This window comes from Rhinatrema bivittatum, chromosome 9 (genome assembly GCF_901001135.1).
Source record: "Rhinatrema bivittatum chromosome 9, aRhiBiv1.1, whole genome shotgun sequence".
NCBI classification, from domain to species: domain Eukaryota; kingdom Metazoa; phylum Chordata; class Amphibia; order Gymnophiona; family Rhinatrematidae; genus Rhinatrema; species Rhinatrema bivittatum.
In genome coordinates this window covers 235,548,369-235,834,446 of record NC_042623.1, presented here as the reverse complement: position 1 = coordinate 235,834,446, position 286,078 = coordinate 235,548,369, and the positions used below count along the sequence as shown (strand labels likewise).

Below are 286,078 nucleotides of genomic sequence, written 5' to 3'. Positions count from 1 at the left end.
CTTTTATTAGACAGGTTAGAAGAACCACCAGAGGTAGCAGTAGTGAGCTGATATGCCCGGCAGGGCTGAAGTCCCTCAGATACTGGAACTGCGATCCCAGGGTTGCTGAGCTGTAGAAAGACTATAGATAGTGAGTAGACAGGGTATGCTGTATTCATAGCCAGTAGTAGATGACAAACTCACATAGGTTCTTAAGGAGGCTCAGAAGCTGGAAAGAGTTAGGCCCTCGAGGAGCGAGTACCTGGTTCCAGGGAAAGCTCTGAGAGAGTGGTGGTAATTCACGAAAGTCTGTATCTGCGATAGCTTCCAGGCAGTAGAGAATCTTCAGAGTATTCAGGAACATGGGCCCTCGAGGAGCGAGTACCGGTTCCTTTCTGCAATCTGAAATAGAGAAAAGAGAGCGAGGCCCCCGAGGAGCAGGTACCTCTGGTAAGTCCAAGGAGGCAGAGTAGCTTGGACGAATCTGTAGCGAGTCCGAATCGTAGTCCATATTCATTTCCGATTCGTAGTCCTTGCTAACTCAATCTGTTAGCGAAAGTGAAGACCTTTTATGTTGGAAGCGGATGACGTCAATACAGGGGGACGCCCCTGAGGTTCGCGCCCTTGCTGGTACATACTTCGAAGCATGCGCACATGCTACGAAGCATGCACACATACTATGTCATCAGAAACATGGCGGATCCGCAGCGTCAAGCTGATCCAAGTACGCCGGAGGGAGGTGGCATGGAGATGCTGCGGCAGCAAGCCATCCATCAGACCTGGAGGGAGTTGCCACAGAGGTAGAGAGGGTGGAGTGAAGGCGAAGAGCAGCCACGAACGCAACACCATCAGGAATCTGTTCCATTTCTTGGCTATGTGGAATCCAGCCAGGGATTCCAAATGGACCCGCAAAAGAACAAAAGCATCCGGGACTGGCCCCAACCTACTGGTTTTAAGGCTTTGTGGAGATTTCTCAGATTCACGAACTACTATGGGTCCTTCATTCATCACTATTCCATCTTGACCGCGCCTCTTACAGCCATGATGCAGAAGGGAGCCAATCCCTCTCATTGGTCTACAGAAGCTGTTGAGGCCTTTCAGAAACTTAAAGAAGCGTTTATTCAGAAATCATGTCTATGCCATCCTAATCCCCGACGACCATTCATTGTCGATGTAGATGCTTCGGACGTCGGAGTTGGTGCAGTCCTTAGTCAACACAGTAACACCACATGTTACATCCCTGCTCCTTTTTCTCTCGGTGTTTCTCTTCTGCCGAGCGGAATTATGGGATAGGAGACAAGGAGCTACTTGCTATCAAATTGGCGTTCGAAGAATGGCGGCCATGGCTCGAAGGTGCACAACACCGACCACAAAAGTCTTGAATACCTACATCATGCGCAACACTTGAATCATAGACAAGCGCGCTGGTCCCTATTTTTTAATTGACAAGAAAATTCGAGCAGATACACTCTCCCGTTCCTTCATTCCAGAAGACGTCCGGACACACCACAACATATCATTGACCCTACCAGGGTACTTCTCTCAGCCACACACATGGTACCAGCCGGGAAGACAGTGGTACCTCACTCTCTCAGGAAGAAGATCCTCAGATGGGCCCATGACTCTCTGCTCGCAGGCCACCCTGGACAGTCCAGAACACTCACAACCTTACAGAGATATTACTGGTGTCCCTCTATGAAGGAAGACGCACGGGCCTACGTGGAGTCATGTCCTACCTGCGCAAGACAGAAACCTCCGGTCGGTCGTACCTGGGGACTCCTCCAACCATTGTCCGCTCCTAGTGAACTGTGGACACACATTGCCACGGACTTTATCGTTGATTTGCCTTTGTCCTCCCCACAGGTTGTAACATCTCATAATATGGACCAAGGGTCCACCAACCCACAAACCATAACAGATTGCCAAGTCAATGGACCCGGCAGAAGTCTCGACCCTCCAGGCCTCGACCCTCCAGGCCATTCCAGGCCTGGCGCAAAGGAACAGCAAACAGAAATTCTTGGAGTCTCTGGCAGCTGCCATAGACAACTTGAGCTCTCGCCTAGGCGCTACTGTGTCAGCCACTATGACGTCTATCAATCTGTTGCGTTCGTGCCTCTTCTCACCCCTCGCTCCACCCTCTCTACCTTAGGAGCGACTCCCTTCGGCTCTGACGGACAGTTGCAGCCGCGGCTTCTCCCCCTCCTCTTGGTCCCGGTGTCCCTGGGCTGGCTTGACGCTACAGATCTGCCATGTTCCTGATGATGTAAGGGTGCTCCAGACTTTGTACCAGCAAGGGCGTGAACCTCGGGGGCGTCTCCCCGTAGTGACATCATCCATTTTCACTTTAAAAGGTCTTTGCTAACCTCTAATGAGTTAGCAAGGAACTCCAACAGGACTTGCTTCGGCAGTCCACGATATTTGCAACAATGATCCGAGTCAGCGAGGGGAATCCTTCTCCACTGCTCGGCCTTTTCAAACTTACCAGGAGTACCCGCTCCACAGGGGCTCCACTCTCTCTTCTTGATTTCAGATTGCCAGAATACTCAGAAGACTCCTCATTGCCTGGAAGCGATCGCAGACGTGAACACAGTAAGTTCTATTGTAGATAGGAATCGGCACTCGCTCCACGAGGGCCTACATTCCTATAGCTCTGAAGACTCCCTTCCGTCCAAGACTTTATCTCAGGTACTGAGATCGATACATCTATACCACAAGATGAGGCTATAGCAATTGCTGAAGATTTTTTCAATCAGCGTCCAAGACCACATCGCATTCCGAGTGATTTTTTGTCACAACTGTTGCAAATTGCCTTAAAGAAAGATTTTTTTGCTTTTAACCAAGAATTTTTTCTTCAAGTCTGCGGCACTGCCATGGGGGCCACCATGGCACCAGACCTTGCAAATCTTTACATGCATCATTTTGAGGTTCGCTGGCTTGCTAATCATCCTTTTATGCAACATTTAATAATTTGGAAGCGATACATCGACGACGTCTTTGTTTTATGGAGGGGAGATGAGGACGATTTCCGATTATTTTTGTCTTGGTTAAATTCCTGCAACTCACATTTAAAAATTTCAGCTTCCATCGATTCGCGTTCGATAACATTTCTGGATATACACATCACTATAATTGATGGAAAATTTGTTGCTTCTCTTTATCACAAACCTGTTAGTTCCAATACTTACCTTCATTATTCCAGTGCACATCCAAGGAACTTAAAGAGGAATTTACCTGTGAGTCAATACATTCGTTTGAGACGATTTTGCACTACCACAGCTGATTTTGAAATTCAAAAATCTTACACGAACGCTTCACAGACAGAGGTTATCCGCGCTCAAGCATTCGAAAGGCTTATTTGCGAGCTAAATACTCTCATCGAGAGTGGCTGTTTTTACCTCGATCAATTGATGATTCCTCACGACAGACATGTATTTTACCATATTCTATTGCTGCTTCTAAGATTTATCAGTCAATTTTAAAGTATTGGCACATTCTAAAGGTGCATGATATTTTCAAATCACCTCCACGTATTACTTTTTCCTGTGCTATGAACTTAAAAAATCTGCTAGTGAGATCTGACAGCTCTATGACGTCGACTACGTCCAGTTGTTCAATTGGATCACATCATCCATGCAATACCTGTTCTGTCTGTAACTCATCAATGTCTATTCAAGATCATCTGATTGTGCCTTCTGGTTATAAGATTTTTCTCAGATATAATACCAACCTGTGATTCCTCAGTGGTTGTTTATCTAATTAAATGCCCCTGCTCACTACTCTATATTGGTAATACCAAATGCCTTCTCAAGACTAGAATGATCGAGCATCGTTCTAATATAAAAAACAACCGGGAAAAGGAACCTTTGGTTTCACACTGCATGGAACAAAGACATACTTTTGATGATCTACAATTTTGTGTGATAGATCATGTTGCACCGCCCTGGCGTGGTGGAGATCGGCAACGTCTTCTAATACAAGCGGAACAACGCTGGATCTATAGACTTAACACTGTTTATCCATCTGGTCTAAATAGCGAGTTGGATCTATATGCTTTTCTAGGATGATAACTTTCACTTATTATGTTTGGCAGATTACTATACTGACATACTAAGAACGTATGATTTAGGTCGTTGATGTCATACGATATGGGAGAATTTAAAGAGACGCGAGTCTCGGTTTCGGTTCCTCCCTCTCCTTTCACGACAAGATGGTTGAGATGTCTGGTCCCTTTTGAACGGGTAGTCACGCTATTTTCAGATAAGTATTGGCTTTATTATCCTCTAACTGTATGTCATGTAAAATTAACATCATTATGGATTTTTTTAGGTAACTGACTCTTGTTAAAGCATTTTTTATGTGCCCCTGAAGAAGCTGATTAAGCGAAACATCGGCCTATGTAGGGCGATATTAATGCATGACTGTTAAGAGTCTGAGTCATTTTGATATTTTGGATGGAGGACTATTTTAAATAATAAGAAAAAATCAAAAAATTAATTTTGAAGCATTAAAGGATGATGAAGGTGGATGATTGAACAGACCAGTTAGTGTCTATGTTAAAGACATATAACGTCTGTTATGAATCAGCCCTGCCCGCGGGTCCCCCCGCGAGCAGGCCACTCACCCCACGCTGCCTTTCTCCCGACGCGGCAGGACGCCGCCGTCGGGCCTCGTACACAGCCGGAGCCGCGGTCCTGCCTGCCTTCGCGGCCCGGAGGCCACCCTGGACTTCCTGCTCTTCACCGCGACCGGAGCCGCGGACTTTCTGGCTGTCTTCGGGGCTGGGATGCCCCCGACGGGTTCAACATCTTCGCGGCTGGAGGCCGCAAAAGCCCCGGGCTGGATTAGCGGCAGGAGCCGCCCCTGGGGCCTCCCGCAGCGGCTGGAGCCGCTGCTTACACTGGAGCCTGCGTCCAGGCTCTCCCCTGCCTTCTCTTCAGGGTCTGACGCAAGACGCTGTGCAGGCCGCTGTCCAGGGTCCTGCACAGCCCTGCTCTGCTCCTGCTTAGACGTGCGGCCGCGTCTCTCTTCTAGATTTAAAGGGCCAGACACAGGAAGTGTCTGGGCCCCACCTAATGACTGTTTCCTGGTTCCAGCCCTATAAAGGGGCTGCTCCGTCAGTTCTTCGTTGCCTTGCATCGTCGTTGGTCTTCACCCTGGAGGCTCCTGCCTACCAGGGCCCATGTAAGGTCTTCTTCGTGGAGCTCCTCACCTTGATCTCTTCGTTCCATGTTCCATGTCGTGCCTGAGGTCCATGTCCAGGTTTCTTCGTCTTCGTCCTGGTGTTCCTGCCTTCCTGATGTTCTTGCCTTCACTCCGCTTCATCCTCGCTCTGGAGCCTTCTGGTACCGGTAGGCCGGGGTTCCCCAGATGTAGTTCCTGGGTGGACTAGGCTGCCGGTGGACGGCTGTCCTGTGCTCCTGAGCCATGAAGCCTGCTGTGTGTTCCTGCGCTGTCCCGCTCCCGTCGTGGTCCGCGACCAGCCTTGGGGCTGTGTAGGGCGCGTAACGGACAGGGTGGTCCGCGACTCAGTCCCGCGGGTGGCCTGAGTAGGGCGCCCTGAGAGACAGTGCCAATGTCCTTGCCTTGTGTCTTGCCTTGATGCCATGTGTCTTCGTCTGCCTTATCCAGCCATGTGTCTTGCCTCGGATGCCGTTCGCATCATCCCAGCCATGAATCCTCGTCTTGGATGCCGTCTGCATCAACCTCATCAAGTGTCTCGTCTGCGATGCCGTCCGCATCGATCCTGGTGTATTGTATCCACAGCCCTGATGTCACGTCTTCTGCCAAGTGACTTCGTGCCATGTGATGCCGTTGCATCAACTCCAGTGTCTTCGTGTCAAGGCCCGTCTGCCCTCAACCTCAGGCCAGGCCTGCTGCTCGCAGCAGGTCCAAAAGAGCCCGGAATGGTCGGAGGACCATTCACCTTCCAACATCCTCGGATGTTTGGCCATGGGAGCTTGCCGGCCTGGCAGAGGGTAGAGTGTCCAGCCATGCGGAGCCACCGTCAACCCTTGGTTCGGCCCGGGACGGCCTGGGTCGGGCTGAGGCCCATGGGCACACGAAAACCACCGGTGTACAACAGTATGCAAGGCCTCTCGAGGCTCGTACACAACAGAATGCAAGGCCTTTCGAGGCCGAAACATAACAACGTCAGGCTTGCTGACACCTTCTTAGGCTATAAATTTAAAATATTTTGGTTTTCACACTTTTGCTATTAGATTTCAATTACCCCAATATTGACTGGTAAATGTAACATCAGGACATGCTAGAGACATAAAGTTCCTGGATGGAATAAACAACTGCTTCATGGAGCAATTGGTTCAGGAACCAATGAGAGAGGGAACTTTTTAGATTTAATTCTTAGTGGAACGCAGGATTTGGTGAGAGGTAACAGTAGTGGGGCCACTTGGCAATAGTGATCATAAAATGATCAAATTTGAATTAATGACTGCAAGGGGAACAATATGTAAATTTTCAGCTCTAACACTAACAGGTAGATTTTAAATAGGCTGCGCGCGTAAAGACCGGTAAGCACATAAGTGCCGGCCTTCTTGAAAGGGGCGGGCTGGGCCAGGACAGTGCCATTGATCACTGTCTCGGAGCCTCGCACGCCGGCCAGATGCTGGTGCACACAACTTCAGGTTGGGCCCTGAAGTAAGTTAGAAAACAAAAAACAAAAAAGGAAAAAGGATTTAGGGGTTGGGGAGGAGAGGGGAAGGGGAAGGGAGGTTAGGGTAGGTGGGAGGGAACTAGGGAAGGCCCCGATGCATCGCTGCGCAAAGTTCTCATTAATGCTCTCCCCCTTGCTCATGCTGCCCGCACATATGCACGTGGATTATAAAATCTGGAGCTTATGTGCACATCGCTCACGTATTTTATAACATGCATGTGCCTGTACTCCGGCAGTCAAAAAAGTAAACAGAATGTTAGGAATTATTAGGAAGGGAATGGTGAATAAAACGGAAAATGTCATAATGCCTCTGTATCTCTCCATGGTGAGACCGCACCTTGAGTACTGTGTACAGTTCTGGTCGCCGCATCTCAAAAAAGATATAGTTGCACTAGAGAAGGTACAGAGAAGGGCAACCAAAATGATAAAGGGGGTGGAACAGCTCCCCTATGAAGAAAGGCTGAAGAGGTTAGGGCTGTTCAGCTTGGAGAAGAGATGGCTGAGGGGGGATATGATAGAGGTGTTTAAAATCATGAGATGTCTAGAATGGGTAAATGAGAATTGGTTATTTACTCTTTTGGATAATAGAAGGACTAGGGGGCACTCCATGAAGTTAACATGTAGCACATTTAAAACTAATAAGATAAAATTATTTTTTACTCAATGCACAATTAAACTCTGGAATTTGTTGCCTGAGGATGTGGTTAGTGCAGGTAGTGTAGCTGGGTTTAAAACAAGTTTGGATAAATTCTTGGAGGAGAAGTCCATTAACTGCTATTAATCAAGTTGACTTAGAGAATAACCACAGCTAATTGCATCAGTAGCATGGGATCTTCTTGGTGTTTGGGTACTTGCCAGGTTCTTGTGGCCTGGTTTGGCGTCTGTTGGAAACAGGATGCTGGGCTTGATGGACCCTTGGTCTGACCCAGCATGGCAATTTCTTATGTTCTTAACTCTCCAGCCTTCGGGGTCCATAGTTAATTTTAATGATTAATTATTTCCTTTTCATTTGGAAAAAATGCATATTAAAGTTTGCTTGAAAATGCCTTTTGTTGTGAACCAAATAAAAAGAAAGTAAAATTGATTCATCATGTTAAATGTTTTGTTGGCTTCCATTAACAAAATCATATTTCTTCCTTAATGTAACAGCTGAGGAAAAACTATTGTAAACATTTTCCTCAAGTAATGCAACAATAAATTACATTGTTGAGACATGACAGATTCTTAGGTCTTCACCAGCTGGGTGACGATGGTTCAACTGATATTGTAATTAGATTGATAAACCACTTTTAAAATTGTCTTCCAACTCCTGCTATGACTCTTGTTATCTAGTTGAAATAAATTAGTCACTAGTTGATTTTATTACCATTTAATTTGCTTATCTACATTTTTATTTGGATTTGGCTCACAGACTTCATTTCCTTGTAATTTTGACTGCATGGTTATGGGATTGGCCAGCATCCCCTTCCCTTTTTAAATAGCACAGTTGAAAGGAAAGATAGGTCCAAGGGAATAACCAAACACTGAGGAGAATTTAGATTGACGGAGACATGAGCCATTGTTATGGTTCTCAAAAAATGATCATTGGAAGAGTACTACAATAAATCATCTAACACACAGGCCGATACAGTAAGAACGCGTAAGAAAGAGTGCGGCAGTGCCGGGCGCACCCTAGTTTGCAGCGCGCACAATTTGGTTTACATATCGCTCGATACAGTATTCTAATGAGATGCAAATGCAGACAGGGGGAAAAGAGGAATAGGGGAATTAGTTTTGGACAGCAACCAACAAGGACATGGGGGGAAAGAGGAATAGGGGAATTAGTTTTGGACAGCAACCAACAAGGACATGGGGGGAAAGAGGAAAAGGGGAATTAGTTTTGGACAGCAACCAACAAGGACATGAATTTTATAGTCTGGGAAAACAAATAAGCATGGGGTAACTTGCTGATGCAGCTGTTACTACCCTTAACCAATACGTTTGCTTTATTATATCACGTATGTTTCTTGTAAAGCCTGTTGCTGCATTATGTTACTTGTAAACCGAGGTGATGTTCCAAACGTGCCGCGGGATATAAAAATACCGTACTTAAATAAATAAATAAATAGGTCTTATACTTATGATATAACTCCAACATTGCTCTCTGCTTCAATGGCAAGAGATAACGGGGAATTGGATTCAGACAGCAACCAACAAGAGCCCTGACTTTAATGGCTTGGGAAACTAAGTATGGGGGCAACTTGTACGGCACGGCAGTTACCACCCCCTGGTAATACCATTATGAGGGAGACCTGTGTGGTGCGGTTGGTGCTACCATAAGCTTGCTGGGCAGACTGGATGGACCATTTGGTCCTTTTCTGCTGTCATTTCTATGTTTCTGTTAAGAAAGAGAGAGTTCCCGACCAACCCAGCTAATGTCCTTCAATTTCAAGTTCTATAACACAACCAGCTCATTTAACTGTTCGTTGTAAATATTTAAAATGCTATTAACCTTTTCTTTTTCCTTCCTCTCCCAGTTTAAGCATCCCTGTTTTTTGTAACTGCTTTCTTCCGCACTACAGTTCCAGTTTGTTTTTTCTTTCTGTGCACCACTGTTTTAATGTAAACCAGCATGATGTGATTTTATCATGAATGCCGGTATATAAAAACCGTAAATAAATAAAATAAATAAAACCCCTGAAAGCGTGAGCTGTTGCCCGCCGCATGGTAATTAATAATAAAGGGAGGTGAGGTTGGAACTCATAGCTCTTCTCCCTACATGTGGAACGACAAATGTCAGCTGACAATAAACAGAATTGCCTGGAGCAGGGTTTCCTGGTGCCAGTCCTCCAGGGCTGCCAACCAGCCTGACCTCTTGTGTAGCTTATGTAGGATACATGGGAAAGAACAGACCTATAGGATGAATCACAGGGACTTTAGTCCTCTATATTTTTTTATTTCTTAACATAAGAAGCTACTATTAAGTTATATTCTCCTAAAAATTACTGTGGAAATTATTTGCACAGTGTGAACTATGATTCCAGGATTGAATGAGAGAATGTATCTCGTGTGAACGCCAGAGCTGAGTATCTTAAAAGGACCTGCGAGAACAATACACCAAGCCAAACTCAAGACTCCCACGCTTAAACATATTAGACATGTTTCCACGAGAGAACGATCATTTACCATAGCAGGAACCAACGTTTGGAATAAAATGCCCACAGATCTGCGCCTGGAGCCATGTCACAAGAAATTCAAACAAAACCTAAAAACTTGGCTCTTCAGAAAAGCTTATACATAATGACCTCCTACTCCGCAAACAGCCGTCCTACCTTAAACAGCCGTCCACTCCCCCCCCCCCACCCCTTTCACCTCCAACTGCCTCTGCCTGAATGTACCTAATTATACATAGTTTGTATATTATTATTATTATTATTATTTATTGTTATTTGAACCTAATGCACCTTATCATATATAGTTTGTAATTATACATAGTTTCTCCCAGGAGATTAGACGGGATTCAATTGTACTATATGTGGACTTATTGCCTTGTTCGCTGACCTTATTGATATATGCTTGTTCTTTCTGAATTGATTGTAAAGCCTGTTGCTAAATTATTGTTCATTGTAAACCGAGGTGATGTTTTGAAACGTGCCGCGGTATATAAAAAACCTTTAAATAAATAAATAAAATTTTCCTAAACTTACTTGAGAGAATCTTTTACAAATGGAAAGAGTCAGATAGCTGATTTTGCCACCCTTTACATTTAAAACAAAGCTTTACAAAACCAAAGTGGCCAAGGAAGGTGAGGGAGCCTTGGGGTCAAATGGAAAAACGTTTTTCCCTTTTTGTGTCTATGGGACAAATGCTTAGTACCCAGGTCTCTGTGAAATTCATACCAATAAGGGCTAGAGGTGAAAAATGGGAGAAAAAAACTCTGCAAATGTAGTTATGTTCATTTCAAATCCCCCATGGTCAGTGCTTAAATTGTAGAGTAAACCAACTGGGGTGGAAGTGTGGGGGCTCGGCTCATGGTTTGTCCCTTCTGAGCAGTATGCACTGTTTTCATAAGTATGCAAAAAGTAGTCACATTTTCTTTGTAGAAATTAAACAACGGACTGCTATGTCATTATTTTTGCAAATTGCTCCCAGACTATATTCCAGGAACTCTGGAAGCAGCCATGACAGCAAAACAAATGTCACATCAAACCTCCACACTCACTGGATCTGCAGCGTGAATAAAGGCTGGCGCTTTCTTACTGTGAAGTTGCACTGTGCCAGCCTCCAGGGGAGGTTCTATAATGAGGCAGGGTGAGGTGGCTCCTTCTGGCGGCAAACTTTGGAAGCGGCAAAAACTGCCCCCCCCCCCCCCCCAAACTCCTCTAGCGGCCGCCTCACTCTGCCGCCAAAACAACAAAGGACCCGAGCAGTGGCCTTTCTGGTGGAGCACGCATAGACAGGCTCTGGCTTGGGGTGTGTGTGCATTGTGCCCCTCATGCAGCTGAAGTGAGGAACCGGCGGAGGAAGCTCTGCCCTGTAAGCTTTTCTCTGCAGGACCAGGCGGCAGCAGCTGACCACCCCTCCCCTCTCCACCCTAAGCGACGGTGGCTGCCCTCCAGCTCCCAGGGGTCGAGCAGTGCAGTGGCAGCGGCTCGAGTGGGCGGTGCACAGGGGAGATGTTGCTGCCTCTGCTCCTCCTCTTCCTCCTCTCTGCCCTCTATAGGCCTCGTTGTGGCAGGGGATGGTGGCTGAGATCCTAGCGCCTGGAGCCCAGCGCCGGCTGCGAGAGAGGAGGGGAGAGCCAGCGCGGTCACTCGTTGCCTTTCTGCCGCTCTGGGTCCGAGAGGAGGGAGTGCTTGCGCTACACGCTCAGTGTCTGTGCCGCCTCCTCTTGGTCCTCTTGTCTCCGTAACTGTGCTCCTAGGATGGATAGCGTGTCTCCCGGCTGTACTGCCAGAGAGGGGGAAGGTTGTAGCCTATGATTGCCGCACTTCCCATCAAGTCGGCTCAGCAGCAAACAGGCCCTATCCTCCTGTTGGGAATGAGAGAGTAAGGTACTCTGACACAATATCTATGACATCATTTATTAATGTGACATCATGGTAATATACGTTATTTACAGAAAGTTATTTACATACCACATGATTGCATATGCCATCCAGCACCCTTCATGTCATCAGCCTTGTATCGAGGAGACGTCAGGTCAGCAAAGGCGAGAAGGGGGTTTTCAGTGTCCAGCACTCTATATGTCTACAGAGGCAATATCTCCTACTCCTGCCGGACACTGGAAAGTCCTGCTCTTTTATACCGTGCCGTAAACAAGTGTGCGTGCGAGAGAGAAATAATTGATCACTATCCCCCCATGTTATGTGTCAACAGTTGCTACTGCCCATTCGGACTCGTCCTGTCCCTGGCATGTAGGCGATTGATCAGACCGCCTTATTTCTGACAGGGAGCCAGAAAGCTGAGCTGCACAACCTGTTTAACAAGAACATGTTTATCCTACACTCCACCCTTGATCAATCATTCTCCAATGCAGGCACCACTGCATACGAAGCCACTGTATTGGTATATTTACTTTGACGTGCTATTTTATGCACTCGATAGGTAAGATAACATGTACACACTAGGCACAGGAGGCATACACACATTACAATAAGGATAGGATGAAAAATCCAATTCAGAGTCATTGTAGCAGTAGAGGAACATCCAAAAAACACATCCCACCAAGAATGAGAGGTGTCTTTTATCAATTGTTGTTGTAAATGTAGTAGGCATTCCTTGGCAAAGTCTGCTTGAAGCAGGGCACCAGTTACAGCAATGTCCACATGTCTCAGGGTCTGTTTCAACGAATCTGAGGTATTCAATACCTTTTGCAGTTTAGTCAAATCCAACAATGGTATCTTAAAGAATGATAAGTCCAACTTTACCCCCAATTGCGCATCAGCGATGTCCATTTGTGGTAAATAATATTGTCGAGAACCAAAAGTAAACCAAGTAACATTATACAGGCATCCTGTAAAAGTCAAATTATATACACATACAGTTTCAGGGAATGGAATTATGAAACCAGTTACATTATCAGGTAATATTAGAAGGCTACAGTGTGCCATAGGTTGCTGCAACGAGCAATCATCGGGTAATGTGGAATACATTAAAGGGCAAGCCAATCCCATTAGTGTAGGGGTACATATTGTATTGTCAATAGTGTGATTATTGGTGGTCCATATCCAATTGTTAGTATGCAAAACTTGTATTAGCACACTTCCTCTTTCAGGAAGATAGACTGGGAAAGGAAGTGATGTAAATCCTGCGTCCGAGAGGAGGTGCTGTTCTTCCACTTGATAGTCCCCCGTCCGGAGGTTACTTCTACAGGCTGATATAGGGTGTGCACCATACCAATGATGGCAAAGAGGTTGATTGCCATAAACGGGAGGTGCAAGCCAACCTGTAGCGAGAGAACACATCGTTAGTTATTCCCTTAGTTTACATCAGATACTGGGTACCTGTATCCAATGTTCATCTCCTTCTGGTAGTACAGTCAGTACTGCATCTTTGCCAACAGCTAAAATTTCACCTTTCCTAGGTTCTCTATGAGGTGTGAAGATCCATATTTTAGCTCCTGGATGTAGTTTACTTGGATTGGAGGTGCTTCCAAAGGCACCTTGTCCTCGGGGAGTGGAATTGGGAATTCCCCATACCATTTGGTCTGTTACATAGGGAATAATAATCAATTGTACCATTTTGGTTTGGGCAGGAACGTAAATTTCTTTATTCGTCAAGTTGTGATACAGTACATATACGGGACCACGGTAGTCAGAATCAATGATTCCCCCAAATACAGTTATGCTTTGTTTTGCCCAACTAGATCGAATACACAGCCATCCGAAATGTTGCTTAGGGATGCTGCACCCAATCTGTAAATCATACAATAAAGATTCATGGGGAGGTATCACTATAGCAGTGGGATTGGTTACATCATATCCCGCAGCTTCATAACTATTTTGGCGGGGCAATTCGACGTTTCCCAAAGCCGTAGCCCAGCAAATGAAATTTTGGATCTGAGTAGAAGCGGGTTCCTGATTATATAGCTTTTGGAAAGGAGTCTTTCCGTCCTTTTTTAAAGGTCTACTATTTAGCAGCTGTAGAGCTGTGGACAATACAGATTTCCACCCCTTCATGGTGGCAGATTTTGTAAGAGAGCGTAACATATTTTTTAATAACCCATTCATACGCTCAATAAGGCCAGCAGCTTGTGGATAATATGGAATGTGAAAGATCCATTCAATGTAGTTGTCTCTAGCATATTGCTGCACTAAGTTACCAGTAAAGTGAGTCCCTCTATCACTCTGAACTTGTTTTGGTATTCCATAATACTGACTCATTTCATTTAAAAGTTTTAACGTAGCTTTCTGATTAGCCTCTGGTGCAGGCACAGCCATCATGATTCCACTAAATGTATCTACTGCCGTACATAAATATACATCTCCTCCACATTTTCGTAAAGGGCCTATAAAATCTATTTGCCAAATAGTGGCAGGACTTAAACCACGATGGATATGCCCCTGCTCAATAGCTTGTGGTGACCTTGGATGTGTCAAATGACAATATTCACATTGTGTGAGTATGTTTTGAAAATCAGAGAGGGATCCTGGTATCCCTCTGGCTTGGGCCCACCTGTGAGTAGCTTCCGCCCCCAAGTGGCCACTTTTTTCGTGTGCCCATTTCCATAGCCCCTGCTCATTTGTGGTCGTGACACTGGCTCAGATTTGGGCGTGTTTATCTGCAATGGAATTGTACAGATTAGATAAAGAAACATCTTTCACATGTGCGTCTACATGGAACACTGTAACATGCTTTTTGTGACACTCAGCCCAGATTTTTGGCCAAATGTCAGCGCCCCATACCGGGCGGAGATGTATCTTCCATTGATCTTTATGCCATTTTGGCATCCACTGAGTCATTCCTTTCATGACTGCCCAACTGTCAGTATAAATGTGGCAATCCGTTTCCCCTTTTTGTAAAGCCATCCATATGGCATAAAGTTCCGCAAACTGGCTAGATTTGCCTTTCCCTTCCTCCTGACTTACTTCGTTTGTATGGGGATTATACACTACAGCCTTCCATAATCGCTCGGTTCCCTTCATTCTAGCCGAACCGTCTGTAAACCAAGCATGTAACTGCTGTTCTTTGGGTAATTGGTCGAATGGTACCCTGGTAGTAACCGGAGAAGGAGGAATATCCAATGTTTCTATCTGTTCTTTTTCTTGATTAATAGGAATTTCCGCTACCTGTTCATGGAGCATGGAGTGCCCAGCCAAGCCTGATTTCGCCCTGTCCTGGATATACCATTTCCATTTTACAATGGAAGCTTCTTGCGCATACCCTATCCGATGGGTATGCGAGGTGCTGTGTACCCACTGCATAATTGGGATTAAAGGGCACATAAGGATTTCATGGTTCTGAGTTAATTGGTCCATGTCTAACAAAGCCCAGTAACATGCTAGTAACTGCTTCTCAAAGGCTGAATACTGCCATGCAGCAGCAGGAAATTTCCTGCTCCAAAACCCTAACGGTACTCGTTTACCGTCTTGTTTCTGCCACAGACTCCAGTCCGCATGACAAGATGAAGTTAAATTCACTCCCCACCCGGGTGGCTTCAGCGCCGACCGCGCGACCTCTCACGCCGCCAAAAAAACCTAAAACAGAAAATCCGCGCCAAGGCCCGCCTACCACACGAGCGCCCATCCAATCAGAGCCAGCCCCGCTGGGCTTTAATCGGGGCTCTGCTAGGCGCCATCTCTTCTTCTTCTTGCTCGCGCTTCAGAGAAACAGCCAGGGTAGGCCTGCGCATTCGGCGCCAAAGCCCCGCCGGGGGAAGGTCAGTTAAATTAGAAACATAGAAACATAGAAATGATGGCAGAAGAAGACCAAACGGCCCATCCAGTCTGCCCAGCAAGCTTCACACATTTTTTTCTCATACTTATCTGTTTCTCTTAGCTCTTTGGTTCTATTTCCCTTTCACCCCCGCCATTAATGTAGAGAGCAGTGATGGAGCTGCATCCGAGTGAAATATCAAGCTTGATTAGGTAGGGGTAGTAACCGCCGCAATAAGCAAGCTACACCCATGCTTATTTGTTTTACCCAGACTATGTTATTCAGCCCTTATTGGTTGTTTTTCTTCTCCCCTGCCGTTGAAGCAGGGAGCTATGCTGGATATGCGTGAAGTATCAGTTTTTCTTCTCCCCTGCCGTTGAAGCAGAGAGCTATGCTGGATATGCGTGAAGTATCAGTTTTTCTTCTCCCCTGCCGTTGAAGCAGAGAGCTATGCTGGATATGCGTGAAGTATCAGTTTTTCTTCTCCCCTGCCGTTGAAGCAGAGAGCTATGCTGGATATGCGTGAAGTATCAGTTTTTCTTCTCCCCTGCCGTTGAAGCAGAGAGCTATGCTGGATATGCGTGAAGTATCAGTTTTTCTTCTCCCCTGCCGTTGAAGCAGAGAGCTATGCTGGATATGCGTGAAGTATTAGTTTTTCTTCTCCCCTGCCGTTGAAGCAGAGAGCTATGCTGGATATGCATTGAAAGTGAAGTATCAGGCTTATTTGGTTTGGGGTAGTAATTCACTCCCCACCCGGGCGGCTTCAGCGCCGACCGCGCGACCTCTCATGCCGCCAAAAAAACCTGAAACAGAAAATCCGTGCCAAGGCCCGCCTACCACACGAGCGCCCACCCAATCAGAGCCAGCCCCACTGGGCTTTAATCGGGGCTCTGCTAGGCGTTGTGTGCCGAGCGTCGCGCCCCTTTGTGCGCCCCTTCGTGCACCCCTGGAGAGCACCCCTCCCTGAAGTAAAGAGAAGTACCGAGCCGGAAGTGAGCGGATATCCTCGACTAAGGAGGCTCATCGCTTCCATTAAATCACTCCTCAACCGCAAGTACTGCAACTTGTCATTATAAGCCTATCCATACCTCGACATGAACACCTTCCATATTCCTATTCTCAAATACTCGAACTTTTCACTCAATACAACGAGATCTAAGCTTAACACACCATACGACAAATCGCTAATTCCTATCATGACTTCACCCCTCACCCAAATCTTAGGACTGATGACATTCTCAATTTTGCTTATAAATACACAATCCATCCTAAAAAAGGCTACTCTATTAGGCGATATCCTTACAGATGAGTCCCCTGACATTTGTGCAATAACAGAGACTTGGCTAAAAAAAACACAGACATCGCTATTACTAATCAACTACCCACAGACATTTACAATGTTTTCTCTATACCTAGAAATAAAAAGAAAGGAGGTGGACTCCTCCTTGCTGCCAAAAAGAAATACAATCTAACCCTGCAAGCCATCTTATCTCCTCTCAAGCTCAAGATTGGTTTCTTTAAATCAAAGGCGCTACAGATCTGCCTAATCTATGCTCCCCCAGGCATATTGGAAAACAACCCTTCACTACTCACTGAATATATATCTAAATACATCAACATTAACATACCTGCTATCATCCTAGGAGACTTAAATCTCCATTTTGACCGCACCCCACCATCACCAGCCTGCGATGCTACCCTTACCACCCTTAATGCTCTTGGATTTAAACAAATGGTTTCGGGCCCCACTCACAAAGCAGGACACACTCTTGATGTTATTTTCACTAACTCACTTATCAGCACTGACCCACCCCAATGCACCCCCATACCCTAGTCAGACCACTACCAGATAGACACATGCTGCACGATTAAATGCAACCCCCACACTCCTCACCTCAAAAAAAGAACCATAAATTTCAGAAAACAATGCAAAACTGAAGACATTGCTGACGCGCTTTCAGAAGAATTCCATAAGTTAGACCTTTCTGATGCCAACTCGGCCTGCTCTTCCTGGTATCATATCACTAGCAGTGTAGCAAACAAACTGCCCACTACGTACCAAAGAGATCGACACAGAGAAGAAAGACAAGAAACCCTGGTACACCCCTGACCTTAGAATAATGAAACTTGAGCTCCATAAAATGGAAAAGAAATGGCGTAGAAACCAAGCGCCAGTGCTACTTCAAAAATTTAGATCACTTCTCCACGAGTACCGTGAAACAACAGATGAAGCCAAGAAAAACTATTATGCATCAAGGATCCATCAATACCAATTTAACCCACGTGCTCTCTTCCAATATGTTTCTAGCATCATTACCCCCCCAGCAAACTTCAATTCAGACAATGAGGATGAAAATAGATGTGAAAAACTAGCTGCCTACTTTCATGACAAAATTGATTCTATCATGACTCGCTTCTCTACTTCCCCCCCCTACTAACTACTCACCTACTACTAACACACCCATTATTTCTCCCACCCACAGACTACCTACTCACAATCCAAATCTACCCATCCTCTGCTCAGCTACCCTCACAAAATTCGAAACCACAACGGCACTAGAAATTGAAGCGATCCTCAAAAAGACCAAACCAGCAATGCACCCTCTTGACATCATGTCCACAAAGACACTCCTCTCCTTTCCTACAAGAATTGCTATACCCATTACCAAAATTCTTAACAAATCTATCACTTCTGGAATTGTACCGGCACAACTCAAGCATGCTATAATTTATTTATTTATTTATTTTTAACTTTTATATACCGACATTATTGCATTAAATGCAAATCATGCCGGTTTACAGTGAAACAGAAAAAGCAGGAAAAAATTCCTTAGTCGAATACAATGAAACAGCTTAGTTAACAAAGGAAACATAAAAATAAATTTTTACATATACACAAACTGGATTTGGACCCTACGGAACCAGCTAACTATCGCCCAGTCTTGATCCTCCCTTTCCTATCCAAAATTATAGAGAAAGTCATCAACAAGCAACTCATAGAATTTCTAGATGAAAATCAATTACTCTTCCCATCCCAATATGGATTCCGCAAAACCATAGTACTGAAACCCTTCTCTTGGCACTCTCCGATTCAATACTAAAAACATTGGACACTGGTCACTCGTACATACTTGCCCTGCTTGACATTTCCTCGGCATTTGACACTGTCAACTACAAAACCCTCATTTCTCGCCTCTCACAAATTGGCATTACTGGCACTGCACCATGTTGGCTCCAATCTTTTCTGAAGGATAGGAAATACAGTGTAAGAATTGGCCGACATGAATCCAAACCTAGAAATCTGCTACAAGGTGTACCCCAAGGATCCTCTCTCTCTTCAACACTTTTCAATATATACCTCATTCCACTCTGTCGACTTTTGATGAAACTGGGTCTTCCACACTTCATATACGCAGATGATGTGCAGATCCTTATCCCCATCAATGACTCCCTACCCAATGCTCTCAAAATCTGGGATACCGCACTTGCAGAAATAAAGAATCTACTCACTGAAAACTTCTTGGCAATAAATACTAGCAAAACAGAGCTCCTTATCATCACGCCACAAAACAACATCCATTCTAACCCTAGTCTTCACTCACTATCTGACCCTCTCAATTTACAGCAAGTCCACAGCCTTGGCGTTATCATTGACAAACATTTCACCTTAAAAAAATTTATTACTTCCACCATTAAAAATGGTTTCTTTAAACTCCATACATTAAAAAGAATTAAACCCCTCCTACACCCATTCGACGTCCGGACAGTTCTACAAGCTACAATCTTGTCAAAACTGGACTACTGCAATTCCATCCTACTAGGACTCCCGAAAAATTCACTACAACCACTACAGATGCTACAAAATGCAGCTGCATGCTTACTCACCAATACTCACCGCCACGAACACATTACTCCAGCTCTACAATTCCTCCACTGGCTTCCTGTTGCGTCTAGGATTTTATTCAAAGTCCTTACCCTCATACACAAGTCAATCTATAACCAAGATATGCATTGGTTCTCCGATCATTTTACATTCCACACATCAGACAGACCAACAAGAAAAATGCACCAGGCTAAACTCTCTATTCCAACACTCAAACATATAAAACATGTTTCAACGAGAGAACGATCATTCACGATCGCTGGAACCAGCATCTGGAATAAAATGCCCACAGATCTGCGCCAGGAGCCCTGCCATAGGAAATTTAAACAGAACCTTAAAACCTGGCTGTTCAAACAAGCCTACACTTAATGAACATCTCCCCTTCAGAAATTGCCAAATACATGTTACACATACAATTATCTTTCACTCTCCAAGCAGACATTATACAATAACTTCAACTACTTTCATTGATCTAAATGTTTGCCCTACTTTTACTTTAGTAGAGACTATTTCTGATCCATGGATCTATCCTAAAATACAGACTTCCAAGTTAGATACATCTCCTGTTATATATTCCCCAAATTATATATAATTGTACCGTTATATTCCCTTTCCCTGTTAGGTACGTCTCCATTGTATTATATGATTTTAACTTGTTTACTGGTTTTAATTTATATCTGTTATGTTCCTTTCTAAATTCATTTGATTGTAAAGCTTGTTGCTGAATTATTGTTCATTGTAAACCAAAGTGATGTTTTTTTTAACGTGCCGCGGTATATAAAAAATCCTTAAATAAATAAATAAATAAAAATAAATAATTCTACTGGCCCCTCCCTGATAGGCCATAAGTCTAATGCTGTTTGGATAGCACCTTAGCCTGATCAAAAGCATCTTATTGTAATTGTCCCCATTCAAATTTTTCCTTTTCGAGTGACTTTATACAATGGGGACAATATTTGCCCCAAATGTGGAATGTGCTGTCGCCAGAATCCAAATAGTCCTATAAACTTCTGGGCTTCTTTTTGATTCCGTGGCAGGGAAAACAACAATATCTTATCCTTTGCCTTTGGTAAGATTTCTCTTTTACCATTCGACCACTATATCCCCAAAAATTTCACAGTGTTGCTAGGTCCTTGTATTTTATTCTTGTTAATTTTCCAACCTCTATTCTCCATATTTTCTACTACTTGTGCTAGAGCTATCGCTACTTGCTCTTCTGTATCCCCTTGTACTAATATATCATCAATGTAATGAGTTAATTGTATGTCTTTTGGACAATCATACCTTTCTAAATCTTCTGCTACCCTCCGGTGACATATGGTAGGGATATGTAAGTATCCCTGAGGTAGTCTAGTGAAGGTATACTGTCGTCCTTCCCACGTGAAGGCAAATTGTTCTTGGTTTTCTTTACAGATAGGAATTGTGAAAAAAGCATTTGCTAAATCAATTACGGCATACCACTTCCCCGAAAGTTGCTGTATCTGCTCTACCAATGTTACAATATCGGGGACCGCAGTAGTCAGAGGGTCCGTATTTTTGTTCAAAGCCCTGTAATCTACTGTCATTCTCCACGAACCATCTGATTTCTCCACTGGCCAGATGGGATTATTCCAACTGCTAGTTGTTGGAATTAGCACCCCAGCTTCCTGTAAATCCTTAATTGTTTCTGTTATCTCTTTATGTCCTCCAGGTATCCGGTATTGCTTTTGGCATACCAGACCCCTTGTTTTAGGCAAAGCTATTTCTGGTTCCACAGTTCTACCCACTAGTATTGTTCTGGATAGATATACAGGTCTATTGTTTTCAAATGCTACTTGCTTACTTGGCGCCTTTCCAAACACCATTTGCCCACATGTTGTATTCAACTTAAGTCCCTGTAACAGATCCATCCCAATTATATATTCCTTAATGGGTACAATTACTACCTTAGCTTGAGGAATTTTGTATCCTCCCATGACTAAAGAAATTATGGTTCGTTTTCCTATCACAGTTTTTCCTCCGAGACCCGCTAATTCTACCTTTTGCCCCCCATGTTTCTTGGGATTTCCAAATATTAAAGTGGCCTCCGCCCCCGTATCTACTAAAGCCATCACCTGCTGTGCCCCATTTCGCCATTGTATTTCTACCCCAATATGGGGGCGATTATCCATGGTGATGACAGCGATTTGGGGGGTATGGCCTTTTTCCTATTGTGCCCAGGATAAGTCTGGTACTATTGGCCTCCTGACGTGGGGCGCTGGGTTGTACGGACGCAGACTCGTTTATGAAGGGCTTTGTAGCACTTACCTCTTGCTCTTTTTTCTCTTGCAACAATTGGTTCATCTTTGTTAGTAACACTTTTCCCCAGTCTTCCTCCCTTTTCGCGTAAACTTTCTTTTGTTTACCCTTGCATTTTTGCAGATACAATTTATACATGTCTTTGGTTGGAATACCATCTATTTTCTCTTTAGCCACTCCGGCAGCTATCAATGCTGCAAACATATCTCTCCTTTGTTGCAGTTGGACACTGCTGGCGAGATGGTGGACCCTTGGGCCGGCCTACCTAGGGTGACAGGGCAGGCCGGGGGGGCGGAGCCACAAGCAGAAGGTGTTCACCCAGGAACCAGGAACCCCCCGAGAGGAGTCCGTAGGGCACCGGGTCCTCGGGACTCGGTATTGAGACAGAAAGTCCAGGAACTCAGGCTACACCGGGACCAGAGCAAGCAGGAAGGATAGGAAGTCCAAGGTACCCGGGAAACAGGAGCCGGCTGTACAGGGCCAAGGGCCGGCTGAAGGCAGGGCAGCAGGCAGCAGTGGAGTCTGTAGCAAACCGGAGGCTGAAGCAGGCTGCAGGCTGAAGCGGAATCGGTAGCACACCGGAGGCTGAAGCAGGCTGTAGGCTGAAGCGGGCGCAGGCCGAGGTCAGAGGCTGGCTGCAGACTGAAGCGGAGTCGGAGGCAAGCCGGAGTCGGAGGCAGGCAGCAGGCTGAAGCGGAGTCAGAGGCAAACCGGAGTCGGAGGCAGGCAGCAGGCTGAAGCGGAAGTCAGAAGCAAACCGGAGTCAGAGGCAGGCAGCAGGCTGAAGCGAAGTCAAAAGCAAACCAGAGTCAGAGGCAGGCAGCAGGCTGAAGCGGAGTCAAAAGCAAACCAGAGTCAGAAGCAGGCAACGTGGAGATCACCAGGAACGCAAATAAGAACTATGGAGTTGTGAACCTCGTTGCAAGGCGATGAGAGAGAGTTTGAGCGCCGGTTATATCGGGACTTGGGCGTGACGTCAGCCGCACGGGCGGGGCCAGGCTTCCGGGGTTGAGCACTCAAGACGGGTGTCCTCGCGCGTGCGCGAGACAGAAGAGAAGCAGGCACGTAATGGCGGCCGCCATGTGGAGTGAGAGAAGCCCCCGGGGTCCGGAGCGGGCGGAGCGCAGTGATTCCTGAAGCGCAGGTAGGCAGGTTTGGGCCTTAGGCGGAGGGAAGCGGTAGAGACCGCAACATCCTTGACACCCGTGCGTCCGTATCTCGGTTTCGGAGATCCCTGTATCCCTTTCGAATACCTTCTCCTCTGTCACATATTTCGCCTTTAAATGTGAAAGTCTTATCATTGCGCTCTTGTATCCCTAAATCTAGGACCTCTCTGATTGCCCAAATCAAATCTCCAATTTTCTTCCCAGCCATATTTAATAGCAAAGTCAACATAATGGACCTGTGTGCCGGGATTATGGTACGCATAATCTCTGCCCGAGCCGTACCAGGCAGGGGTAGGTCCAGGAAATCTCCCTGCAGATTCCTCAGACACCATGTTTGCATGGTAATTTCTTTGATATGCTGTATGATATCATGCATATTATATAATGGTTTGTTACTGACGGGCCAATCTAATACAGTGCTATACCTTGTTTTAGTGGCAGCGACAACTACTCGAAACAAGTAGGAGCCGGTCGTCGGTGGCGGTCAGCCACCTGTTTGGCAGAAGAGGCTGAGCGGATCAGTTTGTTCTGGGTCTTCTGCCACAAAGTCTGTAGCTGACGCGCCGTCAGCTGGGCGGCTGGAGACACGCTGGGGGTAGCAATGGGAAGCGGAGGTCTCAGCGGTTTCCCGCAGACTAGCTGAAACGGTGAGAGCCCGGTGGCGGCATGAGCTTGATTGTTATAGGCAAACTCAGCCCAGGGCAGTAGTTCTGACCAGTTGTCTTGCTTCTCATTGGCGAAGGCTCGAAGGTAAGCTTTCAGAGACCAATTCATCCTTTCGGATTGTCCGTTACTCTGCGGGTGGAAAGCTGTAGAGAAGCTGAGCTTTACCTTGAAACACTTGCAGAGAGCTCTCCAGTAGCGTGCGACAAACTGGGGCCCCCGGTCGGAAACGATGTCTTGTGGGAGGCTGTGTAGCCTGAAAATATGCTGGGCAAAGAAGAGAGCTAATTTGGGAGCAGAGGGTAATTTAGTCAAAGGAACAAGGTGTACCATCTTAGAGAAGCGGTCGACGGTAACCCAGATAACCGTTTGACCGCAGGATGGGGGCAAGTCCACCATGAAATCTGTAGCGAGATGGGTCCAGGGCTCTGTGGGGACTGGCAGAGGCTGTAGAAGACCGCACGAGGGTCCAGGACTGGGCTTTTGACGAGCATAGGTGGGGCAGGAACTAACATACGTGCGCACATCCTGTCACATGTTGGGCCACCAGTAGAAGTGGTTCAGGAGTTCCTTCGCATCCTGCGTGCCCTCCAGTGAGGGAGTCATGAGCCCAGCATAGAGTCTTTAAACGGTCTCGTCGGGAGACCACGGTCCTATCTTGGGAAAGGACCGTCAGGGCGGACAGGCGAACCTTACTAGGATTGAGAATGTACTGTGGGGGTTCTTGGTCCTCCTCGGATAAGGAGGTTCGAGAGAGAGCATCAGCTCGGAGATTCTTGGACGCCGGCCAATATTGTAAAACAAAATCAAAGCGACTGAAGAATAGGGCCCAGCGGGCTTGGCGAGGGTTTAGGCGTTGAGCCTGGGACAAAAACTTTGTTTTTGTGATCCGTGTATACGGTGGTCATGTGACGGGCCCCCTCGAGCCATTGCCTCCATTCTTCAAACGCGAGTTTGATCGCCAGCAGCTCTTTGTCACCGATGGAGTAATTGGTCTCGGCGGGGGAGAACTTCCTGGAGAAGTAAGAGCATGGCAAGAGTTGTCCGGACTCGGAGTGTTGACTAAGGACCGCTCCGACGGCAATACTGGAGGCGTCGACCTCAACGATGAAAGGTCTGGTAGGATCGGGATGACGGAGACAGGTGTCCGTGAGGAACGCCTCTTTCAGGTCGGTGAAGGCTGCGACCGCAGCGTCAGGCCAGTTCTTGGCGTCAGCTCCCTTGTGGGTCAGAGCAGTAAGGGGAGCGACCCGATGCGAGTACTGTGGAATAAAATGTCTGTAAAAGTTAGCGAAGCCCAAGAATCTCTGAAGGGCCTTGAGACCCTTGGGTTGAGGCCATCTAGTTATGGCGGCTACTTTTTCGGGGTCCATTCGGAATCCTGTAGAGGAAATGATATACCCCAAGAAGGGCAGGGCCTCAGCTTCAAAAACACATTTTTCAAGCTTGGCGTAGAGGTGGTTGTCTCGGAGAGCTTGCAGGACTTGTGCGACGTGCTGACGGTGAGTATTCAGGTCTTTGGAGAAGATGAGCACATCATCAAGGTAGACGATCACATGGGAGTGGAGCATGTCGCGTAGGACCTCGTTCATAAGGTTCTGGAAGACGGCTGGGGCGTTGCAGAGTCCGAAGGGCATCACTAGGTACTCGTAATGCCCATCCCTGATATTAAAGGCCGTCTTCCACTCATCCCCGGGGCGAATACGGACGAGGTTATAGGCCCCTCGGAGGTCCAGCTTGGTGAAGATGCGTGCTCCCTGAAGGCGGTCCAAAAGCTCTGGAATCAGGGGAAGCGGATACCGGTCTCGTTTGGTGATGGCATTCAAGCCACGATAGTCTATACATGGATGGAGGGAGCCGTCCTTCTTGGCCACGAAGAAGAAGCCGGCTCCGGCAGGCGAACGAGAGGGACGAATGAAGCCCTTGGCAAAGTTCTCAGTCACATACTGAGACATAGCAGCAGTTTCTGGCAAAGACAAAGGGTACACCCGACCACGGGGAGGCGTGGTGCCCGGCAGCAAGTCAATTGGGCAATCAAAAGGCCAGTGCTGAGGGAGTATCTCAGCCATCTCTTTGGAGAAGACGTCAGCGAAGTCTCTATATGGTTCAGGCAGCAGAAGCGAGGAGCAGAGGTGCAAGGCTTTCAGTGGGCGTGGGAGACGTAAACAATGTTCAAAACAATAGGGACCCCATCAGGTTAGCTGAAAGTTGTCCCACTGAATAACGGGTGAATGCTGTCGCAACCAAGGTAGTCCAAGAACCAGGGGGTGCACAGCTCGCTCCAAGACTAGCAGGGAAATCTCCTCCGAATGGAACAGGCCTGTCTGGAGAGTCAAAGGGGTTGTAGAGCAGGTGATAGTACCAGGGAGCAGCATGCCCCGGATAGAGGAAATCCGTAGTGGAGGGACCTTCTGTTGTGTGGGGAGAGACAGCTGATTCACCAGATCGGCCACAATGAAATTCCCCTCAGCGCCAGAATCGATGAAGACCCGGATCTGGAGTTCCCCACCGGGGTATTTCAGAGTCACTGGCAAGGTACATAGAGGAGCTGATCCAGTAGCGCCTAGGTGTAGCTCCTCGGTATAACCTAGGCACGGTCGTTTCCCGGACGTTCCGGGCAATTGGCAAGGAAGTGCCCCTTGCTTCCGCAGTAGAGACAGAGGTCCAGCGAGCGGCGCCTCCTCCTTTCTTCGGGAGTTAGTGGAGATCTACCCAATTGCATGGGTTCTTCACTGCTGACAGAGGCCGGTAGGACCTTAGGAGAGGGGATTCTGGAGGCAGAGGATGACTGTGGTGATGCTTTCCGGTAGGGACGGGTCTCCTTATCCCGCTGCTGCAGGCGACGATCCACCCTGCTGGCGACATCAATTAAGTCATTTAAGTCGTCCGGAAGGTCCCGTCCTGCTAACTCATCCTTGATGCGACTAGCAAGTCCCTCCAGGAAGATTCCCCTAAGGCAATCATCCCGCCAGCCAACTTCCATGGCCAGCGTGCGAAAGTCTATGGTGTAATCGGCCACCGAGCGTGCCCCTTGCCTGAGGTGCAAGAGCTCCAAGGCAGCGGTGGTCTGGCGTGCAGGATCATCAAAAGCGAGGCGAAAGTTGAGGACAAATTCCTGCAGATTCTGTAGCAAAGGGTCCTGACGCTCCCACATGGGTGAAGCCCAGTCAAGGGCCTTACCATCCAGTAGCGAGAATATGTATGCTACTTTAACTGCGTCTGAGGGGAACTGTGCAGGCAGGAGGGCAAAACGCAAGTAGCACTGATTTAAAAAACCACGGCATTCTTGATATCCCCGGCATACCGGGTCGGCGTGGGTAGCTGAGTTACTGAAGCTGAACTGGGTGCTGATGCTGGAGGAGGGGCTGGAGGCGGTTCCAGAGGAGAGGCCTCCAGGCGGGAGACAAGCCTGCAGGCCATCCCCGGGATGGCCTGCAGGCTTGGGGCCTCCGCCGAGTCCATGGCCTTGCAAACTGTATCAGTTGGACACTGCTGGCGAGATGGTGGACCCTTGGGCCGGCCTACCTAGGGTGACAGGGCAGGCCGGGGGGCGGAGCCACAAGCAGAAGGTGTTCACCCAGGAACCAGGAACCCCCCGGGAGGAGCCAGTAGGGCACCGGGTCCTCGGGACTCGGTATTGAGACAGAAAGTCCAGGAACTCAGATAGGCTACACCGGGACCAGAGCAAGCAGGAAGGATAGGAAGTCCAAGGTACCCGGGAAACAGGAGCCGGCTGTACAGGGCCGAGGGCCGGCTGAAGGCAGGGCAGCAGGCAGCAGCAGAGTCTGTAGCAAACCGGAGGCTGAAGCAGGCTGTAGGCTGAAGTGGATGCAGGCCGAGGTCAGAGGCTGGCTGCAAACTGAAGCGGAGTCGGAGGCAAGCCGGAGTCGGAGGCAGGCAGCAGGCTGAATCGGAGTCAGAGGCAAACTGGAGTCGGAGGCAGGCAGCAGGCTGAAGTGGAAGTCAGAAGCAAACCGGAGTCAGAGGCAGGCAGCAGGCTGAAGCGAAGTCAAAAGCAAACCGGAGTCAGAGGCAGGCAGCAGGCTGAAGCGGAGTCAAAAGCAAACCGGAGTCAGAAGCAGGTAACGTGGAGATCACCAGGAACACAGCTAAGAACAACTATGGAGTTGTGAACCTCGTTGCAAGGCGATGAGAGAGAGTTTGAGCGCCGGTTATATCGGGACTTGGGCGTGACATCAGCCGCACGGGCGGGGCCAGGCTTCCGGGGGTTGAGCGCTCAAGACGGGTGTCCTCGCGCGCGCGCGAGACAGAAGAGAAGCAGGCACGTAATGGCGGCCGCTACGTGGCGTGAGAGAAGCCCCCGGGGTCCAGAGCGGGCGGAGCGCGGTGATTCCTGAAGCGGAGGTAGGCAGGTTTGGGCCTTAGGCGGAGGGAAGCGGTAGAGACCGCAACATCCTTGACACCTGTGCGTCTGTATCTCGGTTTCGGAGATCCCTGTATCCCTTTCGAATACCTTCTCCTCTGTCACATATTTCGCCTTTAAATGTGAAAGTCTTATCATTGCGCTCTTGTATCCCTAAATCTAGGACCTCTCTGATTGCCTGAATCAAATCTCCAATTTTCTTCCCATATTTAATAGCAAAGTCAACATAATGGACCTGTGTGCCGGGATTACGGTACGCATAATCTCTGCCCGAGCCGTACCGGGCAGGGGTAGGTCCAGGAAATCTCCCTGCAGATTCCTCAGACACCATGTTTGCATGGTAATTTCTTTGATACGCTGTATGATATCATGCATATTATATAATGGTTTGTTACTGACGAGCCAATCTAATACAGTGCTATACCTTGTTTTAGTGGCAGTGGCAACTATTCGAAACAAGTCCGTCATGTCCCCTTGCCAAACTACTGTTCTGATAGCTGCCCTTACCTCGGGATCGATAGAAATCATAGTGAATCTTTTAACATCTTTTTGATCAATCATAATGTCTCCCGCCCCCGATTCATATAATCTCACTAGCCAGCGGTCAATAGGTTCTCCTGGTTTTTGCCCCATGCGATCCAATATCTCACTTACTTCTTGTTGGGTGAAGTCCTCCATTACTTGTGTACCCTCCTGTTCTATAGCTCTACCATCGCTGGTCTGCTTTAATTTACGCTTGACTATGGGACAGGCTTGCTTTACGGGAGGAGGGGGTATTACTGCCTCCTCCTCACTGTCCTTAGAGTCCCATATGTCCCCGTCCCATATCTCTGGATCCCAGTCATCTTTCATAATACATGCTCGTATTTTAGAATGATTTACTCTTTCTCTTCGTTTTCTATATTTGTGTTGTGCTACCCGCACAGCAGCTCATTCGGCCACCGTCTGATAATGTTCTGCCTATTGTTTAAACGTCTCTAAGTGACATCTAAGCATAACATTATCTCTGAGGAGGTTGTCTATCTCTCGCACTAGTTCAACTAATTTCTCTTGCAATACGCTTTTTTGTTCATGACATTTCCTATATCCTGTTAATACTACCCATCCTCTCCGTCCCACTGTCCCCAATTCTTTTCCTTTTATTACGGGGACCTGTTGGAGTTGATTTACAATATCTAAAGGTTCTCCTCCTATATCCCAAGCCTCCGCGAGCCCTGTATTTGTAGCCCACTCCTGGGCCAACATTTTATACGGGGTTTTTTCCCATCCGGGAATTTTTAGATCCACCGGGCATGGTGGTTCGGATGTCTCTTTTCCGTTTTTCCTTTTAAATAGAGACATCCTGTTCAGTCATGCCAAATGTTGGGAATGAGAGAGTAAGGTACTCTGACACAATATCTATGACATCATTTATTAATGTGACATCATGGTAATATACGTTATTTACAGAAAGTTATTTACATACCACATGATTGCATATGCCATCCAGCACCCTTCGTGTCATCAGCCTTGTATCGAGGAGTTGTCAGGTCAGCAAAGGCGAGAAGGGGTTTTTCAGTGTCCAGCACTCTATACGTCTATAGAGGCAATATCTCCTACTCCTGCCGGACACTGGAAAGTCCTGCTCTTTTATACCGTGCCGTAAACAAGTGTGCATGCGAGAGAGAAATGATTGATCACTATCCCCCCATGTTATGTGTCAACAGTTGCTACTGCCCACTCGGACTCGTCCTGTCCCTGGCATGTAGGCGATTGATCAGACCGCCTTATTCCTGACAGGGAGCCAGAAAGCTGAGCTGCACAACCTGTTTAACAAGAACATGTTTATCCTACACCTACCATGCAAGAAACTCCTCAGGGGGGAGGGAGCGCCAAAAGCAAAGGCCCTGGTGAGAGTCAGTATATGTAGAAGTGTGTGTGTGTGTGTGAGAGAGATTGAGAGCCTGGGGGGGGGAGGGGTGAGAGAGCATGTGTGAGGGAGCCTGGAGGGGTGAGAGAGCATGTGTGAGGCCTCTTGGGGTGTGTATGTGAGAGAAAGCATGTGTGAGGGTGCTTGGGGGAGAGAGAGGGAGCATGGGTGTGTGCTTGAGTGTGGGTGCCAGAGAGGGATCCTATGGGCAGGAGGCAGAGGGGGGGACGGGACAGGGGCAGGTGGGGTGCCATCTCATCCCTCTCCTCAGGCAGCAGATTGCCTTGAGCCGCTCCTGCCAGCCTCTCAGTTTGGGAGGTTCAGACCATCTGATACTGGTGGTGTCTGTTCCAAAGGTTACATTTTACTCAGATTGCAGACATGGAGCATCTAGGAAGATGTCTGAACAGTTTTAAGGCTATTTGATTAATAATCTTCAAAGCCATTTACTGGGATAAAATGACTTGGCTGAGAATTGCCCTTCTTTGTCCACACGGACCGTGGGAAGATGTTCTCAGAAGAGTGTTAAGGTCAGCGGGGAAAAAATAGCAGGAGTAGGTGGCATTTTCCCAAACCCACATGCTATTTTACCCCTCCGGGTCACACACCCAAAAGAGCAGATGCAAGATACACGGTTGCTTTTAGCACGCATACTGTATTCTCATTCAAAGAGAATTACTTTTTGAAAATTAGCATACAATTTGTGTGCTAAATGAGCCCCATATACTTTCCAAGTTGCTCCTTAAAAGTACACTGGAACTCAAAATAACTGAATAAAATTAAACTGTGCAATGCGTTTCAACATCAGTTTAAGTGCAGTCTGACCTGACGAGCATGCGGTAGTGGACGTTTACTTAGAAAAGGCTCTTGATGACCCATGACCCCAAAATTTCATCCATTCCCGGAGCATCTGTCAACAGGCGGCATTTCCCATAGGGGCCTTCCATAAAAGACATTACGCTATTTGGGCATGAAATTACTCCCCCCATCACACTTTGTCACAAATGTCCAAAGCCCCTTTCAACTTAGAACCCCCCCCTCATCACCGGTCGGTGCATCATTTATGGATGGCCCCTTATCTCAAAACACGATCCAATGAAAAGAACCTAAACGTGCCCACCTGCATTGCAAACCGCACAGGCTATTCCAAATCGCCTCCTACAAGACCATTTCCCATGTTCATACTGGAAGGAATAAAATTGTCTCTTTCATGTCTGATCAGCCAAGGCTTGAGCATCACAAACACTGCATTTCAAAATGAAATCTCAGATGCAACTGTGAATGCTTAGCTCAGATAAACGCTGGGCCCTATGCTCTAAATGTTTCTCCCATAGATGAGAAATGGAGAAAATCCCTTAAGAGCCTCTGACTCGCTAGAGCCCTGAAAGCTGCCATACCACGATCCTAGGTTTGATACACTTGCTGTATGACTTTGGAGTGCTTATGTGACCTCCATGTGCTCAATCTCTGTCCCTCCCTCTTCTTTTCTTACTCTTGCTTTGTTTGAATAATAAGCATTACCTCTTTAGACAACATTGCTCCTGCTGCCCTTTAGAAACTGTCACAGAGATCCGGCATCAAAACCGAAAGTCAGATCTCAGAACCAACTGCAGGCATGTTTCTGAAGCATTCTAGGTATAAAGGTTATTTGCATCATGCTTAAATACAAGTCATGATATAAGCACACATTGAGTTGATGAGGATTGGGACTGTAATTTCAAGTTGCTGTGATCAGGCCCGATGTGATTGGGTGTGCACACTAGGGGTGTGCATTCGGATTGACCGCATTAGTAAAACGCAACTCATATTTTTTTTTTACTTAAAAAATTGATTCGACATAAACGATCGGATTTCCCACATATCGAACATAGATATGTTCGATATGTGGGAAATCGCGATTGTTGAGCCAAAATAAAAATTTAAACCCCCTCACCCTCCTTAATCCCCCCCCCCAGACTTACCACAACTCCCTGGTGATCGAGCGAGGAGTGAGGACGCCATTTCTGCAATCCTTGGCGAGAAGCATGTGACGTCGGCGGCACGTCGAGTGACGCCGGCGTCACGTGATTCCCGGCTCGTTCGCGCCGGACGGCTCGTTCGGCCCAAAAAGAACTTTTGGCCAGCTTGGGGGGGTCAGGAGGCCCCCCCAAGCTGGCCAAAAGTTCTTTTTGGGCCGAACGAGCCGTCCGGCGCGAACGAGCCGGGAATCACGTGACGCCGCGTCTGAGTGACGCGGCGCCACGTGATTCCCGGCAAGTTCGCGCCGGACAGCTCGTTCGGCCCAAAAAGAACTTTTGGCCAGCTTGAGGGGGTCAGGAGGCCCCCCCAAGCTGGCCAAAAGTTCTTTTTGGGCCGAACGAGCCGTCCGGCGCAAACTCGCCGGGAATCACGTGACGCCGCGTCACTCTACGTGCCACCGACATCACATGCTTCTCGCCAAGGATTGCAGAAATGACGTCCTCACTCCTCGCTCGATCACCAGGGAGTTGTGGTAAGTCTGGGGGGGGGATTAAGGAGGGTGAGGGAGTTTAAATTTTTTTTTTGCACATATGTACATATACCCAACTCATTGGATTTTTTTTATGTCCATATTGGCCGCAAGTGGGACCCCCTTTCGGACATAAAAAATATGAACATAAAATTTTGCTCTGCACATCCCTAGTGCACACCATGCATTTGCATGGGTCGGCACACATGGGGGGGCAGCAGTGGCAACAGAAGAGGTGGAGGGCCACCAGCGGAGTCAAACCTGCCAGCGATTGAAGAGGAAGAGAGGCTGCCAGCTGCGGGCTGCGGCAAAGTTCAACCCACCGGCAGGTTGAACTACCCTGCCACCACAGTGTTCCTTCCTGCTTCAGTGCCAACTCTCCCTCCCTCTGCAGGCCGATGAGAAGAGGACTCTGCTGCGTCGTGGTGGAGCTCATCTCATCATGGCTCGAAGAAAAGAGGAGCCCATGGGGCTATGAAGGAACTTGTCCCATCACGACCTGAAGAGGAACCCATGGGGCCATGGTGGAGCTCATCCCACCAGGCCTGAAGAGAACAGGAGGTCGTGTCTGTCTGAGTCTATGTGAGAGTTTATGTATGTGTGAATGTCCAGGCCTGGTGTGACCGGGTATGCATACCCTGCATTTGCACAAAATGGCACACCTGGGGAGGCGGTGGGCCGGCGGCAGCAGGAGAGACCACAGGCCACCGGCGGAGCCTAACAAGCCAGCAGCCGAAGAAGAAGAGAGCGTGGGCTTCCTGCTATCTTTGGGCCATACGGCCCACTGATCTTCCTGCTTGGAGGGGGAGGGAGCGGAAGCTGTGCATGGAAGTCGTGCCTCTCCGGGTATGGGCATGTGCGCGCGCATGCCCGCACCCAGCTTTTGCTCCCTCTCCTCCCCCCTCCCAAACAGGAAGATCGGTAGGCCATACAGCCTGAAGACAGCAGGAGGCCCACAGCGCCACGGCCCAAAGACAGCAGGAAGCCCGCGGGGCTGTGGTGGAGCTCATCCCACCATGGCCCGATGATAACTACAGACCATGTGTGTGTGTGTGTGTGAGCTTGTATGTGTGAATAAGTGAGAGCCTGTGTGTGTCTGAGAGCCTGTTTGTGTGTGTGTGTCTGTGTGCGATACTGTGTGTGTGTGACTGTGTAAGACCTTCTGTGTGTGTCTGTGTGAGAGCTTGTATGTTTAGGTATGTTTGTGTGTCTGTTACAGCCTATGTGCTACATATAGGCTCTCACAGACACGCACACACACATACACACATAATGTATCTATGAGAGTGAGGGAGAGGCAGCTTGTGTATGTTAGAGAGAGGGAGTCTGTGAGAGATGAATGTGTTATTGTGCATGTGTGTAAGAGAGAAGATAAAATTTGTGCAGCCCTTCTCCCCCAATCCATGACAATCTCAGGGTAACTGGAAATCAGATTTCAGGTATGAAGAGCAGATTTTTAAATCCTTATTAGTTTTAACTAATGATGATTCTGCTCTTTTGAAATTGTTTTTTTTTTTTTTGGCAGGGGGAATAGATCATTTTTTAACTGGATTTTTTATTCATCAGATTTCTGAAATATGTTTTTGGTATTTGGGAAATTTTCGATATTCTATTCATTAACCGGTTTGAAATATTCTTTTTATGAATATGACTTTACTATTATGATTAATCTTTTATATTTCTTGATTTTATTATTTAATGTTTTATGAAGAATAGTAATGTTTCTGTTTTTCCATTGTTGCTCTGCATATAGAGGCTGGTGTTGTGAACCTGCCCACGATGAGTGCGGGCAGATCCCCTACCTCTTGCGGCCAGTCGGGCCCCTGACGCTGTCCCCTCGCAGCAGACCAGGCCGCTATGTTCGGGCTCTCCTGCGGCCGTCCCCTGCCCTGCATGACAGGGCTGAGCCGCCGGGAGCCTCCTTCTGCGGCTGAGACCGCCGCGGCTCCTCCTGCGTCCTCTTCGCGGCAGGAGCCACTGTCAGGGTCCTCGGACAGCTGGGAGGCCGTCCTTGCCTTGCCTGCCTCTTTTCCATCTTCAGACAACAGGGAAGCTGCCCCTGCTGATACCTGCTTCTGCCGGAGCCGCTCCTCTTCGGGCCTTCCACGTGGCAGGGATGCCACCAACAACCCTGCTCTTTTCCTGCTCCCTCATAGGCGCGGGTGCATGCCTCTGCTCAACATTTAAAGGGCCAGCGGCGGGAAAAGGCCCCGCAGCCCTCAGAGATGATGTCATTGACTACTCCTGCTTCAGCCTTATAAAAAAGGTCCTTTGCCAGTTCATCTTTGCCTTCACAAGGAGTTAGATGCTCCTGGATGTTCATGTCCTTCGCTCCAGGAGTCTTCTCTGTTCCATTGATTCTTCAAGGTCCTGTGTTTCATGTTGGAGCTCCTGTGTCTTCGTCCAAGCTTTCATTCCTGATGTTCCAGTCCAGATGTCCATCTTCTGCTCCTGATGTCCATGGTCAGTCTTGATGTCTGTCTTCCAGTTCCTGATGGTCTTTAATCCACTCCTGATGTTCCGTGATCCAGCCTTGATGTCCTGAACCCTTGGTTCCTCATCGTCACCCTTCCTGGTATGCCATGTCAGTGACCAGCCCCAAGGGCAGGCTGAGAAGGGCGCCTCGTGGTACAAGGCCTGCCTTCTTACCAGCAGCACAAGCCTCCGGAGGGTCATCCTTGATTGAAGCCTAATCCCATCTAGGTCCAGTCTCCTGAATCTTGTCCCAGCCCTCGGAACTCCTTGTGCCTGCTCCGTCCATGTTTTATACTCTGCATGAACCTGTGCCGCTCCATCTTGGTCCGCGACCAGCCACAGGCAGCTGTGTAGGGCACGTCCCGGTGCAGGCCTCTACAGTTCCTGGGACATGTTCCTCTCACTCGCTCCACTATCTCATCTAGAGTCTGCCCCGCATCCAGCGTGGTCTTCGCGACAGGCCCCGCGGGTGGGCTGTGTAGGGTGAACTGCGTTGCAGTTTCAATCCAGCACTTTGATCCTGAATCCTCATCTTCAGTACCTTGCTCCTGAATCCTCATCCAATTGTCTTCACCTGAGTTTTCGTCCAAGTGTCTTCATCTGAGCCTTCCATGTTCCAAGGCCTTCGTTTGCCCCTGGCCTCCGTCCGGCCTGCCGCTTCTTGCTGTTACCCAGCAGCAGGTCCAAAAGGGCTTGGAACGGTCGGAGGACCATTCAAAGACCACCATTGTGTTGTTGGTCTTCCCGAAGCGTGCAGGTCCGGTAAAGAGTCAGTACTTTCAGTCATCCTTGTCTTCATTCCAGCCTTGTTCCTGCTCCGGATTGCATCGTCTGTTTTCACTCCAGCCTTGCTCCTGTCCAGCCCATGCTCGGGCATGCCTCGCCTGCGTCGGCACCTCTTTGGAGTTCCTCTGGGGTTGAGCCGTGGTCCAAGAACACACAATCCCCTGGAAAGTGGAACCGCTGTCCTAGCGCTTCCTAACAGTTTGCGAAGGCCATGTGTTCGGCGTTCATGTCCTTGTGATGGGCCATGCCTAGTTCTGGAATTTCTGTTCCAAGAAATTTTTCTTAAAAACTTTTTGTTCAAGTTTTCTCTGAGAATTCTCTGACCTGCTGGAGGTGGTAGCTTGTTTTGAAATTGTTTTTCTTCCTACAACCGCTAGAGGCTCTAGCATCTGCTTCCATCGAGTGCCTTCTTGAAAACTTCATATGGCCTGGGTACATTTTTGTTGTACGACCTGCAGGAGGCGCCTGCACTCAGGTTCACCAACATCCACCTAGCAGCAAGCCTCTGGTTCGTTTCCTCCGCTTCCACCTTCCAGATTTTTATTTTTTTCCCTAAGGACATTTGAGTTCTACCAACAGGAGACGCCTGCTCCATAGAGCTTATCTTGCTGGAAATCCTGTGCATCTCTTCCATCAAGTTCACCGTCTTGCAAAGGATGCCTACAGTCTTCTTGTTTATCAACTTGCCAGCCTTATAGTACTTCTCTCCAGACGACCTGCAGGAGGCGCGTGCACCCCATCTGGTGCCATTTTTTGAATGGGGCCTGGATCATCGCTCATCTCTTCCTCAAGTTGAACCAGTGAGTGTTTTGCTTCACGCTCAGCATCTTCAGTTCCACCAATTACCATTCTAGCCTCCCTCACCATCCTGTGCTCAAGACCAATGTCATCTCGTGCCAGAGAGGATTTGGAGTCCTTCCCTCTGGACATTAATTGATCAGAAGAATCTGGAATCCGCTGCAAGCTTCATCATCCAAGTAAGGTGCCTGTCCAAGTGTGCCTTTACAAGTACATCAACTCCTGGCTTGCTCTCAAGTAATCCAAAGGATGTCACTTTCCTACCAATCCATCAGTCTTAGTCTGTCAAACTTTTCTTCCATTAGCCAAGTACAACCCAATCACGACAGTCAACCTTACCAAGCAATGTTGCATTCTACCCTTGCCTAAGGGTTCGCCTCTTATAGAGAATTACAAGAACTTCTGTGCCTGCAAAACTTCCGCTCTGCTTCAAGTAGGTTCACCTCCAGTCCGAGTGGGTCTGCACCACGTCCATGCCTCTGCCGTATGAAGACCAATCCTCAACAAAAGGACTTCATCCTACATTCCTTGCTAGAGGACTTCACCCTACGTTCCTTGCCAAGTATAATTCCAATCCATGACAGCCAGTAGGTGACTAGCATTTTACCTGCCACCTTTAACTACTGCACACTAGAAATCCACAATTGCCTCTACTTCCTATCAAGAGACTGCCTAGTTACCAAGTCACCAGAAACCCTAAGCTCTGGCGATTGAACCTTTGGTTGGTATCCAACACTGAGTGCTTCACCATACTTCGCATTCAATCTTGAACAACTATGGGATGCCTTCCATCTTCCAGAGATACCAAGACTACTCCTTGACACAAGCTGAGCTGTTACCTAGACTCCATGTTTTCAGCTTCTTCCATTTAGAATCACTGGAGTGCTAGGCTTCTGGGACCTTCAACTCAGTGTCTACTCTATGCCTTGTTACTTCATCCTCCACAACAGCTTCAGCCTTGAATTATATAAGGACTTCCGTATGTATCCAGCCTTTCCAAGTCTAGATGGAGCCTAAGCCTCTACCACTTTTGATTATAGAACCAAGATGCCATCTTGTGGTTCTGCAACCCCATACCTTGCCTGACCTGTGCCTTCAGCATTCTGTGTACGTCTTGTCTGGACCTTCACCACCTCTGTCCTGTCTTCTGCTCAAATATTCTTCTCGCTACAGTTCCTCACCAAGAAGTTCCCGCTTCTGCCCTTGGATCCTTGATTGCCCCCTGACGGTATGTGGAATACTTTCTTCTTTCCAAGCTGTTGACAAGAGACTTGGGAAGGGGGTCTTTGAGGAGGGGGCACTGTTGTGAACCTGCCCACGATGAGCGCGGGCAGGTCCCCTACCTCTTGCAGCCAGTCAGGCCGCTGATGCTGTCCCCTCGCAGCAGACCATGCTGCTGCATTCGGGCTCTCCTGCAGCCGTCCCCTGCCCTTTAAGGCAGGGCTGAGCTGCTGGGAGCCTCCCTCTGTGGCTGAGACTGCCGCGGCTGCTCCTGTGTCGTCTTCGTGGCAGGAGCCAATGCCGGGGGTCCTCAGACAGCTGGGAGGCCATCCTTGCCTGCCTCTTCTTCATCTTCAGCTGACAGGGAAGCCACCCCTGCTGATGCCTGCTTCTGCTGGAGCCGCTCCTCTTCGGGCCTTCCACATGGCAGGGATGCCACCAATGACCCTGCTCTTCTCCTGCTCCCTCATAGGCACGGGCGCGCGCCTCTGCTCAACATTTAAAGGGCCAGCGGCAGGAAAAGGCCCCGCTGCTCTCAGAGATGATGTCATCGACTACTCCTGCTTCAGCCCTATAAAAAGTGCCCTTTGCCAGTCCATCTTTGCCTTCGCAAGGAGTTAGATGCTCCTGAATGTTCCTGTCCTTCGCTCCCGGAGTCTTCTCTGTTCCATCGCTTCTTCAAGGTCCTGTGCTTGTTGTTGGAGTTCCTGTGTCTTCGTCCGAGCCTTCATTCCTGATGTTCCAGTCCAGATGTCCGTCTTCTGCTCCTGATGTCCATGGCCAGTCTTGATGTCTGTCTTCCAGTTCCTGATGTTCTGTAATACAGTCCTGATGTTCCATGATGCAGCCTCGATGTCCTGAACCCTTGGTTCCTCATCGTCACACTTCCTGGCATGCCATGTCGTGGTCGGCGACCAACCCCATGGGCAGGCTGAGTAGGGCGCCTCGTGGCACAAGGCCTGCATTCTTACCAGCAGCACAAGCCTCTGGAGGGTCATCCTTGATTGAAGCCTAATCCCATCTAGGTCCGGTCTCCTGAATCTTGTCCCGGCCCTCGGATCTCCTTGTGCCTGCTCCGTCCATGTTTTAGACTCTGCATGAACCTGTGCTGCTCCAGCGTGGTCCGCGACCAGCCACAGGCAGCTGTGTAGGGTGTGTCCCGGTGCAGTCCTCTACAGTTCCTGGGACATGTTCCTCTCACTCGCTCCACTATCTCGTCGTCTGCCCCGCATTCAGCGTGGTCTGTGCCCAGCCCCGCGGGTGGGCTGTGTAGGGCGCGCTGCGTCGCAGTCTCAACCCAGCACTTTGATCCTGAATCCTCGTCTTCAGTACCTTGCTCCTGAATCCTCGTCCAAGTGTCTTTGCCTGAGTCTTTGTCCAAGTGTCTTCGTCTGAGCCTTCCATGTTCCAAGGCCTTTGTTTGCCCCTGGCCTCCGTCCGGCCTGCCGCTTTTTGCTGTTACCCAGCGGCAGGTCCGAAAGGGCTTGGAACGGTCGGAGGACCTGTCAAAGACCACCATTGTGTTGTTGGTCTTCCCGAAGCGTGAAGGTCCGGTGAAGGGTCAGTACTTTCAGTCATCCTTGTCTTCGTTCCAGCCTTGCTCCTGCTCCGGATTCCATCGTCTGTCTTCACTCCAGCCTTGCTCATGTCCAGCCCATGCTCGGGCATGCCTCGCCTGCCTCGGCACCTCTTCGAAGTTCCTCTGGGGTTGAGCTGTGGTCCAAGAACACACAATCCCCTGGAAAGAGGAACCGCTTTCCTATTGCTTCCTAACAGTTGGCTTGTGTGGGTTCCAGTTCAGTTCTTCTCAGCATGTTTCTTTTTATAGTTTCTGGATTCTTTATTCTGTAATTAGTCAGGGTCTCTTTGTGTTCTGCATATGTGATGGAGGTGAGGTATTTTGCTAATATGTAATTTCTGTGTAGGGATCTATAACAGCCTGGCTTGTTCTATTTTCCCAGTAGGAGGTGCATTGCTGTTCTAGGGCCTGGTGTAATATTTGCAGTGTTGCCTTTTCATAGATAAGGTTGCTACTGTTTGAGTGCTTGTAGTTAGGATTGTTTTGGTATGGGAGGTTTACTATATTGTAATGGTAATTATGCTTATTCATGGCTTTCTGAGGTGCCATTATAAATTCCATAGGAGTTCCAAGTGTCTTTTTTGCTGAGTTTTCTAGTTGGAACCACAGCAGTTAATGCAAATATAATGTATATGTTGTAAGTGATATTTTGCCTCAGAAGACTGTACTTATGAATGTTCTTTTTCATGTAAAATTTATTAAACATGCATAATTACAGTTTGTGTGGCTATAGAGGGTGTGGGAGTGTGGGGGATGGTGTGTGTGTGTGTGCATGGCTGTAAGGTTTCCCTAGGGTATGTAATACTCTTCCCTTGACCAGGGGTTCTGTGGAGGAGTGAATGGGTGTCAGTTTTTAAAAATATAGATTTCTGTGGAGAGAGCTGGGCTTTATTTGACTGGCCTGGGACAGAGAATGAATGAATTATGGGGGGCAGCAACAAAGCTAGCACCATCCCTGGCTGTGGTGGTGCAATATTTGTCTTTATTATATAAATCAGCCTCAATCAATATAATTTCCAGTTGTAAGGCATCAGAGCCCAGAGCTCTCCAGAGTCAGGGAAACGTGTGTGGTGAGAATCAGTGAACTCCCAGATGTATTCATGAATTAAGAACCACAAGGGTGAGTGTTGGTATGTAGACTCTTGCCACTCTCTCCTAAAACATGCTTTGCTCCTTCATGAAGAGAGGCTTGACAGATCAGAGCTCTTTGGCTTCGACAAGAGACAGCTGAGAGAGAATATGATACAGGCTTACAAAACATGAGTGATGAGGAAAAACTAAATAGGGAGCGGTTATTTACCCTATGACTAGGAGACACTCCATGAAGCTAACCAGTAGTAGATTTAGAGCAAACTTAAGACAATTCTTTTTTTTTTAGTCAATGCACAATTAAGTTGTGGAATTTGTTGATGGAGTATGTGGTCAAGTTTATCTAGGCAAAATAGCTGGGTTTAAAAAAGATCTGGAAATGTTTCTGGAAGACAGGTCCTTAAAAACTATCACACAGGTAGGCTTGGGAAATGCAATCTCTTAACGGCAGGGAGATGGGCGTGAACAGGTTTTCCCATTAGAATCTCTCAGGTACTTCTTCCACGTGACCTGGATTGGCCAGCATTGCAGACAGGATACTGAGCTTGATGGACCATTGGTCTGACCCATTTCTTATGTTCTTAGGAGATGGATAAAAAGCGAGGAGGGGCGATGGGAAGGCGAGTAAGGTGGAAGGGAAATGAGAAGAGAAACGAATAGGTGATAGAAGAGAGGAAAAACTGATAGAGCTATAGGTGGAGGACTGAAATAATGATAGAGAGGTAGGACAGAGCTGAGAGATTGGCGGACCTAAGCACATTTTTTCACTGCCAGCCCTGGGAAGACTTAAGGCTGGTGCTGGGCTGTCGATCTCCTTCATCCCATTGCATTTTGGTACCTATAGTACTGGTTTCAAATTGAAGAAGCAGGACTATAAATCCCACAAGGAAGGTAAATTTAGAAAGCAGGAATGGGAAAAAAAATCTCCCTCCAAAGATTGGATCACTTGGAACTCTGCAAATACTAATCCAAACTTCTTGGCTCCAACCTGCTCTTCTTTGGTTCCCAAGTCTGTTGCAAAGATGAGTGTGTGAAGCGGGAGGCCTTGAAATCCACATTTTGGGTTTTTTTTCCTCTCCAACAATTAACTTTCTGTCTCACCCCTAAGTGTCTCCTTGGACCTGTTACATAAAATGCAATCTGACAAACGGCATTCCTGCACAGTGATAACATTCACCAGTATCCAGCTAATACCATTTTTCACGCTTGTGGAAACCAACCGCAAAGTCTTCTCATCACAAATACTGAGGCAAAGGTCCTGCTCCGTCTACTCTGTGCCCTTCAAAACCAGCTCTTCTAGTAATAACACTGGGATGCTGCAAAGTAATTATTTATCAGATCAGTGCAACCCTTGAAAGTTTGCTGCCCTCTAGGATGAGCTATGGCGGTTCAGTGCATGCGTCATCCCCCAGCCTGCCATGTGCTCCTTGGGCAGCTGTAACCGCACAGCCCTGCAGTCAATGTTCTCTGAAAGCTCAGCCAAGCTGCGAGCACCGTTTCGGTGAACAACTCTTAAACCTGGGACAATTAAAATGTTTTTAATCAGTCTATTAAGATGAGCAGTTTCAAATTCACATTCCGTTAAATGCTGATTTGCATGTCAGCAGCAGAGGCCGGCGGAATAAAGGCAGCAAGGCAATGCACGGACTGGAAAGGGCGGCGCGCAGATGGGCAGCAGTTGCTTAGCGACAGAAGAGTTCATTTTGATGCCTGGAGCCATAAAGAACCCAGATTAGCTGTCAGAATATTGGTCCTGGGGGGATTAGTATTCACAGTATTTTTAAGTAAATAATTCAAGGCAGTGAAAATGCAGACTTAAATTTGAAGTGTGACATTTTGTCATGGATTCATCATGAAATGTGGCTTTAATGTTCTTTACTAATAAAATAATATTTATGTGTAAAAAGCGATATTACCTATGTCTTTATAAACAACTATTTGCTTGTTCCTTGGCTCCTTTCCTTCATCTATTGCTCGTATTTGTAGGTCTCCTATTATTTTTGTCTTAATATATTTTCATATATTTCAAATATTTTTGCATTCTTAAAACCAAAATTTGGGCATTTTTTGGTTATAGACAATTCTCCTTATTTTTAAGACTCTGTTCCCCAGCTGATCACCCTTAAGCTTTCGTTCATTAACAATGGCAATGTGTTCGTTGGCATCTCTGTTTTCCGTCCATCCGCATATATCAGGTGCACCCTGGCAGCCTCTAGGGTGGATAGTACATGAGGTGGGGAAGGGCAGACTTGGCAGCTGCTCATTAATCCCGCCCCCCCAGGGGTGAAAGGCCTATGTGAATGTGAGGCAGTGAGAGCGGCTGTGTGTGTGGCCAGCAGGGAGCACAGCTTTGATCCTGGCTACAGTGAAGCTGTCACTTCATGCTCCTCCAGCATAGCCGGGATGAAACGGGCTCCGGCTGTTGCCACGCGCCAGGTTCTGCTTTCTCAACTTGCTTTGCACTGTGGTGGGCTCTAATGAAGATCATGCAGCAATGACCAAGCATATTTCACTTTGAGAGAGAGAGAGAGGGGCTCATTTTTGGAGGGACTTACCACAGTTCAAAGGGGCAGGTTTTTCCAGATGGATTCCCGTTAATAAGCATAAACAGAGGACTTTAAATGCAGATGTGCTGCTGTGTTATAGATCGCCCTTAAAGATCTATCATTCTATCAGATCTCTTCGCTCTGGTGGGTTAAATTTGCTTTATATGCCATCCATTTGACTGAAGGCTATCAGAAAGCAGGGAAAGTACATTTGCATTAGCTGGACTGATAACATGGAATTCTCTGCCAGACTCGTTAAGATCCAAAAGCAAATGAAGGTTCTTCTTTTCACTCAGTCACTTGGTACTGATTGATCAGGGTGTTAAATTCTGCTAATTTTGCTCAATTAGTTAGCTCCCTATGGCTTATAATTTGTTAGTGATAATAACTAATTTATTGTAGGGAAAGGGCTCATCTGCAGGATGCTGCAGTAAAATTGTTCTCATTTGTGACGCTGTGATATGCGATGCTGCTGAATTCATTTTCAGAACATTTGTCAATGCAAGTCTGGGTGTCACAATGTGTATATAACAATAAAACAGATTTACATAAAGCATCATCTTTCTGTGAATACTTTTAGGACAAGTATTGTATCACTAAGTACATGTGCTGGGAAACGCTAGGGAGTGGTTCCGATTCCGGGGAGATGGCGTGCCCTTAGGCCACAGCACGTCCCCAGAAGAACTCCGAAGAAGCACCGAGGCAGGCAAGATGTGTCCGAGCACGGGCAGACAGGCTGAAGACAAGGAGCCCTGACCTCTGCCGAAACCGAACGAACCAGAAGAGACCCAATATCGCAATGCTGATCTCTGGGGTAGCTCTCCAGCCACTGAATAGCCCTTTCGGACCCACCGTATGGGGTCGGCAGGTGCGACAGGACTGACAGAGGTTGAGGACTGGAACAAGAATGAGACGTGGGTACTTGGAGACTTGGATGAAACAAGGCACTGGAGACTTGGACGGGACAAAGCACTGGGCGACTTGGACGAGACAAGGCACTTGGAGACTTGGACGAGGATTCAGGATACTCAGAGATATGGGCGAGGATTCTGGATACTCAGAGACGTGGATGAGGATTATGGATACTCAGAGACACGGCAAGGACTTAGGATACAGATACTAGTATGGGTTGAGTACTGCACCACAGCGCGCCCTACACAGCTGCCCATGGCTGGTTGCGGATCACACCAGAAGTGAAGCAGACTCCAGCGAGGAAGTGAAGATTTGGATCCAGAGACATGTCGAAGATTCAGGAGAGGCCTGCACTGAGGCGTGCCCTACACAGCTGCCCATGGCTGGTTGCGGACCATGCTGAAGCGGAGCAGGTTCTGGCTTGAGTCTAGGGCATGGACAGAAGCAGGCACAAGGAACTCTGCAGACCGGGCACAGGATTCAAGACTCGGAACTCGGATCCAACAACGGACTTCGGCATTAAAAACAGGAGCCTTCTGGAGACTTGCGCTGCAGACGAGAAGGTAGGCCTTGTACCACAAAGCGCACTACACAGCCCCTCCATGGGCTGATCATGAACCACGACAGAGGCACACCAGGAAGGATGAGCATGAGGAACCTGGAAACAGGATGAAGAGCTGGAGAGGAGGACCCAAAGGTCGGCGTTAATTTCTTCCGGCACCGGGAAAGTGCACTGCTTCGACTTAATATCATAGCGATATTAAGTCGGAGGTCCCGAAGAGTAAAAAAAGTAAAAATAAATAAATAAATAAATTTGAATTCGGCCCGTGGCTGTTGGGCCGAAAACCGGATGCTCAATTTTGCGGGCGTCCGATTTCCGAGCCCGTGGCTGTCAGCGGGCTCGAGAACCGACGCCGGCAAAATTGAGCATCGGCTGTCAAACCCACTGATAGCCGCCGCTCCTGTCAAAAAAGGAGGCGCTAGGGACGCGCTAGTGTCCCTAGCGCCTCCTTTTACCCGGATCTACCGCCGGACCTAATTTAAATACTGAATTGCGCGCACCGGCGAGTGGCCGGTGCACGCGCCGGGAGAGCGGGCATTCGCCCACTCTCCCGCAGACTTTACTGTATCGGCCCGAAAAGAAGTAGGCTTAAATATCCGGGCAGCTGCAGGAACAGCAAAAGGTGACTAACTGCAGCTTGCAGCACACTCAGAAGAGCAAGAGGCATGGGGTCAGGGAGAGCTCATCCTCCACAGTGCTCCTACACAAATGACAGACTTATCAATGAAACTCAGACTTGGAAGGTAATTCATTTCCTTACAGCTAGTTCTTTTTGCGACCTCGAGGCCTTCGGATCCTGTTGCGATTGCGGCCTACAGCTGGTGTTGAGGGCACGGAGGCTCGGTCGCTAGCTCATGGGAGAGCGTGAGCCCCTGAACCACGGCACGACTCAGGGAGGAGCCCCAAGGCATACCATGGGAGGTGAGGGCATGCAAGCACAGGCAGAACAGGAACAAGCAGGACTGGAACTAAGGCAAGGAACTCGGAACAGGAACAAGGCAGGATCAGCCCTCCACTGGACCCACACGCATCAATGAGACCTAGCAGCGGAATGCTGGTCTCAGGAGTAACCCTCCAGCCACTTGGAAACCCTTCTGGACCCGCCGCTTGGGAACGACGAGTGTGTGAGGCCAGACTGAGGCTGAGGACAGGAACAAGAAGAGGACTTGAAACTTGGAAGGTTCAAACGAGGACTTGGAACTTGGAAGGTACAGGTGGGCACTGTCCCTCAGGGTGCCCTACACAGCCCCCCATGGGCTGGTTACGGACCACCCTGTCCGACTGTGCACCCTATACAACCTGGGGAGGCTGGTCGCGGATCACGCAGGAGCGAGACAAGTACCAGAAGGGGATCCAACCAAACAAGGCTCCAATGACCGGAAACAGGAAGTGGATCAATACGGATTTACCCTCGGGGTGGCCATCTGGAGGACTCGAAGAACTGGAAGATCCGGAACATCAGGACTTCAGGAAACGGAACATCAGGACTTCTAGACATCAGGACCAAGGAACATCTGAAACATCAGGACATCTGGAACTAGGACAAGGCAACGAAGGAGCTTCGACAAGGAGCGAGATCAGGAACATCGAAGACATGGAACAAAACTTAGACAAATGAAGACCACGGAGGACCTTGATCCGAAGAGGAGCACAGACAACTGTGAAATCCAGATCTGAAGGCCCTGAGGAACAGGAACTGAGCCCTTTTATAGGGCTGAAACAGGAACAAGTTAAGGCTGGCTTCCGGTTGGGCCGCAGGCTTTTCCCGCCGCTGGCCCTTTAAATAAACTGAAGAGGTGCGCGCCAGCACCTAGGAAGTGCCCAGGAAGTGAAGCAGGACAGCGGCGTCCCTGCCGTGAAGACAAAGAAGCAGGCAGAGGCATCGGGGGCGGCCTCTAGGCTGCAGAATGCAGACAGCAGCGGAAGTGAGGCATCCCGATGGCGGCACAGGCCGCAAAGAAAATCCCTGGCGGTGGCCACCGGGCCGCAAAGGTGGAGGCTCCCCGGGGGCATCACTGGCCGTGAAGAGGCATGCTGGCGATGGCTCCTGTCCCCGTGGATTGAAGACTTCAAAAGCGGCCTCCTGCCACGATGGAGGAGATCCTGGCGGCCCTTCTTGCCATGGAAGGCGACGGTAGCAGCATAAGGCTGGGGTGCAAGCCGAGCGTCCCGGCAGCAGCTTGTGGTGATGGCGGTGAATAGAGGACCTGCTTGCGGGATGGGCTCCGCGAGCAGGATTGTAATAGTTCTTGTGCTAATATCACTGATATTTTCTAGCAAGCAGCACCACTGTACATGAGTGTTCTATATACAGAAAATATGATGGAAATAAAAGTGGTATCAAGACTAAATCTGAATAGTAGAAGCTTCCCCATCCTGAATACAACCATCATTATGCATTTGTCTGATTTTTCATTTTTATTTTTCCCAAAAATATGGGTTTCAGAAATTGAGCATTAAATATTAGGATTTATGGGTCATAATTTTATGAAAAAGCCCCTAAAACCTGTTGCGATTCTGCATTTTGGCAGCCTCTCACCTCTCCTTCTTCCCTTTTCGCAGCTTTTCCTGCAGCCCGGAGGCTGCCGATGTTCTTCCCGCATGAATGGAGCCGCTCTGGTACAGCCCTCGTGGCCGGGAGGCTGCTTGGAAGTTTCCTCCCTTCACGGCAGGAGCCGCTGACGTCACCGCCGCTCTGCGGCCTGGAGACCGTTGCTGCTCTCTGCCGCTGCTGCTTCCGTGGAGGCAGGAGGCCGCAGACGCCATTCCAATGCGGCCTGGAGGCCATCCTGAAGCCTGCCTTCCTTGCGGCGTGGGCTTGCATTCTTCTGCGGCAGGTAGAGCTGCCTCAGCGTCCTCTTCGTGGCAGGAGCCGCCGATACCACAGTTGCTCCTCTTCTTGCAGCCGGGAGGCTGCCTGGAGCTCCTCTTCAGCCCAGAGTCGTCTTCAGTTTTCTCTCCGGGACTTGCTTACCACTGGAGACATCCTCAGTTCCCTCCTGCACAGCAGGAAGTCGCTTCCTACATTGCTAGGCCAGGGTTTGCGGCCTAGCTCTCCTCCTGCACTGCTGCAGTGGGGCGCTGCTCTCCATGGTCTTGCCCACTCCTTCCTCCTTAGGTGCGGGGCCGCGCCGCCTCTGTATATTTAAAGGGCCAGCGTGGGAGAGGTCTTCCTGTGATGTCATCGTGGGAGTCGTCTCTTCAGCCTACAAAAGGATCCTATCTTCATTGCTTCATTGCCTTTGCAAGGGACCAGTCCTCCTTAGGACTTCTCTGCATCCAGCTTCTCGTTGGCACTATGTTCCATTTTGGAATTCCATGTCTTCATGTTCATTGTGGTCTCTTGTCTGACCCTGTGTCTTCGTCTCATCAGTTCCAGCCGTCCTGATGTTTCCTTCATCCTTCTCCTCAGATCTGCTGATGTTTTGTTCTTCAAATCTTCTGGACTTCCGATGTCTTCATCTCCTGATGTCCTCTTCTCCGGATATCTTCACATCCTGATCTTCATTATCTAGATGCCCTCTGCATTGGCAGCATAAGACTCCAGAAGATTCCGGCTTTTAATCCACTGAGCTTCAGGTTCCATACTCCGAGTTTGCTCGAGTTCCTCGCCGCGCCTTTTACTCCGAGCCCTGGGATCCTGAGGCCCTTCTCCTTTTCCTGAATCCTGTCCGGGTCTTCGGAATCTCTTGCATCTGCTTCTGTCCATACGAATGAACTCTACCTAAACCTGTTCCATGGGCATGGTCCGTGCCTTGCCTTGATTGGCTGTGTAAGGTGCGTCTCGGTGCAAGCCTTGCCAGAGTCTTCATTTTGATTCTTCAATCAACCTGTGCGGGAAACCTCTAGCGTGGTCCGCAACCAACCCTGATTGGCTGAGTAGGGTGCGTGATGTTGCAGTACCTACTCAGTATTCTTCAAGCAATTTGTGACACTTTTGGAGTCCCTCTTTTCTAGTATCCTGAGTCTCGTCTCAACCTTCAAGTATCCTGACTCTTTGTGTGAAGCCCCCAAGTATCCTGAGTCTTCGTCTTCGTTACTTTCTGCGTCCTTCTCTTCAAGTATCCTGAATCTCATCTCAACCTTCAAGTCTTTGTCTAACCTTCAAGTATCCTGACTATTCGTGTGAAGCCTCACGTATCCTGAGTCTTCGTTTGATGTCTTCACCCTTCAGCCTCTGTCCGTCCTGTCACAATTGCTGTTCTGTACGGCAGGTCCAAAAGGGCTATCGAGTGGCCGGAGGGCTACCCCAGAGGCCAACATTATGTTGCTGGGTCTTTTTTATGCAATCAGGTTCGGCAGAGGCCAGGGATCTGCATCTTCAGCCTGTGCTTGTGTTATAAATCTCCTCCTGTAGAGGGAGGAGTTAGCAATCTGATATAAATCTCCTCCTGTAGAGGGAGGAGTTAGCAATCTGTTGTAAATCTGCTGCTCGGAGTTAACAATCTGTTATTGAACTCCTCCTGTAGAGGAAGGAGTTAGCAGTCTGTTATGGATCTCCTGCTGCTAGGAGTAGCAATCTGTTATAAGTCCGCCAGGGAGTTAGCAATCTGTGATGGATCACCCTGCCAAGGGGAAGAGCTAACAATTGTAATACTCCGTAGGTGGAGTTAATGATCTGTGGTGGGTTGGCTTCCCACAGAGTGGCAGTCTGTATAATACTGCTCTAGTAGTGTAAGGAATGAACACTTAAGGTAAACTGGTGAATCCCTGGGCCGATGGCAGATGACAGCGCCCCCAGGAGGATATCCTGAGAGGGACCACCGGCTAGGCTGCAGTATGGAGACAAACACAGATAGTTCTTTATTAGACAGGAAGTAGAACCACCAGAGGTGGCAGTAGTGAGCTGATGTGCCCAGCAGAACTGAAGTCCCTTAGATACTGGAATTGCGGTCTCTGGGTTGCTGAGCTGTAGAGAGAGACTATAGGTAGTGAGTAGACAGGGTATGCTGGATACGTAACCAGTAGTAGATGGTACACTCACAATTGTAGAGATCTGTAATGGCTTCTATGCAACAGAGAGTCTTCAGTATATTCAGGAACAGGAGCCGTAGGCGAGTACTAGTTCCTATATGCAGTCTGGAATGAGAACTCACAATATCTGTGTATGAGATGGCTTTTGGAATAGAAGAGAGTCTTTGGAGGGTTTTAGGAACATAGGCCCTCGGGGAGCAAGTACCAGTTCCTATCTGCAATCTATAATAGTATTTCACAAGATATAGATATATGATAGCTTCTGATATAGAAGAGAGTTGAGAAGGGATTAAGGAACATGGGCCCTCGTGGAGCGAGCACCGGTTCCTATCTGCAATCTGCAATAATGACTCACGATCTCAGTACCTGTGATAACGTCTTAGACAAAAGGGAGTCTTCGGAGATTAGGAACATAGGCCCTCGTGGAGCAATTACCGGTTCCTATCTGTAATAGAACTCACAGTGTTCACGTCTGCGATCGCTTCCAGGTAGTAAGGAGTCTTCTGAGCATTCAGGGACGTAGGCCCTCGAGGAGCGAGCACCAGATCCTGTCGTAGCAATCTGAAATCAAGAAGAGAGAGCGGGGTACCTGAGGAGCGGGTACTCCTAGGTCAGTTGGTGGAGGCAGAGCAGCGGAGAAAGAATTCCCCATGCTAACTCGATTCGTAGTTGCAAGCAAAGACCTTTTAAGGTGGAAGCGGATGACGTCACAACGGGGGACGCCCCCGAGGTTCGCGCGCGCCCTTACGTCATCAGGAACATGGCGGATCCGCAGCGTCAGGCCAGCCTGGGGATTCCAGGAAAAACGGCGACGAGAAGCCGCCGCAGCATCTGTCCGTCAGAGCCAAAGGGAGTCGCCACTAAGGTAGAGAGGGTGGAGCGAGGGCGAGAACAGGCACGAACGCAACAGCTTGAACACTCCTTGCCTGCCTCGGTGCTTCCCGGAGCTCCTCTGTGGTTGCGTCGTGGCCAAGGGTACACGAAATCCAAGAGATGGGACCACCTCAAGCGTTCCCACAACAAAACCCCACAGGAGCTGTTCCACCAGACTAAGTACCCTCTAGTAAAGAGAGCACGAGGGAGGGGTGTTAGGCAGCAAGAGTTCTCTCAAAGCTCACAATTTTACTTTCTTACAAAAAAATGAGATTGGACCCTGTACATTCTGTAATCTGTAATTTTACTTTACTGTCGTTATCTTTTTTATGTTTTCCTTTCTTTCCTGCTCCTTTTATTTTAATCATTATGTATATTACTTTGGCAATGTTGTGAGTGAGCTGTTTAGTGGACCCTTGGGCCGACCTGTGAGAGACTGGGGAGAGGTGTACTATAGTCTCTAGTGAGTGACAGGTCGGGAGGCGGGTACCAGACAGGAGCTGGACGAGAGCTTCACCCTGGAAGCCGGAGCTCCCCCGGGAGGAGCCCGTAGGAGCCCGGCCGCTGGGACTTAGGAGATCACGGCAGCTGGAACTGGAGCGGACAGGCAGGGACTGAAGCAGGCTGGAACCGAAGCAAGCAGGAGCTGAAGCAGAACTGGCTACTGGAACCAGACAGGAGCTGAAGCAGGACTGGCTACTGGAACCAGACAGGAGCTGAAGCAGGACTGGCTACTGGAACCAGACAGGAGCTGAAGCAGGACTGGCTACTGGAACCAGACAGGAGCTGAAGCAGGACTGGCTACTGGAACCAGACAGGAGCTGAAGCAGGACTGGCTACTGGAACCAAGCTGGAACTGAAGCAGAACAGGTTACTGCAAGCAAGCCAGACAGAAGCAAGACTTGGGCACGGAGTGAAACAAGTCTCAGGCAGGAACGGAGTTGCTAACGCAATAGCACACTCCGGGGCACGGCGCAAAAGAGAACCGCAAGGAACCCCATTGCAAGGCAATGTCCTGGGCGCCGCGGTGGCCTTACATAGGCCACGGTGTCACAGATAGGGCGGAGCCTTCAGTGGCGGGAAACGGCCTTCATAAGCGCAGCTTGTGCGCGTGCCTAGGGAGAAGGCGTCCAGGCAGGGCTTCTTGGCGGCTTCCCCCCCGCGGGGATGCCGCGAAACAGGGCACAGACCCTCAGAAATGGGCCGGGACCAAAGAGGTAAGGGCCTGGTTGCGGCTGCCGCGACTGGGACCACAACAGGCAACACGTACAATTTTCACGCCAATAAAATTATCTGAATCTGCTTGCTGCTGCTTGTAAGCCCAACCTGCTGAAATTGTTACTGCCAGCACTGAATTCTGCCTTCATCTTGGTCTTGAACCTGTAGCTGCTAACCTCCCCACTTCACCTGGCTGAAGCTTCAGAACCAGGACCGGTGCTATAGTGGATCTGGATTTCCAGAAGGCATTTGACAAAGTCCCTCATCAGAGACTTCTTAAGAAATTAAAAAGTCATGGGATAGGTGGCAGTGTCCTATTGTGGACTGCCAACTGGTTAAAAGATAGAAAACAGTGAGTAGGCTAAATGGTAAATTTTTCCAGTGGAAAAAGGTGAATAGTGAAATGTCTCAGAGATCTGTCCTGGGACCACTGCTTTTTAATATATTTATAAATGACCTGGAAATGGGAAGAACAAGTGAGGTGATCAAATTTGCAGATGACACAAAATTATTCAAATTTGTTAAATCGCAAGAGGATTGTGAGAAATTGCAAAACTGGGAGACTGAGCATGCAATGGCAAATGAAATTTAATACAGACAAGTGCAAAGTGATGCACTTAGGGAAGTGTAACCCAAATTATAGCTACAAAATGCAAGGTTCTACATTAGGAGTCACCACTCAGGAAAAGCATCTAGGTGTCATCATTGAAAATACTTTGAAATCTTTTGCTCGGTGTGCAGCAGCAGCCAAGAAAACAAATAGAATGCAAGGGATTATTAGGAAAGGAATGGAATAAAACAGAGACTATCATAATGCCTCTGTATCGCTCCATGGTGAGACCTCTGCAGTTCTGGTTACTACATCTCAAGAAAGATACAGCAGAATTAGAAAAGGCATAGAGAAGGGCAACCAAGATGATAAAGGGGATGGAACAATTCCCCTATGAGGAAAGGCTAAAGAGGTTAGGGCTCTTCAGCTTGAAGAAGAGATGGCTGAGAGGAGATATGATAAAGGTCTATAAAATAACGAGTGAAAAGGAACAAGTAAAAATTAATCAGTTGTTTATTCTTTCAAAAAGTACAACAAACAAGGGAAAACACAATGAAGTTACTAGGTAATACATTTAAAACTAATAAGAGAAAATATTTTTTTTACTTAACACATAATTAAGCTCTGGAATTCGTTGCCAGAGGATGTGGTGAAAGCTATGTGTAGCTGTTTAAAAAGGTTTGGACAGGTTCCTGGGGGAAAAGTCCATCAACTATTAAGGTAGGGTTGCAGAAATCCACTGCTTATTCTTGGGATAAGCAGCTTGGAATCTATCTAGCCCTTCAGGTCCTTCCGGGTACTTGTGACCTGTCTTGGCCACTGTTGGAAACAGAATACTAAGTTTGATGGACGCTTGGTCTGACCCAGTATGGCAAGTCTTATGTTCTTATTAGGCAAACTAGGTAGTTGCCTAGAGCACCAAAATTTGGAGGGCAGCAACATCTTGCCACTGCTAGAGGGGCCGAAACAATATAAAGCGCGCATGGCAAGGGGGCGCCATGCAATATCCAAATTAGGAGGTCGCGCTAGCAAGGAGGAGCTAGGGTAAACTCGGCGTCGATTTTCATAATCGGCGTCCTTTACTGTTTTCATTACTGGCAGATGTCTGGTTATGAAAACTGACGCCGAGTTTACTGGCGTCAGTCTTCATAACTCGGTGGTCTGCAGAGTTATTTTTTACTTAAGAAGTACAGAAAAGCAGTTTTTTCTGCTTTCTGTAACTTCTTTTGCCTGTGCTCAGCTATTAACGCCTGCTCCAGGTAGGCATTAATAGCTGAGCGATAAATGTGAGTCTCAGATGCATGTGCATGTGATGAGCGCTATTACATTCACTCTGCGTCCGACGCAGGTTAAATAGGCACTAATCCCCCTATTGCATCAGGGGGTGGATTAGCGCCTATTTAACCCAAGGAGTGCGGGTTATACACAGGCCGATACAGTACAGTGCGCTCCAACGGAGCGCACTGTACTGCTCTTGGACGCGCGTTTTCCCTTACCCCTTATTCAGTAAGGGGAGGAAAACGCGCGTCCAACCCGCGGCACCTAATAGGGCCCTCAACATGCAAACGCATGTTGAGGGCCCTATTAGGTATGTGCGCGGGATACAGAAAGTAAAATGTGCAGCCAAGCCGCACATTTTACTTTCAGAGGCGCTAATTTCTTCTGGCACCGGGAAAGTGCACAGAAAAGCAGTAAAAACTTTTCTGTGCACCCTCTGACTTAATATCATGGCGATATTAAGTCGGAGGTCCCGAAGAGTAAAAAAAAGTAAAAAAAAAAAAAAATTTGAATTCGGCCCACGGCTGTCAGGCCGAAAACCGGGCGCTCAATTTTGCCGGCGTCCAGTTTCCGAGCCCGTGGCTGTCAGCGGGCTCGAGAACCGACGCTGGCAAAATTGAGTGTCGGCTGTCAAACCCGCTGACAGCTGCCGCTCCTGTCAAAAAAGAGGCGCTAGGGCCGCGCTAGTGTCCCTAGCTCCTCCTTTTGCCCGGATCTACCGCTGGACCTAATTTAAATACTGCATCGCGCACACCGGCGACTGGCCGGTGCGTGCGCCGGGAGAGTGGGTGTTCGCCCGCTCTCCCGCGGACTTTACTGTATCGGCGAGTGCACTGTATTGCATCGGCCCCAGACTTTGTAGGAGGAAGCACTGTGCAGGAGCTGCCGTCAATAGAGAGAGGGGATGCAGGAACAAAGATTCGCCTAGGGCACTCGTGCATCGGCCTGAATACCATTTATCTTAGTCTTTATTTGGTCTTTTGAAGACTGAGCTACTTTTGGGCTTAGGACTTCCCTTTCCCCGGGTTACTCGGGCTACATTATATTTTACTTAGACTACAAACCCTGTTTAAAATCTGGCAATACTCGCACAGAACCTGAAGGTCAGTTCCTCACGCATTAAAAGAAATCAGGGGCGGAAGCAGTCTACAGTTCTAAATGGTCCAGCACTGCTCCTGCTGCCTGCTCTTGTCTGGTTGTCTGTGGGGATTCGGATTAGCCGATCCCGAGCCCACGTGTTTGACGCACCGAGCGTCTTTGGCGGCCATTTTTGTTAGGGGCAGAAGCACGTAGGGGCATTCTGTCTTCTGCTCACACCCTATGATTGGTCCTCCGGGCACCGGAAGTGATCAGCGCTTGTTTCCCGCCGGGCTTGTTATACGAATAAAGGCGCGGCGGACGCGATTATTGGAAGAGAAAGCATAGAGTGAGTGTGCTTTATTTGTTTATCGTTTTAAACTTTTATTCTGTGTATTCCGAGAGTGTAAAATACGTGAATTAGGATTCCCTCCTGCTGCTTTCCTCTTTGTTTTGTGTATTTGTTTACCATCTCCTTGTTTTCATCCCTCACGGCTTTGCTATACCGACTTCCTTCTTGTTTTCTGGGCCCTTTCCAAACGTCTGGACTTTCCCTGACGAGTCCTATTTGTTAACATGTTCAGGTGGCCCGGTAGGAGGATGCTTTTTGCTTCCCTCTTCCATCATTATTTCCTCCTTTATCTAATGTTTATGCTTTCTCTTCCCTTCCCCCGTCTTCCACCGGACACTGCTAGGGCTTCCACTGGGTCCAGTTCTCTTATTGCTCCATCGTCTGACGAGGGCTAATTTCGATTTCTGCAGAAAAGGTAGGGCTATAAGTCCACAGATGCAGTGGAAGCCAATAACCAGAATACGAGCAACCTGTCAGGTGTTATCTCTTAAAGTCTTCTCTGGTCATCACTGTTTCCTTCACTCACACACTCCTCTGTCCCATTGCTGGTAGCTGTGTGTTGCTGTTGAGGTACTGGGAAAAAGACCCGTAAAACAGCTTCCACGGTACAGACTGCTAGAGCTACTTAGCTTAAATTTAGAGTCTGATTTACTAAGCCTTCCATTGTAACAGTGGGGAATAAAAAGCTTAGTAAGCCAGATGCTTACCTGGTTAACTATATAGTGTCAGCAGTGAAGAGCTAAGAGGAAGAATTAAAAAAGTTATAATTAAGCAGAAGCTGGGAGGGATCATTTGGGCTGGGGGAGAAAGAAGCAGGAGGAGGGATGTAGACATAGATGCACAGAGATAGAGGAAAGAACAAAAAAGAACCAGAAGAAATGAAGAAATAGAATATGTTTGGAATGAAAAGACTGGGGGGACAGAATATATCAAACTAGCAGATTGTTAAATAGCCCATTTGAGAAGGTGGTAGCAGCAGCACCTGAGAAAAGTGCTTGCCAGTTCCGCACTGAAAACCATTGCCACATTGCTTGCCAACTTTCAAGTCCCAGCCTCAGATGGCAAGCTAGTGATAGGAAAATAGTTACCAGCATCAGTGCTCATCACCACCAGGCTACAAAAGCAGCAGCACTGGCGAGAAGGGCTTCTGATATTTCTTCATTGCATCCAGCTCATGCTTTAGTACTGATGCAATAGTTCACTATCTGTTGTTCAATATAAGAAGAAAGGAGATGGAGAAGTGGAGCTCAGCAGAGAAGCAGACCTAAAGTAAAAAAGAGAAACTACTAGAGGAAGGAAGGTGAGAGAGGGGAGAATAGTGAGGTATGGTAGCAAGAGGGGATGGGGGATGAAAAATCTGAGAGAGCAGGCCAGTATGCTAAGAAGTTGGTTTCAGCTTGTGTTTGACTCCTCGGCTGAATTCTGTGTTATCTTATCAAATTATCTTACTTGCCCACCTCTTGCATGGAGTGATGGGATGTGGAGTTTGGCTATTTTTCTTCACTGAAGTTGACTCCTGCATCCAGGCAAGGGTTCAGACTTGATTTTGGCTTCAGTTTTCCACCGATGCCTCCACAGGTCTAGGAGTTAATAGGGGGGGGAGGGCCAACTTCATCTTCATTTAAAGAGTAACTTTTAATCTGGCATGTGGGTGCACAGGTGCGCACATTCATTGGCCTGCACCCAGGGACATTGCTATTTTATAACTTGTGTGCCTTTATGCATGCATGTTATAAAAATAGCTTGGCATTGCGCACATGTGTGCCAGATTTTAAGTAGGCATATACACATGCCACTTCTACCGCGTAAATCGGATTTTAAAAGGGGTGTACGCTGATGCCATTTCCAGTTTTGACAGTTTGTTCCCAGTTCACCAGGTAAGAGAGAGGTCTTCCAGCCCCCTAGTTTAATAGCCTTCGCTCCCCCCCTGTTATCCCAGACCCTTAAAACCCCGCAGATCTGCCTATTTATTTTTTAATTTGCACATCATCCATAGCCGAAGTAAAGTTACGTGGCAGGATCACATAAGTATTTAAACACACATCTCAGGTTCACACCCTGAAACACTCTTGCCCTACTCAGAACATGCCCCTGCCCCACCCCGTTTGAAAACTTCCAAGATGTGCGTCCTGCAGCATTTACGCACGTATCCGGGCGGCTTTTAAAATCTGCTCGGCGCGTGCAAGCCTGACTTATTTGTGCATCCCCTAATTAATGCGCACGTCGTGCTTTTAAAATCCACCTTTTAGTGTCTTTGTTTTTCTCTGAGAAAAGTCCTCTGTCTTGCATCTAGAAACTATAGGGCTTAGACTCAATATGTGTAATGTTTAAATATACATATATTTTCCCCAGGGTAGTGTCTCTAAAACGGTTTGTTTTATGCATTCCGTGACAGGACTGAAACTCGTTTTTAAACCCCAAGTATATGTTGGGTATTATCTGAATCAAGTTTATTGACAATCAGGCCGATTCAGTAAAATTCGCAGGAGAGCAAGGCTCCGAGGCAAGCGCCCGCTCTCCCGATGCGCGCCCAGGCCACTCTCCTGGGCACGCGATTCTGTATTTAAATAAGGGCCTGCGGTAATAAGGAGGCGCTAGGGACACTAGCGCGTCCCTAGCGCCTCCTTATTGACAGAACCGGCGGCTGTCAGCAGGTTTGACAGCCGACGCTTAATTTTACCGGCATCAGTTGTCGAACCCGCTGACAGCCACGGGTTCGGAAACTGGACGCCGGCAAAATTGAGTGTCCGTCTTCGAACTCGTGGGCTGTGGGCAGATTTTTAATTTTTTTTTTTTAGAATTTTAATTTTTTTTATTTTTGGGGCCTCCAACTTAATATCGCTATGATATTAAGTCGGAGGGTGTACAGAAAAGCATTTTTTTCTGCTTTTCTGTACATTTTCCTGGTGCCAGCTGAAATTAACTCCTGCCTTCGGGCAGGAGTTAATTTCTGAAAGTAAAATGTGTGGCTTGGCTGCACATTTTACTTTCTGCATCACGCGAGACTAATAGACTCATCAACATGCATTTGTATGTTGCGGGCGCTATTAGTTTTTGGGGGGGTTGGACATGCGTTTTCCTCGCGCTATTACCCCTTACTGTATAAGGGGTAATATTAGCGTGTGGAAAACGCGCGTCTAGATGGGGGCTAATGGTGCGCTCAGCCTGAGCTCACTGTACTGAATCGGCCTGCAAGTTCTCAGTACTTACATTCAGGCCGATACAGTACAGTGCGCTCTGGAGCACTGTTACCCCGCGTTTGGATGCGCGTTTTCGACGCACTAGCTCTACCCCTTATTCAGTAAGGGTAATAGCGCGTCGAAAACGCGCGTCCATCCCCCGAAACTAATAGTGCCCGCAACATGCAAATGCATGTTGATAGCCCTATTAGTTATTGTCGCATATTTTACTTTCAGAAATTAGCGCCTATCCAAAGGTAGGCGTTAATTTCTGCCGGCGCTGGGGAAGTTTACAGAAAAGCAATAAAAATTGCTTTTTTGTGCACCCTCCGACTTAATATCATGGCGATATTAAGTCGGAGATCCTAAAAGTTTAAATTAAAAAAATTTTTTTTTAAATCGGCCTGTGGCTCGCGAGTTGAAAACCGGATGCTCAATTTTGCCGGCGTCCGGTTTCTGAACCCGTGGCTGCCAGCGGGTTTGAGATCCGACGCCGGCAAAATTGAGCGTCGGCTGTCAAACTCGCTGACCGCTGCCGCTTCCGTCAAAAAAGAGGCGCTAGTGTTCCTAGCGCCTCTTTTTACCGCGGGCCCTAATTTGCATAGGCCACCTTCCTGAATCGTGCACCCAGGAGAGTGGCCTGTGCGCACGCCGGGAGAGCGGGCATTTTTCTGAATCGGCCTGATTATGCCAAAGAGAGCTTATAGAATGTAGTATGGTCAGGTTTAGAGAGTTTTTATTCAAGCCAGTGGTGCCCAATGCATTTAAGATAATTTCTTTATCTTCTGCCACATTTTCTTGATCTGATTGCATCGCTTGTTAATTGAGGATCTTTTGTGTCTCCATTCATTGTACAGAATACTTTTTTGATATTTTATTTTTACTTTAAAATATTTCTAGGCTGCCTATACAGTGACAAGTCAGCTTACAATGCAACATATACAATCAAATATCAACAAAACACTAAAATAAAAACTTGATATTTGTTTTTGAATGTTACATTGTAAGCCGCCTATCAACAAAAACCACTAAGGGGCCGATGCATTTCAGTGTGCTCAGCCGAGCGCACTGTTTAACCCACTGTCGGACGCGGGTTAAATAGTCGCTAATCCACCCCCTAATGCAATAGGGGGATTAGCGCCTATTTAATGCACGTCCGACGCGGAGTGAATGAGTTAGCGCTCATCACATGCCGGTAAACTCGGCCTCGGTTTTCATAACCGGCTGTCTGCCAGTAATGAAAATGGCCGCCGATAAACTTGGCGGCTGTTTTCATTACTGGCAGACAGGCAGGTTATGAAAACCGAGGCCGAGTTTACTGGCATAGGTCTTCATAACCGGCAGCCGCGGCGGGTCGCTATAGCAAGGCTGCTCTAAGGTCGCGCAAGCGTCCCTATTGCCTCTTTCCTAGCGCGACCCCCTAATTTACATATTGCATGGTGCCCCCCTTGCGGGCGTCATACGTGCGTTAAGAAAGTGGGCGCTGAAAAGTCAGCGCCCGCTTTCCGCAAAGATTATTTCATCGACCCCTAAAATAAAAACTTAACAGGTAAAAAAAAAAAAATCAGACAATGCTTTGGTTCAAGCAGAGTTCAAAACCTTAAATAACCTCAGCTAATGCCATGTGAAATAAATAGCTTAGTGCATTTCATTAGACGCAAGTCCATCGGTAACAAGTTCCAAATTGTAGTACCAGCTGTAGAGAAGGTCCTTTCTCACATCTCGCAGAGACATGCACAGCGAATGGATAGAACTTCTGGACAATCTCTTTGTGGTGATCTGAATATTCTAGGCAGATTATAAACATGCAATGTGGCATTTATCAATGGCAGTGTCTCTGATGACCACCTTTTGGACCAGGAATGCAATCTTATATTGTATTCTCCAGGAGACCAGCAACCAATGCAGATCTTTTAAAACTGGCTTGATATGGATTCTCTTGTTAAGCCTGGTAATTAACTGCTGCAGAGTTCTGAAGTAGCTGCAAGGTGCGTAAAACGATCATTGGTAAGCTGATATGTAATGAATTACAGTAGGATTGTGGCCTTGACTACTGAATGAAACTCATCTTTTCCCAAAATATTTTTCAGAGATTGCATACACGCAACGGGTAGTAACTAGCTGTAATTACTGACTTAATCTGGAGAACTATAGATAACTCTTCATAAAGAGTGACACCCAGACTTCTGTCTTGGATTACCATAGGATCTTAATTAACCCGACCAAACTGAAAAGTTCCAGTCCTAGTCCACAATAACATCACTTCTGTTTTCTTCAAATTTTTGTTTAAAAGATTGAGTCAGCCACTTTTTAACTGTTAAAAGAGAAATGGAAACTGTCTCAAACGTTTCAGACCATGAAGTCAAAGTAGGCACGAAGAATTGGATGTGGTCAGCATATATGCGGTAGCCCACATAGAGGCTGGCCAGCAGCTTATAAACAAGTGCAAGGTAGATGTTAGAGAGTGTAATTGACAAGGCCAAGCCCTGCAGGGACCCTGGCAATGATCGAGTGCCATGCAGAGATAGTAGAACTAGGAGAAATTCTATGAGATCTTCCACTAAGATAAGAATTTAAACCAGTTAAATACTGTTCCTTCAAGTCCTTGTTCTCGCAGCTTATACAGAAGAGTATTATGATTAATCATATTAAAGACTGTAGAGGTTTCATTTATTTCTTATATAAAACCTTGAGCACCATCGAAACACCTCCTAAAGGTATTGGTGCTCGAAAGTAACAACACTTCAGTACTTAGACCCTTCCAAAATCCAAGTTGAAATTGGTCTAATATCTGACGTTCTTGAATATATTCATCTACAGAAACAGATAATGAAGAGTGTGTGTGATAATTTAATGGATTGGAAGGACCTAAATTCTGTTTCTTAATTAACGGGCGCAGAGACACACAGTGCAGCACAGTGGGTAATGACTCCTCCATCAGGGCAAGGTTAACAACGGTAGTCGAGGAAGGAGACGTAACATCCTTTACACCTGTCAGCGATGTTGCATGGCAGAAAGCAGCACTAAGAGCTGTAACTATTTGACCAATTTCAGTCTGAGAGAGAGGTTGAAATTGGTTCCATTTTACAACATCCCTTGGCACATCAGAGGCCCACTAGTGATTATCAGGACAAAAAAAAAGAACCGATGGCTAGCACAAAGCTGTCACAAGAAATAGATTATGCCTCGCCATGTAGAGAGGCAGACAGAAGAGCTGTTAGATTCTACAGAAGCCGAAACAACTCTCGCAGATTATTGCTATTTTTGCTAAGCAAAGAAGCATAAAAAAATTTGTTTACTATGCTGGTGTCTCCCGCCTTTTAAGAAGGTGATGTTCATTACGCAGAGAGGCTGTGTACTTCTTGGCATATTTATTTTGTTGTATCTGCATATCAATAGCTGGTGCAAGACTATCCAATGTTTTGACAATTGACTTCTGCTGGTTCTTGATCACAGTGTCAAGATTTGCTAGCTTTAATTACTCCAACACAGGTATTAACTTCTTTAATAGATGTAAATCAATGGAAGCTGTCTTTCTTATGGTTTCACCAAGTGAGCACCACTTATATTATTCAACTGTTACTCTGGAATATGAGCAGAAAGCAAGAGATGATCATCCCATGCTACTCTATGAACTGTTAAGCAAGGGTAATTCACAGCAAGAGGAGAAGCATTCAGAAAAAATAAGATCTAAGGTGTGACCATACTTGTGCATTGGTACACCCAGAGTTTGACTACAATCTAGGCATGCTATTGCATCCCAAAATTGACTTGTTCGAGATGCTGTTTTACATCCACATGAACATTAAAATCCTCAAGTACTAGCATGTTTCTCGGATCTACTTTCATACTTGTAAGTGTCTCAAAAATAGGGAAGCAATCAGACACTGGGGGACAGACAAGACAGAGACTAAACATTCTGGCACGTCTATTAGCAGTGCTGTTCTTGTGTTTTTCTCCTTTTACCCCGATGTCCAGTTTTCTAGCATCAAGCTTTTCATCAGTGGGAATGGCAGTGTACTAGGTAGTCTCAGCTTTGTTCTGCTAGGGTCATGATCCCAGTGTGCTTCTGGTACAGCGATTTTGCAGTTTTCCCACGCTTGATGGTGCACACGCTCCTCAGGCCCTGATGCTGTTATCATTTTTACACGCTCTTATGTGTGTTTCGTAGCTTGCTGAGGGTGTCTGTGCTGTGTAGATCACTACTCTTCTTTATCTGTTCTGCAGGATGCAGGCATTTCTTAAGGGACCATCCTCCATCAGCACCAAACCTGGCAAGGAAAAAGCAGCAGGCAGCAGCGGAGAGAAAAAGCAGAAACCTGTGCCATGGGTGGAGAAATAGTAAGGACTTGCCTCCATAATGTTGTCACCTGGCTTGCATAAAACATTTATTTTGTTACTGGGATTTACACACAGGTTCTGATCAACACAGGAGAAGTCAGGAAGAGGAAATGCACTTCTGCTTATTCAGCACATATAGGAAGACTTTAATGTGCACAAGCTTACAGCAACAGTTCTAGCAATTAATTTTAGGTTAATTGGTTGACGGTTAAAACAAAGTAATTTAAAATCTCCCTTTTTTACATTTTTTTTCAATATCCCTGATAACTATTCATGTTTAAAGTGTCTCAAAGCTGCAACTATTAAGTCAGTTTTTGCCATTTTAAAAAATGCAGAGGAGCTGCTGTGCAGATCAGATCCTCGTTGTCCTATGCAAGTATACCAGGGCTTCCCAAAGTGTGGGTCTGAACTGCAAACTGGGTCGCAAAACTTTTAGCTGGGGTCATAAGTGCCTCAAACTGCAGGCTCTTCGAGCACCAGTAGCATTGGTGATGGAAGTCAGCTTGGGGCCTATAGGTCAGCACACACTCGCAGGCCCTGCAGCAGCCCCCAACCTCAATGAGTTTTTGTGGTGACAGGAAGCCCTTGCCCACGGCGGGATTGGGGATGCTCAGGGCCTGTGAACTTGCACTGGTGCATAGGCCCTGAATTGACTTTCATGACTAATGCTGCTGTCATTTGGGCTCAGGACCAGCTATGAGGAGAAGGGAAGGCTAAGTGTTCACAGACTGGTAGAGATTGTCACTGCTTCTCAACGACTATTCAATTTACTCAAGAGAAAATGTTGCCCATGTCATCTGCCTGCCCGTCTTCCCATCGGTTGCTATTGATAATTGGTCCCAGGGCCCAAAGGAAAATGTTTCTGAACCTGGCCAGGAGAATGTTTGAAGGAAAGAATCAGATACAGAAGGGGTTTAAGGGTTGGATTACCTGGCAGGAGGAGGAGGATCAGATAAAGATACTGTATCGATGTGAGAGGGGGGGGGGGGCAATGGCTGTGGAGGTGAGAGAAAGGGAATGACAGAAGATTGACTGGAGGTTGAAAGGGAAGACCTGGGGGGTGTCAGAGAAGGGTTGCAGGGAAGGAGGTGAGGGGATGGGGGATGAATGTGAGGAGAGAATACGGGATGGGGTGAGAGGGAGGGGATGATAGAGGATTATTTGGGTGTTATAAGAAGGACTTTGGACTGAGAGAACTTCAGATAGGGGTGCCCAAAGGGCTGGAGAGCATAGGATGGGGAGGTGACAGGAGCTGGATTTGTATTTTTATTTGGGAGATGTAAGAGATTCAGCTGGAGGGGAGGAGTTTGAGAGAGGGTGGATGTTGAAAAAGGAGATCAGCTAGAGTGTGGGAAGGTGGGAGTGGAGTGATCATCCCCGCTAACTGATCTGCCCGAAAAGCTTTAAGCAAAAACTCAAAACCTGGCTTTTCTCACAGGCTTACTCCTAGCATCTCCTAATATCTCCTAATAGCCACACACCCTCTCCTCTTCCACATACCCCCTCTTTCCCTTCTTTCAAACGCCCTAACTTTTCTCATAGGCTTACGCCTAATATCACCTAATAGCTACACCCTTCATCCTCCTCCACACCCCCCCCCGTACTCCTTTTTTCAAACTCCCCTACTACCCCCCTTTAAAACCCTCCCTCCCCTTAGTCCCTCTATCATTCCCCTCCTCTTGCAATCTTTATGCATCTTGCTGTGTTCATTATCATGTATATATTATTTAGCCCTGGTTATCTGTTATATATCTTATTTATCACTTATACTACCTCTTTAGTTCCCATATATTAAGCTGTTCACTCAAGTTTAAACTTAAATACCCTTATCATGTTTTATTGTCAAACGCCTCGCGCGTAATACTTCTGTTCAATGTACACCGTCGTGATATCCTCGATGAACGTCGGTATATAAAAACTGTTAAATAAATAACTTATTTTGGTTATCACCTGGGGTCATGTGAATTTTCAAGTATTAAAATTGGGTCGTGTTGGCTAAATGTTTGGGAAGTCCTGTATTATACTAATAACTTGTAAAGCATGAATGCACTCAAATAGCTGAAGCGAGACCTTATTGAAGGACATTTGGCAAGGAACAAATCTTATTTCAAAATTATTAAGAAGTAAACTTTATTAAGATGCAAGTTTAGAAACCTTGTGATAAGACCCAAAGACGAGCATTGTGATATTGTAAATTGTTGCATGGGACTGCATATTCTGATATTTTTATTAGGGCCTGTGTTGCTGCTCTTTCAGAGAAATACTAGACTGTAATTTGCAGCATACTGGGAAGGTAGTTAAATTATAACAGTGGTATTCCCTTCAAGCAGTTATTAACTTGAGCAGATACTGATGTTGGGAATGTCCCAGAGACCTATTTTCTTTGTTTTTGTGTAGTCGTCCAAAATGTATGGATGAAGTGGCTTTCCAAGAAGAAGTTGTTGCAGTGCTGAAAAAATCACTTGAGGGAGCTGATGTGAGTATTATAATACTTCAGAACACATTCTAGTGATTAGCAAGCCTGAATTTGTTAATAGGCACACTAGGCCTGTTCCTAGGCTGGCAAAAATCTGGGTGTAGCAGGGTACCAGTTGTGTGAGAGCAGGTGTAGCAGAGCAAAGAAGAGCTACTCTGCTCCCTAATCTAGCCACTCCCCTCCTGCCATTCAGAGACAGAAGGGGAGGTGTGAACCTGGAGCAGAGAAAGTAAAAGGAGATCATTTGGGGAAGATTAGGAGGGGCTGAGCAGGGGACCATTGGTGGGGTTGAGGCTAGGGGATGAGAGGGGATCAAATCGGGGCGTGTCTGCATGTGAGCGAGGGGGAAGTGCTTGTGTGTGTGTGTGAGAGAGAAAACGTTGGTGCCACGCTGTGGGTATATGCCAGTTTGAGTGGGAGGGGGATCAGAACCAGAGAACACCAGGGGGACACTTGCCTCTTCCCTTCCTTCGATCCTCTCTCCCTTGATCTCTTCTTCTGTCCCCCAAATCCTGGAACCTCCTTTCCTTCCTACCTCTCCCCAGATCATGGAACCCACTTCCCAATTCCTCCTACTCCCTTCTTTTCTTCCTCTATCTAGAACACCCCTCTTTCTCTCTCGCTCTCTCTCTTCTCTTGTCCTCCTCGTCCTCTGTGCTGTCTCCATCCTTCTGTGTTCTCCTAAATCACTCACCAGCTTTGAAAAGTAGAGAAGTCAAATATCCCCCCCCCCGCCACCCACACAAGTGCGCCTACCTTCACATAAGATTTAGTTCAGCTCGGTGTAGCCATTTGTCCATTGCAAAGCAGCACTTCTGCACTGCTGGCTCAGATGCTGCTTATACCACAATGACTACATAGCACTATAAGCTTACAGAAGAAAGGGAGAACAAACTATTTCCTGCAGGTTAGAACCTTGTGTTAGGAGTTAGCGCTCCTCTTAACATCTCTCTAAAGTGTTACAATGCAGGGTGGTTGATTGAGGGTAGGGGAGGCATTGCGTTTTGCTTGTTGCAAACTGCTTTGGGTTGAACTTTGCAAAAGGAAGGTGGATGATTATTGTAACATAAGTTTGCTTATAAGACATGCATGGGAGACTTCAAACATCATGTCTCAAATTGCTGCGCCGATTCACATGAAATTTTGTATCTGACAAGAATGTCGCCTTAGTTACCAGTTGTTTACATGGCAGTGTAGCAGTTTCCCTCCCTATTGTGTCTGTCATATAGCATTTCTTATTAAATTGTTCTCCGTACCTTTCCTTGCATGTTTGTAATTAGCATTAGCCTAAGCCTGATTAGTATTGACTTGCACGGTTGACATTCAGCATAATTTGAGTGTCTGAAAATGGATAGAAGTATGGAAGGGATATGCTTTCCTGAATGATTGACTGCTGTTCTGTATTCCAGAATAAATTTCCAAATCTGTTGGATATTGGTCAGGTCTGAATGCATCTTGATAGAGATTTTCACGCCCCTTGGTAATGTTGCATACAAATGGAACATAGGCTACCTAACTTTCTACTGGTTTTCTTAGAGCTTTACAAAGAGCCTGTCTGAAATGCTTGGAATTTTATTCCCTTTATTCACTAAACTCTGTTAAATTATATAGAAGACTTCTCTCCAAGATAATTTGGAAAAGCCAAATTTTGTATGCAGTGTGTTTCTTTCTAGTTTGCTGCCCATGTCACTTGCTTTGCAGAAGGGGGCTTTAACAACTTTCTTTTCGCATGGGGCACTAAAATATGCGCAAGGGCAATTTAGGATGTGTTTTTTTTAATTAATGAGTTTTACAGTCTTACTTGGTGCACCCGTGTGTCTGTAATTGTCAGTAGTGAGGTGTGAGTTAGGATGGTTCTGCTTGAGTATCCATTTTAGCAATGGTTAATGGCTTTTTGGAACAGCTCATGTGTTGACCTTCTACTCTGCTGGTTGCACGGCTTAGTATAAGTTCTATTCATAGCAGCAGGGTTTGCTTTCTATTTTGGATGTTTGACTTCCAGTGGCTCAGTAACACCACTTAATATGCCCTGTGTAAATTACAGTGGATTCAGATTGGTTCTTTTCTGTAAACCGACCTAGATGACAAAAGAAAATTCATGGCGGACAAGTTCTGAAAGCAAACTGTAATATCCCAGTTGGGATATTCTGCCTCCTCTCCTGATTCTTCTAAGAATAGTTTATTTCTTAGCATACGGACAGGTGGATCCCAAACTAGTGGGTTATGCACTTTTACCAGCAAAGCTGACATGACGGTATGTATACCCCTGCACTGACATCATCCCACCGGTTTTCTCCATCTCCAGCAGATGGTGGATGTGCATCTCCCTATAGGGGATTGCTTGCAATATTTTCAAAGGAGAAAAGAAGATTTATTACGTTCCAGTCTCCTGTGGTGATAGCTTATGGTCCCTCCCTCAGTTGAGAATTCCTGAGGTGATATCTTTGGATTCCTCCCTCAGATGAGTGCCTTGGTCTGGTAACTGGTTTTTTCAGTTGGCGCTGGCTTAGCTGTTAAAAAAAACAAAAAAAAAACCAAAACAAGGCAAGCGGATGCAGGAAGTTAAGTGTGGCGGTGAAGGTCCTTGCCCTTCCCCCCGCAGCCGGAGACCGACTTTGCACTCAACTGGGATGGGCTGAGCTCAGGTAAAGAGTACTAAAAAAAAAAAAAAAAAAAAGAGAGAGAGAGAAGGGGAGTTTTGTAGGGATTCTGCTCCCCTCTGATCTCTGTGTTTTGCCTACCAATCCGATGTTCATTCCCACCTCCGGGGTAGCTTAGAGGACATAGGCAGCCTGGTGGGTTTAGCAGCCTTTTGGCTAGGCCCTGTTCTCAGGCTTTTTTTATTTGCCGTGTGATAGGCCATGGGGGTATTTTTTTTGCATGTTTTTCCTGCGCATAAGGCTGCCCTCTTCAGTTCCGTTGGTTCGTGCTTGTGTGCCCGGTTATGCATCTGGTTGGGCACATAAGTGCACCTACTGGGGCGTTCACATGCACACATTTATTTAAGGATGCTATCTGAGCGACCTGGTGGGAGCCCAGTTTTTGTGCGCTCAGCTAGGCACAGTGTTGATCGCCCACTTTTTGGACACCTAAATTTTGGGCGCTTAGTTTTTTGTAGTCCGAACACAGCTAGGTGCACCCCAGGTTCTGTAAATGCTGTCTCCATGGCATCCCCAGCCGACTCAACTCTGAGATTTATCCAGGGATTTTCCACATGACCGTGCATAGCACAGCCACTGAGCCAGTGGGTTAGCCAAGCCATATTTGCTTTGAAATTTAAAAAACAGAAGTGGTGAAATGCAAGGCCAATGCATGTTCAGTTGTAACCAATTCCACACTAAAACATCTGGACAAAATTAACACCGAATGTTTAGACATCTGATTCGACCCACACTTTAGATGTAGAATCGCTGATAAAAAGAATGAAACCTTCGACCCACCCGCTGGACCAAATACCTTCCAAGTTACTGATTCTCATTCCAGAATACATATCCAAATATCTAGCCAATATCATCAATTGTTCCCTTACACAAGGAACATTCCCGGACGCGCTCAAATTGGCCACGCTCAAACCCATACTCAAAAAATCCAACCTGGACCCGGAAGACCTCAACAATTACCGTCCCATATCAAATCTCCCATTTGTATCTAAGATCATGGAGAAAATTGTAAATAAGCAACTTTCAAATTACCTTGAAGACCACAATATACTTCACACGTCACAATATGGTTTCCGAAAAGAACACAATACGGAAACCCTCCTCACCTCCCTCCTGGATCAACTATATATTGGTTTTGATAAAGGACAGTCATTTCTCTTAGCTCTCCTCGACATCTCTGCGGCTTTTGATACGGTAAATCACAACATCCTCCTAAACCAACTCTCAGACATAGGAATTACAGGTTCAGCCCTCAGATGGTTCGAATCTTTCCTCAGTAATAGAGGCTATAAGGTAAAAATTAAAAACATGGAATCACCTCATACTAATGCTCCTTTTGGCGTCCCCCAGGGCTCCTCCCTATCACCCACCCTGTTTAATATCTACATTCTCCCCCTCTGCCACCTACTTTCAAACCTCAAACTCAAATTTTATATTTATGCAGATGACCTTCAAATTTTAATCCCTATATCCAAATCATTGGACTCAACACTCAGGTTATGGAACTCTCATCTACAAACTATAAACCACTACTTATCCAGCCTCAACCTTGTGCTCAACACTTCTAAAACCGAACTCTTACTAATTACTCCAGAAGGTAGTCCCATACTTCTCCAATCACAAAATATTCCACATATATCACACGCCAGAGATCTTGGAGTCTTAATCGACAGTCACCTGAACCTAAAGCATTTTATAAAACACACTACTAAGGAGTGCTTTTACAAGTTACAAGTACTCAAAAAAACTCAAACCGCTCCTATTCCACTACGATTTCAGATCCGTCCTCCAAGCCATTCTGTTCTCCAAGATCGACTATTGCAACTCCATTCTGCATGGTCTTCCAGCCTCTACCATTAAACCGCTCCAGCTGCTACAAAATGCAGCAGCAAGGATTTTGACAAATACCAATCGGAGAGAGCATATTTCTCCTATTCTAAAAGATCTCCACTGGCTCCCAGTATACTTCCGGATCCTCCATAAATCTCTCACAATCATCCATAAAAATATCCACCATCAAACCCCGCTCGATCTGTCTTATCCTCTCAGACTGCACTCGACAGCCAGGCCTTTAAGGGATGCTTACAAGGGATCTTTACACGTTCCTACAATCAAATTAGTGCACCACGCAAACATCAGAGACCGGTCATTCTCTACCGCAGGCCCTTCCATGTGGAACGCCATGCCTCCGGACCTCAGACTGGAGACTTGTCTAACAACTTTTAAAAAGAAACTAAAGACATGGCTGTTCAGCCAAGCCTTCCCCACTCCAAACTCCATTGCCTGATTTAGAATTGTACACCACACATCTTTCATGCATAATATCCATTAAAGAGAGGTTGGCCCCTTGCCCCCTCTTCTGTATATAGTATTTATTCTATTTTATTTCACTTTATATATTTATTGCTCCGTTCACCCCTTCTTTTTTTTTTCCTACTCCAAGTTAAGGCTTCCTTGTTATAATGTAACTGTATGCTCTGTATCTCTTGTTGATTGGTTAATTTTATATTCTGCTTAGTTTCATTGTAAACCGAATTGATTTGATTTGTATCAAGAAGGTCGGTATATAAAAGCCTTAATAAATAAATAAAATAAATAAATAAATCTGAATTCTGTTTTAGAAAAGAAACACTCTTCAAACCAAGTGTCCCTGTTATAAATGAAAATACTGTTTATATATATTTTTTGTGCATTGAACAGTGCGATTTCCTCCCCAGGAGGTCTCTTCTGTCTGATTTAAATTTCTGCTTCAGCAGCTTGTTTTCCACAATCCTGAAACATGTTGATCACAATCCTGAAATAGCACAATGACATGGCCTCTATGCTAATATTGCATCCGTGCTATAGTACGGTTATGGATTGGCAGATGGCCAGTGGACTTGGTTATATGTTGTACTTTAAAGATCCAGTACTTAATAGCTGACATTTGTTATAAAATCCATCTGGGACAAAAGGCTCCTATGTATTGTCTCATTAGATGGTCACTTAGCTTTGGACATGACGTCAGCCCAAGTTGGAGTATCATGGCAAAGGTTCTGGTGTTGGCTGTAAGATAAAATTGACATTTATCTTCATGGAGCCCAAAGATGTAGAAATGTTTTAACAAGTTGATTCAAAGGAGCATTTCAACCCAGCTAGCTTGAAGTTTGTGAAATCCAAATAATTCCTGAGAGGTAATGCATTCAGTTGTCATTAGGGGAGAATACATTTTTCATGACTTAGTGGCTGTGCACCCAGTTACTGAATAGAAGCACCTGCTGTGTGAGCAGACCCTGAGCACTATGGGAGAGAAGGGGAGTTCGGATGCATGGCAAGCCCTAAATGACAGATGCTTTTGTTGAAATCTTTTTTTTTTTTTTTTTTTTCCTTTTGAAAGTCTGTAATGCTCTTGTTCCACTGTACATTTAGAGGGGACGTTTCAGTTTAGCTGACATGTTCCTTTTGAAATTATTTTAATTTCTTTGCTCACCAACACGGCTAACTGGATCATTCCAGTAACTTTTTAAATATGGGAGTCCACTAAATCCTAAACCTGAGTTAACAATGGCACTGTTGCCTGTATTTCTGGGATGTTGTCTTTAAGCTGTAAATTCACTCTATGCTTGCTGTTACTGAGAGCACCTATGCCAAAGAATAGTTGGTAGGTGTTTGAGATTGCTCGACTGAGTCTGGTTACAGATCGCCTATAAATATGGTAGCTAAGTCATCCAACAAATTGTAGTAGAAGTGCCAATGATAATTTTAGGTAGGAAACCATGTGTTGAAAGCAGTGAAGGAATTGAATGTGCAAGGCATAGGAAAGTACATTTTAAACTGCCCTAATCCTCCTCTCTCCTATTCTCCCTAACTCCCTTGACCAACCTCTATTCAACTCTAATATTCTTTTTACTTTTAGTTGTCTTTATTTCTATTTCTTTTACACTTTTAATATCTTTTCCCTGTACGTACCCGGATCAGTCCAGACTCCTGGTTTTGCCCCCCCCTCTAGCAGATGGAGACAGAGAAGTTTTCAAAACAAAACTCCGCCTTATAGAGGATGGTGCCACCTACAGTCCGGTAGTATTTCTCTGTCTCCAGCAGATGGTGGAGGTGCAACAGTCTGTGCTGATTGCTTAGTGGAGTTAGAGTAGTGAGTTCTGTGAGTTTTAGAGAGTTTTCAGTCGGTAAAACGTTTTTACTTTGATTTAAAAAAAAAAAAAAAAAAAAAGGAGCAGTTTCTGTCCTGAGCCTCCCAGGGGGTTTGTAAGGTCCTGAGGGGACCATCCCCCGCTGGTTGTTGAGGCAGCTGCATTATAGGGTCGAGGGCCCTCTTGTTCCAAGCTAGCAGCTCTGGGTGCGACACCGGGGAGCCTGGTTCACTCCACCCCACCGGATCAGGACCGTGGACCACTGCCAGGCAAGTCTTTAAAAAAAAAAAAAAAAGAAAGTTTTGATTTTCTTCCATTTTCTGTCAGTGTCACTGGCACTGCAGCTCTCTCTTCCCTCTCTGATTTGGCGCTTGGGCAGACCGCGATTATTTTTCTGTTTTTTTACAGAATTGAATTTTAGCTTTCTCAGGCCCGCTGCCTGATGCTGCGCTCGTCTGCGTGCCGCGCATGTGGCTCGGCCTGCGCGTGTCTTTCTTGGGAGGGGCAGTGCTCGGCGTGTCTTCCCGGGGGGAGGGATCCTCCAGGACCGCGAAAATGGTTAAAGGCAAGGCTGCCCGAGCTCCTTCAGTGTTAGCTGCACCGAGACCAGCTGAGGTAGATCTGTTCCCGCTGAGCGCGGGAACAGAGGCCATTTTGGAGTCTTTTAGATCAGCAACTCGTGCAGCTATGGGGGAGGGGATTCTCCTGCCTCCTCTCTCTCCTCAGCCAGGGTTTCCTGGAGGGAGCGAACCTTTACAGCCTCTCTCACCTGCAACGGAGGATAGCCCCGAGGGGACTTCTGACTCCTCTTCCTCCTTCTCCTCAGTGTTTGTTTTATTTCTCCATAAGGCTTTTTAATGATCCAAAGACAACGACAAACCTTTTCCGTAGGAAAAAAATCAGCAGAACCAGGGGTCACGATTTGAAGCTCCAAGGAGGAAGATTCAGAACCAATGTCAGGAAGTATTTCTTCACGGAGAGGGTGGTGGATGCCTGGAATGCCCTTCTGGAGGATGTGGTGAAGACCAGAACTGTGAAGGACTTCAAAGGGGCGTGGGATAAACACTCTGGATCCATAAAGTCAAGAGGCCGCCAATGAAGAGTGGGTGACTCGGCCAGAATGATGGCTACTGCCTGGAGACAATACCCTTATTAAATAAACATACACATGCTTACTGTGACTCCAACATCGCTCTAAGCTTCAACAGCAAGAGGAAATGTGGAAAAAAGGATTCACACTCACAAAGAGGGGAGTAGCTGGCTTGTTTCGGCGGTTACTACCCCAAATCAAATAAGCCTGATACTTCACTTTCAATGCATATACAGCATAGTTCTCTGCTTCAACGGCAGGGGAGAAGAAAAACTGATACTTCACACATCCAGCAGAGCTCTCTGCTTCAACGGCAGGGGAGAAGAAAAGAGGGTTCGCACTCACAAAGCGGGGAGTAGCTGGCTTGTTACGGCGGTTACTACCCCAAACCAAATGTGCCTGATACTTCACTTTCGATGCATATCCAGCATGGCTCTCTGCTTCAACAGCATGGGAGAAGACTGATACTTCACGCATATCCAGCATAGCTCTCTGCTTCAACGGCAGGGGAGAAAAAAAGAAAACTGATACTTCACGCATATCCAGCATAGCTCCCTGCTTCAACGGCAGGGGAGAAGAAAAACAACCAATAAGGGCTGTATAACATAGTCTGGGTAAAACAAATAAGCATGGGTGTAGCTTGCTTATTGGCAGGGGAGAAGAAAAACAACCGATAAGGGCTGTATAACATAGTCTGGGTAAAACAAATAAGCATGGGTGTAGCTTGCTTATTGCGGCGGCTACTACCCCTAACTAATCAAGCTAGATATTTCACTTGGCTGCAGCTCCATCACTGCTCTCTACATTAAAGGTGGGGGTGGAAGGGAAATAGAACCAAGAGCTAAGAGAAACAGATAAGTATGAGAGAAAAAATGTGTGAAGCTTGCTGGGCAGACTGGATGGGCCATTTGGTCTTCTTCTGCCGTCATTTCTATGTTTCTATGTTTAAGCTAGGAGGGAAGGGAAGCTGCAGGCTGGGGGTAAAACGTCATCTAGTGGTCTTAAGTCTCTTTCTCGAAAGCGGTCTAAGTCTAAGGTAGTCCCTGGGTCCTCCAAAGCTAAGCGCCCTTTGCGTACAGGGGCTCATCAGACCAATACTGATTCCATGGGTCAGGATACGGACCCAGGGGACCAGGACCCGCAGGGCAAGCCTCCGATGGGGGTGGATACCAAGACCTTGATCAACATCCACAGGATCCAGCACGAGGCTCTCACATTGTGGAAGGAGATGACCCTAAGGTGGTCAATCTGTTTAGGAGGGAGGAGTTGGCTCCGCTTATCCCTACCATACTCAGAGAGCTAGGCAGAGATGGGCTGCCAGAGGAGTCCAGGCTAGGGGCCATGGACCCAGTGTTGTTGTGTCTGAGGGGCCCGGCTACTTCCTTTCTTTTTCATTTTTCTGCCATGGACTTGCTATATAGAGAATGGGATACCCCGGATCTGGGTGAAAGTTAGCAAGGCTATGGATAAGCTATATCCTCTTCCGGAGAAAGCAATTGATATACTGCGGGTGCCCAAGGTGGAAGTGGCGGTGTCCGCAGTCTCCAAAAATACCACAATCCCGGTTACGGGTGCTACAGCTGTGAAGGACCTGCAGGATAGAAAGTTGGAGCTGCAGCTCAAGAAAATTTTTGAAGTCTCTGCACTGGGAGTGCAGGCAGCTATGTGCAGCAATTTTGCCTTACAAGCGGGCCTTTGCTGGGTTCAGCAATTACAGGCTAATGCTGGTTTTTCCGATGCAGAAGCACAGCAAGCAGGGCGTCTGGAAGCTTCAATAGCTTATAGTACGGATGCACTTTATAATCTGTTACAGACTTCGGCCAGATCCATGGTGTTGGCAGTCTCGGCTCGTCGGCTCCTTTGGTTAAGAAACTGGTCGGCGGATATTTCCTCCAAGGCTCAGCTGGGGTCGTTGCCTTTCAAGGGTAAATTGCTTTTTGGCAAGGACCTCGAGGTTACGATTCAATCTCTGGGGGAGAACAAGGTTCACCGACTGCCAGAGGATAGGCCCATGTCGACGGCCTCCTTTTCTTCACGGTCTCGATTCAGAGGGAATCAGAGATTTCGTCCATCCAGAGCTCCAGTTTCTTCCTTTCGGCAAGCGTCCAGTCGCCAACAGTCCTGGTCTCAGCCCTTTCGTGGCTGACGCTTTGGCAGAACCGGAGCTACCCAGTCGGCATCTGGAGCCAAGTCTTCCTAATGAAGGGACGCCGATCCATTCCTCGGTTCCAGCTGTCGGGGCAGATTGTCCCTGTTTTACGAGGTATAGGTCAAGGTGAAGTCGGACCAGTGGGTCCTTAATGTGATAAATCAAGGCTACGCTTTAGATTTTGCACATCGCTTTCCGGAGCAGTTTCTGGTCTCCCCATGCGGTTACGAAGAGAAACGACAGGCAGCACAAGATCCCTTGCAATGCCTTTGCAACTTGGTGCTATCACCCCAGTTCCTCAGGCGGAGAAGCGAAAAGGGCGTTATTCCATTTACTTCGTAGTCCCCAAAAAAGAGGGGTCCTTCCGACCCATTCTGGATTTGAAGCACGTAAACCGGTGCCACGTTTTCGCATGGAGACGTTACGATCAGTCATTGCCTCGGTAAGAAAAGGAGAGTTTCTGGTGTCACTGGACCTAACAGAAACATATCTTCACATAGGCATTCGGGCCGACCACCAGAAGTTTCTGAGGTTCTCTGTGATGGGTCGCCATTTTCAGTTTCGAGCTTTGCCCTTTGGTCTTGCCACCACACCCAGAATGTTTACCAAGGTAATGGTTGTGGTGGAGGCTCATCTGCTTAGAGGGGTTCCTGGTGCATCCATACCTGGACGACTGGCTAATTCGAGCAAAGTCGGAGTCACTCGGCCAGTTGGCAATTCGCAAAGTGCTTCAGCAATTATGATCACTGGGTTGGGTGATCAACTTAGCCAAGAGCCGACTGGTGCCCACCCAGTCTTTGGAGTTTTTGGGAGCTCTATTCGACACTCAACAGGGGAGAGTGTTCCTTACCTCGTTGGCCAGAGTGTGGGATTATTTGCGGGTTCTCGGCTCCATGACTTCCACCCTGGAGCTGGTGCCCTGGGCCTTTGCTCATATGCATCCTTTACAGTCAGCATTGCTTTCGCTTTGGAATCCAGTCTCCGAACAGTTTCATTTACCTCTCCCTCTTACGGATATGGCACGCTCCACTCTTGATTGGTGGCTTATCTTGGACAACTTATCCTGAGGAGTTCCCCTGGAGGAGCCTGAATGGATAGTGGTGACCACAGACGCCAGAGTAGTTTGCCTGAGGAAGTAGGTGCAGGGACAATGGTTCCAGGAAGAATCTCAGTGGTAGATCAATTGTCTGGAAACCAGGGCAATGTGGTTAGCATTGCAAGCGTTCCGCCCTCTCCTCCAGGGGAAAGTCAGAATTCTTTCCAACAATGCGACCATGGTGGCTTATATCAATCGCCAAGGGGGAACCAAGAGGCAGCCAGTGGCCATGGCAGCCTGACAGCTGATCAGCTGGGCAGAGAAGCATTTAGTAAGTATTACAGCATTTCACATAGCAGGAGTCGACAACGTTCAGGCAGATTTTCTCAGTCGGCACCGCCTCAATCCCGGGGAATGGGAGCTCGCAGACGAAGCTTTCCAGCTCATATGCGACACATGGGGCGTGTATCCCACATGGATCTCATGGCAATGTTTCAGAACGCCAAGGCTCCGTGCTTCGCTCGCCACAGAGAAACAGGAGCAGAAGGGGTAGATGCCCTGGTCGACTGATGTGCTGCTGTATGTCTTCCCTCCTTGGCCGCTGATAGGCAAAGTGCTCAGGAGAGTGGAGATATCCCGAGCAGAAGTCATCCTCGTAGCTCCAGAGTGGCCGAGACGGCCTTGGCTTGCGGACCTGGTCAATCTGGCAGTGGCGGGTCCCCTGCGGTTTCCACTTCTCCTGGACCTTCTCCATCAAGGGCCCGTGTGTTTGGAAGAGGTCGATCGCTTTTGTCTAGCAGCATGGCTTTTGAGAAGCGCCGCCTGAGGAGCAAAGGGTATTTGAACGCTGTGATGGCAACACTTCTCTGGTCATGCAAGACATCCACCAACCTCGCATATGTGCGCTTGTTGGTTCCTACTTGGTTTTCGGTGTCGGATATTTTAGGTTTCTTACAATCCGGACTCGCCAAGGGCTTATCGTGTAGTTCCCTGAGGGTTCAGGTGGCAGCTCTTGGTTGGTTGCGCGGTTCCATTCAAGGCATGACGTTGGCTGCTCACCCCGATGTGGCTCGTATCCTAAAGGGGGCAAAGCATTTACTTCCCCCAATCAGGCACCCTTGTCCTTCTTGGAATCTGAACTTGGTTCTCTCAGCTCTGTGTACGGCGCCCTTTGAGCCTCTGAAAATAGCTACAATAAAGGATCTCACGTTAAAGGTGATTTTCCTTATCGCTATCACATCTGCTCGCAGGGTATCGGAGCTTCAGACTCTATCCTGTAAGGAGCCGTTTCTGAGAATTTTGGATTCTGGTGTGTCCTTGTGGACGGTTCCTTCCTTTCTTCCGAAGGTGGTGTCTGCTTTTCACGTGAATCAGTCAGTGGAGCTTCCGTCGTTTCCTGTTTTGGACTGGTCAGATCCTATGTCTAAAGACTTAAGGAAGCCGGATGTTCGTCGGGCGTTGTTGCGATATCTGGAAGTTACTAACGCATTTCGTGTGACGGACCATCTTTTTGTGCTGTGGGCTTGTCTGAAACGAGGAAATATGGCATCTAAAGCTGATTTGCGCTGGTTGAAAGAGGCTATAGGCTCGGCATATTTGCTGCGTGGTAAGCCTGTACTGTTTGGTCTTCAGGCTCATTCTACCCGTTCGCTTCTTGGGCAGAGTGTCAAATGGTCTCACCGCAGGAGATCTGCAGGGCGGCGACTTGGAAGTCTTTGCATACCTTTGCCAGACACTACAGACTGGATGTTCAGGCACCGGGTGAAGGAGGCTTTGGAGAAGCAGTGCTTAGAGCGGGCCTCTCCAGATCCCATCCCAGGTAAGAAAGCTCTGGTACATCCCAGGAGTCTGTACTGATCTGGGTACGTACAGGGAAAGGAAAATTAGTTTCTTACCTGATAATTTTCGATCCTGTAGTACTTGTAGTACCACGGATTAATCCAGAGTCCTGCCCAGGGAATGCATGGAAGTAAGGGAGAGTCTGCTCTGTTATTGATTGATTTGTTTTCAGATCTGCAGAAATTGGATTGACCTCAAGTGGTTCTACAGGTTCAGTTCCTAGGAGGGTTAAGTGAACCGGTTATTTCTTTTTCTTGTTAAAGGGTTATTGTACATAGTTATGGTGTTTTTTTTTGAGAGCCATTCTGCTTTGACATTGAGTAATACTGCCAGACTGTAGGTGGCACCATCCTATATAAGGCGGAGTTTTGTTTTGAAAACTTCTGTCTCTATCTGCTAGGGGGGGCAAAACCAGGAGCTTGGACTGATCCGTGGTACTATAGGAACGAAAATGATCAGGTAAGAAACTAAGTTTCCTATTTGTATTGTGTTTCATACCAATTTTTACTCGCTTGATATTAATGTAAACCACTTAGTTCAGTGGTTCTCAACCTTTTTTTGGCCGGGACACACCTGACAGATGGTTCTCACATGCGTGACACACTGAACATATGACCGTCACAGGGCTATATGTAAACATACACTCTGCATCCACGGGAACCCCCTTGACCTCTAACAATGGATACAGAGCAGAACTAGGGATTATCCATAGAACTCACCATGCAAAAAAAAGATATTCTGGTTCTGATGACATCTCAGTAAAAGCAAAACAAACTCCCTTTACTACCAGGCACAATAGCCCTCCTTATGAAAAGTTAATAATTTACCACTAATGCATATCCTATTGTGAAAACACAACAAATAAGATTGATACAATTGCCTACATGCTAGTAAAATACTTCACCTCGGGCACACACACAGAACCTACCTTCACCAAGTACAGAAAGACCACACATTATAAATATGGAGACAAACTGGAATGGAAAAAAAAAACAAAAACCCCACACTCTTCATGCAGTGCAAACCTGGAGAATGGATCTGCAATAATGCACAGAAACTAATCTGCACAAAGTTACACCTGCATTATGGAACACATAACAACCCTATCTATGAAAAGGCAACACTACAAATATTAAATCAGGTCCTAAACACTAATACACCTCCTATTAGGAAAACAAAACAAGCCAAGTTGCTATAGATCCACATAGAAATAACTGTAAAATTATATTAATAAATGTTTCAAAACAGCTGATGATCAGAATAACGTCAAACAATTAACTCATAAAAATTATTAAAAATTGTCCAAATATTAATAAAATATTTCAAAACAGCAGATACATCACATAATACTCAATAATTAAAATGGCAGTCAATGAAGAAAAATAAACTTAAAATGCCACCTTTACTTACCCTCTCCAGCAACTCTCCTACTCCTTTCCCTTGAAAGCACATACCAGGAGCAGCAGCGGCTGCTGAAGCTCTGTCCTGACGGTCCTCTTCTTTAGGGCCCACAAGTCATTCACACACACGCACACACGCACGCACCCACCCCCCAATTAAACCCTACGACCAGTCTCTGTCTCACACACAGACACCAGTCACCTCCCTGCCCAGTCTCTGTCTCTCACACACACTTTGCTTAGAGCCCCAATGCTGTGTTCCCCTTTAATTTCGCAGTGGCAGATTTCCCAGTCTGCCTTCTCAGCTGCACTGAAGCAGCAAACATTTATTTTAGAAAAATATGCCACAGCACTCAAGCCTTTCTTCTGGCTGTCAGGATATCCCTAGGCTCCCGCAGCCCCCCATCTGTCTGCAAATATGCCGAGCCGCGGGGAACTCCAATTGCCCCATCTGTAATCAGCATGTCAGCATGGCTGAGTGCCACTTTTACTTTAAACATGGTTCTGCCGCACTCACTGTTGCATCGGGGGGGGGGGGGGGGGGGGGGAGAGAGAATCCCCGGAGCACCCGGCCTCTTTGTGCTTGCGACTCACTGCCACTTTGGGGAATCCCTACTCTATCGGGGTTCCTGGCGCGACTGGCCTTTTTTCTTTGTGGCTCGCCGCTGTGTTTAATTTCAGCACTTCCAGCCCGTGGTGGCCACAGGGTTGGGCTTCTTCGCCGCCACGGGCCTGGACACTGTTACTCCTCCCAGCCCCCCTCAAACCACCCCACAACTGGGCTATGAGATGCCCCCCTTCTTCCTGCTCCACCGGCCAATCAGAGGCTTCCTCTTTCCACTGGCAGGAAGAATGGAGGAGGCTTCCAATTGGCCCCTGGGGGGCAGGAAAAAGGTAAAGGGAAGTATAACTGGGGCTGTGGGACACCGGGAGCTGCGACACATTGGTGTGTCACGACACACCGGTTGAGAAGCGCTGGCTTAGTTTACATTATCTGTATAGGCGGTATTTATTTATTTAAAATCTTTTCTATACCATCGCAGCGGTTTACATGTAGGCACATAAATTAATGTAGGTGAGGGCGTACAATAGTACATTCTAACAGGTGCTGCTAAAGGTTTGGTTACAATATATCATTAAAGACAATTGTTTAGTGGGGTAGGTCATGACCAATTGTACCAGTGAGGTACTGTTCACATGTAAAATTCACTATTCATAGTGTTATAATTATGTTTATAGTGATGTAGAGTTCGTGGACCACTCTACTGTACAATCCTAGATGCTGTGCACCGGTGTTCTTATGCCTGTTTCTACATATTTCCTATTCTCCTGTCTCTTTATAAAAACTTTTAAATAAATAAATACCTTTTAGGAACGTTCTAACCAAACCTATATGTGGTACTTAATTTAGTAAAGCCAAATGAAGGACATGACAGTGCTTTAAAAACTGGGGAGCCATCTAAAAGGAAATGACCAATCCATTTCTGCCTTTTAAAAATGTTTTCTAGCCACATTATCATCAAGCATGGTTATAATTCTAATTAGATTTAAAAAGAGGTTTGTTTACTTTTTTGTTTTAAATATACTTCTTCCATCGTGTCTCTGAAAGTTATCCATGTGTTTCTATTTTTTTTCCATTCCAGAAATGTTTTTGATAATGGAAATCTCACAAACTGAAGTCTACAGTCACAACGTAGTGATAGAAAAAGCACCAGGATCCCCTTTTACTAAGAATTGCACGCTTTTGTTTTACACCTCGTGTCCTTTTTTACCTTGAATTATGAAGGTTTTGCTTTTTCATTTAATTTCATATTTATATTCCACACATACCAAACTTACCTAGCAGATCAAGACGGTTTACAGCGAATTTAGCATAAAAATAATTTCCTAGCGTGTAGCAGATGGACTCAGGACTAATGGGTATAGTGTACTCCTGATAGCAGTTGGAGACGGATCAGATTTCAATCTGATGTCAGCACTAGTACATATACCCCTGCAGGAAGTGCAGCTCTTCAGTATTTTCCGTCTCCATAGCAGTTAGGGGCTCTATGTACGCTAGCACAGCGTTAGAGTAAGTTTTACCAAAGAAATCCAAATTAAGAAGAAATCTTACCTCTACAGACGAGCCCCGCTCTCCTGCGGTGACACCCGTTGGGTCCCTCCCCAGTCGAGATTCCTGAGGTGATTTCCGCGATTCCTCGGAGGTAAGCCTCAGTCCGGTGGCCGACCCTCGGCGGGGACCTAGCCCCCGACATCGGGTGAGGCTGAGAGGCAGCGGGTGCAACCTCGAGCGCGGCGATGAAGGTATTTTCTCTCTCCCCCCCGCAGCCGGAACGAAACCGGGAAGCGCCGGGACAAGGTAAGGTAGAAATCTATTTAATAGTCTCCGGTCTCCGAAGCTCGAGGAGGCGCACGGGTCGCCAGCCGGGACCAGTGCCACCAGGTTGATCTGCCCTAGCAGGGCTAGACCCCGGTCAGATCCGAGGGTCCTCCCACGTGGAGACCCTCCGAGGTGGTCGCCATTTTGGCCCTGTTCGCCGCCCTGTCCGCAGTCTCGATCCGTGCGCACAAATACCTTGTGTGCAGAACGTCGCGCGCACAAGTACCGGGCGCACAAGCAAAGCGCAAAGCCACGCGCTCTCTTTGCTGGGTGCATAATTTCGACCTGTGCGCACAACAGCGTGCACATCTCTCTGCACGAGCGCACCAAACTACGCGCGCAACTTCGCACACCAGAGCGCACAACTGTATTGTAAGCGCACAAGGAAATACAAGAAAATAGATGCCTTTGGTCTTTTTCAAATCCTTTATTGAAGTGGAGACGTAAAAGAACAATATAGCCCGACTCTGGCCGGGTAATGACAAACCAAATTGGGGACCCGTATCCAGAAGCGGACTGTTAGGAGTATTAACCATTTCTGCTAGCAATGTAATTGTTGAATCCAGGAGCTAATAAATACATCGCATTAACAAGAATATGATTGACTGTACAAGCGATAAGCCCCTGAGGCAGCCGTTATAAACGGCGATACTCGGCCAGAGTTGGGCTATATTGTTCTTTTACATTTCCACTTCAATAAAGGATTTGAAAAAGAGCAAAGGCATCTATTTTCTTGTATTTCCTAACTGCTTTCATAGATCGCCTACCTTTGTGTTTTTTGGGACCTTCCCTTTTAAGTTGTATGCGCACAAGCCATGGCACCACCTGAAAATAAGCTCAAAGCTCAGGGCCTTTGCCCAGCATGCCACATTAGAGCTGTACAGCATGAGGAGGCCCTGGGGGACCCAACTCATGGCCCCCCCCAGCCGGTACCGGACCCCAGCCTCTCGAGCGGTACGCCGGACCTAGCATCACACAGCGGGACCCCCCCTCAAATGGGGCTCCCCAGGGACACGGCGCCCCCTAGTCTAGACCCAGCTTCTATCTCCTGGGTGGAATTCTTCAAAGGTCTGCATACCTTCGTCCACATGCAACCGGGGCCTCCTACAATGCGGTCACAGGCCCCACCAGAGGACCTCAACATGCCAGGACCTTCTATGCCCAAGGAAGTGATTCTACCGCCCAGAAGCCCCACCTTCGGGGACACAGACATCTCAGATGAGGAGTCAGAACCCCTGGAGGAAGGGGAACTCCCTCCGGGGACAGAACTCCACCGAACCATGAGACGCTTCTTCACCAAGGACGAGCTTCCAGACCTGGTCACACACAGCTTAAAAGAGCTTGCCATCCTGGGCACAAGTGCCTCGGGGGAACCTAAGATGAACCCACTTTTGGAGGACTTCGTCAGACCTCCCACCATTTCCCACTATTACAAGCCGTCCAGCAACTAATTGACCTGGAATGGGATGCCCCAGGAACCACGTTCAAAGGGGGCCGGGCTCTGGCAGCCATGTACCCTCTGGACCCAGCTGCCAAAGATCTCCTGGCATGTCCGAAAGTGGATGCCCTGGTCTGCGCGGTCTCGAAGCGCACTACTATCCCGGTGGAGGGAGGAGCAGCACTCAAGGATGCTCAAGACAGACGTCTGGAATCTATCCTCAAACAGTCCTTTGACGTCTCCACTATGTCCTTACAGATCGTGGCCTGCTGTGCCGTGGTGACACGTGCCTGCTTAGCACAGACCAGGAACAACACTCCTGGGGAAGCCCTGGAACCAGCAGTATCATTCCTCTCGAGCGCCGCTTCGGATCCGGTATGCACAGCACTTAGAGGAGTCTCATCCGCCGTGGCGGCCAGAAGACAAATCTGGCTCCGAAACTGATCAGCCGATGCATCCTCCAAAACGAGACTCTCAAGGATGCCTTTCAAGGGAACACTCCTGTTCGGAAGCGAACTAGAGAAACTAGCCAACAAGTGGGGCGAGTCCCCACTGCCGCGGCTACCGGAGGACAGGAATAAGAGAAACCAGCGATCCTTCCCCCGGACCTCCAGGGGCAGAGGATCACAGCGCTTCAACCCATATAGAAGCTCATATCATGCGGCCCGCCCCACAGGCCGGAGCCAGTCCTTTCGGAACAAGCACAATAAAAGGGGAGCCAGCTTGGGCCCAGGCCCCAGCTGACCCATCCAAAGGAAGAAGCCATAGGGGGCAGACTGGCCCTATTCTACCAAAGATGGGTCGAGAGAACTTTGGACAAGTGGGTCCTATCCATCATTTGAGAGGGATATTACCTGGATTTCCACCACCTCCCTCTGGACAAGTTTGTGGAATCTCCCTGTCACGACCCTTCCAAAGAGAATGGCAGTAGAAGCTACACTGATCAGATTACTAGCCTTAGAGGCTATAACACTGGTGCCCCCACAACAAATAAATACTGGCCATTATTCCATCTATTTTATCATTCCTAAGAAGGAAGGACCTCAAGGCGGTCAACCGTCACCTAAAGATTCCTCGCTTCCGCATGGGAACCCTAAGCTCGGTAATAAGGGCGATACAACCAGGAGAATTCCTCACCTCCCTGTATCTGTCGGAAGCCTACCTACACATTCCGATCCATCAAGAGCATCAGCGTTTTCTACGCTTCTCGATCCTGGACCTTCACTACCAGTTCCTGGCACTACCTTTCGGGTTAGTCACTGCACCTCGGACGTTCACCAAGATCATAGTGGTGGTGGCAGCAACACTGAGGAAGGAAGGAATCCGCGTGCACCCTTATCTAGATGATTGGCTGATCAGAGCGAAATCCCCAGAGGAAAGCAACCAGGCAATCAACAGAGTCAAAACTCTACTGGAGAGCCTTGGGTGGGTGGTCAACACAAACAAGAGCTGCCTCAGCCTTCCCAATCTCTAGAATACTTGGGAGTCCGGTTCGACACCAAACAAGACAAGGTCATCCTGACACCGACAAAAACTGATGACCCAGTTACGAATCCTGTTCAGCGAACTTCGCCCCACAGCATGGGATTACCTACAAGTTCTTGGCCTCATGGCATCCACACTGGAAGTAGTCCCATGGGCACAAGCTCACATGAGACCCCTACAACGCTCACTGCTATCACGATGGAATCCACTGTCCCAGAACTACACCGTACGGCTTCAGCTCCCGGACAGAGTTCGGGCCCAACTACAATGGTGGCTACAAGAAGCCCACCTGAGCCAGGGAACGAGACTATCCTCCCCAACCTGGATCCTACTCACCATGGATGCCAGCCTACGAGGATTGGGAGCACACTTCCAGGAGCTAACCGCCAAGGACAATGGAACGAAGAAGAGTCGGGATGGAATATCAATCGCCTAGAAGCACAGGCAGTCAGACTAGCCTGCCTAAGGTTCGGTCATAGACTCTGAGGCAAAGCGGTCAGAGTAATGTCGGACAATGCCACAACCGTGGCCTACATCAACCATCAGGGAGGAACCAGAAGCCAACTGGGTTTCTCTGGAAATATTTATTTGTATTTCTCTGGAAATAGACCCCCTAATATCATGGGCAGAAGTGAATCTTCAAGAGATCTCGGCCGTCCACATTGCCGGCAAAGACAATGTCGCAGCGGACTACCTCAGCAGAGAAAGACTAGATCCAGAAGAATGGAAACTGTCAACCACAGCATTCCAACTGATAGTAAACCATTGGGGAACACCAGCCATGGACCTCCTGGCAAACCGGTCCAACGCCCAGGTACCCAGTTTCTTCAGCCACAGGCGGGAACCCCAGTCCTAGGGAATCGATGCCCTCATACAGACCTGGCCACAGGAGACTCTGTTATACGCCTTCTCGCCGTGGCCCCTATTGGGCATGATCATCCACAAGATAGAACACCACAAGGGGCCAGTACTTCTAGTGGCCCCGGACTGGCCAAGAAGGCCGTGGTATGCAGACATGCGAAGACTGCTGGCAGGGAATCCCCTGCCGCTACCCTCCACACAGAGACCTGCTCCAACAGGGACCGATCCTCCACGAGGATCCAGCTCGATTCTCTCTTAACGGTCTGGCCATTGAGAGGGCTGGCCTAAGGAGGAGAGGATACTCGGGGGCAGTAATTCTCCACATCCCTAACATACATAAGGATTTGGAGAGTATTCGAATCCTGGTGCGAGGACCACGACGACATATTTATTTATTTGTTGAGTTTTATATTTTATTTATTTATTTATTTAAAATTTTTATATACCGGCATTCATGATACAATCACATCATGCCGGTTTACATAGAACAGGGGTGTACAAAGAACAAATGAGTAACCTATTAGTGAGGAGGAAGCAGTTACAAATAACAAGGTACTAGAACTGGGAGTAGAGAAGAAAGGGAGAGGATAACATTAGATAGAGATATTTACATTAAATTAACATTTTTACAATGGGAGGTAGTTCAACAGGCTGCAGGGGTTAATCAGTATATATGTATATATATATCAGTATATATATATATATATCAGTATATATGTCATTCGGTGCAGCCATCACAATGGTTTACAAGATTCAAACAGAATACAGATAATTAAACATTTGCTGATCATTGCAAAGATAACAATGGGAGGGATGACGGGGTGGGGGAGAGGAAGGGCTACGCTTAGTCAAAATTCCTGCGATTTTGGAATTCCTACAGAACGGGCTACAGAAGGGATTGTCCCTCAACTCCATCAAGGTACAGGTGGCTGCCTTGTCATGCTATGGAACCAAGAGCGAGAGCGGCAGCATAGCCTCTCACCCGGATGTCTCCCACTTCCTGAAAGGAGTCAAGCACATCCGACCACCTCTAAAGTGGCCGGTGCCTCTTTGGAATCTTAACCTGGTCCTAGATTTCCTAGCAGGAACCTCCTTCAGACCTCTCCGCGGCCTGTCTCTGACTATTAACATTGAAGACAGCCTTCCTGCTGGCAGTCTGTTCAGCCCGTCGTATATCCAAGCTACAAGCACTGTCCTGTCGAGAGCCATTCCTCAGACTCACCACAGGAACCATCCAGTTACGCACAGTTCCATCGTTCCTCCCCAAAGTGGTGTCTCACTTCCATCTCAACCAAACCATCTCGCTACCATCGCCAGATGAGCATAAGAATTCGGAAGAAGCTCAGAGTCTACGCCATCTCAACGTTTGCAGACTCCTAGTTCGATACCTGGAAAGGTCGGAATCTGTACGAAAGACGGACCATCTATTCGTCCTTCACAGTGGGAAGAAGCAGGGGGAAGCGGCCTCGCGAGCAACCATAGCCCGCTGGATCAAAGATGTCATCAAGACGGCCTACGTGGAAGCGGGCAAGCCACTGCCTTTACAAGTCAAGGCCCATTCTACTAGAGCCCAGGCAGTGTCCTGGGCGGAAACCAAGATGCTGTCACCCGCCAAGATCTGCAGAGTGGCGACATGGTCTTCCATCCACACTTCTCCTGGTTTTACCGCCTGGATGTTCAGGCTCGGGAGGACACAGCATTTGCAAGGGCAGTACTAAGTGGGTCACGGGCAGCCTCCCACCTGGTTCAGAAGTAGCTTTTATACATCCCATTGGTCCTGAGTCCATCTGCTATACGCTAGGAAATGGAGAAATTACTTACCTGATAATTTCGTTTTCCTTAGTGTAGACAGATGGACTCAGCATCCCACCCACGGCTGCCGTTACTCATGGAATTCTCGGGGGACATCCCCGGGAGCGAGTGATTCAAGGGTAAACCATGCTTTCCTTCATCTAGGACACACATCCTACCGGGTGTCGACATTTCTCGGTTGAGGGCACTGGCGGTCTTCAGCTATAGCCAGTTGAACCAGTTCAAATTAATCAAGTTTACCATGTTATAAAGTTAATCAAGTTATTCAAGTTATAAGTTAATCAAGTTATTCAAATTATTCAGTCATACTTATCCACAGGGCTTTTCGAGGAGAATACTGAAGAGCTGCACTTCCTACAGAGGTATATGTACTAGGGCTGACGTCACATTGAAATCTGATCCGTCTCCACCTGCTATCAGGAGTACACTATACCCATTGGTCCTGAGTCCATCTGCCTACACTAAGGTAAACGAAATTATCAGGTAAGTAATTTCTCCAATAAAAACATTAAAACCTCCCATATCCAAACCACTTTGCAAGGTGTATTAAAAATATTGGTCCAGAAGAGAATATGTGGTGCGTTGAGCCTAGTGGGATGCATTCACTAGAGCTCCGGGTGCCACCCCTCTGAATAAGTGAATTTAACCATTTTACTGCCATTTGGTCCCGCTTCTGGCCTATTCTGCTGAATTCTCAGGAGTTGCAGACAAGTTTTAGAGAGTTTTGCTGTGAAGAAATTTGATCAGATGGTATGACAAGGAAGTTCACTTGTAACCTCTTAACATCTTAGCCATCGAAACTTGTAAACCGTTGTGATGGCGAAACCGAATGATGGTATATAAAACTCGATAAATAAAGAGAAGGAAAAGGGTAAAACGCCTGATTCCAAGATGGCCGACCGAGAATCCCTTGTGGATGCTCCCCCCCGAAGAGCTGACAATTACCTGGCTTACAACGGATGTTGTGCCTGCTCTCGACCATAAGTTTGAAGGTATCTCCAACCACTTTGTTAAACTAGAAGACTCCATTCAAGATATTGGCAGGCGTTTGGAGGTCGCAGAGGACCACATTTGTGTGGTGGAGGATGATACCTTAACGCTTACATCGTGGTTAGTTCAGCTAGAAAAACTGCTTAGGGTTGCTAAAGTGAAGGCGACGATCTAGAGAACAGATAACGACACTATAATCTTAGATTCCTGGGTTTCCCAGAACATATTCCCGATGGAATATTGATTCGTGTGCTTGAAAAATGGATACCAAGAGAATTAAATCTGCCTGACCTGGACGGTAAATTGATCATTGAGAGGGTGCATAGACTTGGGCTTAAAAAGAAACCCGAGGACCAGCCCCTCTTGATAATTGCGAAATTTTTAAATTATGTGCAAAAGTCTATGGTACTTACCTGCATATAAACGCAGTGAAAATGTAAAGTATGAGGCTCACAAAATATTAATTTTCCAAGAGTTTTTGGCTTCGGTACCTGCTCAAAGACACGCCTTCTTGTCAATATGCAGTGATTTAGTCAACAAAGGTGTACGATTTGCTATGCTCTATCCTGCAAGACTCAGAATCTGAAAAGACGGGAAGGTTTTCACCTGTGACTCTCCAGACCAGGCACGGGCGATTCTGGATAGAAAAGAAGTAATGTAGCCATCCTGATCAAATACTGGCAGTGGAACACTGTGAAACTGCGCAAACATTTTGAGAACTGCGCCATAAGTAATCAGCATGAAGTATGCTGCATTTCCTAGCGTGTAGCAGATGGACTCAGGACCAATGGGTATAGTGTACTCCTGATAGAGATGGAGTCAGATTTCAATCTGATGTCAGCCTACATATACCCATGCAGGAAGCTTAGCTCTTCAGTATTTTTCCGTCTCCTAAGCAGTTAGGGACACTACACACACTTGCACAAGTTTAGAAAATACAAACCAAAGAAGAAAGAAAATCTTACCTCTATAAGATGAGCCCCGCTTCTCCTGCGGTGATACCTAAGACTCCCTCCCCCAGTCGAGAATTCCTGAGGTGATTTCCGTGATCCCTCAGAAGTAAGCCTCAATCCAGTAGCCGGTTCCCGGTGTGGACTTAGCCCCTGAGTGGCTGAAAGGCAGCGGGTGCGATACCGAGCGCAACGGTGAAGGTATTTTCCCTCTCCCCCCGCAGCCGGAGACTGCCCGGCACGAAACCGGGAAGCGCCAAGACAAGGTAAGGTAGAAAATTTTCTTTAAGTCTCTGGTCTCTGAGGCTCGGTTAGCCGCACAGATCGTCCTTCCGGTGTCTGTTAAATCGGGTAGAGCAGCCCCGTCTGGGCTAGACCCCGATCTGGTGCGAGGGTCCTCACACATGGAGACCTTCGGGGGGGGGGGGGGGTCACCATCTTGCCCAGGTGGTCGTTGGCACCATTCCCCCCCCCTTGATCGCATTATTGCCCACTCAACTGAGCCGTGCGCAGAGTGGTGAGCCTGGCGCACAAACGACTTGTGCGCACAGCTGCGCGCGCATCTGTGCCATGCGCACAGCAACGTGCACAATTTGTAGGGTGCACAGCAGCATGCACAACAGTGCTGGGCGCACATTCCTGCTAAATGCACAAATAGTGGCCTGCATGCACATCTTCTGGCATCCTGCACACACATCGTCGGCGCACCCGGAGCGCACAACTAAGTCTCCCGGCGCGCACACGTACGCGCACAGACATGTTTTGAGCCACTCCATGCGCACAAATCATGGCATCGCTGGCCAAGAAAGCCAAGGGACAAGCCCTCTGCCCAGCCTGCCATCTGAGAGCTACACAACCCGAAGTGGCCTCTGCCCTATGCCTGCAGTGCGAAGAGACTCTGGGGGAACTGAAGCAAGGCCCCCACCCTCAGCCAGTAGAGAAATCTGGCTCCACCAATGATAGTATCCCGGACCTCTGTATCTCTGGCTCGGACCCTCCTCAGATAGGCACCTCAGGGAACCCCACTGGATTCAATATGGACCCAGGGACCTTTTCCTGGGAGGAATTCTTCAAAGGGCGCAAAGCTTTGTCCAGGCGCAATCGGTACCACCTGCGACACAGCCACAGTCTCCACCAGACGGGCAAGACCTTCCAAGCCCCTATCGGCCCCCCCCGAGAAGTGCCTCAGCCGGGTAAAAGCCTCCCCCTAGGGGACACAGACACCTTGGGGGGAAGAGCCTGACTCCCTGGAGGAAGGGGAAATCCCTCCAGGGATGGAATCATACCCGAACCATGATGCGATTCTTCTCCAAAGACGAGTTACTAGCTCTCGTGTCTCTGAGCCTGAAGACGCTGGCCATTCCTGGCACAAGTACCACGGCGGAGCCAAAGATGAACCCAGTTTTGGTCGGTCTCCATCAGGCCTCATGCTATTTTCCAATGCTGCAGGCCGTACAACAACTGATTGACCTGGAATGGAATGCCCTGGAGGCCAGCTTCAAAGGAGGACGGGTCATAGAAGCCCTATACCCCCTGGTACCCACGGCCAAAGAACTCCTAGGGTACCCAAAAGTGGATGCATGGTCTGTGCTATCTCTAAGCGCACTACCATCCCAGTCGAAGGAGGAGCTGCACTCAAGGATGCCCAGGACAGACGTCAGGAATCTATCCTCAGTCATTTGATGTCGCAGCAATGATCCTGCCAGATCGCTTCCTGCTGCGCCATTGTGACACGTGCCTCCTTGCTCCTCTCCAGGGACGCAACCACTTCCGCCGAAACATTAGAACCGGCAATATCTTTCCTCACGGATGAGACCTCTAATCTAGTGCGCACCTTAGCCAGGGGAGCCTCATCCATAGTGGCAGCCAGAAGGCTACTATGGCTCTGAAATTGGTCAGCCGACGCGACCTCCAAAACGACGCTCACAAGAATGCCTTTTAAAGGATCCCTCCTGTTCAGAAGCGAACTGGAGAAGTTAGCCAATAAATGGGGCGAATCCCCAGTACCCCGGTTACCGGAGGACAGAAACAAAAGATCCCAGCAATCCTCTCCCCGAAGAACCAAGGGCAGAGGAGCCCAGCGTTTTAGACCGTATAAAAACACATACCAAGCACCTCGCCCCGCAGGCAGGGCCCAGTCCTTTCGGAACAGACACAACAAGAGGGGAGCCGGCTCAGGTGCAGGCCCTGGCCGCACCCCACAATGAGAATCAACAGACCCATCCATAGGAAGAACCCATAGGGGCAGACTTACTCTCTTCTACCAAAGATGGGTCGAGATAATGTCGGTCAAGTGGGTTCTAACCATCATTCGAGAGGGATACTATCTGTACTTCCACAGCATCCCTCCAGACAAATTTGTGAGATCACCGAGCCACGCCCTCTCCAAGAGGACAGCAGTGGAAACCACACTGACAAAACTACTCAGCCTAAAGGCGATAACCTCTGTGCCCATGCACCAAGAAAATACTGGTCACTATTCCATCTATTTTATCATCCCCAAGAAGGAGGGAATGTTCCGGCCCATCCTGGATCTCAAGACCGTCAATTGCTACCTGAGGGTACTGCACTTCCGCATGGAAACCCTACGCTCAGTTATAAGGGCGGTACATCCGGGAGAATTCCTGACTTCACTGGATCTATCCGAAGCCTATCTCCACATCCCGGTCCACCACGACCATCAGTGCTTCCTGTGCTTCCCAATACTGGACCATCGTTACCAGTTCCGGGCACTTCCCTTCGGACTAGCTACTGCTCCTCGGACGTTCACCAAAATCATGGTGGTAGTGGCGCCGACGCTAAGGAAAGAAGGAATCCTCATACATCCGTATCTGGACGACTGGTGATCCGGGCAAAATCTCCAGAGGAAAGTCACCAGGTGACCACCAGAGTCAAGAATCTATTGCAGAATCTCGGGTGGATTGTCAACACAACCAAGAGCTGCCTGCAGCCCTCCCAATTGCTAGAGTACCTGGGAGTTCGGTTTGACACCAAACAAGACAGGGTTGTTCTTCCCCCTACAAGGAGAAGGAAATTGATGGACCAATTACGAAAACTGTGGTCTATGCTCGCCCCAAGGTATGGGACTACATCCAAGTTCTCGGTCTCATGACATCAACCCTAGAAGTCGTCCCATGGGAAAGGGCCCACATGCGCCCACTACAACGTTCCCTACTGTCACGATGGAACCCAATGTCCCAGAACTACTCCATTCGCCTCCGGCTGCCGGCAATGGTGGCTACAGGAAGACCATCTGAGCAAGGGAGTAAGACTATCCCCACCAACCTGGATCTTGCTCACCTCGGATGTGAGCCTGCGAGTGTGGGGAGCCCACTGCCAGGAACTGACGGCCCAGGGGCAATGGGACAAGGAAGAGTCGGGATGGAACATAAACTGACTGGAAGCCCGAGCAGTCAGACTAGCTTGCCTACAATTCAGTCACAGACTCCGGGGCGAATCTGTCAGTCATGTCTGATAAAGCCATAGCAGTTGCCTACATCAACCGCCAGGGAGGAACCAGAAGCCGACAGATGTCCCTGAAAATAGACTCCCTAATGGCATGAGCGGAAGCAAACCTGCAAGGGATCTCAGCCGCCCACATCGCGGGAAAAGTCACCGTCACTGCGGACTACTTCAGCAGAGAGAGTCAAGACCCAGGGGAATGGACGCTGTTGACCACAGCCTTCCAGTTGATAGTAAATCGCTGGGGAACCCCAGCCATGGATCTTCTGGCAACCCGGTCAAACGGCCAAGTTCCCAAGTTCTTCAGCCGCAGACGAATTGAAGCCCTCATCCAGACCTGGCCACAGTAAGACTTGCTGTACGCCGTTCCCCCGTGGCCACTACTGGGCGGGATCATCTGCAAGATAGAACACCACAGGGGGCTAGTACTTCTAGTGACCCCGGACTGGCCAAGAAGGCCATGGTATGCAGACATGTGAAGACTTCTTGCAGGGAACCCTCTGTGCCTACCTCCACACAGAGACCTCCGGCAAGGACCGATCCTCCATGAAGACCCAATTCAATTCTCTTACGGTCTGGCCATTGAGAGGAGTTGCCTGAAGAAGAGCGGATATTCTAAGGCAGTGATTGACACCTTGCTTCGATCATGCAAGTTCTCCACTTCTCTAACTTACATAGAAATATGGAGAATATTCGAAGCCTGGTGTGAGGACTGCAATATCCTTCCGTGAACAGTCAAAATCCCCATGATCCTGGAATTTCTGCAGGATGGCTTGAAGAAGGGGTTGTCTCTCAACTCCCTCAAGGTTCAGGTGGCTATGCTGGCCTGCTTCAGAACCAAAGTGGACGGCATTATTCTATCATCACATCCTGACGTTTCCCGCTTCCTGAGAGGGGTCAAGTAAATCCGACTACCATTAAAGTGGCCAGTGCCCCTATGGAATCTCAATCTAGTACTAGACTTCCTAGCAGGAACTTCCTTCAGACCTACACGCGGTCTGTCACTACGGCTCCTGACCTTGAAGACTGCATTCCTAGTGGCAATATGTTCATCTGTCGTATCTCTGAGCTTCAAGCACTATCCTATCGGGAACTGTTCCTCAGATTCACACCGGGAGCCATATAGCTTTGCACTGTCCCCTCCTTCCTCCCGAAGGTGGTTTCTCATTTCCAGCTAAACCAAACCATCTCGCTGCCATCTCCAGATGAACATAAGGACTCTGAAGACTCACGCCTTCTTCACCATCTTAATGTCGGCAGACTCCTAGTCCGATACCTGGAAAGATCAGAATCTGTATGAAAGACGGACCACCTATTTGTCCTTCACAGCGGGAAGAAACAAGGGGAAGCGGCCTCGCGGGCAACCATAGCCCGCTGGATCAAAGTAGTAATCAAGGCGGCCTATGTAGAGGCAGGGAAGCCTCCGCCTCTACAAGTCAAGGCCCATTCCACAATGGCCCAGGCAGTGTCCTGGCCAGAAACCAAGATGCTGTCACCCGCCAAGATCTGTCGGGCGGCGACGTGGTCCACCATTCACACCTTTTCGAGGTTCTACGGCCTGGATGTCCAGGCCCAGGAGGACACATCATTTGCAAGGGCAGTACAAAGTGGGCCACGGGCAACCTCCCACCCTGTTCGGGTGTAGCTTTTGTACATCCCATTGGTTCTGAGTCCATCTGCTACACGCTAGGAAATGGAGAAATTACTTACCTGGTAATTTTGTTTTCCTTAGTGTAGACAGATGAACTCAGCATCCTGCCCACGACTGCTCCAAAATCCAGAAACCTCGGGTGACAATCCCCGAGAACAAGACAAGGACGGGTAAGCCAGGTTTTACCCCTAGTTCAGGACACCCATAGTTGCTGGGTGTCTGCGTTTTTCGATTGAGTGCACTGGCGGTCTCCAATTGGAAATCAGTTTAGCCAATCCAAGTTTATTTATTTATTTATTTATTTATTTATTTATTAACTTTTATTTACCGACATTCGTGAAACACATCATGCCGGTTTACAAAAAACTCAAAGGAGGAAAGTTACAATATAACAATAACACAGTAAAACTGATAAATAGGTAAAACAATAGCGTAGTAGAGCAATAGTGGAGGGGAGGGGAGTGGGAGAGGGGAGGCTAAGGGAAGGGCAAAGGCTGGACAGAAAGGAGTGAAAGAACACAAATAGCTGCAACTATATACAGTTGATAAGTACAGTCATAATCAAAATTGTAGAGCTAAGGAGGTAATGAGAGACATTTACTTAAAGTATTCACTTAAATATGAAATAAGAAGGGGGTTAGGATGATTTAAGGGCGGTATAGAAGGGAAAAGGGGTTAATAGGGTTAGCAAAAGGGTATTTGAGGGGCAGGGTGAGTAGGGCGGGAAGGGGTACAGAGGTTTAAATATACAAGGATTAAAGATACAAGTTAATCAAGTTAGCCAAATTAATCAAGTTATTAAAACACACATATATCCACAATTGCTTTTCAAAGAGAATACTGCACGGGTATATGTAGGCTGACGTCAGATTGAAATCTGACTCTGTCTCCCAACTGCTATCAGGAGTACACTATACCCATTGGTCCTGAGTCCATCTGTCTACACTAAGGAAAATGAAATTATCAGGTAAGTAATTTCTCCATTAGTGGTGAGGGACTGCAGCTACAACTTTCTCGAGTTCTACAGGTTCGCTTAATTTATTCATGCACCACTCAACTCAAAGGAACGCCAAGGCTTAGTGATTTTTAAAATCTATGCCTAGTTTATGGGTGGTGTAATGCTTCATATTTTTCTGCTAGCAAGTTGTGCCATCGAGTTAGTGCTGATGGTCTCATTGCAGCTTCACTTTCTTGTGATCATTGTTTTTGTCATTTTAAAGAAATGTCCTTTTGCTTAGTTTTCAGGCATAGAAGGTGAGGATATTTTTGTATTTGACTTTATCTACTTTAGGAGGGGTGGTACCTGATCACATGTTTATTTTTTTATTTATTTGCAGTTTTTATATACCAACATTTGTTTAGTAACCACATCGGTTTACATTCAACAAAAAGTTGCAGCAGTACTAAATAACAGGAGGTTAGCACCAGTGCACTACAATTAATGAATAAACTAAGTAAAGAGGGGTGTGGAAAAAAGGTGCAAAAAGATACAATAAGTGAAAAGAGATACAAAGAATAATGCTAGAAAGTGGGACAAAGAAAGATAATTGTAAAATACCTTAAGCGAAGAAGGTTACAAGGCAAAATGCCATATAGTGGAACTTGATTAAATAAATGTAAGAAAGTTTCTAGAACAAAGGGGATCTTATGAATATTCCATAGAGAAACAATTGCGGGCAAGCAGGTAAGAGGAAAATGTGTAAATTATGTATAAGCTTGAAGGAATAGCCATGTTTTGAGTTTTTGCTTAAATTTTATAGGGCATATTTCTTGACATAACTCAGGTGTCATGTTGTTCCAACAAATCGGGCCAACTATGTTTATCGTACGCTTTCTAGTTGACTCATGAATGATGGCTTTGTGAGGGGGAATGTGTAGGGTGGCAGTATGTTGCGTTCTGGGGGGTCTGGAATGCTTGTGGAAGCGAAGATCATTATTGAGCCATGTCATATTTTCATTGTGTAGGGTTTTGTGTATTAATGATAAGGTTTTGTACATGATTCTCTGTGCAATGGGGAGCCAATGCAGATCTCTGAGTATGGGGGTAATGTGTTCCGATTTTCTAGTGTTAGTAAGTATGCGCGCTGCTGCATTTTGCAGCATTTGCAAGGGCAGTATGGTAGTTTTGGGGAGGCCCAGGAGGAGGGCATTACAGTAATCGACTTTTGAAAATAAAAGGGATTGCAGTACAGTGCGAAAATCATGACGATATAATAATGGTCTTAGTTTTTTTTAGGGTGTGCAATTTGAAGTAACCATCTTTTATAGTATTGTTGATGTGTTTTTTAAAATTAAGATGGTTGTCTAATGTGACTCCAAGGTTTTTCACGTTATGTGTGAAGGCAAAAGATGTGAGTAGTGTGTTAGTGGCATCAATCTTAGTTTTGCAGTTCTGGGGGGTAAAGATCATAAGCTCAGTTTTATCAGGGTTGATGGCCAGGTTGATATTTGTAAGGAGGTTGCTAATAGTTGTGAGGGCGGATTCCCATGTCTTGAGGGCGTCATTGAGGGAGTCAGTGATGGGGATAATGATTTGTACATCATCCGCATAGATGAAGTACAGTAGGCCAAGTTCCGATAGAAGGTGACAAAGTGGCAGGATGTATATATTAAAGAGGGTTGATGAAAGGGCAGATATGTCGAGCATGGCTAGTAGGTAGGATTGTCCCTTATCAAACCCAGTGAGTCTGACGTTGGAGAGAGAGATGAGCAAGGTTTCGGTGCTCATAAATTTACGAAATCCAAATTGTGAGGGTGAAAGAAGTTCATGTTTTTCTAGGTGATCTGTGAGCTGTATGTTTACAATTTTTTCGAGAATTTTTGCTAGGAAAGGAAGGTTGGAAATGGGTCGGTAGTTCGTGAAGTCGGAGGTATTAGCTTTGGGCATTTTTAGTATAGGTTTGATGATAGCTTGTTTAAGGGTATTAGGGATTTCTCCAGAAGCTAGTGAGCAATTGATTATTTCAGCAATTGGAGGTGCTATAATTTCTGGGATAGAAAGAAGATGTTTAGTGGGTATCGTGTCACTGGGATATGTGGCAGGTTTCATTTTTCTGATAGTATTTTGAATCTCTAAAGAGGTGGTGGGTTCGAAAGAGTTGAAGATAACAAGAGGGACGTGAGGGATAGATCTGGTTGGAGGGTTATTGTTAGGGAAACGTGCCATGATTTTAACTATTTTCTCATGAAAACATTTGGCGAAATTTTCACTTTTGATATGGTCATCTTTACTAGAGGAGGGGGTGGTGTTGGTTTTAGTCATTTGTGCTACATATGTGAAGAGAGCATTTACATTAAATTGTAGGTCATGTATTTTTTTTGCATGGTAGTTTTTTTTTGTGTTTAAGGTTTGCTCACGGTAGATACGTAGGGTTGCTATGTAAGAATTTCGTTTAGTGAGCGAAGGGTTGTTACGCCAGTCTTTCTTCAATTTTCTGAGGGTGCACTTCAAAGCTTTTAGTTCGGGCGTGTACCGTGGTTTGTGGGATGTTTTGCATTGGCTGATTCTTTTTGTGCGTAAAGGGCAAATGTCATTGGCAATATTCCCGGTGAGAGAGTACCATGATGTGATTGCTGTGTTGGTGTCTGAGAGGTTGAGGTTATGCATTTCTTTATTGAGTGCGTTGGTAAGTTCGTCAATGGAACATGGTTTACGGATCTGTATGCTTTTAGGTTCCGGGAGTTTAGGTGAGGCAGTTTGATGCAGGGTGAGGATAGTGTGCAGGAGGTGGTGATCTGACCATGGGATGGCTGTACTGGTGGAGTTACTTGCGGCGATGGGGTCATTAATGAAGATCAAGTCGAGTGTGTGACCATTTTGATGGGTAGGGTTGGTGATGATCTGTGTGTAGCCCATAGCTTTAAGGGATGATAGAAAGGTTTCACAGGCATTGGAGAGTGGGAGGGTGTTCACATGCATGTTGAAATCTCCCAGGATGATAGCAGGTATGTCGATTTCAATATTCTGTGCGATAAATTCAATGAATGGAGATGGATTTTTTGCAAGGATGCCAGGGGGTATATATGCTAGGCAAATTTGAAGGTGGGGGGATTTAAATAACCCGATCTCAAATTTTGGGGCGATTTGCACAGGATATGAACTTAACTGCAGTTCTTTTTTTGCAGCGAGAAGTAATCCACATCCTTTTTTTTTTGGTCTTGGGATTGAGTATATATCATATCTGTAGTTGGGTAATTGATTAAGTAAGATGGCGTCTGTATCCTTTAGCCAGGTTTCTGTTATAGCGCAGATGTCTGGTTTATCATCAGTGAGCATATCATGTAGTATGTTGGTTTTTTTTGTGATAGATTGCGCATTAAATAGCATGATAGCTAGAGTCGTGAGGCCTAAGAATTGTGTGAGGTGTGAGCATGATTGGGATGTCTGTTTAGCTGTTGAGGTTTAATGAGTGTGTCTGCAAATGGCCTGTAGTTGTGTTTGAGTTTGGGAATGGAGTTACCATGCATGTTGAATGTAGTGCACAAAACAAAAACAAGGGTACGGTATATTAAATAGGACTAGATGGAGGAGGACGGGGGGGGGGGGGGGGGATAGGATTAGGGGAGAAGATTCGGAAGGAGTGCTTTACAATGGTTCTCAAGGTAATTGTAGTGCAACGCAAAGGAAGGTAGTAGCAGAAATTATTAAAGAGAAAAAAAAGAAAACAATTATGTAGGCATAGCTACAGTCCAGTCTGGAGCAGCGGGTGGTGTTAAATGATTCCCTGACGTTCTGAGTAGGACTTGCTAGCAGTTCAGGTGTAGTATTCTGGCGTGTAGAATGAGGGCACACTAAGGGGCGCACCAAGCATGTGTGCGACGCCCGGTGCGCGGCGCCGCTGGAGCAGCCCTGCTTTAAAGGGCTTTTTTTTTTTTTCTCTTTAGTTTCTAACCCCCTCCCAAGCACTGTTTGTTTTTTTTGTTTGCTTTATTTCAATAAAGTGAAACATTTAGTGAACAAAACCAGAGATCAATCATTTTGTCATTATGTTCTGAACAAGCTTACTTTGTACAACTTGTAAAGCAAAATACAACAAAGGTAAAGAATATTAGTCATCCATAGAAACAGAATTGACGGCAGAAGAAGACCAAACGGCCCATCCAGTCTGCCCAGCAAGCTTTCCACTTTATTTATTTTTTCCTCATGCTTATCTGTTACTCTTGGCCCCCCATCAGCAACCCCCTGGTTCCAGTTTCCCTCTACCCCTGCCATCGATGTAGAGAGCAGTGCTGGAGCTGCATCCAAGCAAAACATCCAGCTCAATTGGTCAGGGGTAGCAACTGCTGCAATAAGCAAGTTACTCCCATGCTTGTTTACCCAGCCTGTGCCATTCAGTCCTTGTTAGTTGCCTGAATATAATTCCTCTTTTCTTTATTCCCCTTTCCGTTGAAGCAGTGTGTTGCGCTGGATATGTATTCCCAGTGAAGTATACAGCTTAATTGATTCAGGGTAGTAACCGCCGTAACAAGCAAGCTACTCCCATAATTATTTGTTTGCCCAGACTATGTAATTCATTCCTTGTTGGTTGTTGCCTGAATATAAATCCTCTTTTTCTCTCCCCCCCTGCCGTTGAAGCAGAGAGCTATGCTGGATATGTACTGAAAGTGCAGTATCAGTCTTACCCCCTGCCGTTGAAGCAGAGAGCTATGCTGGATATGCATTGAAGTGAAGTATCAGACTTATTTGGTTTGGGGTAGTAACCGCCGCAACAAGCAAGCTACTCCCTGGTTTTTTTGTGAATGCAAATCCTTTTTTTCCACATTTCCTCTTTCCGTTGACGCATAGAGCAGTGCCAGAGTTGCATTAACAGTGAGTGTGTTTATTGAATAAGGGTATTAATCTCTAGGTAGTAGCCGTAATTCCTGCAAACTACCCCCATGCCTCTTCTCTTCATTCACATCCTTTAGACTTTATGGATCCACAGTATTTATCCCGTGCAACTTTGAAGTCCTTCACAGTTTTGGTCTTCACCACTTGCTCTGGAAGGGCATTCCAGGCATCCACCACCCTCTCCGTGAAGAAATACTTCCTGACATTGGTTCTGAGTCTTCCTCCCTGGAGTTTCAAATCGTGACCCCTGGTTCTGCTGATTTTTTTTCCAATGGAAAAGGTTTGTCATTGTCTTTAAATCATTTAAACCTTTCAAGTATCTGAAAGTCTGTATCCTATCACCTCTGCGCCTCCTTTCCTCCAGGGTGTACATATTTAGATTCTTCAATCTCTCCTCGTATGTCATTTGCTGAAGACCCTCCACCTTTTTGGTCGCCCTTCTCTGGACCGCCTCCATCCTGTGTCTGTCCCTTCGGAGATACGGTCTCCAGAACTGAGCACAGTACTCCAGGTGAGGCCTCACCAAGGACCTGTACAAGGGGATAATCACCTCCCTTTTCTTGCTCGATATTCCTCTCTCTATGCAGCCCAGCATCCTTCTGGCTTTAGCTATCGCCTTGTCACATTGTTTTGCCGACTTCAGATCGTTAGACACTATCACCCCAAGGTCTCTCTCCTGCTCTGTGAACACCAGCCCTCCCCCCCCCCCCGTCGAATACTGTTCTTTCGGATTTTCACACCCCATATGCATGACTCTGCACTTCTTGGCATTAAATCTCAGCTGCCATGTCTTCGACCACTCTTTCAGCTTCCTTAAATCCCGTCTCATTCTTTCCACTCCTTCCGGCGTGTCCACTCTGTTGCAGATCTTAATGTCATCCGCAAAAAGGCAAAGCTTACCTTCTATCCCGTCCGCAGTGTCGCTCACAAAGATATTGAACAGGACCGGTCCCAACACCGATCCTTGCGGCACTCCACTTAACACCGCTCTCTCTTCAGAGTAAGGTCCATTTACCGTCACATATTGTCTTCTGTCTGTCAACCAGTTTGCAATCCAGGCTACGACCTTGGCACTCACTCCTAACGTTCTCATTTTATTCACCAGCCTCCTGTACGGGACCGTATCAAAAGCTTTGCTAAAATCCAAGTAGATGACATCGAGTGCTCTTCCTTGATCCAATTCCTTAGTCAAAAAAGTCGATCAGATTTGTCTGAAAGGACCTTACATTGGTGAAACCATGCTGCCTCTGGTCCATTAATTCTGCTGCTTGTAGATGGTTCACAATTCTTTCCTTCAACAGTGACTCCAATATATTTCCCACCACCGAGGTGAGGCTAACCGGCCTGTAGTTTCCAGCCTCTTGTCTTCTCCCATCGATACATAGAAAATAATGTTCTCCCATTGCCCAGCGGAGGAGACTCTGCAACTGCTCGGGGCGAAACATGCCATAGAGACCAATATGGTTGAAGATGTGTGAGTTTATCCCCCCTCTCACCCCAAACTAAGTGATCCTGATAAAATACAAATAGTCTACTATATATACAAGGGGCCACAATCATGCAGTAGGTAAATCATTGAGCAAAAGGCTGTGAGCCAGCAGAGACAGAGAGACTGAAAATATATACCATTCAATTTTTTCTACATATTTATCAAGTACACAAGTCTGGTGAATCAGGTTGTGGAATTGTGTGAGTGTAGGCGGGTCTGAGTGAATCTATTTCTGTAGAATCCATTTCTTAGCTAACAAGATTAATAATCTACAACACCATTGTTCATATTTATTAGAAAAAACAATACCCCTAGTGTCATCCCATAGCAGGGCATTCACAGTAAATGCGAAGGAAATATTGGTTAAGGAGAGCACATATGTATGCACCCATTGCCAAAAGGCATATATATAACTGGACAGGTCCAAAACTGACATCCCCACATTTGGGGCAACAACCCTTGCCTAGGTTCACATAGTTGCGTGTTTGTGCAGAGGCTAAGACTGGTGTAAAAATCAAAATTGCAGCTCTTGAAGGGGAGTGTGGGCTCCCAAAGAGCGCACACGACCAAAACAACCTTTATAATAAGCTGAGGTCAATTTAATACTCGATTCCCTGTTCTAGCCCGCTACTAGAATGTCCCATTTTGGGAGAGGCCGATGCTTCATGAGTAACTTATACCAAAAGGACACCCGATGACTTGTGGGGTAGTCAACATCCAAAAAATTGGAAAGCAGTTCCCAGGCATAATGGTGTGGGTTGGGCAAGGTCAGAGACTGAACATAGTGCCATACGTGCAGATAGGCATAATAATGCTGGTTAGGGAGATCATATTGATCTTGGAGACTTTGAAAAGAACGTACTACATGGAACTCGTCCACAACATGAACAAGCGCTCGCAGACCCCTGTCCCGCCAGGTCCTAAATACCCTACTTTGTAGGCCAGGCAAAAAATCCCTATTGCCTACTAAGGGCAAAAAATGGGTGTAACGACCAGGGAAGTCCAGGCTACGACAAAACCAGCCCCACACCGCTAGAGTGGACTTTATTAACACATTGTGGCCTGATCACATTTTATAACGATCTCTTCCCCGACTTTGTGGTACGATAAGCAGAATATGTGATATGGGGGGTGGGGTGGGGTTATTGGAAATTTGTGGGTGGTTGAGTGTTTTTAGGGGTGGGGTGGAAATCAGAAGTTTTGAGGAGATTTGAAATAATCTCTGGATTGGTGACCCAGTTGTAGAGGTAATTTTTCTTATTCACTTATTTCAGAGCTGATTATGAGTGATATTAAACAGATGATCTAAGCTAGAGGATTATCGGCCCCAATAGATAATCCCTTTTTTACTTTTGCTCTTTTTTGTTGCGTGATGGGGAGTATACAGTGTATCTCTTGGAATGTTGGTGGATTAGGGTCTCCCATTAAAAGAAAACAAATATTGTCTGCTTTACAAAGGTTTAATGCATCTGTTGCTGGGATTCAGGAAATGCATCTAACAGCAGAAGAGAGCAAAAAAACTTAGGAGAGGTTGGGTTGGGCAATGGTTTTATGTCCCAGTGCAGGGAAGGAAAGCGGGGGTTGCTTTTTTGATTCATTAATCTTTAAACTTTCACCAAAGTGGGTAAGTTACATGGTCAGGAAATCACTTTCTGCAATGTCTATGCACCCAATGAATATAGCCATAGATTTTTTTGTTGAGCTGATTCATCAGTTAGTACAGTCCATTAAGGGTCCTTTAGTTATGCTTGGAGATTTCAGTTGTGTGCATGACCCCACTTATGATAGATCTAATTCGATTAAGCATGGTCTGTGGGGGGAGAACCAAAAGGGATCACATATCTTTGTGAAGAACTGAGTGTCGTAGATATTTGGAGAAAACGGCATCCTACTGAAAAGGATTATATGTATATTTCCAGGGCTCATTCCATGATGTCCTGGATTGATTATTTTCTAATTTACGACTTTCTCTTCCCTAAAATCCAACAAGCTGAAATAGGAGATATTGAAATCTCCGACCATGCTTTGATCTGGATTAGGGATGTGAATGGGGCTTCGGACGATTGAAAATATCGGACGATATTTTCAAAATCGTCAGAAATCGGGGGCTCCCCCAAAACGATAGGAAAACCCCACGATATTCATCGTGGGGGTTCTCTTATCGTTTTGGGGGAGGGCGGGAAAAATGGCACATAAAAATAACCCCTAAACCCACCCCAACCCTTTAAAACTAATATCTTAGCTTCCCCCACCCTCCCGAACCCCCCAAAAACTTTTTACAGGTACCTGGTGGTCCAGTGGGGGTCCCTGGAGCGATCTCCCACTCCCGGGCCGTCGGCTGCCACTAATCAAAATGGCGCCGATGGCCCTTTGCCCTTACCATGTGACAGGGTATCCGTGCCATTGGCTGGACCCTGTCACATGGTAGGAGCACTGGATGTCCGGCGCCACCTTATGCTCCTACCATGTGACAGGGGCTGACCAATGGCACCGGTAGCCCCTGTGACATAGTAAGGGCAAAGGCTATCGGCGCCATTTTGAATACTGGCAGCCGACGGTCCGAGTGCAGGAGGTCGCTCCCGGACCCCCGCTGGACTTCTGGCAAGTCTTGTGTGGGTCAGGAGGGTCCCCCAAGACTTGCCAAAAGCCCCTGGGGGTCCGGGAGCGATCTCCTGCACTCGGGCCATCGGCTGCCAGTAATCAAAATGGCACCGATAGCCTTTGCCCTTACTATGTCACAGGGGCTACCGGTGCCATTGGTCAGCCCCTGTCACATGGCGAGGCTCTATATTCATCAACTTTGTCAGAACACGGCAGGATTTTATGCATCCATAGCTCTTCAGGATATTTTTAAGGTCACAACGGGGAAACCTAGTTTTGTTCCCCTTTAACTAAGGCTATCCGAAGTATCAAAAATGATAGGGTTATTCTTGATATCATAGCTAAATGGGAAAAGCATGTAGGCTTTACTCTCCAGGGATCAGAAGTTTTGGTAATCTTACAAAATTGTTTTGCTACCATAGAAACTGTTATTCTACGTGAAGTGGAATACAAAGTTCTTCGCTGTATGTACTTATCTAGAGCATGGTCTTTCGCAGCTAAAATGAGTAACACAGATAAATGTTTAAAATGTCTGGTTGAAAAAGGGACTTACTTCCACAGTTTATGGGAATGCATGTGGATTTCTCGTTTTTGGGATGATATTGTGTTGGATTTAGAAACAATGCTGAAACTCTCTATAACTAAATCGCCTCAAGTATATCTTTTCAGACTTTTTGATGACTCATTGGATGCCCTCCTGGATCCTAAAAAATTATTTTTTTATTTATTTGTTTTTATATACTGTTGTTCGATCTGGCATATTACAACGGTTTACAGTGTAACACAGTTCCAGTAAGATTTATGTTACTTACTTTACATTGTAACTTCGTATCATTTTTAACATTTTAACATGGAGTAATTGGTAACATTCTACTAACAGTTTCACTAACATAAGTAACGTTTAAAGACATTTAACTAACTTTTAAATTCTGTGTCATTAGTAACATTTAACAAAGTAACTTTTAACATTCTGACTTGGTGTCATTGGTAATGTTTTACATTCTAATATTTTAGCTTCTGGCATTTTAACTTGGTGTTAATGGCATATTACGTTGAGACTTCAGGTCTCTTGACGTAGGAACGGCGTTATTTGTAGTATTGTAAATTAGGAGGACTTAGGGAATAAGAGAGGGGTCAAACAGTGGTATAACAATGTGACATTTATATGGTATCATAGAATATAATGGTATACTAAAGTAACGCAGAGTACAATGGGATGGTCAGCTGTAATTTAAAAGTGTAACATTTGACAGCACTTTTAAATTTAATGGTGTAGCATTTGTCAAGTGACCTAAAATGTAAGAAATTAGATGTGCAATGCAGGATAGAATAGAGAGGCTTACTGCTGGTGGGGGTGGGCCTTAGGTCGCTATCGGAAATGCTTTTTTAAAGAGCCATGTTTTGATATATTTTTTTTGAAGGATTGGGTTATGGGAATCCAGGCTGAGTTGAGGCGGTAAGCTGTTCCAGAGTGAAGGTCCTGCTATCGATAGGGATCGTTCCCTTGTTGTGGTCAGGTGTGCTGTTTTTGGTGAGGGTATTGTAATGAATCCAGTGTTGGTGGAGCGTAGTTTTCTTTGAATAGTGTGAAAGTATAGGGTGGAGTTAAGCCAGTTGAACTTCTCATTGTGAAGAGCTTTGTGGATTAGGGTTAAGACTTTATATTGTATTCTGTGGTGGATGGGTAGCCAGTGTAGATTTTTGAGTATTGGTGTGATATGATCAGATCTTTTGGTGTTTGTAAGCGATCTTGCTGCTGCGTTCTGGAGTAATTGTAGCGGCTTGAGGGAGGTGGAAGGGAGGCCCAGGAGGAGGGCATTACAGTAATCGAGTTTGGAGAATAGGAGTACTTGGAGGACTGTACAATAGTCGTGGGTGAGGAGAAGTGGTTTAACTTTTTTTACAATCTGAAGTTTGTAGAATCCATCTTTAATTATTGAGTTGATATGCTTTTTCATGTTAAGTTCATCATCTATGGTGACGCCAAGGTCTTTGACGGTGGAAACTATTTTCTCATTCATCAGGTGTGTAGTGTGGTTGTGGCTGAGTGTTGTGATGGCTTTGTTGGTTATGATTAATATTTCAGTTTTCTTGTGGTTTAGGTAGAGAGACATTTGAGAGAGAAGATGTTATTTTCTGGAGGTGGGAAGTCCCAAATTTTTAGGGTGTTTTTAATATTTGCTTTCATGGGGAGCAATATTTGAACGTCGTCTGCTTATATGAAGAAGGTTAGGTTTAATTCGGATAGGAGAGCACATAAGGGAAGGAAGTAAATGTTGAAGAGGGTGGATGAGAGGGATGAGCCTTGAGGAACACCGTGTGTGAGGGGAATTTGTTTGGATTCAGATGCATTTAGTCTGACTTTGTAGGATTGGTCTGATAAGTATGATTCAAACCATTTTAGTGTGGTGTTGCAAAGCCCAATTTCTTTTAGTCTGATTAAGGCTTTTCTACTGGTCTTCAAAGGCTTAGTCTTCAAAAGGCTTTTCTACTGGTGATTCAATCTATTCTAGCAATATGGATTTTGTCACAGCCGCCCAAGATGCACCAATAGAAGGTCAGATTGTATTAATTGCTGCATTTTGAACACATCTGCTAAACATAAATCTAAAACATCACTTACTGCTTTTTTAGCTATTTGGCAAGATTATTGGGTCACTCTCTCACTGGCCATGTGTGATTATATAACTAACTTTTGAGTTATGATAATGTTTTTATATTTCAAATCTGTTATAGGTCAGGCTATATCTCTTTCGATCTCAATCATTATCAAGTATTTCCATCTATTCATGGATTATTGACTACTGTGGGGAGGGTTAAAGGGGGTTGGGTAGGGGAAGTTATTGTTTTTGCTTTGGATCTCTGATGTAAGAGATTAGTTTTGTATGGATTTATTTTCTTGATGCTTTTTGTACACTGCAGTTTGTCTTTATTTTGAAAAAAATAAAGAAATGAATAAAAAAAAATATTGGTCCAGTGTAAGCAGGCACTGTTTCAGCAACTCTTACACACACCTGTCAGATGCCACAAATCCCAAACCAGCAAATACAGATAAAACAATTGTGCACACTTATAATCAAAGGATTTAATAAGAAGTTAACAAAAAAATATTACCAATGATTCAGTCTTACAACCAAGATCTTCATCAAGGTTACATTTACTATTAAACTATTTTTATTCTCACCACTAGCAAACCTTTGTGCCAGACTTTTAACTCCAGCCTCTAGTCTCTCAATGCCAGTCTAACCTTTTGAAGCATTCATGGTTACAACATCCATAGAAACCACTCCTATTGATGTGACGCCAAGGAGCTTTAGATAGCTGATAGCCCCCTGACATATTTCAGCAAAGTCAACCAAAACGGCAGAGATGCTAAGATGGGTGGATAAGTACTAAAATACATTTATTTTACTTTAAAAGAAGCAAATAACTCCTAAAATTACACAACATATCAGGGAGGTTTTTGAACTAGTGGCCTCTGGCTCCTCGATAGACCCCACCAGTGATTCAGAGGCTATCTAGGAGCAAAGGACCATTATAGAACTAGTAAACTTCTTAAAACTGTTCTTTTTGAAGGGTGTGCAACATTTTAGGTTTTTACTGATAAAACACCTCCAATGCAAAAAAAAAAAAAAAAGGTGTTTATTAGATAAACACTGGAAAAATACTACTTCCCCTGCTCTGTCACTCCTCCTCTGCCTACCATGGATCCTCTGCTTTATTTTTGTGCCTTTTCTACAACGACAGCTCAGCTAAACAAATATATGTATTTGACTCCTGTGCTTCTAAAACACCAATTTTTTTTTGTACCCCCAAAGAACCTCCAATTAGGTAGAAAATAAACATCTACATTTATAAACACCTAAAATCAGAAGCCCTAATTATAGTTTTAGTCTTGTGAACTAAACACATTTCAAGTTGACCAACTATCAATAAACTACCAACAATAAAATCTTACTGTATGTAGTCATTTAAAATTTAAAGGGATAATCATGGTTTTCTAAAATCTTATATTTCCTAGCATTTATTTATTTGTTTGTTTGTTTATTTATTTAAAATCTTGTTTATACTGTCGTTAAGTTAAATACCATCACAACGGTTTACAGGAAGGCACATAAATTAGGGTTGGTTAATGTATTGGAATATACATTCTACATGGGTGCCATAAAGATTCGGTAACATAATTTTGTGATCAATATTATTTGGTGAAAGTGATAAATCATGTCCTTTTATACAGGTTTCATTCTAGATTACAGGTTTAGTTTATAAATTGAATATTTCTTCTATGTTAACAGTGTGATAAAATAATAAAAGCGCACATATCGCTTTGTGATAGGCTTGTTTAAAAAGCCAGGTTTTTAAACTCTTTTTAAATGTTTTGAGATCTCTTTGTAATCTGATCTCAAGTGACATGGTGTTCCATAGTATAGGTCCTGCCATTGATAATGCTCTTTCTCTAACTTGTGTTAGTCTTGCTGTTTTGACAGAGGGGATGGTTAGTAGTGCTTTGTTAGCTGATCTCAGGTTTCTATGTGGGACATGTACCCGTAGTGCTGTGTTCAACCATTCTGCTTTTTCATTGTGTATTACTTTATGTATAGTGCATAGTGCTTTGTATTGTATTCTGTGCTCAATGGCATGTAGCCAGATGGACTCAGGACCAATGGATTATGCTCTCCTACCAGCAGATGGAGACTGAGTCAGATTTCAAAGCTGACGTCACCCCTGCAGTGACCTCAGCCTTCCAGTACTCTCCGTCTCCAGCAGATGGTGGACATACCTCTCCCTATAGGGATTGTTGTACTTTTGGAAGGAGAAGTTCTACTTTCTAAATTGAAGGAAAGTTGAGCCCCGCACTCCAGCGGTGAAACCTAAAGGTTCCTCCCCCAGTTGAGAATTCCTGAGGTGATTTCCGAGATCCCTCAGAGGTATGCCTTGGTCCGGTAGCCAGTTCCCAGCGTGGACTTTGCTGCTTAAGCAGCTAAAAGGCATCGGGTGCAGGAAGCTAAGCGCGTGATGATGGGCAAAGCCCTCTTCTCCCCCCCACCTCCCCCCGTAGCCGAAGACCATCTCTGTAATTAGCTGGTAAGCGCTGAGCCCAGGTAAGTTTAAAAAAAAAAAAAAGATTTATCTCCTGATTCAGAGATGTTTGGAGGGGTTTCAGTAAGACTTCCTCCGGTCTCCTTGGCACGCCGTACTGACGTTGTTCCCGATCCCACTGGGGTAAGGGGAAGTCTGCTTTCCAGCGGGTTGAGTGGCCCCCCCAGTAGGCTAGGCCCCACTTTAGGCTTGGTCAGCACACTGCGTGGTAAGCCGTGGCAATGCCATCTTGTACGCATCTTTGAGCATGCTGTATTGCCCTACATAGAACGTGTGTATGTGCAGTGCATTGGCTCTGCACACGTGCTGTGCTCATAACATCACACAAGTACATACGCGCACAACTTACTAAGTGCAGAACACAGGAAAAGTCGGGTGCACAGACTGTGCATTTGCCTCGCCGCATCCTACCTAGGCGCTCAAAATCTACGCGCATACATTTTTAAGCGTGAGCCAATAGGATGCACAGTTACCGCCGCCAATGGCACCGCGACCCAAGAAAACGAATTGCCTTGCTCTCTGAAACACTTGCCATATTAGAGCCTCTCAGTCTGACCTGGACTTTGTTAATTAAATAAACTTTTTAGTGAATAGTGTGTGTTCTGGAATTATTTTAAATAAAGTAAATACCTACACTACCAATGGTAAAAAGTTTTTAATAATGTGTATAAATTTAAAAATGTTAAGTGGAGTCAGAGAAAGGTTTCATACATGGTGTAGGTGCCCTGCACCTCCGTAAGGTGAACTTATAATCATCAACCTTCCTCCTCCTCCTCAATAGCTTTTAACGATTATTTTTTAAGAGTTTTGTATGTGAACTTGTGTTGTCCCTAACAACACCTAAAGGACTCTTCCGTGGCAATATGATTTTTAAATGCGTGACCGCAAAAGTTTACTCCATAATACTCAATGAGAATGTCAATAAAGGGTATAAAAACAGACTTCCCCGATTTTGGTTGGTGTGTCCATCTTCTTATAAGTTATCCCAACATGTTTCAGACATAAATGCCTTTCCTCAGGGGGTTCGATGTTTACCGGGACCAACTTCACGGAGTCTGCAACCCTCTCCTCGACGGTTTCTCCTGAGCTCAAAATGTTGTGCCACAGGGCGATCTTCCTCTATCGATCGCCGGGAAGAATAACCTGTCAGGTGAGCTGACTCCTTATATATGTTACTACTGGAGCTAAAAGTGACCAATGAGAAGTTTCAACGTTGCAACGAGATTAATGACGTCACAATCGGACCTGCAAGAGAACTCGCTCTAAGTGCTGGTAATACGATACACGGACCTGAAAGAAGCACTCTGAGCTGTCAAACACCAGACAGTGCATGCCCAGATAGAAAGTCTTGATAGGGAGGACCCCTTAGTGGGTCATCAAATGTGTGGCCATTGTTCTTGGTGTACACAGACCATTACAGGTGTTCTGTGGGAAGTTCCACTCTTAGGATATAAGATTTGGAGAAAGAGTAACACCGATTGTCAGTCCCATAATGTTGTGTACGCGATCATCTGCACATGTCCCAAGTTATACATTGGACGTACTACTAGACCTATTCGAGTAAGACTTGGGGAACATAAATCACGGTTTACTACATTGAAACTTACTGCACCTATGGTTCAACACATAGTGGATTCTGGGCATAAAATTCCAGACTTAAAATGGACGATCATTGAGCGAATAAATCCCTCACCACGCGGTGGGGACATACGATCGTTACTCAACACACGAGAAGCCTTCTGGATATTTTCATTGAAAACTTCCGTACCCCGAGGCATGAATGATGAGCTCAATTTTAACACTCTTCTGTAAAGGATTAGTGGAGTACAGCGATAACGCTTTTTGACACGCCAGCCATCACGCTCTCTTGTCGCTCTAACGATTAAATTGTTTGCACCCTTATAGAATGCAGGAGGGCTTCCGCCGTTTACAATTTTGACAGCTCAGAGTGCTTCTTTCAGGTCCGTGTATCGTATTACCAGCACTTAGAGCGAGTTCTCTTGCAGGTCCGATTGTGACGTCATTAATCTCGTTGCAACGTTGAAGCTTCTCATTGGTCACTTTTAGCTCCAGTAGTAACATATATAAGGAGTCAGCTCACCTGACAGGTTATTCTTCCCGGCGATCGATAGAGGAAGATCGCCCTGTGGCACAACATTTTGAGCTCAGGAGAAACCGTCGAGGAGAGGGTTGCAGACTCCGTGAAGTTGGTCCCGGTAAACATCGAACCCCCTGAGGAAAGGCATTTATGTCTGAAACATGTTGGGATAACTTATAAGAAGATGGACACACCAACCAAAATCGGGGAAGTCTGTTTTTATACCCTTTATTGACATTCTCATTGAGTATTATGGAGTAAACTTTTGCGGTCACGCATTTAAAAATCATATTGCCACGGAAGAGTCCTTTAGGTGTTGTTAGGGACAACACAAGTTCACATACAAAACTCTTAAAAAATAATCGTTAAAAGCTATTGAGGAGGAGGAGGAAGGTTGATGATTATAAGTTCACCTTACGGAGGTGCAGGGCACCTACACCATGTATGAAACCTTTCTCTGACTCCACTTAACATTTTTAAATTTATACACATTATTAAAAACTTTTTACCATTGGTAGTGTAGGTATTTACTTTATTTAAAATAATTCCAGAACACACACTATTCACTAAAAAGTTTATTTAATTGTCCAGCGACAGAGCTTAGCTCTTGATTGTTTTTGTTTAGTACAGCAGTTCGCGGCACAGGTGTATTTTTTGATATTGATCTGGACTTTGTTAAGCCAGGCTTCTCCCATTCGGATGATGAGTTGACCACTGAAATTAACTGGAAGTATGCCGGACCTTAGTATCCCCTTGATGGGTTCATCCGTGGGAGACGGAAATTCAGCTTGTCCCAACCCAGTACCTCCTGGATTAGGCATGGACCCGGCAGCCTTCTCTTAGATGGAGTTTTTCCAGGGACTACAAGCCTTCATGCAGGCACAGACTACGGCCTCTCGCCCCAGTTCAGACGGAACCACAGCCGGTGGCCCCTCCCTCTCCTGTTCCTATCAGCATGCCCCGAGGTATACTTCACCTTACCAAGGGTATCCCTGGCAGGGACCCGGGCGGCACAGATGAAGAGGAAGATTCGGATTCCTTGGAAGATGGGGAAATTCCCTTGGGGATGGAACTATATCAGACCATTTTATGGTTTTTCCATAGAGACAAATTGCCAGCCCTGGTTTCCTAGACTCTGAAGATGCTGGGAGTCCCTGGGGCGGACTCTATGACGGAATCAAAGAAGAATCCCATTCTGATTTCCCTGTGGAAGGCCTCCTGCTACTTTCCAGTGATGGATGCCATCTAGGAGTTGATTGATCTGGAATGAGATCCCCCAGAAGCAAGTTTTAAAGGAGGCTGTTCATTGGAAGCTCTGGACCCTCTGGTCCCAGCAGTAAGGGAACGTTTGCGTTTTCTTAAAGTGGATGCACTGCTCTGTGCTGTCGCTAAATGAACTGTCCCAGTGGAAGGAAGAGTAGCCTTAGAAGATATGAATGATAGATAGATTGAGTCTATACTTAAACAAGCCTTTGACGCTGTAGCAACGACCTTACAGATCGCTTCTTGTTGCGCTCTGCTGGCTCGTTTGTGTCTACTCTTTCAGGAGATTGATGACTCCAGTGTGAATCCCAGAGCAGTTATGGAGCTCGCTGCTGCCTTTTTAGCAGACGCAGGCTCTGATTTAGTTTGTATGTCGGCCAGAGGAGTGGCCTCAGTGGTGGCGGCCAGATGACAACTATGGCCGCGGAACTTGTCAGTTGACACAACCTCCAAAGCTAATCTTACAAAGATGTCCTTTAAAGGATCACTCCTATTCGAGAGCGAGTTGGAAAAGCTGGCCAGTAAATGGGGCAAATCTCCAGTTCCCGGCTACCAGAAGATAAGAGAGAGCAGTTACAATGCTCCTTGCCTATGAGGGGATTGTTCAGGGAATCTAAGCATTTTTGCATTTCAGAGGTCTTGACCCCTTGGGAGGTTCCAGTCTTTTCATATCAGACAGCCCAGGTGCGGGCATTGTTGGGTTCAATCTCATCCTGAAATCCACAATGAAATTTTACTGACCTACCTTCGGGACGAGGAGATAAGGGATCGCCTTTCTCTTTTTTTACCAATGGTGGATCAAGATTACTTCGGACAAATGGGTACTGGAAGTCATTCGAGAAGGATATGCACTGGAATTCCATAGCACTCCTCAGAACGTATTCATGATGTCTCCTTGACACTCCGAGCACAAGAAGCAGGCAGTGGAGATTACACTTCTAAAACTCCTTAGGATGAGGGTGGTCGTCCCAGTACCTATGCTCCAGGAAAATATGGGACGTTATTCCATTTATTTTGTCATACCCAAGAAGGAAGATTCCTTTCGGCCCCACCCTGGACCTCAAGTGCCAGCTACACTTGCGAGTAACTCATTTTTGCATGGAAAGCTTATGTTCTGTGATAATGGCCATACAACAAGGAGAGTTCCTAACCTCCCTGGATCTATCCGAGGCCTACCTACATATTCCAATCTGGCAGAAATACCAACGCTTGTTATGCTTTGTGGTACTGGGTCGACATCAGTTTTTGATGTTACCCTTTGGCTTAGCCACTGTCCCCAGAACCTTCTCCAAGATCATGGTGGCAGCATTAAGAAAAGAAGGGATCCTGGTTCACCCATACATGGACAATTGGCTGATCCGGGCCAAGTCCATGAAAGAGAGCCTCCTGGTAGCCAACAAGGTGATCTCTCTGTTGCAGCAACTTGACTGGGTAGTAAACATCACCAAGAACAGCCTCAAGCCTTCCCAGTCCTTGGAGTATTTGGGAGTCCAGTTTAACACCAAGCGGGGCAGTCTTTCTTCCATCCACATGGATACAGAAGTTGATGTATCAGGTATATCACCTGATGAATACGGTATGCCCGATGGTGTGGAACTATCTCAGAGTTCTTAGGTTGATGGCAGCAACCCTGGAAGTAGTACTGTGGGCGAGGGCACACATGCGTCCTCTTCAACATTCTCTGCTGTCACATTAGAACCCACAATCTCAAGACTATTCGGTTCATCTCCACCTACCAATGGGAGTCTGCTGTCACCTCCAGTGGTGGTTACAGGAAGCTCATCTGAACAGGGGTGTGTCCCTGTCCTCCCCGGACTGGCTGGTTCTCACGACAGATGCGAGTCTCCAGGGCTGGGGAGCTCATTGTCAGGAGCTGACAGCCCAGGGATGGTGGACAGAAGAAGAGGTCCTCTGGAACATCAATTGCCTGGAGGCCCGGGCAGCCAGATTGGCACGTTTACAGTTCAGCCACAGACAACAGGGCCAGACGGTCCGCGTGATGTTGGACAACATGACAATGGTAGCCCACATCAACCGCCAGGGAGTGTCACAGGAGATAGATCTCCTGATGGAGTGGGTGGAAGTACATCTCAGCCTTCCACATTGCAAGAAAAGACCACGTCAGAGCAGACTTTCTAAGCAGGGAGAGTCTGGATCCAGGAGATTGGGGATTGTCAGCCAAAGCATTTCAACTGATAGTAGATCTTTGGGGCCTCCTATCAGTCTACCTGCTGGCCTCATCCCACAATGTGAAGGTTTCTCGATTCTTTAGTCGCAGAAGAGATCCGTGGTCCCTGGGAATCGACACTCTCGTCCAGATCTGGCCGGAAGACAAGTTGTTGTACACCTTCCCTCCATGGCCCCTACTTGGCAGGATCATTCAGAGAATCGAACGCCACAGGGGACTAATCCTACTGGTAGCTCCAGATTGACCCAGATGTTCGTGGTATGCGGACATGCGGAGACTCCTGGTGGGGAATTCCCTGTGCCTCCCACTGCTCAGGGACCTGTTACAGCAGGGACCAGTCCTTCACGAGGATCTGACTTGTTTGTGTCTTATGGTCTGGCCCTTGAGAAGGCTCGCCTGATGAAGCAAGGGTATTCTGTGGCGGTAATTGTCACCTTGCTCCGCGCTCTGAAGTTCTCCACGTCCCTAGCATACATGTGGGTCTGGAGGGTATTTGAGGCCTGGTGCGAGAAATGCTGTGTCAACCCTCGGGCAGTCAAAATCCCACTTACTCTGGAATTTTTGCAGGACGGTTTGAATAAAGGTTTGGCTCTTAACTCCTTGAAGGTGCAAGTAGCGGCTCTCTCCTGATCCAAGGGTAAAGTGAATGGGGCTTCCCTTTAGGCCCACCCTGACGTGGCCCGTTTTCTGAAGGGAGTAAAACACCCTCGACCTCCCTTAAGGATACTGGTCCCCTTGTGGCATCTCAATTTAGAACTGGAGTTCTTGGCAGGTCCTTCTTTTCGGCTGCTGCGGAGACTTTCCTTGCGCTTACTGACCTTGAAGACGGTGCTCCTGGTGGCTATATGCTTGGCACATCGCATCTCGGAGCTGCAGGCATTGTGCTGGGAGCTGTTCCTCCGGATGACTCCAGGGGCATTACAGCTATGTACTTTCCCATCCTTCCTGCCCAAAGTAGTCTTGGAGTTTCATTTGAATCAGTGCATTTCGTTGCCGTCTGTAGATAAACTCATGGATGTGGAGGAATATCATCTCCTCCGTCATTTGGACATCAAGAGACTTTTAATGCGGTATCTGGAAGTCTCAGAACTGGTCCGAAAGACGGACCGCCTGTTTGTCCTTAACGGCAGAAGCAAACAGGGTGAACCAGCTTTAAGAAGGTGGTCATGGGAGCCTATGTGGAGGCTGAAAAGCTATTACCTTCTCAGATGAGTGCATTCCACTAGGGCTCAGGCAGTCTCATGGGCGGAAGTTAGATTGCTGTCTCCTGTTGGTATCTGCCGAGTGGCGATGTGGTCCTCCTTACACACCTCCAGGTTTTATCGCCTGGATGTGCAGGTCCAAGAGGACGCAGCCTTTGCATGGGCGGTGTTGACCGGACCACGAGCAGCCTTCCGCCCCAATCAGGAGTAGCTTTGTACATCCCATTGGTCTTGAGTCCATCTTTCTACACTAAGGAAAACAAAATTATCAGGAAAGTAATTTTTCCATTAATATTTAGCAGTGCTGAAAGCCCTGCTGGTGGTGGTGGTGGTTGTAGGGATGTTTAAGCTTATGTTGCTGCTGCTGCCTGCTGCTGGCAATTCCGAATAATCCACAACTTCAGGAAACCTTAGCTTTAGTGCACAGCAAAACATCTCATTTTGTAATTTTACTGTATTGGTGCACTAGTACATACATGTATGCTTTCTCCTATTGCAGCTTCCCAATCTCTTGTTTTATGGTCCTCCTGGAACTGGTAAAACATCGACTATTTTGGCAGCATCGAGAGAGCTCTTTGGGTAAGCTAGCGCTTAATTCTGTATAATGGAGCTCTTGCATCTGAAGTCTGTGTAGAGAAGATTCTGCAAGCTTCACTGCTGGACTCAGCTGAGCACAATTCTCCCATGTGCTTTCCCCTTGTATTTGATGTCAATCTAAATTAATATATGAGCCTGGTCTTACAGGTTCCACAGTGGTTTCTAATCTTAGAAATCTGCTTATTGGATTGTTTTAGAAAGGAGAATGATAAAATTGTTTAATTTTATTAGGTCAATAAGCTGCTGTTGGGAAAATATTTTTTTGATAGTGTAAAGATGGTGGAGGCTTTTTTATTTGGGGGAAGGGATTATTTCCAGGTATTTTTTTTTTTTTTGGGTGGTATAGTTCTGATTTCAGGTTCATTACATAATTCTGTGTGAAGTATATGTTTGAGTTTACTGCCAGAATCCGCTACCAGACACCCCTTCATTCCAGACATAGGGACTGATTCTCTTCCTATGCTATCAGCTAAAAGCAAAATACAACCAGTTGCCACCAGTGTTTGCAAGATGAAATCTTTTTTGAAAAAAGGTTTTATTCCTTCCCCAGCACCAGGTGAGAGAATACTGTGGTTGCAAAGAAATTGCACCCAGTCTTTCGGCAGTTTCAAGAAAGCTGGAGTTGTCAGTTTCTTAAATTCTTTTCACAGGCAGATAGTATATAATCACATGCTCTCTGTAAGAAACCATCTGAAAAATATATTGTGGCTTTATTCCTGGTGCTGATAAACCTCTGCAGGCACAAACACACTCATTGTTTCCAATCCTGTGAATATTGCTAGAGATAAATCTCTGGCAAAACTAAGTCTGGAAATAAGAGAGACGAAGGGAAAAAAATAAAACAATAGCTTATCTTAAGCATTGCCCTTCAATAGAAAAATAATAGTTCTTTGTGCCATTAGCCATTAAAATGTCTGAGCAAAGCATAGAAAATTCAGTGGAATTGTTTCATTTTGAATATAGTGTTAGGATCCTTTATTTAGTCTTCTCTCTCTCTCTCTTTTTTTTTTTTTTTTTTTTGGAACATTATATATAGAGAAAATCCATATTTAACAGGTTCACTAGTATTTTATTTTTCATAGGCTATTCTCCCATCATTTGCTTTGGCTTTCTAATGGTATGACACACATGATGACAAAGATAGAATAAGTTACTAAGGCTTCGGTTTTCTGTGTGGGATGCAGTATTTATGCAACCTTGGGGCTATTTTGTGATGATTGATACTCTCAGTCTGGAGAGGGGGGTGCTGTGAATAGTGCCTCTGCAGCATTCCTGGTCAGCCCAAGGATAAAATGCTGAAACTGGACTGAAACCCAGGTCTCTCGAACAGTAGTGAATAATTTAGACCATGATATCATTCTTTAACCTAATCAAATAGATGGTTCGTTTTTATAGGTACTTGTTAGCTAAAAGCTGGCCATACCATGTAACACCCAATGGCACTATGATTGCTTCCCAGGCCTGATCTGTTCCGGCAGAGAGTTTTGGAGTTAAATGCATCGGATGAACGTGGAATACAAGTGGTCAGGGAAAAAGTGAAGAACTTTGCTCAGTTGACAGTAGGAGGAAGTCGCCCAGAGTAAGCAAGTGTCTAGTTATGAAAATGTGTTGTGTGTTATGTCTCTGTGCAGGTATTCAAATATGCTGGTAAAAATGGAACCAGTCAACAATGAGAAAGCATCCATAAAGACATTCTAGAATAAGTTTTTGTCAGCTTAAAAGTTAAGAAATACACTGGCTAAAATGGAGACTTTTTTTTTTTTTTTTAGTATGAGAGGGTTTTATGGGGAAATGAATACTCTGTTATACTAAGGAATGATTGCTCTCAAATCCAGCATTGTTTTTCATGGTGCAGATCATCTTGGAAAATATCTCCGTTCTTCATGTTGATGAAGAACACTGTTTTCCTCAGTTACTTGTGCTTTTTGAAACTAGGTAGTGAGCCTTCAGGGCAAAGATGTACGAATAACAGATAACGTTTGGAAAGTATGAAATGTCTGTGGTTCGTCTTGGCTCTGTCTTTGAATTTCAGTGGAAAGCCTTGTCCCCCTTTTAAGATTGTGATTCTGGATGAAGCAGATTCCATGACCTCGGCAGCTCAGGCAGCACTGAGACGTACTATGGAGAAGGAGTCGAAAAGTACCCGCTTCTGTCTGATTTGTAACTATGTTAGCAGGTATGTGTGGGATTAGTGGTACAAGTATACTGTAGACATTAACTGTGTGTGCTTTACCATGTAAAATGCTGGGAGCCATGTTTATCCGGTTTTCTTTCCCATCAGTTCATAGAGAAAACCTTTGATAAATCAGATCCTGTTTGAGTAAATGTAATTTTTTTCTTTTTGTTTCGTCATGGATTGTGTATTCTTGATTGTAATTTCTGATAATCTTGAAAGCCGTGCAGAAACAGGAGGCTCTTGACTAACAAAACACTCTTTAAAGTAGCTCTTTCCTCTGGTTCTCACTCCTAGCGATCATGTTCAGACAAATCTAGTTGTTGTTCAAGCTTTGTAGGATTTTCTTGAAGGTGATAAAGCATGTTTTTCTCCCCACCTTTAATCTTTTTCTCAGAATAATTGAACCCTTAACTTCTCGATGTTCCAAATTCCGATTTAAACCTCTAGCAGATAAAATTCAGTTTCAGAGGCTACAAGACATATATGAAAAAGAAAACGTGCAAATCACCACTAAGGTAAGATGCTGCTTTCTGTTCCTGTGGGGTTTTTTGGGTTTTTTTTTTAAGTTTACTGCTCAGAAGGCTGGAAATGGTGATGAGTGCAATAATAGTGCAGCAATCACATTCATCAAAATTCACAACCAACATAGAAGATGTTACCTTCCCTGTATGTACCCAGATCAGTCCAGACTCCTGGGTTTTGCCTCCCTGCCAGCAGATGGAGACAAAGTTTCACTGACACCGTACATAACCCAGTGTGCCACCTGCAGTCCCTCAGTATTTCTCTGTCTCTGGTAGATGATATTAAACCTGCAGTCTGGAGAAAGAGGAAAAAAAAAGATTAAAAGACACTATTTTACCTGTATATTCGTTCAACTTTATAAGAAAGCTCACTTCTTTTTCCTTATGATATAATTGAAGATAGGAAGGTATCTGTGTATGTAATTGTCTTGGTACGATTTGACACAGTTAATCCTGATAATCTTATGTTAATTTATTTGTTGTAATTATTTGAAACAATAAATAAAGAATTGAAAAAAAAAAAAAAAGACAAGACACTATTTCTGGATCCTCCCAGGGGGTTGTGAGGCCACCCCCCCTGGTTTGAGGTGGACGAGCAGGGGATTGGTGACCCTTTTGATAGCTTGGTCTGGAGGTTTGTGGGGTGGACATCTGGTGGTCCAGATCCCTCATCCCGCCTTGAGACAACAGTGGAACCTGCTGGCAGTTCTGCATTGCAAGCCCAGTGGAGCAGGGAAGTATCCCTTTTATATGGTTTGTCCTGGGCTGGGTCGCTAAAGTTTGGCAAAAGGGCACAGATATAGCTGTGGTCTTTTTCTGATCTACCATGCGGCCTGTGTTCTTGGAACCTGATCCTCTGCAACAAAGGAAGGTATTGGTTTCTATGTTTCTTTCAGGCCGATACAGTAAGGAGCGGTAGGAAGAGCTGCGTTAGTGCTGGGCGCACCCGCGTTTGCCGCACGCACAGTCCTGCTCACCTACCGCTCGATACTGTATTTAAATAGCTTACAAATGCAAGCCGCGTCCAAGAAGCGTCTGTGACATGTTAGGCCCGCGCAACCCATTTTACTGTATAGGCGCTTAATACAGCGCCTATACAGTATCCTGGGTGTGCTGGTACCTGTCATTTCAAATGTCATTTCAAATGACAGGCACCAGGAAGTGGATCCCAACTTTAACCCATGAAAACCTAAAAACCTAAAATCCCCTCCTCCCGAAGTGACTCGACATGTTACCAGCTTACTTTTTGTTGCTTTCAGCCCCTTCCCTTCTCTGCCGTCCTCTGGAGGGGGCAGCCGGTGGCGAAAGCGGCTTGCAGCGGTCCTCGCTGTGCAGGTCCCGGTTCTCCTGGCTCAGCCCTCATCTGCTTAAGGAAGATTGTGAAGTCAGGTAAGAGCCCACTGTTCTGTGCCATCTCCAGTCACGGCGCGAGCGAAGCGAAGCGTAATTTCATTGGCTTGAGCGCCCGTCAATTTGGGCGCTCAAGGCAATGAAAGCACATGGACGGGCGGGCGTGACGCCAACGCCCGTCCATGTGCTTTCATTGGCTTGAGCGCCCAAATTGACGGGCGCTCAAGCCAATGAAAGTACGCTTTGCTCCGCTCGCGCCGTGAGTGGAGAGGGCACAGAACAGTGGGTTCTTACCTGACTTCACAATCTTCCTTAAGCAGATGAGGGCTGAGCCAGGAGAACTGGGACCTGTGCGGGGGGGACCGCTGCAAGCTGCTTTCTCCGCCGGCTGCCCCCTTCGCAGGACGGCAGAGAAGGGAAGGGGTGAAAGCAACAAAAAGTAAGTTGGTAACATGTCGAGTCGCTTCGGGAGGAGGGGATTTTAGGTTTTTAGGTTTCCTTTTGGGGGAAAGTTTGCCGTCTACCCTTACCCCTGCCTCTAACGCAGGGGTAGGGGTAGGCGTTAAATTAGCAGGTTAAACGTGCGGCAAAACGGCAGGTTAAAAAAGCGATAGTTGGGGCGCGCATTACTGTATGGGAGGGAATAGCTAATTTGATCGTTTACATCTAATATACATGCCGCGGGCGGAAGGGGTTAACCGGTGATTTAAAGAGGTGGTAAGAATGGGTTAAAGGGGATAGTGTATCGCGGGTTGGACTTACGCGGCCGAAAAGTGAGTAGAAAGCGGGTTAGAAGCAGGGTAACCGACGAAACCAAACTTTCTAAAAGAATCTACTAAATTAAATTCACTTACTGTCCACAACTTTAACTCCTCCATAGTCTGTTTATACCTTTTAAACAAAAGCCAGTCAGGTAAACCAGTTCTCCCCCACTGTGTCCTACTACCCATCTGAATCACCTGGAGCTTTACATCCTCCCGCTTTCTCTTTACCTGCCAAGCCAGTTAACCCTCCAGCTCCCAATGCTCTTTCAAGTGCTGAAACTGCCATAACAATCAGACATAAATAAAAAACCAGAGTGCAAACTATACTTTCCCAACACTTTCCCTCTAATAATCCTTCAGCCTCGCAAGCGGGCAAGGACTTACAACTTACACTATTGTTATTTTTCCAGTACACATTTTATTAACAAATATACAGACAAATAATTCACAATCACTCTTAATAAGTACTCCTTAAATAGAATGGTCTAACAATGGGCGTCCCCAAAGTAGATCAAAAAAAAAAATAGTGCACTGTTATTTGCAATTGGCCAAAAAAGAAATCTTTTACTTACCTACCTAGAAAATTAAATGTGAAAATTAATTATATAGGCATGATTAACTACTTACAGATCTGTCTTCCCATGGGGGGTACTCACATCTTCCGGGTAATACTTTTGTTGTCTTCCGGGTACTGTTTTCTTCCAGGTACTACTGTTTCAATAACCAGTCATCTAGAAATCAGAAACCTCTGTTCCTAGGAATTACTATACAATAAACAAAACTTCGGACAATCTGCCAATTAAAGTCCGAGTAGCAGCATTAGATCTGACCCAGTCCAGCAGAGTCAGATGTAAGACTGCACAAGTGATGGCCGCAGCCATCAGCTGCCTGTTCAGAGTGCCCATCTATCAGGGGGCACTCCCTCTTCTGTCTTCTAGGTATCACTTTTTAGGGAGAAAAAAAAAACATCAAACATCCAGAAATCTTTATCTGGGAACAGCCTTCGGACAAGATTGCTCTGAGTATTAGTGTTGGATCTGAGCCTGCCAGCAGAATCAGATGCAAGACCCCACAATAGATAAAGCAAAAACAAAAAATAAATTTTTTTTCATAGATAGCCACAGCTATCAAGTCCCTTGTTCAGAGTGCCAAAAATGTAAAGCTTACTCTATGCTTATGGCCAAGGACACAAGAACACTTAGACTCAGTAAAAAGTATAATGTATTTTTATTAGTCAATATAAGTGTTCTTGGGATATGCTGGTTACTGGGTGCCCTTAGTCTTACAAACTGACCAGCATCTTGTCATATACAGGAAGTGACCCTTCTTTTATAGATAACATACAATATTGTGGAAGCTTCTAGACTTGCGTGACTGCCCAAAGAATCATTTACATAAGTTGTGATGTCAAATGCATGATTAGATCATCCCTAACAATCCCTGATTAGTTTCTTCCCAGGAGGTGTGGCCCATTTCCCATGGCTTTCTTTGTTCTGTTAAACTCTTTATTGGTCAAGATAATCAACACGTCTGTAGCTGTGTTGATTACAAACTCCTGAGAATATTGCCTGAAGCTCCCCTGTGGTTTCTTCTTTGTGACTCTATGAATAGAAATCACCTGTCTGGTGCCAGCTTGCCTGCCTCTACAGATATCCAGGGACATTATGTAAGTCATGCTCAGAAAGTCACTCAGAGTCCATTCAGCCCAGGCAGGCCAAAGAAAAGCAGAGGCTTCTGGGGATTTCCTTCTCTGTGTTGGTTTTCTGTTCAGGCATACTTCTCACATAGGCCTCATTGAGGTCAACCCATATCAAACCACCCAATGGTATCTCGTTTTCTCAAGAGCCTCGCACCAATCTCCAAACCTACGGTTCCGTGGAATCTTAACCTTGTCTTGGAACAACTAATGCTGTCGCCATTTGAACCGATAGACATAGCCCACATAAAATATTTTACATGGAAGGTAGTCTTCTTAATAGCGGTTACATCAGCACGCAGAGTCAGCGAACTCCAAGCATTAGTACATTATAGTCCATATCTACAATTTTTCCATAACAAAGCTGTCCTTCGCACTCATCCATCATTCCTCCCGAAAGTGGTTTCACAGTTCCATTTAAATCAAACGATAGAATTACCAACATTTTTTCCCAAACCTCATCAGAATGACAGGGAAAAATTATTCCACATGTTGGACTGTAAAAGAGCGTTGGCTTACTACAAGAAAAGAACACAGTCAGAATCACGAACTTCACAATTATTCGTATCATTCAACCCGAACACACCAGCCCTTCCGGTAGCTAAACGGACTATCTCCAGCTGGATTGCACAATGCATCCAGTTCTGCTACCAGAAACAGAAATTAATGTTGTCTTCCCATCCAAACGCACATCAAGTAAGGGCAGTTGCTGCATCAATAGAACATTTACGAGGCGTGCAACCCATAGACATATGCAAAGCGGCTAAATGGTCATCCCTGCACACATTTGCGTCCCACTATTGCTTAGATCAGCAAACATCTGATGATGCCAAATTGGGACGAGCCATTCTACATTGGCGTAATTCCATAATCGACTATCCACCAGAACGGGATCACGCATAATGTAGAGTGCATGAACAATGCAGCGTGATAGGGAGCTTTGGACTCCCATGACAGCAAGGCTAATTCTGCCCTGCTATTAACAGGAAAAAGCAGGTTTGCTTACCATAAACGTTGTTTCCGTAGATAACAGGATGAATTGGCCATGCTGACCCACCCACCTCCCTGGATAGTCGGCCTATCGGACCTTATTCATACACTGCTTAATTACAGACTGAGGAAATTCTGTTTTTTCTGCGCAGGAACGCACGCGCAGCCACAAAGAGCAAAGCTCTGAATTCTACTTTGGAAGCTCCGCCTCCCGTGCCTGATTGACAGTTCCCATGACAGCATGGCTAATTCATCCTGCTATCTACGGAAACACCGTTTACGGTAAGCAAACCTGCTTTTCATTGCTAGAGGATGTGGTTACGACAGTTAGCTGGGTTTAAAAAAGGGTTGGATAAGTTCCTAGAGCAGAAGTCCACAAACTGCTGTTAATCAATAAGGATTAGTAGTGTGGGATTTATTCATTTAATGTTTGTGTATTTGCCAGGCCTTGTGACTTGCTTGGCCACTGTTGGACACAGGAAACTGGGCTTGATGAACCCTTAGTCTGACCCAGTATGGCATATCTTATGTTTTTGGGCAACTTCACTTTCTTCCAGCTCATTGGAAGGGAGTTTGTTTAGAAATTTATGGTTGTTGCTATCATTTTGGCTTGGGTACAGATCAGTACTGAGGGACTGAAGGTGGCACACTGAGTTATGTACAGTGTCAGTGAAACTTTGTCTGCTGGCAGGGAGGCAAAACCCAGGATTCTGGACTGATCTGTGGTGCTACAGGAACGAAAAATAGCAGGTAAGACTGTTCGTAGATACTGAGCCTCAAAAAATTGCCATATAAAGACTTGGGAATCTTGGAGAGGGGCTGCAGGAAATATATTTAAAAAGGGCTCCAGGGGCGATCCGGGAAACTACAGTCCGGTTAGCCTGATTTCAGTGCCAGGAAAAATAGTGGAAAGTGTTCTAAACATCAAAATCACAGAACATATAGAAAGACATGGTTTAATGGAACAAAGTCCGCATGGCTTTACCCAAGGCAAGTTTTGCCTCACAAATCTGCTTCACGTTTTTGAAGGAGTTAAACATGTGGATAAAGGTGAACCGGTAGACGTAGTGTACTTGGATTTTCAGAAAGCGTTTGACAAAGTTCCTCATGAGAGGCTTCTAGGAAAAATAAAAAGTCATGGGATAGATGGTGATGTCCTTTCGTGGATTACAAACTGGCTAAAAGACAGGAAACAGTAGGATTAAATGAACAATTTTCTCTGTGGAAGGGAGTGGGCAGTGGAGTGCCTCAGGGATCTGTATTGGCACCCTTACTTTTCAATATATTTATAAATGATCTGGAAAGAAATACGACGAGTGAGGTAATCAAATTTGCAGATGATACAAAATTGTTCAGAGTAGTTAAATCACAAGCAGATTGTGATAAATTTCAGGAAGACCTTGTGAGACTGGAAAATTGGGCATCGAAATGACAGATGAAATTGAATGTGGATAAGTGCAAGGTGATGCATATAGGGAAAAATAACCCATGCTATAGTTCCACAATGTTAGGTTCCATATTAGGTGCTACCACCCAAGAAAGAGATCTAGGCATCATAGTGGATAACACATTGAAATCGTCGGTTCAGTGTGATGCGGCAATCAAAAAACAAACAGAATGTTGGGAATTATTAGAAAGGGAATGGTGAATAAAATTGAAAATGTCATAATGCCTCTATATCGCTCCATGGTGAGACCGTACCTGGAATACTGTGTACAATTCTGGTCGCCACATCTCAAAAAAGATATAGTTGCGATGGAGAAGGTACAGAGAAGGGCAACCAAAATGATAAATGGGATGGAACAGCTCCCCTGCGAGGAAAGGCTGAAGAGGTTAGGGCTGTTAGTTTGGAGAAGAGACGGCTGAGTGGGGATATGATAGAGGTCTTTAAGATCATGAGAGGTCTTGAACGGGTAGATGTGAATCGGTTATTTACACTTTCGAATAATAGAAGGACTAGGGGGCATTCCAAGTAGCACATTTAAGACTAATTGGAGAAAATTCTTTTTCACTCAACGCACAATAAAGCTCTGGAATTTGTTGCCAGAGGATGTGGTTAGTGCAGTTAGTGTAGCTGGGTTCAAAAAAGGTTTGGATAAGTTCTTGGAGGAGAAGTCCATTAATGGCTATTAATCAAATTTACTTAGGGAATAGCCACTGCTATTAATTGCATCAGTGGCATGGGATCTTCTTAGTGTTTGGGTAATTGCCAGGTTCTTATGGCCTGGATTGGCCACTGTTGGAAACAGGCTTGATGGACCCTTGGTCTGACCCAGTATGGCATGTTCTTATGGTACCACCTGGAGACTGATATACAAAACTGTGATAAGATGGGCCATTAATATGCTATAAAGGCTTATGTTAATGGCATGCAAATGACTTTGGAGATGAACTGTGCATGTTAAAATTCTTGCGGTAATAATCATCCTAGCAGAAAAACTTAACTATACCTCTCTGAGATACAGTGCAGTTTCTTGCCATAATGGCTCTGCATTTACTTTGTATATTTTAATGCACACTAATTTGCTATGTGAACATAAATAATGAGCTGATTTATATAATTAAACAATGTCATGAGCTTTGTGCCCAAATTTGCTATTTAGCTAAATGCATGCTAAAATGCCAAATAACATGTATAAATGTTTGTAGATGGCACAGTGTGCCTTATTTGCTGTTTTAATGCTTGTTGCATTTGCGTACATCAGTATTGCTTAACACATTGACCTCCCGGGGTTTAGGATGATGGTATTTTTTATGGGATCGTTTCTAGCTACTGCTGTACCAAATTACAACATTAAAACAAATTATTGTGCGCAGAAGCGATGTGAGAACCTATGCTAATATAACCTCTTCTGGTAAATGCACAGTAGTTCTGAGGGCCTTAATAGGTAAAAATAAAATAATTTTTGGTTCATTTTTTGACCCCACATTATTGTTTTTGATAAGCTGCTAAAATACAATATATTAGATTCTTCTTTTTTCGTTTTTTAATAAAAGGGAAACCCTGCTATGGAGCGGCGTTTACCACTTCTTTGGGGAAGAGGGCGGGTGGTCCCAGCGGTGACACTTGGTGACCAAACTCTGTATGCAGTCATACTGTTTCTGGTTGGTGATGACTGGGTTAGATGAGGGTAGAGGATGGTTAAAATAAATAGAATAAGGAAAAATTCTGGAATCGCTGTGAAATAGAAGCAGCTGCCAATTGAGCCGAAAGTGCTGGGCCAAAAAGAAAAGGAAATCCATTCTAGGTTAACAGTCTTGTCTAAGCCAGCTTTGTCCCACAATTAATTGTATTACCTGGAAGACTGAATGCTGAATAGAAGGTTCTTCCTAACTGCTCAATCCTTAACAGAGGGGAAAGCAGCTGCTCCCTTTTAATATTATGTCAAACTAATTTCTTGCAGGCAATAGCTTGTCTTATCCAGGTGTCAGAAGGAGACCTGCGGAAAGCAATCACGTTCCTTCAAAGCGCGGCTCGACTGACTGGGGGAAAGGAAATCACAGAGAACGTTATTACGGAGATCGCTGGGGTATGTTAATGCTGCAGAATCACAGCAGGCTCTGCATGTTCGAGGTCTGGCTTAAGGAGCGTCGCCGCAAATAAGCGAAGGGCTCTGGTTCCTATGGATCATGCACAATATTGAATATTTTATTGTTTTTCCTAAATGTATTTAAACTGTAAACCGTTATGAAGGCCACGGCTAATGTGACAGTATATAAAACAATAAAATCATAAACCATAATAAAGAGGTTTGGTAAATACAAAAGAAAATATGGGCTGGAAGATTAGTAGGTGCTGTGTATTTAATACAACAAACCATGGGAGGAGGTAGACTATAGTGGTGTCCTCTGCTACTGGCATTTCTTAGAATTACAAGTGGGGCTCCAGCTAACTGGAATCTAACTATGTCAGACTTAAAAAAAAAAAAATAAATTTGACTGTGGGGATGGTTGTGAGCCCTCTGCAGACACCCAGCTGAGAGATTAGTTTGCTGTGAGTAGGAATTACTACTTGAGCCGGTGCATGAGTGAAATTTTTCCTGACATACAGGACTAGGGTTAGTGGCATTTCTACCTGGAAAGTAACCCCTTTTTCGAAATTAATTCTGGTCTGGAGTTTGTAACTGTTTTTTCAGTGGTACAGATTTTTAGAGATGTGTAGCACAGAATCTCACAGGACAAGCAGGATGGTAGACCTCACATATGGGTGACATCGCAGGATGGAGCCCTGTATGGAAAACTTTTCTGTCAAAGTTTCTATAAAGCTTTGACTGACAATGGCACACTGAGCATGCTCAGCCTGCAATTATCCCTGTGACCACAGGTGTCTCCCTCAGTCTTCTTTTTTCCGCTCTGCAGTAAGCATAGTGGTTAGGAGCTCTGTGAGAAATTCTAATACTTTTTCCGCACGGAAACACTTAAACTTTTACTTCACAAACACTTTTTTCCTGCACAGGTCTCCCTTCGTGTACATTTATTCGACACTCGGTGAGTATTATGCCCTGTTTTTCGGTCGGTTCGTGTCACCTCCCTGGCCTGCCGACTGTGGCCTTCCCTCTCCCTATGTTTTCATAGTTAGCCACACATAGCCTGCGAGTGTCCCTCTGTGACACTCTGCCTGGTAATTAGCGCTAGTGGGACAGGGACTTCCACGGTTTCCGTTGCCGCCCGGGCCTCTGTCGAATCCAGGTCCTTCGATTTCCTCGGTACCCTCGCGCAGTCGATGCCCCCATCGCTACTGTCGGTACCCCCTTCCAGACCGTCCTGCATTCTGCGATGCCATTGGTACCCCTCCCCAGCGGTACATTGATACCATCGTTCCCTGCATCGATTCTATCAGTGCCATCCATGTTTTTCATCCATGGCACTGATTTTTCCCTGAGTTTCATCGATGCCATCATTGCTCGGATGGATGCCATCGATGCACACCCTTGTGTCGTCAGTGTCATCGTCGCCCAGGGCACTTCCATCGATGCCAGGATCATTTCCATTGATGCCATTGTTTATTTTATCAATGTCATCGATGCCCAGGACACTTCCAGCGATGCCATCGTCGATTCCATCGGTGGCGTTGGTGGCAACAGCGCCCGGGTCGGTGGCGTCTGCGCCCGCGGCCATGCCGCGATGCCGTCGACGTTCCTATCGATGCGGTCATTGACTCCGTCGATGCCGGCATCATTTTTTCCGATGCCAACGATGTTTTTCGATTCTCGATGCCACATCGTTTCCATAGATACCTACGCCAATGCCATCAGTGCTTTCGTCACTGTTATCCTTGCTCTGCCCGGGTCATCAATATTTTTCATATATATATTTTGACGATGCCCTCGAGGCTGCTACGGCTGCCATCGACACCGTCAATACCGACATAGCACCTCCACGTAATGCCCTCGCGTAAACACAGTGCTCCATGCTTTGGGTTCTTATTAAAGCCCCGTATTAGCCTACGACACTACATAGTGCCAGGAGCAGTGCAGGCATGCTGACAGTCCGTCAACATTTGCCATCCAAGACAGCGAGGGCATCCACCTCGGCGCTGGGGAAAGACCGGGCCTAGTACCGTGGCACTCATTGTCACCGGCATGGTGACCGTCCGCCACTGACACCATCCAGCACATTGGTGCTATCCTTTTCGGTGCTGGAGAAGGCCCGGGCCGAGCAACATTGCCATTGCCACTGTTCCACAGAGTGCTGGCAGTCCTTGGTGCTCCAGAAACTCCGGAACGAGTTCCGAAGAATTCTGGACTGGCGTCATGAAACATCGAGCCGCTGCAACAAGGGCCGGGTTCACGAGTCATAATGGCTCTCCTGTACCCGAGGCGTGCCCCACTGACATCGGTGCGGGATTGTGGCCCTCCACAAATTACTGTGGTAGCGCCAGCCACGCTCAGCCTGTCTCCTCTATACCTGCGCTACCATACCAGGTTTGAGTTGAGACGGACTTTATGTCCGACAGGCTACCCTTCGATGACTCCTGAAATCCACGAAGCCATCAATCTTCACCGGCTCGTCCTTTGGCGATCCACGTCGGATGGTAAGTAGTCTAATCCCGCTTCAGTGGCATTCCCATTGAGATCTGTTCTCTAATTCGAGCCACATGGTTCGAAAGGTTCTAGATCGCCTGTCTTCCAAGAACCGTATTAGTGTCACATATCGCTATTGCCAGCTATGTCAGACACCATACCAAGAGAACCTCTCTACCATGTATTTGGGATTGCATCAGGACATCCTCCTGTTGTCAGCAACGGGACCCTGTACTGATTAATACTCTGGCTTCTGGTTCCTAATTCAGGACCGAAGTTCCAGATGGATTCGCTGATCTGCTAAACATGAGATCCAGCACATACTGCCTCAAGTGCAAGTCCACCTCGAAACCTGGTGACAGATCTCGACGTTTTCTTGTACAGCACACAGAAATGCGGGTAAGACTTTACCGCTCGCGCTCCCTTGGGAGGTTACCTGATATCCAGGTTACATCAGCCCTGCCAGTTGGACACCTCCGGGTCTCTCAACTTGCCGGATGTCAGAGTGGCCACCCCACTCTATACCAAGATTCAGGGTACACCCTCCCCGGACGCTACAAAGCGCAGGGGGGGGGGGTTGGGGAGTTTTAATTTCACTATTCTTTCTTTCAACAGAAAGTAGTTACTCTCCACCCATCCTGGTCCTCAGAAATACCAACTTTCTTCAGAAGGCACAGGGAAAATGGTATCTCTCGTCACCATGCTTCCATATCGCAGTAAGTAGATTGCCTCTAATCTTTCTATGTGCTTCATGATGAGTCAACAATATTACAATCCCAAGCTCTGTCGGTTGCACCAGCTTCGGCAACTGGGGTATTTCATTAAATCACTATCGGTGACTGCTGTTTTTCTACGGAGTACAACATCATTCACACTTTTCCTTGCATGGACAGCTGCATAACCACAGTCAATCCAAGCAAGTAGCTCTAACTTCTTCATGACTCACTATAAATCTACTACCTGGGATTGCTGTCACTGCCATAAATCCCTTATAGAACACTTCTGGACACCACAGTCACAATGACCTTCATGTCCAGCAACCATGCAGATATTCTAACAAATTCCTATATGTCCCTGCGTACATATTCCATAACTTCAGCCCCTCAATTCTTTCATTGTCGGGCCATGGGGTTTTTTTCACTATGCACTTTCCTCATAGATACAAAATTGCTATGGGTTAGGATCAGTGAAATTTTATTATCAGTGGGTCTAAGCTGTTCAACCGCTTTCGTCCCTAATCCGTATTGCAGATCTAGAACCAAAACCTAGTCTGGTCCTGCTAATGCTCGCATTTACTCAGGGTTGTAAAGTTTGTCCTAACATCTTCTCAACCCAATATGCGTCTATTCCGCTCCAGGCACAGTTTCACATGAACTTCCTGGAGCTTGTAACTATGAGTTATGCCCTTATGCCTTCTATTACTGCCTCTGCAACAAATATTTGTGCATACAGACAGACAGCATAGGGACAATGTGCTTTTCCAACACACAAGCACGCATAACCTCTTAGCTGCTCTGCTAGGAAGTTCCGCAGCTCTACCCTTGGCCCTTGCTCGCTCTATGCATCCTCGGGCCACTTATCTGACAGACTTACTGAACGCATTAACAGACCTTCTTCATTTAGGTTTCCATCCTCTTGAATGGTCTCGGACTACATATATAGCGAGAGAAATCTAGCGCCGAGGTCAACCTAACTTGCCCTCTGCGTCCGCATCGAACCATACGGTGCACAGATTCTCCTCCCTACACATGTTTCCAATGCGTTCCCATAGGCGCCTTTGTTCCATTAAGGCCCTATTATATGTGTCTCTTCCGCTGCCTCTCATAGCCAGCACTCTTCTAATGCTGAAACGGGACGGGGTTCACTGTTCCTCAGACCCACATCTTGGCCGAGACCAGTATGCTTCCCATACTTCTCGGTCTAACACACCAGTAACCAATTCGCCTTCTCACAAGTCAGTCTCATATCATAGACTCACTGATGTTCTCAGGTACTGGTAGCGTCACAAAAACCCTTCCACACCCAAATCCTACCATTCAAAATGGCATGATTTACTACATGACGCTTACAAAAGGGTTTTACCCTTTTTCTTTTTTCTACACCACTCTTTTTTCTTACTCCCTCGGATTCTGTTCCCCAGACATCCTTCACATGGGTACACCTCAGTTCCAATTGGCGTACCACTTGGGAGTGGGGATACCCGTTTAACGGTCAACCCCCTTCTGAGTCAGCTTACCATGGATTATCCACTGATCAAGCCGCCTCTGTTTTCACTAGTCACGGAATGGGACTTGTAATTCGTGCTTACAAGACTCATACGTTCTCCGTTCGAGCCTTTCCATTCCTCTCACTTAACAGTCTGCCATGGGGAACTCTTTCTCTCATAGACATCACTTATTTATTTATTTATTTATTTATTTATTGGTTTTATATACCGACATTCATCAATGATATCATATCGGTTAACAGTAGAACAGTAAACTACGCAGAGTATCACTTCTACCAACAGGGTCAGTGAGTTACACACCTTGTTACATACTCACTCGACCCTGCGTTCCTCCGTGACCGAGTGGTTTTACGTTTTCAACTTCATATCCTCCTTAAGGTAGACGTTGCATCTCACCTTACTCAGAATATACTCTGCCCACTTTCCCAACACCTCTCTCTCACCAAAGCCGAGAGGGTTTTTCCACTCCTTGGACTGTAATAGTGCACTTGCATTCTATCTAGACCGCACTACACTCCATAGGAATTCCACCTAACTCTTTCCTTCTGTGGCAATAGCCAAGCTGCGAGCTCCAGTGGGCAAACAGACCTATTCCTCCTAATTGACGGTCTGTATCTCTTTTTCCTACCAACAAGCAGGCATTTCACTACAACACTGTGTGTAACCACACTCTGTTCCGTCCGTCCCAGCCTCCATAGCTTACCTTCGGCTGGTGCTGCTTGTACATATTTATCAAGCTGCGACCTGGAGCTCTCTCCATACCTTCGCAGCCATTATTGCTTAGATACGACTAGCCGGCATGCTTCATGTTTGGCCAGTCCGTCTACTCCTATTCTTTTCGGTTTAACTACCAACATCCTTCCACCAACCCGTTAAGGGTTTCAGATGCCCTCCGTTCCAAATTCCACCCCCGTCATTGCGACTTTTGCGCGTCTTGGGTGCATTTGGGTGCCCTCTTGGGCATCCTCAGCTCGGTACTCACCCATATGTGAGGACTACCATCCTGCTTGTTCTGTGAGAAAGCAAATGTTGCTTACCTGTAACAGGTGTTCTCCCAGGACAGCAGGATGTTAGTCCTCACGAAACCCACCCGGCGGAGTTGGGTCTGTATACGTTTTTACTTTTATTTAGTTTCGCTTGCGCTTTTTGCTGTAAGACGAGACTGAGGGGAGACACCTGTGGTCACAGGGATAATTGCAGGCTGAGCATGCTCAGTGCACTTAATGTGCCAGTGTCAGTCAAAGCTTTATAGAAACTTGACAGAAAAGTTTTCCGTACAGGGCTCCATCCTGAGATGTCACCCATATGTGAGGACTAACATCCTGCTGTCCTGTGAGAATACCTGTTACAGGTAAGCAACGTTTGCTTTCTGAAAGCTGTTTCATTTGTTTGAGAAGAGAGTCCTGTTTAGCAGATGGTCAGCTTCTGAGCAGTGACTCTTCAGCCTTTCAACTTTCAGCTCTCGTACATCCGGTTATGGTTTTTGTTGTCCATATGTTATAAACCAGATGAAAGCTCAGTACTGATGCAGAGCTTTGACAAAATAATGCTGTTCCAGTGGCCACATGCTGGTCTATGTTGGCCATATTGTTTGTGGCAGGCACAGTACCTGCACATACCCACTATTGGCCTTCTGGGGGAGGAGATGCTGGAAGGCCTGCAGCTATGTTTTCACCTTTCAAAAACCCAGGAATTTATCAGTGAAAATTGGTTTAAGCTTTAATGAAGGATTCTAACTATAGGGTTATCAGAAAGAGCTGAAGGAAGTAATCTGTAAAAGTTTAGTGAAATCCTCATTAAGCAGGAGCTGGAGAATGGTATAGATCTGGGGTAGGCAACTCTGATCATGGAGTGCTACATACAAATCTGGTTTTCAGGACATGCATAAATAATATGCATACAAATATACCTTGTGCATTTTCATTGTGGATGTCCTGAAAACCAGACCTGTCTATGGCACTCCAGAACCAGGATTGCCTACCCTTGATGTAGATGATGGCATTCTTAAAATAGAAACACCATCAAATATTGTCTGAACCAAATATCCCTTTAGGTGGACCACAGAATGGTGCTTAAACTGTTACGGGAAGTTTACGGTGATGGAAAAAGGCTGTGCATTTATATAAATGTGTAATAAGCGTGTAAAGTTATGCCCTGTGAGTGGCCCACTTGGAAACAGAGCAAAGGTCAGTGTGCATCAACTACCAGGCAGTACGCACTGATAATTCACTCATAATAAAGACTTTTAATAATGCTTAAAATTGGTTTTATTGCTATTTGATAAATTTATCAGAATATTCTATGTTCCCCATGCTTTTATAATATAATTTAAGCTTATGCAATGTCCTTATTTATAGATGTATATTACCTCCTGCTTACTCTTTTGGATTGAAGTTCCTTGCACCATGGCCAATGGTCCAAAATCCTTCAGGATGCCTCTCGAACTGAGGTCTTCCTCTGCATCGTCTGCTTCTCCTCTTCTTCTTGGTCTTTGGAGTGTTTGGGCTTGGTGTGCCAAAGTTTATTCTCAAACCCCTTGTTTTTATACAGTTTTGGTCCATAAGCTTGAATATTTCTGTTCATTGGTAAATATTTTTGTAGCCTACCCTATCAATTATTTGTAATTGGTCTGTTACCTTGATGATTTCTTGCTATGGAATGTGTGAGAGTGGAGATACTGTGGCACATGTTGCTTCCCCATCGTAGTTATTAGAGTTATCTTAAGCATGCATCAGTATCATGCGTTGTTCCTTGTACATACCCAGATCAGTCCAGACTCCTGGGTTTTGTCTCCCCACCAGCAGATGGAGACAGAAAAGGTTTTACTGACCCTGCCAACTAACCTCGTGTGCCACCTGCAGCTCCTCAGTATTGTATTTCTCTGTCTGCAGCAGATGGTAGCTGGGCAGACCTGCAGCTCTAGTGTTTATGATATTTTTTTAGTTTTGGAGCCTTCCTCCCAGGGGTTTTTGGTTGCTAGTGGATTCTTCCCTGTCCAGATAAGGTGGACGAACTGGGAGTTGGTGACCCTTGTGTATGCTTGGTCCTTACGCCCATGGGGTGTAAATCTAGTAGCCCAGATCCCTCCCCTTCACGAGGTTGCTGAGGCAGCTGCAGGCTTGGGGCAAAAGGTTTTTCTCACAGAGGACCGTGTTCAGAAGCTCCAGGAGCAGACTCTGCGATTGTTGCAGTTGCCGATGTCCAGAGTCTGGGATTATTTGCAGGTTCTGGGTTCTATGGCGTCAACCTTGGAGTTAGTATCGTGAGCATTTGCGCATATGAGGCCCTTGCCAGGGGGCTCTTTTGGCTCGGTGGAATCTGTTCTCGAACGAATTTCATCTTTCCTTTCCACTCGAGGGAGAAGCAAGAGACAGTCTGTCTTGGTGGCTGCTACGTGGTGTAGAACTCAAGGTTCCGGATTGGGAGGTATTTACCACCGATGCCAGTCTCTCTGGCTGGGGAGCAGTTTGTCAGAATCAGTCTGCTCAAGGTTGTTGGTCTGGGGAAGAGACTTCCTGGTTGATCAACCGGTTGGAGACCACGATGGTACACTTAGCCTTACAAATGTTTCTTCCTTTGGTGAAGGATTGGTCGTGAGAGTTCTTTCTGACAATGTGACCACTGTGGCATATATCAATCGGCAGGGAGGTACTAAGAGTCGAGCGGTAGCCCAAGAGGCCCAGGAGTTGATGCGTTGGGCGGAACTTCACCTGGAACGGATTGTGGCGTCGCTCATCGCGGGGATCGAAAATGTCCAAGCAGATTTTTTGAATCGCAAGCTCTTAGATCTGGGAGAGTGGGCGCAGTCAGAGACACATTGATGCAGCTCATCTGCGAGAGGTAGGCTCCGCCGCACGTGGATCTAATGGCGATGCGTTGGAATGTCAAGGCGGTTTGGTTTTTCAATCAGTGAAAGGAGCATGGGGCCGAGAGTTTTGATGCTCTAGTAGTGCCTTGGCCCCGGGGGGGGATGGGGGGGTAATGCTGTAAGTCTTCCCTCCGTGGCCACTAATAGGCAAAGTGTTGTGCAGGATAGTGACATCAGGGCGGTGGTAATGGTGGCTCCGGAGTGGCTGTATTGTCTGTGGTTTGTGGATCTAGTCAACTTGGCCATAGACAGGCTGATTTGTTTCGGACATCTAACAAGTCTCCTTCGTCAGGGGCCCATATTTTCAGACCAGGCTGCTGACTTTTATCTAGGCACTTAAGGTCATTATCAAAATATCTCATGGAAATTCCCTCACCAAAATTTGCCAGATTACATTTTACAAGAAAATGTGCATTTTTCTGTTGCAGGCCCCCTTCTTTGGAATTCCATACCCGATACACTCCATCAAATATCCAACAGAAAGCAATTTTAAAAATCTCTTAAAACACATCTCTTTCAGCTGGCTTATAAATTCCAGAAACCGAACAACTCTAAAGATAACCTCAACAATGCACTTTAAATTGCCAATACAGCACTTTAGGCACTCGCTCTCTTTATCTTGTTTTATAGTAAAACATTTTATTTTATTTGTTTTATATTAATTTTATGTAATTTTTTCTTCTATTTTATTTTTTATAATTTACATTTATATTTTATTTTTTACACTTGTAAACCGTTTTGATAAATTCATTTGTAAAGGCGGTATATAAACATTTTTAAATAAATAAATAAACAAATAATAGTGTCATGGCTTTTGAAAGGAGCCGTTTGAGGCGCATAGGCTATCCCAAGGTGGTGATTACGATGCTTTTACAGGTTAGGAGAAAGTCGACCTGTCTTTCCTATGTGAGTCTGGAAGGTTTTTGAAGTCTGGTATACGGAGCATGGTGTTCTGCCTCTGGAGGCTGCGGTTGTAGATGTCTTATCCTTTCTGCAGGAAGATTTGGTCAAGGACTTGGCTCTAAATTCTCTTAAGGTTCAGGTGGCTGCTTTAGGTTGTCTTAGAGGTAAGATTCAAGGCTCTTCCTTGTCGTCTCATCCGAATGTTATTTGTTTTCTACGGGGTGCAAAGAGTTTGCGTCCTCCGGTGCGGAGAGTTTGCCCACCTTGGAGTCTTAATCTTGTCTTCAAGGGTTTGTGTGAGGCTCCTTTTGAACCACTCAGAAGGGCGACTATTAAGGATTTGATGCTCAAGGTTGTTTTCCTGGTGGCGATCTGTTCAGCTAGGAGAGTTTCCGAGTTACAGGCCTTGTCGTGCAGGGATCCATTTCTTAGGATTTCTGACTCGGGAGTGTCCTTGCATATACAGTACCTTCTTTTTTTACCGAAGGTAGTTTCAGCGTTTCACGTGAATCAGACAATAGAGCTTCCAGTTTTTCCAGATGTGGACGCTTCTGCTCCTTATGCGCGGGAGCTGGAGCTTAAGTTTTTGGATGTACATAGGGCATTATTAAGATATCTGAAAGTTACTAATGATTTTCAAAGGTCGGATCATTTTTTGTCCTATGGAGTGGTCCGAAAAGAAGTTTACAGGCATCTAAGACGACCATTGCACAGTGGCTTAAGGAGGCTATTGGTTCAGCCTTCATATCCAAGGGTCGTCCGGTTCCTGAGGGGTTACGTGCTTATTCGACACGCTCTCATGCTGCTTTGTGGGCAGAGGCTCAACTAGTTTCTCCGCAGGAGATATGCAGGCGGCGAAGTCGCTGTATACTTTTGCAAGATACTATTGTCTGAATGTGGGAGATATAGATTCTCGATCCTTTGGCGAAACTGTTTTGCGAGCGGGAATCTCCAGTTCCCACCCAGAGTAGGGAGCTTTGGTACATCCCAGGAGTCTGGACTGATATGGATTCGTACAGGGAAAGGAAAGTTGGTTCTTACCTGCTAATTTTTGTTCCTGAAGTAGCACAGATTAGTCCAGAACCTGCCCTATCTTTGGAGGGGGGAGGAGTCGTCCACTCAGTCTATTTTCTGGTTTTTCTATAATGCAGATTGTTTTAAAAGAAATAAGTTAGAGTTTTTTGATGAATTTTGTTATCTTAGGCTTTGATACAGTTAAATACTGAGGAGCTGCAGGTGGCACATGAGGTTAGGTGTCAGTGTCAGGAAACTTTCTCTGTCTCCATCTGCTGATGGAGTCTGCTCAGGAGTCTGGACTGATCTGTGGTACTACAGAACAAAAATTAGGAGGTAAGAGCCTATTTTCCTATAGTTCAACCCCTTCATGCTGGGGGAGTGGGAGGAGAGAAGAAGTTTCTATGTTGTATAAGAAGTCTCCATTACGCAGTTAAAATTCATTCATTACCCCTCCCATGCTTTGCAATGCTGCATGTTGCTGGCTTATTTCCAATCATGTTTTTACCAAGTTATCAGAAAGCTAGCAGCTGTGCACAGAAACTGCCTGCTTTTAGTGGAAAGTCTCAAAGATTTATCTTCACAGAAAATGTTTGTCCTTAACGTCAGAAATGTTTGTCTTTAGTTTCAAATGTCTATTTCTTCAGAGCACACAGGTCCTTCTTTGGGACCTCCTCTCTGTGGGCCTTATGTGCAAGGATAGACAAATCCAGGAGTTTTCCCTAACTTATCCTATCTTATACTAAACCTAATCTATCATATCTCTCCCAAAACTGTCATAACAATACTAATATAGATCTAATGCTTTCTGTAATAATAGTTGACTTTGGAAAATACATCTCATGCAATCTGCCGAAGAAACTGTACAAGGCTGCACACTTGGAAAGGATATTGAGAACATAAATCTTTATTTTTGCACATGGTGTGGGATTGTCATTTGATACATTGATTCTGATCTGTAGTAAGAGAATAGAGGCTATATTAATAGAAAGGAAGACCTTAGACTTAAGCCATGCATGTCTGCATCCATTAACAGCAAAACTATTTACAAAACAGGAGACTATCTGCATATAGGTTTAATAGTTGCAAACAAAAAGCAGCTAATTAGAAATCTGACCATCCTACACCAGTCGCGCACAGAGACCACTAGTTCTTGCTGGTAGCTCACTACAAGGCTAAAGGTGAGGAAAGAGTACAAGCGTGTGGTCCAGATTACAGTTAAAATGAAAATCAGTAGAATTTAGGGGACTTAGAACCATGTTTTGGTGGAGATGGAATATTGTATATCACTTGTGTTGTAATGTTACAAGATGTATTTTCAGAGTTCTGGTAACCGTACTGCTCATGGAGAAAACTTGGAGTCTTCAGTATCGCAGCCTATAGAGACTTTAAAATGTATGCCTAAAATATGTCCATAAATAACTGAAAAATACAATAGTGGCTCAGGGAGATGCTTTGACAAACATGAATTCTGAGTACTGCATCCTAAACTTAGCCTTTTTCTAAAGGATTTTATTTAGTGTGCACAGTATACTAGTGATATGTTGCCAAGGCTTTCAGCTAAATCTTGGCTGTTGTGTATTGGGAGTATGCTGCTGTAGTGTTAGTAGAAGGTTTGCTTGTTGGACATGTCCTGTGCTTGACAGTGATTGATTATGTCTTTATGAAATTTCCGGTTCAGATAACAACGTACAAGTGCTATTGACAACATCTGAATCTTTTTTGTCTTTAGACTGCATGCATAACTTGGTGCCTTTCTGGTTTCTGAAGAGGCAGCGTCAGAGTTTACAAGGATAGTTCTGTACAGACACTTTAGAAATATTTTTTCGGCTGCAGGTGTTGCCATGGCAGCAACTCTTTTAGACCATTTAATGTATGTGCAATTTTGCTTTTTTAAGCTCTGCATTTTAACTACCATACCTCTGATTTTTTTTTTTTATATATTTTGCATTCTAACAGCACATTTCCTTCCCTGAACTTTAGTTGTAGTCAAGTAAAAAGAAACCTCATACAAAAATCTTTTTGTGTGTTTTTATTTTTTATTTTATCACACTTAAGTATTAAGTTAAAGAATTACAGTATACCGCATCTACGGTTAGCCCATACATGGAATTTTAATACACTTTATATATAGCTTATAATATTGAATCATGTATCTGAACAACTGCGGCACCCCTAGTTAAAGTACAATCCATCTTGAATTTATGTGCCTATTTGTAAACCGTTGTGATGGTATATCACTAAACGACGGTATATAAAATTTTTTTAAATAAATAAATAAATGATCGGGTTCCAGGCTGTTATCGCACTACAGACTGCGACTCCCTTTTGTTATAAATTGGAGAAATTACTTACCTGATAATTTCGTTTTCCTTAGTGTAGACAGATGGACTCAGGACCAATGGGTATAGTGTACTCCTGATAGCAGTTGGAGACGAATCAGATTTCAATCTGAACTCAGCCCTAGTACATATACCCCTGCAGGAAGTGCAGCTCTTCAGTATTCTCCTCGAAAAGCATTGTGGATATATGTGTGAGTGACTATTTGATTAACTTGAATAACTTCATAACTTGGTTAAACTTTATAACTTGATTAACTGGATCTGGTTGAATTGGCTATAGCTGGAGACCGCCAGTGCCCTCAACCGGAAAGCGTCGACACCCGGTAGGGTGGGTGTCCTAAGTGAAGGAAAGCATGACTTACCCTTGTATCACTCGAAATTCCATGAGTAACTGCAGCCAAGGGTGGAATGCTGAGTCCATCTGTCTACACTAAGGAAAATGAAATTATCAGGTAAGTAATTTCTCCATTTCCTAGCGTGTAGCAGATGGACTCAGGACCAATGGGATGTATAAAAGCTACTCCCGAACCGGGTGGGAGGCTGCCTGTGACCCACTTAGTACTGCCCTTGCAAATGCCGTGTCCTCTCGAGCCTGAACATCCAGGCGGTAGAACCTGGAGAAGGTGTGAATGGAGGACCATGTCGCTGCCCTGCAAATCTCGGCGGGTGACAACATTCTGGTTTCTGCCCAGGACACTGCCTGGGCTCTAGTAGAATGGGCCTTGACTTGTAGAGGCGGCGGCTTGCCTGCTTCTATGTAGGCCGCCTTGATGACTTCCTTGATCCAGCGGGCTATGGTTGCCCGCGAGGCCGCTTCCCCTTGTCTCTTCCCGCTGTGAAGGACGAATAGGTGGTCCGTTTTTCGTACGGGTTCCGACATTTCCAGGTATCTGGATAGGAGTCTGCCGATGTTGAGGTGGTGTAGACTTCGGGCTTCTTCTGAATTCTTAAACTCCTCCGGCGATGGTAGCGAGATGGTTTGGTTAAGATGGAAGTGTGACACCACTTTGGGAAGGAACGAAGGGACCGTGCATAGCTGGATGGTTCCCGGGGTGAGCCTGAGGAACGGCTCACGGCAGGACAGTGCTTGTAGTTCTGAGATGCAGCGGGCTGAACACACTGCCAGCAGGATTGCTGTCTTCAGAGTCAAAAGTCGGAGAAACAGTCCGTGGAGGGGCCTGAAGGGAGGCTCTTGCTAGAAAATCCAGGACCAGGTTGAGATTCCAAAGAGGTACCGGCCACTTTAGGGGTGGGCCGATGTGTTTGACTCCTTTCAGGAAGCGTGAAACGTCCGGGTGAGAGGCTATGCTGTCGCTCTCGATCTTGGTGCCGTGCGGCCACCTGTACCTTGATGGAGTTGAGGGACAATCCCTTCTGTAGCCCGTTCTGTAGGAATTCCAAGATCGCGGGAACTTTGACTGAGCGTGGTATGATGTCATGGTCTTCGCACCAGGCTTCGAATGCTCTCCAAATCCTAATGTACGTTAAAGATGTGGAGAACTTGCGTGCTCAGAGTAGGGTGCTGATTACAGCCCTCGAGTATCCGCTCTTTCTCAGGCGAGTCCTCTCAATGGCCAGGCCGTAAGATAGAATCGAGCTAGATCCTCGTGGAGGATCGGCCCTTGTTGAAGCAAGTCTCTGTGTGGAGGCAGCGGCAGGGGGTCCCTGCCAGTAGTCTTCTCATGTCTGCGTACCACGGTCTTCTTGGCCAGTCCGGGGCCACCAGAAGTCCCCTCTGTAGCTGTATCTTGTGAATGATTGCGCCCAATAGGGGCCACGGTGGAAGGCGTATAATAGAGTCCCCTGTGGCCAGGTCTGTACCAGGGCATCGATCCCCTGGGACTGAGGTTCCCTCCTGCAGCTGATGTACCCGGGTACTTGGGCATTGGACCGGTTTGCCAGAAGGTCCATGTCCAGTGTTCCCCACCGGTTCACTATCATTTGGAACGCTGCGGTCAACAGCTTCCATTCTCCTGGGTCTAGACTTTCTCTGCTGAGGTAGTCCGCCGTGATGTTGTCTTTCCCGGCGATGTGGACGGCCGAGATCTCCTGGAGATTTACTTCCGCCCAAGCCATTAGGGGGTCTATTTCCAGAGACACCTGTTGGCTTCTGGTTCCCCCCCTGACGGTTGATGTAGGCCACTGTTGTGGCGTTGTCCGACATTACTCTGACCGCTTTGTCTCGGAGTCTGTGAACGAACCGTAGGCAGGCTAGTCTGACCACCCACGCTTCTAGGAGGTTGATGTTCCATCCTGACTCTTCTGCGTTCCACTGCCCTTGGGTGGTTAGCTCCTCGCAGTGTGCTCCCCATCCTCTTAGGCTGGCTTCTGTGGTGAGCAGGGTCCAGGTTGGTGAAGATAGTCTTGTTCCCTGACTCAGGTGGCTGACCTGCAGCCACCATCATAGCTGGGTCCGAACTCTGCCCGGGAGTGTTAGACATGCGGCATAGTTCCGAGACAGTGGATTCCTTTGCGATAGGAGTGAGCACTGTAGGGGTCTCATGTGAGCTCGCGCCCATGGCACTACTTCCAGTGTGGATGCCATCAGACCGAGGACTTGCAGGTAAACCCATGCTGTGGGACGAGGTTTGCTCAGCAGGATTTGAAACCGGTTCCTCAGTTTTGATCTCCTTGTCGTCTTTGGTGTCGAATTGGACTCCTAGGTATTCTAGAGACTGTGAGGGATGCAGACAACTCTTGTTTGTGTTGACCACCCATCCGAGGCTCTCCAGGAGAGTTTTGACTCTATTGGTTGCTTGGTGACTTTCCTTTGGGGATTTCGCCCTGATCAGCCAATCGTCTAGGTAAGGGTGTACGAGGATTCCTTCCTTCCTCAGTGTTGTCGCCACCACCACTATGATCTTGGTGAATGTCCGGGGTGCTGTGGCTAACCCGAAGGGTAGTGCCCGGAACTGGTAGTGACGGTCCAGGATTTTGAAGCGTAGGAAGCACTACTGTTCCTAATGGATTGGGATGTGTAGGTAGGCTTCTGAAAGATCCAGGGATGTGAGAAACTCTCCGGGTTGTATCACCCTTATTACAGAGCATAGGGTTTCCATACGGAAGCGGGGAATCCTCAGGTGGCGGTTGACCGACTTGAAGTCCAGGATGGGCCTGAACTTTCTTGGGGACGATAAACGAAATGGAATAATGGAATAATGCCCAGTATTTATTTCTTGTGGAGGTATGTGGGGTTATGACCTCGAGGGCCAGTAGTCTGGTCAGTGTAGCTTCCACTGCCACCCTCTTGGAGGGGTCGTGGCAGGGGGATTCCACGAACTTGTCCGGAGGGGTTCGTAGGAAATCCAGGTAGTACCCCTCTCGAATGATGGTTAGGACCCACTTGTCCGAAGTTATCTCGACCCATCTGTGGTAGAATAGGGCTAGTCTACTCCCTATGGCTTCTTCCCTTGGACGGGTCGGCTGAATCTCAGTGTGGGGTGCGGCTGGGGCCTGGACCTGAGCTAGTTCCCCTTTTGTTGTGCTTGTTCCGAAAGGGCTGGTTCCTGCCTGTAGTGCGGGGTGCTTGATAATTGTGTCTGTATGGATTGAAGTGCTGTGAACCTCTGCCCCTGGATGATTGGGGGAAGGGTCGCTGGTTTCTCTTGCTTTTGTCCTCCGGTAGTCGCGGTAGTGGGGACTCGCCCCATTTGTCAGCCAGTTTCTCTAGTTCACTGCGAACAGGAGGGATCCCTTGAAGGGCATCCTTGTGAGTCTCAATTTGGAAGACGCTTCGGCCGACCAGCTTTGGAGCCAGAGTTGTCTCCTGGCTGCCACTGCTGATGACACTTCTCTAGCTGCGGTACGTACCAGGTCAGAAGCAGCATCCGCGAGGAATGATACTGCTGGTATGTTGCTCCTGGTCTGTGATAGGCAGGCACGTGTCACAACAGTGCAGCAGGCTGCTATTTGTAGGGACATAGTGGCGACGTCAAAGGACTGTTTAAGGATGGATTCCAGACGTCTGTCTTGCGCATCTTTGAGTGCTGCACCTCTCTCCACTGGGATAGTGGTGCGCTTCACGACCGCGCAGACCATAGCATCCACTTTTGGGCATGTCAGAAGGTCTTTGGCCGCTGGGTCCAGTGGGTACATGGCTGCCATAGCCCGTCCCCCTTTGAATGTGGACTCTGGAGCAATCCATTCCAGGTCAATTAGCTGTTGAACGGCTTGTAGCAGAGAGAAATCGTGGGAGGTCTGATGGAGTCCCTCTAGCAGAGGATTCGTCTTAGGTTCCCCCGAGGCACTTGTGCCTGGGATCGCAAGTTCCTTCAGGCTGCTGGTGACCAGGTCTGGGTGTTCGTCCTTGGTGAAGAAGCGTCTCATGGTTCGGTGAGGCTCTGTCCCCGGAGGGAGTTCCCCTTTCTCCAGGGGCTCCAATTCCTCCTCCGAGATGTCCGTGTCCCCGTAAACGGGGCTTTCGGGTGGTGGATTCACTACCCTGGGCCTAGCAGGTCCCGGAGTGTAGCGGTCCTCTGGTGAAGGCTGTGGCCGTGTTACTGCATGTGAACGAAGTTGTTTAGGCCTTTCAAAAATTCCACCCAGGAAATAGATGCTGGGTCCAAGCTAAGAGGGGCTGTGTCCCTGGGGAGCCCCGTTTGAGGGGGGGGGGGGGGGGGGTCCTGCTGGGGTTTGCTAGGTCCGGGGTACTTATTGAGAAACTTGCTCTCAGGCCCGGATGGGGATGGCCCTGGGCTTGATCCCCCAGGACCTCCTCGCACTGGATACTCAGGGCGTCAGCCTGTTCGTGTTGTGCGGCTCTGATGTGGCATGCTAGGCAGAGACCCTGAACCTTGAGCTCTTTTTCTGGTGGTGCCATCGATATAGACGAGTAAAATCTTTTGCGCGTCAAATATGTGTGTGTGGACGGGTGTGCGCGCTGATGTGCGCACAAGTCGCAGTTATGCGCCTGGCCTAGTAAGCACGAGTTGTGCACATAACTTGTGTGTGCAGCACTTGAGTGTGTAACGTTGTGCGCACAAGTAATGTTGTGCGCACGACTCGCCCTACGCGCACGGATCGAGACGGCGGTCAGGGCGACGAACAGGGCCAAAATGGCGACAGCGAACACGCGGGCAATATGGCGACCACCTCGGAGGGTCCCCACATGGGAGAGCCCTTGGCTCTAACCGGGGTCGAGCCCTGCTAGGGCGGATCAACCTGGTGGCACTGGTCCCAGCCGGTGACCTGTGCGACTCCTCGAGCTTCGGAGACCAGAGTCTTTAAACAAGATTTCTACCTTACCTTGTCTTTGGCGCTTCCCAGTTTCATTCCAGGTGGTCTCCGGCTGCGGGGGGAGAGGGCACATACCTTCACCACCGCGCTCGTGGTTGCACCCACTGCCTCTCAGCTGCACCCAAGATCGGGGGCTAGGTCCCTGCCGAAGGTCGGCCGCCGGACCGAGGCTCACCTCCGAGGGACCACGAAAATCATCTCGGGAATTCTCAACTGGGGGAGGGACCCGAGGGTGTCACCGCAGGAGAGCGGGGCTCGTCGTTGAGGTAAGTTTTCTTCTTATTTTGGGTTTTCTCCATTAAATTTTTGCTCTAACGCTGTGAGAGCGTGCAGATAGTCTCTAACTGCTATGGAGACAGAAATTATTGAAGAGCTGCACTTCCTGCAGGGGTATATGTACTAAGGGCTGACATCAGATTGAAATCTGATCCATCTCCAACTGCTATCAGGAGTACACTATACCCATTGGTCCTGAGTCCATCTGCTACACGCTAGGAAAGTATGTTTTCCAGGCAGACATTGCCGTTACCATTATACCTATAGGATGTAGGCATATGTGCTGGTGGCGGAGCCTGCTGCAGGAGGTCTTTGTATTCCTCATGTTGGTTTTTTCAAGCTAGACCTGTGCAAGTATTGTTATCAAAGTTCCTTGTAAATCTTTATATCAAGGGGATCAAATATGGCTGTTGTGCAAAGGGCAATATTGGACTTAAGGTGGTTTGTGTTATGTCACAATTGTCTCCAGGAGATGTGGTTGTCTTCTGTTTCTTATACAGGGTCACTCTGTCACCCAGATCTCTTGTTTTTTTTGGGGTGTGGTTTAAAATACCCCATTGTGTCCTGGTTCTTCATTTCAAGTCCTCTTCAAAAGTTGATAACCTAGTTTCACCCTTTTTTTCCCCTAGTGACAGTTCGGCTCACCATAAAACTAATATCTTATTTGTGCACCAGCTTTGCTTTATGTATGATAAGGCAATATTGTAATAGTTTTATTGGTAATAGTTACATTTCTGATCTTGTATGCTAACAGCCTGATTTAAAACATGTGCGCATGTGGCTGGGCCTTGCACGCGCCGCACACATTTTACAACAAGCCTGGCCACATGCGTAACCCCAGAAACGCGCCCAAATGCCGGGCCTGCTGAAAGGTGTGGCCCAGGGGTTTGGTCTGAGCGGGGGGGGGGGGGCCGTGACAGTGCCATTAGCCGCTGTCCCGAGGAAGTGCTCGCTGGCAGCTGGCCGGTGCGCGGAGTCTACTGCTGTTCCAAAGAAGCAGCAAGGTAAAAAACAAAAAAAAATGTATTATAGCTAGGAAAGGGTTAGGGATCAGAGAGGAGAGGGGAATAGGTAGGAAGGTTAGGTGTAGGGGTATAGGGAACTGGGGAAGCCCTACTCACATTGCCGAGTGTATTTTTCTAAAAATTCCCCCCCCACCCCCACCCCCCGCGTGCAGAGCAGGTCATCTGCCTGCACATGTGCACGTGGACATGAAAATCCAGCATGCATGTGCGCGCAGGACCTGTATTTTATAACATGCACGCGCTGACGCATGCATATTAAAAAAAATAACCACTGCCATGTGCGCGCGTGCTCTTTTAAAATCTACATTTAAGAAAATCGCAATTTCTCATAAATAGCAAGGAAGGAAAAAAAAAACATAAAACCAAGAATTAAAACACAAGACAAGGAACACTGCCGTGTGACCTCTAGAGTACAGAAGGAGGCAATGCTTTCACTTTGCAGAGTAAAGGAAGAGCATTTGAGTGAGACTGTTAGCTTGAAGAACATGGCTTTTCTGAGTGACTGCATACAGGACTCTCACGGATTGAAGTGTAAATACAGAAGATAATAAAATACTGAATGGGATGAGAGGTAGAATATAGGCTTAATGACAAGTAGCTGCAGCGCTCCGCCCCGGCTGCAGCGCTCCGCCCGCAGATTATCCAGCCAATCAGGGACCTTCTTCAGACAGCCAATCAGGCTGTCCCTACCGGGCCGTAAAAATCAGCTCCTGCCGGTGCGGAGCGTCGCGCGCTGAAGGAGCACGACAAAGGGGCCGGCCCCTTTGTGCGCCCCTTCGTGCAGCCCCGGAGAAAAGCCTCACCACCCTCTTCAACTCTCCACTCCTCAATTTTGCCACACTTCAAGCTGGTTCCTTGCTAGACAACCTTGCTAGACAACCCTCAACCGCCTACATCTACCCTCTAAGCCACTAGCATTCCTCCAGCATTCACCAGCAGTCATCCAGCCACTTCAGCATTCATCCAGGATCATCAGCACTCACACAGGCTCCTCAACATTCAATCCAGCTACCTCAACATTCACCTAGCCATCTCAGCATTTATCTAACCACCCCAAGTTTCAATCGGCCATCTCAACATTTATCCAGCCTCCCCACCTTTCATTCAGCTAAGGATCAGCACTGCCATACTAATTTAATCATATCACCACAAAGCATACTTCCACTATCCTCTACTTCCATAGGACATCATCCACCCCATAGGACATCATCTGCTGGCAAATCCCATCAAAGTGATCTCTTTAGTCCCATCATGATGCTAGGATACCCAATACACATTTTACATCACAACACCTGCTTCAAGATGAAGCCTTTGTTACGATACCAACCTATAACTTGTAGAAATTTAACTCCGGTGATGATCTCCCCCTTTACACAACAACTTGGGCTAGCCCTTTTCTCTTTAACACTATTCAACGCCCAGTCAATTACCAAAAAAACCCACATCCTTCACGACTACCTGCTTGACGCCAGGCCAGACATCTGTGCTATCACGGAGACCTGGCTGAAACCCTCAGACACAGCTTTAATAAATCAACTTCCTACACAGATTTATGACGTCTTCTCCATACCTAGAAAAAAGAAAAAAGGGGGAGGTCTCCTCATAGCTGCCAAAAAATCTCTCAATCTCACGCTACAACCTATCAATACAATACCTAAATTGAAGGTAGGCTTATTCAAATCTAAGTTGCTCCAAATCCTCCTCACGCTCCCCCTGGACTTCTAGATCAAGACGCTTCTCCTATGGTGGAAATCATAGCCAAATACCTAAAACTAGATTCTCCAGCCATAATCCTTGGAGATTTTAATCTTCACATCGATGCCAACCCCAGATCTTCTAACTGTGAAGCCTTCCTGTCTGCCCTTTCGGACATGGGCTTCAAACAATACATCAACCAACCCACACATAAAGCAGGTCATACACTTGACCGTATCTTTACAAACTCCAACCTCACTCCACTTTCACCTCCGCTATGCCTCCCAGTTCCATGGTCAGACCATTTCATGATCACCGCCAACATTAGGTCATTGACAGGATCTCCTGCGCCCCCTCAGGCAACTACTCTATACTACAGGAAACCATGCCCTTCAGAAGACCTCGGCAACTCGCTGATTAAAGAACTTTCTAACCTGGATCTATCCAACCCCAATTCTGCTATTATCTCTTGGCAAAACATCACAGAAATGATAGCCAATAACTTATGCCCCACTGTCAAAAAACCCCATAAATCCTTCTCATAAAAACAAGCAGCCATGGTTCTCATATGAGCTCCGTACCCTGAAGCAAAATCTAAGACGGAAAGAAAAAGAATGGAGGAAGAATCCCAATCCACATTCTCTAACAATATACAAAGCCGCTCTCCACCATTACAGAACAGCAACGCTTCGAACTAAAAGAGAATTCTATGCCCACCGTATCCACGATATGATGTTTGACGCGAAGGCTCTTTTTTCATATGTATCGGAACTCACCAAAACTGCTCCCCCTACTATTCCAGACGACACAGCCCAAGCGAAGGCCAACGATCTTGCCGTATTCTTTCAGAACAAAATTTCCAACTCCCTGGCTAGATTACCAACCAGCCCAAACTCACTGCTTCCGAATACCCTCCACCTACTGAACACAGACATAAGCTTGGATTCCTTCGATCCTACTCACACTTTAGAGGTGGAAACCCTGATAAAAAGATTGAAACCTTCGACCCACCCTCTAGACCAAATACCTTCCAAATCCCTGATTCTCATACCAGAATACATCTCCAAATATCTAGCTGATATTATCAATTGTTCCCTCTCACAAGGAATATACCCAGATGCTCTCAAAATGGCCACACTCAAACCCATACTCAAAAAACCGAACCTGGATCCGGACGACCTCAACAACTATTGCCCTATATCAAATCTCCGGTTTGTAGCTAAGATCATGGAGAAAATTGTAAATAAGCAACTTTCAAATTATCTAGAAGACCATAATATTCTACACCCATCACAATACGGTTTCCGAAAAGAACACAATACTGAAACCCTCCTCATCTCACTCCTTGATCATGTTTACATTGGCTTTGATAAAGGACAGTCATTCCTCTTAGCTCTCCTCGACATCTCTGCAGCTTTCGATACTGTAAATCATAATACCCTTCTAAACCGGCTATCAGACATAGGAATTGCAGGATCAGCCCTTAGTTGGTTCGACTCCTTCCTTAGCAATAGAGGCTATAAGGTTAAAATCAAGAACAAGGAATCCTCTCACACTAACGCCCCATTCGGAGTCCCCCCCATTCGGAGTCGCCTATCCTGTTTAACATTTACATACTCCCTCTCTGCCATTTACTCACAAATCTGAAACTTAAGTTCTATATATATGCAGACGATGTTCAAATTTTAATCCCAATATCCAATTCACTCGAATCAACACTCAGGTTAAGAACATAAGAACATAAGAAAATGCCATACTGGGTCAGACCAAGGGTCCATCAAGCCCAGCAACCTGTTTCCAACAGTGGCCAATCCAGGCCATAAGAACCTGGCAAGTACCCAAAAACTAAGTCTATTCCATGTAACCATTGCTAATGGCAGTGGCTATTCTCTAAGTGAACTTAATAGCAGGTAATGGACTTCTCCTCCAAGAACTTATCCAATCCTTTTTTAAACACAGCTATACTAACTGCACGAACCACATTCTCTGGCAACAAATTCCAGAGTTTAGTTGTGCGTTGAGTAAAAAAGAACTTTCTCCGATTAGTTTTAAATGTGCCCCATGCTAACTTCATGGAGTGCCCCCTAGTCTTTCTAATATCCGAAAGAGTAAATAACCGATTCACATCTACCCGTTCTAGACCTCTCATGATTTTAAACACCTCTATCATATCCCCCCTCAGTCGTCTCTTCTCCAAGCTGAAAAGTCCTAACCTCTTTAGTCTTTCCTCATAGGGGAGTTGTTCCATTCCCCTTATCATTTTGGTAGCCCTTCTCTGTACCTTCTCCATCGCAATTATATCTTTTTTGAGATGCGGCGACCAGAATTGTACACAGTATTCAAGGTGCGGTCTCACCATGGAGCGATACAGAGGCATTATGACATTTTCCGTTTTATTCATCATTCCTTTTCTAATAATTCCCAACATTCTGTTTGCTTTTTTGACTGCCGCAGCACACCGCACCGACGATTTCAATGTGTTATCCACTATGACACCTAGATCTCTTTCTTGGGTTGTAGCACCTAATATGGAACCCAACATTGTGTAATTATAGCATGGGTTATTTTTCCCTATATGCATCACCTTGCACTTATCCACATTAAATTTCATCTGCCATTTGGATGCCCAATTTTCCAGTCTCACAAGGTCTTCCTGCAATTTATCACAATCTGCTTGTGATTTAACTACTCTGAACAATTTTGTGTCATCTGCAAATTTGATTATCTCACTCGTCGTATTTCTTTCCAGATCATTTATAAATATATTGAACAGTAAGGGTCCCAATACAGATCCCTGAGGCACTCCACTGTCCACTCCCTTCCACTGAGAAAATTGCCCATTCAATCCTACTCTCTGTTTCCTGTCTTTTAGCCAGTTTGCAATCCACGAAAGGACATCGCCACCTATCCCATGACTTTTTACTTTTCCTAGAAGCCTCTCATGAGAGTTTATGGAACTCTCACCTGCAAATGATCAATCACCTCTCAAGCCTCAATCTGGTGCTCAACACGTCCAAGACAGAACTATTGCTAATTACTCCAGAAGGCAGTCCCTTCCAACACCAACTGCAAACCAACATACAAACATCCCACTCTAGAGATCTTGGAGTCATTATTGATAGTCACTTGAACCTAAAGCAATTTATAAAACACACTACAAAGGAGTGCTTCTACAAGTACTCAAAAAACTCAAACCGCTCCTATTCCATTATGATTTTAGATCTGTCCTCCAAGCCATTCTGTTTTCCAAAATCGACTACTGTAATTCCATTTTGCAAGGTCTCCCGGCTTCTACTGTAAAACCCCTCCAGTTGCTCCAAAATGCAACGGCGAGAATTTTGACGAATACCAATCGGAGAGCACATATCTCTCCCATTCTAAAAGATCTTCACTGGCTCCCAGTACACTTCAGGATTCTTCATAAATCACTTACAATTATCCACAAATATATTCACCATCAGACCCCCCCTTGATCTGCTACACCCCCTCAAACTGCACTCGAAGGCCAGATCTTTAAGGGATGCCTACAAGTGATCCTTACATGTTCCTCCTATTAAAGCTGTACAACACTCAAACATCAGAGACCGGACATTCTCCATCACAGGTCCCTCCATCTGGAACGCCATGCCTCCGGACCTCAGGCAGGAATCTTGTCTACTAACTTTTAAAAAGAAACTAAAGACATGGCTGTTCTGCTGAACCTTCCCCGCCACTAGTCCAACAGCCTGACTTAAAATTGTTCCAGCAATTATGTAAATAAACAAGCGCTAAATCATGCATATAAGTTATCATAAGGACGCTTACAAGTTATCATGAGGATGGCTCCTTGCCCCCCTCATATACTCCCTTGTATATTATACTCTATCTTCATTCCCCTTCTTATTTCCTACTCCAAGTTAACGCATCCTTGTTATAATGTAACTTTATACTCCTTCAAATTGTCTCTTGTTATTGGTTGGTTATAGTTACTGCTTGTTCGATGTAAACCGAGTTGGTTTGATTTGTATCAAGAAAGTCGGTATAAAAAAGCCTTTATTAATAATAATAATAATAATAATAATAAGTACCCATCCTCCTGTATTGCAAAGAAATGTGAAAGTATGTAAGGGCCCTTAGGGCATGGACTTAATGTTAGTAAGGACCCAAAATGAGGAATGGCATTAGTATAGTCCTGAGTATGTATGGAATTTCAGATTCTAGGATTGGCGATGGGAGAAGAGCTACAAAACGCTTGTCTCAGGAGAGTGCATGATTAAGCAATCTAAACTTTTACCACCTTAGTTCAGCACTAGGAGGGACTGACCTGCAAGTTGGCAGGGTGAGACCATTTGTCAGCTAAAGATTATCAAGGCCTGAATCCAGTGTTTGGGGGGCAATCCCAGATGGATCAGTTCCTTGTTCTAAGAGTGCAGTATGGCTAAACAGCATTCTGCTTACTGAATTAACCACTTGGGCTGCAAATTGGTTCAGGTGGAACCAATTTGCATGGAACAAAATATGCGTGGAACAAAAGTCTTGGGTCTTGACAGTGCTGACATCCATTCTCAGTGCCTTTTTTGTAGGACAAGCTTTGTCCATGAGATGCCTTTATAAAGTGAAACTGTCTGCTGATTCTTAATCTTGGACAAAACAAGATTCACATTCATTTTTGGGATGTGGATCTCTGGATGCATGCAGTTGAAGATGGATCAATTTGTGATTCATGAATTAACACTTCTAAAAAAAAAAAATGTTAAATTCCTTTTTATATAATTCTCATGAATCAGGCATACATGCCGAAATATTGCCATGTTAGGACTTCTGTTTTAACTCTTGGAACTGGTTCCATTTCGGAGTATTGTAATGTGTTGCTTTATTTTGTGACTTATCAGTATTAAAGGTTTTCAAGTTTTGCCTTTTAGTTAGAGAAATATAGAAGAATCTATCTCATGCCACTCTTTTTTTCTTTAATATATGGTAATTTACTTTGTTATGCCAGATTTTTCCTTAGGCACAGAATGTAAGGGCGACCTGTATGTTTAGCCCCCTTTCTTAATCTTTAGATTCTTTTGCTTTTGAGGGATGTCTCTTGCACAAATCAGTTGGTTGTCATTTCAGCAACAGCAAGCAGACAGAATCAGATGGTACCCCAACAAGATCAAAATCAACAGAAAAAAATGAGATCAAGGGAAGCACTCGCTCATGCATGATAAATACAAAACAAATGTAGTGCGTTAAATCAATCACTCGGGGTCATATAGTAAGTAGGACAAAAGAAATGAGACATATTTTACAAAAACAAAATAATATATTTCCTGTGTCATAGAAATTTGTTTTCATATTAATGGGTTTTTGTTTTCATGCACACCTATTATGCTACCAAACACTGCTTACATGCTTATCTGCATCTTTGCCTTTGTATTTTTGCTATTTCTCTACCTTATACAACATTGATTTTGTTACCTCATTTAAACTTGTTTTATATTTATCGGTCTCATTTTTTTTCTGATGAATTTCAGCACAACTTACATTTAGAGTCCATCAAACAGTGTGCAAGATCTTTGTATAGTTTGTAAGGATTTCAGCTTGCAGCAATCCCTTTTTTTGTTTGCATTGTTATATAAATATATCAGTTTTTGTTCCTAAGATTTATTTGTGCTTTTTACATTGGACTATGCATTGTAGATTGTCCCAGATGAAACGATTGATGGACTTTTGTCAGCCTGTGCAAGTGGTTCCTTTGAAAAACTGGAGACTATGGTGAAGGTGAGACTTGGTTGTAATTTTTAAAAATTGCTCTCTAATTTCCACTCCTTCTCGTCCTGTTTTTTTTATTCTGTTTTCTTTCTTCTATAGACTTCAGGCATGTTTAATGTAAAGAGGTATTGCTAGTTAAACTGATGTTTCCTAGCGTGTAGCCAGATGGACTCAGGACCAATGGAGTATTGTGCTCTTCTGCTAGCAGATGGGAGACGGAGTCAGATTTCAAAGCTGACGTCACTCTAGATATACCCCTGCAGTAACCTCAGCTCTTCAGTATCTCTCCGTCTCCTAGCAGATGCGGACACTATCCCATACACTAGAATAGTGTTAAGAATTACATTTTTAATTGAAATTAAAATCCTGGAAAAACGTATAACTTGCGTTGCTTTGATCTTTCACTGCACAAGATTACGGAATAAGTGACAGACTGTGTCCCTTAACAGACTGAAACTGAAAACCTCTACTTGTCCTCAGGCCAACTCTCATAGAAATGCAATATGAGCTCTTCCACACTTGGCTGTCTAATATCAACCTTGATTTAAAGGAGATCATTTAAGTAATGAGAAATCTTTTCCATGCTTTAGGCTTGAGCTTATCCCAGAGACCATCCTATGTTTTGTGATGTAAACTGCCATCTGCCCAGAGAGAGGAGCCCGGGTCCCTATGCACTCCTGACTCCAGACCGCAGCAACGTACAATAATTCAGTAATCCCTTCTTAGAAACGCTAATTTCCAGTAAGCAAATGGCATTTATCAGAATGCCAGACCAGGTGGTGATAGCACAACAGTTTTCTGATTGTGAAATTGCAGAGTGCTGTGTTGATTTTGCTGGTTTATTTTTAAGAAATCAAATGACAAACCTAGCTGACAATCAGTTGCTTGTTAGTACATTTTGTATTTTTTTTTTTTTAGTGTCCCCTTGTGACTGCCATAAGCTTTAATCAGAAACTAAATCCATAGTATACAATTTTCTAAGTTTGTTTAAGTGACCATAGCTAGTGCAGATTTGATATAAGACTCTAGCTAGTGCAGAATTTTTGGCTGCAGTTTTGTTGTTCATGCTGAAAAAATTGTCATGATGAGACTCTGTTCCTGGTTGCAGGCTGTGTTACAGCATGCACTGAAGGTTACCGGAATAACGTTGGAAGGTGGGTTGGTATAGGGAGCAGCAGGTTTGTGATGTGTGGTATAACTAGAAGTAGACAGCATAAAGAACTTGGTTAGTATGTTTTCTATATTTGTGTATTGTATATGTCAATTATTTGATTTAATTCTTAATGTGGAAGGATACTTTCAGGCACTTGCAAGCATGAAATGCTTATAGAATTAGAAGCCATTTTATTGAAACAGAATAAGTTACTTTTGTAGTACACATATGCGATCTTACTGATTGAGGATTTGCTTTATAAGTAACCAGCCAGATGCAATATAGGATTCTTCCCCATTTTGGGGCTGATGCAATAAAAGTGCGTTGAAAGCGGGTGCTCAGTATTGAATGCTCGCTTTCCTCGTCCAGGGTGTGCGATGCAATATTTAAATGAGGGGTCGCGCTGCCAAGGAGGCACTAGGGTCGATTGCACACCCCTAGCGCCTCCTTGGCAGTGGGCATCCAGGAGAGGTCAGCTTGTCTGTAGGTTAGGAAAGCGGATGCTCAATTTTCCAAGCATCTGTTTTCCTAACCGGTGCACAGGCATGGGTTAGGAAAATGGACACTCATTAACTGAGCATCCGTTTCCTTAACTTGACCACTGGCACTTTTTTTTTTTTTTTACTTTTTAAACTTTTGGTTCCTCCATCTTAATATCGCCACGATATTAAGTCAGAGGATGTACAGAAAAGCAGTATTTCCTAGCGTGTAGCCAGATGGACTCAGAACAAGTGGGTATAGTGTGCTCGTGCTAGCAGTTGGAGACGGATCTGACGTCAGCACGGGTACATATACCCCCACAGGAAGCGAAGCAACTCAGTAATTTCCATCTCCAAAGCAGTTTGGAGCTCCTGCACGCTCGCTGAGCGTGTTTTCCAAATCTACTTTCTACTTTCTACTTACAAATTTCTCAGAAGACTAGCCCCGCACTCCTGCGGTGATACCCTCGGGTCCCTCCCCCAGTTGAGTTTCCCGGGGTGATTTCCGCGATCCCCCGGAGGTCTATGCCTCGGTCCGGTGGCCGAATTGCGGCAGGGATCTAGCCCCCGAGCGAGAAGGGCTCGGGCCTGGCTGAGAGGCGCCTCGGTCCCGGCGTGGACTTAGCCCCGAGCGAGACGAGTTCGGCGGCTTAGAGGCAGCGGGTGCATTTCCTCAAGCGCGGCGGTGAAGGTACTTCCCCTCTCCCCCCGCAGCTGGAGACCGCCTGGGTTACAGCCGGGAAGCGCCGAGGATCAGGTAAGGCGTACATCTCGTACTTTATGGTCTCCGAGGTATGAGGATCGGCGGCGTGGCCTGCATGTGGCATGCCGTGGAGGTCGCCATTTTGTCTGCCTTGTTCAGGTATTGAGTGCCCATGATAGGCGCCTGTTGAGGGGCACACAACGCAGCATATATATTGCTAAGCGTATGTTCATATTATTGAGCGCATATTGTATGTCACTGAGCGCATATCGCTGACCGCATATTATTGGGCGTATATTGTATATTATTGAGCGTATATTGCTGACCGCATATTATTGAGCGCATATTGTATATTGAGCGCATATTATTGAGCGCATATTGTATATTATTGAGTGTATATTGCTGACCGCATATTATTGAGCGCATATTGTATATTGAGCGCATATTATTGAGCGCATATTGTATATTTTTGAGCGTATATTGCTGACCGCATATTGTATATTATTGAGCGCATATTGCTGACCGTATATTATTGAGCGCATATTGTATATTGAGCGTATATTATTGAGCGCATATTGTATATTGAGCACATCTTATTGTTCAGCGCATATTGCTGATATTGGCAGCATAAGCATCGGTGCTCGGCACTCGCAAGCCGCGATGGAACATTTCAACGCCCCGGCGTCCTCAGAGGCGGCACCTCCTGCTTCCGGCGTGAAAGCTCTCGGCCTCTGCTCAGCGTGCCAGCTTAGAGCCACGCAGAGCGACGAGCCAGACTCCCTTTGTGCCCAATGTGAGGAGGCCGTGGGAGCCTCAGGCCAGGACCCGTCTCAACCGAGATTTACCGACAGTTCCCCAGGGGCCACCCCGGATCTAGTGGGGCGTCCTGAACAGCCAGGAATTCCGGGGGACTTGGTACCCCGACGGCTAGAAACCGCTTCCATTTCCTGGGTGGACTTATTTAAGGGGATCCATGCCTTTGTTCAGATGCAGTCAGCTTCCCGTCCAGGCCCTGCTGTCGCTTCAGCTGACCCTGCTCCTGGACCTTTTCGCCCTTATCATGGGCACCCGCCTCCAGACAATCCGGCTCATGCGGACCCTGATGTCTCGGAGGACGCGTCCGAACCCCCTGAGGAGGGGGAACGTCCCTCGGGGATAGAGCCATACCGAACTATGAGGTGGTTCTTTCCCAAGGAAGATCTCTCCGACCTGGTTTCTCAATGCCTGACGGAGTTGGCGATTCCCGGCCCCAGTACTATGGAGGCATCTACGCAGAACCCCCTTCTGGAGGGTCTTCGTCCCATAGCCCGCCATTTTCCCTTCCTGCAAGCGGCGCAACAGCTGATCGATCTGGAGTGGAATGCACCGGAGGCCTTATTCAAAGGGGGTCGGGCCCTGTCCGGCATGTACCCCCTGGACCTGGCAATCAAGGATATGCTGGCGTGCCCTCAGGTGGACGCCTTGGTTAGCGCTGTGGTCAAGAGCACCACCATTCCAGTGGAGAGGGGGGCGGCCCTCAAGGACGCTCATGATCGACGCCTGGACGCCATCCTGAAACACACCTTTGAGGTAGCAGCTCTGTCTTTGCGAATCGCAACCTGCTGCACCGTGGTAACGCGTTCCTGTTTGTCACAGGTCAGGAACAATGCTCCGGCAGCTGACATGGAGTCAGCTCTCTCGTTCCTAACGGATGCCGCCTCCGACCTAGTCCGTACGACAGCCAAGGGGGTCTCATCCTCAGTAGCAGCCAGGAGGCAGCTCTGGATATGAAACTGGTCAGCCGACGCCCCTTCTAAGACACATCTCACTAGAATGCCGTTCAAGGGGTCCCTTCTGTTTGGCAGTGACCTAGATAAACTGGCCATCACATGGGGTGCCTCTCCAGTACCTCGACTACCGGAAGATAGGTGCAAGAGGAACCAGCGCGCCTTTCTAAGGCCTTCCAGAGGTAGAAGCTCTCAACGCTTCACTCCCTATAGGAGTCGCTACCAGGCACCTCGTCCTCAGGCCAGGAACCAGTCCTTTCGGACCAAGCAGCGCAAGAGGGGAGCCGGCTCGGGTTCGGGTCCCGGCCGCACCCCACAATGAGAATCAGCCGATCCATCCGGGGGTCGAAGCCATAGGGGGCAGGTTAACCCTCTTCTACCCCAGGTGGTTCGAGATTACGTCGGACCAGTGGGTCCTCACCATCATCCGAGAGGGGTATTATCTGGACTTCCATCACATCCCTCCGGACAGGTTCGTGGAATCTCCGTGTCCAATCCACAAGAAAGCAGCATTGGAAGCTACCCTGGCGAGGCTCCTGTCCTTGAAAGCCATAATCCCAGTACCTGCATGGGAAATGGATTCTGGGCACTATTCCATTTATTTCATGGTACCCAAGAAAGAGGGCACTTTCCGGCCCATATTGGACCTCAAGTCAGTCAACCGGTACTTAAGGGTCCCGAGGTTTTGCATGGAAACTCTGCGCTCAGTCAAGACCGCAGTACAGCCAGGGGAATTCCTCACGGCCTTAGACTTATCAGAAGCCTACCTGCATATCCCGATCCATCAGGATCATCAGCGCTACCTACGCTTCAAGGTTCTGGGACAACACTTCCAATTCCGGGCTTTGCCCTTCGGGTTAGCCACGGCGCCGTGGACCTTCACCAAGGTGATCGTAGCAGTAGCAGCGGCGCTCAGACGGGAAGGAATCCTTGTCCATCCCTACCTAGACAATTGGCTGATCAGAGCGAAATCACGAGAAGAGAGCCATTGGGCAACCAACAGAGTGATCGCCCTTCTGGAAAGCCTGGGATGGGTAGTCAACCTAAGCAAGAGTTGCCTACAGCCTTCCCAATCACTGGAATACCTGGGAGTCCCAGGCAGACAAAGTCAGCCTAACCACCAAGAGAAGGTTAAAGCTCCAGACCCGTCTACGGTCCCTGATGGGAGCCAGCCGGCCCATAGCCTGGGATTACCTGCAGGTTCTCGGTCTCATGGCATCCACCCTGGAAGTGGTACCATGGGCAAGGGCCCATATGAGACCATTACAACACTCCCTCCTCTCTCGGTGGAGCCCACGTGTACAGAATTACACCTTACATCTACCTCTACCCGCCAGAGTGCGGACCCAGCTATGGTGGTGGTTACAGTCCGACCACACGAGCAGGGGGTCGAAGATTTCCTCCCCCACGTGGACCCTGCTCATCACAGATGCCAGCCTGAGCGGATGGGGAGCACACTGCGAAGAGCTCACCGCCCAAGGGCGGTGGAACAGAGTGGAGTCGGGGTGGAACATCAACCGCCTAGAGGCACGGGCAGTCCGATTAGCCTGCCTGCGATTTGCTCACAGATTGAAGAACAGAGCAGTCAGAGTGATGTCCGACAACGCCACCACGGTGGCATACATCAACCGACAGGGCGGAACCAGAAGCCAACAAGTGTCCCTAGAGATAGCCCCGCTGATGGCTTGGGCAGAGGCGAATCTCCAGGACATCTCCGCCGTCCACATTGTCTCTTCCGGCAATGTGGACGGCGGAGATGTCCTGGAGATTCGCCTCTGCCCAAGCCATCAGCGGGGCCAAGCCATCAGCGTGAGGCCAACTTCCTCAGCAGGGAAAGCCTAAATCCGGGAGAGTGGCAGCTGTCCCCCACAGCCTTCCAGATGATTGTGGATCAGTGGGGGATTCCGGACATGGACCTGTTAGCGGACAGGTCCAGAGCTCAAGTACCCAGATACTTCAGCCGCAAACGAGATCCGTTCTCTCACGGGATCGACGCCCTGGTTCAGCCATGGCCTCCAGGGACTCTGCTATACGCCTTTCCTCCGTGGCCCCTGCTGGGCGCCCTGCTTCACAAGATTCAGAGGCACAGAGGCCTAGTTCTTCTAGTGGCACCAGACTGGCCCAGAAGACCTTGGTACGCGGACATGAGAAGACTACTGGCAGGGAAGCCCCTTCCCCTGCCTCCTCTCAGGGATCTGCTTCGTCAAGGTCCCATCCTCCACGAGGATCCGGCTCAATTCTCTCTTACGGTCTGGCCATTGAGAGGGCTAGACTGAAGAAAAGAGGTTACTCGGAGCCGGTGATAGATACACTCCTCCGAGCTCGCAAGTTTTCCTCATCCCTCACCATCTGGCTACACGCTAGGAAATGCTGAGATTACTTACCTGATAATCTCCTTTTCCTTAGTGTAGACAGATGGACTCAGCATCCCGCCCGGCTGCTGGTGTACATGGGTTTCACCAATTCATGGTAAGCCATGTCAGTTTCTTACATAAGAGTGTCCACTCTACCAGGTGTCGACGCCTTCCAGTTGGAAACGCTGGCGGTCTCCAGCTACTATCAATCGGTCAGGGGAATCCTGTTTCACTAATTCATTGAGCGTCAGTACACATACATCCATAACAGCTTTTGCAAGGAAGATTACTGAGTTGCTTCGCTTCTTGTGGGAGTATATGTACCCGTGCTGACGTCAGATCCGTCTCCAACTGCTAGCACGAGCACACTATACCCACTTGTTCTGAGTCCATCTGTCTACACTAAGGAAAAGGAGATTATCAGGTAAGTAATCTCAGCATTTTCCTAGCGTGTAGCAGATGGACTCAGGACCAATGGGTATAGAGTGCTCCTGATAACAGTTGGAGACGGAGTCAGATTTCAGTCTGACGTCAGCACTACATATACCCGTGCACGAGGCTCTGCTCTTCAGTTTTTTCCGTCTCCATAGCAGTTCGGGACTTCACACACGCTTGCACAGTGTTAGAAAACCAAACTCCAACCGACGGAGATGGCTGCCTGAGGCTCGAGCTCCGCTCCCCACCACAGCGTTATCGGCGACCATCCACTTTAAAATTGTAGTTTTTGCGGCGAAACTCTAAATTTACTTACCAGAATTGCAGGGGGGAGCTCTGATGGCTCTTAGAAAAAAAACCCCGGACTTGCAGCACTTTGCCTTCACGGCGGCAGCCGAGCTCCAGCAAGGCAAAATGGCCGACCACGTGGCCGCGGCAGAAAGCACAGATCACCGGCTAACCTCGGAGGAGGAAGAAACACCACGGATAGAGGGTGAGCATGCTGTGACCCGGGAAGACTTTCAGCGGTGGTTCGGGGAAATGAGAGAAGGGCTGGGGCACCTGAAAAGTGAGATACAGCAAGTTGCTGCTGACCTCCGCAGAGATTTTGCTGGCCTGGGGGAGCGAATAGACACGCTGGAAAGGAGTTGGTGGGGGACCGAACGATATTCTTTAAAACCCCTATTTTCCACAATAAAGCTTTTCCCCCTGGAGTTTCTAAGGTTGCTGCCTCTAGGTGGAGGTCCTTTGGGTGTGAATCTCTGGAACAGGTGTGGAACAGGGGGATGATTAAGGAATTTTCAGAGCTCTCTACCGACTTCCCTTTATCGAGAGCAGACCATTATTTTTACCTCCAACTCAGGCATTATATGTCACAACGCTCAGTTATGTCCGAATAACGCAAAGGGAAATCACTTTTTGAAGGTTATTGTGATAATGCTGATAAACTTAAGAAGGCTTTATCCAGGCTATACACTCTACTCAATAAAGATTTAGAAGTGCCCCCAGCACATATTGTTAACTGGGAAAAAGATTTGGGAGGAAAATTGTTGACGACTGAATGGTCAGATTGCTATAGGGCTGCAAAGAAGGGGTCCGTGTCTGCTTCTATAATAGAGCAAAATTATAAAATGTTATATCGATGGTACTTGACCCCGATAAGATTACATAAATTTTACCCGTCAGTCTCAGACCAATGTTGGAGAGAGTGTGGGAAAAAGGGTACTTTTCCTTTCGTGTAGCAGATGGACTCAAAACAAGTGGGGTATAGCGTGCTCGTGCTAGCAGTTGGAGACGGATCTGATGTTAGCATGGGTACATATACCCCCACAGGAAGTGCAGCAATTCAGTAATTTCCGTCTCCAAAGCAGTTTGGAGCTTCCAACGCTCGCTGAGCGTTCATCCAAATTCTACTCGACTAAATTCTTGAAGACTTCCATTTGAAGATTGAGCCCCGCACTCCTGCGGTGATACCCTACAGTCCCTCCCCCAGTTGAGTTTCCCGAGGCGATTTCCGTGGTCCCTCGGAGGTGAGAGCCTCGGTCCGGTGGCCGAATCGCGGCAGGGACCTAGCACCCGGGTGAGAAGGGCTCGGGCGCGGCATAGAGGCGGCCTCGGTCCCGACCCGTGCGTGGTGAGGACTTAGCCCCCGAGTGAGAAGGGCTCGGGCACGGCTTAGAGGCAGCAGGTGCACTTCCTCGAGCATGGCGGTGAAGGTACTTACCCTCTCCCCCCGCGGCAGGAGAACGCCCGGGTCACAACCGGGAAGCGCCGAAGACCAGGTAAGGCGTACATCTTTCTTTGGTCTCCGGAGGACGAGGATCAGCGGGGTCGGCCTCCGTGGCGGCCCGCCATTTTTACCTGCCTGTTCACTTCCCTGTTACGCGCACATAGTTACGCGCATGTTGTTACACGTACATCATTACGCGCAGCGTTTGGTTAGGCGTAGGCCATAGAGCGCACATAGTTATGCGCACGCTGTTACACGCACGTTGTTACGCACACGTTGCTACACGCACAAAGTTGGGCACACGATACTAGCATTATTACGCGCACGCCGCTAGGTTAGGCGCTCGCTGACAGGCGCACATTCATAGGTGCACAGCTTTCGCGCATAGCGATACAATACACAATGGAGAGTATGAGAACCCAGGCGCCCACGGAGCTGGCACCTCCAGAATCAGGCGTTAGAGCTCTAGGCCTCTGCTCAGCATGCCATCTCAGAGCTACCCAGAGCGAGGAAGCAGATTCCCTATGTGCCCAATGTGAGGAGGCCTTGGGAGTTCCAGGGCAGGGCCGATCCCAGCCCCTACTAAGTGCCAGTTCCTCAGGGAACACCCCGGACCTAGCAGGCCGAAGTGAACAGCCGGGGAATCCTAGAGACCTGGTGCCCCTGAGATCGGACCCTGCTTCCCTCTCCTGGGTGGAATTATTTAAGGGGATTCATGCCTTTGTCCAGAGGCAGGCTGCTCCTCGGCCGGACCCATATGTACCTGCTGACCCGGCCCCTGGACCTTCGAGGGCTAGGCATGGCCACTCGCCGCCCGGGAGCCCCATTTATAGGGATTCAGATTGCTCTGAGGAAGAAGGTGAACTTCCCGAGCACGGTGAACCTCCCTCGGAAACCGAGCCGTATCGAACCATGAGACGTTTCTTCATGAAGGAGGATCTCCCGGACCTGGTCTCTCAATGCCTGTCGGAATTGGCTATCCCGGGCCAGGGTACCCCAGGGGAACCCAGAATGAACCCCCTGCTAGAAGGCCTTCGTCAGACGACCCACCATTTTCCCCTCCTCCAAGCAGCACAGCAGTTAATCGATCTGAAGTGGAATGCGCCAGAGGCCTCATTCAAAGGGGGTCGTGCCTTATCCGGCATGTACCCCCTGGACCCGGCAACTAAGGAGCTGCTGGCGTGCCCTAGGGTAGACGCCATAGTCTGCGCAATGGTGAAGCGCACGGCCATTCCAGTTGAGGGTGGGGCGGCCCTCAGGGATGCGCACGACCGGCGCCTGGACGCCATCCTGAGGCAAGCTTTTGAGGTGGCCGCTATGTTCCTACGAATCGCGACCTGCTGCACCGTAGTGACGCGCTCCTGTTTGTCACAAGCCAGGAACAACACCCCGGGGGAAGAAATGGAATCAGCTCTCTCATTCCTCACTGACGCTGCCTCCGACTTAGTGCGTACGGCAGCCAAGGGAGTGTCCTCATCAGTGGCAGCCAGGAGACAGCTCTGGCTACGGAATTGGGCGGCCGACTCCTCTTCTAAGGCACGCCTTACCAGAATGCCTTTTAAGGGTTCTCTTCTGTTCGGCAGCGACCTCAAGAACTGGGCTACCAAGTGGGGCGCCTCTCCATTGCCCCGTCTGCCAGAAGACAGGTCAAGAAGAACCCAGCGCCCTCTGCCTAGGCCGTCCAGAGGTGGAGGATCTCAACACTTCAACCCCTACAGGACTCGCTATCAAGCACCTCGTTCTCAGACCAGGAATCAGTCCTTTCGGACCAGGCACAAGAAGAGGACCGGCTCGGGTTCCGGCCCCGGCCGCACCCCACAATGACAATCAGCCGACCCATCCGGGGGTAGCAGCCATAGGGGGCAGGCTAACCCTCTTCTACCGCAGGTGGGTCGAGATTACCTCGGACCAGTGGGTCCTCGCCATCATCCGAGAAGGGTATTACCTGGACTTTCTTCGGCTCCCGCCGGACAAGTTTGTGTACTCTCCTTGTTCACCCCTCAAGAGGGCGGCACTAGAAGTTACCTTGCGGAGGCTTCTGTCCCTAAAAGCCATAATCCCAGTGCCTGCAGGGGAGAACAATTCCGGGCATTATTCCATTTATTTCATAGTACCCAAGAAAGAGGGCACTTTCAGGCCCGTCCTGGACCTCAAGTCAGTCAACCGACACCTACGGGTTCGAAGCTTTCGCATGGAAACTCTGCGGTCAGTCAAGAATGCAGTAGAGCCAGGGGAGTTACTCACATCCCTAGATCTGTCGGAAGCCTACTTGCATATCCCAATCCATCGGGATCACCAGAGTTATTTATGCTTCAAAGTCCTGAACCAACATTTCCAGTTCAGAGCGTTGCCCTTTGGGTTAGCCACCGCGCCGCGGACCTTCACCAAGGTCATCGTAGTAGTGGCGGCGTCCCTCAGGAAGGAGGGAATCCTAGTACATCCCTACCTGGACGATTGGCTGATCAGGGCGAAGTCACCGGAGGAGAGCCACCAGGCAACCAACAGAGTTATAGCTCTTCTGGAAAGCCTAGGATGGGTAGTAAACTTGAACAAGAGTTCTCTACAGCCTTCTCAGTCGCTGGAATACCTAGGAGCCCGATTCGACACCCAGGAAGACAGGGTCAGTCTGACCGCCAAGAGGAGAGCAAAGCTCTGGAATCGTCTGCAGGCCCTGCTGAGCGCCACCCGGCCCACAGCGTGGGATTACCTCCAGGTCCTCGGCCTTATGGCATCCACTCTGGAGGTGCTACCATGGGCGCGGGCTCATATGAGACCATTACAACACGCCCTCCTATCTCGATGGAGCCCACGATCACAGAACTACACTGTACACCTACTTCTACCAGCCAGAGTGCGGACTCAGATACGGTGGTGGTTGCAGCCCAGCCACATGAGCCGGGGGTCAAGAATGTCCTCCCCACCCTGGACCCTGCTCACTACAGATGCCAGCCTGAACGGATGGGGAGCACACTGCGAAGAACTCACCGCCCAAGAGCGGTGGAACAGAGAAGAGTCGGGGTGGAACATCAACCGACTAGAGGCACGGGCAGTCAGGTTAGCATGCCTGCGATTTGCCCACAGACTCCGAAACAGAGCAGTCAGAGTGATGTCGGACAACGCCACCACAGTGGCCTACATCAACCGACAAGGCGGAACCAGAAGCCGACAGGTATCCCTAGAAATAGCCCCCCTGATGTCTTGGGCGGAAGTAAATCTACGGGACATCTCCGCCGTCCACATCGCCGGGAAGGGAACTGACACAATGTCCCCCTCAGCCTGTAGAGGACTCCGGATCCACCAGCGAGACTACCCCGGACCTCTCTATTCCCGACTCGGGGCCCCCCCCCCCCCCCACAGTGGGGGCCCTCGGGGAGCACCATTGGACCCAATGCGGTCTCAGGCAACTTCACCTGGGCGGGATTCTTCGCTGAGCTGCAATCCTACATCCACGCACAGACAGGGCCACGGCGGCACAACCCCCGCCAGTGATCCAGAACTTACCAGGCCCCTCCCGGCCTCCACCAGATGAGCCTCCCCTGGACAAATACCTCCTCTTAGGGGACACAAATAACTCTGAGGAGGAATCAGAACCCCTGGAAGAGGGGGAAATTCCTTCAGGAACGGAACCGTATGGAATCATGATGCGCTTCTTTCCAAAAGACGAATTATCAGATCTCGTAGCCACGAGTCTGAAGGCATTGGCCATCCCGGACACATGCAACACAGCAGAGTCTAAGGCGAGCCCCCTCCTGGCCGGGCTCCGCCAGACCTCACGGCGGACTTCCTCAGCAGAGAAAGCCTAAACCCGGGGGAATGGCAGCTGTCGCCCACAGCTTTTCGGATAATTGTGGATCAGTGGGGAACCCCAGGCATGGACCTCCTAGCGGACAGGTCCAACGCTCAAGTACCCAGATACTTCAGTCGCAGACGAGATCCTCTCTCCCACGGGATCGACGCTCTAGTCCAGCCATGGCCGCAGGGAATCCTGCTATACGCCTTTCCTCCTTGGCCCCTGCTGGGCGCCATTATACACAAGATTCAGCGACACAAAGGCCTAGTTCTTCTAGTGGCCCCGGACTGGCCAAGAAGACGCAGACATGAGAAGACTGCTGGCAGGGAATCCACTACCCCTGCCTCCGTACAGGGACCTGCTGAGACAAGGTCCCATTCTCCACGAGGATCCGGCTCAATTCTCTCTTACGGTCTGGCCATTGAGAGGGCTAGACTGAAGAAGAGGGGATACTCGGGGCCGGTAATAGATACACTCCTCCGACACGCAAGTTCTCCACGTCGCTAACATATATAAGGATCTGGAGAGTATTTGAAGCCTGGTGCGACACTCACAGTACCAATCCACGCGCCGCTAAAATCCCTATCATTTTGGATTTCTTGCAAGATGGGCTCCAGAAGGGTCTGTCCCTCAGTTCCATCAAGGTCCAAGTGGCAGCACTATCCTGCTACGGTCCCCGGAGTGACGGCAACAGCATTGCCACATACCCAGACGTTTCACGTTTCCTGAAAGGAGTCAAACACATTCGCCCGCCACTGAAGTGGCCAGTGCCCCTGTGGAACCTCAACCTCGTATTGGAATTTCTAGCGGGATCCGCCTTCAGACCCCTTCGAGGCCTGTCCCTCCGTTTGTTAACCTTGAAGATGGTGTTCCTGCTGGCCGTATGCTCAGCACGCCGCATCTCAGAGCTACAAGCACTGTCCTGTCGTGATCCGTTTCTCAGGATCACTCCAGAGGCTATCCATCTTCGCACAGTTCCTTCCTTCTTACCCAAAGTAGTCTCACAATTTCACCTCAACCAAACCATATCCTTGCCAACCACGGACGTTTGAAGAAGTCAGAAGAAGGTCGAATGCTATGCCATCTCGACATCGGCAGACTGCTGTCCAGATACCTGGAAATGTCAGAAGCAGTGCGAAAGACGGACCACCTGTTCGTCCTTCACAGCGGGAAGAAGCAAGGGGAAGCGGCCTCACGGTCAACCATCGCCCGCTGGATCAAAGAAGTTATAGCTCTTCTGGAAAGCCTAGGATGGGTAGTAAACTTGAACAAGAGTTCTCTACAGCCTTCTCAGTCGCATTCTGATGTGTTAGAGTATATATATTTGTCCTGACTATTCGCATTACGGAGTGTCCTACTGAGCGTGTCTCACCTATCTCATGGATTCTGTACTTATAGCACCTCCTTTAATCTGTATGATCTACTTGGGGTACCGATGTATTACGGTAACATGTCTTTTCTTCCTGGTATTTTGTCTGCTACGTGTCTGTCTTGTGATAACAGTGATAGGAAGGGGGGGGGGGTGAGGAGAGGGAAGGGAAGGGGATGGGGGGTAGATAACCACAAAACTCAAGCATTCAATATGAGACTGTCTTCAAAATTTCATGTTTATTAATATTATTCTTTATGCCTCACTTCTGTAACATATGCCATGCATGTATGTTTTGAGATGCACATACTTGCTACATGTTTATATGCTTAAATTACAAATAAAAAAAAGAAAACCAAACTCCAAATTTAAAGAAGAAACAAAGAAAACCTTACCTCCAAAATGAGCCCCGTTCTCCTGCGGTGATACCTAAGGGTCCCTCCCCCAGTTGAGATTTCCTGAGGTGATTTCCGAGATCCCTCAGAAGTAAGCGTCAGTCCCAGCGTGGACTTAGCCCCCTGAAAAGTGAGCAGCTGAGAGGCGGCGGGTGCAAAACCTAGCGCGGCGGTGAAGGTAATTCCCTCTCCCCTCCGCAGCCGGAGACCGCCCGGCAGAGGACCGGGAAGCGCCGAAACAAGGTAAGGTAGAAAACTTTCTCTAAGTCTCCGGTCTCTGAGGCTCGGACAGCCGCATAGATCGTCCCTCCGGCATCTGTACAGTCAGGTTGAGCAGCTCCATCCGGGCTAGACCCCGATCCGGCAAGAGGGTCCTCCCACGTGGAGGCCCCCTGAGGGGCCGCCATCTTACTGCGTGGTCGCCAGCGCCTTTCCCCCCTTGGTTGCCGCATCGTCCGCACAACTGAGCCGTGCGCACAGCGGCCAGCCGGGCGCCCAAAGTACTTGTGCGCATAGCGGCGCGTGCATCTGCGCCGTGCATAGAGCGACATGCACATCGGAGCCGGGCGCACAGCAGCACGCTCAAGGGTGCCGAGCGCAAAACTAGGTCCATGCAAAAAAGCAACCCATGCATCTTCCACTCCTACGCGCACAACGTAGGCGCACCCGGAGTGCATAACCAGCCGTCCAAGACAGCTAAAGGTCAAGCCCTCTGTCCGGCATGCCACCTGAGAATGGCGCAGCCCGAGGTGACTTCCGCCCTGTATGCCTGATATGCGAAGAAGCTCGGGGGGAACTGACACAATGTCCCCCCTCAGCCTGTAGAGGACTCCGGATCCACCAGCGAGACTACCCCGGACCTCTCTATTCCCGACTCGGGCCCCCCCCCCCACAGTGGGGGCCCTCGGGGAGCTCCATTGGACCCAATGCGGTCCCAGGCAACTTCACCTGGGCGGGATTCTTCGCTGAGCTGCAATCCTACATCCACGCACAGACAGGGCCACGGCGGCACAACCCCCGCCAGTGATCCAGAACCTACCAGGACCCTCCTGGCCTCCACCAGATGAGCCTCCCCTGGACAAATACCTCCTCTTAGGGGACACAAATAACTCTGAGGAGGAATCAGAACCCCTGGAAGAGGGGGAAATTCCTCCAGGAACGGAACCGTATCGAATCATGATGCGCTTCTTTCCAAAAGACGAATTATCAGATCTCGTAGCTACGAGTCTGAAGGCATTGGCCATCCCGGACACATGCAACACAGCAGAGTCCAAGGCGAGCCCCCTCCTGGCCGGGCTCCGCCAGACCTCACGCCATTTTCCTACACTACAGGCTGTACAACAACTGATAGACTTGGAATGGGACGCTCCAGAGGCCACCTTTAAGGGAGGGCGAGCCCTAGAAGCTCTCTACCCCTTGGACCACGCAACGAAGGAACTCCTGAGGTTTCCCAAGGTCGACGCCCTGGTCTGCGCTACCACAAAGCGTACTACCAAACCAGTTGAGGGAGGAGCTTCACTCAAGGATGCCAATGACAGACGGCAGGAATCCATTCTCAAGCAGTCCTACAATGTATCAGCTATGATCTTACAGATCACTGCCTGCTGCGCCGTGGTATCACGCGCCTGCTTGGCTATGGCCAGGGACGCAACTACGCCAATCGAGGCATTAGACCCGGCAACATCATTCCTCACGGATGCAACCTCAGACCTGGTATGCACCTCAGGCAGGAGCCTCTCGCCCATAGTGGCAGCCAGAAGATAGCTCTGGCTCTGAAGGTGGTCAGCCGACGCAACCTCGAAGACTAAGCTCACGAGAATGCCCTTTAGAGGAACACTCCTGTTTGGAAGCGAACTGGGCAAATTAGCTGACAAATGGGGCGTCTACCGGAGGACAAAAACAAGAGGAACCAACGCCCCTCTCCCCGGGCACCCAAGGGCAGAGGATCCCAGCGTTTTAGACCATACAAAAACACTTACCAAGCCCCTCTCCCCACCGGCAAGGGACAGTCCTTTCGGAACAAACACAACAAAAGAGGAGCCTGCTCGGGACCAGGCCCCAGCCGCAACACGCAATGAGAATCAGCAGACCCATCTACAGGAAGGAATCATAGGGGGCAGACTCACCCTATTCTACCAAAGATGGGTCAAAATAACGTCGGACAATTGGGTCCTATCCATCATCCGAGAGGGATACTACCTGGACTTCCACAGCATCCCCCCAGGCAAGTTTGTGATTTCTCCGTGCCACGACCCATCCAAGAGGAAGGCAGTGGAAACCACACTATCAAAACTCCTTGCCCTAAAGGCAATAACACCGGTGCCCACGCACCAACAAAATTCTGGGCACTATTCAATCTACTTCGTGCCCAAGAAAGAGGGAACATTCCGGCCCATACTGGACCTCAAGACTGTCAATCACTACCTGAAGGTACCCCGCTTCCGCATGGAAACTCTGCGTTCGGTCATAAAGGCGGTACAACTGGGAGAATTCCTGACTTCCCCGAACGTTCACCAAGATCATGGTGGTAGCGGCGACACTGAGGAAAGAAGGAATCCTCGTGCACCCATACCTGGACGATTGGCTGATCAGAGCGAAATCGCCAGAAGAAAGCCATCTAGCAACCACCAGAGTCAAGGAACTACTGCAGAGCCTCGTGTGGGTCTTCAACACACCCAAGAGCCACCTGCAGCCCTCCCAATCCCTAGAGTACCTGGAAGTCCGGTTTGAACAAAGTCACCCTTCCCCCGAGAAGGAGATTGATGTAACAACTACGAGCATTGTTGAACTCCACTCTTCCCACGGCATGGGACTATCTCCAAGTCCTTGGACTCATGGCATCAACCATAGAAGTCGTCCAGTGGGCAAGCCCACATGCGGCCCCTACAACATTCTCTACTGTCTCGGTAGAACCCAATGTCTCAAAACTACTCCACCCCCCTCCAGCTACCGGCGAAGGTTCGGAACCAGCTACAATGGGGTTACAAGAAGACCATCTGAGCGAGGGAACAAGCCTATCCCCACCGGAATGGACCTTGCTCACCACTGAAGCAAGCCTGCGAGGATCAGGAGCCCACTGCCAGGAGCTAACGGCTCAGGGGCAATGGGACAAAGAAGAGTCAGCATAGAACATAAACCGACTGGAAACCCGAGCAGTCAGACTAGCCTGCCTATGGTTCAGTCACAGACTCCAGGGCAAATCAGTCAGTCATGTCGGACAACGCCACAACAGTGGCCTACATTAACCGCCAGGGGGGAACCAGCAGTCAGCAGGTGTCTCTGGAAATAGAGCCCCTAATGACATGGGCAGAATCAAACCTACAAGGGATATCAGCCACCTACATCACGGGAAAAGACAACGTTACTGCGGACTACCTCAGCAGAGAGTGGATCCAGGGGAATGGACACTGTCTACAGCAGTCTTCCAGTGGATAGTAAACCACTGGGGAACCCCAGCCATGGATCTTCTGGCAACCGGGTCCAACACCCAGGTTCCCAAGTTCTTCAGCCGAAGACGGGAACCGCTGTCCCAGGGAATAGACACCCTCATTCAGACCTGGCCACAGGAGGACCTACTGTACGCCTTCCCTCCATGGCCACTACTGGGCAGAATCATCCGCAAGATAGAACACCACAGAGGGCTGGTACTTCTAGTGGGCCCGAAGTGGCCAAGAAGACCGTGGTACGCGGACATGCGAAGACTTCTGGCGGGAAACCCTCTACGCCTACCTCCACACAGGGATCTACTCCAGCAAGGACCGATCCTCCACGAAGACCCAACGAGATTCTCGCTTACGGTCTGGCCATTGAGAGGTCTCGCCTGAAAAAGAGTGGATACTCAGGACCAGTGATTGACACACTGCTCCGAGCGTGCAAGTTTTCCACCTCCTTAACATATATACAAGTATGGAGAATATTCAAAGCCTGGTGTGAGGACTGCGACATCCTTCCACGGACAGACAAAATCCCCATGATCCTAGAATTTCTGCAGGACGGCGTGAACAAAAGGTTGTCCCTCAGCTCCATCAAGGTGCAACTGGCCGCCCTGGCCAGCTTCAGATCCAGGGTGGACTGCACCAGCCTAGCGGCCCACCCAGACATCTCCCACTTCTTAAAAGGGGTCAAGCACATTCAGCCACCTCTAAAGTGGCCGATACCCCTATGGAATCTCAATCTAGTGTTAGACTTCCTAGCGGGAGCTTCGTTTAGGCCAACTCACGGTCTGTTCCTACGGCTCCTGACCTTGAAGACAGCGGTCCTCGTGGCAATCTGCTCAGCCCGTCATGCTGGGAGCTGTTCCTCAGATTCACGCCGGGATCCATACAGCTACGCACTGTACCCTCCTTCCTACGAAAGGTGGTTTCTCACTTTCATCTAAACCAAACCATCTCGCTGCCATCTCCAGACGAGCATAAGGACTCGGAAGACTCACGCCTTCTTCGCCACCTGAATGTTGGCAGACTCCTAGTCCGATCCCTGGAAAGATCGGAACCTGTATGAAAGACGGACCATCTATTCGTCGTTCACAACGGGAAGAAGCAAGGGGAAGCGGCCTCCCGGGCAACCATAGCCCGCTGGATCAAAGAATAATCAAGGCGGCCTACGTGGAGGCAGGCAAGCTCCACCTCTACAAGTCAAGGCCCATTCCATAAGGGCCCAGGCAGTGTCCTGGGCAGAAACCAAGATGCTGTCACCCGCAGAGATCTGTTGGGTGGCAATGTGGTCCTCCATCCACACCTTCTTGAGATTCTATCGCCTGGATGTTCAGGCCAAGGAGGACACAGCATTCACAAGGGCAGTACTAAATGGGCCACAGGCAGCCTCCCACCCAGTTCGGGAGTAGCTTTTGTACATCCCATTGGTCCTGAGTCCATCTACTACACGCTAGGAAATGTAGAAATTACTTACCTGATAATTTCATTTTCCTTAGTGTAGACAGATGGAGTCAGCACACTGCCCATGGCTGCCTTGTAATCAAGAATCCTCAGGGGAACCTCCCCCCGGGTAGGCCAACCTTATCTCTAGTTCAGACACCTTTTTTTTTTTTTTAATTTTATATTTATGCATTTTTCACAAAACAGACAGAAAAGGTATTCCAGGTTTACATCATTATAGGTATTTACATAATAACTTTCCCAATAATCCTTATTACATTCCCTGTTTCTACCTTATTCTTATTATCAAATTTAAACAGGTAGGTATATAAGATTCTAACCTAAACCAGAACATTACACCAATAAATGGAAAAGGAAAAAAAGAAAGTACCTTATTCCAACTTTTCCTGAGTTGGCTGAATTGGAGTGATACCAATTCCCTGATTATCTATGAAGAACCTTAATTGTGATGGCTCAAAGAAAAGATAACGTGAGTTATTCAAATCTATCAAACATTTACAGGGATATCTGACACTGTAGCTCCCATATTCTTAACCTCTTGATTCATTTCAAGAAATTTCCTCCTACGGATTTGGGTAGACCTGGTAAGGTCTGGAAAAATCCAAATCTTACAACCCAGATATAGTTTGTTTCTGTTACGGAAGAACAAGTTTAATACAGAGCCTCTATCCATAGATAAAAGAAAAGTCACCAGTAGAGTACATCTATATTCAATCTGTTCCTCTTCTGTTGTTTCCAAGAAAGAGGTTAAATTGATATCTGTTCCCAATACTGGTTCTGCTATACTTCTCTGGTCTTTCTTTGTCGTCGTTACAAAATAGAAATAGATGGCAATAATTTTTAGAGAATTACAATATTTCAACCAGATATTTCTTAAATTGTTCTCGTACAGATATCAATTTAATTTTAGGAAAATTTAAAACCTGTAGGTTGTGATATCTGGCAAAATTCTATAAATTCTCAATCTTCTTTGTAATAACAAATTTCTCTTGTATCAACTTTGTATTTCCTGAACAGAAGAAGATTTAATTTCTAATTCTTTTATTTTAATCTCATGAGTATCCAACTTTGGCTCAATCTCCTGTTAAAGAGGCTATTGAATTTTGTATAGTCATTTTGTATAGTCAATAAGGCTTCCCATACTGTACCTAATGTAACTTCCTGTGGTTTAATCATTCTCAGGGGTATCTCTCCCATTCCTCTATCCTGACAAATTACAGTAATCTTTGTAGATTCCTTTGCAGGTTCCTCACCACTCCTTAGGTTGTTAATTGAGGCTAACATTTCTCCTTCTATGCTTCCTTCTCTAACACCCTCTGTTGTAGACTCAGTAACAGCTTCTGCTGCTGGTCTGGACTCCAAATTTATTGGGTCCTGTCTCCAGCTCTGAACCTGGGTATGGGTGCTCATAGGTGGTGAGGGAGTCTCAGGAGCCCCCAGGGCTTAATGATGTTTGAGTGTCTAAGGGATTCTGAATGTGTTCCTCATCCGTTTTCCCAGCAGACGCTCCTGGGGTAGATACCAAGGTTGGAGCAAAGAACCCATCAATTGTGGATTGAGAGGGTATGGGCATGGAGCTGCAGAAGAAACTAACCTCACCCTACCCTTTCGTTTTGTATGAGGCATGTATTGCAAAAACAAGGGTTCCTTGTTCAACTTTCTTAAAGTTCAATATTTGAAGAATCTTATATACCACGGAGGCAGCTGAAGAAGAAAATGTTTACAGGTGGTATTTTTACTCACATTTAGGTGGAGGGGGCCTTGAGACCAATTTTCTAGTCCAAAAAAGCACAAATTTTTAGGAAAGCCACACAAAGCCGCGCGCCCCTTAGGCGGCGCGCCAGCATCTGCTGCACGCCGCAACAATTCCGTTTTTGAAGGCCCTCACCAGGGACCCTCCCTGATGTCAAGGCCGGAAGTCGGGTCTTTGTACCGTCGGGGCAAGGGGAATCCTTACCCCCGGAGTCCAAGGTAAATTTCAGGCAAGTTCCAATAGCGTTAGTCCTCTCCTCCACCTCACTCAGCGTTGTAACAATTCAGTTTTTGAAGGCCCTCAGCTGGGACCCTCCCTGATGACGTCAAGGCTGGAAGTCGGGTCTTTGTGCCATCGGGGCAAGGGGAATCCTTACCCCTGGAGTCCAATAGCGTTAGTCCTCTCCTCCACCTCACTCAACACCGCAACAATTCCGTTTTTGAAGGCCCTCAGCTGGGACCCTCCCTGATGACGTCAAGGCCAGAAGTCAGGTCTTTGTACCGTCGGGGCAAGGGGAATCCTTACCCTTGGAGTCCAAGGTAAATTTCAGGCAAGTTCCAATAACGTTAGTCCTCTCCTCCACCTCCCAGACACCTATATTACCAGGTGTTGGTGCTTCTCGGTTGAGTGCCCTGGCGGTCTCCAGCTAGAAATCACATCAACCAATCCGGGTAATCAAGTATCAAGTTAATCAAAATTATCCAAAACACATATATCCATAATTGCTTTTCAAGGAGAAAACTGAAGAGCAGAACCTCGTGCACAGGTATATGTAGTTCTGACGTCAGATTGATATCTGACTCCGTCTCCAATTGCTATCAGGAGCACACTATACCCATTGGTCCCGAGTTCATCTGTCTACACTAAGGAAAATGAAATTATCAGGTAAGTAATTTCTACATTTCTGCTTCTTTGTACAACTTTTTGGGCTGCTCAGAAATTAACACCTGCTCTGGGCAGGTGTTAATTTCTATTTCTAAGCGTAAAAATGTGCGGGTCCGGTGCTTTTTTTTTTTTTTTTTTGTGGGATGAATAACTAGTAGCCTCCTCAACATGCATTTGCATCTGTTGAGCGCTATTACTTTCAGGGCATGTTGGACGCGCTAATCCCCTTATAGCATAAGGGATGGTGGATGCACTCCAAAATGCGCATCCAACTGCGGGTTAAACAGTGCGCGCAGCTGAGCTCTCTGTTTTGCATCGCCCCTTTGTATCTATGGATGGATGGCCCAAGGTTCTTTATATGTGCTTGAGTGTTCTGGTACATCAGTTGACTTTCCTGATGACTGAGGTATTTGACCCAGTTTCTCTTCTGGTTTCATTCTACTATTGACCAGGACAGTCTCTTCTTGTGAATTGTAATATTCTCACTGCTTCAGATCTCTGTAACAGTTAGTTAGGAATGGGCTAAAAATATTGGGATACATTCACAGTACTTGAATAGAGCTAGATTTATTCTATTTTTATTTTCCCATTAGTAGAATGGAGTGGCATGGAAAGTACTTAATCAAGGCACTGTACATTGAGGACACCTCTATTCATGATATAAGTGATTCATCTAATGTCTTTTGCATGCAAGTGTTGCCTTCCTACTAAAACATCTAGGCTTATAATTGTCTTCACAAGTTGCTCTGTGTTACCTTGTTAGGCTTCCATTTTCATGATTTGCTGGTATGTAGGAGATGACCCACTTACCTCCAAAAGAACATAAATATTATGAGTCAGCTTTGAGGTCAGATGCATAATGTAACTTCCTTGTACAGCAAGTAGATTGATACTCAGTAAATGATAAATGTTTACAGTGAAGACTTTACATAATTCATGAAATCAAACAGAACCTGCCTATAGATACATTTAATTATGCATGCCATATATTGAATATATGAAATATTTATATGGCCTGATAGTGGTTATAGCTGGCAGGTTTTAATGTACTAGATTTCAACTATGAACCTTTAATAATTAGCTATGATGATGATGTCTATTGTAACCTGCTTGTATTTCTTTTGTCCTTTGGTTATAGAATCTGATCAATGAAGGGCATGCAGCAACACAACTTGTTAACCAGCTCCATGATATAATTGTGGAAAGAGAAGACCTCACAGACAAGCAGAAATCTGTCATCACAGAAAAACTTGCTGTAAGTGTCCAGCAGTTAATCAGGCATCTGCCATCAACTTGTCTGTAAGCTGATTGCATTTCTTAAAAAAAAAAAGATTCAAGGCATCAGTCTACTATGATAGATTTCTTTTGAAGTTTTGTTGGAAGCAAACTTTCCCTGTAGTTGCTAGCTGAACTGTAGCTTTTGAAAAGCAGACAGGTGTGAAGGAGTAACCTAGTGCTTGGAGGAGTGGGCTGAGAACCAAGGAAGCCAGGCTTCAAATTCTGCTGAAGATCCTTTTGGCAAGTCACTTCATCTTTCATTGCTTCAGGTAGGGATTTAGTAAACCATGACATATTATTGCAGGGGATGTTTTTGTGATATTTTGCTCCTCCCAACAAAATATCACGGTGGTTGTGCAATATTAGATCATGGGAGAAACAAGGTAGGAGAAAGAATGCGGCTAGGGCCGCTAAAACGCACAGTGATGGCCCTCTGCACACTGCCATCGTTTAGAGGGCCAGTCAGGCCAAAACTACCCCCTCAAAATACATGCTTAAATCCTCCCCCCCCCCCCCCAGGTCTTTTGAGACCCCAGCCTTCCGAGGTGGTGCCAACCCCCAAAATGTAGGTATGTATTTATTTAAATACATAAATGTTTGCATGGTGACACCCTGCCCTCCTATCCTAACCCTTCCCTTTTAACAAAAATGACCCCCACCCCCTCTTGCCAAAAATCAACATCTTTGGGGGTCTAGTGGCTCCTTCTTCCCCCACCACCAAAAAAGAACTCTGTTTCCCTGTACGTACTCAGATCAGTCCAGACAGTGAATTGAGCCTCCTGTCCAGCAGATGGAGCGAGAAAAACTGAAAGGGTATCCTAAATGAGGACAGTGCTCACCCTGCGCCCCTCAGTATTTCTCTGTCTCCAGCAGATGCAGACGGATGAACCTGCGGTTCCCTCTTAGCTATATTTCTTTTCTTTTCTCTTTGAGAAGTTTTCCTCTCATGTTTCTTTATTCACAGGATCAAGTATTAAAAAAAAAACCAAAAAAAATCCCAAGAACATAGTGTTTAAACTTCACAGGAGCAATTCTGTCTCCTAGCTCAGTCCTAGGCGGGATTTTCCCCTTGAGTATTCAGCCTAGGACCCCTTATTCCTGGTGACCTCTGGTTTGGTTTTTTTTCCCTGCCTAGGGGTGATACTGGTGGTCCAGTCACTCCCCCTTCTTTTCTAGGTGATCTCCAGAGATGTGTCATGCCTCAGGTAAAAAAAAAAAAAAAAAAGAATCCTTTGGATAAAGAAAAAGGCAATTCACCACGGTTGATTTGTCCTGCCAGCAGGGAAAGAAGCAGCTCAGAGCCGACTCGTCGCCTCCCGCTCCCCAGAACAGAAAGGCTCAGCTGATTTCCCTTCCTTTGCGGTTGACTTTGTCCCTCCCGATGCCGCGATCAGCTTTTTGTTTAGCCTGCAGGGAGCCTGCTTCGTGGCTCTCCCGCGAAGGGCTTTGCTCTGTCTGCTTGCCCGGAGGGGAGGGACTCTCCGCAGCACCTTTAAAATCGATGACCCGAGGTCAGGTCGCTAAGCATGCGGCCAGGCCGGCTCCCTCAGAAAATCGCGGGAACGGTGGCCATTTTGTACCCGGACCTCGCTGCTGATATGGAGCCAGGCGGAGGAGGAGGGGAGCAGGATTTTTCTCATTCGCTGCCTGAATTAAGCCCCGAGGGCTCTCCGGGTGCAGCCCCAAACCCTCCCACGGGGTCCTGCCCCCCCATTGCCCGGCAGAGCACAACACTGTTTTTCCACGGAGTTGTGCTTTTAATGCACAGGTCTTTTCTGGAAAACTTGGAGGAACAGGAGGATCCTTCCCCCCCCCCCCCCCCCCCCCCGGCTAAGATCCCTCGATTGACCAATGGACAGGGCTCGGGTGCCACCAGGGTCAGGACCGTGCCGGGTGGGCCGGATCTGCCTTACCCTCCTCAGCCATCTTCTCTGCCATATCCTGATCAGGACCCGGATTTGTCGCTAGCGAATCCGCCCAAAGGAGATGATCCGCGGGTTCTGAGATTGTTTAAACGAGAAGAGCTTGACCCACTTATTCCTTTTGTTCTAGAGGAACTTGGGATTGAGGTCCCTTCGGAAGAATCTGCCAGTGCCTCCACTTCACGTACTGTGGACCCGGTCCTGGCGGGTCTGAGGGCTCCGCCTCGTACTTTCCCATTCCATACTATGCTCATGCAACTTCTGCTCCAGAAATTGGGAGTCCCCCGAGTCTGGTCTCCGGGAGGGCAGGGCAATGGATAAGCTGTATCCCCTCCCTGATCAATCTCTTGAAATGCTTAAAGTCTCCAAAGTAGATGTCGGTATTCCGCAGTCACAAAACGCACCACCATCCCGGTGGTGGGAGCAACGGCGTTAAAGTATCTTCAGGATCGCAAGTTGGAGCTTCATCTCAAGAGGATCTTTGAGGTGCTGGCCTTAGGAGTCCGGGCGACAGTCTGTAGCAGTCTAATGCAGTGGGCAAGCCTCAGGTGGGTTCAACAATTACTCATCACCCAGGACCTCCCATCTGCAGAGGCCGAGCAAGAAGTACGGCTGGAAGGCGCGATTGCGTTTGGAGCTGATGCCCTTTATGATCTCCGGGTACAGGCCAGAGCCATGGTTTCAGTGGTTTCGGCAAGGCGACTCCTCTGGCTGCGAAACTAGGCGGCAGACTCCTCCAAATCGCAGTTGGGCACTTTTACCTTCAAGAGCAAGTTGCTTTTTGGGGAGGACATGGAGCAGCTTATTAAATCCTTAGGCGACAAAAAGGTACATAAGCTGCCTGAGGACTGCCCTAAACAGGCCAAATCATTTTTTCCTTCACGCTCTCGCTTCAGGGGTCAGCGCAGGTACAATAAGCCATGGGGATCTTTTCAGCGAAATACCTCCTCCAGATCGCAAGTATAGTCTCATTCCTTTCGGGGACATCGCCCATTCCGGGATAGTAACCCTCAAGGATCCGCCTCGAAGTCCTTGCAATGAGATGCGGCCGACCCATTCCTCCGCTCCCGCCTTAGGTGGACATCTGTCCCTCTTCCTCGGGGAATGGACCAAAAATTACTTCAGATCAGTGGGTCCTCGACATGATCGGCAGAGGTTACGCGTTAGAATTTGCTCAGGACTTCCCGGACCGCTACTTGATCTCTCCATGCAGCAGTTGGAAACAGCCAGCGGCGTGTCAGACTCTCGACAGGCTTCTGGATCTCAGAGCCATAGTTCCTGTTCCCCCAAAGAAGCAGGGATCCGGCCAGTATTCCATCTATTTCGTCGTCCCGAAAAAGGATGGCTCCTTTCGACCAATCCTGGACCTCAAGAGAGTCAACAAGGCGCTCAAGGTTCCCCATTTTCGGATGGAGACCCTGAGGGCAGTCATAGCGGCGGTTCGCTCAGGTGAGTTCCTTGCCTCCCTCGATCTCACGGAGGCCTACCTTCATATCCCAATTCACAAGGAGCACCAGAAGTTTCTTCACTTCAACATCCTGGGCTGGCACTATCAGTTTCAGGCACTCCCGTTCGGGCTCGCCACCGCTCCTCGCACGTTCACCAAGGTGATGGTGGTAGTGGCGTCCTTCCTTCGACGGGAGGGAGTCCTAGTCCATCCCTACCTGGACAACTGGCTCAATCATGCGAAGTTGGAGAAGCTCTGTGCGACAGCAGTCAGTCGGGTCTTGTCAGTCCTCACCTCCCTCGGGTGGATAGTCAACTTCTCCAAGAGCAACCTCGTGCCCTCCCAGGTTCTGGAATTTCTAGGAGCTCGCTTCGACACCCGCGTGTCCAAGGTCTTGCTGCCCGAGGCCCAGGCGATCAAGCTCATGAATCAGGTACAGCATCTCTTATCTCTCTCTATACCCACGGCCTGGGATTACTTCCAAGTTCTGGGCTCTATGGCTTCAACGAACTATTTGGTTCCCTGGGCTTTTGCGCATATGCGTCCTTTGCAGAAGGCTTTGCTAGCCCGTTGGAATCCAGTCTCGGAAGAGTTTCGGGCACCTTTACCACTTCCAGAATCTACCATTGCCAGTATGCAGTGGTGGCTCTCGCTCGATCACCTATTGAAGGGCATGCCCCTGGAGACTCCACAGTGGATTGTTGTGACAACGGATGCCAGCCTCTCAGGCTGGGGCGTGGTGTGTCAGAATCAATCAACTCAGGGACGATGGTCCGCAATCCAATCAAGTGGCACAACAATCACCTAGAGGGCCCGAGTTGTGCAGCTGGCACTCAAGGTCTTCCTACCCCTGCTCTGTCGCAAAGCGGTGAGAGAGTGACACCACAGTGGGATATATCAATCGCCAGGGGGGCACCAGAAGTCATCTGGTTGCCCTGGAAGCCAGCAAAGTGCTCTCCTGGGCAGAGCGCCATTTGGTCCGCCTAGCGGCCGCCCACATGGCAGAGAAGGAGAAGGTTCAAGCTGACTTCCTCAGTCACCAGCATCTCGATCTTGGAGAGTGGGAGTTGTCCGAAGAGGCGATGGACCTAGTCGTGTGCAAGTGGGGGGCTCCCCACTTAGACTTGATGGCCACCTTGAGGAATGCGAAGGCTCCCAATCGCAGAAGGGAGCACTGCTTGGAAGGCCTGGATGCCCTGGTCCTACCGTGGCCCAGCGACATCTTCTCTACGTGTTCCCACCATGGCCTCTGATGGGAAAGGTACTCAGGATAGAACTTCACAAGAGTCAGGTTGTTCTTGTGGCACCAGAGTGGCCACGGTTCGTGGATCTTGTGAATCTCACATCTGACTGTCTTCTTCGTCTTGGTCACCTCCCCAACCTTCTACGTCAGGGTCCCGTATTTTTCTATCAGGCAGATCGCTTTTGTCTGGCGGCCTGGCTTTTGAGTGGCGGTGACTGAGAAGGAAGGGCTACAAGGAGGAGGTGATATCCACACTGTTGCAAGCCCATAAAACTTCTACCTCTCTGGCTTATGTTCGGGTTTGGAGAGTGTTTGACAATATGTGTGCGGAGGCTGGTGTATCGGCGTGCAAAGCCTCAGTGTCCCTGGTTCTCTCTTTTCTCCAGAATGGCCTCTCTAAGGGTTTGTCTATCAATTCTTTGCGAGTACAGGTTTCGGCACTCGGTTCACTCTTAGGGAGGCTAGATGGGTATGCGGTGGCAACCCATCCAGATGTCGTACGTTTTCTTAAAGGGGCTAAGCATTTGAATCCACCTGTCTGGGCTACTTGTCCTTCGTGGAGCCTTAATTTGGTGCTTTCAGTTCTTTGTGAGTCACCCTTCGAACCCCTCCTGCGGGCCACGCTTAAGGACCTAACCCTTAAGACAGTGTTTCTAGTTTCTATTTGCTCTGCCAGGAGAGTATCCGAGCTCCAAGCTTTGTCTTGTAGGGAGCCTTTTCTTCGCTTTTCTTATTCAGGTGTCTCCCTTAAAATGGTACCATCTTTCTTGCCAAAGGTCGTGTCTTCCTTTCACATCAATCAGTCGGTGGAACTCCCTGCTTTTTCTTCAGAGGACATTGCGAGCACGTCTGGTGGTGACATATGGCAACTTGATGTAAAGAGAGTACTACTGCAATATTTACAGGTTACAAACGAGTTTCGAGTCTCTGATCATCTTTGTCTTATGGAGTGGCACAAATAAGGGAAACAAGGCTTCTAAGGCTACGATTGCTCGCTGGCTAAAGGAGGTGATTGCGTCGGCATATATATGTTGGGGCCGGACGGTTCCGGAGGGCTTAAAGCCCATTCTTTGCGTTCACAGGCTACTTCTTGGGTGGAGAACCAGTTGGTCTCTCCGCAGTAAATCTGCAGAGCAGCTACTTGGAAGTCTCTGCATACTTTTGCTTGTCATTATCACCTTGATGTACAGGTGCCAGTGTTTGGCTCCTTTGGAAGCCAGGTGCTTCGAGCGGGACTGTCTCGGTCCCACACTATTTAGGGAAGCTTTGGTACATCCCACTATCTGGACTGATTTGGGTACGTACAGGGAAAGGAAAATTGGTTCTTACCTGCTAATTTTCGTTCCTGTAGTACCACGGATCAGTCCAGACTCCCTCCCGTTCTACATTTTTCAGACCGCTCAAAGTTCTTTTTTTCTTCACAGATATGGAAAATGCCTTCTTCCTTGCAGACCTATTACATGACAGAACTATAAGGCACCAGACGTATCTACCACATAGATACCTTTATAAGAGCTGTTTTTTGCACTGTTTCAGATTCACATTATATTATTCATATTGGATTGGTTACTTGCTTGATCTTATTCGGGTTCAATTTCCGGTTATGTTTATCTGCTTTGATAACGTTTATACTGAGGGGCGCAGCAGGGTGAGCACTGTCCTCATATAGGATACCCTTTCAGATTTTCTCTGTCTCCATCTGGACAGGAGGCTCAACCCACTGTCTGGACTGATCCGTGGTACTACTGGAACGAAAATTAGCAGGTAAGAACCAATTTTCCTATTTCCTCCTTTCACTATCGTTTCACCTTACTGCTTTTATTTTTTCTCTGCCATCCTGACCACTTTCTCTGCTTCTAAGCTTTTCTAGATATTTTATCAAAAAGAGATGGCTAAAAAGGCAAGATGGATGAATACCATTCAAAAAGAAAACGGGCAGGGAAAATAACATATTAGAAAATAGGCAGACTGGATGGGCCAGTTGGTCAGTTATTCCTGTTCACACTGTCAGGGATATATCTCAGCTGGCATCTAGCTTTATCCAAGACATTATTTTTGTCATCTTTTTCCACTACTCTTCCCTCCTGGGTCGTTGAGCATGCAGTATCGCCTTTTAAGTTCACATCCAGCATGTCCACCTGCAAAGTTCCTCAGTAATCCAAAAGTGCACCAACACCACTGTGGCTATTACCTAAACATCTGGCCTCTGAAATCCCTCTGGACTGCATCTCACCCACCTGCTCAACACAAGGAGCATGTAGCCTGACTGCCAGCCAGACTCAATCATCATAGTTTGTCACTCTACCTTCTAGTTACTACTCTGCCTTCTAGTTACTACCGGACTTGCATCCTGTCTGAACTGCCAGACAGACTCAGCTATTAATTCTTCTCTTTATTTTCTTGCTACTAAGGATCCTCTGTATTTACCTCATGTCTTCTTGAAGTCTTTTACCAAATTAGCCCCTATTACTCTCTCTGAGGGGGATTTCACCACCCTTTCCATGAAAAAAATGTCAGTCGCTCCTGCATCTACCTCCTAGAAATTTGGTATTATGATCCCGTGTTCGAGAATGTCCTTTTTCATTGAAAGAAGTTTGGTTTTTGTGCACTTTATACCTTTCAGGTATTTTAGTCATCTCTCCTGTCTTCTAGTATATATATATGTAGATCCTTAATTCTCATCTCATCGATCTTTTGGCGCAGACTCCTCCCATTTCCACTTCACAAGCAGGCAGCAGATGTATTCCAGATTGAGTACCCTGAATCCCTTTCCCTTCAGCCTGCACAGGCTTAACTGTCCATTAAAAACCAGAAAACCATCCTTATATTTTTCTGGTTGCTATGGACTGTGTAGCCTATTGGAGCCTGTAGCCTGATCTCCCAATTTGTATTTTTTTTTTTTAATCACAGAGGCTGAAGTAGGAAGAAGTCATCTATCTGTCTGTCTCAGCAGCAGTGTCAGGCTGACTGTTGCCAGCAAAGGGGATGCCTGAGGCTGCAGGAGCTGATGAACTCTTGAAGTGAAAGAAACAAAGTAGCAGTTTCCATATAGGGGGTCCTGGTGGCAGTTTGTGCACGCACAGGCTGCTGCCATCTTTCTTCTTCCCTTCAGCCTGCATGGGCAGCTGATATTGGCAGGCCCAGGATCCTGAATTTTTGTATGGCCCATACGTAAGTTTTATTTTTTTTTTTTCTGCCCAAAGACACAAAATAGGGTAACACTACATCTGGCCCATTGTCTGATCACTAGAGCTCAGGCCACTTGCTTGGACATTGGAAACCCTGTGAGTATTGGCTCTAGTACTGCCCTCTTCTTTGTAAATAATTGATTATATTTTTCTCACAGGACAAGCAGGATGGTAGTCCTAACATATGGGTGACATCACAGGATGGAGCCCAATCACGGAACACTTTTGTCAAAATTTCCAGAACTTTGACTGGCCCCTACTGGGCATGCCCAGCATGGCACTAATCCTGCAGCCAGCATGGGTCCCCCTTCATTCTTCTTTTTTCCACGTAGCAGTAGCCTCGCGGTAAAAGAGCTCTGGAGAGATTCCTGACAGGAATTTTCCTCACGGAATTACTAAAAGTTCATTTGCCCCACAGGGTTCCCTCCTTTAACTTTTTTCAAGCCGCGGTACTCCGGTACGTTTTTACCTGTTTTCCGTCGATTACCGTCGAGTTTGGCCCTCATGGTCTACTGGCAGTCTACCATACCGTGGCTCAATTTTTCCATGGCGTCTGTGTACTGTCGGTGCCCGGACTGTAATTGCACCATGTCTCTCACAGACCCTCATAAAGTCTGTGTAATGTGTCTTAGACGAGAGCTTGATGTCCTAACCTGCACCAAATGTGCCTTAATGACACCAAAAGGGCGCAAGGCCAGAACGGAGAAGATGGAGCTTCTCTTCCGTGCTCAAACCCCAACTCCGTCCATTGCATCGACGTCATCGGAACCGGCACCGTCAACTTCGCGCCAGTATCGGTGACCGTCTGGCATCGACGACATCTCAGCCTTCAACACCTTCTACTCCCCCTCAGGACCAAGGGGATCGCAGAGAGAAACATCGACATCGTAAGTCTCAGAATATCGAGGGAGCGAAGTCGTCATCCGAGCCGCCGTTGAAAAAACCCCGTCCAGAAAAGGCACTGACCTTTTCGGCAACCGGGTCACCAAGGCAACCCTCACCCGACAGGGAATCGGGAGCTGCGACTCCGCCTTTAACAGTGGTCCCTCTGGCTATGCCTTTGCCTTCTTCTGTTCCGGAGCCGGGGCTGCTTGCTCCAGGTCTCCGAGAAGAACTGGACCAGATGGTTCAGGAGGCCATCGACAAGGCGATGCAACGACTCCAGGTTCCTCCGGCACCAACACCGGTACCGATTGTGGAACTGAGCACCGACCCGATTCCAGCAGCGTTGGCACCGCTGCTATCCAGGATGGAAGCGCTCATTTCTGCTTTTCCACCGATGGACCCCAGGTCACCGATGGCTCCGGTGCCCTCTCCACTTACTCTGTCATTGAGAGGAGAAAGACCGTTCCGCATCTCTCCATCCGGAGTCCTGCCTCAGTCATCGATGCCGATACGTCCCTCGCCACTGATCCAACCATCGGTGCCGATCTGTCCGGCGCCACAGAGCCATCCATCGATGCCTTCATCGGTGCCTTTGATAATTCCTTCGATTCCTTCGGAGCCTAGACCAGGACCTTCAGGTATCCCACCACCCCGTCCCCCTCTAGTTCCTAGAGGGACAGGTGCTGATCCTTATGATACCTGGACTGATGATTCCTCGCCAGACACTGATGATTTACCTTCACCAAGTTCACCCACTGAAAGTAGGAAGCGTTCTCCTCCAGAGGACCTCTCCTTCATAAATTTTGTGAAGGAAATGTCTGAATTGGTTCCCTACCAATGACAGTCATCAGATGATGGAGTTGCTCCAATTCCTGGAAGCTCCCAGGGAAATATCCACCAGGTTTTTTTGGACCTCCTCAAGAAGAACTGGGAACATCCTGGCTCCATTGCACAGAAAGGCTGACACTACCTATTTGGTGCAGTTAGCTCCAGGCTTTCAGAAAACTCAATTGGATCACCAATCTGTAGTTGTTGAATCTGCACAAAAAAGAGCAAAGAGATCAAAGCCTCATACCTCTTTTCCCCCGGGCAAGGATCAGAAATTTTTAGATGCCATTGGCCGCCGGGTATTCCAAGGCTCAATGCTCATCTCCCGGTTTGCCGCCTATCAGCTCTATGTGACCCAATATAATAGGGTCATTTTTAAGCAGATACAAGATTTGACAGATACCCTGCCTCAACAATTCCAAGATCAGCTTCAAACCCTAGTAAACAAGGGTTTTGAAACAGGCAAGCATGAGATCATATCATCTTATGATATCTTTGACACTGCCACTAGGGGATCTGCAGCCACTATTTCGGCAAGAAGATGGGCCTGGCTCAAGTCTTCTGACCTTCGCCCTGAAGTACAAGACAGGCTATCCGACCTGCCCTGTGTGGGGGACAATCTGTTTGGCGAACAGATTCAGCGAATGGTGGCGGAACTTAAGGACCATCATGAGACCCTAACACAGCTCTCTCTGATGCCTGCTGACTATTCTTCTAAACAGCCCTTCAGAAAGGACTCTAAAAAGTAATTCTTCTGCCCGAAGAAGTCCTACCTGCCACCAACCAGATCCCATGCCATGAGACCTTTTCAGAAAGCAGTCTCGTCAACCATGTAAACAAAAGCCACAAGAAGCTCCTCAACCAGGGCCTGCTTCAGGTTTTTGACTTCCACCTAGAGAGCAGCAGCCAGATTCCACTGCCTCACATACCAGTGGGAGGTCGATTGTGCCACTTCTACAACATATGGCACTCAATCACCTCAGACCAATGGGTACTGGCGATAATTGCTCAGGGTTACCATCTGAACTTTCTCTCTGTGCCACTGGACTCCCCACCTCTACCGGTGTGGAGAACATCCGATCACTCCATCCTTCTGGATCAAGAGGTCTCCCTCCTTCTCCAGTCCAAGGCAATAGAACCCATACCCTACTCTCAGCATGGCCTAGGGTTCTATTCATGGTACTTTCTAATCCCCAAAAAATCGGGAGGCGTTCGTCCTATCCTGGACCTACAGGCCCTCAACAAGTACCTCCAGCAAGAGAAGTTCAAGATAGAAACTTTAGGCTTGCTTCTTCCTCTTCTACAAAGAGGAGACTGGCTCTGCTCTCTGGACCTCCAGGATGCATACAATCATATTGCAATAACTCCATCTCATCACAAATACCTGAGGTTTCTAGTAGGCCACAAGCACTATCAATACCGAGTGCTTCCAGTTGGCCTAGCAACTGCGCCACGAGTCTTCACAAAATCCCTCATAGTAGTTGCAGCCTTCCTCAGGACCCAAGGTGTTCACGTCTACCCCTATCTAGACGACTGGTTAATCAGGGCTCCCACTCAGCAAGCTGCTCTGTCGTCCCTCAATCTAACCTTACACACTCTAATTTCATTAGGATTTCTCGTCAACTACGACAAATCCTACTTAGTCCCATCTCAAACCTTGTCGTTCATTGGGGCAGACTTGGACACCTTGCAGGCAAAAGCTTTTCTGCCTCGATAATGAGCTCTCACTCGCGTGTCTCTTGCACACCAGCTGCAGTCTCAGCACTGAATGCCACTTTCTCATCCTCCTGGGACACATGGCGTCCTCAGTTCAGGTCACAACAATGGCCCATTTGGCCATGAGAGTCATGCAGTGGACTCTAAGGTCTCAATGGACTCAAAGCATTCAACCCCTGTCGACCATTGTCCATGTAACAGACTCACTCTGTCAGTCTCTTGCCTGGTGGAAAAATCAGAATAATCTCCTCCAAGGCTTGCCCTTTCAGGCTCCAGACCCTCAAATAACTCTCACCACCGATGCTTCCAACCTCGGCTGGGGAGCCCATGTGGCCAATCTGCAGACACAAGGATCTTGGTCTCCAGAGGAAGCCAAACACCAAATAAATTTCCTGGAGCTTCGAGCAATAAGATATGCTCTCAGGGCATTTCAGGATCGCCTCTCAAATCAAGTTATCCTGATCCAGACGGACAACCAATTGGCCATGTGGTACATCAACAAACAGGGAGGCATGGGCTCTTTCCTTCCTTGCCAGGAAGCTGCACAGATATGGGTGGAAGCTCTCTCCCATTTGATGTACCTCAGGGCCACCTGGTTGCCGGGTGTGGACAATGTGTTGGCAGACAAGTTGAGTCGCATCTTTCAACCGCACGAGTGGTCTTCTCAACCCCTCAGTAGCGAACTCCATCTTCCAACAATGGGGATATCCTCAGATAGACCTCTTTGCGTCTCCTCAAAACCGCAAAGTAGAGAACTTCTGCTCTCTCATTCGCAGCAAACACCCTCAGCCCAGAGACGCATTCTCCTTCTCGAGGACAACCGGTCTGCTCTATGCATTCCCTCCACTTCCTCTTCTCTCGAAGACTCTCGTGAAATTACTTCAGGCAAGGGAACCATGATCCTGATAGCACCTCACTGGCCACACCAGGTGTGGTTTCCAATACTGCAGGATCTCTCCATTCGCAGGCGCATTCCCTTAGGAAAGGACCCGCTTCTGATCACTCAAAACGACGGGTGCCTCTGCCATCCCAATCTTCAAGCCTTGTCCCTGATGGCATGGATGTTAAAAGGTTAATCCCTCAGCCACTTAACCTTTCTGAATCAGTTTCCCGTGTCTTGATTGCTTCACGGAAGCCTTCCACGAGAAAAGCCTACTCTTACAAATGGAAAAGGTTCATGTCATGATGCTCTTCTCAGTCCATTGACCCCTTTTCCTGTCCAATCACAAAGTTTTTGGACTATCTCTGGCATTTATCAGAGTCAGGTCTAAAGACTTCTTCCATCAGAATGCATGTCAGTGCGGTAGCTGCCTTCCATAAAGATATTGGGGATGTTCCTATATCAGTACAACCCCTTGTAACACGTTTTTTGAAGGGTTTGCTTCACCTCAAGCCTCCACTGCATCCTCCGGCCCCTTCTTGGGACCTTAACCTGGTTTTGGGTCGGCTCATGAAACCACCATTCGAGCCTCTTCACTCTTGTGAACTTCGATATCTCACATGGAAAGTGATTTTCCTTTTGGCAATTACTTCAGCTCGCAGAGTTAGTGAATTACAGGCCCTAGTTACCTATCCGCCTTACACTAAACCTCTGCAGGACCGGGTGGTACTCCGTACTCACCCTAAATGCTTACAGAATGTAGTTTCGGATTTTCACCTCAATCAATCCATCATACTACCTACCTTTTTTCCCAGGCCCCATTCCAATCCGGGAGAGCAGGCTTTGCATACCCTTGACTGTAAACGGGCTCTAGCATTCTATCTAGACCGTACAGCTGCCCACAGGAAAAGCACTCAATTGTTCGTCTCTTTCCACCCTAACAAATTAGGGCAGCCTGTGGGTAAGCAGACTCTCTCCTCCTGTTTGGCGGACTGCATATCCTTTTGCTATCAGCAAGCAGGCATTCCATTTCAAGATCGTGTTAAAGCACACTCTGTGAGGGCCAAGGTAGGTAGTATGATGGATTGATTGAGGTGAAAATCCGAAACTACCTTCTGTAAGCACATATGGGTGAGTACCGAGCTGAGGATGTCCAAGCATGCACCAAATGTACCCAGGTGTGCAAAGCACTAGGATTGGGAGCGGCACCTCCGATCGGTGCCGCTTCCTGACATTTGTAGGTCTGCCACTTGGAGTTCTCTCCACGCCTTTGCAGCCCACTATTGCTTGGACAAAGCCGGAAGATAAGATTCCATCTTCGGCCAGTCTGTCCTTCGTAACCTATTTACAACATGACGTACCAACACCCTTCCGCCTGCCCGTTAGGGTTCAGGATGCCCTCGGCCAAATTTTATCCCAGTCCTAGTGCTTTGCACACCTGGGTACATTTGGTGCATGCTTGGACATCCTCAGCTCGGTACTCACCCATACCATCCTGCTTGTCCTGTGAGAAAGCAAATGTTTCTTACCTGTAACAGGTGTTTTCACAGGACAGCAGGATGTTAGTCCTCACGAAACCTGCCCGCCGCCCCACGGTGTTGGGTTCGTAACGTTTTATTATTTTATTTTTCGGCACTGCCTGTAGCTTTCAAACAAGACTGAAGGGGGACCCCTGCTGGCTGCAGGGTTAGTGCCATGCTGGGCATGCCCAGTAGGGGCCAGACAAAGTTCTGGAAACTTTGACAAAAGTGTTCCGTGATTGGGCTCCATCCTATGATGTCACCCATATGTGAGGACTAACATCCTGCCGTCCTGTGAGAACACCTGTTACAGGTAAGCAACATTTGCTAATTCCATTCATTCTACCTTGGAATACGCACTTCACACTGGAGAATCGATTGTAGTGATATATGATCACTTTTCTACATGTTAAATGAATGTCTTCAATTTTCCTAGCGTGTAGCATATGGACTCATTACAAATGGGTATAGTGTGCTCGTGCTAGCAGTTGGAGACGGATCTGACGTCAGCACGTGGTACATATACCCCTGCAGGAAGTGCAGCAGCTCAGTAATTTCCATCTCCAAAGCAGTTTGGAGCTACCTTACGCTCACTGAGCATTTTTCCAAATTCTAACGACTAAATTCTTAGAAGAATCCTACCTGAAGATGAGCCCCGCACTCCTGCGGTGATACCCTCGGGTCCCTCCCCCAGCGGCACAGAGGCGTAGTTCTTCTGGTGGCCCCGGACTGGCCAAGAAGATCCTGGTACGCAGACATGAGAAGACTACTGGCAGGGGATCCTCTACCCCTGCCCCCTCACAGGGACCTGCTGCGACAAGGCCCCAACCTCCACGAGAATCCAGCTCAATTCTCTCTTATGGTCTGGCCATTGAGAGGGCTAGACTGAAGAAAAGGGGATACTCGGGGCCGGTAATAGATACACTCCTCCGAGCACGCAAGTTCTCCACATCACTAACTTATATAAGGATCTGGAGGGTATTTGAAGCCTGGTGCGAAACTTGCAGCGCCAATCCGCATGCCGCTAGAATCCCCATCATTCTGGATTTCCTGCAAGACGGACTTCAGAAGGGTCTGTCCCTCAGTTCAATCAATGTTCAGGTGGCAGTGCTATCCTGCTACGGCCCCAGGAGTGACGGCAACAGCATTGCCACACACCTAGACGTTTCACGTTTCCTGAAAGGAGTCAAACACATTCGCCCGCCACTGAAGTGGCCAGTGCCCCTGTGGAACCTCAACCTGGTCTTGGAATTCCTAGCGGAACCCGCCTTCAGACCTCTCCGAGGCCTGTCCCTCCGTGTTAATCTTGAAAATGGTATTCTTGCTGGCCGTATGCTCGGCACGCCGCATCTCAGAGCTACAAGCGCTGTCCTGCCGCAATCTGTTTCTCAGGATCACCCCAGGGGCTATCCATCTTCGCACGGTTCCTTCATTCTTACCTAAGGTAGTCTCACACTTCCACCTCAACCAAACCATATCCTTGCCATGGAAGGTTTGAAGAAATCGGAAGAAGGTCGAATACTGCGCCATCTCGACCTGTTCGTCCTTCATAGTGGGAAGAAGCAAGGAGAAGCGGCCTCACGGGTGACTATTGCTCGCTGGATCAAGGAAGTTATCAAGGCGGCCTACGTAGAAGCGGGAAAACCACCACCTCTACGGGTCAAGGCTCACTCTACCAGAGCCCAAGCGGCCTCCTGGGCAGAAACTAGGATGCTGTCGCCTGCAGAGATATGTAAAGCGGCAACGTGGTCCTCCCTCCATACCTTCTCCAGATTCTACCATCTGGACGTCCAGGCCAGGGAGGACACAGCATTTGCAAGGGCAATCCTAAACGGACCTCGGGCAGCCTCCCACCCAGTCCGGGAGTAGCTTTTGTACATCCCATTTGTAATGAGTCCATCTGCTACACGCTAGGAAATGGAGAGATGGGGTTTACATGTGGATAAAGGTGAACCGGTAGATATAGTATACTTGGATTTTCAGAAGGCGTTTGACAAAGTTCCTCATGAGAGGCTTCTAGGAAAAGTAAAAAGTCATGGGATAGGTGGCGATGTCCTTTCGTGGATTGCAAACTGGCTAAAAGACAGGAAACATAGAGTAGGATTAAATGGGCAATTTTCTCAGTGGAAGGGAGTGGACAGTGGAGTGCCTCAGGGATCTGTATTGGGACCCTTACTGTTCAATATATTTATAAATGATCTGGAAAGAAATACGACGAGTGAGATAATCAAATTTGCAGATGACACAAAATTGTTCAGAGTAGTTAAATCACAAGCAGATTGTGATAAATTGCAGGAAGACCTTGTGAGACTGGAAAATTGGGCATCCAAATGGCAGATGAAATGGATAAGTGCAAGGTGATGCATATAGGGAAAAATAACCCATGCTATAATTACACAATGTTGGGTTCCATATTAGGTGCTACAACCCAAGAAAGAGATCTAGGTGTCATAGTGGATAACACATTGAAATCGTCGGTGCAGTGTGCTGCGGCAGTCAAAAAAGCAAACAGAATGTTGGGAATTATTAGAAAAGGAATGATGAATAAAACGGAAAATGTCATAATGCCTCTGTATCGCTCCATGGTGAGACCGCACCTTGAATACTGTGTACAATTCTGGTCGCCGCATCTCAAAAAAGATATAATTGCGATGGAGAAGGTACAGAGAAGGGCTACCAAAATGATAAGGGGAATGGAACAACTCCCCTATGAGGAAAGACTAAAGAGGTTAGGACTTTTCAGCTTGGAGAAGAGACGACTGAGGGGGGATATGATAGAGGTGTTTAAAATCATGAGATGTCTAGAACGGGTAGATGTGAATCGGTTATTTACTCTTTCGGATAGTAGAAAGACTAGGGGGCACTCCATGAAGTTAGCATGGGGCACATTTAAAACTAATCGGAGAAAGTTCTTTTTTACTCAACGCACAATTAAACTCTGGAATTTGTTGCCAGATAATGTGGTTCGTGCAGTTAGTATAGCTGTGTTTAAAAAAGGATTGGATAAGTTCTTGGAGGAGAAGTCCATTACCTGCTATTAAGTTCACTTAGAGAATAGCCACTGCCATTAGCAATGGTTACATGGAATAGACTTAGTTTTTGGGAACTTGCCAGGTTCTTTGGCCTGGATTGGCCACTGTTGGAAACAGGATGCTGGGCTTGATGGACCCTTGGTCTGATCCAGTATGGCATTTTCTTATGTTCACCGATTCAAGGTAAGCCATGTTTTCTTACATAGGGCATCCACCCTGCCGGGTGTCGACGCCTTCCGGTTGAGAACACTGGCGGTCTCCAGCTACTATCAATCGGTCAGGTTAATCATGTCAGTCACACATATATCCATGAAGCTTTTGCAAGGAAGATTACTGAGCTGCTGCACTTCCTGCAAGGGTATATGTACCACATGCTGACGTCAGATCCGTCTCCAACTGCTAGCACGAGCACACTATACCCATTTGTAATGAGTCCATCTGCCTACACTAAGGAAAACGAGATTATCAGGTAAGTAATCTCTCCATTAAAACAGTTTTCCAATTATGACTGTGCTCTTTCTGCTGATTTATTACTTAAATGAATTATTTTTAAGTGCTAGTATTTGCATGCTTTGTTCCCTGTTATGTACTTACTAATTCTCTTCTTCCCACAATGAGGTTATGAAGTTAAGAATTATACTTTGTCTATTTTTATCTTTTACTTGCAGGAAGCAGACAAATGCTTGGCAGATGGGGCTGATGAATATTTACAATTGATCAGTCTTTGTGCAGTCCTTATGCAACAACTAACTCAAAACAGCTGAATTTCGTCCTTCAATGGATTGCAAGCATTTATGAATTTTCTATCAAAATTTGACATTTTTAGACATTTTCTAACCTGTTTAAAGATGTTCTGTCTGCTTGTACAGTTTTATAATTAAAAATGCAAGATTCCAAGCACCATAATTTGAAATGTCTTCTGTGTTTGTTTATTTTGTACTTCATTTATCCAGCAGGCTTCTGTTGAGGCAGCTGGTCCACATCAGGCTTCAGTCTATTTTTTAATGTTAAAAATTTTTTTCGCAGGGGGTGGGTAGTCCCATAGTGCAGATAGTGGTGTGCTGGTGGGGAAATTCAGATTTGGCTAATATCTGATGGGCCCTGAGCAAGCCATTAAGATGGTGCTCTATAACTGAGGAAAGGAGGATAGTTGCTGCTTTAATGTTGAGTGGCCAATGATCAGCATAAAGAGTGCATCGCTAAGATGGCCTTTTTCTATCCCTTGTATCAACAAGGGTGTCTCCCAACACACACACACAAAATCACTTAACTGAGATTGCAAATTTGTAGGCAACACTATTAAAGAACCCTTTTTTTTTTTTTTTTTAAATGAACCCTTTAGAAAAGTGGAGTATGAAATGATAACAGCAGGATGTTAGTACTCACACATGGGTGTCATCATCAGTCAAAGTTGCCAAAACTTTGACTTGGCATACTGAGCATGCCTAGCATGCCCTATCCCACGTGTCCACGCAGGATCCCCTCTCAGTCTTGAAACATAGTATTATTAAAAATTTAAAAAATAGGAGAAACCCAACTCTGGGATGGTGAGTGGATTTCATGAGGCCTAACATCCTGCTGTCCTTGGAGAATACCTATTACAAGTAAGCAACTCTGCTTTCTCCAAGGACAAGCAGGATAGTAGTCCTTACACATGGGTGAATCCCTACCTACAGGCTGCTCTCTAAAACAAAAAGGGACCAACAGACAACCACAGTGCTGGTACAAAAAAAAAAAAAAAGGGGAGGGGGGTGCAGCCTGAACCCAAACAAAAATGGGCCCTAGGCAGGGAGAGTTGGGTTCTACACCTCAAAGAGATTCGGAAGGACAGACTGGTGAACGTACTGTCACATCAGCCATCCCTAGCCAGATAACAGTGAAATGTGAATGTGTGGAGAGAACTCCATGTCACAGCCTTGCAGATCTCCTCCACAGGAACTGCTAGGAAGACGCACCAATGTTGCCATGGCTCTGATAGAATGAGCTTTGACATGACCCTCAAGATACAATCCCTCCTATTATGCCCAGGCAGGGCCCCCAAAAATATGACCTTCCAGGTCAGGTACTTTAGGTCACAAGTGCGCAGTGGCTCAAAAGGAGCTTTTATCAGCTGAGCTACCACCAGGTTGAGGTCCCAAGACATAGCGGGAGACCTTAGGGGAGGCTTCAACTGAAGCAGGCCTCCCCATAAAACGTACAACTATAGGCTTTACAGAGATGGGTGTACCATCTACACTGTGGTGGTATGCGCCAGTTGCACTCAGATGGACCCTAAAGGAGTTGGTTTTCAAGACAGTCTCAGATAGGTGTAGAAGGAATCAAGCAGTTTTGGTGTGGGGCAGAACTAGGGCTTTCTGCTCACACCACATGGAAAACCACCTCCATGTCAGGACCTTCTAGTGGAAGGCTTTCTAGAAGACACTAGGAACTGAGACGCATCCTCTGAGAGATTGGGTGGTTGCAGGATTAACCTCTCAACATCCAGGCTGTGAGTGACAGGGCCTGGAGGTTGGGATGCCGCAAACTCCCCTGATTCTGGATTAGATCTGGAGAAGTCCCCAGACTGATTTGTTTCCGGATGGATAAAACCCATAGCAGTGGAAATCAGATCTGTCTCTGCCAATGACGGGCTATGAGGATCATAGTCCCTCTAAATTCGCAAAGCTTCAAGAAGAGAATCTTTGCCAGCAAAGGAATTGGAGGGATACGCGTATGGAAGAACCTTGCTCCAATGATGGGCAAGTGTTTCCGAAGCTGGCTTGCCATCCAGGGAGTAGAACAGAGCTACCTTCTTGTTCCAGAGGGATGCAAATATCTGTCTGTGCTCCCCAGAGGCACAATTTGCTGCCGCTTGGTTCAGGGACCATCCATAGTGTCTGAATGCACGACAATCTGTCCGCATCCACGTTATCCATACCTACCAGATATATTACCCTTAACACCATCCCGTGGGACAGAGCCCATGACCGAATCTGGATCACTTGCCTCCCCAACCCAGGGTGGATACATCTGTGGTTAGGCCAATTTGTGTAGGACGACTCCAGAACTAGATCCCTTGTTTCAGACTGGAGCATACCCACCACCAGGACAAAGAGTCCCAGAGATGGGTGACTTGGATGCAAGCCTGGAGGCACTGCGTGGCCTGGTGCCGCTGTGACCTCAGAGTCCATTGGGCTCTGCACATGTGTAAATGTGCCAAGGGAGCAAAATGGACATTGCTGCCATGTGGCCCAACAACCTCAACGTCCTGTGCTGACACCTGCTGGCTCTCCTGGATCTCTGCTGCAATGGACGTCAGGGTGGAGGCCCGCGAACAAGTCAGGAAAGCTTTTGCCTGAGCTGTGGCTAGCAGGGCTCCTATAAAGTCCAACTGAGGCGACAGAGTAAGATGGAACTTTGCGTAATTGATGATGAACTCTAGTGACTCCCAACACCTGGATGGTCAAGCTCATTAACCGAATGCCTCCTGCCTGAGATGTGCTCCTGACCAGCCAATCATCCAGATAGGGGAAGACATACACTTCCAGCCTCCAGAGGTGTGCAAGCACCATGGCCAGACATTTTGTGAAGACGGGGCCGACGCTAGCCCACATGGCAACACTCTATACTGGAAGTGCTGTTTCCCCACCAAGAATCGGAGATACTTCCTAACCTGGGAATATCTTGATATGAGTGAATGGAGAAATTACTTGCCTGACTCGGGACCAATGGGTTATGCTCCCCTGCCAGCAGATGGAGACTGAGTCAGATTTCAAAGCTGACATCACCCTAAGAACACCACTGCAGTTACCTCAGCCCTTCAGTATTCCCTTCAAATGCCACTGTGGACATACTAATGAAAAAGCTTGATTAAAAATATAATTAAAAATGGATAACTGTAACTGTACTCAACCAATTATAAACACTGAACTCCAGTAAGAATATAGATGCCCTGATTTAAGACTGGATGATGGCTTACCTGGAATATCTTGGAATCGATATCCACTCCATGGGTGAATCCTTGGCACCGTTCTTGGGCAGCCATGGGCGGGGTGCAGTGTATACATTAAGGAAAACAAATTTATCAGGAAGTAATTTCTCCATTTCCTAGCATGTAGTCAGATGGACTCAGGACCAATGGAATGTACAAAAGCTACTCCCGGAAAAGGAGGCTGCCCACGGTCTGGTTAACACCTCCCTTGCAAAGACTGTGTCCTCGCAGGCCTGTACATCCAGGCGCTAGAACCTGAAGAAGTTGTGCAAGAAGGACCATGTCGCCACTCGGCAGATATTGACAGGAGACAGCAGTCTAGCTTCAGCCTATGAGCCCGCCTGAACCCTAGTGGAATGAGCTTTAACCTGAGAAGGTAATGGTTTCCTGCCTCAAAACATAGGTTCCTGTGACCACCTCCTTAATCTAGTGAGCTATGGTAGCCCGAAAAGCTGGTTCGCCCTGCTTCCTTCCACTGTGAAGGTCTTTTGGACCGATTCTGAAAGTTCCAGATATGGCACCAAAAGTCTACCGGCATTCAAATGACAGAGGAAGCGATATTCTTTTTTTTTTATTTTTTATTTATCAGTATTTCAATATTCACAAGCAACAAACTTGCAAAGAAATTACAGCGCTATTCAGAAAAACTTATACATTAGCAAGTACGTAATACATCTTACTTCAATTGCAGCACTGATAAAAAAATAAAAGAAATAGAAGGGCTCTGAAATATGAGCGTTACAATACAAGAAAATCAAAAGGAAATGGTCAGTAGATGAAATTCAACAAACATTACTCATTGCCAAGACAAGCTAGGGGTATATTACGTAAGTGAATCCAGGAACACTCTTAATTGAGAAGGGTCAAAAAAGATATAATTCTGATTTTGGTATTTAATAAAGCATTTACATGGGTAGAGCAGTAAAACCTGTGCCTCCAAATGTATCACATCAGTTCGCATAGTTAGAAAATTTTTTCTTCTAGATTGAGTTGCTTTACTGAGGTCAGGATAACACCAAACCTTTTGGCCATAGAATAATGCCTGTCTATTGTGGAAAAACTGCCTAAAAATATTACTCCTATCAACTAAGAATGCAAATGAAACTAGAAACGGTCTTCTTCTAGCAACCAAAGTCTCTTGAGACATCTTAAGAACCTCGGAAATGTCCAGAACCGGCAAATGACTTTCCACGTCTTCGCCGGTATCCATAGCCTGAGATAGGTAATAAGCTTTCGTAACTACTGGACTATTGGAATCAGGAAGCTTCAGAATCTGGGAAATATATATTTTAAACAGCTCCATTGGAGAGATCAATTTAATCACAGGAAGATTCAATATTCTCAAATTATGAGACCTCAAACTGTTCTCTATATTTTCCAGCTTTTTATTGTTTACCAGTTCAGCTTGTACCAAATTATGCTGTACCTTCTCAATGCCCACCAATCGTTGCTCCAAAACCGATCTTTTTATTTTGATGAAATATATTAGCGTTTGATGCCTCCTGGTTTTTAATTTCCAGAGTAATTTTAGATAAGGAAATGATAGAGGCTTCTAACGACTTTAAGGCAGTCTAAATAGTAACTAAAGTCATCTCAGAAGGGGGCTGAATATTAACTTCCAAACTGGGCATTCCAGGAGTAACTGCACCTATCCCCATAGCGGTTCCTGTCCCATTCTCCATACCTGGAAGTGACAGATGATTTATCATTGTTCCTATCGGCTCGTGCAGTTCAAGTCCCCCTTCACTACCTACATGGGGTTTAACTTGAATGGCTCCTTCACTCCCGCTGATTTCCTGCGGGGCTTCTTTGGACAGTCCAGGGTCACAACTCCCCGGAGATCCTCCGAGGTATCCGCTCTCACTGCCCGGTCTCTGCTTATTTCTCTGCATGGCAGTTCAGGCCTTCTTGGCACTCCGGGGCTCAAATGATATGTCCAGGGTCAAAGGGGACGGTGCACGCCCAACAACCGACCCCGCAGCGACCAGCTCTCCCAGCATATTTGTTGCCATGAAAAACTCCCGATTCGCGGCTGTTAGGTCTCTATGGGAGAGGAACTCAAATCAGCTCCCTCACTCTCGCCTTCCTCTTCGTGTGAGGCATCAAGTCATGGAAATCTGAAACCAAGGTAATCGAGTTGGAGAGCTTTCAGCCAGCGTGTCTCACCAGGTGGCCATCTTGAGCCCAGGAGGCGGTATTCTTTTGCATCCTTGTGCTTATCTAGGGATGGCAACAAAATGGACTTATTCAAATGAAAACTCCGAGACTACCTTGGGCAAGAAGCTGTAATGCTCCTGGAGTCATCCGGAAGAACAGTTCCCGACACGACAATGCCTGCATTTCAGAGATGCGATGTGCAGAGCAAATAGCCACCAGGAACACAGTTTTCAAGGTTAATAAACACAAGAAAAGACTGTGCAGCGGCCAAAAGGAGGGCCCTGCCAAAATTCCACAAGTGAACCGGCCACCATAGGGGTGGCCGGAGGTGCTTCACCCCTTTCAGAAAATGGGCTGTGTGCAGATGAGCCAACCGGCTGGTTCCATTCACCTCACCCCAAAACAGGAGAGAGAGCTGCTACCTGGACCATCAAGGAGTTAAGGGTCAAACCTTTATTCAGGCCATCCTGCAAAAAATTCAGAATTAGTGGGATTTTGACCACCCGAGGGGGGACACCACGTTCTTCGCACCAGGCCTCAAATACTCCAGACTCGCACATACTCTAGGGACATAGAGAGTAATGTGGTAATTACTGCCGAGAATATCCTCGCTTCAAGGGCCAGACCGTAAGACAGAATCCAGTTGGATCATTGTGAAGGACTGGTCCCTGCTGTAGCAGGCCCCTGTGTGGTGGGAGGCACAGGGGGGTCTCTACCAGGAGTCTCCGCATTATGCCTGAGCCAATCTGGAACTACTAGTAGGACTAATCTCCTGTAATGCTCGATTCTGCGAATGACCCTGCCCAGCAGGGGCCACACAGGGAAGGCATATAGCAAATCTTCTTCCAGCCAGGTCTAAATGAGAGCGTCTCCCCAGGGACCACAGATCTCTTCTGCAACTGAAGAATTGGGGAACCTTCACATTGTGGGATGTGGCCAGCAGGTCGATGGATGGGAGACCCCAGCTTATCTACTATCAGCTGAAAGGCTTTGGCCAACGCCCACTCTCCTGGATCCAGACTCTCCCTGCTTAGAAAATCTGCTCTGACGTCTTTTCCTGTGATGTGGGAGGCTGAGATCATCTGTAGATATATTTTCACCCATTCAATAAGGAGATCTCCTGTGACACTTACTCTTGGTTCCACCCTGGCTGTTAATATAGGCTACAGTCGTTGCGTTATCTGAAATTACACAGACCGCTTGACCCTGGAGTCTGTGGCTGAATTGTAAACATGCCAGTCTGACTGCCCAGGCTTCCAGGCGGTTGATGGTCCAACGTCCCTGTGCCTACATTTCCTGACAGTGAGCTCCCCAGCCCCGGAGGCTCGCATCTGTTGTGAGGAACAGCCAGTTTGAGGACAGTGGTACACCCCTACTCAGAAGTGCTTCCTGCAGCCACCACTGGAGCCAAGAGCACCCTCCCATCAGCAAGTGGAGGCGAATCGAGTAGTCTTGAGACTGCGAGTTCCAACATGACAGCACTGAGCGTTGAAGTAGTTGCATAGGTGCCCTCGCCCATGGCGCTACTTCCAGGGTTGCCACCATCAAACCGAGAACTTGAAGATAGCTCCACACCATCAGGCATATCATGCTCATCAACTGACACACTTGGGACATCAACTTATTTATCAGCCTGTGTTCAAATGGAGGAAAGAGAAAAAGAGGCTAATCCCAAGCTTTCCTTATTACTCTTCATTTGCAGCTGCCAAACTGTGAAGGAGAGAGCTACCAGCTTTCACCTCTGAATCTCCCAGGCTTTTTTTTTTTTTACACTACTGGGCTTACTGTCTGCTCAACTGAAGGAGACCTTGCTCGCACCCCAGGAGTGCCTTCTTTAAACCTGCCCAATATGGGGCAGGCCACTGTGTGCATGAGAATACCTCTAGCAGCTGCTGGAGACAGAATACTGGCAGGCTACCATCTGTGCAGGTCTATAGGTGATGACCTCAGCCAGCTGGTATTCTCAGTCTCAATCTGCTGGTTTGAGTACATAATGCACTTGTGTGGACTGGCCAGCCTGTATAAAGAGGAATCTCTGGTTCCCTTTCAGCTTGTCCTCAGGCAATTCATGCCTCTTGGACTCACGCAAGTATTTCACAAGTCGCTCCAGATCCTCACCGAACAGAAGCTTGCCTTTGAAAGAAAGATTGTAGAGCTGTGGTTGCTTACAGAGCTCCAGAGTGCCCCTGTGAACAGAGGGACCCACAGTGGCCGAACGAGGTGCTAATGGGCACAACACAACACCTGCGTGCCACACACATAGCTCATATAAGGCATCCACTAGACAGGCTACTCTAGCCTTTACACCAGTGCCTGCTTAGCAGAGATCGAAGCCCCTGCACGTTCCAGCTGGTTACTGCACACAGCACCCCATGTGCTCCAGCCAGAGACCTCCAACATCTTCAGATCTATTTCCAACTTCTAGTCCAGAGCATCCTTCAGAGCTGCTACCCCTGGAAGAGTAGTCATTTTTGTTCCTGCTGCAGGAGCTCCAAAGCATCCTCCAGCAGAAGGTATGTTTGCTATTGTTCTACCCACCTTCAACACAGCCAGAGAACCAACTTAACAGCCAATGCAAGGGGAAAGCAGTTGCTTACCTGTAACAAGTATTCTCCTAGGACAGCAGGATGTTAGTCCTCCCATGTGGGTGACATCATCAGAGGGAGCTTGGCCTGGAAAACTTGTCAAAGTTTCTAGAAACTGACTGGCAGACTGAGCATACCCAGCCTGCTGCTATCCACGTGAGGTCCCCCTTCAGTCTCCTAACAGCAAAAATACGAGTGAGAAAATAACATAACAAACTGAAGGTGAATCTAACATTGTGGGGAAGCGGGTGGGATTCCTGAGGACTTCCATCCTACTGTCCTATGAAAAGAGCTGTTGCAGGTAAGCAACTGTGCTTTCTCATAAGACAAGCAGAATGGTAGTCCTCACATGTGGGTGATTACAGAGCTCCAGAATGCCCCCAGTGAACAGAGGGACCCACAGTGGCCGAACGAGGTGCTAATGGGCACAACACAACTGCGGCGTTGTGGGAAACAGGGACAGTCTGGCCCCACCAAGGGCACGATGAGAACAGTTGGGTTCGGGATTAGAATAGATTATGCAAGACAGCCTGGCCAAAAGTGCTGTCCTGGTGACAATCCCTGTCTAGATAGTAGTGGGAAGTGAATGTATGGAGAGAACTCCAGGTCACCGTCCTGCAGATTTTGGCAACAGGGACCTCCTGCAGATGGGCCACTGATGCCGCCATAGCCCACAGTGTGAGCCTTCACCCTGCCAGCCAGCTAGCTGGAGACCTGCCTGCTGGTAGCAGAAGGCAATGCAATCCGCTAGCCAATTGGATAGGGTCTGCTTCTACACTGCTGTTCTTAGCCTGTTGTCAAAAGACACAAAGAGCTGGGTGAACTGTCTGTGACTTGCGATACAGTCTAAGTAGATAGAAAGCGAGCGCCCTCTTGCAGTCTAGGATGTGGAAAGCATGTTCCCTCGGGTGGGAATGAGGCCGTGGGTAGGATGATTGGTTGATGTGAAAAGCAGTCACCATCTTGGGCAGAAATTTTGGATGTGTGAGCAGCACCACACGATCATGGAAGAATTTTGTGTAGGGAGCACACGTAACCAGGGCCTGGATCTCACTCACCCTGCAAGCGGAAGCAATCGCCACCAGCAACATAACTTTCCAAGTGAGGACCTTCAGGTTGCAGGACAGAATGCCGCATGAGCCTCGCCAGGACGTTGAGTGCCCACTAGGTTGTCGGCAGGCAAAGCAGGGGCTTCAGTTGGCCCGACCAGTGGCTGGACTGAAATGGGCACCCCCAAGACCCCCTCGTGGTAGGCACTGAAGTGTACTCAGAACAAGCTGGGCTGGAAGCCAGACTCTGACAGGTGCCAGAGGTAATCCAGCACGTGGGGGAGTGGGCAGGAGAAAAGGTCCAGTCTGTGGCCTCCGCCTCAGATGGAGAACACTTCCACTTGGAAGCGGTAAGACTTCCGAGTGGAAGGTTTCCGGGATTCAATCAAGACCCCAGAGACCCTGTCCGAGAGCTGCAGGGGCTTGGAGGATCATGTGCTCAACATCCACACCATGAGCGCCAGGGCCCAGAGGTTCGGGTGGCGCAAGGTGCCCTGCGTTTGCGATAGGTCGGGGGCCATCCCCAGCGGAACCAGTTCGCTCATGGACAGGGCCTTGAGCAGAAGAAACCACAAGTGCCTTGGTCAGGAGGGTGCTTCCAGAATGGTCCCCCCTGTCCTCTTGCAGCTTCATCAGTCTTCGAGAGGAGTGGAATTGGGGGGGTACATGTATAGGAGGCCTTGTTCCCAGTGAAGGGAGAAGGTGTCGCAGGTCGAACAATTCTTCCCCGGGATCGGAACATGCTCACCTTGTGATTGTGGGGAGAGGCGAATAGGTCCAAAGCTGGGGTGCCCCACTCGTGTGGTTGGAAGGACCAGCTGAGGCGGTCCACCAACATGTGTAAGTGGCCTTGCAAGTATGTGGATCGCATATACAGCCCCTTGGAGCGGGCCCAATTCCAGACCTGCAATGCCTCCTCGCAGAGGGGAAAGGAGCCCGTGCATCCCTGCTTAGGGATGTGATGGTGATTCTTTTATTTCACCTCCGTGAATGTGTTATATCAGATGTCGTCCTATCCTGGTTTAACAACTATCTTATTAATCGCCGTCAATTCTTTAGATTTAATCAGAAATCCTCTTCTCAATTGCTAAAAGCAGGGGTGCCACAAGGGTCTGCATTGTCGGCGATGCTATTTAATCTATATCTGGCCCCTATTGCCAAGTTGTTGGCTATCATTACTGATGGATTCAAAATTTACGCCAACAATATACAGTTCTACATCAAGGTTCAAAACCCCTGGCAGAAAACAGTTGACACTCTTCAATTTTGTATTGACACCATAATTGTTGGTTGAAGCAAAATAAATTGTCATTAAATACTAATAAGACAGATTCAATTAATTCACCGATCTCATTCTAAAGCACATCATGATGCCATTGTCATTGATAATATTTCTTTTCCTCTTGATAAACCCATCAAGTCTTGAGGTTAATCTTGACTTTTTCATTTAAACCACAGATTAGATCTATGCTTAAAACAGGTTTTTTAAAACTTTGGCTCATTGCAGGACTACGACATCTACTTTTTGACCATGATTTGCTTACGGTCGTACGCTCGATAATTTTTCCTAACATAGACTATTGTAATAGCCTAATTATAGGACTACCCAATTATTACTTAACTCTGCTGCTCGGCTTCTATCCCATACTAAACGCTCTAAACATATTTCACCAGTATTATGTAAAATGAATTGGTTACCTGTGTCTGAGCGAATTGAATTTAAAATTGCAATGCTCATTTTCAAATTACTTAATTCAGATTCATTACATTGGTCGAATGCATTGTTGCGCATTTATAAACAGACTAGAGGATTGAGTTCCTCTCAATTGAATCTCCTCGAAATACCTTCAGTGTGTCAAGCACATTTGTTTTTCACTAGAGAGACATTGTTTTCTATTGCTGCCCCAGCGCTGTGGAATCTTATTCCATTCGAACTGCGTTCCTTGGATAATCTGAAAAAATGCAAACATCTTGTGAAAGATTTCCTACTCCATCGTGCCTTTAATGTCTTCTAAAAGTCTATTAGTTTTGAAATTGATAACCTCCGTATCCTATATGAGAGGTATAGGAAAATTAGTTCTTACCTGTTAATTTTTGTTCCTGTAGTACCATGGATCAGTCCAGACCGTGGGTTGAGCCTCCTGTCCAGCAGATGGCGACAGACCAAAACTGAAAGGGTATCCTATATCAGGCCAGAGCCTACCCTGTAGTCTTTCAGTATTTGTCTCCAGCAGATGCAGGCAGCTCACCCTGCAGTTCCCTTACCTTACTGCTTTACCCTACTCTGTGTGGGTTTCTCTCTCTCTATTTGACTAAGATCAAGCAAGTATTATTTCCTTTTATTGGTTTTTAAAAAAAAAAAAGTTTTTGAAATTACTGTGGCAGTTCAGGAGACAGCGCTGTCTCCTCACTCTTGGGGAGCCTAGGAGAGCTTGCTCCTTGAGTTATCAGATTTGGGGTGATACTGGTGGTCCAGTCACTCCCCCTATACAGCTGCCTTGGGCCCCAGGGATGTTTCATTCCCCAGTTATACTAGCAGGGAAGTTTCATTCTCCTGTAAATTTAAAAAAAAAAACCCAGCAAGATGCTTTTATACGCCAGATATTTAAGCAGCAGTTTTTTAACTCTAAGTCAGTAAAGGGAGCGTGCAGGGTTCGTTCTCCTGCACTCCCTCCTTCTCAGGGCAGCACTGCTCAGCTGATTTTCCCTGTTGCGCGGCAATTGTGGTTTTTTTTCCAGTCATGCCGCGACCTGTTTAACCTGTGGGGAGCCTGCCTCACAGCTCTCCCGCGAAGGGTTTTGTTGTGGGTGCCTACCAGGTGGGGAGGGTCCCTCTACGGCAGCGAGTCAGCCAGCAACCCAGGGGAGGTTGTCTTGTCCCCGGCTTGGGAAATCACGGTAATAGTGGCCATCTTGGGGATCAGTGCAGCTCCCGCTTTGTGGCTGCAGGGGGGGAGGAGCTGGATTTTTTCATTTCTCCAGATTTAAGCCCTGTACCCCCTCTAGATGAGGTCCCCAACTGCCCCTCCTGCCTCCGGGAATTCCAGGCCACATTTTTCCTCAGAATTTGTGTTTATGCACAAATCCTATTTGGCTAGCTTGCAGGAGGAGGAGGAGGAGGACACCCCCCCCCCCCCCCCCCCCCCAGGTTCTCCTCCCACTATGATCCCACAGTTGCCCATCCCACTTGCCCCTTCTGCACCGGATGTGCAAGGCTCTGTGAGGGTTAGGGTGCTGTGCTGTATGGAGCAGATGCTCTCTACAACCTACTATGTGTACAGGCCAAAGCGATGGTCACCACAGTGGCTGCGCAATTGGTCAGCGGATTCTTCTTCAAAGTCTCAGTTGGGCACACTGCTGTTCAACGGCAAGTTGCTTTTTGGAGAAGACCTGGCACAGATTATTAAATCTTTGGGAGAGAACAAGGTCCATAAACTGCCGGAGGACTGCTTGAAACAGATGTCTTTTTTTCCCTACTCGTTCCCGTTTCAGGGGTCAGCGGAGGTCCAATAATAGGGTAAGCCACTCCTGTCGCTGGTCCACTACTCCTGTAACACTAGCCTTGCTGCCCTAGTATCTTGACCATTGATGGACCAGAGTGCCCTATGCTCCATACATAGCACCCCTCACCCCACCAGGACAGGCTCGCTTTGGTTTTGACCACTATCTAATTCAGAACCTCCAAGGCCATCTCAAGGCTCAACCTGGGGCTTTCTGTAAGACAGCAGCAGATGAAAGTGCTCCAAAACTGGATTCCATATGGAAAGCAAGGGCAACTGCAGCGGCTGCATGAGTGAAGGCCCAAGCGATTAATTCCAAAGTAGAAGCCATAGACCCCAGAAACAAATAATCCCAGCCCCTGGGAACAGGACTGTTTGGCAGATTGCTAATCAGGCCCTGGCTTGTGACAATCCACTCCGTGCTGAGAAAAAAAAAAACCACAACTCACAAGCCTGCTGCAGAGACATTCTCCCAGGAACTCCAGCATAGCTGGGTCTTGGGGAAATGTACATACTGGCCTAGGGACTGTAAGTGCTACAGCACTACTGTCATCAACCAATGACAAAGGTCCTCCGATGTTGTGCAAATCAAGCAGTTGTCCAAATATGGAAGGGACCAGGATGTGCTCCTGCAAAAGAGTTACTACCATCACCTCTACAGGTCCTCGCTGCTGTTGCCAGCCTGAACAGCATGGCACAAAATTGAAAATGATTTCTGAGGATCATGAAATTGAGAAACCTTTAATGTGATGAATTGGAATGTGGAGCTATGCCTTGGTTAAAGCTAGAGAAGTCCAAAAACTCCCCCTTACACGCTGCAGCAATCACAGACCTCAACGTTGCCATCCAAAAATGAGGTTGCTGAGCTCCACATTCACTTTTTAAATCCAGAATTGGACAAAAGGTACCATCCTTCTGCAGGACTACAGAATAAATGGAATACTTTCCTGTTCCCTGCTCAACTGGTACTGGTACCATGGCCCCCTGTAGACAATTGACTGAACCACTTGCTTTTTCTGCTCCTAATTGCAAGGGGACCTCCTGAACAAATCTTAACAGATAAGAAAATTCTAAAGCATAACCATGTTCTATCACACTTAGGACCCACTGACCTGACATGATCTTGGTACAGTCTTGGAGAACGGATGTTAACCAACCTCCAATGCATAGAACAGAGGAGCAGGCCAGGCTCACTTTAGTGGAAGGACTTGGCACAAGGAGCTCCCTAACCAGAACCATTTCTGACCTGTCTACAGCCTCAAAAGGACTGATTCCAAGACTGCTGCCTCTCAGCCCTGTGTCTGCCATCCACGTGAAGGATAAGATTGCCTGCAATGCCGACTCAACCAGAAATGAGCCTTTATCACAGAAAAGTCTCTGCTGAGCTTTGGCTTGTCCTCTGGCAGCTTGTGCACTTTTAGTCTCTCCATGAAGCTGCACCAGCTGTTATAAGTCCTCTCAAAAAAAGCAGCTTCCCCTTAAAACACAGAAGCAATCCCACCTTAGTCTTAGACCAACCATCCACAAACCAGTTCCTTAACCACACAAGCCTTCTTGTAGAACCCACCAGACATCAAACACAAGGAAGTGCATATGAGATCATACAAGCCATCCACCCCATAGGCTACAAGAGCCTCAGTACTCAGTAGCTGCTGTGCATCAGCCAGCGTGTTGGATTGTAAATACTGCACCTACCGTGTTTCCCCGAATATTAGACAGCGTCTTACTTTCTTTTTACCCCCAAAAGTCCCACTATGTCTTACTTTCAGGGTATGTCTTATATTGGAAAAAAAACCTGAGTGTTCAAAAAAAAATTATTTTAAATACCTGTCGGAGGGCCGCGTGGGTCCAGGCGGCTGGCGGCGGGAGCCGGGTGGTCGCGTGTTAAATCTAGGTCGCGGGCGGGTGGGCGCTTGTTCCAGGCGGCGGTGGCGGGGGGGGCGCGGGTGGACGCGCGTTAGTTCGAGACGGCCGGCGGGTGGTCGCGTGTTAAATCTAGGCCGGGTCGCACAGGCGCGCATTCATTCACTGCCGGTGGGGGCTGCCTCGCAGCCCCCACCGGCAGTGAATGCATGCGCGCACAGGCCCACAGCGCCTGTGCGACCCCTGTGATTCGGCGCTGGGGGCTGCCGGTGGGGGCTGCGGCAGTGAATGAATTCATTCATCCAGGCGGAGGAGCCGGCTGCTTTCGCCGCTGCCGGCTGCTTTCGGCGCTCAAGGCAGTCACATGCCGTGACGTCACAGCATGTGACTGCCTTGAGCGCCGAAAGCAGCCGGCAGCGGCGAAAGCAGCCGGCTCCTCCGCCTGGATGAATGAATTCATTCACTGCCGCAGCCCCCACCGGCAGCCCCCAGCGCCGAATCGCAGGGTTCGCACAGGCGCTGTGGGCCTGTGCGCGCATTCATTCACTGCGGGTGGGGGCTGCCGAGGCAGCCCCCACCGGCAGTGAATGAATGCGCGCCTGTGCGACCCGGCCTAGATTTAACACGCGACCACCCGCCGGCCGTCTCGAACTAACGCGCGTCCACCCGCCGCCGCCTGGAACAAGCGCCCACCCGCCCGCGGCCTAGATTTAACACGCGACCACCCGGCTCCCGCCGCCTGGACCCACGCGGCCCTCCGACAGGTATTTAAAAATAATTTTTTTTTGAAATGACAGGTACGTCTTACTTTCAGGGGATGTGTTACATTAGCCGACCCCCCTAAAATTCCCACTACGTCTTACTATCAGGGGTGTCTTACTATCGGGAAAACACGGTAGTACAGCACATAAAAACACTACACCCAGCAGTGGAAATGCCCCACAGCAACACCTCAAACATATTCTTGACATGCACTTCCACCTTATCTTGCCTATCCTTAAGCATGGCCAAACTCACACCTGGCTTTTTTTTTTTTTTTTTTTTTTAACTCTCAACTGCAGGATTTGCATCACCTTGCATCTTCTGGAGAGAGAAATACTGACAAATCTCGTGTGGCACCTGCAGTGTCAGTAACACTTCATCTCCATCTGCTGGGAGGCAAAACACAGGTAGCTAGATTGATCTGGATCATACAGGAAAAAATTGTTTTCTATCAAGTCCAGACTGTAGGTTTTCACTTCTAGCAGCTGGTGTGAATAATAGGGGATATAGCGAAGACAGCAGGTGGCATGTTAACTGAAGTAGCATGGTAAAAGCTTTTCTTCCATCTCCCTCTGCTGGTAGGGAGAAAAACCATACATCCTGACTGAGCTGGGTCATAAAACACCAAAGGATAATCTGTAGAAGAAATTAGTAATAAGATAGGAAGGAAACCTGCTTCTTACCTGCTAATTTTCGTTCCTATAATACCACAGATCAGTCCAGACCAATGAGTTTGTATCCATCTGGTGGTGGGAGTGCATGAGAACAAAAACTAAGGCACTGCTCTATCCAAGTGTGGCCCCTGCACATGAAACAGACAAAAAAAAACCCCATTTAACTCCCCCAAGAAGGGCAAACATGAAAGAAATACATTTCAAGGGCCAAAACAAAAAAGGCCTCAAACCTGAAAACCTATCAAATTTGCATAAATGCATTCTGATAGACTGCCTATGTACAAAGGCTTAAGGCCAGGTAAATCAATCTTTCAGCAGTAGCAGGTAAGAACCAATTTTCCTTTCCTGTACAGACCTGGATCAGTGGGATGTACCAAAACCACAATTCACCGGCCCAGAACCCAAAAGACCCACTTGCAGAACACCTTCTCCAAAAAGTGCTTGATCCAGAGCCCTGACATCCAGCAGGTAATGTCTTGTAAAAGGCATGCAGTGAGGACCAGACTGCAGCCCTACAAATCTCTACAGGCAACAACAGCTGACACTCTGCCCAAGAGTGTACTTGTGGCCGCAAGTAAACTCTCAATCCGGGTGGAACAGAACATCCCTTGCCAATTTAGGCCAACCAAATCCTTTCCTTCAGCCAGTGAGCTAAGGAGGCCCTTGATGCCTTCTCACCCTTCTTTGGACCCCAAACAAAAGGAGTTCATGACCTTCAACTAACAAAGGAGAATCCAGCACACAACGAGAAGATGTAGATCTCTTCACGTAGCCAAAGCATGAGCCCATTCAGGAAAACCAGGCAACTCCACAGTCTGATTAAAATGGAAGGCAGACACCCCTTTTGGCAAAAAGGAGGGCACAGTATGCAGTGACACCCTATCCTCCAAAATGTGCAGGAAGGGATCCCTACAGCACAGATCCTGCAATTCTGAAATATGCCTAGAGGAGCAAATGGCCACAAAAAAAAAAAAAAGCCACCTTCAAGGTGAGGTCCTTCAGGGAGGCATACCCCAGAAGCTCAAAAAGGGGGGGGGGGGGGAAGGAATCAGAGCAGCCCTAGGACTAGGTTGAGATTCCACTCCAGGTACGTCTTACGAATCAGACGAAGATGCTTTACCCCTTTCAGAAAACAGGCTACATTTGTGTGACTGGCCAGGGGGCTGCCACCTCTCCGACCTCAGACATATCCTAGGAGCGAAACCTGAATGCGCAGGGAGTTATAAGCCAAGCCTTTTGCAACCCCTGCTGCAGAAGAGCCAAAACCTGAGGAATGAACACAGACAACGGTACTAAACCTTGTTGATCACACCAGGCTTCAAACACCTTCCACATCCACATGTAAGACATAGAAGTCGAGGGGCACCTGGCCTGCAGTAGGGTGGAAATTACCTGTTCCAAATATCCCTTCATTCGTAACCTCCACCTCGCAAAAACCAGGCCATGAGAGAGAAGAGATCCTCCCGATCCGAAAAGATGAGTCCTTGACATAAGAGGTCCGGAAGATGGGCCAGACGCAACGGACTTTTGGTTGCCAGAAAGACCAGATCCACACACCAGGATTACCGGACCAGGATGAGCTTCTATGCGCCGCAGGACTCGTCCAATCAGCAGCCAAGGTGGGAAGACATACAGGAGGATTCCTGTTAGCCACTTGCAAACTAGGGCATCTATGCCCTGACTTCCTTCTTTTGGCTGAAGAACCGATCCGTCTGATTTATGGGTTGCCATGAGCTCCCCATCTAGTACAAATGTGATGGCAAGCCTCCTGTGACAGCTCCCATTCCCCAGGGTCCAGCTGCTGAAGTCCACCTGCACATTGTCCACACCTGCCACATGAGAAGCTGCTATTCCTGCCAGATGAAGTTCAGCCTATGCAAACAGGAGATGGCTGGACTCCTGCTTCCACACTGGTGATTGAGATACAAGCCACTGATGTGGTGTTCTAAGACACAAACCATCCCTCCCCTGAACCAGGGACTGGAAGGCCACAACGCCTTGCAGACTGCTCTCCTCTCTAGGCAATTGATGGACTAATGACCCTTCAAGCAGGGACCAGATACCCTGGGCTGTATGACCCAGGCACACAGCTCCCCTGCCCTGGAGATTTGCATCTGTCAACATAATCATGTAATCCAGGACTTCAAGGGGTATTCCCTTTTGCAAGTTGGCTTCTAACAGCCACCACTCCACCAGCCTGTGGTGACAAAGGCAACTGGTACTGTTCTGACACCAGATTCCACTGTGACGCAAGTTCCCTCTGCAGCCATCTCAGATGAGCAAAGGCCCAAGAGACCAATTGCAACATCGATGACATAGACCCTAGGACTTGCGAATAGTGCCACACACTAGGGATTGGGAGATGCAGTAGAAGACACACCTGCTGCAATTTGCACATCCTGTCCCGTGTCAGGAATGCCCCTGCCCAGCAACATGAAGTGGGCTCCCACATATTCCAGGGACTAGAAAGGATCAGATAACTTTGCCTCATTGATCATCCCACTGAGGGACCGAAGGCAATGGGTCACCCGGTGTACCACCCACACACCATCCTCAAAACAGCCAATTGTTGAGATACTGGTGAACCATCACCTGTTCCTGCAGAGGGCCATTCCCTCCCTGACCATCACCTTGGTAAAGGCGTGCAGGGCTGTCACCAGGCCAAATGGAAGCACTCTGAAGTGTAAATGACAACCCAGAATCTTGAAGCACAAGAACTTCCAGTGATTGCTGAGAATCGGGATGTGCAGGTAAGCCTCAGTGAAATCCAAGGAATTCCCCCCTTCCAGACTGTTGTGATAAAAGTTTGGAGTTTCCATCCAAAAGCAGGGAACCTTCAGTCTATGATTCACCTTCTGCAGGCCCAGAATGGGGCAAAGTCCCCTTTTTCTTGGGAACCACAAAATAAACAGAATACCACCCTGCTCTTGCATCAGTAAAGGGACAATAGGCTGCACATCCAACAAACTGCAGGGTCCTGCCACTGCAGCCTGCTTGTTGCAGGAAACAGCATGATTCCAGGAAAACCTCAGAGGCAGAGAAAATTCTAAGGCATAACCACCGTTTATCATGTCCAGCACCCAGCTATCTGATCTTGGCCCACTACTTGTAAAAATGGACCTGCCCCCGCTCGTCCCACATGAGGAGTGGGTGGGCCTGACTTTATTGGGCAGGTTTACTGGCTCCAGCCCCCCATCTGAAGCCTCCTCTTGCAGGCCTGCTGGTGCTGTGAAAGGACTGTGGGTGAGACGTGGACAGCCTAGCACCAGATGGAGCATTCCTCCCTGATCTGGTTCTTCTGGAGTCCTGAAACTGGGAACGAAGGACTTTTTAAAGGGCTTCCTATCTTCTGGCAACTTATTGCCCTTGGATTCTCCCAGAGAGTTCATCAGCTTGCCCAAATCCTCTCAAAATAGTGATTTCCTCCAAAATAGGAAGATTACATAATTATGACAGAGGAAGCATCCACCGCCCACTTACCGAGCCATAGCAGCCGTGGTCCAGGCAGACGCACATACCCAGTCATAAGGCATCTGCCACAAGTGACTACAGCCTCCAGGCAGGCCGCCTGAGATAGGGACAGGACACAGATTCAGAAACTGTAAGCAGCAAACAAATATGCCCGCTGCATCACTCATGCATACCACTGCCTGAAGGCCCAAGCAGGAGACTTCAAACAAGTGTTTCAGATGCAATTCCAGCTTGCACAGTTCAAAGCACCGCAGCCCCCGCTACTGGGATGGTAGTTTTCCTAGTGGCTGCCAATACCACCGCATCCACCTTAGGACCCTTAAGGTATTCCACATGCTCATCAAGTAGCGGCTTTAACTTTTGCATTGCCCCGCCACCCTTAAGACCTGGTTTGGGGACTCCCACTCACACCTGATGAGCTTCTGAATTTTCTTCGGGATGTGGAAGTGCTAGGCAGCCCCCAGGACCAGGTTCATGTAGCACCTGGGGAACAAGGGGCCACAGCTGCTCCTTCTTGCGCAATCAGACCATGTGGTGAGTTATTGCCTTCCAAGGCAGGATCCACTTAACACTGTCTGCCATCGCCTGCATCCAAGTGCAGGGGGACCTCCCCCTGATTAACAGCTGTGTCATGCTGCAGAGGGGGGGAACCTTCCCCCCCCCCCCCCCCCAACAGGTCTTCAGAGACATCCAAATCTTCCCACACCAAGGCAGCAAAGGAAGTATGATTGTCTACTCTGAGATAAGAATGCTTCAGGGCCCTCCACACTCCCCTCCAGGGATCTGTGCTTTGCAAACTTCCATGCCAGGAATGTCTAATGTATTAAGAGCACAAACTCCAGCAAAAAGCCTCCTGGGGCCAGTGTCAAATCACCACTGGAATCCCAACTCCACAGCCCTCAAGTACTCTGTTCCCCTACCACAGAAGGGAGGGGGGGGGGGGGGTTCATCCTGGGAATAGCAGACACCAACACCCTACCTTTGGTCTTAGTGCTGGCACCTGATTTGCATGCAGCCATAACTGAGGACCCCTCCCACAGCACAAGTAGTGCAAAGTGAGAGGGTGTTCAAGTAGTCAGACCATACCCCACAAGCCTTGCAGGGTTCCACCAGGTACTTCTCTGCTATTGCAGTCCTCCAAGAGTGACCCAAGGGCACTCCCCCCCAGGTGGATCTAGTGCTGCCTTAGAGAACTGCTCTTCAGGCATTAATTGTAATACTCAAACACTAGTCTTCCTTAACATGCCTTACAGCCATTATAATACATACAGAATTCAGCTGCATTTTAACTGACCTGCACTCAATTGTAGGGAACATTTTACCAGTGTTCAAAACACACTGGCCCAATGAACTGGATACAGCATTGTAAGACTGCTGTAGTTTACACAACCTTTTAAGGGTTCTGCCCCCTAGCTCAGTCACACACCACCATTGTCTGCACTCTTAATTTCTTGACAGTCTGACAGGTGAGTGCGCCTCCATTTTCAGTCCTACCTTCTGTAATTCACTACTACACATTCATTTTAGACACCCATAATGAAGGATTTGCCCACCTCACTAACATCTTTAGCAGCACCTTAAGTCTCCAGTTCTGCTTTTGACCATTTTAACCTTGAACACATGAAGCTGAAATGACAAGTATGTTGTGTTTTTTTTAATGTCACTGTTTTATTGAATGCTTTTCATCTTGCCCGAACCTGTACTGGAACAAACAATAAGTACTTTCTAAATAAAATTTACATAGAAATTTAGAACAGATATGGAACCCACTATTAGGGTAAAGCTTGAGAGATTAGTTAAGGCACCAGGGAAGAGAAAAGATGCTGTTACTATGTAGATAGGCAGTTTATATGCTCCTTTTCTGAAATCAGGGAAAAAAGTTCTGAAGCTGACAGTTATTTTTTGGCTACTGTTCATCTGTAGTATAATTCAAGGCATTTTACATAGCACTAATTAAGATTTTAGAACTCGCTACCCAACCCTCCACCAACTTGCATCTCCTGCTATCCTCTTGTAGCCCAGAGGAGTAAAATCTTTAGACAAAATATACAATCATGAATAGTTTAGGAAGTTAAAGGCAGCAAAAACTAGCCTCAACACCTGATGTAATAAGGTAGAGTAGAAAATACAGAACTTTTAGCATACATTCTTTACTTACACTTTTAAGTTACTCATTGCAATACCTACTGTAGCAGAAATTAACATGACCTGGGGTACACAAAAATGATTTGCAAAGAACAGCATATTTTAATGTGTACAGTTTAATTTTTGCTTACTTGTATTCCAACCCTGTCCAAACAGCAGCACAGTACTCTGCTCACCAATAACCAGTGTCTTGTCCCTGGCATTTCCTAATTACATGAAGGGAGGTGAATACAGTAAAGAAATGGAAAAAAGTTTAGGGATAGGTTATTCTGAAAACTACAGCCTGCTGTGACTCCTGCTGTAATTTCATGCACAGAAAGGCTATAATAGCACAGCCAGTCACTGAAGGCCAGGGCAACAGCAGTTTTGTTTGGGTTTTGTTTTTTGTTTTTTTAATGTCACCAATAGCACTGCCCTTACCCTTAACAACAAAACTGAACATGTTAAACCTGCTTTTAACCTAAAATTTTTATTCCCAACATACCACCATGCTGTAATTAAACACTAAATTTACACTGAAATTCAGGAAATAAAAAGCACTGATGTGACAAATTGCATAGCACTTACATATATTGTTCAATAAACAGAACAGACATTTTTCTTAACCCATTTTTAACTAGAAACTTACTCTATTAATCTCCAAGTCATTCTCACAAATGGAATTTTATTGCAAACTAGAGATGCCTTAGTCATCTTTAACTATCAACTTGACAGAAATAAAAGAATCTAGTCTCATTGTAACAACTATGTTTTCAGTTTCCAAATCTGTTCTGAAAGAATAGTTTTACTTAACACTATAATGGAACAGTGTGACATAGGAGGGGGAAGTGACTTAAAAGATACAAGTACTGTAAAACTACAAAACAAATGCAGATTTACAGAAATCACTAACCATACAGAAAAACTACCCACATAGCTAACCTTCCCCATCTTATGAGATGTACATATTACTTGGAATTTCCAAAAACTGGAGGTATACAATACAAGAAGTAAAAACTTTGGAATCAAAGTGAATATACAATTTATTGAACATTCAAACTTCATTAAGACATGTGCAATATGGCAATTTAACTGGGGTTAACCCTACCTAAGACATAGTAGAATAGATTGCTGGGGCTGAGCAACAGAGTCCAGATCACACTTACCACTAATTAAATACTTTATTGAATAAATACAAATGCATATGTTCATCTATGAAAATAAGTTCTAACTTTAAACTTGAAAAGCCTTTCCAATTTAGACTAACTATGAAATGTACAATAAATGCATGTATGCTAGTTTAACATAATTGGCTGATTTTATACAGCACTTATATCTTTTAGTCCACAAGTAAATAATTAAATGATACAGAACATCTAATACAAACATTTTTATAGAACTAGGAAAAAAATGCTTAAAGAAAAAATTTAAAGACCCCATGTCTTCACAACCCACCCCAACAGTCTAAACTCTGTAAAGAGGACAAAGCCAATGGCTTGCGCTACAAGAGCTCACGACAAGTGTCGTTTCGCTTATCAAAAAATCTGTATTTCTGATCCGTTATGAGCATTAAGACAAGATTCAATATATTTCCAAAGAAAGAAGCACAATGCACGTCGTGGTTCGCCTAGTCAGCAACAGAGCGAGCACTGCATTCAAAATCTCATCCCAATGACTAAATGAGATCAGCCACATTCATAGGCATCTCCTCCACTGTAGTATTGTAGAAAGTCTCAATATCACGAAGAATTCGCTTGTCCTCTTCAGTAACAAAGTTTATAGCCACACCTTTTCTGCCAAAACGACCACCACGGCCAATTCTACAAAGAAATCAAGTATTAATTGTCTGAAGCCAAGACTTACAAGTGATCAGTGATTTTTTTTTTTACCCTTGCCTTAATTCCTTACTTTTCCCCAAAAGGCTTATTTTATCAGGACATTCCATTTCCATTTCTTAGTCAACAGCTTTATGAATAAAAGCCCCAAAAAGGTTCTTAATCATACTAGTCACAGCAGCTGTTTTAGCAGGCTTATGACAGTTTAGGCCAAGGGATAGCAAACTAGGGGACAGGCCCTTCCAGTGGAACTTGAAAAAGCCTGAAGGGGGGCACACAGACTTCCTAATCAGGAAAAAAAAAAAAAAATGCTATTCTCGAGTTTGTGCTGTGGGGGAACTGCAAGTTCACGGAGGGAGCTATCGGAGCATATGACATTGTAAGCATGCCATAGATTAGCCATGTGTCTCTTGATGGCTAGGGAGGGCAGCTGCTTCTGCTGTGGTGGGCCCAGGTGGGGGAAGAGGCTTAAAATGCCACTGCAGTGTTCCACAACCTTCAGTCCTCAGCCCAAAAGGAGGTCGTGCCCCTAGGAAAGAAATCACAGCTGTTGCCTGCTGGAGGAAAAAAGTGGTGAAGTTGGAGAGGGGAATGGGCAGAATAAAAGCAAAAACTAGTGATGTTAAATAAGCAAAATCAAAAAACATGAGAAAATAAGATGAGCAAACTAAGATACAAAAAGATAGGAAAAACTGAGAAAAATTTGGCCAGGGTAGGATGGGCTCTGTTCCTTAAAACAAAAACAAACACCTGGCATCTTAAATTTTTTGAAATGTTTTCTAGCTCTTACCAGCATGATGTGGCGTGTGTGTCTATATTGTCAGGTGTGGTTTGCATTACATCAGTGTGTGCCTGGCAAGGTATGGGGTAACTGTCTGGTTATGAGGTATGGAATGTGCCTTTCTGCCTGAGCCACTGATTGGCAAAGTGCCTGCCTGGTTAATATACTCCTTGTGTATAATAAAGTGACCCATCTTGGGGAGCCCCAACCAACTGCATGAATGAAGGGACTGTGGCTCAAAGTGTTTGTTTGTCCCTGGTTTAGGCCACCATTAACGCCCCCCCCCCCCCACACACACTTTGGATTCAATATCTAGCTAGCAGAACAAAATCTGTAATCTTGATAGCTTTAGGACAACTGTTTGACAGATGAAACTGAATGCAATTTAGCCATATAGTGCTCAATACAGTACAGCAAGATGTTAGCCTCCTTCACCACACCTCCAGCCCTGTTTTGTTCAGGTAAATATCCACACTATAGTGCAAAGTGGGGATATAGCAAGTTTGCTTACTGTTTCCATAGAAGGATGATTTAACAATTAAATGTGGGTAACATTCAGCAGCACAGAATATACTTCTCTAATATAGTAGAGCTTTGAGCTGTACTTAGCATGTGTGGAGTTCCTGCATGAAGTGTAGACTTATCTGTACTAGAGCTAATCTGGCTATGTAGTCAACACTTTAAAGGAGACAGGTGGATATTCCATAGCTAATTCATTCTGCTACCTACAGAAAACCAACACTGTTTATGGTAAGCAAATATGCTCCCCCCCCCCCCCCCCCCGATGAGCAGGGGGAATTTGCCATTACATATGGGGAGACCCAAGCAGAGGATGATAGAGCATTTACTTAGCAAACTATCCAACCCCCACTCATGGAGAGTGGACTATAGTGAGACCAGATTATGCAGAACTACTTATCCAAGTTTACTGTCTGAGAAGTTAAGTACTGTGATATAAAAATGTAGGAACGGAAGACAAAGCTGCAGCTTTGCAGGTGTCAATAAGATACTTGAAAATGAGCAACAGAAGCAGCTATGGTTCTCATTTGATAAGCATTTAGTGTGACTGTGCTGCTAAAATTTAGCAGTGGCAAATGTACTCAACTAGCAAGTTAGATAAGGTACACTTTGCAGCCGCTACTCAGTGTTGTATCATATGAGAAACAGTTGGAAGGTTTTATGTTGCAGTCCAGTACTTTTCTTGTAATAAGCTATGGACCTTTTACAATCAAGTATGTAGGGCTTTTTCATTTTCATACATATAAGTCCTAGGAAAGAAGGTAGGCAATATGATGAACTGATTTGATATGGAAAGCCAAAAATGACCACTGGTAGAAAACTGAGTACAGAGAGCTGCCCTGTTGTGGAAGAGCTTAAGATAGGAGCTTGGCCTTCACTGATTTCTAATTGAAGTCACTGCAACAAGGATCACCACTTTCCATGCAAAGTACTTCAGAGAAGCTGAGTCCAATGGCCTAAAGGGAGGTTTCATTAGCTAAGAAAGGACCACATTCAGGTCCCACAAGAGTTAGCTTTTGTACTGGGGGCTTGATATACCATATGCTTTTCAATAAATGAGATTTGTGGAGATACACTCGCAAAGAGGTGGCAAGCCTAGAATCAAATATGGAGAAATATTTCAGCAAGTGCTTAGGGTTGCAAGTCAAGTCTAAAAGGTGTTTTGATAATATTTGGAGTACCTATTCCATTTGAAAGCATAGTTTGTTGTAATTAAAGGTTTTCTAAAGGAGATTAGTATATCTGCAGTTTCTTACGTAAGTGAAGGTCAGTGATTACAGAGTACTCAACATCCAAGCTGTGAAATTGAGGGCTGAAAGGTTGGGATAACAGTGTCCTGTCTTTAAAGATGCAAGGTCATCCCCAGAGGTATGGAGGACTGCTGGAAAGTTATGAGATGTATCAGATCTGTCTGGGCTTTACCAGAGCTATAAAGGATCAGACTAGCATGGTCCTGAAGAACCTTCTGCACTGTTTTGGCAAGAACTGTGAAAAAGCATACATGAGGCTTTGCCCCCAAATCAAGAAGGAAAGCATCTTGAGCTAGTCTTAGTCTGTTTGGATTGATTTAGTTTTGCATTCTGCCGTGACATGAATGTGTCTGGCAGACCCCATAAACTGAAGAGCTCGGCAGCCAGACTGCTGCACTCATGTGGTTGAAACACCCTGCTAAGTGGAGATGCCCAACATATTTAGCCTATACAAAAGTTATTTCCACTCGATTCCAGATTTTCACGTAGTGGCTAAAAGAAAGGTCCTGCTAAGAATTCCAATACTAGACTGAGGTTCCACAGGGAGACTGGCCACTTAAGGGTGGTCGGAGGTTTAACTCCTTTTAGAGAATGGGCCAAGTCCAGACGTGTCAATAGGTGAGCTCTGTTCACTTTGCCTCAAACTGGAGAGAGCTGCCACCTGGACCTTCAAGGAGTGAGGGACTGTTCAAGGCCATCCTGTGAACGCCAGAATCAAGAGGATCTTTGTCATCCGAGGGGACACCCAATGTTCCTCGCACCAGGCCTCAAATATTCTACAGATCCGCACACATGCCAGGGAGGTCGACGACTTCCGCGCACAGAGCAAGGTGGTGATTACAGCCACCAAATATCTACACTTCAGGCAAGCCCTCTCAAGGACTAAACCGTAAGAAAACAGAGTTGGGTCCTCAAAGGACTGGACCTTGTTTGAGAAGGTCCCTGTAAAGGGGGGGGGGGGGGAGGTATAGGGGGCTCTCCACTAGAAGCTTTCTGCATACCATCTGGGCCAATCCAGGGTCACCTGAAGCACTAATCCTCTGTGGCATTTGATCTTGTGAATGACCTTGCCCAGCAGAGGCCACTGAGGGAATACGTACAGAAAGCCCTCCTCTGGCCAAGGGTGATCTCTTCTGTGACTGAAGAAAAAAAATTGGGGGACCTTTACATTGTGAGGTGTGGCCAGGTCAATTAATTGGAGGCCCCAGCAATCTACTAGGAGCTGGAGGGCTCTGGTCAACAATGCCCATTCTCCTGGATTCAGACTCTCCCTGCTGAGAGAGAGTCTGCTCTGATGTTGTCTTTTCCCACGATGTGGGAGGCAGAGATCCCTTATAGATTTATCTCTGCCCATTCCATAAGGGGAAATATCTCCAGAGACACTTGGTGGCTTTTGGTTCCTCCCTGGTGGTTCATGCATACTACCGTTGACATCACGTGAACTGCTTGTCCCTGGAGCCTGTGGCTGAGTTGCAGACATACTAGTCTGACAGCTTGGGCTTCCAGGCGGTTTATGTTCCAGCACGCCTCTTCCTTGGTCCAATTGCCCCTGTGTTGTCAATTCCTGACAGTGGGCTCCCCACCCTCGGAGGCTTGCATCAGTTCCGTGGGGTCAGGCTTACACCCTTGCTTAGATGCATTTCCTATAGCCATCACTGGAACAGAGAACATACTTCCAACAGTAGGTAGAGGCAAATTGAGTAGCCTTGAGAGAATGGGTTCCAACATGACAGCAGGGAGTGTCACTTGTGCTTTGTTGCCGGAGCCGTAGTAAACTGTAGCTTGTGCATTCAGCCGGTTAGTGCCTGAGCGCACACAAATCCACCCCAACGCGTGCAAGTATAAGCGTCCGGTTGTGCGCCCATGTGTGTGCATGCTAAGTGCACAACAGGTACGGCCTGCACCATGCATACCAGTCAATGGGGGAAACGATGCCACAACAAACTGTGCACAAGATGGCACCGCCACAGCCTGCCAAGTGGAGTGCCCACAGAGTCTGAAGAGGGGAAACCCCTTCCCTTGTCCTAACAGGATCAGGAATGTTGTCTGTATGGCGCGCCGAGCAAGGAGACTGGAGGAAAGACTTACCGAAGCCCTTCCACATCTCTGAATTGGAGGAATTCTTATCTGAGCTGTCTCCGGCTGCACAGGCATAGGTAGTCACCACTGCGCTTGACTTCCTGCACCCACTGCCTTTTCGCTGATTCAGCAAAGTCCATGACTGGAAATTGCTACACCTCTGAGGGATCTTGGAAATTGCCTCAGGAATTCTCAACTGGGAGAGGGACCATTAGTATCACTGCAGGAGAGTCAGGCTCGATCTTTCTTCAATTTAGAGGCAAAATTTCCTCTAAAGAGTACTGTGTTCCCAATAGAGAAGGCACAATCCACATCTGCTAGGAGACAGATACTGAATGGCTGAGGTCACTGCAGGGGTATATCTAGGGCACTGTCAGCTTTTCAGTCTCCATCTGCTACCAGGGGAGCACATAACCCTTTGGTGCTGAGTCCATCTGGTTACATGCTAGGAGAAAAAGCTGTTTCCACTCAGTTCCAGATTTTTAGGGATTTCTGGCAGAGACTATGATCCCATTCCTTCTTGCTTGATGTAAAACTCTGCCACCTTTTCTGAATCAGGATGCTCTCTGAAGATGTGCAAATACAAAGGAAGAATGTTCCTTCAGTCTCCTTGGTCAGAAGGAAGAAGCTTGACCAAATCTGTGATTTGGTGAAATTGATGTGTCCACTGTTCTGGCACAGGTAATTGATGTTCTCTTAGAAACCAGCCTGTTAGAAGTGGTACTTATAGGAGGTAAAGTCCTTCCGCCACCTGTCTAGGCAGAGTTAGTGCCCTGATTATTGGCAACCTGACCCCCTTCTCATGCAGATTTAGACTAGGCTGTGCAGAGCTGTGTTAGCAAAGTATCTTGATAAATTCCAGTCTGAGGTAGATGCATCAGTGGCTTCTATGGGGTAGCTTGGACACCTTGGAGAAAGTTACAGATTTGCAGTGGGTCCTTGCACTGTGCATCGTGGGATCTTGTGATGGCATATCCCGAGCACCATGTGACTGCAAGAAATGCTTAGAAACATAGAAATGACGGCAGAAGACCGAATGGCCCATCCAGTCTGCCCAGCAAGCTTCACACATTTTTTCTCTCATACTTATCTGTTTCTCTTAGCTCTTTGTTCTATTCCCCTTCCACCCCCACCATTAATGTAGAGAGCAGTGATGGAGCTGCACAACCTGCTTTGGCAGGTTGCCAAAGCAGGCAACTGCTTTGCACAACCTGCTTTGGCAGGTTGTGCAAATATCTTAGCAAGTTGTGCATCAATGCTGTTGTGCCGATGCACTCAATGTTTGCACATTCTTCGCCACAGACTGCAATGGCATTATGGATTGAGGTAGCTTTGTCTTAGATACAGGGTAGCTAGTGGAACTCCATCCCACATCTTCAGCCTGAGTTTGATGAGCTCCTACACAACTATTTTCCCCAGACATACGAGACTGCATTGCAGGACAAGGATCTACTGCGACTCGAGATTTATACAATTTGATGCAAAGCAGCCTGGGATCTCTGAAAGTATGGGGACATCAGTCCATAGGCATAGTTCCAGACAGAGGCATCTGTAATAGTTTGTGCCTGGTGAGGGACATCTTTCTACAGACATTTGAAGCCTCTTGCCTTGGTTGATATCTTCTGTCTGGACATGAAAGGTCACTCCAGCAGTATGTTTTTTTTTTTTTTTTCCTTTCCCCTAGGACAGGTAGGCCAGTCCAAACAAATGGGTTATGCACACTAACCAGATGCAAGACGGCCTGACTGTCACAGCACTGTACTGACAGTATTCCTGAAAAGCTAACTGGACAATAAACAAGCTTCAACTTTTAGAACTTCCAACACTGAACATTCCATTCCCTTAACAGTTTTGCTCCTCTTCATCTGTTAACTTCCAGTAGAATGAGAAGCATATGACCCAGAAGAAAAAGCAGCAAGCAAAGAAGAACAGCAGGCCTACTTATCAGATCTGATCACACCATCAGCCTGCAAACCTTCCCTCTATCAAAGTCCCTAACTGGGTCAGATACAGTGTAGACCTTATAGGCAACCCAGGGTGGGAGCATGGACTGGCCTGCCTGTCCAAGAGGAAATCAGTTAAGTAATTTCACCTTCCTCTGCATCCAGGCAGGCCAGTCCACACAAGTGGGACGTACCAAAGCTATTTCTTAGGGCAGAAAGCTGCCTGAGAGCCCCCACCCCCCCCATCAACACTGCCCTGGCAAACTACATTCTCCCAAATCCTCAATCCAGTCAATGTCTGAAAAAGATATGCATGCTCTACAGATCTTTGAATGTTATGTGAGCTGCAATTCTGCCCAAGACACTGCCTGCTTTGGCAACAGCAGCACTGTATCCACACAGGATGCAGTTATCACCTTGTTTTACACCAAGGTTGAAAAGATGATCCATTTTCCCAAAAAGCTCTAGTCACCTTAATGTAGTACAATATATGGCCTTCTCACATCCAGCAGCTACAATTCCTAGAACTCTTGTTCATCCCTGTCCAAGGACAATAAGGATATGGACAGGTTCAAGTGAAAATATTAGGATTACCTTCAGTAAGATATGGTACTGTCCAAATTTGCACTTTATCTGGAATAATCACAAGGAAAGGCTCTCTGCAAGAATGAGCCTGCAACTCAGATCTGCCACACCAAACATATGGTAACTAGAAAAACTGTTTTCAACCTAAGGAAAGCTGCTTGGAGCAAGAAAGGTAGGACCTGCTAATAAGGTCAATACCAAGTTCAGAGCCAAAGGTAGTACTGGAATCCACAGCAGTGGTCAAATGTGTTGACACCCCTCAAAAAAAGTGAGCCAAATCCAGGCTGCCATCTGTTCCTTAAGAATATTAAGGGCCAATCCTTTAATCAAACCATCCTGGAGAAGATATAGAATCAGAACGGTCACTGGTGTTGGCCGACATTTCCGGCTCCATGCACCAATACTCAAATATTCTCCAACCTCATAAGTAAGCCAATGAAATGGAAAATTTTGGAGCTCACAAGGCGCTCACCAATGAATACCCCCCTGCTTTGACAGTCTAGACTTCAAGGGCCAAACCATAAGAAAACTGGTCTGGATTCTTGTGTAAACATCTGTCCTTGCTGAGACAGATACCTGCACATCGGTAACTTGAACAGGCTGCAAATCCAGACCAGGAGGCCAGTCTTGGAGCTACCAAGAGTACAAACCCAGGGTGTCAAGCTATCTTCTGAAGCGACCCACCTACCATTGCCACAGGGGAAATATACATCATCCTATCCCATGGCCACCTTTCTACTACCTGAAGACCCACCCTAACCTTTGCATTCACACTGCTTGCTATCAGAGCCAAGCATGGTAGACTGAGCCGGAAGACTAGAGTTTGTCTAGCTCTGGGAGAATGGGAACTGGCAATCTGCCTTGACACCCACAATATATGAGAAGCTGATAACACCTGCAGGGACTGCTCTGTACATGATGGTAACATGTCCCATCTGAGACTGCTGACTGGGTTCAATCGGATTTATGTATGCTACCACTTGAATTTTCCCTCATGTACACTGCTCCCCTGACCAACCAAATCCACAAACCGTAACAGTGCTAACCAAAATCACTAGAGCCTCCATGTGATTGGACCAAGACATCTCCTCTGACCACTGACCCTGTACCACTAGTTCCTGGCATTGGGCTCCCCATTTTTGCAAACTTGCATCCATGGTGATGTCATTTTATGTTATGCTGGCTGAAGGTGTTTATGGAGGTTGGGCCATGTGGATTCAGAATTCTCACCCAGGCACAGGCTAGTTTGAAGGCTACAGGCCAACCTGAGTGAACTCATTTACTATTTTGCACTGAGAAATGCTTCCTAATGGCACCATGATGTACTGAATCAAAAGTTTGTGTAGCCACCTGTGTAGGGAATAAGCTCCTAGGTTCAAGCCCCCAGGTGTAATCCCAGAAAGTGTGTTTATATTGGGTAAGCACCTGCAGTAGTTGGGTGCAATAAGCCCCCAGAAAGATTACTCCCCCCAGGTCAGAATGCCAGTGTTCATGGTCTGAACCCAGAACAGGTGATCACAATGCATTCAGGAACCTCCAAATTCATCCCCCTTGGAGAGATGTTTCCTGCTCAGCCACCAGAGCAAGTGCTGTTTCACTGCTGCCAGGAGAGACAGCTGTATCCCTAAGACAGAGGACTCGATAGAAATAGCAATGCCTTCTGCAGTGAAATTCTAGAATCACCACCATGGACCCATGAGTCTGCAGATAGACCCATATGAATGAGTGATCCGATGATCCAGGAGAAACATTTTGCCATGTGCTCTATCAAACTTTATTCCTTAATATTCCAGAATCAGAGTGGGCTGCAACCTGCTCTTGGCCAGACTGACTACTCACCTCTTGTGGCACCTGAACCATGCTGGACAGTATGACTCATTGGCAGACTTGGCTCTGATCAGTCGTCCAGCTATTGATGGACTAATATTCCTTCCTTGCAAAGAGTTGCTGCTACTGCCACCATTACCTGCATAGGTAGATTCCCTGGAATATGCAGTAGATTTCTACAACTCCACCTTTGTAGTTTATGGACTTCTCCTCCAGGAACTTGTCCAAAAAAAAAGTGTTTTGTTTTGTTTTTTTTTTAAAATACAGCTATACTAAGTTTTCACCACATCCTTGGGCAACAAATTCTAGAGTTTAATTATGTGTTGAGTAAAAAATATTCTATTAACTTGTTTCCTAGTCTTCAAACATTTTGAAATGAGTAAGCTGATCAATCAATAATCCTTTATCATTCTGGTTGCCCTTCCCTTCTAATTCTGCTGTATCTTTAGGATATGGTGACCAGAACTGCATACAATACTCAAGATGATTTACCATGGAGCAAGAGAGGTATTGTGATATATTCTGTTTTACTCTCCATTCCTTTCCTGATCATTCTTAGTATTCCATTTGTTTTCTTGGCTGTTGCTGCTCACTGAGCAGATTTCAATGGATCAACAATGCCTAGATCCTGTTCCTGAATGGAGACTAGAACAGTAAGGCCTAAAAACAGTAATGCTGACCAAGCATAGTGAAGCATAAAAGCCACTCATCTTCCTAGATTGGAATGTGTAGGTAGACCTCTGTCAAACCCAGAAACACAAAAAGCCTCCCCCTGCTGTACGGCCATGATCATGGATAAACAAGGTTTCATCCAGGAATGGGTTACCCACCAAAGGTTTTGACCCTTTCAAGTCTAGTATCAGTTGAAAGGAACCCTCCTTTTTGGGAAAAAAAAAAAAAAAAGGAAATGGAACATCCCCATACCCTCCTGATCCTCTGGCATGGGAACCACAGCCTTTAGCATGATCAGTTCCTGCAAGTTGGTCGGCATGGCAGCTCTCTTCTTGGGAGTGACACGAAGAAACTGTGTCAGTAACCATATGTCAAGCACCCACCGATTAGATGTAATATGGGGCCACCTCTGGTAAGAGCAGCATCCACCCATCTCTGGAAACGAATGATGGACCCCCAAAATTTTGTTGGAATGGGCTGGGGGATTCCAGCATTCTTGGCATGAAAGGACAGACCTCCTAACCCTGTTTGGCCGAAATCTTCTGGAGTCATGAAACAGCTTCTAGAGCATGTAGACCAGAAGACTATTTTCTATCTTCCAATAACTAAGGAATCTTAGAATCTCCCATTTGGCCATGTTCTCCAACCCGTTGCCCGACAAGAGGCAACCCCTGAAGGGAAACTTCAGATTCAAATATGAGATGGTATCCACTAAAACAGTCATGCAGCCAAAGACAAGGACATGCTACTACGAAAGCCAGAACTTGAGGTGCAGAGCATGCTAAATCATAGCCTGTATCTGCCAAAAAGGCTGCCCTTGGCTTCAAGGAATGACCAGGCTCTCCTGGGACTTCCTGGGTCAAATGCAAGCCAGCCCATGCTACAATGCAACAGCAGGCTGAAGTTTATAGATTCGTGACCACAGCCTCAAATATAGGCTCAATCCTATCTTGTGCATCTAGAGCAGCCTCACCTTCCACCAGGTTGTTTCACTTAGTGACTAAGTACACTATCACAGCCACTTTTGGGAAGTAGAATTGCTCTTGCCTGAAGATCAAGGGAGGACTTACCTCCTTTAAAAAATTCACCTCAGGAGAACCCCACTAAACAATTAACTCCTGTACGACCTCATGAGGGAAAAACACGATGCCTTCCATAAACTGACAATATGGTCTTCCTTAGAACTCAGACTGATCAGTCATTTCCTGATCCAGGGGCAGCAACTGGGAAATCAATCTTGCCAACTCATCCCTATAGAACAGCAGCAAAGTTCTATGTGTCACTACTTCTAGGAAAATCTCTCCATCCTCCAATGGAGAAATTGTTTATCCGATAATTTCGTTTTCCTTAGTGTAGGCAGATGGACTCAGAACCAATGGGATATGCTCCCCTGCCAGCAGATGGAGACTTGTCAGATTTTATGCTGACCTCACCCTACATACACCTCAGCCCTCCAGTATTCTCTTCAATAGCCACTGTGGACCTACTAGTGAAAAAAATGTGATTAAAAATGATTAAAAACAGATCACCATAACTGTTCTCAAACACTGAACCCCAGTAAGAATATAGGTGCCCTGATCTAGGGACTGGATATTGATTTGATATTCACAGGCAAATTTTTGGCACAGTTCTTAGCATCCCACCCTCAGCTGCCTAAGTCCATCTGCTACATTAAAGAAAAGTTATCAGGTAAGTAATTTCTCCATTTCCTAGTGCATTGCCAGATAGACTCAGGACCAACGGGATGTACAAATGCTACTCCTGATCGGGAACGGGAGGCTGCCCGCAGTCCGGTTAACACCACCCTTGCAAAGGCTGCATCCTCTGAGGCCTGTACATCCAGGCAACAGAACTTGGAGAAGAGGTGCAAAGAGAGCCACATTGCCGGTTGGCAGATATCAATAGGAGACAGTCTTATCTTCCGCCCATGAGACCACCTGAGCCCTAGTGAAGTTAGCTTTAACCTGAGAATGTTATGGCTTTCTTGCCTCCATATAGGCTCCCGTGACCACCTCTTTAATCCAGCAAGCTATGGCAGCCTGCAAAGCTGATTCTCCCTACTTCCTTCCACCGTGAAGGACAAACAGGTGGTCCAGCTTTTGGAACAGTTCTGAAACTTCTGGACACTGCACCAAAGTCTGACATTCAAATGGAGGCGGTATTCCTCCTTGTGCTTATCCAAGGATGGCAACGAAATAGACTGATTCAAATGAAACTCTGAGACTACCTTGGGCAAGAAGGATGGAACAGTATGAAGCTGTAATGTTCCTGGAGTCATCCAGAGGAACTGTTCCTGACAATGCCTGCAGTTCAGAGATGCAACGTGCTGAACATATAGCCACCAGGAACACTGTTAATCTTAAATGCAAGGAAAGACTGCGCAGCAGCCAAAAAGGAGGGCCTGCCAAAACTCCCAGTATTAGTTTAAGATACCACAAGGGAACCAGCCACCATAGGGGTGGCCCAAGGTGCTTCACCTCTTTCAGAAGACTGGCCACATCCGGATGAGCAGACATCCATTCACCTTGCCCCTTAAACAGGAGAGTGCTGCTACCTGTGCCTTCAAGAAGATAAGGGCCAAACCTTTATTCAGGCTGTCCTACAAAGATTCCAGAATTAGAGGGATTTTGACCACCTGGGGGAGGGGGGGAGAGCAGCACCATTTTCCTCACACCAGGCCTCAAATACTCTCCAGACTTGCACATATGCTAGGGATGTAGAAAGCTTCCAAGTGTGGAGTAAGGTGACAATTTCTACTGCAAAATATCTTTGCTTCATCAGGCAAGCCCTCCAAGGGCCAGACCATAAAGACAGAATTGATTTGGATCCTTATGAAGGACAGGTTCCTGCTGCAGCAGGTCTCTGTGTGGTGGGAGGGGGTCTCCACCAGGAGTCTCATATGTCCACACCATGACATCTGGGCCAATCTGCAGCTTTTAGTAGGTCTAATCCCCTGTGGTGCTCAGGGGCCATGGAGGAAAAAGCATAAAGCAACTCTTCTGGCCAGGTCTGAACGAGAGCATCTATCGCTAGGGACGATCCCTTTTGTGAATCAGTGAGCCTTTGCATTGTGATATGTAGCCAGCAAGTTGATTGATGGGAGGCCCCAGTGATCTATCAGTTGAAAGGCTTTGGCAGACAACACCCACTCGCCCTGCTTAGAAAATCTGCTCTGATGTTGTCTTTTCCTGCGATGTGGGAGAGGCTGAAATCTGTGGATGTATGTCCACCCATTCCATAAGGTGGTCTTATCTCCTGTGACACTTGCTGGCTCTTGGTTCTATCTTGGCAGTTGATGCAGGCCACAATTTTATATTGTCCGACATCACATACTCTGACACTGAAGTCTGTGGCTTAATTGTAGGCACCAATCTGACTGCCCAGGCAGTTGATATTTCAGAGGGCATCTTCTTCGGGTCCAACGTCCCTGGGCCAACAGTTCCTGACAGTGAGCTCACCAGCCCTGGAATGTCTGAGGACCAGCCAGTTTGGTAAGGACAGGGGCATACTCTCAGATGAGCTTCCTGCAGTTACCACTGGAGCCGAGAGCACACTCCCATCAGCAAGTGGAGGAGAATCAAATAGTCGAGACTATGGGTTCCAACATGACAGCAGCGAGTACTTGCCCATGGCACCACTTCCAGTGTCACCACCATCAAACCAAGAACTTGGGAGATAGCTCCACATTGTTGGGTGTATCGAGCTCATCCACCAATGCACTTGGGACAGCAACTTCCTTATCCGCATGGTCGGAAGGAAGACCTTGCCCTGTTTGGTGTTGAACTGGACTCTCAGATATTCCAAGGACTGGGAAGGCTTGAGACTGCTCTTGTCCAGGCTCACTACCCAACTGAGTTCCTGAAGCAAGGTTATCCTGTTGGTCACCTGAGTTTGAGGGTTTCCCTTCCCTGGGGGGACGGGACACACACACGACCATACCTCTTCCACAGTCCCACTGGGGCAAGTTCACTTACTACAGCCTATTCCCCCCCCCCAGGGGGGCCACTTTACAATTACTGTATAAACTTAAGTGAATAGTTAGGCTGCACAGAATGCATGTTACATGCTGAGCGAAGCATGGGCCTTTTCACATGCTGACCTCCAGGCACCATCTTTGTTCCACCATGTGGTCTACCAACCCACTGCTAGTTCATAGTTTTCCCTCTTGAAAGAAAAAAAATGGAAAAAGAAATAGCTGTGCCAATCCAGGAAGCCATTGCCTACATCTCCTGATAGCTGTGTGATCACACAAGGCCTCTATTTGCATATTTATTTTTTTTTTTAATTGTTCGTGCCTCCAGACATCTCTAAAAGGGGAAGGGCATCTTTCAAGCCTCTGCTGCCTGAATCCCTAGAGTCCACAGAAAAAATACCCCAAGGGAAGGGACAGAACAATATAAGGAATCAATGCTCCCTTACCCTTCTGGAAGCACTTCAGTGAGCAAGGCAGCCCTATGCAGGAGGGGTGTTTTGCCTTCACCTCTCCTGTCCCTGAAACTGGATTCCTAGTTGGAAACCTCAACTGAGGGAAAAACTCATCTCAGGAGCATCCCAGTTAGTCTAATTCCTGATAGGCCTACATACACAAGTATGCATGGCCACCATCTGCTGGAGACAGAATATTGGCAGACTATAAATGGTGCAGTGCTGAGTATGAACACAGCGAGGCTGTTGATCTGTCTCCATCTGGTGGTTGGTGTGCATAACTCTACTTGTTTAGACTGGCCTGCCTGGATGCAGGCAAAAGATTTTCCTTTAAAAATCTTTTAACTAGAGGAGAGAGAGTTCACATCTGTGCTTGAGGCAAAGACGACTGAGAAGACTTGCAAGGGAGCACCTACACATGCTCAGAACTTTAAGCTCTACCAGCTTCAAAAAGACAAGTCCATTTGGAGCTGCCGAATGTCACCCACATGAAATTGCTAAATCAGCTTGCTTAACAGAAAATAGAAAAGGTCAGCTTTATGAATGTTAAAGCCAATTTTGTGCACAAAATATTTAATATAGCCCTCTCTGGCTCTGCTTTCAAAGTTTAAAGCACAAAAACTTTGCATTTCATCACCTTATCCTAAATTTCATTTATATGCTGTCTTCCCAGGAAGAAGGCAGCCCAAGGCAGTGAACAAAATCAAAATGTTTCACAACTCACTCACCACTTCCCATCTCCCCCCCCCCCCCCAAAAAAAAAAACAAACAAAAACTTAGCTACTCCCTGAATCTCCCCTTCCCAAGCTCCTTTAGCAAGAACCCCTCTTTCTTACCTGCATGATCTGTATCCTTCACTGCATTTTTTTTTCTTACTCTATACATGACTACAGCTAAGTACTGCTTTACAGCTCAAAATTTATTCCATTCACCAAATCCATCTATTGAAGGAATCAGCTTGTATCCCCTAGTTAAGCATTTATATGGCATATACAAACTAACCAAAAGTATGCTAGTCAGCTTTCTATGTCTCAAGTCCTTTTTGCATTTGCACAGAGCAACTGTATAAATACTATATACTGTAGCCATTCAGGTCTGTTGAGTGCAACTCTCCAGTTATAACTCCTTGGCAGCAGCTACTAGTAATCATTTATGGCAACAGAATGTTGAACTGCAGATCATGTAATACATGGTATTCAAGTTCTGCAGAACTATATTAAAGACTAATTTTCAGTACAATTACAAGATGCTCTACAGCCTCAAAAAGTTAAGGCACGGAAACCTAGGCAAGTATGCAAAACTACCCACCACTAAGATTTTATCATTTTTCCTGTAACCCCTCCTGCAGATCAAGACAAACACGCCTCCTAGGAACTATTTTGGTTTTTACCTTTTCACAGAATTGTCGTCATCGCACTGGTCACCACACTGCAACCAGAAGTGTGTTCTAAACAGCAAAAAAACATGACTTCCATGGGCCCCTCTGCTGTGTCCATGAGTGCGTCTTAGCTCTGGAGCAGCTGTGTGTTACGCCTTAACTTACATGTAATTGCTTTAAACTGTGTGGAGAAAGTATTTAATAGCTTTGTAATGCAGATTAATTTCTGTAGATCAGTTTTAGAATTTTGCAAGAAGGTGTCCCTGGCTGCTGTAGGTTCAAAACAAGCATGATAGTATGAATCCAATTGCTTTAAGCAGAGGGGAAAGGGTGGTGGGAACAGGGGCTAGGGAGACAGCACTTCAGCTATATTGTAATTTATCCTGCATCGCAAACCATAAATGGTACAATGTTAAAATTCTCTTGCCTCAGGAATTGGTCAACAGTAAATGTAAATTGGTTGAAAGATTTATCTACACTTAATATCTTAAATTACACAACTATTCCCCTCAACTATAAACTTCAGAAGGATAAAGAGATAATCTACTTATAATAGCACATTAATTTCAGAGCACATGACAACCACAAAAACGTTTAGTATTTGAACCAGTTAAAATGGCTAATCTTACCACTCCATATTAGTTAGCAGCATCTCTACATGTTAGATGAGATCTACAGCATGTTATAGTTTGACTCATGATCACTGTACATTTGCCTTGCTACCAGCACTTGTGTAAAAAACCCCTTGACTATCCAGCACACAAGTGCTTATCAATAAAACTAAGATGAGAAGCCGTGCAATTAAAACCTAATTCAACTACTGATAGCTTGGTAGCCACTATCAAAAATACCTAGCTGCAACAGTTGCTTGCAGGACCAATATCTGCAATGGCCAATGCACTGTAAATACTGGGCACACATTTCCAGGTCACTGAAGATTAGATAGTGTAGGTGTAAAGTTCCTAACTGGTAGAAGCTTGCCTAGGTTGTTGTACCTTAGCTTTCTGTTTTACATAAAGTCTTATTAGCCATGCTATCATCTGCAGAGCATTCTGTAGTTCTCCAGCTTAAGAAAATTTGTCAGAAGCAAATAAGTCACTGGGTACTCCTATCCTGCTGTGCATGACCCTGAAAGATCCCTCCAGTTTTAAACTGTACTACTTCCATCGCCCCCTTCTCACTGATGAACACTGAAAATGTTTCAAAGTGAACAGTATTATGGTACTAAATACACTGAATTGTTAAAATGCTTTATAGTGCAGGAACTTACCTATGAATATAGTTTTCACGATTTGTAGGCAGGTCATAATTAATGACCAGGGACACTTGCTGCACATCAATGCCACGAGCCTGGAATAAAGCAAGCAATAAGCATTTAATGAAATGTTATAGTGATGACTATAATCCAGGGTGTGGTATTTACTTTAAGCAGTTGAACCTGTTCAGTACTGCAAACAAATTCATCCCCATTTTAGATTTGTGAATACCTTTGCAATGATACATGCTATCTTTGATATTCAAATATCTGGTGTGTATAATAAGTTTCATTAGCCTTTCAAATTCACACTAATATTTAGCCACTTGCAATTGCTTTTTTTTTCTGCATGGTTAGTAGCTCATTCTGAATTATATTTACCAGCAAGTCTGTAGTTATCAGTACACGACTAGACCCAGATCTAAATTCTCTCATAATAACATCTCGCTCCTTCTGGTCCATGTCACCATGCTGTAGAGATAAACTACACATTAAAATTTATCCATGAAAAATTTGAAACATGTATGAGACCAAGCGTCCCTGGCTGCTGTGAGATCAAAACAGGCAGGGATAGTATGAATCAAACTGCTTTGAGCAGGGGGAACGACAATACAGCACTTCACAGCTATATTGTAACTTATCCTGCATCTCAAATAGAAAAAAAAAAAGTATCCTACAGATTAACCATCTCCAAACAGACCAAACAAATATACTTTGTCTAGACAATTCGGTTGGCATCCAACGATAGTCAATCCAGTAGTCAAACTTCTTCTCAGTGACCAACTTAAGCTAGTTAGTTGAGAATTCAGTGTCCTGGATGGTGCTGTCAGCAGGTAATTAAGCTCTCCTGATTGGTTTGAAACAAAGTTAAAAATGCGGAGGTTGTGCCTGAGCAGTGCAAACGTGGGGGCTGTGCCTCAGAGAAACACTGGAACAGTTTGAATAGGGGAAATCTGTTCCGGTTGTGAAAATTTTTTGAGATGGAGTCAGAGTGTGTGTTAGGATGCCTGAAGACAGTCAAACAGGCATATGTACATTAAAGTGTCTTATCCACCATTGGGAAACGGTTCTATATTGGAGAGACCTGAGGACTACAGCTAAGCTGACATATGGAGTGAGCAATAATGAGTGACTGAAAATCCATGACGAATGAAATACCATGCAATGGACCCGTTCTGTATGAACACGGATACCAGATTTTAAAGGATACTACGTCCCTGAATAAGCCCTGAGTATTAGGGCGAAACGAGGCTCTCTGACTAGATTAATTTTCAGCGGGACTTACTCTTATACTACTATGGATTAGTTAACATCAAAATGTTTAAAAGTATAGAGGGTACAAGTGTGTTAAATAAGGATTAAAAAATGTATTTAGCATTGTAATTACATTGGATACAAAGGAATTTCTAGTACTTTATATATTTTATGTACAGAATGAGTGGGGCATGAATGAGATGTGTATGGTATCAATGAAGGTATTTAAGGGTAATGCATGAGTGTGATTTTAGAGTGCTCAGGTAAGGGTCTGAGTAGGTAACAAAGAACAGCCATATTGAGTATTTCTGGGAAATATTTTGTTAATATAGAGATTTACTTTAGGACCTCTGATTTGTGGTGTGATTCAACTTAAAAAGCTAGCCTTCTCACATAGTGACCAAGACTTAAAGCCTAGTATGTTCTGGGCTATATATTTTTCCCCATCTAAGTAATACATTTTTCTTTCAATCAGCTGGCAACAAGAACTACAAAACATGAAAACAAGATGTGTAGACAAAAAAAAAAAAAAAAACCCCCACACACTTTAAAGAGCCAACCTGTAATGAATTACCACTCTTCCAATACATGGAAAAATTCTTACCAAAGCAGAGACAGTGAAGTCCCTGGCATGCATTTTTTCAGTCAACCAATCAACTTTTCTCCTTGTGTTTAGAAAAATGACAGCTTGTGTAATGGTCAATGTCTCATACAAGTCACAAAGAGTATCCAACTTCCATTCCTACAAAGTGAAATGTAATTACTGCATTGCAAAAAGTATTTAGAAACAAACTTAATTATGATCATACTAAAAATCTGATGAATTATTGCACCAGATCTTAGACACTGGGCACTGGACATTAAGAAAGAGGTCCACCCAAGTCATCAATCCTATGCATTTGCTCTTCTTCCTGTGTGTACTCTGCTAGCATTATTACAGAAACCTGGATTCATTCCAAGCTCAAATAATTTTAGCACAGTGCTTTACCAAGAAGCAAAATCATTTGACCTTAAAATGTAATTATATGTAAAACACTTACCTCTCTTTCCACATTTATATAGAATTGTTTAATACCCTCAAGGGTTAACTCTTCCTTTTTCACCAAAATACGAATAGGATCTCTCATGAATTTCTTTGTCACCTCCAACACATCAGTTGGCATTGTGGCGGACAACAACACAACCTAAGAACATATATAGTTTACAACCAAACATTCAAAAGATTTATATTTCATATGTGCACTGCATTTTGAAGACAAGGACACTGGACATTAAGAAAGAGGTCCACCCAAGTCTTATTCTCAAAGCAGAGCATTTACTCTTCTTCCTGTGTGTACTCTGCTAGCATTACTACAATAATTAGACAGTAAAGTCTAGGTTCTGTAGTTTTGGCACAGTGCTTGAACAGGAAGTATTAAAAGGTAGCCTTTAATTCACAGATGAATGCTATAGACTTTATAAACAAGGTCAACCAAATAAAATGTAAGTATTACCTGAATATTTGTGCTTAACTTTTGAAAAATCTCATAGATTTGATCCTTGAACCCCCGACTCAACATTTCATCTGCTTCATCCAAGACAAACATCTTTATCCATTTAGGGGCTGATAAATTTGAAACAAAAAAAGCTTAAATTAATGACAAAACCTAAATATGCATACAGGATGGAGGGAATATAAAGACTGGCATGGGAGAAGAGACTAGGCTTAAGACCCAGAGAACTGCTTAGACATGTTCTACCAGCCAAAAAATTGAGTCCAAGGGCATGTTTATTTTTAAACAAAACAAACAGCAAGTTGTTCCATTTAAAAGTGAAATAAAAGCCCCAAGTTGTTTCTCTTCACCAGCTTTCCTTTTGAGTAAATTTGATGAAAAAACCCAGCTGTAAAATCCTGCTGGGATTTCCAATAAACAAAGGGGTGGATATTCCTGTCTGAAAATGGCACTGGTGCTATTTTTGAACAAACAGGAGACATTTCATATGAGATCAAGGAAGGGGCAAGTATGGTCCAGCAAACCAAACCAATTTAAAACTACAGGGAAAAAAAAAAAAAAGCTGGCATCAAAATTAAGTAGTCCCCCCCCCCCCCCCCCTTTAGAAAAACTAGTACTTACAAAGATATCGCCTGTTCAGCATATCAAACACTCGCCCTGGGGTTCCAACCACAATGTGTGGAGCCTCTGCCTGAAGTTTCTGCATTTCATTACGGACATTTGTACCACCAATACAGGCATGACAAGTGGCACCCATATAGTCTCCAAGAGCCAGAATTACCTTTTGGATCTGAAAAAAGTTTGAAACTCATTTAGACACCAATCTACTCCATGCTTTGAAAATCAAAACTACATGGCCACATCAAGATTCAGTATTAGGTATCCAAAACTGGTAACTCCACTACTTTACACAGACACTAACAACGTACATCATACAAGACTTCAGCAAGTATATCAACTAAGAAACTGACAAATTACCACTTATACATAATAGCAATAAGAACTAGGCAATCTGGCTGGATAAATTTAGAGTATGCTTGTTTTATATTCAAGGGCCAATTATTTGGAATACCTTGCCAGGCATGTTCAAGACTGAATTCTCTTTGACAAAATTTAGGTAAGCAGTTAAGGCTGTTATGAACAAGCTTTTTTAGCTTGAGTGGATGAATATCAGTAGATTGATGATTGCTAGATTTTTCATGAAGCATGCACATATTCATAGTTTTGGTGTGGTATGACTATTTTTTGTCCTATATAGGAGACTGGGAATGGAGGTTAAGAACAGAAATTGTAAACAGTTATAGGGGAACTTGCAACTTATTTTTTAAATGGATTAAACTCTGTATTGGTTCTTTTATTAGAGCCAGGAAGACAGTTGATTGTGTTTATGATTTTATGTTCTGTAATGGATGTTTGATTATGTTTTACTGTAAGCCACCTAGAAGTGAGTGATTGGTGGTTAAGAAATTTTTAAATATATGGTGTCAAGTCACATTCATCTATATCACCCAGATTTTTAAGCAAGTGGCATTCTTACAGTGGTGAATTACATTTAAGTAATGGGAAGCTGACTGGCACAAAAAGCTTGGAAAGACTGGATACATGATCATGAAAACCTGCTTTTATCTCATTTAGAACTGTCAAATGAATTACTTGTTTGTTCCATAACACAACATACTTGCACCCAGAGATGCCCAACATGCATATCAAAACCAAATGGTAATTGACAATACCATTGTGGATTTTTGGAACATCTATTAGGACAACACTACAGAACAAAGTTGTCCAAGCAAAAGTCATACCAGTTTCAGAATAGGAGAAAAAAAAATAACTAATCACTTGCTAGGAAAAAAAAAAAGTTAACTGTTAGTCTAATAGTTAGAGCACTGATTCACAATGTGCTCAAGACTACATGTCTTAGACTTCAGTTGAAATCAAGCATTTACTGTAATCTGGTTTTCCTAGTCCACAATCAAAAATGTAAAATCTAAATCTTTAGGGCTGTGCCTGCTGCCAGGAGGCAAGTTAAATTAAAGCAGGGTGTTTTCAGTCTTGAAGATATTTAAAATGTATTTGACTTCATCTCAACTGTATCAATTCATGCTGAAATGTAAATACTCAATACTATACTAGTGTAAGATTTACAATTACTATTTTACTCTAAAGAACTAAGAATTAAAAACCCCAGTCACTGAAAATAGAATAGCTGTATATTTAATTATATTAATGTGACTTAAAACTACAGATGTTTAGGAAAAGTCAGCATTCTGCATAAAGGACATGCAATGTTAACAGCAGCAGAAAAATACAATGTATTCCATGTGCACTGCAGTTTTCATATTGCACAACCGTGCCAAAGTTTAACTACTGAAACTAAGCATTGTGGCAAAAAGGGAAAATTGTGGCAAAAAGGGAAAATTGTGTCTACTTCAATTAATCATGTTCACACATTTCTGAAATTTTATCCTTCAAACTACTTGTTCCAGCAGAGAAGGAAAGCTAGTCAAATAGCAAAATTTAAAGCTGGTCCTGTCCTCCACCTTTACAGTACTCAATTTTTAATGGAAGTAGACCTTCTTAAAAGTCTGTTCACAGTTTCCAACAGTTGTGAAACTGAAACTTGTGCAGCACACTCAGATTTTAACTACCCTATCAATACCTGTTGAGCCAGTTCTCTGGTGGGGGCCAATACTAGAGCCTGGGACTCCTTGAGATCAATCTCCAACTGCTGCAGGATGGAAATAGCAAATGTGGCTGTCTTGCCAGTACCTGACTGAGCTTGAGCAATCACATCATACCCTAAAAGAAGTAGGATACATATTTACTGCACCCACAATTATTCTTAGTATATATATTTTATTCCTTTCAATGCCTTATTCTATATTAACAAGTGATCAGCAAAGAATAATTCTCTCCATTTCAGGTCAGTCCCGAAAGATGGTTACCATCATCTCACTTGAATAAGTCAGGATTACAAGGCATGGTATCACTGGTATCAACTGTTACATCATACAAACTAGAATTCTATTCCATGAACCATGTAGTTTCTACTAAAAAAAAAGTTACCTTTTATACATGGAATTATAGCTCTCTGCTGAATAGCTGACGGCTTCTCAAAACCGTAGGCATATATTCCTCTCAAAAGAGATTCTTTCAAGTTCATATCATCAAAATTGTCAACAATCTCATTCCAATTGCTCTGCAAAAGAAAAGGTGAAGTACGCACATTTTGTGAACCATCCTGAAAAGCAAAATAAAATTAAAACTACCCCCTCCCAAAAAAAACAAACACTCATCTCACCTCAATAACACCATCGGGGTCCATGCCTTCTGGGCCGCCATGGTCTCTGCTGTATAGAAATAGCAATTAGAAGCTCTTAAAGCCTCAGAAATCTTTTTAAAAAAGAACCTTGCACATTCCAGTCCTACACAACGTCAATACAGTCTTTGCCACTCGCGGATCCCATACTTCTGCTCACCTTTATAATATCACTTAGTAAGTTTTACCGCCGTCTATACTTTCGTTAAGAAAGCAGATGAAGACATTTCTCTTACCGTTCGCTCAAAAGGTGTCACCTAGTCCTTAAAAAAGTCTAATTCTGCAACAGCTAGCATTATCACTCTTCCACAACTAGTTTAACCAATAATTTATAGGTAAAAATTCACCACTGCCGCAATCTTCATCTCAACCAGTCACCCCCATGTACTCACTGGCCAGGAAACTGTACGAGCTCAGTTCATCTAAAGTCTTAAAATTGTGCAACCGTTAGGTGGGCGTCTGGCTCCGACTAACGGCCGCCCGGGACATCGAGAAGGCAAGCGGCCATTTTTTTTTCACAGGGCCCTGGCCCATGGAGACGGGAGTGCCGCCGCTTCTAGATGTTTCTAGAGCCGCCTCTGCGCGCAGGCTCGGCCCGCTCCCAATTCTGCAGCCCTCCCGCCCTCCGCCATTCTTGCGGGGTTCACAGACACGCATCCCGCTCCCCCCCCGTCAACAATATGGCGCAAACAGACACCAAGCAATAGTACCAGGCCCCCGCGCCTCTTAGCCCACCCCCCCGGCACGAGGCCCTGCATTCCAGCACTCAAAGAAAACGGAGGGGAAAAAAAAAAAAAGCCTCAATCATCGTAAGCCAGCAAACACACGGGGCCCAGATAAACCGGGCCGACATCTCCCCGCCCCTGACCAGCTGCCAAGCCTCAAAAGGCGGCACACACGCCGACACCCTCCTTCCCCACCCCGGACTCCTTATAGACGCCCATAACCGTTAGAAGGGTCGTAGTGTCCCCCTCGCTCACAGTAGAACAGGGGGGATAGTAGGATACCAGCTCTACTTTGGCACAAATAATCGGCTACCTGTTATAATCCGCAGAACCGCCTGACATGATCCGAACTCGCATTCAGTGCTCAACTGAAAAGGACAAATCGTCGCTGCGCACTAGTTTTATCCGGCCGGGACTCGTTATTTTTTTTTTTTTTCCAAACGGAAAAGAGGCGTGCTCGAACCGGCACTAAACCATCCCTTAATAGCCGATTCCTGTCAACCTCCGTATTAATCGGCCCGGTTAGGTAACGTCAACGATTCCCGCCCGCGGTCCTGCGGTTCGGTCCATAGAGGTATTTTTGAAGTCGAAGGGACTCGTTTACTTAACGACATAGGCGAAAGGATATTGCAGCAAATTGAAGCACTGCTGTTAAAAGCCACGGGGTTTCCAGTTCTCCAGCCCTGCGGTCGCAGGGCGGCCGAAGCTCCGCCTCTGCTGGCGCGGACGTCTGAACGACGTGACGTCGCAGGGCCTGGGCTGCGGAAGGGAGCCGGCCGATGCCTCTCCTTCCTCGCTATCTGGCACCGGTGCTGCTAGGCTGGTATTAGGCATGGCGGACGGCTTTCTGGTGGTACAGTAAAAGCCAACTGCATAAAGTTTTTTTTTTAAGGCTTTCAGTTAGTCGGGGCCTGCGAGTCTGAAAACAGCAGTCAAATTAAAAAAAAATAATAATTGGAGGGGAGGTTTCTCCTCGTATTGCCCTGTCAGGTATATACCAAACACGATGCATATCATCGGACACCTTTAACGTGCTGACAGGATATTTATACCTGCCTGTTTTGTGCAAAGATTGAAGAAACGGTCACGTGGCACTTCAGCAGTCTAGGGGATATTTTTCTTTTTTGGGGGGGTGGGAATAAACCTAGCAGTACTTATTTCGCTAGTTCTCTATAACAGAAAACCTGGACGTGTCCTGACTAATAATTTTCCGGTAGCGTTGCCAGATCTGAAGTATTAATTCGCCCTATAGGAAGCTCCAAATGATCGTATTTTATTGAAAGGAAAACTATGGAGGGCTGCAAAATTGCATGAGAACTAGGAGGCACTCGGCTAAGACACGTTAAAAAGAAGAAAAAAAAAGGATTTAGAAAATTCTCTTGAAACCCTTCATGTAAAATAAATTATTGTTGTAAATTTCCCTCCCGTCGGTCCAGCCCACAAAGTGGGGTGGAATTGGTGGAGGGACGGGGGCCGCATGCACCTGACTGAGGTGTATTGAACTGAAATGGGTACCCAGGACAGATTTTTTTGGGTGGAGCTAAAGTTAACAATAGGCATACAGGTCTGAACCCTACTAGTTGTACCCTTATCAATAAGGAATTTCTAAGACGTCTGCCACAGCCCTTATGCCTCATGAGTGAAAATGTAAGTGTTTTAACTACAGCTAGGGGCTAGACCCTGCGAGTGGGCTCTCTGCTCTAGATTCCATGTGCGTGCCTAGGTGGAAAATGCAAGCTGAGTAGGGTAAATGAATGGAAGGGCAGGGAGGAAGCTACAGAATTCTCCATCTCTCCTTTTTTCCCCCCTTGACTGAGTGTACATAGATGTTAAGGGAACCCTCAAAAAAGAGAAAGTGATAATTAGGTGTCTGTGTCTAAAATGAGTTTTATGACTCCCATCAGCTGGATGTGTAGGTTATTGGTACCTTGTATTTGCTCTGTTGGGGATGGAGGAATGGGAGTAGGTGTCTGTGTGAGGGAGAGCATTCAATGGGGAATGGTGTAGCCTTGTAGAGGGTGTGTGAAAGTGTGTGTGTGTGTGGGGGGGGGGGGTATATGGTATGGATGGGGTGCATATATATGGTGGTGTACGTGGTATGTGTTACTGAGTTGGTATGGGGGTGTAAGTGGTGTGTGGTGCATAGGCACTTTTCCCTCTTGTATGATTCACATTCTCTTCCTATTCCTCGCCTCCCCATCTGTCTGAGCATGATGTGTAAGTGTTGTGGTTGTGTGTGGTGGATGTATAAGTGGTATCTGGAGGTGAGTGGAGAGTGTGTGCGTGCCTTTTGGGGGGAGGGGTAGGGAACCCACTCCCATCTTCCACCCATTCTCCCTCTCCTACCCTGTACAAATGTGTTTGGGTGAGGGAGGAAGCAAGGGTACTCCTTGTTTCCCCTCTCCTGCTCCATGTATATGTGTTGTAGGAAGGTGAAAGTGAGAGTATCTACTTTGGTGGCTGGACCTGTTCCCCCTTGCAGCCTCTACAGACTCCCCCCTACCCTCTATGTGGGAAGGTGAGCAAATGTGTATGTGTTTGTTATGGGGCTGGTGTAAGTGGTATTGGGGGTGTGCACACTCTCCCCCTCACAGCTTTGCCCCCCCCCAGGTATCTAGGGATTGGTTGTGTGTATGTGTTACGGGGCTGGTGTGAGTGTCGGTAAGTTGCTGGGCATGTGGAATGTGGGTGGGGACGGGGGTGATTGAGGGAGGTAGGGCTAGGGATACACTTGTGGAGGGGAGTAGGGGTGCAGGTGCATGTTTGTGTGGGGTGGAGGCATGGGGATGTGCATATGAGTACAGGGATGCATGTCTGTGGGGCAGGGTGTATGTGTCTGTGGCAGGTGGGGATGGAAGTGTATGGGTGGGGTGTGAGGGGTTAAATGGGTGTGAGTGCATGCATGGGGTGGAGTGGGTGTATGGGTGAGGGTGAAGGCATGTGTGTGTGTGGAGCTGGATGTGTGTGTGTGCTGGGGTGCATATGTGTTTATAGGGTGGGGGTGACTCAGTGGTAGGATTGTGTGTGCAGGGGTGGGGTGCATGGGGTTGGGGGTATGTGTGTGTGTGTGTCTGTGTGTGGGGGGTGGGGGTAGGGGTGGGGTGGGGTGGCATGGTTCGGAGAGTAGGGACTGTCGGGCCCATACAGTAAAACCCGCGGGAGAGCCGGAGCTCCGAGGCGAGCGCCCGCTCTCCCGACGCGCGCACAGGCCACTCTCCTGTGCGTGCGATTTAGTATGCAACTGAGGACCAGCGGTAAAAAGAGGCGCTAGGGACACTAGCGCGTCCCTAGTGCTTCTTTTTGACAGGAGCGGCGGCTGTCAGCGGGTTTGACAGCCGACGCTCAATTTTGCCGGCGTCGGTTCTCAAGCCCGCTGACAGCAACGGGTTTGGAAAACGGATGCTGGCATAATTTAGCGTCTGTCTTCTGACCCACGGGCCAATTTTAATTTTTTTTTTTTTTTAAATTTTAAATTCTTTTTAAATTTTGGGGCTTCCGACTTAATATCGCTATGATATTAAGCCTGAGGGTGTACAGAAAAGCAGGTTTTTTTCTGCTTTTCTGTACACTTCCCCAGCGCCGGCAGAAGTTAACGCCAGCCTTTGGGCAGGCATTAATTTTTGAAAGTAAAATGTGCAGCTTTGCTGCACATTTTGCTTTCTGGATCACGCGGGAATAACTAATAGGGCCATCAACATGCATTTGCATATCGCGGGCACTATTAGTTTTGGGGGGTTGGCCGTGCGTTTTCAATTACTGTATAAGGGGTCCAGCTAGCGCATCGAAACGTGCAGCCAAACCTGGGTTACAGTGTGCTTCACCGGAGCGCACTTTATGTCTCGGCCCGTGTGTGAATAGGGCACAGTGGAGGGTGGAGGTATGGCGGGGATTTGCACTATTTTCCCCTTGCCTTCCTCCACATCTCCCACTGCCCCCTTTCCCATTGATAGCAGGGCTGAATTAGCCATGCTGTCATGGGATTTGTCAATCAGGTCCGGGAGGCGGAGCTTCATTAAGCAGAGGTTTGGCTTTTCAGTCTCTGTGGCTGCGCGTGTGTTCCCGCGCAGGAAAGTAACAGTCTGTTTCTTTCCACGCGTGGGATCGCACGCGGAGCTCACTTTCTCCTCAGGGAAAAAATGTCAAAGTCGGGATTTAAGCGTTGTCGCTGCGGCAAGGTAATGTCGGTCACAGATGGCCATGACCGATGTTACCGTTGCCTCGGTGCCAAAGACAATGCGGAGGAATGCGAGTTTTGTGCTCGCATGTCCCCTAGGGCCCAGAGACAGCGGGCCTACAGGATTAAGGAGTTGCTCAGCCTTTCGGAGCCATCGGAGGCTCACTCCTCGCCGGGACCTTCAGCGACACCCGCTCCCTCTCACAGGAGAGTGGCATCGTGGGATCCTCGTCCCTCCAGGCCTGGAGGGAAAGAGGTAATAAGGCATTCGAGGCAGTTTGATCAGGGATCTGATCCAACCGATCGGGACCGATCAGCTTCGTCAAAATGAACAGCACCGCATGATCGCTCGAGATGGGCGCAGGATGCTACGCAAAAGGGGTGACCGTCAATATCGGAGCAGTCAGCGCCGCCGGCTCCGGAACAAGCCGTGGAGCCGAAAACCCTATCAAGCGCCACGGCGCCAAAGATACCGGCGCAGACGATGGCCCCGAAGAGACCGGCATCAAAGACATCGGCACAGATCACGGCGCCGAAGATGTTGGCGCACAGCACTGAAGATGTCGGTACACAGTACAGCGCCGAGAACATCAATTAGTAAACAACAAGAACCCCGAAACAGATCAAGGAGTCCATCACCGGATAGGCGAACACCTCCGGCATTAAAGATACATAAATTGAAACATCCAAGCAGAGAGGGCCTAAAACGGAGGCATCAATCTCCACAATTATCCCACTCAACCTCTCGTGACTCTGCCACGTCGTTCCGAGACGTCATCAAGGGGATCTAGACCGAAACATAAGAGACGGTCACCAACAAGGGATAGACCTCGTGGCGCCAGTACTAATCCATCGCCACAAACATCATTCACATCATAAAACATTCCCACATAAGACTCCAGGATGGGACGTTAGCCCCTCTACCTCCATCTCTTCCATGAGTAAACATCCTAAGGCACCTTCACATAGGTCAGTGATACACCTAACATCTTCTAATGCATCCACCTCTTCAAGCACCTCTTCTAGAGGAACAAGAGATAAAGCTCACAAACCAGAGCATGTCCCACCTTCATTGCCTCCGCCAATTCCGGCAGAGCCGAGACCACATCATTCACCAAACCAAACTGGTAAATCTATCATGCCTCCTAAAACAAAAGAGGCTTTTTGGCAACTATCGCAGTCTCTAGCGGGTTTCTATGAGACCCTAGAAGCCTCCTTCAAAATGACAAATCAACCATCAACAAGTTCTAGAGAACAGAGTGTCCGTCTATCAAGAGAACCATCTGTAGAACCTCCATCATCACTGGTACCAGACCGGCCACATTCTCCAGTTACAAAACAGGACACACCTGTGGATTCCACATCTCCACCAACATCTCCATCATCCTCGACGGGTTTTCCTTCGGATCCATAGGAACAACCACAAGAACCATATTCTCCGCCAGAAGATCTTTCATTCTTAGAGAAGCTGGGTACCATCTTACATTTAGATATGCAAAAGGAATCAGATCCTAGATCAGAGACCTTGGATATTCTCAAAATATTTGATGTTCCAAGAGAACCCACTTCTTTACCACCACAAGAGTTGCTGCATAATGTTCTCCAAAAATCCTGGGAAATCCCTCACTCTCTCACGGTGGTCTCACGGAAAACCGACATTAAATTTCGTATGCAGAAAACCTCGCATTATACGCGCTACCACAATTACCTCATGCTTCCATAGTGGTAGAATCGGCGATGCAACGCTTCAAGAAGTCAAAAACACACTCTACATACCCACCGACCAAAGACAATAGATATTTGGACGAATTTGGCAGGAAAATGTACCAGAATGTAATGCTAAACACCAGAATTATGCATCACCAATGTTATATGGTACAGTACTTGTATGAACGTATCCAGGCCACGAAGGGTATGATCTCCTCCACGGCAGATCAAACTCCACAGACGCTCCATGATATGGAGGAGTGTTCCCGACACCACCTCCGTTCAGTATACGAAGGATTTGAAGCATCATCTAGAGTGGCGACGGCCATAGCAGCCTGTAGGATGGCATGGTTGCGTTCGAGCACCATCAGAGAGGATTTGCACGAAAAATTGGCAAATCTACCGTGTATAGGAGACAACCTATTTGGTAACTGGTTTCAGGAGATGGTGGGAAAACTAAAAGACTAAGCTATAGCAGTGCAATCATTACTATCACAACCTGCCTACTCTAGCACACGACGTTATTTCCCATATCGTCGCTCCTTGTACAACCATAGACCCTATAGGTCTTATCAATCTTTTCGTCCGCAGACATACTCGTCGTACCAACGACCACAACAACAACAATATGCCCCTCTTCAACGCAGGGGTAAACCTCAAAATCAAAGACAACCAAATCAGCAACCAGCAACTACTGTAGAAATAACTCCGTCTTTTTAAACTTACAGCCACCACCACAACACTTAACGCCACCGGGAAGAATCCACTCTTGCCTAACAGTGTGGGAGCAGATTACTTCAGATCAATGGGTTTTGGAGATAGTACGTCAGGGTTATCAACTTCAGTTTACAACAAAACCCACATTACCCTACTTTCCCATACTAAAAATTCAGAGATCTCAGTCACAACTAGCGGAAGAGATTGCACTCCTGCACAGTCAACAGGCCATCAAGCTAATTTCCCCAAAACACCAGAACTCGGGGTTTTATTCCCCATAAACATAAAATATGCCATACTGGGTCAGACCAAGGGTCCATCAAGCCCAGTATCCTGTTTCCAACAGTGGCCAATCCAAGTCACAAGTACCTGGCAAGTACCCAAACATTAGACAGATCACAAGTTACTATTGCCTTTTAATTACCATAATAGCAGTTTATAGATTTGTCCTCTAAGAACTTATCCAAACATTTTTTAAACCCAGTTACACTAACTGCTGTAAACACATCTTCTGGCAATGATACCCAAGAAATCAGGTGGCCTCCGCCCTATCCTGGATCTTCGAGAACTCAACAAATTTCTGACCAAAGAAAAATTCAAAATGGTATCCTTAAAGTCAATCCTACCTCTAATTCAACCCAACCACTGGATATGCTCCATCGACCTGAAGGATGCATACACTCACCTTCCAATCCATCCATCCTCTTGGCGGTACCTATGTTTTCGGTACAAGCATCAGCATTACCAATACAAAGTGCTCCCTTTTGGATTGTCAGCTGCACCCAGGATGTTCACCAAATGCGTGGTAGTGGTGGTGGCTCATCTCAGACAACAAGGTATGACCATCTTTCCATATCTGGACGACTGGCTAATAATAGCCTCGACTCCGGATATATTGATCGATCATCTCCGAAAAATAATACAGTGCTTACAAGCATTAGGACTAGTGATCAATTTCCAAAAATCACATCTGCAACCAACACAGAAACTGCAGTTTATAGGAGCATGCCTGGATACCACTCGGAGCGGAGCAGAGCAGACCTCCGAGCGGAACGAATAACACAGCTACGTCAACTTCTTTATCTCTTGCACAACATAAGAACATAAGAAACATAAGAAAATGCCATACTGGGTCAGACCAAGGGTCCATCAAGCCCAGCATCCTGTTTCCAACAGTGGCCAATCCAGGCCATAAGAACCTGGCAAGTACCCAAAACTAAGTCTATTCCATGTTACCATTGCTAATGTCAGTGGCTATTCTCTAAGTGAACTTAATAGCAGGTAATGGACTTCTCCTCCAAGAACTTATCCAATCCTTTTTTAAACACAGCTATACTAACTGCACTGACCACATCCTCTGGTAACAAATTCCAGAGTTTAATTGTGCGTTGAGTAAAAAAGAACTTTCTCCGATTAGTTTTAAATGTGCCACATGCTAACTTCATGGAGTGCCCCCTAGTCTTTCTACTGTCCGAAAGAGTAAATAACCGATTCACATCTACCCGTTCTAGACCTCTCATGATTTTAAACACCTCTATCATATCCCCCCTCAGTCGTCTCTTCTCCAACACTCAAAGACCCTCAGTGAGGCGAGTTCTAGTAGTCTTAGGTCACATGGCGGCAGCCAATTTTACAGTTCCCAATACCAGACTACACATGAGATGTCTACAGTGGGGATTAAAATGACAATGGAAACATACACAACCGTTAACACAGAAAATATCGCTAACAGCCGAAATGAGGAAGGACATAACAAGGTGGCTCTTACATTCCACCCTTTCCAAGGGAGCACTATTCAGTCGTCCTCCTCACAATGCAGTCCTAACCACAGACGCATCTCGCAAGGGGTGGGGAGCGCATCTCGGGATCTATGAAACGCAAGGATTATGGACAATAGCAGAGCAAACCCTGCAGATAAATTTGTTGGAACTCAGAGCGATCTGAGACTACCTCAAAGGCTGCAGAGTCATGATCTACATGGACAATCAAGTAGCAATGTTTTACATCAACAAACAAGTAGGGTCCGGTTCATGGTCCCTCTGCAAAGAGACCTTGATCATCTTCGAACATGCTCATCAACATTGCATACATTTACAAGCGACCTACCTTCCGGGAGTGGCGAACACAAGAGCGGACAGGTTAAGCCGAATTTTTCATCCCCACGAATGGGCTCTCAATGCAGAGATAGCCCAAAACATCTTAATGCAATGGGGAACACCTTCAATAGATCTCTTGGCAACGGAGATCAATGCTCAAGTTCCAAACTTCTGCTCGATACATCCCAGTCCACTCAGGATAGCTCAGGATGCCTTCCTCATCTTGTGGACGACAGACCTCCTGTATGCCTTTCCTCCCATTCCACTTATAACAAGGACAATTCAGAAGGGCATAGCAGACAAAGCTCAAATGATACTAATAGCTCCAGCCTGGCCCAGACAACCATGGTACAGTTTCCTTTGCCGACTATCTCTCGAAGAAACAATATGTCTACTTGAACCATCCAGATCTGCTACTACAGGATCAGGGGACGCTTCTACACCCGTTACTCATCTCTCCATTTGACAGCATGGAGGTTGAATGGCTCCTTTTAACAGAGCAAGGAGTTTCCGCTTCGACACAATTCATTTTGTTAGAATCCAGAAAACTCTCAACAAGAAGGAATTACAACTACAAATAGAAACAATACTCTACTTGGTGCATATCCAAGGGCGTATCACCAGTAGACTGTCCACCGGAAAAACTCATGGATTATCTTCATACACTACACAACTGGACTAGCCACATCTTCCATTAGAGTTCATCTCAGTGCCATAGGGGCATATCATAGACCAATTAATAATACCCCTACATCTAATCACCCTTTATTATCTCGTTTCATCAAAGGATTAACTCCTCTTCGTCCTCCAATTTCAAAACCTCCAGTTCCATGGCATATCAACATAGTTCTGGAACAACTCATGCTTTCCCCTTTCGAAACCATGGACTCAGCACATATAAAGTACCTTACTTGGAAAGTAGTGTTTCTAGTAGCAGTAACATCAGCTAGACGAGTCAGTGAATTACAAGCCTTAGTCCATTATTCTTCATACTTGCAGTTTTATCACCAAAAAGTAGTTCTCAGAACTCATCCATCTTTCTTACCGAAGGTGGTTTCACAGTTCCATCTCAATCAAAATATAGAACTACCAATCTTTTTCCCTAAACCTCACTCCAATGACATCTTTTGCAGCTGGTGAGGTCTAGGAATGCTGACCGGCTTTTCCACTGTCTGCAGCGTTTCTCTTTCTCTGCCATGCTGGTGGGCCCCAGGAAACCCCTTTAGCTCTTCTGCCAGTGAGGTGGGGTTTTTTTTGTCTTTTCATTTTGCTGGTGTGGCCAGGAAACCCCCTCCAGCCTTTCCTCTACTTGCGCTGCTGCTGTTCTCACTGACCCTGCACTTTCAATATTGGTGCTCCTCCCTTGCTGCCTTCAGCCCCTCCCTCTGCTTCTGGTGAGGTCATTGGTTGTGCATGCACAATGATTACCTGAGCCCCTAATATTTCTGTAATATAGAGAGATTATTTCAAGCACTTTTCCAACATTAAATATTCCTTATTAATGTATATTAATTTATTTTATATTACTTGCAGTATATATATATATATATATATATATATATATATATATATATACACAGGAAGAAAATCCTATAAAATTACAAAAAAAAAATTACATAACAAACATCAGATCCAATCAATCTTGTAATAAAACAAATTATGTATTCTTTCATGCATCCTCTTTCCATAAAGGCATCACAAGTACAATAACATAGCAATAATCATAAGAATGGGTGCAGAGCAGAACTAGGACAGTTCACATTACAACTGAACATGCAAAAAAAAAAATATATATAGATATGTTCAAATTCTGGTTGTCAACTCAGAAAAACAAACTTGGTTCCTCTAGTACTGAGACAAAGAAAAAGCTCTAGGAAGATAATCGATCGCTTAAATAAATTAGAAAGTCAAAGTATGATAAATGATCAACATATTACTAATTTACAAATGGCAAGTACATCGTTTGTCAAAGACAGCTTGTGACACAGAGACAGCTTGAAAGTCTCGAAAATGGGATGAGAGTTAAAAATCTCCATTTTTTAATTTTCCTGTCACAAGGCTGTTAGCAACTGAATTGCTCCGAAAATATCTAGCAGAGATATTGCAAATATAAAGTAGTAAAGATATATTGATCTCTAAAATATTTTATGTTCCTTGAACTCGAGTTAACAATGGTGTTCAAGAAGAAGATTTTGATGTGGCTCAAGGAATTAGCACTAATTTAACATCTTTTTGGAAGCATCAATAGATGAAATTCCAACAAGGCCTACACTTCTAGTTACCTTTGTATGTGAAACAGATAAAAATACTTCAAAAATAAAGATTTCTTGTTTTGTAGAGGGAAAATTCAGATTTTCCCTGATGTTGCGCGAAGGAAACAATTTTTGTTGCTAAAAGAAAGAGTCCTAGCCTTGGGCACAACGTTTTTATTAAAATTTCCATGCAGGTGTGTTCACGTAGATAAGCAGCTGAATTAGCAGTGCTGTATGGGTACGTCCTCCATGCCACTAGGTGGCGGAGCTCTCAAAGTCTAACAAAATCTTTTAGCCAGGTATTCCCTCCCTCCTGTATCCTGACAGGATTACCTCAAGCCGCTCAGTCTGTTTTTTTTCCGCGCAACAGTGTGCGCGGAGCTCTCTATTTCTACTCTCTTCATTTTAAAATAATATCTATGAACATATCTTTAACTGATAACAGAGGAAAAGAAACAACAAAAGTTAATAAAAAAAACCCAATTCTTTCTTATCAGCCTCCCTTCACCCCCCCCTCCCCCCCATGGACGTTGGCCACCTCAAGTACCCTCCTCTGTTAAACCCCATTCTCACAGGACAAGCAGGATGGTAGTCCTCACATATGGGTGACATCACAGGATGGAGCCCAATCACGGAACACTTGTCAAAGTTTCTAGAACTTTGACTAGCACCTACTGGGCATGCCCAGCATGGCACTAACCCTGCAGCCAGCAGGGGTCCCCCTTCAGTCGTCTTTTTTTCCAGGCAGCAGTAGCCACGCGGTTAAGGAGCTCCACAGAGATTCCTGACAGGAATTTTCCTCACGGAATTACTACAACTTTTCTTACCCCACAGGGGTCCCTCCTTCAATTTTTTCAAGTCGCGGTACTCCGAAAAGTTTTCTACCCGTTTTCGGTTGATTCCCGTTGAGTTTGGCCCTCGTGGCCTACTGGCCGTCGACCGTATCGCGGCTCAAAGTTTTCATGGCCATGGTGTCGGGGTTCCGTCGGTGCCCGGACTGCAATCGCACCATGTCCATAACAGACCCTCATAAGGTCTGTGTAATGTGTCTTGGATGTGAGCACGATGTCCTGACCTGCACCAAATGTGCCTTAATGACACCAAAAGGTCGCAAGGCCAGAGTGGAGAAGATGGAACGTCTCTTCCGTACTCAAACCCCGACACAGTCTATTGCATCGATGTCATTAGAACTGGCACTGTCAACTTTGCGCCAGTATCGACCACCGACCGGTGACCGTCCGGCATCGACGACTTCTCGGCCTTCAACAACCTCTACTCCCCCTCAGGACCAAGGGGATCGTAGAGAGAAACATCGCCACCACATCGGAAGTCTCGGACCATCGAGGGGAGCGAAATCATTGTCCGAGCCGCCATCGAAGAAACCCCGTCCAGAAAAGGCACCGACCTTTTTGGCGACCGGGTCACCGAGGCAACCCTCACCCGAAAGGGGATTGGGAGCCGTGACTCCGCCTTTAACGGTGGTCCCCCCGGCTATGCCTCTGCCTCCTTCTTCTGTTCCGGAGCCGGGGCTGCTTGCTCCAGGACTCCGAGAAGAACTGGACCGGCTGATTCAGGAGGCCATCGACAAGGTTCCTCCGACACTGGTACCAATCGTGGAACCGACCACTGACCCGATTCCGGCAGCGTTGGCACCACTGCTCTCGAGGATGGAAGCGCTCATTACCGCCTTTCCACCGATGGATCCTGGGTCACCGATGGCTCCGGTGCCCTCTCTGCTTACCTTGTCATTGGGAGGAGAAACACCGTTCCGCATCCCTCCATTGGGAGTCTTACTGATGCCTCAGCCATCGATGCTGATACGTCCGGCGCCACCACCGATCCATTCATCAATGCCTGCACCGGTGCCTTCAATTCCTTCATCGGTGCCTCCAATTATTCCTTCGGAGCCTAGACCAGGACCTTCAGGGATTCCACCATCCATCCCCCTCTGGCTCCTAGAGGGGCAGGCGCTGATCCCTACGATACCTGGACTGATGATTCTTCACCAGACACCGATGACCTGCCTTCACCACCACCTCCTACTGAAAGCAGAAAGCGTTCTCCTCGAGAGGACCTTTCCTTCATAAATTTTGTGAAGGAGATGTCTGAATTGGTTCCCTTCCAATTACAGACCGAACAAGATGACAGGCATCAAATGATGGAGCTATTGCAATTCCTGGATGCTCCCAAGGAAATAACCTCCATCCCTATTCACCAAGTTGGTGCATACTTGGACATCCTCAGCTCGGTACTCACCCATATGTGAGGACTACCATCCTGCTTGTCCTGTGAGAAAGCAAATGTTGCTTACCTGTAACAGGTGTTCTCACAGGACAGCAGGATGTTAGTCCTCAAGAAACCCGCCCGCCACCCCACGGTGTTGGGTTCGTTACATTTCTTATTTTATTTTTCGGCACTTCCTGTAGCTTTTAAACAAGACTGAAGGGGGACCCCTGCTGGCTGCAGGGTTAGTGCCATGCTGGGCATGCCCAGTAGGTGCCAGTCAAAGTTCTAGAAACTTTGACAAAAGTGTTCGTGATTGGGCTCCATCCTGTGAGGACTAATATCCTGCTGTCTTGTGAGAACACCTGTTACAGGTAAGCATTTGCTTTCTACTGGGAACTGAGTAGAGGCCGGGGGAGGGGCACAAGTAAAAATAATTGATTTTTGGGCTGCCTACCGGCAACTGCAGGTATCCAGGCTGACCTCCGGCATACAAGCTCAAGGGCCAAATACCCCCACCAGAGCGCCAATTGTTAAATAAAACGCCGGTGTACTTGAATGAGTGCTGCCGTGCCCAGACATCGATGCCGGCACAGCAATGTGTCTAAGCAGGAGCCGGAGCGCAAAATGTGTCAACGTAGGCGCCGGGATGTCGACGCAGGTGCCGGCGTCTCTGCTACTGCAATGAGTTGGCGCTGGCACATTGCAAAACCCGAGGCACATCGCGGCCGCCGGCTTGCAGTCTCGTCAACGTGGCCGCCGCCTCAAGAGCACCTCGCCATGGGCAAGAGCGCCACTCCCATCAGCGCGGCACCCGGAGTGCCAACACATCGATGCGAGGGCAGAACCGCCGATGCATAGACATGACCGCTTACCAGCAGAGTCTGCACCAAAGCATAGGTATATAAAAAAAAAAATGGAGGCCCAACACACAACCAGATTGTGTGCATAAGGCTCACCGAGAGCAGGACTATAGGCGCAGTCGTTGGATGCACCAGTACTTCGATGCAGGTGCCCAGTGTGGCAAAAGCACTTATGTCCAAAAAAGCCTACTAAAAAAAAAAAAATTTCGTCCTTGAGCATGCATACCACCTATATAGTCAATATAGGTCGGGTACTAACTAGTATGAACACCAGTTCCTTTCCACGTCCACGTACGTGCTTACTGGGCATCTAAGAAATTTGGAGGTTCCTTCTGAACCACAACTTCCAGTGGACAGCAGTACCGGAAGAAAAGACTACTTTATTGGATCCTCCAACATATTTCTATCAGCGACTGAAAGTTCAACTAAAAGATTCGTGTTTCCATACTAACGTCACCTTCCCCCTCACTCCGGGGAAGTTGAGTTGACGATGCAAACATTTCGTACTCCAGCATCTGCTCCAATATACACCAAAAAAGTATGTCAGTGGACGACTACAAATAAATAAATAAATACACACACACACACACACACACACACACACAAGAGATGTCAAAGGAGGTAAAGTCTTTCTTCGGAAAGGCTCAAAACCCCCATACTAACCATTACAATTTGCATCGCATATCTTGATACTCGACAGGCTCTAGAACCACAACTTCTAATACGCCTTGCCTCACTACCAAAACCTCGAGAAAAGGTGGAAGCACTTTCTGCACTCCGTTGTTTTTCTCTGTAACCTGCAAGTCTCCTTTGAGACTTCAACAAGCACCTTGGCAGTCAACCACCTACCATAGTTTATGGACAACTGGGCATGTTACCATCCCGTCCAGACAACTTATTCGGCGATCAGTTCACCGATACCACACAAAGCCTCGAGATTATAATTGGTAGTCCCTTTTCATACCTTCTCTCAGCGTTCATTTAACACAACGCCAATAATCAGCCTCGGCCCTCTACCAAGGATTAAAAAAAAAAAAAAGAAGGAAATGGAAATTAACCTTTTCAACCATTGAGGCAACAAGCTGATCAGCCACACCCACCACATTAGCTCACTAGGACACCTCACCAGCTGCGGCATCCTACGGATCCTCAACCTCCAAAACCCCAGTCGGGTTTTATGACATCATACGGCTACCCTCATTACCTCGGGGATAAAGTTCCCCACTTACTCCCAATCTATAGTTACATTGCGCTGATTCAGTCAGCTTAAAAAGATTATAATTGTAATATGGATAATACATGCGGAATGCCTTCTCTCAGGATCATTCTACCAACCTTCATCCCGGGGGTCACTCTGCCTTTGCAACAGGCGCAGGCATATATATTAATCCACCCCAGTACCTAGTGTTGCCCAGATTTTTTCCAAAAGGGCAACCATTCATACGGCCTTCTTCCCACTAGTTTTCAACAACTACTGGACAATTATGATGCTGCACCTTCCATTGTCAGGGAGAGTAATCTTTCCCTTTTTGAATGATAGCTTCCTACTGTTCATCCATTCCAATGCTACCAAACGGCAATCTTGGCAGACGATTCTTGCCTAATCAATGTAGGACTCCTAATCAAAAATAAATAAAAAAGAAACAGGGAGTCCACATTGCAGTCTATTACAACTGCAATCCATGGGTGCCTGCATCACGAGCTTCACGACAAGGCTTTCTAGTTACCCAAGAGCATTGACTCTCTCAACAGGTGCTACAACTCTACTTCACGGTACTACAGTGACAACTAGCCAGACCATAACTGTTCAGACACACGTATGGTAGCCACCTACATTGTTCCGAATGCGTGCCTCCATATCCGCCACCTGCGAGGTGGCCTCAGGCACCGATAAACTCCATTCAGTGACCTCTCACATTCCTTGGTCTGCAGTAAAAAAAAAAAAAAGGGGGATGAACTCACAACCGTAGCTACTCCCATTGACATATTAATGGGCTCATCCTTGCCTTCCCTGGCCATCACATAAGACTCATCTCAGCATCAATACGAATTTCAGACACAAGCTTTATCGACTTCGTACAAACATGCTCTGTACATATACCTCAGAATTCCCTACAAAGGAATGATGTACATGATTCACACAGAATCCTTCTTCCATTGTTAAAAAAAACCCAACAAAACAGAAAGTGTATCCGGTTCCTAAACCTCTACGATGTGGCAGTTCAGAGGCTGGATCACGCTCCTCGACTATCCCATCTCACATCCATCAATTATCTATTGGAATTATCAATTCCTAACTGGACAAACTCTACATCACTTCGCTCCCACATGAGGAACTAACTACAACACTAATTCCAAACATAATCTCATTAAGACGTTCTCACTACTGAGGATCTCTTGCAACACTGTACAACAGGAAAATGGAGCACTTTATTCAAGTTCTTTGAGCTCACTCAAACCCCAGGTGCCTTTCTCAGCAATTGGTCACATCGCATTTTTATACATTTCCTCTGTTTTTTTCCACTCATCTCTCCAACACTAGAGATGCAGAGGATACCGGACGGCTCTGCCATATTGCGGATGTCAAAAAAAAAAAGAGGAAAACCAAGTGCATCTGTTCCTCATCGCGCCACCAAAATCAAGCTGTCCAGGGTATAGTTACCTACGACGGTTTTTGATCCGCAACCCAGTTCTCCTGGACGAGGCTTCTAGTTTCTTTGCTGGGCCGAAGCACCATCCTCTCCATGCCTCCCTACACCTTAGGCCGTGGCCATTGCCAAGCTCGCTTATCTCCTATCCTCAGGATAACTCTCCACTGCATTCAAGTACCAGGGACATTTGTTCCACTACGCTTCCGAGTGTTCATCAACAGGTATAGCCCATTAACTGGCCTATCTGCCCGACTTCTGTCCTGCCTACATCTATGATACAGCAAAGGCAAAGCAACTACTTACTACAAGTTCCTGTAAGAACCACTGCAGCTTATTACCTTCTTAAAAAAAAAAAACAAAAAAAAAAACCTTTTTCAGGTTATTCATTGGTATACATGTTCATGTATGCCCTATTACGACTCCATTCACCTTTCAAAACCACATTAACCTGGATCTCGAACAGCTAATGCTGTTCTTCCTTGCACATTTGTCACCTTCGCTCCTCTCAGAAGGTGTTTTTTCCTGTTCAGTTTCACTCCTGCAAGAAGGCCAAGTGACTTACAAGCACTGGTTCACTACCCTCTTTCTCTTCAATTTCACCACGGCAGGGTAACCTTCCACACTTACCGGAGTTTACTAATAACGGTAATGTCCAGTTTCTGCATTAACCAACCTATCATCTAACCTACGTTCCATCCAACCCTCTTCCGATCAACAATACGGAGAGGCTAACTTATCTTGATTGTACTCATGCACTAGTATACTACAATCTGTGCACTCAGTCACCCAATCGACCCTCATAACTGTTTTTTTTCGTCAATCCAAACGCACAAGAGCATCCAATGACGTCAACAACTTCATCCAAGGATATCTACAACTATATCCATTTCAACAATAATAGAAAATCGCAAACGTTATCTACGACCCTAGGAACACATCAAGTGCATGAGATGACAACCTCGATGGCCTCCCTCTCCATCGTGTACCTCTCATAGACACCTATGACGCGGCGACACAATTCACTGCTATACATTTTTCACATCCCACCACTGTCTACACAAACAGTCGGTGATCACTTTTTAGAGGACTATCCTACAGAAGTGCAACCTCCAAACAAATACAGCCTTCATGGGAACTGTCTGCCACAATTTCGTATTGAGCAAAGAAAAAATATTCAATGACACATGCTAATTGCTCAATACGTCAGCTGGGGACTCCCATACAGCATGGCTAATTCAGCTGCTTATTTACGTGAAAAGAGTAAGTGTTTTCCGTAGATAGATGAATTAGCCATGCTGACCCGCCCACCTCCCCGGACAGTTCTAGCATTTCTACCTTGCTTTGACACTGACTGAGCGGCTTGAGGTATCTTGTCAGGATACAGGAGGGAGGGAGTACCTGGCTAAAAGATTTTGTTAGACTTTGAGAGCTCTGCCACCTAGTGGCACGGAGGACGTACCCATACAGCATGGCTAATTCATCTGCTATCTACGGAAACCATTGTTTACGGTAAGCAAACTTGCTCTTGTGTAACACTTGCTATGAATAAATTTATATTCTATGAACAGCCATATTTGGAAACTTTTCTTCTTGACAAAGAATCTTGTAAATAAAGTTGTGTTAATATTTGCAATTTAAAAGGGTTATGAGATTTTATGAATAATAGATATCTCTCATTGATATATATTGATATATATATATAATGTAAGTGATAATTTTCCTGTTATAACACTCCCCAATGAGGACTAAAATAATTGTAACAGATTGGGTTTATTTTTGAATTATTTTTTTTTCCTTAGTTGTAATATGGTTGTTACTGTTTGCAATTTCTTATGGTTTTATTGATGTAAAAAATCAATAAATTCAATAAACTATAAAAAAAGAAAAACAAATTCCCTCCACTGCTCAAGACTTTCATGCCGATACAGTAAAGTACACTCAGCTGAGTGCACTGTTAACCCGGTTTGGATGCGCATTTTAGACATGCGTCCACAACCTCTTGTACTGCTTTTCTGTACATCATCTGACTTAATATCGTGGTGATATTAACTTGGAGGAACCAAAGGTTAAAAAAAAAAGTGTGCCTGTGGGTCAGGTTAGGAAAATGGACGCTCAATTTTACGAGCATCCATTTTCCTAACCTGTGCTGTGCACAGGTTAGGAAAACGTGTGCTTGTAAAATTGAGCGTCCATTTTCCTAACCTGCTGACAGTCACTTCTAGGCCAAGAAGGTGCTAGGGGTGCACAATTGTCCCTAGCACCTCCTTTTAGGGTGACCCCTGATTTGAATGCTGCATCGCATGCCCAGGAGAGGGGGGGCTGTGTGCGCGTTGAAAGAGCGGCGCTGAAAATGGACTCGCTTTTTTAGTGCATCCATACTGTATCGGCCTGTTTCTGAAGTAACAGAAACCCCTGGGGGAAAAAAAAAAGATCTTGCCATACCATACAGTAACAGTGCTAAATCCCAGGACTCAAAGGCAGTAATGCAAATATTAAACCAGGCTCTAGAATAGGGGTGGGCAAACTATGACCTGTGGGCCAAACCTGGCCAGATGACAGAGTTTTTCCAGTCCTCTTCCTCCTTAGTTTATCCCATTAGCTCCGGCCCGCCGGCACCTTTGATGTCATCAACAATGGCCTGACATCACAGACCTTTGTTGATGACTTTGGCCTGGATGTTGGCGCCTGGAGGTGACGTCCCCTTCAGAGGGAACAGTGTGGTAGAAAGAGGAGGAGCATCACCCAGCCATAGAGAAGCCTGGTGGTCCCCATTCCACTGGCAGTGAAAAGAAGAGGTCCATGTGGCCACCGATGGACCCCCATCTCACGGGTGGTGAAGCAAAGAAGAGTCTGCTTGTGGACCCCATCCAACTGGCAGTGAAGAAAGGAGGCCTGTTTCCTGGCAGTGCAGAAGTTGCACATATGAATCACTGGGCGAACTGAGCCTGTCTCATAGTCTGTGCAGGCCTCACAGTATTAAAAGCTTGAAACACAAACACTTTCTCTGTGCTGAACGCGCAATACACAAGAACAGCATGGAAGAAGTGTTATACCTGCAAATTTCAATACTGTGTGGCCTGCAGAGAGGAGGAGCAGCAGAACAGGCTTGAATGATGGATTGTCTCTTTCTCAGCACATATCGGGCAGCGGAGGAACAAGAGAAGCTCCAAAGCTGCCATATGTGTGAGAATGAATGGGAGTCTGGTGGTCTGTGTTTGAGAATGAATGGGTGTCTGCCTGGGGATCTGTGTGTGTGAGAATGAATGGGTGCCTGCCTGGGGGGGTCTGTATGTGTAAGAGTGGGTGCCTGTCTGGGGAAGAGGGTATGTGTAAGAATTAACGGAAGCTTGTCTGGGTTGTGTGTATGAGAGAGCCAGTTAGTTACACGTGCCGCCCACGGCAGCCCCGCAGCGCGGCCCTCTCACCTCAGAAGGATTCCAGTGCCTGGCTCCTCTCCCCTGGCAGCGGTGGGCCGCCAGTTCCGACCTCGGGTTCCCTCCAGTGCCTCCGGACTTGCCACGCTAGCCAGTGTTGCCAGCCAAGATGTCCCTGCTCGTCTGGCCTCTCTGCGTGGCCCGCGGAGAGACGCCGCCATCAGTGCCGTGTCCCTTCCTAGGCGCTCGTACATCATTGATTCTTTTAAAGGACCCGTGGCGGGAACCTGGCTGCGGACCCAGATGCTGTCAGACTCTTCAGCGTATAAAAGCTCAGGCCTCGCTCCATAGTATTGCCTTTGCAACAGTTCTCCTCTTAGTCCGAGTACTCGTTGCTGATCCTAGAATTGTGTCTTCGTGATGTTCCTGTTTCCTGTGGTTCCTCTTCTCCTCGTTCCTGTTCGTCTATGTGTTGGACTCACTCTTGGATTTGACCATTGCTACGCCTGAATACTCTTCAGCTTCTCTCCAGCCCCGGACCTCCGCTGTCTGACTACTCTTCAGCTTCTCTCCAACCCCGGACCTCCACTACGTCTGACTACTCTTCAGCTTCTCTCCAACCCCGGACCTCCGCTACGTCTGACTACTCTTCAGCTTCTCTCCAGCCCCGGACCTCTGCTACACCTGACTATTCAGCTTCTCTCCAGCCCCAGACCTTTGCCACTCCTGCCTTCTCCGTGTCCTAACCCTTGCTTTGAACGACTATGCTACAGACTTTCCTTGTCCAGAGTTCTATGCTGCTTGCCACAACTTCCACTTCCTGGCTCTGATCCTCGCCTGTCAGTGACGCCTCTCCTTGCCTATTCTCTGTTGCAACCGTCCCTTCCCGATGGCTGCACTCCTCTTACCTCTCTCCTTTTGCTCCTCCTCTTGCTTTTAATGGACGCCTGGCTGCCGCAAAGTCTATCTGCCATCCTCTCCGGCATCCCCGGACCGGCTTGGGCGCTGCCTCCTGCCATGCTCTGTCTGTACCTTAGGGCGCACGCGCCGCGCCGCGCAGCCCTTGCTCATTTCCTACTTGTTGCGAACCTCAGGGGCATCCCCCTGTGATGACATCACGCTGCCCGGATATTTAAAGCCTACACTGTTTGCTAGCCTTTGAGTTAGCAAGGGGGATTCATACGGATGAGATTTGCTTTCTGTACCCAGCTACTCTGCCTCCAATCTTCATTGGACTCTTAACGCTAACGGGGTACCCGCTCCTCGGGGGCCTCACTTGCTTTTCAGGTCACTATCAGGAAACCGGTACTCGCTCCTCGAGGGCCCATGTTCTCTGACTCGCTGCCTGCTCCTACCTTCTCCTCTGCCTGGAAGGATTCGCTATCTTCAACACCAGTGAGTATTACCATCTCCACCTCAGAGCTTTCCCTGGAACCAGGTTCTCGCTCCTCAAGGGCCTGCCTCCGTTCCAGCCCTGGTGCCATCTCCTATGTGGAACCACTGTGTGAGTACATCTCCTTCAAACCTCTCAGGGATCAGGTACCTGCTCCTTGAGGGCCTGCTCTTCCTATCCTGGGTTCTCCATACTGGGGCTTGTTCATATTCCACTGTACTCATTATTCTCAGTTCTTTCCACTACAGCACTGCTACCAGAGGAGTCTCTGTTCCAGCGCCTGAGGGATACTAGCCCAGCCGGGCTACTTCAACTACTCATCACTGACACCTCTGGTGGCTACACAATATGGTTTAATAAAAGATCAGTCTCTGTGTGTCCTCAGCTGAGCCTGACCTGTGGCCCCTCATGGGACTGCCCCCTGTGAGCATGGTCAGCTACCATGGTGTCCAAGGGTCCACCCAAACCTCACAAAATATAACATTCTCTGGATGTGGACTTAGAAGGCTTAGGCCTTCTTTTGCTTGAGCGCCTCTGGTTACTCATTGTTCCATTGGCGCCTGAGTTCCAGTATCGAATCCTGTCCAGGATAGGACTGTGTCATCTACCAGCTGCTGTCTCTGGGCTGAATTACTTTCCATCTCTAGTTAACCCTGAGGCCCACCTAAGTCCTGCCTGCCCTGGCACCCAGAGGCTCAACCCGAGGGGAACGAGGGCTGGTATAGGTAAAGCTCCAGTGGCCTCTAGCTTCAACTCACTCCACCTGCTGACGGTGGGGACGCATAGGTCCTTGCCTACAGGTTGTGTCAATCCCACCTCAGCCCAAGGGTACACCTCCGACGCAACATAGTGAAAGTGAGTGTATGTGTGTATGACGGAACCAGTGAGAGTGCATGTGTGTGTGTGTGTGTATATATATATGTAAGGGAGTTAGAGAGAGAGTGCATGTTTATGTGTGTGTGTTGGTGAGTGAGCACATTGTGTATATGGGTGAGAGAGAGCATGTATATAGAGGCTGGTTAGAGAAAGAGAGCACGTGTGTGCAACAACCCCCCGCCCCCTCAGCCTGCTAATCCATGACAATCTCAGGGTATCAGGAAATCAAAAGTTCTCAGAGAGCAGGACTCTTTTTTAAATCCTTACTAATTTTAATTAGTAGGTATTTGATGTGTTTGTTTTGAAATATTTTATGGATGTTTGGAACATTTTTATATGAGTTTGTAACAATTTGATGTTATTCTATTTAATTGTGTTGAATTATTCTTTTTATTGGTATGGTTGCTGCTTTGGTCTTCTAACTGGGCTATAATTGCCAGTATAACTGTGCCCTCCCTCCTCACAAAATTCTAAGGGGGGTCACACACCCCCACTCACAAAGTTCTAAGGGGGATTCTGGCCCTCTTTAAAAAAAAAAAAAATGTTTGCCCACCCCTGCTCTAGAACACTAATATACTACTTAATACAAACTGCACTGTTGCAAATCTGTACAGAGAAACTACATACCATCAGAAATGCTGCACATCAGTCCCACATGCAGAATATAGATTGACCCTTACCTAGTACAAAAATAAGGGACTACAAATTAGTAACAGAAACATGCAAAGAAAACCAAAATAGAAATTTAGTGGAATATTGAAAAAAACAGCAAAACAAGAAATGCACATTCCCAAAGATGGCATATTCCAATCCTAAAAAATCTTTTTCTTTTTACCTTTGATCTTTTTCTTTCTAATTGGTTGATTCCACTTTCTCCTATTTGTCTTTTTCAGGGTCTCTTTTTTCTCTTTCTGTTTCTTCGCTCTCCCATCTTCCCTTCCTCTGTCACACACACAAGCTTTCACTCTTACATGCTCCCTTTTCTCTCATGCACACACAAACTCTCATTCTCATGCTTTACCCCTCACAGAACACAAACTCTTGCTCTCACAGGCTCACTCACACAACCTCTCACTTTCACATGCTTTCCATCACAGGCTCTAACTCTCTACAGCTTCCACACACACATAGGCTCTCATTTTGTCAGGCTCCCACATATGCACCCTTTCCTTGCAGTTATTAACCTTGAAGACTGTTCTGGTGGCTGTCTGTCACATTTCCGAGCTGCAGGCCTTGTCTTCCTGGGATCTGTTCCTTCGGGTGATTCCAGGGGTGTCACAGTTGGGACTGTTCCATCCTTCTTGCCTAAGGTGGTCTCTGAGTTTCATTTGAATTGGTCCATTTCTTTGCCATCTCTAGATAACATCTGGGATGCAGAGTATCATCGCCTCCTGCATTCCTTGGATGTCAAGAGACTTGTAGTGTGATATCTGGAAGTTTCTGAACCTCTCTGACAGTCAGATTGCCTGTTTGTCCTTCATGATAGAAGGAAGCAGGGCGAACCAGCTTCGTGGGCTACAATAGCTTGCTGGATTAAGGAGATGATCACGGCCGCATATGTGGATGCTGAGAAGCCATTGCCTACTCAGGTCTGGGCTCATTCCACAAGGGCTCAGGCAGCGTCATGGGCGGAGGTTAGATTGTTGTCTCCTGTTGATATCTGCCGAGCTGTGACGTGGTCCTCCTTACACATAAGAACATAAGAAAATGCCATACTGGATCAGACCAAGGGTCCATCAAGCCCAGCATCCTGTTTCCAACAGTGGCCAATCCAGGCCATAAGAACCTGGCAAGTACCCAAAAACTAAGTCTATTCCATGTAACCATTGCTAATGGCAGTGGCTATTCTCTAAGTGAACTTAATAGCAGGTAATGGACTTCTCCTCCAAGAACTTATCCAATCCTTTTTTAAACACAGCTATACTAACTGCACGAACCACATTCTCTGGCAACAAATTCCAGAGTTTAATTGTGCGTTGAGTAAAAAAGAACTTTCTCCGATTAGTTTTAAATGTGCCCCATGCTAACGTCATGGAGTGTCCCCTAGTCTTTCTACTATCCGAAAGAGTAAATAACCGATTCATATCTACCCATTCTAGACCTCTCATGATTTTAAACACCTCTATCATATCCCCCCTCAGTCGTCTCTTCTCCAAGCTGAAAAGTCCTAACCTCTTTAGTCTTTCCTCATAGGGGAGTTGTTCCATTCCCCTTATCATTTTGGTAGCCCTTCTCTGTACCTTCTCCATCACAATTATATCTTTTTTTAGATGCGGCGACCAGAATTGTACACAGTATTCAAGGTGCGGTCTCACCATGGAGCGATACAGAGGCATTATGACATTTTCCGTTTTATTCATCATTCCTTTTCTAATAATTCCCAACATTCTGTTTGCTTTTTTGACTGTCGCAGCACACTGAACCGACGATTTCAATGTGTTATCCACTATGACACCTAGATCTCTTTCTTGGGTTGTAGCACCTAATATGGAACCCAACATCGTGTAATTATAGTATGGGTTATTTTTCCCTATATGCATCACCTTGCACTTATCAACATTAAATTTCATCTGCCATTTGGATGCCCAATTTTCCAGTCTCACAAGGTCTTCCTGCAATTTATCACAATCTGCTTGTGATTTAACTACTCTGAACAATTTTGTGTCATCTGCAAATTTGATTATCTCACTCGTCGTATTTCTTTCCAGATCATTTATAAATATATTGAACAGTAAGGGTCCCAATACAGATCCCTGAGGCACCCACTGTCCACTCCCTTCCACTGAGAAAATTGCCCATTTAATCCTACTCTATGTTTCCTGTCTTTTAGCCAGTTTGCAATCCACGAAAGGACATCGCCACCTATCCCATGACTTTTTACTTTTCCTAGAAGCCTCTCATGAGGAACTTTGTCAAACGCCTTCTGAAAATCCAAGTATACTATATCTACCGGTTCACCTTTATCCACATGTTTATTAACTCCTTCAAAAAAGTGAAGCAGATTTGTGAGACAAGACTTGCCCTGGGTAAAGCCATGCTGACTTTGTTCCATTAAACCATGTCTTTCTATATGTTCTGTGATTTTGATGTTTAGAACACTTTCCACTATTTTTCCTGGCACTGAAGTCAGGCTAACCGGTCTGTAGTTTCCCGGATCGCCCCTGGAGCCCTTTTTAAATATTGGGGTTACATTTGCTATCCTCCAGTCTTCAGGTACAATGGATGATTTTAATGATAAGTTACAAATTTTTACTAATAGGTCTGAAATTTCATTTTTTAGTTCCTTCAGAACTCTGGGGTGTATACCATCCGGTCCAGGTGATTTACTACTCTTCAGTTTGTCAATCAGGCCTACCACATCTTCTAGGTTCACCGTGATTTGATTCAGTCCATCTGAATCATTACCCATGAAACCTTCTCCATTACGGGTACCTCCCCAACATCCTCTTCAGTAAACACCGAAGCAAAGAAATAATTTAATCTTTCCGCGATGGCCTTATCTTCTCTAAGTGCCCCTTTAACCCCTCGATCATCTAACGGTCCAACTGACTCCCTCACAGGCTTTCTGCTTCGGATATATTTAAAAAAGTTTTTACTGTGAGTTTTTGCCTCTACAGCCAACTTCTTTTCAAATTCTCTCTTAGCCTGTCTTATCAATGTCTTACATTTAACTTGCCAATGTTTATGCTTTATCCTATTTTCTTCTGTTGGATCCTTCTTCCAATTTTTGAATGAAGATCTTTTGGCTAAAATAGCTTCTTTCACCTCCCCTTTTAACCATGCCGGTAATCGTTTTGCCTTCTTTCCACCTTTCTTAATGTGCGGAATACATCTGGACTGTGCTTCTTGAATGGTATTTTTTAACAATGACCACGCCTCTTGGACATTTTTTACTTTTGTAGCTGCTCCTTTCAGTTTTTTTCTAACAATTTTTCTCATTTTATCAAAGTTTCCCTTTTGAAAGTTTAGCACGAGAGCCTTGGATTTGCACACTGTTCCTTTTCCAGTCATTAAATCAAATTTGATCATATTATGATCACTATTGCCAAGCGGCCCCACCACCGTTACCTCTCTCACCAAGTCCTGTGCTCCACTGAGAATTAGATCTAAAATTGCTCCCTCTCTCGTCGGTTCCTGAACCAATTGCTCCATAAAGCTATCATTTATTCCATCCAGGAACGTTATCTCTCTAGCGTGACCCGATGATACATTTACCCAGTCTATATTGGGGTAATTGAAGTCTCCCATTATTACTGCACTACCAATTTGGTTAGCTTCCCTAATTTCTCTTAGCATTTCACTGTCCATCTCACCATCTTGACCAGGTGGACGGTAGTATACCCCTATCACTGTAGTCTTCCCTGATACACAAGGGATTTCTACCCATAAAGATTCAATTTTGTATTTAGTCTCATGCAGGATGTTTATCCTGTTGGACTCTATGCCATCCCGGACATAAAGCGCCACACCTCCTCCCGACTGCTCCTCTCTGTCATTGCGATATAATTTGTACCCCGGTATAGCACTGTCCCATTGGTTATCCTCTTTCCACCATGTCTCTGAGATGCCAATTAAGTCTATGTCATCATTTACTGCTATACATTCTAATTCTCCCATCTTACTTCTTAGACTTCTGGCATTAGCATACAAACATTTCAAAGTTTGTTTTTTGTTTGTATTTTTATTCTGCTTTTTAATTGATAGGGATAAGTTAGAATTTTTTAGCTCAGGTGAGTTTTTAGTTACAGGCACTTGGACTACTTTTCTAATTATTGGAACCTCACTGTCGGGATGCCCTAATTCTAATGCATCATTAGTATCCTTTAAAGATACATCTCTCCGAACCATGCGCTGCTGAGCGACTGTCGGCTTTCCCCTTTGTTCTAGTTTAAAAGCTGCTCTATCTCCTTTTTAAAGGTTAGCGCCAGCAGTCTGGTTCCACCCTGGTTAAGGTGGAGCCCATCCCTTCGGAAGAGACTCCCCCTTCCCCAAAAGGTTCCCCAGTTCCTAACAAAACTGAATCCCTCTTCCTTGCACCATCGTCTCATCCACGCATTGAGACTCCGGAGCTTTGCCTGCCTCTGGTGACCTGCGCGTGGAACAGGGAGCATTCCAGGTTTATCAGTTAGAGGACGCAGCCTTTGCACATGTGGTGTTGACTGGACTGCGGGCAGCCTCCCACCCTGCTCGGGAGCAGCTTTGATACGTTCCATTGGTCCTGAGGCCATCTGTCTACACCTAGGAAATGGAGAAATTGCTTACCTAATAATTTTGTTTTTCCCGGCGATAGCAGGGCTGAATTAGCCATGCTGTCATGGGAACTGTTCATCAGGGCCCAGGAGGTGGAGCTTCAAAGTGATGTCAGAGCTTTGCACTGAGGCTGCGCGTGGGTTCCTGCACTGGAATCGACTCTCCTCAGTCTGTTTTTCCCTGCGCGGGATCGCACGCGGAGCTTCAGACCTCCTCAGCATCATAATCTCTCTGAAGAGAAAAAAGTTTAAAAATTAGAAAAACAAGGCGGAACACGGCAGGAAAGACGGCCCCCAACCTTCAGGGTTCAAACCCTGCCTATGCGGAAAGGTCATGTCCATTACGGATGGACATGACCGCTGTTATCGGTGTCTGGGCCCAGACAGCCTGATGGAAACATGCCCGCAGTGTGGACGGATGACCCCCAGAGCTTGAAGGCAATGGGCGGAAAAGATGATGCCCTTAAAGGTAGCATGAAGGGGATCGTATGCCCCACCATCCGAGGCCCGCTCTTCCCTGGGGCCTACCGCCCCAACACTGCCACTGAAGCGTCGAGCGTCCTTGGTGGAACCCTTGACCTCCAGGCCAGGAAGTGAGCGCCGGCACAAAACAAGCTGGAGATGCCCCGGGGTCGGGACCATACCCGTGCCAAACACCATAGCAGAGGGGCATCAGATGCGTCGGAGCGACGGACAAAGGCAGGGGCACGCGCACCCGAAGACTCCATGGCACAAAAATCCCCGACGCATGATGCACCGAATCCATGGATCGACGTGGCGCATTCTTGCACGGCGCACAAATCGAAGTCGTCAGAGCTGAAGAAAAAACTCAGTGCATCGACCACGGCGCCGACGCACGTTCCAGCGCTGCAGACAAGAGACACCAGCGGGTCACAAAACCCTGCCGCCGATGCACCACAGCTCGACGACACATACGGCAGCTACATCGCAGGGGCCCACAAAGCAGTTGACGCATTTGCCGACACCTTGCACTGTCTCATCCAGGCCATCAACGCAACCTCCTTTACCGCCCGCAAAGAAGGCAAAGGGGGGACAGGGGGCAACAGATCCATATGTCTCCAACTAGACCAGCCCCGCTAACATCACAGGGACATGCTCCATTGTCTCTGGGACCTGGGTCACCTGACTATTTGTCCATATCCGAAGGGGAAGGGGTCCCATTAATCACTTCCCGCTCCCCCTTGTCATCCTCTTCATCGCTTCGGGTATTCTCGGATTTGTCCTCTGCCTCCAAGCACCGTTCCAGGGTAGATGCACTTCAAGAGCCACTTTCTAAGAAATGCACGTTGTCAGAGGTATCACATACACCTCAACATCACAGGCGGGCACCAGACTCTGATATCCTATTGGCGGCGGTGCCGACAAACCGTCCAACTGCACCGCCTCGACCTCCCATGCCTCCTCAAAAGCAGGAAGCTTTCTTCAACCTGTCACAAGCTTTATCAGGCTTCTTTGAGGTCATGCAGGCTTCATTCCAATTTCCCGCCTCCTCCCCTAGTAGTGCAGCGGCGTCTCCACAACCATCAGCGCACTCATCACCCTGTGCTAGAGGTCACCTTCACCTCCTATCCTGTCTCCTGTACCAGTCCAGGTACCATGATCTCCGGACCTTCTGCCTCAGCCGGTTTCTCAGGATATTCAATCTATATCTCCCGACTCCTCCACCGAGTATCCTTCCGAACCGGCAGAGGAACCCACAGAACCTTATTCCCTACCGGAAGATCTGACCTATCCCAACGTTTTGGAGAAAATGGGCAAGGTACTTAATCTCAATATACCAGACACTAGGGCCGAAACCCTAGGATTATTAAAGATCTTTGACCTTCCAGCGGAGATTTAAACCTCTTCCTGGGACCTGGAAGGCGCCTTGCAACAAGGTTCCTGTGGTGTTTGCCTGCCTTTGTCTCTTCTTGCAGTCTTCTTCTCCTGGCTTGACTTCGGATTGGTTCTTGGTTTTTGTCTGTCTGCTGCCCTCCCTGACCTTGGTTTGGACCCCGACTCTTCTCCTTGCTGCCGGCCCCGGATCTTGCTGCCTGCCCCGGAGCTCCGCCAGTCTTCGAATCCATAACTCTTTCCATGTCTCCTTGCTGAAACCATTGATTTCCTCTTCATTCCATGCTGCTCCGCCTCTACCTCCGGATGTTGAATCGGATGATGACCCGATCTATCAAGTACGAGAGATTCTTGACGTCCATTGTAACCACAGACGGTGGGAATATCTGATTGCGTGGGAAGGCTTTGGTCCGGAGGAGAATTCGTGGGAACTATCATTGAATATCTTGGATAAAACTTTACTTCAGTACTTTCATTTCACACATCCTGGTAAGCCCAGTCCTTCCAGGAGGGGGTGTAAGAGGGGGGGGGTACTGTTGTGGCACCTGGCCACGGTAGCCCCCGGCCAGATCCCCCTACCTTCGTTGGTTTGCCGGCATAGGGACCCCCTCGATGCAGCAGACGACGCACGATTCGCGGCGCGACTTCCCCGGCGTTCCTGCAGTCAGCATTGGGGAGAGTGTGGCAGGCTCCGCCCCTTAAAGGGGCCGCGGCACAAAAACCAGGCCGGCCCCAGAAGATGACGTCATCAGCCAAGGAGATTTAAACCTCTCCCTGGGACCTGGAAGGCGCCTTGCAACAAGGTTCCTGTGGTGTTTGCCTGCCTTTGTCTCTTCTTGCAGTCTTCTCCTGGCTTGACTTCGGATTAGTTCTTGGTTTTTGTCTGTCTGCTGCCCGCCCTGACCTTGGTTTGGATCCTGACTCTGCTCCTTGCTGCCAGCCCTGGATCTTCTGCCTGGATCTCGACACCACACTTTGCTGCCAGCCCCGGAGCTCCGGCTGGGCTCCGTCTCTGCTTTTTCACCACCTGTCTCAAACCCTCGGACCGGCCTGTTCCTTCGTGAATACCCGACACTTGTACGAATGTCAGTAGTACCCGCTCCTTGGGGGCTCCTGACGCTCCAAGGCTATCCGCTCCTCGGAGGGCCACCTGGCTGTTCTGCAAGACTTTAGTTCGAGTAGGACTGTTGCCAATACCACCTTCCAGAGACGAGTTCATCGGGGCTGTTTCTCGGTGGGTTATCATCCTTCGCTCCGGACTAAGGGTCCACAACCATTACACCTACACCCCTACGATTTTTGCATAGTGCTCCAAGCCACTATCCTATCCAAGCTTGACTACTGTAATGCGATCCTCCTAGGCCTCCCAAAAAATTCAATCCAACCCCTGCAGATGTTGCAAAACACCGCCGCCCGCTTACCAATGCCCATCGTCACGATCACATTACACCGGTTCTCCAGTTCCTACACTGGCTACCAATCTCCTCCAGGATAATATATAAATCCCTCACACTCATACACAAATCCATACACAATCATAATATGCAATGGTTCTCTGAGCAATTCATCTTCGGCAATCCGACTAGACCAACCATAACGCAACATCAGGCAAAACTTCTTACACCATCACCCAAACTAACTAAACTTGTCTCCACCAGAGAACGCTCTCTCACCATTGCGGGAATAGCCCTATGGAACAAAATGCCCCCAAGTCTTCACCAGGAATTATGCCCCAGGAAATTCAAACAAAACCTCAAAACCTGGCTTCTCAAACAGGCATACTCTTGACTGTCTCTCAACTTGCCCCTCTCTCTGGTGATCTCCCATGATTCCAGTCACCCACAAGACATTTTCCCTGACAATACCTTCTCCTATTCAATCTCCCCCCTCCCCTTGCACAACATTGCCTTTAACTCCTTATTGTTCTGTATTTATGCTCATCTGTATTTATGCTCTTCTGTACTTATGCTCATCTGTATTGATGATCATTTGCACTTATGCTCATCTTGCAGTTGTGGTTTAGTTATGAAGTTTTATCCTGTTATCCCTCCCAGTCCAAGAATTTTTGTTTTATGCCTGCTACCATTTATTATGTTTACGTGTTTTATGTAAAGCCTGTTGCTACGTTATGTTTTATTGTAAACCGAGGTGATGTTCCAAACGTGCCTCGGTATATAAAAACCCTTAAACAAACAAACAAACAAATAAATAAATAAATAATCTTAGTCTCAATCAAAGCCACTAAACTCCTAAAATGTGTTTCTCTAAGATTGTATGTTGCAAAGTTGCAGGGATCCATTTCCTTCCCCAAAATCATAATTCATTCTTTCAGCCAGTCTCATCCATCTGCCAGAGAGATCAGTCTGCTCCCATAGGGAATACTGATACTTCAAGAATAAAAGGATAAAAATAAATTTTGAGAATAAAAGGATAAAATAAATTCTGTGAATAAAATTCTGAGAATAAAAGGATAAAAATACATTCTGAGCAGTAAGCTCTGACAATTTGGCAGCATCAAATGCACTCTACGCTTCCTCTGTCCAATGGAATAACATTCCTTTTTACATAGTGCATCAAGAGGTCACAGTAACTAAGAGAGATATGGCACATGATTCTGTCAGAAATTAAAAATTCCACAAACTCACTGTACCTCCTTCTGCGAGGTTGGGGCTGCTAATTGTTGGATTTTATTGATCACTGATTCAGGAATACAATGTTTACCTTCCTTCCACCATATACCCAGAAATTTCACATCCTGAGTCCCTGGACTTTTGTCTGATTTATTACCCACCCATCCTTTTCCAATTCCTGACATAGCAGGACTAAAGTTTCATCAATCTCTTGGGTGTTTCTTCCTTGAAGTAAAATATCTACATAATGATGTAACTTTATGGAACCCGGCAACTTGGAAGTTAAATGTTCCAATGTCTGTGCGATCTTTTCATGGCAAATGGTTGGGCTAGGTATGTATCCATGTGGCAGTTGGGTGAAAATGTATTGTCACCTAAGCCACGAGAAGACAAGCATCTCCTGATTAGAAGGGACAGTAGGAATACTAAAAAACGCATTACTAATGTCTACCACAGTATGCCAAGTACCATTATTTTCTTGGATGGCATGTATTAGGCAACTATTGATGGGACAGCAGCATGAAGTGGCGGGTTGATAGCATTCAATTTATAGTAATCCACTGTAAGTCGCCAAGACTCATCTGGTTTTAACACTGGCCAAACCAGACTATTAAAAGGAGACTCTTGCTACCCTTAAGTCATCAGTAGTTGTCTGAAAAACTGCTGGTGGGTATTTGGTCTTAAACTGGTCAGAATGAACAATCTCATTAGGTTTCAGAAGGGATACACACTCAGGAAGACAATCCACACTAAATGCAGACACCAAGGTATGTTTTGGGTGGATAAACATCCATCCTTGTTTAACTTCCCATTCAAATTGTTTGATAAAGTCAATTCCTAATATGCAGTCTTTCTGGGGAGCAATGATAAAAGAAGAAACAGTCGTTGACCATCCTCTGTAATTTTGTGCACTAGGACCTGCACACAGTACCTCCATATCCTTCCAGCTTTACTGGTTGGCTCCTGTATCAATATGAGTTACCCCTAATAATAAGAACATAAGAAAATGCCATACTGGTTCAGACCAAGGGTCCATCAAGCCCAGCATCCTGTTTCCAACAGTGGCCAATCCAGGCCATAAGAACCAGGCAAGTACCCAAAATGGTGGCCTCTGCCGCTGTTTCTACCAGAGCATTAGTCTGTTGCCTATTACCCCCTTTCTATGAGATGGTAACATTCATATGAGGTCTTTGATCATTCATAGGGGTAATGTATTTATTTTTTTTTTAATTTAAACTTTATTAATTTTTCATTAATGATATACATCATGAATAAAGGAAAATATGTATTCCAACACAATATAAACATTCATAATAATCATACATACCCATCATTATTACTGTTGTTACATATACCATAAATGGAGGAGACCAATAACCAAAATAAATATCCATAAATTCAGCAGCAATTATTATTCTCTATAAATTTTTATAAAGAAAACTTCTATAAGAGAAGGAAGGGCTTGGTAATTTCCTTATTGGACTATCTCATTTGATACTGCTACCTGACTTTTATCAACCAAAAAAGTTTCTAGGTGTGTAGGATCTAAAAATGCAAACCTATTACCTTTATAATTAATACAACATACACAAGGGTATTTCAGGAAAAAAGTTGCACCAATTGCAAGTACTCGTGCTTTCAGTGACAAAAAATATTTTCTTCTAGCTTGTGTGGTTCTAGCCACATCAGGAAACATTTGCATTTTATATCCACAAAATAATAAATCCTTTGATCTAAAAAACCTTTTAAACAAATACTCCTTATCTTGTTCTGCCAAGAATGATATAAATAGAGTAGCTCTTTTTTCAACAATATCAATTGACTCCTCTAAGAAGGTCGAAATTCCCGGAGAATGTATTGCTTCTCCTTTTGCTTTTTGAATATCATTATCTCTAGATAGTTTTTTTTCTATATAATATATCTTAGAGATCTTAGGAATTTCTTCATCTTGATACAATAAAGACTCTTTCAAAAATTTTTTAAACATCTCCCAAGGAGATAAAAGTCGAGTAATAGGAAAATTTATAATTCTCATATTTTTAGACCTCATTAAATTTTCAACATATTCAACTTCCTTATGTATCATGATACTATCCTTTATAAAAACATTTTCAGAGTCCTGAATCAACTGCATTTTATTTGTCATAGTTACTATATCTTTATCATGCTTATCTACCTTTTTTACCAACTCGTCAATTAGACCTTTATTAACGTTTGTGGCTGTTACTAATGATTCATTCATCTTTATAACATTATTGTCAAGTTTTAGTATCATTCGACCAAGATCAGCCATAGTAACATTGTCCGGCAAAATCACCGGGCTAATGTTAGTATCTACATACACTGGAGGAACAATTTGTGTTTCAGTCTTAGGAAGATTAAAATTCTCAGTCCGGAGAGGTAGTGGATGTGTACTAACATCTATACCTCCCTGTACTGGTCCTACCAGTTCCGTGGATGTCCCGGGTGATGAATTCACTCTTGGCTGCATTGGTGGTGATTGTCCTTCGCCAGGACTAAGGGAGATTAAAGAAGAACCTCCCGATCTGTCCTCTCGCGGCGTTTCCAACAGTCTCACGACGTGTTGGTCCATAGGACCTGTGCGATGTATTTGCACTGGTGAGGAGGTTAAGACGATTCTCGCTTTCCGTTTCTTGCCCATCAGGTAGAGATAAAAGAACAAGGCCGGCCACCGGCCTTCTCCGGCCTAAGCCGACCAAAGCCGCGCGCCCCTTCGGCGCGCGCGGCTTAGGCGACGCGCCGGCGGCAGCGGGGCGCCGCCCTTCCGCCGATTTTATACCGGAAGGGTCCTCAACTCGCGGAGCGCGGGAGGTCTGTAGCTTGCCTGCACTGATTCTTTCTCGGGTAAGCCGGGGCAGAGGGAAGCAGGCAGCGCTTTCCCCTGCTTGGATCTCTGCTCAGCAACCGGATGGCTCGAGAGGGGGCAAGTCCCTCCTTCCTTCTCTTCCACGCTCTCCAGGGGTAATGTATTTTAATGTGGCAACAGAGGCTCAGCTACTTTCCTACTGGAGGTTTGTGGTGTCTGTGAGCCGGGGGGAGGGGGGAGGGGAGGCTGAAGATCCCCCAGAGCTCATAGACTCCTGCTGCTCAAATAACACATATATCAATTTTTATATAGTCCATCAATATCAGCTTTTTGGATCCCCATTCGAATTAAGGAGCGCCAAATCTGACTCCTAAGAGGTGGCAAGGATGGCTTATGTGAATGATCCTGCACTTAGGGAAGTGAAGGAGTCCGTCCGAGTGAATCTCCCATCTCCATAGGAAAAATGCCCTTATAGGGCTCCCCCCTTTCATGACTGTCTCCACTAGTCCCAAGCCATAAAGGTTTTCCAATTTAGAAATCAATTGTTTAATCATGTTAAGGTTTTCTTTCAGTGTCACCTCCCTAACAAGAGAAAGGGCCAATCCAGACCATGATGACCCAGCAGTCTGTACAAACAGGCGCATAACCCTGGCAGTAATATACACTTCCCAATAATCAAGAGGTAAAAGCTTTTGGATAGCTAATTGTAACTCCAATTTACATAGTACATGGGCACCCTCATTAATTGTATTCCACTTTTCTGCCTTATGAGGTCTTGTGATCACTGTGATCTCTATATTTCTCCCTTAGGTCTGCCCCAATTACATTAAGGAGATATGATATTTCTGTCTTAGCTAATGAAGCAGCAAATATGTGGTGTGGATGATCATGTACAAAGTGTTCTTGGCAGATAGGGCCCATCACAGCAAGCTCATCATCTGAGAGCTGTACTGACCCAGCACCCTGTTCTGACAAATGCACTAGTCAATCCCTCAAATTCTCCTTTTCATTTTGGCAAAATCTATCTGGCAATTGCACTAATTGTTGGAAGTACAGGTCATGTTAATGGTCTGCCGACTCTGAATTAGGGATCCCTTTTTCCCCCATAATGTTATCTGCACTTGTTCTGGGAACTTTGCTTTCCACATCAATTTCCTTCTCTAGCAACCTCTCATCCTATGAATATTTAACAGTTTCAAGCAGGCATGGTCTCCTTGTGAAGCACTGCCACAACTCACTTGCCTCTTCCTCCTCATAATCATTATTGTATCCCTTCCAGATATCAGGGTCTGCAGCCAGGGTATGACTCCTAATAATTGCGGCCACTTTAGCTGTAGACACTTGAAGACCCTGCTGCATATGCTATGCTAAAACTTGAGTACGATAAGCTACAGAGTCCTAGACAGCCACAGCAGCTTGTTTTAAAGCAAAGTCCCGCTGAGACTGTGCAGATTCAAAAGTGGTTCTTAGAGCTAAGAGCAGTGCCTCATAGTCCTGAGTCTGTTTTTCCAAAAAGGCAATCTGATTCTGCAACCTCCCATTCTCATTATGTTGCTGAGCATTAGTTTGTAACAATAACCAGCAAACATGTGCCCCATTCACATCTAAATTTTCCAACCATATTCTTTCTACAATTGAGGACATTTTGACCACTGAGGGTCCTGTTTTTTTGTCCAACTCTTCCCAATGATAACAAGCCACATTAGACCTAGCACGTTTCTCCACTACACAATACCATGGCTTATCTGGGAACTAGTCCGGAATTAACCATGTCTGATTACTAGTCTTATTTTTCATAAACATGTTTACTTGACAATAAATAATCAATAACATAATTCTATGATGTAATTTCCTGTTTGTAGGTACCAAATGTAAAAGCTGGGCTAAGTGGTAGGTTATTACATCACAGAATATACAACTCACTTATTTATAAGCATAGAAGTTTTACTTATAAATCTGAGAATAAGCAATAAAAGCATACAAGATTAGATTTTACATTAAGAATATATGCAAAGATACTTCCCTCACAGTTTCCAATGTGAGCCTTGTATATCTTGGAAAATTGGAAAAACAGCACTGGCAATCAGAAATAGTTCATCAATCACTTTAATATCCAACAAGCTATTCTTCATAGATGTTTTTTCTTCTGATCTAACAAGTTTATCTTGACTGTGGTCTTTTATGCCAATTTTCTTGACTTTTGCCCCAGTTTTTTCTCTGGGCTACTCCCATATGTTCTTGTCATGTACTGAGGCTTCAACTGTCTATGGTAATCATATCAGCAACAGTTAGGTGTGGCTATTTATTTATTTAAAAATGTATATACCGTAAATCAAAAATTTCTAAGCAGTTTACAAAAAACATTCATAAAAACATAAATAATAAAACTTAATCAAGACACATGTAAAATAAATACAAATACATATCTTGAACTGACTGCATTCATAGTCATAGTTGGTCCATATTTAGTATTGGCCTTCAGTTCTTACATATCAGTGCTCATCATAAAAAATCTGCTCATTACTAGCTATACATTAAGCTGCTGAAGTTATGTTGCCGATGTCATGTTTTTCCTGATGTCTGCATGGCAGACCTCATGAGTAACTGCTCTTTAATATATCTGATCTCATGTCGTGTATCTTGTTACAAGCAACCGAAGAAAAATGGCATACGTATTCTCAGAACTTATAGGCCTTATGTCAAACAATAACACTAGCAATCTTAGGGATTATCTTTGTTCCACTCTTTTCTATCGCATTACAAAGTTCTCCACATTAACTAAATAACTCCTTAAATAATTGTTCACACTCACACAATGCACATAGAACCTCCTTTTCCTCATCTTGAGCCTTCTCTGTTAGGTCCTATCAGGCTGTCTTATCCCAGGCTGAGTAAGACAGAAAGCATACACTGAGTGAGTGTGAGTGTGAGTCACTGAATATTGGGAGCAATAGCAGTGGAGGAACTCTGACAGTCACCTGTAGCAGCAGCCAAGGTAACTAACCAGTCCAACTGCCCACACCACAATGATTTGTCTCTTCTCCTGCATTTGTATATGAAGGGAGCTGGTCCATTGTGATGGGTTATTGTGTGTTTCTGTCCCCTCTCTTCTTTTGTTGGAAAAATTGGAAGAGATTTGTAGGGGCTTTCAGTGATTCTCTAGATCTTTTGCCTTATGAGTCCTATCCATGTCCACACTCTCTGCTCTGTGGAGGTTGCTTGGAAATGCAATATTTTTGTTAATGTGGGTGTGCCTTGGGCTTGAAAATGTTGGGAAACATTAGACTACCTTAATATATTTGTGACTTGCTTTCTAGATTTACATTTCCTTCATTATTGTAAGAGCAAAGTGAGTGCTCAGAATGCGTGACATAAGTAGTGGTGGTTGGTTCACAAGCTCAGCAAGCTTCTTTATCTATAAACAATATAGAGACAGATGTAGAGTCTGAGCCAGTGCAAGGGTATTAGGTACCCTAGGCAAATCTTCAGTCTTGTACCGGCACTCTCCCCTTCCCTGGTTACATATATATTTACCAGTGATAGCTCTAACACAGCATCCTTTTCTCCATCCCTGAACTTCGGCAGTCCCTTCTTCCCCCAGCTACCACATTTCTCCCCCATCAGCCCTCCCTCTTTCAAAGTAGCCCCCTTTCTCTTCTCCCCACCAGCCCCAGCAACTCCTTGTTCCCACCCCTCAATCTCTTCTCTTCCCCCTCAGCCCTCTTTCTCCTTCCAGCAACCTCTCTCTCTTTCCTGACCCTCAAGCAGCCCTCTGTCTTTCCCAACACCCTCCCCCCCCTCCCCCCGCCATTCCTAGCAACCTCTTTTGCCACTCCCTCCATTTTGGCACTCTAGTTGACCACCTAATTCACTTAATGGAAGAGCCGGCCTGGGGGTTGGGGGAGACTGCCGCATAACTCAAGTGCGTTATAGTGCACTGTAGCAGAGGAAGCCTATGATCAAGTCTCTTGGTCAAGATTGTGGCCATGCCATTGAGGTGATGTGTTCAAACCCTAAGGAACAGAGAGGCTGATTGCTATTTCAGGGGTGACCGCTGCTGGCAGAGACTGGAAATGAAGAACTCATTATCAAATGAGATTTCTTTCTGTTCTGCTTTACCAGCATTGCTGTTAAAGCAATGCTGAATGTGCCAGGAGCTAGATGCATGTACCGGGTCTCCTGGCGGATGTAAGGGCAGGAGGGTTCAGATTGGGCTTGTGGGGGAAAATGGGAGGGTGGGCTTCAGGAGGGGATCTGTATTTATTTTGCTAATAATGTATAGGGGAAGAGGGGATATGGATAGGCTTCTTGATCCAATAGACATGCAATATTTTTTGTAACGTTTGGAGGCTTGAGTGGGAGACGGCACTCTGGCTCACATTACTCATTCAATTGTAGTGGGGGAGGAGATTAGACTGGTAGGCCTTCAATGATGTGTTTTTTTTTGTTTTGGGGGGATCGACAATTAACTGGATATATTTTGAATATAGCTGGTTAAGGTTAAAGTAGTCTGGGGACACGTTCCTGGTTAACTTTAACCCTATTCAGAGGCATGTCCAGACTTAGCTGAATAACTTATTTGGCTAACTCTGAATATTGGAGCTATCCAAGTAAGTTATCTAGTTAAGTTTACTCCACTCAGAAATGCCCTGAGAGCACATCTAATTTATCCTGATAAATTTTATCTGGTTAATGACTTAGCCAGATAAAATTTATCCAGATACAGGGGTCAGATATTCAAATCTCGGGGTTTGTCTGACTAACTCAAACATTTATCTAAACAAATCCCTTTGAATATCAACCTCAGTCTATTTACTGTTCCAGTTCCCTTCCTTCCAGGTGTAGGAAACAGGAAGGAAGGACTGGAAAAGGGAGCAGAGCAATTGTTTTCTTCTCTTCAGTACTTGCTCCAGATTCACCCTTTGACTTCCTTTCTCCACAGGCAGGGGAAGAGGTGAAATTGGAACAGTCACTGCAAGCAGCATGAAAGGAGAAACAGGAGGAGAGGGGCTGGACAAGGGAGCAGTGCAATTTGTTTTCTGTTCTGCTGTGTCTCTTCCCTTCCCATCATGTTTCAGCTGGAGGGAGGAACTGGATCAGTCACAGCCACAGCCTGTGATCCCAGAACTCAAGATTCATCTGAGGGCAGAATGGGAGAGGAGGAAGGTGGCATCCTGGAGCACAACTGGGGAGCAATAAGTGATTGATAGTGAGGGAAAGGAGGTAAATGCTGAAAGAGGATGAGGTGAAGATGAATGCTTGTGGTACAGAGGGGAGGAATGTTGGAGGAGGTCAGACAAGGGTGGCCCAAAATGGGTGAATGTGGGGTAGGTAAGGAAGACGTTAAATTCTGGATGGGGGAGTAGCATGAGGAAGGGAAAAATGATAGAGGTGGCAGGAGAAGGGGAGGTAAATGCAGTTTCCTCCTCTATCATCCTGAAATCAGCAATGCAAATGTGGGTAGTCTCCAGTAATGAGAGAGATCCAGGCTCTGGGGGACCATGAGAACCATGTGGGAGGGATGTGTACCAGATGTACAAAAGATCTGGCAGCAATAGGTGCAAGAAAAAGCCAGAGAGGATCTGTGTGAAAGAAAGCCAGAGCTGATAGGAGTAATATGAGTGAAAAGATCCAGAGATTATATTGAGGTGGGAGAGGGACAAAAATGATGAAGGTTGTGTGAGAGAGCCAGGGGTGAGAGGGAGGTGGAGAGCCAAACATAGGGGGTCATTTTCAAAGGCTTATCGCGTGCGATAAGCCTTTATCGCATACGAAAAGGCCCTTTTCGCTTGAGATAGCATGCTGGGGGCAGAGTTGGGGCGGCGAGGGGAGGAGGCGAGGAGGCGGACTCGGCGAAGTCTTCGCTGGCGGCGATAAGGTTAGTAACATCATCGCCGGTAGCACGTCGAATAGCACCACCTTTCACGGTGGCGCTATTCGGTGCAAAAGCTGGCAGTGAAGACGCCACGGTGGTGCGAAGGTTGCCAGCTTTCACAAGTCCGTCCCCCCTTTGCCCCCCGCTCCCCGTTTTCGCAGGATTCATCATTCTGCGATAGAATGATGACTCCAGGCCTTAGTGACTAGGAGGAGTAAGGGTTTGAGAGAGAGAAAGAGAGCTGATGGGGAGTTGGTGTATGTGAATCATAAGGGGTGAATGAGGAGCATGCTGGTAGATGTAGTGTATTTGGATTTTCAGAAGCCGTTTGACAAAGTCCCTCATGAGAGGCTTCTAAGAAAACTAAAAAGTAATGGGATATGAGATGTTGTCCTTTCGTTGATTACAAACTGGTTAAAAGACAGGAAACAGAGAATAGGATTAAATGGTCGATTTTCTCAGTGGAAAAGGGTAAACAGTGGAGTGCCTCAGGAATCTGTACTAGGACTGGTGCTTTTCAATATATTTATAAATAATCTGGAAAGGAATACAACGAGTGAGGTTATCAAATTTGCAGATGATACAAAATTATTCAGAGTAGTTAAATCACAAGCGGATTGTGATACATTGCAGGAGGATCTTGCAAGACTGGAAGATTGGGCATCCAAATGGCAGATGAAATTTAATGTGGACAAGTGCAAGATGTTGCATATAGGGAAAAGTAACCCTTGCTGTAGTTACACAATGTTAGGTTCCATATTAGGAGCTTCCACCCAGGAAAAAGATCTAGGCATCATAGTGGATAATACTTTGAAATTGTCAGCTCAGTGTGTTGCAGCAGTCAAAAAAGCAAACAGAATATTAGGAATTATTAGGAAGGGAATGGTTAATAAAACGGAAATTGTCGTAATGCCTCTGTATCGCTCTATGGTGAGACTGCACCTTGAATACTGTGTACAATTCTGGTCACCACATCTCAAAAAAGATATAGTTGTGATGGAGAAGGTATAGAAAAGTGCAACCAAAATGATAAAGAGGATGGAACAACTCCCTTATGAGGAAAGGCTGAAGAGGTTAGGGCTGTTCAGCTTGGAGAAGAGATGGCTGAGGGGGGATATGATAGAGGTCTTTAAAATCATGAGAGGTCTTGAACGAGTAGATGTGAATCGGTTATTTACACTTTCGGATAATAGAAGGATTAGGGGGCACTCCATGAAGTTAGCAAGAAGCATATTTAAGACTAATAGGAGAATATTATTTTTCACTCAATGCACAATTAAGCTCTGGAATTTGTTGCCAGAGGATGTGGTTAGTGCAGTTAGTATAGCTGGGTTTTAAAAAGGTTTGGATAAGTTCTTGGAGAAGTCCATTAACTGCTATTAATCAAGTTGACTTAGAGAATGGCCTCTGCTATTACTGGCATCAGTAGCATGGGATCTTCTTGGTGTTTGGGTAATTGCCAGGTCCTTGTGGCCTGGTTTGGCCTCTATTGGAAACAGGATGCTGTGCTTGATGGACCCTTGGTCTGACCCAGCATGGCAATTTCTTATGTTCTTATGCATGGCAGAGAATTAGAAAAGATATTAGGGGAAGGGTAGGGGAGTATACTAGGGAATAACTCAGGGTAAGAGTGAATCAGAGAGAGGGTGATTGGGATAATTGATAGGTGACGGAAACAAACTGGAGGAGATAGAGTATGAGATGAGGTAAATTAAATTGTTCAAAGAGAGTGAGTAAGTTAGTGTAGAGATGATATGGAGTGGTGAGAGGGATACAGTTGGGGGGGAAAAGGGAACCAGAAATCTGGATATTGATGGGGAGGAGTAACCCATGGAGTGGGAGAGAAGCAATGGAGGGGAGAGTTGGAGAAGTGAAGTGTTGGGGCAGGGAAAACTGGAGGGTGAAAGATGAAGAATAGAAGAAGAGTGAGGAAGAAGAAGGGTGAAAGATGAAGAATAGAAGAAGAGTGAGGGAGAAGGAGGGTTGACATCCAGATGCGAGAGGGTAGAGAGAGTAAAGTGATGGCAATATAAGAGAGGTTTAGAGGCAGAGAAATAAAGGAAAATTAGATGAAAGAAAGAAAGAAAGATAGGGGGTTGTAGGAAGTGATGATGACAGGAGAGAGAAGAAAAGTAAAATGAAAAGAAGAACTTGGAAAAGGAGTTAGGAAAAGACAGGCAAGAAGAAATCAGAAAAAAAGAGACCAAGACAAATGCAAAAGAAACACTACCCAGACAACAAAGATAGAAGAAAGCATTTTATTTTCAGTTTAGTGATTGGAATATGTAACATAATGATCTAGTAGCTGTATGTCTGCCCGACTAAACAGGATTCTCTGCTGGCTTTGATGGCTTTTAATTGAACAATGTAAGTGTTATTCAAAATGTTATTCAAAATGTTATTCAATGTTGTTCAAAATGTTATTCATGAATAATGTCTCTGATGTGACATCTGAATAAGGGACATCTGTGATTTCAAAAGCTCATGCACATTATTTTTAGATTAATTTATATTTTGTGTTGTATTTTTTATGAATGTTTTATTGTAATCCACATTTGAATATGTTAGATTACACAGAATATAAATAATGTTTACATAAATAAACATGATGAACCAGTAAAAGGTTTCAAATCTGCTAGGAATCCCATAATTGGAAAGTAATTTTCAGTATTAAGTTATTGTATGTACAGTTTATTTTTTGTTATAAGGAGATGATGAAGGGTTTAATAATTTTGTGAAAACAAAGAGAGTTTCATCAAGTGGAACTAAACTGGTGAAAACATCTTAAGAAACTGGCAGTGCATCACTAATTTTATAAGAATCAATCAGTGTGGTTGTTAAAAGTTTTTAAAATGGTCCCCATAAGGCCAGCAGAATTTCAGTAGAACTAATGTTTTATGTTTTTAGACTCAGAGGATAATTCTTGGGGTTAGAGGTGGTGGTACTGATTGTGATTGTTGAATGTAAATATCAAAATCTCAGGGGGAGACTGTATGAGCTTAAGTACTCTGGACCCATACCCCAAGTCTTTTAAGTGCTTAGCAATGCCTCTGCTCCACTCCATCTGTATGAGTATACAGAGCAACTCAGGAGAACCCATCAGTATCACCTCAAGGTAAAGACCTTGGTCTGCTCTCAAACTTTCCTTTAAGAACAGGTATTTTGATGGTGCAATTGCACCTTCACAAATTATCACCAGGTACCACTGAATCATTCTATGTAAAGCCTGCATTATTAACCAAGTTGCATTTTTCAGCTCAAAGAAAATGTAATACATAGCTTAAAGAAAACAATTTTATTTTAGAAGATACTGGCGATTTAGTGCTACAATACTGGTCTTGTTTTGTAGTTTCAGCCTCGAGGACATAAATCATGATGTTTACTAAACATTTTGACAACAATTGCAAACTACTACGATACAAATTTGAAAAAAGAATTTAGAACACCAAGCCTTCCCTTTTTAAAACTGAAAATTTTTATTTCATCATTGTTTGAAGTCAAACGCAAATATAAGAGAAGGAGCTGGTTGCACTCCACAATCAATATATCGTCCACAAAGGAGTGCAAAGAACAATGAAGGTCCAATTTTAATCTTCATCAAAATTATTTATTTTAAATGTTCAAAGTCGCCACTCCAACTTTCAAAAACATGCACAATCGAATGACTGTTTCAGGGTCCCCCGACACGGACCCCGTGTTTCGCCCGTAGGCTGCATCGGGAGGGACAGTCTGTAATTACAATAAAAGCTTCAAAACAGCTGTGGAATTCATACAGCCCTCCTCGCTGCTTGAGCTGTATGAATTCCACAGCTGTTTTGAAGCTTTTATTGTAATTACAGACTGTCCCTCCCGACGCAGCCTACGGGCGAAACACGGGGTCCGTGTCGGGGGACCCTGAAACAGTCATTCGATTGTGCATGTTTTTGAAAGTTGGAGTGGCGACTTTGAACATTTAAAATAAATAATTTTGATGAAGATTAAAATTGGACCTTCATTGTTCTTTGCACTCCTTTGTGGACGATATATTGAAGTCAAACGCAAAAATGTCATGAGATACAAGTATGGATTATCTTAATG

General features: G+C 46.4%; 2 protein-coding genes, 2 long non-coding RNA genes and 4 other non-coding genes across 12 annotated transcripts; 1 reads left to right on the top strand and 7 right to left on the bottom strand.

The window, feature by feature from the left end:
• The first annotated feature begins 54,435 nt into the window (after nucleotides 1–54,435).
• Nucleotides 54,436–194,645, top strand: RFC4 (replication factor C subunit 4). 3 transcript variants are annotated; one of them, XM_029615828.1, is made up of 12 exons: nucleotides 54,484–54,562; nucleotides 54,909–54,980; nucleotides 61,972–62,085; nucleotides 64,483–64,561; nucleotides 116,162–116,241; nucleotides 117,719–117,838; nucleotides 118,292–118,435; nucleotides 118,830–118,950; nucleotides 127,161–127,286; nucleotides 154,029–154,109; nucleotides 176,945–177,061; nucleotides 194,414–194,645. In XM_029615828.1, exons 3-12 carry the CDS (start codon nucleotides 61,973–61,975, stop codon nucleotides 194,507–194,509), a joined length of 1,077 nt encoding a protein of 358 aa, XP_029471688.1. In that variant the 5' UTR covers nucleotides 54,484–54,562; nucleotides 54,909–54,980; nucleotide 61,972; the 3' UTR covers nucleotides 194,510–194,645. The 3 variants fall into 3 exon arrangements, with proteins under 3 accessions (XP_029471687.1, XP_029471689.1, XP_029471688.1); XM_029615827.1 differs by lacking the exon at nucleotides 54,909–54,980 and having other exon boundaries at nucleotides 54,436–54,562; XM_029615829.1 differs by lacking the exons at nucleotides 54,909–54,980; nucleotides 61,972–62,085 and having other exon boundaries at nucleotides 54,465–54,562.
• Nucleotides 194,646–198,275: 3,630 nt separating this feature from the next.
• On the bottom strand, nucleotides 198,276–211,237 carry LOC115099064. Its single transcript, XR_003858676.1, has 2 exons — nucleotides 210,315–211,237; nucleotides 198,276–205,458 (listed from the first exon to the last, which is right to left on the bottom strand). It is a non-coding gene; the product is annotated as an uncharacterized LOC115099064 (long non-coding RNA).
• Nucleotides 211,238–216,285: 5,048 nt separating this feature from the next.
• LOC115099309 (eukaryotic initiation factor 4A-II) lies at nucleotides 216,286–241,705 on the bottom strand. 3 transcript variants are annotated; one of them, XM_029616881.1, is made up of 12 exons: nucleotides 241,554–241,705; nucleotides 240,498–240,546; nucleotides 240,263–240,395; nucleotides 239,856–239,995; nucleotides 237,818–237,986; nucleotides 237,197–237,306; nucleotides 236,744–236,887; nucleotides 236,308–236,445; nucleotides 234,831–234,920; nucleotides 234,465–234,544; nucleotides 233,207–233,263; nucleotides 216,286–217,720 (listed from the first exon to the last, which is right to left on the bottom strand). In XM_029616881.1, exons 1-12 carry the CDS (start codon nucleotides 241,595–241,597, stop codon nucleotides 217,576–217,578), a joined length of 1,299 nt encoding a protein of 432 aa, XP_029472741.1. In that variant the 5' UTR covers nucleotides 241,598–241,705; the 3' UTR covers nucleotides 216,286–217,575. The 3 variants fall into 3 exon arrangements, with proteins under 3 accessions (XP_029472741.1, XP_029472742.1, XP_029472743.1); XM_029616882.1 differs by lacking the exon at nucleotides 233,207–233,263 and having other exon boundaries at nucleotides 241,554–241,704; XM_029616883.1 differs by lacking the exon at nucleotides 216,286–217,720 and having other exon boundaries at nucleotides 233,242–233,375.
• Nucleotides 221,228–233,200, bottom strand: LOC115099310. Its single transcript, XR_003858740.1, has 2 exons — nucleotides 223,576–233,200; nucleotides 221,228–223,532 (listed from the first exon to the last, which is right to left on the bottom strand). It is a non-coding gene; the product is annotated as an uncharacterized LOC115099310 (long non-coding RNA).
• LOC115099672 lies at nucleotides 234,970–235,097 on the bottom strand. Its single transcript, XR_003858848.1, has one exon. It is a non-coding gene; the product is annotated as a small nucleolar RNA SNORA63 (small nucleolar RNA).
• Nucleotides 236,526–236,700, bottom strand: LOC115099680. The gene has a single exon (XR_003858855.1). It is a non-coding gene; the product is annotated as a small nucleolar RNA SNORA81 (small nucleolar RNA).
• Nucleotides 236,937–237,117, bottom strand: LOC115099681. The gene has a single exon (XR_003858856.1). It is a non-coding gene; the product is annotated as a small nucleolar RNA SNORA81 (small nucleolar RNA).
• LOC115099683 lies at nucleotides 240,085–240,154 on the bottom strand. The gene has a single exon (XR_003858858.1). It is a non-coding gene; the product is annotated as a small nucleolar RNA SNORD2 (small nucleolar RNA).
• Nucleotides 241,706–286,078: the final 44,373 nt, after the last annotated feature.

Coding starts and splice junctions, on each gene's coding strand:
- RFC4 (XM_029615827.1), top strand. CDS start 61,973: ATGCAGGCATTTCTTAAGGGACCATCCTCCATCAGCACCAAACCTGGC. Junction 116,242..117,718: donor GCATCGAGAGAGCTCTTTGG/GTAAGCTAGCGC, acceptor ATTGCTTCCCAG/GCCTGATCTGTTCCGGCAGA. Junction 118,436..118,829: donor ATTTGTAACTATGTTAGCAG/GTATGTGTGGGA, acceptor TCTTTTTCTCAG/AATAATTGAACCCTTAACTT.
- LOC115099309 (XM_029616881.1), bottom strand. CDS start 241,597: ATGCGAGTTCGGATCATGTCAGGCGGTTCTGCGGATTATAACAG. Junction 239,996..240,262: donor TATAATTCCATGTATAAAAG/GTAACTTTTTTT, acceptor TACTTCTTTTAG/GGTATGATGTGATTGCTCAA. Junction 236,446..236,743: donor ATATAAATGTGGAAAGAGAG/GTAAGTGTTTTA, acceptor TTCACTTTGTAG/GAATGGAAGTTGGATACTCT.